Source organism: Homalodisca vitripennis, chromosome 2 (assembly GCF_021130785.1).
Source record: "Homalodisca vitripennis isolate AUS2020 chromosome 2, UT_GWSS_2.1, whole genome shotgun sequence".
Taxonomy (NCBI): domain Eukaryota; kingdom Metazoa; phylum Arthropoda; class Insecta; order Hemiptera; family Cicadellidae; genus Homalodisca; species Homalodisca vitripennis.
The window spans coordinates 117,847,542-118,135,899 of record NC_060208.1 but is presented as its reverse complement, the minus strand read 5'-3'; the positions used below and the strand labels follow the sequence as shown (position 1 = coordinate 118,135,899).

General features: G+C 33.9%; 7 protein-coding genes across 10 annotated transcripts in view; 4 read left to right on the top strand and 3 right to left on the bottom strand.

The window, feature by feature from the left end:
* Positions 1–37,459: 37,459 nt before the first annotated feature.
* On the bottom strand, positions 37,460–56,385 carry LOC124354640 (eukaryotic translation elongation factor 1 epsilon-1). 2 transcript variants are annotated; one of them, XM_046805257.1, is made up of 4 exons: positions 55,918–56,385; positions 51,765–51,953; positions 49,733–49,831; positions 37,460–37,765 (listed from the first exon to the last, which is right to left on the bottom strand). In XM_046805257.1, exons 1-4 carry the CDS (start codon positions 55,996–55,998, stop codon positions 37,508–37,510), a joined length of 627 nt encoding a protein of 208 aa, XP_046661213.1. In that variant the 5' UTR covers positions 55,999–56,385; the 3' UTR covers positions 37,460–37,507. The 2 variants fall into 2 exon arrangements, with proteins under 2 accessions (XP_046661213.1, XP_046661214.1); XM_046805258.1 differs by having other exon boundaries at positions 37,460–37,639; positions 55,918–56,344.
* Positions 56,386–62,730: 6,345 nt separating this feature from the next.
* On the bottom strand, positions 62,731–86,059 carry LOC124354639 (DNA replication licensing factor MCM4). The gene is given in 15 exon segments (XM_046805255.1): positions 62,731–62,915; positions 64,443–64,653; positions 64,921–65,162; positions 67,616–67,733; positions 69,686–69,846; positions 71,921–72,369; positions 72,372–72,379; positions 75,967–76,010; positions 76,012–76,196; positions 77,252–77,494; positions 77,990–78,224; positions 78,420–78,635; positions 78,811–78,974; positions 80,756–81,072; positions 86,002–86,059. Coding segments are annotated over 14 exon segments (2,685 nt in total). The 5' UTR covers positions 81,069–81,072; positions 86,002–86,059; the 3' UTR covers positions 62,731–62,819.
* A 476-nt stretch (positions 86,060–86,535) lies between these two features.
* Positions 86,536–87,196, top strand: LOC124355781. The gene is made up of 2 exons (XM_046806935.1): positions 86,536–86,910; positions 87,059–87,196. Exons 1-2 carry the CDS (start codon positions 86,536–86,538, stop codon positions 87,194–87,196), a joined length of 513 nt encoding a protein of 170 aa, XP_046662891.1.
* A 2,935-nt stretch (positions 87,197–90,131) lies between these two features.
* Positions 90,132–122,740, top strand: LOC124354638 (ATP-dependent RNA helicase DDX51). Its single transcript, XM_046805254.1, has 11 exons — positions 90,132–90,324; positions 93,385–93,820; positions 99,269–99,419; positions 100,533–100,663; positions 101,308–101,485; positions 104,987–105,175; positions 110,555–110,716; positions 112,128–112,425; positions 113,347–113,512; positions 115,581–115,718; positions 122,599–122,740. The coding sequence occupies exons 1-11, from the start codon at positions 90,308–90,310 to the stop codon at positions 122,725–122,727; spliced, it is 1,995 nt and encodes a 664-aa protein (XP_046661210.1). The 5' UTR covers positions 90,132–90,307; the 3' UTR covers positions 122,728–122,740.
* A 10,623-nt stretch (positions 122,741–133,363) lies between these two features.
* On the top strand, positions 133,364–243,358 carry LOC124354635 (histone-lysine N-methyltransferase, H3 lysine-79 specific). 3 transcript variants are annotated; one of them, XM_046805253.1, is made up of 22 exons: positions 133,364–133,688; positions 144,285–144,325; positions 162,397–162,471; positions 164,972–165,035; positions 180,545–180,607; positions 180,738–180,812; positions 182,613–182,798; positions 184,775–185,042; positions 189,281–189,387; positions 191,580–191,621; positions 193,217–193,448; positions 196,405–196,635; positions 197,818–198,059; positions 209,179–209,385; positions 212,678–212,899; positions 213,409–213,861; positions 215,793–215,948; positions 216,579–216,704; positions 222,192–222,313; positions 224,777–225,009; positions 236,205–236,286; positions 237,734–237,869. In XM_046805253.1, exons 1-21 carry the CDS (start codon positions 133,575–133,577, stop codon positions 236,267–236,269), a joined length of 3,324 nt encoding a protein of 1,107 aa, XP_046661209.1. In that variant the 5' UTR covers positions 133,364–133,574; the 3' UTR covers positions 236,270–236,286; positions 237,734–237,869. The 3 variants fall into 3 exon arrangements, with proteins under 3 accessions (XP_046661209.1, XP_046661208.1, XP_046661207.1); XM_046805252.1 differs by lacking the exon at positions 236,205–236,286 and having other exon boundaries at positions 237,734–243,358; XM_046805251.1 differs by lacking the exons at positions 180,545–180,607; positions 236,205–236,286 and having other exon boundaries at positions 180,675–180,812; positions 237,734–243,358.
* A 2,860-nt stretch (positions 243,359–246,218) lies between these two features.
* Positions 246,219–274,482, bottom strand: LOC124354634 (microtubule-associated protein RP/EB family member 1-like). The gene is made up of 9 exons (XM_046805250.1): positions 274,069–274,482; positions 271,523–271,606; positions 264,112–264,184; positions 255,703–256,448; positions 255,381–255,579; positions 253,967–254,061; positions 253,279–253,358; positions 252,568–252,673; positions 246,219–246,453 (listed from the first exon to the last, which is right to left on the bottom strand). Exons 1-9 carry the CDS (start codon positions 274,339–274,341, stop codon positions 246,373–246,375), a joined length of 1,737 nt encoding a protein of 578 aa, XP_046661206.1. The 5' UTR covers positions 274,342–274,482; the 3' UTR covers positions 246,219–246,372.
* Positions 274,483–282,673: 8,191 nt separating this feature from the next.
* LOC124354633 (gamma-interferon-inducible lysosomal thiol reductase-like) overlaps positions 282,674–288,358 on the top strand; it is a 22,815-nt gene continuing 17,130 nt past the window's right edge. Inside the window, exon 1 of the mRNA XM_046805249.1 lies at positions 282,674–283,263. Coding sequence (XP_046661205.1) covers positions 283,147–283,263 — 117 coding nt within the window. The 5' untranslated portion in view covers positions 282,674–283,146. The remainder of the gene's footprint in view (positions 283,264–288,358) is intronic.

Sequence of the window (288,358 nt, the reverse complement as noted above, 5' to 3'; positions counted from 1 at the left end):
AATAATTTTATGATAAATCAAAGGCATATTAATCAACCAAGTCCATTGTTCTTAAGTATTAACGTTTAAAATATTTAGTAAATATATAGTAACATACAGTTAATTGTTGTTAATCATTTCTATTAATAATATAGGTATATTTACATTTACTAGATTCCTGAAACAATACATTTATTATTTATATAGAATATATATATATATATATATATATATATATATATATATCCATTCACTGTAAAATATGTTGTTTCTTCCTCTATCCGAACACATTTTTGCAAGAAGATCCTTTCGTTCACTTGGTCATTACATCCAGTCGTTCATTTTTTTCAGTCAACAAGATGACCGGTAAAACACGCTCTAGCAGGAAGGCTTAGTAACTCTGTACTGACCGGTTCAACTGAACGGGTCGCAGCAGTGAACGATACCGACTGAGCCGGATTAGTCAGCTGATTTTATTAGATTGAAATAGAGTAAGCGCCGAGCAGTGGTGGGGATGCTTGGAGGGGCGGCGGAGGGATATTTACCCCACCCTGCGTGAACTCAAATCAACCAAGGCTTTTTTGTTAGCGGTTTACCTATAATATTCCTTTGTCTTACTGGTAAACATGTGTGCAGCTCCTTGTTTAATGATTTTCCATACCAATAAAACTAAATGAGTATGTTTAAATAAGGTATATAATGTGTGAAAAAGTGTAGTACCTACCTCAACTTAATTAATGTAAAAAAAACTATATGAAATTTTAAATAAATAATAAAAAAGTGAGTATTTTGCAAACGTTTAGTTTAATAAAGTGTTTTAAAGTTATTTTTAATTAGAATTAAACCAATAACAAATATAATGAAAAATGAACTTATTTTGATCATTTTTTCAACTTTTAATAAGCCGTTTAGGGATTAAAATATTGTTGAGTATATAAAATGTTTCTTGCACATTTTTGCACAAAAAAAATTATAAAAATCCAAAAAATAAAATTATGACAATATTTAATAACTATACATAAATAACAACTCTAAAATTCCCAACACATTTGAATAATATTCCAACTGATAAGAGTTAACAGGTATGTCAAACTGATTCAAAATCTTCTACAAAACAGAAATAGCCACACAAAAAAGGTTCATGTGCAGACCTTTTTTTGGTAGAATAAATATGATGAGTTTATCTCCCTCCACCTTAACAATGGTACATGAATATCCTATACCATTTTATACGAGTATAACAAAAATAAGAGCTAAATGTAACAAATAACAAAGTAAAATTTTCCAATACTACTTTTCGACAAGTCTTTTTTTTAAATTAATTTGGAATAAATTATTAGTTTTAGGTCTCAGATAAATATTTTGTACCACTCAATGATGGCAATAATCGTATCCTTCAGAAAAAAGAAAATGCATTGGTTCACTATGAATTGCACTCTTAACATAATACTACTGGAAGAGATACATACATGTATGTGTTCCGTGTGTGTGAAGAATGGAGCTAAACTGTCCCAGACGTTGCGTAGTTCTGTAACTGTAGTTATGCAGCAATCAGAGTCCAAGTGACTGATGATACGTTCACTCACCTTGTGTACCTCTAATAGGCCTGTAACATGACATCGGACACACCCGCTATATTAAAATTGCATGAAAACATATAAAATAATGTGAAGTTAGCTTCACAGTTTTAAAGATTTATCTATAATTTACATTAATTCTAAAAAAATGTATGGGTTTATCAGATCCCAATGAATTATATATCTTATTTAGTTCTTGACATACATTGCGTTCATTTTGAACCTACAAACAGTGTTTGCAAAAATATTGTATTGTTATTAAGGATAAAAAAAGAACTAAAAATATAGTTTTGGAATCCGAAAACTCTCACTTGTAACTATCAAAACGTATTAGATTACAACCGATACCTTGTTATAATCTATGTATATAACCTTATCTTCAAGCTCATACGAGGTTTGAAAATAGCAGGCTTCGTTCAAAATATAAAAGTTGTTGCCGTAAAATATTTTCTTAACCATTTCATGAGCTGCACCAAAAGAGATTTTAATTGATAAGGTCAAAGTTAACTGAAAAATGGAACCAAATCCCATAACGAATTTTTAACACTCATTAGATACTACGTTTACTATATTTATTTGTTTTGAAATATCTTTTTTATATTCATGCAACATACAAATTTGTCAATTTTGAATATACAGAAGGTAGTTTTCACTTGTAAGGGTTAAGTTTTGATCCCAATTTTTTTGATACACGAAGAATTGTTTTATTTTACAAGATGTATTAGTTTGAGTTTGTTGTTTATTTCTTATTGTTGTTTTTCAACAAGTAGCTTATAAATTGCACTTAGTCCTGTAAGAACCTTTGCGCTGCTTCCGGAGTGACAGGATATTCAGGATAGGCAAGGTTAGGGAGTAGGGGCCGCCTCCTATTGAGATCCATGAGGAAGAATTAGGGCACTACATCTCAAAGTCATGTCTCCCTGGAAGAAGGGGAGGCCAGCTCTGAACCAGCCTCTCCAGTCAAAATAGGCAGGGGATTGCACACTCTAGTTGAGGTTAACAAGAACCTCTGAGGTTAGGGAACAAACCCCACCAACTCCAATAGTCATCTCCCACAGTAGACTAAACCTATCGAATTGCCCATGAACCCCAGAATCTTGCTGTTAGTGATGTGCAGCTACTGGACATCCATAAGGTTGCCCAGATTGAAGTGGGCACATCGGTTTTTTGCTGTGCCCAGTGGTGGGTTCAACTGGTAGGTATAAACCAGCCAGAAGTGATCTCTGCTGGGTAAAATTTATTTTACAAGATGTATTAGTTTGAGTTTGTTGTGTATTTCTTATTTTTGTTTTTCGACAAGTGAAGCTTTAAAATTATTTACATCAGTCGTCGTTATTTCATTAGGAGTTCCATCCCACACAATACCAGAAGAGATTATTATGCTGAGAAGTGCACTGTCAGTCCCAGAGAAGTACGCTGTTGGTAAAAGCAGCGTGCATTGGTGAGTCACCTATGATTTATAACTATCAATAGAATTTGATGGGATTCTGACGAAGTTTATAAAGTTAAATATCAAAATTCTTATTGGCTAATTTATTTTGAAATTTTCAGAACTTGTTAAATTTAGATAACATCACGTGTTGGGTATCATAGGTTGTATGCCTAAATTTTCACACTAACCAAATAATTTTGAATTAGAATTTCAGGTTCTGCACTACCTTATATCAAATCAAGATTTAAACCAATCTAGAAATACATTTGTTTTGCATGGTGTGTACATCTGCTTTCTCTTGCTTAAATGCTCTAATATAAGTTTGTAATCTTATACCTAAAATTAATTATTTGGTGTGTAGAATAGGTTAAGAATGGCAAATGGGTTACTTTGGTTAATGATGGTGGCATATCTACTTGATATAGGTTCCACAACCTTTACTACTTTGAAAACGTATATTTTGCAACCTATAAGCCATATAAGGTTGTTATCATATTTCTTAAATTAATTATTTGTTATGTAGGATAGGTTAGGAGCGGTAAACACATTATCTTAGTTAGTGATAGTAACATATCTATACTAGGTATCGGTTCCACAACTTTTTACTACATTTCCTTGTTTGCAAAAGTATATTTAGCATACTATAAGCCGTAAAAGCTTTCTAGCCTAAACTTGTCTTGTTCGATGCGTGGGATAGTTTAGGAACACAAATAGGCTATCGGGGGTAGTAATAGTGACATATCTATTAGAGATAGGTTCAACAAACCTCTCATTATTCACTCTAGTTTGCAAACATATTGTACCGTAAATTAGTTAATTAAATTTCATACAATGTAAATTTCGCAACCTAATCAGCCAGTATAATATAATATTATTTTATTTTACATCCAATGTTCCGGAACTAAATTATTGGGCGGAGTAACTACCTAATTGGCACGCGTATGAATTTTTTCTTCTAACCCTTTGTAGCAGCCCAACTACGTAACCGATCAGACCTCGCGCGCTTTGTCCGTAAGTAAAAATTTATCTTTTCGTATTATTAAATTAGCCCTTTGATGCCAACGTATAAAATGAATGTAACGTAAAGTAAAGATGTGAATAGTAAAGTAACTTACCCTTGAAGATCTTTATTTGCTTGATGGAGATAGATAAAGGTTGTGGCGTCGTCCTTATGGCGACGAGCACGTTGTTATAAATAGTAATTTGTATCATTAAATGGCTAATACCGTCGCGAATTTGTTTTAGGCGAGTTTACGTAGCTGATGTATCTCACGTGTTGTTTGAATAGATGGCTACCATTTCCCAACATCTACTCCTCTTCTAGAAATAACCGTTCTTAGACTACAGCTTCAATGTCTCGTGCCAAGACGCCGACACCCGGGTTGTGAGTCTACCTATTGCGAAGGGAAGTGAAATATTATTGTTTTGTAAAGTAAAACGTCGTACGCATAATTCAATAGAACATTGGATATTTTAGGCCCACCTAGAAGATATAATTTTTAGTTATTATAGTCTAATTGGCAGCAACGTGGCATTACATAACTTTTCCTTTACCATCTAAAAGTGGTGTTTTTAAGTTTTCGTAATTAAACTGAACTTATAAGTAAAACTTTGTATTTCTAGTATTTATTACTACGACCTCAGAAGTCACCACCCCCATGTGTTATCGTCATACGGTACACATAAATTATTGCTCCAATCTTCTATTGATGTGCCTACTCTGCCATCAACTGGGTGAAACTGAGTGAAAACGCCACAATGCCTGCCATTAAAATAGAATATTTGTCTAAAGATGAGTTGGTATTTGAACTGATATCTAGAGGTATTAAATTAAATAGTGACAGTACAGTAAATGAACTCAGAAAGTCCTTAAGACAGTGTTTGAGAAACAATATTTTACCTACTCCTAGTAGCCTATTAAAAATAGACCACAATCAGGAAGTAAAACTTCTCAGTGAAAAAGTGATATTATTAGAACATGGGTGCAGTGAATTGAACAGTGCTAGTTCACCTTTAGAAATCACCAAATTCCAAGAAAAGTGTAAACATTTAATAAACCGTTTATTTTTAGACAACCAGCTAGAACTAAGTTCTGTACATAGTGAAACTTTATCAGCTTTAAAAGTGTAGGCTAGTAAATGTTGAACAACAGATTAGCTAAAAACTTGCTACCTACAGTGAACCTAGAACAGCTTAAAGTGTTAGAAGCCAATTTAAATGAATCATTAGAACAAGATGAGGCTATGGAACAGGCAGTGAAAGAACAAATAGGCCTTATTTCTGTACAACCACCAACAATATCACAGCCTACTGCCAGTACCCCCACTTTGCCTATAATGCCTATTTATAATGCAAACAATGATTGTATTAGTCAACCTATGTCTGGTTTAAATATGTTTAATAAGTTAAACAACCCTGTAGAATGTTATTTACAAAATTTTACAGTAACAAATGGCTTAGTAGTACCTGAGCTAATAAACTTTTGAAAAAACTTTGTTAAAACTAAAATGTGAAACTAGCCTATCAGAAAATGAAATTTTAGCATTGTTACCATGTTATGCAAAAGGTCCACTTTTAGCCAAAATAATACAGTGGTAAGTCTGTCATGCCAAATGTCAACTATCTACACAGGGAATTAATTAGTGATTTTATCCCTGTAGGCCTAATTGAAAGACTGAGACTAGATTTAGTTTATAGGCCACAAAGAGTTTGATGAGCCACTGTATGAATACATCTATGACATCAAAGAGGCTCAGTCAAGTTTTATTGTGTAACATAAGTGAAACAGGACTTGGTAACTTCTATAAAAAGAGGTATTAAGCCTACAGATAGAAATAAGTTTAATTTTTGAAAACCAATCCCATTTGTTTTACAGATTTTGGAAAATGTGTGTATAGCTAGTAACAATATAACCTTTAATGATAACTTAAGGAACAATTTAAGTAAGACATATGTTAACAACATGTATCCACCACATGTTGAACTTAGAAAAAAGTAGGCCTACTGTCAAAAACCCAAAGTTATGTTTTCAATTGTAAATAGGCCTGGTCACTTAGCAAAAAACTGTTTTAGGAATCCAAAAAACTAGTTGACAGGGGAGTGGTATTACACACAACACCTAAAAATATCCCTCCCCGGTTTCATAAGTTTAAGAATAATAATTTTAATAAATAGTAATACAGTAAGAAAAGAAAAACACTATTTTATGAGAGTCTATGGTAAGGTAATTAAAAATTGGAGTAAATTAAACTATAGAAAACCTAATTTAAGACTAAATGTTAGACAGTTGTAACAATATGCCTTTAATTGAAGCTATAGTGGGTTAAAAATGTAAAAACAAACTGCTTATTAGATACTGGTGCTACAAGAGATATAATTAGTAAAGAATTTTATGATAGCCTATTATTGAATAAAAATGTTTCTAAATTAATGAAGTCAGATGATAGAATGTTTGCTGCAAATAACACTGAAATAAAATGTTTTGGTTACTGTTATGCTAAGATAAAAATTTCTAAATTTTGTTGGAAAGTAAAATTTATTGTATTGGATAATTTAAAATGGACATTATATTGGGAAACCCATTTATATCTAATAGCAAATTAATTTTAGATCTGATGGAGATTCATGTTATTTTAAATTCAATTGTAATGAGAAAATAACTATTGTCAGACAACAGCCTTTTGAACATGAAGTAAACAGCATTGATGTAAAAATAGGGTGCACTAGAGCTGAGGCTGAGATACAAAACCTTATAGGGGATTTTCCAAATGTTTTTAATCCAAAATTAGGAGAGGCTCTAGATTTGGAAGTGAGATTAGTTCTAAATGACCCCACACCTGTAAATATTAGGCCTTATTTTATGAGCCCTCTACTGTAAATAAGATGAAAACAATAATACAGGATTGGTTGGACCAAGGAATAATTGAACCCAGTACTTCAGGCCTACTCCAGCCCAGCCTTTTTAACCAAAAAGGACAGACTTGTAGTCAATTATACCGAATTAAATAAAAAGTTACAGAAAATTGATTTTCCCATTGGTGATTTAAATAATTATTATCAACATCTAAGTGGAGCCAAATATTTTTTCAATAATAGATTTAAGAAAAAGTTTTTTGCAATGTCCATTATCATCTGATAGTCAAGATCTTACCTCATTTAGCACTATATTTGGTAAATATAAATTTAAAACGAGTACCCTTTGGTTTACATGTTGGTAGTGCTGTATTGTCCGCCTATCTGGATAAAGTCCTAGACAATATAAAATTTAAATATGTGATAAATTTTTTGTGATGATATCTTAGTGTACAGTAAAGACCTTGATTCGCATTTAGTACATGTCAGAGAGATTGTAAATAGACTAAGCAAACATGGCTTAACGGCAAACCTAGAGAAAGCAAAGTTTTGTTTTGAGGAAATATCCTTTTTTTGGGGGAACTTAATAAAAAATAATACAGTAACTATAGATCCCGAGCGAACAAGGGAGTATAGGAGAATTTATGCCGCCTAAGAACGCCAAACAAATTTCACAGTTTTTAGGTATGACCAATTTCTTTTCAAAATTTATAAATAATTATGCCGAATTATGTAATCCTTTAAATCGTTTAAGAAGGAAAAACGCTAAATTTGTTTGGACAAGTGAATGTCAAGATTCGTTTGTAAAGTTAAAAGAAGCTATAATGAATCCTCCTGTACTCCAGTTAGCCGATTTTTCAAAGCAATTTATAGTAATGACAGATGCTAGTGGAATAGCCGCAGGTGGTTGTTTGTTACAGGAAAACGACCAAAATGAATTATGCCAATAGCCTATTACTCTAGGAAATTTACTGATGCCGAATTAAAAATATACTGTTTATGAAAAAGAAGCTTTGAGTGCACTAATTTGCATAGAAAAATGGCACGAATTTTTAGAAGTAAGAACCTTTAAATTAATAACTGATAACCAAGCTTTATCCTATGTCCTTAATCACAAAAGGGAAGGTAGGGAGACTTGCCCGGTGGATCGAGAGGATTTTGAATTTGCCATTTGAGGTGGAATTTAAAAGTTCCACCGATAATGCGCTGGCAGATGCCCTATCACGTATGTTTGAGGGCGAGTCGACGGAACAGCTGATCCGAGCCCCAGTGACTGCCGGAACGGTCCAGACCAGGATAAAAATAGATTATCGATTTCCTTCTGCCATTCAAACTCCTCCCGAAGGCAAAAATGTAAACCAACATCTAATGTAAAGCCTAAAAAGGCAGATAAATAATAAGTGCAATAACAAGGATAATTTGTGGTTGTTAATTAATGATTTGCCATTAGCGTTTAAAGATTTAGAAAAATATCAACTTCAAGATAAAGATACTCAGCAAATCATTCAATCTGTGAAAAGCAATAGTAACAATTTATGTTATTTTATAAAAAACAATTTACTGAATGTACAAAAGGAATGTAAAAAGTAAGAGTAAGATATTTTTGCCTGTACAGTTAATTGATTTAGTATATGAATTCTTCCACAGTTCTTTAATAGGAGGTCATTTAGGCATTGCTAGAACGCAAAGAAAAATTAATCAGTATTTTTATAGACCTGATTTAGACGAAATTATAAAGGCAAAAGTGAAAACATGTAATGTTTGTAAAATGAGTAAAGTGTGCCAAAGAAAATATGAAGGCGAATTAGTATCTTGTGCCATTTAAGAACAATATGGATTGTTTATTCATAGATCTTTTAGGTCCCTTAGTGAGAACTAGAAACAGCAATGTATATTTACTTGTAGTTGTAGATGCCGCCAGTAAATTTCTATGGCTAATCCCTTTGAGGGAATGTAAGAGTGCTGAAATATGTAATAAATTAGACCGCATAATTTTTAACAAACTTTTCTGTACCTAAAATAATAGTGTCAGACAATGCCGCATATTTTACATCACTGTATTTTAAGAAGTTCTTATTTAAGAATTTTATTGAACACCGTAGACTAGCGCCTTACAGGGGCTAATGGAAATCAATCAGAAAGGCATATTAGAAACATATCTACATTATTACGTAGTTTCTATCACAACTGTCATAGTAATTGGGATAATGACCTAGGCTATATACAATTAAGTTTAAACAACCGCCCATAATGAAAGCACAGGTTTTTTGCTGCCTTTGATTTAATGTTTAATCATTCTGTAATAATGCTTTATCTAATTTTATGGAAGCTAAATGATCTAATTGGTGAGAATTTGTCCAAGGAAACTGTTGTAAAACAATTTAAAGAGAGCTGTGGTCAATGTAAAAAGGAGTATAGCACATAACAGTAATAGACAAAAAGTACTCAGAGCAAAATGTAAAAATATCCCTTTAAGTTGCATTCCTTAGTATGGATAAGAACCCACTATTTAAGCAATAAGGTAGAAAAGTTTTGTGCAAAATTAGCACCAAAATATGTAGGAATTTATAGAATTCTAATATTTTTTAAGCCCTGTAACTTGTATTGTACAACACACTGAAAATGTTTTGAATGTAAAAAAAGTTCATATTGTAGATCTAAAACCAAAATTAAGACCTGTTCTGTATAAAAAAAAACTTTGTAGCATCCCTAGCATAAGGAACCACTTGCTGCCAAATTTAAAAGATAAGATTAAAATCCAGGAAGTTAATTGTTTAGTGAATTATTAACGAATGTTTCAATGGAAATAAAATATAGAAAAAGAGTTTGTAGGTAGACTTTGTATAAAGAAATGAGACAGAGTTGATCCTGTTTGTAATATAGGAAATAAATATGAAAAGTTGTGTCTGTCTTTTGTATGTATGTCAAAATATTGAAGTTTGAATTTTGTGGATATATGGAAGTGTTTAAAATTCATGTAGATGTAAGATGTATAGGATGTTGTATGTAAATATGTATATTAAGAGTGATGAGTTAGTAATAAGAAATGTGAGACTTAGCTTCTCGTGAGGGGGACGTTTCTTTCCAAAGTATTCGATCCATATTGATCCATATTGGTAACTTGTCCGCAAGTCTCAGGGTATTTAATGGTAAAACACTATACACAAAACACTGGTATGAATGCAAAAAAGAAGTATGAATGTGGCGCCTATATAACAAAACACTACACTACACTTGTTCAGGATTTAATCGCCTTAAATGTCCTTATTCTTGCAACGACCCGCAAATTCTAAAAACGCTGCAACGTGCACTGCATGAAAATAGTTTGCCTAAATTGATTTTCTATTTTGGTCCCCTAAGCGAGCAGTCATAGAACTGCATTGGCATGCGATCTAGCGGATTTTGATAGGAAACTTTTGAAACCCCGCGCTATCGTATTGTTATGGTTGAATTTGAATGTATATAATTAATAAAAGGTTGAATTAAGTTTGTTATTTAGAATATGTTTAAAGTAAAGCGACTAATTAGGTTGCGAAATCAAAACAGGGGGGATATTCTGTACCGTAAATTAGTTAATTAAATTTCATACAATGTAAATTTCGCAACCTAATCAGCCAGTATAATATAATATTATTTTACATCCATGTTCCGGAACTAAATTTATTGGGCGGAGTAACTACCTAATTGGCACGCGTATGAATTTTTTCTTCTAACCCTTTGTAGCAGCCCAACTACGTAACCGATCAGACCTCGCGCGCTTTGTCCGTAAGTAAAAATTTATCTTTTCGTATTATTAAATTAGCCCTTTGATGCCAAACGTATAAAATGAATGTAACGTAAAGTAAAGATGTGAATAGTAAAGTAACTTTACCCTTGAGATCTTTTATTTGCTTGATGGAGATAGATAAAGGTTGTGGCGTCGTCCTTATGGCGACGAGCACGTTGTTATAAATAGTAATTTGTATCATTAAATGGCTAATACCGTCGCGAATTTGTTTTAGGCGAGTTTACGTAGCTGATGTATCTCACGTGTTGTTTGAATAGATGGCTTAACCATTTCCCAACATCTACTCCTCTTCTAGAAATAACCGTTCTTAGACTACAGCTTCAATGTCTCGTGCCAAGACGCCGACACCCGGGTTGTGAGTCTACCTATTGCGAAGGGAAGTGAAATATTATTGTTTTGTAAAGTAAAACGTCGTTCGTACGCATAATTCAATAGAAACATTGGATATTTTAGGCCCACCTAGAAGATATAATTTTTAGTTATTATAGTCTAATTGGCAGCAACGTGGCATTACATAACTTTTCCTTTACCATCTAAAAGTGGTGTTTTTAAGTTTTCGTAATTAAACTGAACTTATAAAGTAAACTTTGTATTTCTAGTATTTATTACTACGACCTCAGAAGTCACCACCCCCATGTGTTATCGTCATACGGTACAATATATTTCACGCCCAACAAGCTGTAAAAGCTTTCTTTCCTATCCTCAAAACTGTGAAAATTGGGTTATAAGCTACAAGCTTTACATTCTTGGTGAGATCAATAGATACAATACGATAAGCCTGTGAAGAATGCAGCAGATATAGAATACTTGTATTGAATAACCTAAAGTTGATTTAGAAGAACCTAGCTGTTTCGGGAAAAGAGAACACAACTCAAGACTCACCCTAGGCAATTTTCTCTCATTTAATTCAGTTATGTTAGTAATATTAGTAAAACGAAGGAACTTGTTTAGTTTAATATATTTAATATTTCATTTCTGTATTTACTAAAGTCAAAACATAACCTCAGTTGCTGTAGATGGAGCTTATATTGGTCACTGTTAAATTACATTAAAATACAAAACCTATTAATATTTAATACATATTATTGTGAGGCCTTTCGATATCCAAGATACCTTCATCAGACACATCACAAAATAAATACAAAAAGTAAATTTGATTATTAATAATAGTTAACATATGTGATTTAATAATAATTTGTCTTGGGTGGCGTAGTGTGTAAATATAATTAAATTATTACTGGTATTATACTATATAAATTTTGAATGTTATTTTTGTAATTTTCGTTTTAGTAATATTGAATTTTGAATTGGTCCATCTTCTTGATTTAATAGATCTTCTGTGTTTGTTTGATTTATGTAATATGACTCCCATACATTTAAATATTTTGGAGTGTTAACATGTTTTAATAGTTTTAAGTTTTTCTGTGATATAGTATGTCCGGTATTGATGCAGTGGTGTGCGACGGCAGATTTTTCTTTTCTGTTGAATTTAATGTGGGAGCAATGTTCTTTATATCGTGTATGAATTTTTCTTCTTGTTTGTCCAATGTATTTTTTGTTGCAGTCATCACATTTAATTTGGTATATACCTGATTTATTAATAATTTCTTCTTCATCTTTTGGATTTTTTAATTTATTCTTCAATTGACTTGTTGTTTTATATGTGATTTTTTTATTTGTATGTTTTTTTAATGATTTTTGTACATCTTTAGATATATTTGTTCATGTAGTGCTTATCCAATTTGTGTTTGTGTCTTTAATAGGTAAAAGTGTTGTCTTTGACTTTTTGTCATGTTTCTTTTTTGCTTTTTTAAATATATGTTCGACTAAATCTGTTTTATATCCATTAAAAAACGGCAACATCTTTTATATACTGAAGTTCTTTTTTGAATTTTTCTTGTGATAAAGGAGTGTTTAATAATCTATATATCAATGAATGGAAGACTGCTCGTTTTTGTGTTGGTGGATGATTTGAGTCATTTGTTATATAACGATCAGTGTGTGTTGGTTTACGATATATATCGAATTCTAATCGCTTTGAAATTGTGTTTTTTATTACTAAAATATCTAAAAATGGAAGTGAGTTGTTGGATTCAATTTCATGAGTAAATTTAATGCTGGAGTAAAATGAATTTAGGTGATTTATAAAGTTATTAAGGTTTTCATTTTTGTTGAACACTGCAAATATATCGTCAACATATCGAATCCAAATTCTTGGAAAGTATGGTAGAGATTCTTTCACTAAAATTTCAAAGTGACTCATGAAAATATTTGCAATGAAGCATGACAAAGGATTTCCCATTGCTGTTCCATTTCCTTTTGAATTTGTCCTATTTATATATGAACAAGGTAGTTGTACGCCAGACCAGGCAAGAAGCCCTCAACAGGATTCGAAACACCTTATACAAACTAACCGTGTAGTAATACAGGTAGGAAGGGTGGTTTTAATGTGAATGTTGAGTTTAGCTCCAGTTCTGAGTGTCCATTGTAAGGTGTCTCTTATGACGCAAAGAGTTTATTTTGAGCTCCTTCGTAGTCGACATTTTGTATCTCTTCAGCGAAACATGCCTCCAGGTTCCAGGAGTCACATCTATGACAGCGTCAGATTCCAGAGATAGATGAATTGTAACTAAGCTCTTGAACATATAACCTTTTTCAAACCATTGTGGTGATCAAATTAATCTCAAACATTATCTCTTAATTGCGATTGTTACATCCTAATATCGAAGGAAACGTTATTGAAAATAAAGTTAATACTAATGCCAAACCATACTGATATTACCAGAAAATCGTTTGTTTTTTTTTTATTAAATTTATTCGAATTATGGTTGAAAGGAGTTGTGTTTTCCTCATCTTTCTGATAGAACTGATTGAGAATTGTGTTAAATCCTTAAATATTTTCTTCATACACTGATTTTTGTTTCTCAATGCTAAAAAAACAATTGTTTTTAAACACTAATGGTTTGAATAAACTTTTAACACTTTTAAACTTTTATTTTTCGTACAATGTACATTTCGGAATCATTTATTCCATCTTCAGGTACAAAATAAGGTTAAGTTAATTATAAAAATAAATAATTAAAATAAATTTGTCATGTGTTTTTTACTACCTCGGTGGCTAAATTTGTTGTATTTAATTTTATGTGAGATCATTGTATATTGTTTAAAAGTATATCGAATAATAAATTTTTTGTTAGAAAATCTTTGTCATTTAATAATATATTATGATTAATTTTGGCACTTTTTATGGCTAAATTTGTTGTATTTAATTTGATGTGAGATCATTGTATATTGTTTAAAATTCTATCGAATAATAAATATTTTGTTAGAAAATCTTTGTCATTTAATAATATATTATGATTAATTTTGGCACTTTTGTAAATTTCAAAATGTTCTAAAGTAGATAATAAGCGACTTTTTTTGCTTGTGTGTAAAATTTCAAGATTGTTTTCGATGTTAGTGTATGTATGGCTGGTGTTATTTAAATGGTCTGCATATTTTGAATCTGATGATGTTTTTGATGCTTTTATGTGTTCATTAAATCTAATTTTGAATGATCGGCCGGTTTGTCCAATATAGTGGGATTGAAAATCGTTGCAATTTAATTTGTATACTCCACTATTGTTGAATTTTGATTTTGGTTTGTTGAATTGCTTTTGATTTTGATTAAAACATCGAACAACCTTGGACTTTTAATTTTTTACAAAAGTGCCAAAATTAATCATAATATATTATTAAATGACAAAGATTTTCTAACAAAAAATGTATTATTCGATAGACTAATAAATATTACATACATACATCGTACGAAAAATAAAAGTTTAAAAGTGTTAAAAGTTTATTCATATTATGTTATTTATTATAAAACACTTTTCGAGGCTGCATCTCTAACTAATGGTTTATCATTTAGTACAAAGTTTATATGGGAATATGTGTGAATTTGGGTATAACATTATTTTAAATATGAGCAGTGACCGTATTTATAACTGCACTTAAACCTTACCTCCATGTCAAAAGCGGAGTCTCAAATTCAAGCCCGGTAGCTAGTCAGATTCAAGCTTATTCTATTGTCCCTCCTGCGAGAAATGTTTATTTTAAGGTTTGAGTGTTAAGTATTAATTTATTGATCATATTTCATAAAAATTTCTGCAAGATGTGTAATTTTTACGTTTTAATTGCCAGTTTTTAATCAATAGAAGATATTTTCGATTAGGCAGAAATTGACAGATGAAGGAACTGTAGGTTAGATTCACATAGGCAGGAACGTCAAACGAATACAAGCAGTGAACGCCAGTACAGATAGTTTTGAATACCAATCCAATTAAATGATATTTTTGTGAAACTAAAATGATTGTATGTATAAAGTGTTTGTATGTCCTTGTGAATTTTCTTCCATGCAGTTAAAATATGCATTAAAAATATACATTGAGAATGGCAATATTGCAGCTTTACTTACCATGGGTTTACTTTTTTATCAAATTCCTGAACAATTTCCAGGATCAATAAAGTAAACGTTCACATACTGTATATCCTGTATACCTCTTCAAACGTGACTGTGACTCTGTAAAGTCACGTTTTATAAATATGATTTTAAGTGAATGTATTTATAAACAGAAATAGGAAGAGTTTAAAATTCCTTGGATACAAATGTGAAGTTGTTAAAAAACACACTTAAGTCATGATATTTCGAATGGAAAAATCTAAAAATCCCTGATGTTCAGAAACCATAGATTAGTTAAAAACAACTATGTCCATAAAATGTTTAAACACTCACAGTAATTCTGTTGAAATTTACTCCTATCAATTAGTTATTTATTTTGCTACTACATGTTTGTTATTTTTATATTCTATTTGTTGTGATTCGTCGTTTTTGTGGTTTTGACTGTTTTATAGTATCAAATTTTTCTATTGAGTGCACTCACAAATTTAATCAAAATTTATACAGATCTGCATAAAAACGAAACAAGCAAGAAGCACCAAATACATACAATTATAATACAGTTTCATGTTATAAAACCGTTTACTCCTGAAATCTTTTACTTTTTGTATTCCATAGAACTCGTCGATTGTAGTGATGTATGTAATAAAAGGGAACGTCTGGTGTGTCCGAACTCTTTCAAAATACTTAATACCTATCTTATTCTTTTTTGGAAACTTTCAACAAAATAAAAAGCGGCTGTTACATTTTGTTTTAAAATCATTCTCCTGTTTGACAAACGATGGATATACTAGAGTGCAGTAGAGAAGACAGTTGAAGGCGTGGGTCCTACGACCCACCAAATAGCCTCAGCCAACCAGAGATATGCTGCGTTGCCAAACTGTCTACCTGCCGGACAGTCACACCTCCCGAACAGACACACCCACCGGACAGTCACAACTGCCGGATAGTCACACCCGCCAGACAATCACCGGACAGGACACACCCGCCGGACAGTCACAACACCCGCCGGACAGTCACACCCGCCAGACAATCACCGGACAGTCACACCCGCCGGACAGTCACACCCGCCAGACAGTCACCAGACAGACACACCCACTGGACCTTGACTCAGTGACGTTCTCAATCTTGAACCTTGGGGCTCGAAAATATAAATTCAAACGTGTTGGTACTTCATCAGTTCAGCGCTAATGAAGTATAAACTTTACAAGAAATTAAAAGGTATTGAACAATTTAAAAGGTTTAAAGAATTAGACATATTTTCTAACGCTAGAATGAAATACTAGTGCGTAAAAGGGTTTGAGGATTAACGTTGTTCTTATAGAGCGAAGCTCAAGATCATTTTTACCTTAGGTAAAGATCAAATCTTTACCTTAGGTTAGTAAATTTAACAATGGAGTAATAAACTTTCCTGCTTTCCTCAATAATTTGAATTACCCTTATATTATGTGATTGTTCGAATAGTTACTTCATTTTCCGAGAAAAACTTCACGTTGATTTGTTTTGGTAAGATACAAAATGCTTTACTATCAGCAATCTAGTAAAGATTTCTGAAGAGCCTCATTGAAGGTGACGGCATGAATGTGAAATGACGGATAGGGCCCAGAAGGTGTCTTACCATCCTGATATATAAGTTTGATAAGTTTTCCACTTAGAAATAATATAGTTTCTATTAAATGTTGTTCTATTGTGACATATATTTTACTCGTATATTATATTTTATACCACGATAAAAGGGCCTATACCTTTTTATTTGCATTTTTTTCCAAGATATCCATGTTTATAATTGGAGAATTGCTTGAGAACAGGAATAAGTTTAGTGACGTTGCATTTATTTTAGGAACATTAAGACAAGAAAACCCCAAATGATTTCAAGAACTATCTTGGACTCTCTGAAAGTAATCTTTGTCGCTTTGTTAGTTTAGTGTAGTGCCTCAATTAAGAATCTATTCACTCGCTCAATGCAGCCGATAAGCGATGAAGAGGATCTTGTAGAACCTTTAATGTTTAACATATTCACTGCGGCTCAATACTGAGTAACCTTGAGTAATCTTAATGACTCTACTTACGGCGTCTGCCGCACACTCACCTCCTCCTTGCGGTCAAACTGTTAAAAACACGTAAAGGTGTACATACAAATTTAGTATATGATTTAACTTAGCCTTCTGTATTTATAAAACATATTATTGAGTCGCATTAATTATGATAATATTGAAAAAGTAAACTAATATTCTTTGTATAACAAGTAGCTGTATTTTAATATCGAATGCCCTCTGCAAAATAATATTTTATTTCATTGGGTAAATAATTATTTAATGTAATATTTATCTAATGCTGTTTAATTAATAACCTATTTTCATATTCTTTAATAATTTGGCAATTACACGAATTTCAGTTCACATTATACTAATGTGCGTAGTATAAGTAGGCCTATAATTTTAAAAAGTGCATTTTACACTCACGTGGAAATTTTGCTCTAAAGTAACGCTGACACTAAGAGTAACTATAACAATTTAATTAAAGTAACTAAATCTCGTATTATTTTTACTACTCCATACTTAGTATAACTGGAGTTGTTCCCCTTATACTACGGGCCATACTAAAGGTAGAATTTGAAAAAAAAATAAACGGTATTCATTCTGATATGTCATTTCAAAATCAACAATTGGGCAATTTTGTAAACCATAGAAATAGCTTAGTAAAAAATCATTAAAATTTAAAAAGTTGTATAAGAAACATGTCTGGATAAATTTATGTTACAATCTTATAAAATTCCTGATGTGCCCCATGTTCTGATGTGAATAACAGAGAATGAGAAGAAATATAAATTCCAAAAGCCGTAGTACCGGCAGTTTCTTAAATTTGCTACTTCTGCAAACTGAAAATTAATATAAAGAGAAAAAAAACGGAAATGCAAAATAGAATCAAAAACCCCAGGGAATGTACTAAAACAGCCATCAACAAATCTCTGCACTTACCACAATTCAACACAAGACCAAACTTAATGCTACATTGCTGCTTCACAATCTGAACTACTCATCAGTTTAGAAGTTAAACCAAGGATACTCACCAGCACGTGCCAAAATTACAATTGATCATTTAGTCTGGAATTTCATTGTGAACACTTAGCAGATACCTAAATTCCAGTTTGCAGCCGCTGCAACATTGTTCATCCAGTGTGAAGGTCCGATGTGGATACTTACCAGATACCTAAATTCCGGTTTGCAGCCGCTGCACCATTGCTCATCCAGTGTGAAGGTCCGATGTGGATACTTACCAGGAACCTAAATTCCAGTTTGCAGCCGCTGCACCATTGCTCATCCAGTGTGAAGGTCCGATGTGGATACTTACCAGGAACCTAAATTCCAATTTGCAGCCGCTGCACCATTGTTCATCCAGTGTGAAGGTCCGATGTGGATACTTACCAGGAACCTAAATTCCAGTTTGCAGCAGCTTCACCATTGCTCATCCAGTGTGAAGGTCCGATGTGGATACTTACCAGGAACCTAAATTCCAGTTTCAGCCGCTGCACCATGTTCATCCAGTGTGAAGATCCGATGTGGATACTTACCAGTAACCTAAATTCCGGTTTGCAGCCGCTGCACTATTGCTCATCCAGTGTGAAGGTCCGATGTGGATACTTACCAGATACCTAAATTCCGGTTTGCAGCCGCTGCACCATTGCTCATCCAGTGTGAAGGTCCGATGTGGATACTTACCAGATACCTAAATTCCGGTTTGCAGCCGCTGCACCATTGCTCATCCAGTGTGAAGGTCCGATGTGGATACTTACCAGGAACCTAAATTCCAGTTTGCAGCCGCTGCACCATTGCTCTTTCAGTGTGAAGGTCCGATGTGGATACTTACCAGATACCAAAATTCTAGTTTGCAGCCGCTGCACTATTACTCTCCAGTCTGAAGTGCCATTGGCTGTCAATTTCAAATCTGATAATAAATACCATCTAATATGAAAATCCGCAAAGTCCAGTTCTAAGTTACATTGTGGATGCTCACCAGTTGCCAAGATTCTCATTGTAAGCTACAGCACTCTTGGCCGTCCGCTCAACAATTTTATATCGAACACTTTACAGTTGAACACAATTCACTGGGGTTGCTGATTAATGGTTTCAAGTTGACTGTATTCCGTCTCCAGCTCTTCATAATTGTAATGTTTACTATTGTCATATAATTTATAATGTAAAAATAAAAACTGTTCTTCTAAATCCCACTATTTACTTGTCTAGATTATAAAAAAATATCTTAAAATTGATTAAGTATAACTATAATCCTCTCTCTTTATTATCAAATCACAGTGTAGTTTATTATATGAATATTATTACTTATTCGTTAAGTATTAATTAGGTTTAATTTATTTATTAAGTATGAACTTTTAGTGTGGACCACTATTAGGTACGGGTCCACGAAAGGACCTACGGCGTTCCTTGTCAGGGACCACAACCATTTAGCAAGTCAGGACTTTGTTTCAGTTTGCATTCCCAGCCAATACGCTTAAATTATATATGCAATTTTATTTTGTCTAAGCGTACACTCTACAGCCAGTGGACATAGGATCCAGATGTTGTACGGCCACGAAAGGACGTGGCAGCAGAGTGGTTTAGTGGGGTAAAAGTCCATTATAACCGGGACGTTGGTATCTTTTGAAGGTTCCCTCTGCTTAAAAAAGTCCAATAAATTGCAGTTGGTGGCTTTGGCCACACTTCCAGTCTATTTTATCGTCACTGCTGTCTGTAGTTGGGTCGTGAGCGTATGTGTTATTTCCATCCTCTCATCAACCAAATAACGTCACCTGCACATCTTATTAGCTCATGTAATTATTGTTTGAATACAAAAAACGCACTGCTGAAAGGCTGGGTCGCAACAAACTATTTAAGAAAGTACCTAAAATAGGACATACATTAATAATTTAACGCCTACCTGTGAATGCTGAGATGACTTATCATTAACCTTCTTCATCGACCTCGTTTAACTTTACAGAAGAAGAATTACTAGGCCTAGATACACACATTGATCAGCCCTGCAACAACGTTAACCTAAATGATGAGCCTGAAGTTTTCCAGCAGCCAATTGAAATTAGTGTACAATCACAGGTTGAGGTAACCTTACCTAATTCATTTTCCATAGATGATCCTTCTACTTGGAATGCTAAGACAAATGACAATGATGAAAACAAAAAATAATAGTGGAGATATAATTCCTGCGAACTTACTATGATGGAAAAAGCATTGTATGGAAATATATTTAAGCGCACCTTTCCTAATATGGATGTTGTTTATAGGATTGGTTATTACTCACAGTCAGGTGATAATTTATGTTGTATTGAATGTTATTTATTTCAAACAGGTGATGCAAAAACTTTACACATTTTAGTGACTGGAAGCACAGCTTCCCAAATATCATGAACATTCTCATCATAGTCATTAAATTCTTACGTAAATGCTTTAAAATTAAGGAACTGATTAGGAATCTAGCTTACATGACACGTTTACTTTTAATATAACCAATTTAAAACATATCTACTCACATTCGATTTAGTTAGTGAAACTTGACTTGACTATTAGTGTTTAAAAATTAACTTTTAAAATGTACTAAAACATGCCATAATGTGTTTTGAAAATAGAAATGTCATTTTTTTTTTCTTTTCGTGGTCTTTTCTAAGTACGTGCAAATGTATAACGTATTATTGGCGGAGCGTTAGCAAAGAGACTGGAAAATTTCATTTTTGTATGTCTGTCTGCACACATGTAGAACTATTTCAACAAATAAAACATAATTATGTAGTAACTTGGTGGGTAAATTTCGAGTCAATTTTATTTTGTATGATTGAATTTCAGTTTAGCTTTCCGCAGAACATCTCGAGAATGTAATGAGCTATAGATTTGAAACTGTACATACAACCCCAGTTTGTTACAATACGTAATGTACCTTGTATATTTTGTATGATTGAATTTCAGTTTAGGTGTCCACAGAACATCTCGAGAATGAAATGAGCTATAGATTTGAAACTACATGCAACCCCAGTTTGTTACAATTCGTAGTGTACCTTGTATATTTTGTATGATTGAATTTCAGTTTAGGTGTCCTTTTTTTGCCAGACACCTAGGTGTCTAGTTTAGGTGCACAGAACATCTCGAGAATGAAATGAGCTATAGATTTGAAACTACATACAACCCCAGATTGTTACAATACGTAATGTACCTTATATATTTTGTATGATTGAATTTCAGTTTGGCTTTCCGCAGAGCATCTCGAGAATGAAATGAGCTATAGATTTGAAACTACATACAACCCCAGATTGTTACAATACGTAGTGTACCTTGTATATTATGTATGATTGAATTTCAGTTTAGCTTTCCGCAGAGCATCTCGAGAATGAAATGAGCTATAGATTTGAAACTGTGCATGCAACCCCGGTTTGTTACAATACGTAGTGTACCTTGTATATTTTGTATGATTGAATTTCAGTTTAGCTTTCCGCAGAGCATCTCGAGATTGAAATGAGCTATAGATTTGAAACTGTGCATGCAACCCCGGTTTGTTACAATACGTAGTGTACCTTGTATATTATATATGATTGAATTTCAGTTTAGCTTTCCGCAGAGCATCTCGAGAATGAAATGAGCTATTGATTTGAAACTGTGCATGCAACCCCGGTTTGTTACAATACGTAGTGTACCTTGTATATTATGTATGATTGAATTTCAGTTTAGCTTTCCGCAGAACATCTCGAGAATGAAATGAGCTATAGATTTGAAACTACATACAACCCCAGATTGTTACAATACGTAATGTACCTTATATATTTTGTATGATTGAATTTCAGTTTAGCTTTCCGCAGAACATCTCGAGAATGAAATGAGCTATAGATTTGAAACTACATGCAACCCCAGATTGTTACATTACGTAATGTACCTTGTATATTTTGTATGATTGAATTTCAGTTTAGCTTTCCGCAGAACATCTCGAGAATGAAATGAGCTATAGATTTGAAACTACATACAACCCCAGATTGTTACAATACGTAGTGTACCTTGTATATTATGTATGATTGAATTTCAGTTTAGCTTTCCGCAGAACATCTCGAGAATGAACTGAGCTATAGATATGAAACTGTGCATGCAACCCCGGTTTGTTACAATACGTAGTGTACCTTATATATTTTGTATGATTGAATTTCAGTTTAGGTGTCCGCAGAACATCTCGAGAGTGAAATGAACTATAGATTTGAAACTACATGCAACCCCAGTTTGTTACAATACGTATTGTACCTTGTATATTTTGTATGATTGAATTTCAGTTTAGCTGTCCGCAGAACATCTCGAGAATGAAATGAGCTATAGATTTGAAACTACATACAACCCCAGTTTGTTACAATACGTAGTGTACCTTGTATATTTTGTATGATTGAATTTCAGTTTAGGTGTCCACAGAACATCTCGAGAATGAAATGAACTATAGATTTGAAACTACATGCAACCCCAGTTTGTTACAATACGTAATGTACCTTGTATATTTTGTATGATTGAATTTCAGTTTAGGTGTCCGCAGAACATCTCGAGAATGAAATGAGCTATAGATTTCTCTGGCTGTTGTTCTTCTGTGATTCTCCAGAGGACTTGACAATATCGATTACATTTGATGTTATCTTGACCAAATACTCTCGATTAGCTTATAAGAATAAAAGTAGGCAGATGCTAATTTAACGAACTAAACTAATTTTATTTTATTAAACTATATGTGTCTGAGATAGTAAGAACAACTACTTATTGAATGAACTTACATGATGGCCTCTTAATATACTTGAACGTTTGATTACAGAAAGGAGAGGACCAGTAGCAGCATCTCCAAAGAAAGCAGTAATTCAAATGTTGGGAAATTGGAGTACATGCATTAATCTAGTTATTTATTGTATAACTAAAAGTTAAATTAATTTAAAAATTGTTTTATTATATTCATAGTTTATTTTTTTTAATGCATTTAATTTTTTCTTGTTAATCATACATATTTTAATATATAAAATTAAAATGTTTCATAGTAAATTTTGAAATGTCTTATTTGTTGTTTAAATGTTATTTTTTCATGACTATATAAAATATTTTGTATTTGTTGTATTTTTAAAAGTTAATTTCAGTTTGTGTTTGGTTTTTAATTGTTAGTTTAAATTTGTATTATTAAAAAAAATTATTAGTTTGACATAAGACCAACTTTCCGGTGTTTCCACATTTGTAGAGAAATGTCCTGCAGTCTTAGTTTAATTCAGTTTTCTTTAGTTGAAATATGTTTATGTTCAACTGTGATTTTTGTCCGAAATAAACTTTAATAACATGTGTTTCTTGTTTTTTAATACCAATGTTATGTTTCGTTATATGTGTGTGTGTGTCAACTGTATTATTTATATTCAACAGTTTTTCAATTGATTCAATTATTTAAAACTTTTCCTATAATAAAAATATTGTGTAATCATATTCGTAGCTATGAAATAATGGATATTTTGTAATAAACACAGTTAAGACCAGATTTAGAATTTCCAAAAACTGTATTATACAAGTAACTAAACTTAAAATAATGCATTTGAATTTTTCATTCTTGCTATTCACATAAACTTCTAATACCATGCACATTTCAAAGACTAATAGTAAATAAATGCACCTGAAACATGCTAGTTACGTGTTTGTTCATATATTGTAACCAATATATTACTTTGAAACATATCAGATGTTACTTTGAAACATATTGTATAAGTTACTTCGAAATGTATCAGATATGTTACTTTGCAACGTATCTGATATGTTACATTGAAACATATACATATATTTGTGACGAAACATGAGAGGACATTCTTGTCAGTTAGATACGTGTCTGAAACTAAGCAGATACATTTTGAAATGTATCTGACATTACCAATATTTAAATGAAATATTTTTGATGCTATTGGGTGCTATGTGGGTTATTTTGATAGATGTGAGACTTCAGGAGCAGTTGCAGTCATGAGTTCTTCAGAGATTATTCTTCGTGTTCAAAGGGTTCATATACAAGAGGATAAGATTTGAAACTGCAATGTTTCCACGTGGCATAAAATTTATAATAGAACAATTAGAATAACAAGTGATTCCTTTACTAAAAAGTTCTTTGATAAAATAGTAAATTATTATTATATAAATAATAATAGTTTAAATAAGTATTATACCACTTTTTAAGCCTTACGAAAGTATATTTATTTTTCTTATTTAAATTGGAGGCGATTGGCATCTTGCGCCTGAATTAGCACCCCCTGGACATAGCACCCCCTCGCTACTGACGTCATTTTGACGTCACCAAAGGGGGTGCTAAATCAGCACAGATGCCGTGTCCAGGCCCTGAATAAGCACCCCCTTCGAATAGGGGGGTCCTAATTCAGCGCCTTGACCTTGCTCATGTGCTGATTTAGCACCCCCTTGAATCTGGGCCGTATTGATGAGATGAATAATTACCCCAACGGAATAGAATATATAATCGTTTAACCATATTGCGATTTATTTTTAAATAAAATAAAATAATATATATATATATATATATATATATATATATATATATATATAATAATTTAAAATATAATGCAATGAGTACATTTACTGCATTGCTGTCGTTTACTTAATATTTTCAAAAAGAAACAGTTCATTACCAATTGTAAAAATACTATGCATGAAATATACTTAATTAAACAACTAGGTTCTAGGCATTCAAATACAGGTTTATTTTAGAATAAAATTAATTTGGAATCATGGTACGAACAACGCAGAGGAACTGATATTGCGTAAATCCGGCATGTGTAATAAATATACATGTTCAGAGATTACATCAACCTATTAACCAATTTAAAAACAATTATTTATTTATTTTAATTTTTCGAATACCAAAAAAAAGCGGGAAAATTTAGAAGCGTAAAATTGTAATTTTGTGACGGCTAAGAGCCAATTATTTTTAATGACGCATCTCAACTGAATTATACTATTTAAACTGTATAGTATAATTCAAACACACTTGACAAACAATTTAAATATTATCTTATATCTACAAGAATCAATATCATTCAGTTATATCCATATCAGTTAGTTCAACTATAATTAAAAAAAAAAAGTTGAAAACAATGTTTAAACACGTAGCAATAAATATACTACTGTATTTTCAAAAGCGTTATTGCTTAGGTCAAAACATACATTTATATACTAGTATTATGGATCTACATTGCTTAATTTCCCCTCTGTCGGTTAGTGTGCGTTTTTTTGTTGTTGTTAAAAATGGAATATCTTGAAAAATCTAAAAGGAAAACCTAATAAATTTAATCCTACCAAGTCTTGGTCAAAACTTTATGGTGGCTAAAAATGATTGTAGGACTGTAGGTCCACGCCTAGTTTTGACGAGGGTGGCTGACGTCACTTTTCTGCAGGGTAGGACAGTAGTCCACGGGTGTCGGCGTGGACTAACTGTCCTACTTTTCAAAACTGACCTGGCCGTGAAATAACTTTTCTACCTGCGCTCAATCTTCAATCTGTGGAAGAATGTGAGTGATACTTCCACTACACACGCACAGCGTACTGCTTAGGCAGTAAATATAACAGCTTACTCAAACCAAAACTCAAGGTATCACATATGAAGTGGGTTGCTAATTGGGATTAAATTTGAACAAATTCCATACATCACTACATTACTATCTGAGTAATTCGACAATATCATAATGAATGATAAACATCTACAGTCAGTTTGTTATAATTTTATTATACCTTATCTTGGTCCATCGTTAGCGTAATACGGTATATGCGAGTAGACACGTCACTCATAGTAGGCAACACGTTAATTGAAATGGATAGTTGATTGTTTTATTATTACTGTTATTAATTAAAACTACACTTTAGATCATATTTAATATATCACATTTATAATTGTATCAAATTACTTTAAATATATAACTATAGATAGGCAAAATATTGTATTACCTTAAATAGTGGCTCTTGGCCTATAAACCAAAATTTCTCTCTTGTCTTCAGAGACATATTAGCTTACACAAAAGAGTGCGAGTATATACGAGTACTAACATGTCTCAGGAGGTAAGACGTTATTAAAAATTAATCTTTTAAAATAGGTATAACTCAATTAGGGAAATTTGTTGATTATTTGTACTAACAACGAACTTTATGTTTATTAAAAAACAACTTGCAGTATAGACAATTTTACAAAGTGTTATGAAAACTAATTATGGTCTCATATTAAAAATTCTTATTTTTGAATTACCAATACATGATTAATTACAATTTACAAATAAATGCTGAATTGGATAGTACCGCTAGATTAACCTAAAATGTAAGTTAACTTTCGACTTACAAATTGAGTATAATTTTAGAAGAAAATGACTTTACCGACGGATACTTCTTATTGAAGAAAACAATAACTTATACAAATTTAATAAGTGGGACTATTGCCCAAAGTCCAGATAGGTGATAAATTAAAACAACGTATATTACTCATAATATATGTATTTATATCCACAGTACAATTTTAGAAGGAGGACGATTAACAATAGAATAATATTTTCAACAGAAATGTTATGAACATGAAATTTATTGCATCTTTGTGTGTTTTACTATTGTTTAGCGCTAGAGATTTATATGTTAGTCTTAAAATAAATATTATAGCTCTATTTTAAGTTAAACTGTACATTTACAAAGTTAGAAATGTAGCTGATAAAGAAAACACCTGTATACCTATTTTATGTAACATGTTCTGCTCAGTGAATTGCTATGTTATTTGGTATTCACGGTTTTGCTGGGACAAGTTTAATCCTGTCATAATATAAGTGCTAAACCACAAACATTTATGACAATCCAAGTATTATCTTAAAAAACTGACATCATATTTTAGCAAATTTGGATTTAAACAATCGTATCATTACATTTACAGCGAGGACAGTATTTAAAGGCATTTGACCTATTATATTTTAGTTGATGATACATAGGTGAGATGACATGCCCCTTTCATATTACATGGGAAATGTTTATGTGGACATTAGATCCACTTAAAGTAAATTAATTTCTAAAGAAGGAAGTCCTTTAAGCATTGACGCATAAAATAAACGTATTTGCACCGGACACAAGAGATTTTTAAGTTCCATTCAAACTTGCAGTTGCTATTCATGGCTATATGCCGTTACGACATAATTTTAAGTTCGTTCAAATCCCGGAAAACACAGTATATAATATTTTTAGTTAGTAGCAAGTTACCAGCGACTTCGGCCACAATAAACTATTTAATAGCTTCTTAAACCCTATTAGTTTTATTCCTCTTTAAAATAAATCAAACCGTTAAAAATGTGGAACATCTTAGTTAATAAAAAATACAAATGATGTAAAAGTGTTGAAAGGCCACGATTACAATATGTTAAAACTAGTAGTTCCCTGCGGTTTCTTACACAATTTTAGACAGCTGTCGTATGACCACTTCTGGTTCGCATGATTCATATTTCCGACACCAACGTTGAGATTTCTTTGTTCCTACGATCCAGGAAATATGTCTAAAAGTGTATACTTATAGTGATTGTATTTATTCCTGGCTTAATATATTTTGTGCCTTAGTTCGCTTTGTTACTTTGTTTGCTCGATCAAGTTTGCGTTTTAGAACAGTCTTTAAATTTATAGTAAAAGTTATATAGTAAATGCTTCTTTGATATCAGCTTTACAGTACTCACCAAACTCTGCATACTCAATATTTGCTAAAGTGTACAATTAAAAGTAGATCTTTATTACCAAAACTTTTAATTTTCTTATCTGAATATTTTTGTTACTATGTGTTCAACAATGGTTGCATAAAAGGTTAAATAAGTAGTGGTTACTATCAAGCTAATTCTATGCTTTCAACACCAAATATAAATAAATTGAAAATAATGGTAAAATTATTACACATATGATTGTGCTATCATACATTTAAACAGAACAGTTTAACAGACTCGTATTATATAAAATTCTTGTTCTAATTACCTAATTTTTCCGTGCATTTTACGATAGTTTAATAGTTGTTTTAAAAGACCATTATAATCGTTACAGCAATTCTTAAGTTATAAATGGTGTATTACTTAACAATATACTTAAGAAAATAAACCCGACTTTCATTTATGCATTTAGCTTTTTGTTTCATTCTTTCTGTAGCTGTATACTGCAGCTAGTTAGAAAGAACTAGTAAAAACACAGTAGCCTAATGAATAATAGTTAAAATATACAGAGTATAGATCTCGAAACATCCGTTCAAGGACAGTAGAGTGAGTACGGCGATCCCCTGTCAAACCCTCGTCAAAAGAAACCCGTGAGTCGGACAGTAGGTCCACGGTCCCGGCCTGGGACCCACTGTCCATCCCTTAAGAAGTAGGTAAGAAATGCTTCCGGCAGTTTTACGACGTGGACCTACAGTCCGTTTACCGTCTGAGTCAGCTCATGCTTGTCGCGCTAGGAGTACCACAGGAGGCCTTTTATTAATGTCCATTAAACATCTATAAAAGCAGAATATACATGTACAAATAAAACATTTTGCCTATGATGTTGCAATTTTTATTCTGACAAAACCATTCAGAGATTTTTAAAAGAAATTAAATTAAATCTTCTTTCCATTTTAAATTGGTGTAATATAAATTAAATGCAAGTCGTAAGTAAAACCTTGTTTGTTAATTTTTATCTCAGAGGCTACACTTTTCAACATACTCTAAAAATCACAACTCAAATTGTAATTGTGTTAATTTTGCAAATTGAAACTGTCAAATAATAGGACTTGTTCTAATTTTAAATATGTAGGATTAATTTTTGGATAAAAATCTTTCTTGGATTAACTAATTTCAACAATGCACAACAAAATATTTTATTACATATGAGATCGATGTGATCACACATGCTTCGTAATAAATGCACTTATTCAGTTCAGATTACAGTATGTTTTGAATACACCGGACCGAAATACTTTAGTACTACATTAGTTATAAGATTAAATGAAATAGACTACGACTATTTCAAAATAATATTATTGAATTTTTGAACTCAGTATCAACCTAAACTTATGGTTTATATTAAAAATTAAATATTCTTTTCTGTTGTAACTTACTTATTATAATATTGCAAACTAAAAGGTACTTGTGGTTTATTAATTTTGTGTGTGAAAAATCATTTGATCTCTGTTTACTTGTAAATTGTAGAGTATAAGTAAAAACCGGGCTAAGTGCCAAAAATTAAGAAATTGAGTTTAGTATCAAAATGTGTGCTATAAGCCAACCCCAATACAGTATAAACCGGGCTATGTCGAGAAAAATCAATAATTCGTTCAAATCCTTGCCGCTAGAATGCGCATGGGCTATGTTCAAGGGTGACATCAGTAAAAACCGAGTCAAGTGCCACGCGCAACACACGCCAGACTACACGTGTTTTGCAGGTTATGTTTGTTGCCACAGGCATTCTAACCACTGTATGAGGAGTGTGTGTTACCGCTTTACATTGTGATTAGATTGAGTTTGTGTTATCCATAATGCGGGTGAAGCATCTTGTTTGTTGAAAGGAGTCTTGAACAAAATAACCCACAAAAAAGTTGATTGTTTGGAGCCACAACTGTGGGGGACAAAATAAAAACAAAAAGTTGCAGTTTTTATGGAATTATTTAGTTTGTCGTGGTATCTTTGATGAAATTGAACATAAATATCTTGTGTCAGGCCATTCATATCTTTCTTGTGATCGAGACTTTGCGCTCATCGAGAAAAAAAGAGAGTAAGTATGTGTGAAGTCTCACTAGACATAGTTCAAATTCTTGTAAGTGCCTCCCACAAAAAGCAACTTTTTCCACACTTATGGATGAAGATGACTTTTTTTGATTTTAAGGAAAGTAGTAACAATTGTCTGAATACAAAGAAATTGAAAATATCCAAAGTCCAATGGCTAAAAATTACAAGAACAAAACCAAGTATAGTATTTATGAAAAAATCATGGACTGATATTGAAACTTGGCTTGGAATAAATGTGTTCAAAAAGGGGGTTAAGGAAGAGAACATCTTGCAAAACCTATCCACTTTGCAAACAATAAACCGATTAACTAAAGAAAAAAAAGAAGACCTGAAAAATATGATACCTTACCTCAAAGAAGAGAACAAAGACTTTTATAATAATTTAACTGCATAAAAGTTTCAGTGTTCCTGCCTGTTAACTTTAGTTTAGTGTATAATATACTATCGAGTATTTGAGTAAAAGTTTAAAATAATTAAACTGGTATAACATTATAATTGTTTGTCTTTTTAACCTGTATTATTTTTTAACTACATGTTTGCTTACTCTTTCATTTTTTATGGATTTTTAGTAACATCTGTTTGGTACTTAGCCCTCTTTTTACATCAGCAAGTTGTGACATAGCCCGAAGTAAATGTGGCACTTAGCCCGGTTTTTGCCTCAGTAAGTTGTGACATACCCCTTTTCAAAAAAAGTTGAATTCAATATTTTTTTCTTTACTGTTCCCATGGTATATAATGCATTCTTCCACTGATACTGTTTAGTAGTGATGTATATTTTTTATTTAATATATTACAGTTAAAAAATATTTAATTATGATAGTTATATGCAGTTTTCATCGATTATCTCAAAAGTAACTTTTTGGCACTTAGCCCGGTTTTTACTTATACTCTACAATTAATTTTAACGCCACGGAATGCCGACGTTATTTACGTCTGGTATCTTTGCTTTTGTATATATATTTCACTTACCTAAGTATATTTAAACGTTAATACTTGTAAATATTTTTTTCACTTCTTGCTGTCCGTATACTGTATAATTGGACAGTAATTTTTCCGACAAGTACTATGTTGTAACCTTTACTTTAGAACGAAAATAAATCATTATTATCATATAAATTTCTTTTGGTTACAGTTAAAGAAAAACTATTAGCCTATTGAGATCTAAAAGAGGAAGCACATGAGGATGGCTGAAAGTGTTATAATTTGTGTGATTTATATTATTTAGCGGCTAATGACTGTTTCTCATATATTCACCCGTCAATAAAACTATTCCAGCAGTTTATTGTAAAAATGTAGGCCTATTTTCAAATTTAAAGGTGAACGATTACACTGCACACAATAACCATCATGTAACCAAGAAAATAAGTACTGACCAACATGCTTTTGCTGTAGAAACGTTTTAAGAACAGTGATTCTTATGTAAAAACTCACAGATTTTTTACAACTCACTTTAACATTGGTTGGCACGGCGCTGTTCAAGATCTAAAAACAATTAAAATCTGGGTAAGTTCATTTACAAATACGGCCTCTACTCAAAATAAAACTGAGGGAAGTCTACAAACTGTTCAAACACCGAACAATGTGGAAAGAGTGAGAGTTTGCCGTTAGTCGCAGGCCAAAGCAGGCGGCCTGATTGCAAGCTTTGGCTAGGGTTTTCAAAAACAGATCCCCGCTAAGGATTTTTCACCACGACATTCATTTTTATCTTTGCAAATTCAAATTATGCAAGAACTTGTTATTACTAAATACATACAATATTGTTAATGTTAGTATGTAATAATACAAGTTCAGGTCTAGTACACTAAATAGGTATCTGAACGTCCATTAAACAATAACTGTATTCTTTTTCAAATACGCATGTCATTCATGAAGAATTTAAAACAATCTGATCATTTAAAAAATGTATAGGTACATGATAAAACTTGTTTTAACTAAAACCAAAAAGTATTCACATAGTCAACACATAGTTCAAAATAGCATGTTAACAACAATTATGCATGTACGAGTGTGAGGACTAATTTTAAAGCGATTTCAATTCAATATACAACATGCAAATTCACAATGACATAAAGCTGATGTGTACAGAAAATAAAAAACTACAATCAATTCGTGATAAATAATACCTGTTCTACTATTATTTCATTAACAATGACAATCTATTTTTAAACATTATAAATACAGATATACACACAAAGGTTAATTAATTAATACAAACGTGTTTAGCACATAATAGGTTTTAAAATACCAGTTCAAACAATAGAAACAATGTTTCTTGGTTATCACGGGAATTATAACTTTGGAGGTTGGTACAGGGAAGGCGGGTTACCCCTCCAGCGGGTGTTTCCCCCACTCTCAAATCTGTGGCGCTGTGAGCACTCCGGCCAAATCTTTGGCGCTATGACCTGTGGCGCTATGAGCTGTGGCGCTGTGAGCATGGATCCGATTATTTATTCGGTTGTGTTGGCGCTGTGAGCACTCGACCAGATCTGTGGCGCTGTGAGCAAGGACCCGATTATTTATTCGGTTGTGTTGGCGCTGTGAGCACTCCGGCCAAATCTGTGGCGCTATGAGCACATTCACGTTGTGGCGCTGTGAGCAAATTCACGTTGTGGCGCTGTGAGCTTAGGCACTATGAGCCACCACCCTAAACCGGGCCGTGAACAGGAGAGACAGCCAAACTCCTCCTAAAAAACTGTACCCGATTATGACCAGGAGAGACAGCCAAACTCCTTCTAAAAAACTGAACCCGATTATGACCAGGAGAGACAGCCAAACTCCCACTAAAAAACTGACTCCAAAAGAGAGACTTCCACCTATGACAGCCAAAATACGAGGAGATCATGAATCTTTAGATGACTTTTACATGAAATATATAGACTACAACAAAGACATCATTCAACACCAAAAGCCATCAGCCTCATTAAGTCACGCTAAAACCCCAATGTTTGAAGGGACCTCAACTCCAGCCCTAGCAGTTACCAGTACTCCAAGTACCAGGAGGACAACAGACAGTATTATGACTTACCCAAAAAACTCTATTGAAAGCCCTAATGAGATCAACCATTTTTTAGACGTGCCTCTAAAAACCACATCAGAACAGAAAGAGCAAGACAACAAACTCAAAACTCTATCTCTACAAGAGAAAATGCAGAATTAACAATCTTTCATCAAAATGCTGACCGGTTGTCCAATGAAATTGACATAATTAACCACTTCCTCAGCACTACTAATACAGACATTGTAATCATCACAGAACATGGGCTCAAAAAGACAAATTTAGAAACTACTTACCTACAGGGCTACACACTAATTGAAAGTTTTTGTCGAGTACACCACCAAAAAGGAGGAGTAGCAATTTTGGTGAAAGATGATATTAAAAACCATGCAACCGGTCTGGGATGAAATAAATACAGTCAGGAACTTGTCTGTGAGCTGTCTGCAATAAAATTAACATTGAAAAAAACTTCTCTCTACATTGTTGGAATCTACAGACCAAATAACAATTTTGACGAAGCATTAGAAATTTTATCAACCACCCTTGACTCTATACGTACATGGAATAGCCCAACTGTAATTATGGGTGACATCAATATTGACTGTCTTGAGACCAGCGGAAACAACAAAAAACTCCGAGACACACTTAAGTCTCACAACATCACAAGACTTAACCTACCACCTACATGAGTCACACCACACAGTGCAACTTCCATAGATATGGTCTGCTCTAATCAGCTTCCTTGCGAACCAATAGTTACTGTTATCAACACCTTTATCTCTGACCACACAGGACAACTTGTGAAACTAAAAAACTCTAAAAACTATATACCTGACCAAATTATACACAACAGACATCTCACTGACAGAAACCTGGCAGTTCTTAATAAATCTGTTGAAAAAAGAAGGATGGAATGACGTACTTGGCTCTACATCAGCAAAAGTCTCCTATAATAAATTTTTTAGAAATCATGACATACAACATGGACTTGGCATGCCCTTATACGCATACCCGCATTAAGAAGAAAAAAAGACAACGGATTAAATATGACCAAGAAACAAAATACAAGCGTGAACAATTTCGTATAGCTCAAGAAGAATACCTGCTAACTGGTACAGAAGAAAACAATGCTACTGCAACAGAAAGAAAGGACCTATGACCTTCACCTCAAGGCCCAAAGAAAACATCTGACATCTAAGTTCATTAATGATGCTGAAAACAAATGCAGAGCTATATGGAATGTTATAAATCAAGAGAGGTGCAAAACTAAGTGTAAAAATGAACCAATAAAACTTAAAAACGATGGTGACATCAGACCCCATGATAGTAGCAGAACAACTCAACGAATTTTTTTGCAAGTATCGCCAACAACACACTTGCTCAAGCTGTCTATGATGGAATGCCTGTTAAACCGCCTCCCAGGCTGAAAATAAATGGCACTCTTGATCTTTGCCCGACAACTCAAAATGAAGTAAGAACAACCATAATGCAAATTAAATCGAAAAATGCAACTGGCTTTGATGACATTTCTACAAAACTGATAAAAACCTGCATTAGGCCACTAATATGCCCACTAACAGATATAATCAATAAATCATTTGCACAAGGTATTTTTCCATCAAAATTAAAATCAGCAAAAGTCTATCCAAAGTTCAGAAAAGGAGACCAAACTCAACACAGTAACTATCGGCCAATCTCCTTGCTCCCAGTGGTATCTAAAATTATTGAGAAAATTGTACTGTTGCGTCTTCTAGACCATCTCAATAAAAACAACCTGCTACCAAGCAATCAACATGGTTTTGTTGAGGGTAAATCTACGACAACAGCCCTGGCAAGCATTGCTGAATATCTAATGTCAGCTTTAGACGTGGGAGATACAACAACTGCAATATTCCTGGACTTCACTAAGGCTTTTGATTGTTTGAGTCATGACTTGCTTCTCAAAAAACTAGAAGACCAAGGGATCAGAGGAACTTCAGCAGATTGGTTCAGGAGATACTTAACAGGGAGAACTCAGGCAGTCGAAATAATAACTTCAAATAATGGAGTAACAAAAAGAACTGTCTCAAAAGCATTGCCAGTTGACAGAGGCGTCCCACAAGGATCAGTAATGGGCCCTATTCTCTATATCATCTTTGTCAGTGATTTCCCTGAATATATCACAAACTACTGCTCTATGCTAATGTACGCTGACGATACAGTCCTACTACTAAAAAATACACACCCATCACAATTGGAAACAGAGTCCTATATAGCAATAAATCTGGCAATAGAGTATTGTCAAGCAAATGACCTAGTACTAAACAATACCAAGCAATACCAATAGCAACTGGTATTAGGAAGAAGATAAGATGAAGTACTGGAACTGCCGGAGGCCGAAAGGGTGGATAGTGTGAATTACCTTGGAGTAGTCATAGATGAAACTCTCCTGGAACGACCAGGTTGACCAATTATGTGGAAAACTTAGCTCAGCATTATATGTACTAAGAAGACTAAAACAAATTGCCAGTGCAGAAGTTGTAAGATGTGCTTACTTTGCTCTGTTTGAAAGCCACCTCAAATACGGGATAAATGTATGGGGAAGCTCCTCCAAAATTAACATGCAAAGGGTACTCGTGCTGCAGAAAAAAGCAGTCCGTATACTAACAGGATTAGGACCCCAGGAATCCTGTAGAGATGCCTTTAAACAGGAAAAATTACTGACTGCATTAGCTCTGTACATCCTAGAAGCAGTTATTTATGCCAGTCAACAAAACCTGACAAGAGGAGCTGATGTACATTCCTACAACACAAGAGCGGCACAAAATTATACACTTCCCACCCATCGACTGACCCTGTTTGAAAAACAACCCACATATACCGGAACAAAATTTCTAAACATCCTACTACAAGAGGTCAAAAACACCACAAGACAACAGCATCTCAGAAGAAAACTGACTACCTGGCTTCTTCACCTACTACTCAATTGAGGAATTCCTGGACTGGAGGAGAAATGATGAATCAACACCTTTTCAACCAACCTGAATTAATACAAATTTACATTATTTGTATACCTATGTAATGACACCATTCTAATCTCAAAGATTATGAATAAAGCATATTGTCTATTGTCTATTATGAACATGCAGTGCCACGAGTCTGTCTTGTAGTCCTAGTCAAGTAAATATATACATATAAGTAGGCCAAAAAGGTCTTCTTTGGTCAAAAAGTGTATACTTACATTAAAAATAACTTTTTTATTTTAAATTCTTCAGATCTAAGGCATTTATAGTACACAGTACCATTTTCCAGTCAAGGAAGTTGGTCTAAAAAGTCTACTATGGTCAAAAAGTGACTACTTCCGCTTTTGTATTTTAGGTACTGGTTGTCAGTTGAGGGCATAATACCCAACAACACAAACACAAACAAAAACAATTTGATTATTTTACATTTGTGTAAAATTTCACGTTAGGACAGCTGGATGTTTAAAAACAAAAAATATAGCTCTTCTAGAGGTTGCAACCCCCATATGTGTGTTTGACCTACATGACAATTCTTTTATTAGTCTGTTGAGAGCATAAGAAATGTGTAATTTACCCATTCCAACCCCTATGCATTTGATTTTTGATTTTTTGATTTGAAAATTAGTATATATATATACATATACTGTATATACTAAATTTCAAATATATATATATATATATATATATATACACACACTAGCACATAACCATGGGTTCACCTGCAATATCTATACAACATTTCATGTATTTTATTCAATAGCTCTCAAGATTTTAGTAACACTTGAACTACTTAAAATTGATTTAGAAAACATTGAAGTTACTAGGTTTCTCAGCGAAAGTTCTTATGATGTAATACAATAGGCTCCTATGATTTCTTTTTAAATGGAATTACTCATTTTTCAGTGTTCATGATTAAGGGAACCAGAGGTTTTGAGTAATTGATATTTCAGGTTTTGCAGTAATCTAAGAAAACCAAATTTAGTACTTGACATGTACACATTCACAATTTAGGTTATAAAGTAAAATCTAAATTAATTGGTTTTGTTGCCATGATGTTGAACTAAGAAGTTCGTTACTTTAATTGTGTTTCCACTGCATTGATGTAAAACAATTTAAAATAGTGGTTACATTAATGAAACATACGTTCATGCTATCATAATACAGAACAATTGATTACATTTAACAGACTCTTTTAACACTTTGTATCCAGAGCCCGAGAATAGGTCGGACTGTGTCGGCAGTGCCTGCTTCCGGCACCTGAGTACAGCTCGGGTCTTATTATTTAATTCTATTATTTAGCTCAGTCAGCATATCTTTGGATTCAAAGAATTTGATTATGTTCATTGGTTGTCTAAGTTCATATTTGTTGGTTTTGAGATCCCTGGATCACGATTTAGTAATGAAATACGTATTTTTCGTTGTACTACAAGTGAGACTGGACTGATCGTTGTCACTGTCTGTTTGCTTGGTAGTGTTACACCACATTGTCATACATTAGTTGATAGAGTGGATACAAATTTTAAAGAGCAGTATGGCACATGATTTATAATATTGTTAAAAATTAATAACATATTGGGAATGTCACTAAAACAACATATTGTAAATGAAACTTTTTATTACAAAGTAATATCAGGTAATGTTGACATTAAGTATACAACGTATTCTTGCTGAAAGTTACCATACTTCTGGAGCGCCGCACAATGGAATCATGCTGGATGGTGTTAAACCACCGAGACAGGTTCACATATTGTTCCTTTTCTTGGAAGGTAATGGAGCTCTGAAACATTATGTATACATAGTATTCTTGCTGAAAGTTACCATACTTCTGGAGTGCCGCACAATGGGTGTTAAACCACAGAGACAGGTTCACATATTGTTCCTTTTCTTGGAAGGTAATAGAGCTCTGAAACATTATGTTACTTAAACATATACATCAGACAGTGGGGCAAAATATGGATCTCACATATTACATTTTTAACAGTCACACCATATAAACCAAACACTGAGTTTAGCTTTTTAGAGTATTAAATAGCATTTTTCTGTGTTACTTAAATATCCCATTTTGGAGGCAATTTAAATATATATATACACCCTGTCGAGTGATTCACCTTTTCAAAGGTCTTCAATGAAAGATAAAGAACAGTGAGTGAGCAGAAGAGCTCTATATTAATATTACAGTAAAAAATTATTAATGTTATTTTTAAATATAACTCTTTTTTTACTGCTGCAATTATTATATGCACTATTTATTTTTTTTTTTAATTATTTACTATATGTGTAGTTCATTTCTTAATTTATTGTTGATTTTTATGGGTGGTATGCACTGCTTTCCAGCTTGACTTAATGGCATGATGTATTATTTTCATTAAACAATACTAGATTTAATATCATAGTATCTCTAGTCAGCTTTTACGCGCCAACCGAAGAAGCAGAAGATGAAGAAAAAGATGACTTCTATGGTCTTCTGGACGAACTAGTGGGTAGGTTACCAAGTTTTGATATGAAGATTATTTTAGGGGACACAAATGCCAAAGTAGGAAGAGAAGAAGTCTGGAGACCTGCTATTGGAAAAGAGAGCCTGCACCAAGAATCAAACGACAATGGAACCAGACTGGCAAGTTTTGCAATTGCAAATGAATATAAAATAGTAAGCACGATGTTCCCAAGAAAAGATATACACAAATATACATGGACATCACCTGGTGGAACAACAAAAAACCAAATTGACCACGTGATCACAGACCAAAGGCACAAAAGTAGTATAACTGATGTTCGAAGCATTAGGGGAGCGGAATGTGGAACTGACCACTCATTAGTTTTAGTCAAAGTGTGTCAGCGAATAGCAATCCAGAGAAGAAAGGAAGTAAAGCAAGAAAGAAGAATAGAAGTAGGTAGACTTGAGCTTAAGCATATTGCTGATGAATTCAAAGTGAAACTGGAGAATAGATTTAAGGCCCTGGAAGACATGGAGAACAATGAAACTGTAGATGCCAAATGGTCTAATTTTAAGGAAGTAGTTCTGAACACAGCAGAAGAGGTATGTGATAGTAGGAAGAAGAGAAACAAAAAACCATGGTTTGATCAGGAATGCGAGCAAGCTCTGAAAGACCGAGTTAAAAGGAAAATAACGTGGATGAATAGTAACAGGGTAGAGGATAGAGAAAGCTATAATGAAGCAAATAGGGAGGCAAACAAGTTGCTGAGGCGGAAAAAAAGACTGTATCTGCATAGATTGCTTGACAGGGCTGAGGAAGATAATACAGCAAATAACGCAAAGGACTTCTACAGGAAAATAAGATTCTTCAAAAGAGGTTTTACCCCATACCCATATGGGGTAAAAAACAGAAATGGAGAGTTGGTGACAGAAAGTACAAAAGTTATAGAAAGATGGAGAGAGTACTTTTGTGAGCTACTAAATGTAGAGGACCAAACTAGGGACGAAGAGCAAGTTGGTGAATACTATCATGTTCAACCAAATATAGAACCGCCAACCATAGAAGAAGTAAAGGATGCAGTCAAAGCGCTAAAGACCAACAATGCTCCTGGGAAGGATGAAATAACAGCAGAATTCTTGAAGAAAGGAGGAGAAGTAATAGTGGAAAATCTATGGAAACTAATGCTTCGTATTTGGGAGAAAGAAGAAATGCCAGCTGAATGGCAAGAAGCAATAATAATACCTATACACCACAAGAAGGGTGAAAAAGAAGAGTGTGGTAACTACAGAGGCATCTCACTACTCAGCATCCCATATAAAGTTTTATCCAAAATTGTTTTAAACCGACTTGAACATTATACAAATGAAATAATCAGGGAAGAACAGGCAGGGTTCATAAAGGGCAGATCAACCACAAATCAGATTTTCATTTTCAAAGAAATATTAGCTAAATACTGGGAATATAATAAAGAATTTTTTGCCATATTTATTGACTTTCAAAAAGCATACGATAGCATAATCAGAAAGGAGTTGTGGACACAACTAGATAAATTTGGCATCCCGAGAAAATTAATAAACTTAGTTAAGATGAGTGTCACAGAGTCAAGAGGCTCAGTAAGAATTAATGGTCGGGACTGTGTACCTTTTGGGATAAACTCAGGAGTCAGGCAAAGAGATGGTCTTTCTCCAACCTTATTTAATATTGCCATAGAAGAAGCACTTCAGAGTGTAGCAGAGAGGGAGTTAGGGGTGGAAGTTGGAGCTAAACTAAACATCCTAGCTTTTGCAGATGATGTTGTCATATTTGCAGAAAATGTAGATGATTTGAGGTCACTAACTAGACTATTTATGAGTGAGGCAGAGAAAGTGTGGTTGAAGACGAATGATGCAAAAACTAAATATATGCACTTTAGAAGGAATCAAAATCAAAGAGGAGGATCCCTACAAATTGATGGGCATGTTTTCGAACAAGTGGAGAACTTTAAGTACCTTGGGGTCACAATATCAAATAAAAACACAGATGAACCAGAGATACAAAATAGGATCAACTCAGCAAATAGATGTATATATGCATGCAATAGAATACTTTCAACCAAATCTCTCTCTCACAAAACTAAAACTAGAATATACAAAACAATTATATGTCCAGTGCTTTTGTACGGATCCGAAACGTGGAGGCTAAATAAGAAGGATGAGAAAAAGCTTCTAGTTTTCGAGAATAGAATTCTACGTAAAATTTATGGGCCATCATATGAACAAGGGGTATGGAGAAGAAAACATAATAGAGAAATTAGGGAGCTCTACAATAGTACGGATGTAATAGGAGAAATAAAGTGCAGAAGACTCCGTTGGGCAGGCCATGTTTTGAGAAGAGAAGAGGAATGCAAACTGAAGAGGGTAATGTACAGTAACCCAGAAGGAAGACGGCCCCGGGGAAGACCAAAAGTGAGATGGTGGAACCAGGTGAAGGCTGATATGGAGAAGATGGGCGCTTCAGAGGAAGATGCAGAGGACCGTTCAAGATGGAGGAGCTTTGTTGGTGCGGCTAAATATCACCTCCGATATAAATGGCCCTGGGAGTAAGAAAGTACAAGTTATACTATTTTGTAATGCACTTCAGGTTAAGTGTGCAGGATTTAATAGTTTAAAACAGAATAAGCGGTTTATGTAGACAAGCCATATACGAAGTCAAAACCCAACATCTTAACATAGTTGAAAAACTCTACAGGATAGAATTAGCATGTAGGTGGAAATTTAGTCAGTTGATTTGAACTTTTTTTATGAATGTTTCACGAGAGGTTGGCACAACTTCAGGATGTGATAGTAGTCACAAAAACAAGCCAAAAAAGTTCATATAAACATGTGTCTTATCTCCCTTTGTTTAATATATGTCCAAATGTGCTTTTATTTTAAAAATCGTACCTCAAAACCCGTTGGAGCAAATAACATGAAACTTGGTAGTTATGTTAGGCTAATTAAAAGGGGGGAAATTAAATACCTATTATCACTTTCCATTTCAAAATGGCGGCATTAACGTTTTCAAACTTTGATATCCCAAAAACTGTTAATTCCATGTAAAGATTGCAAGAATAACTATTTATTGCAAATTTAATGAAAAAAATAACAATTCCAAATTTGTTAAAATTGGTTAAGAAATAAAATAATTATATCAATTTTAGTTAGTGAGAGTTTATGCTCTCTTACATGTGGAACACATATTCTTAAGTACAACTCATAATTGTATGAGATGTGGTTAGAAAATAACCGGATTAGTATTGGCAGAACCACAGAACAAACGCAATAAGGCTGATTGTAAAATGGCTGGTCACGTGACTTCCTTTACACTTACACGTTTGTTTTGTCTTCTCCAGTCTCCAGTCCAGTGTTTTGTTTGGTCTTATTCCACCTGTAGCTGATCATTATCCATAATTCTGTTCATGACTTCTATAGCTTTTTCTTTTACTGCTTCAACAGTCTCAAATTTCGTTCCTTTTAAAGCTGACTTGATTTCAGTGAACAACAAGAAGTTACAGGGGTCCTGTTTGGCCAAAAACATTTTCACTAACAAAGCTTTTAGATTTGGAGCATTGTCTTGTGGGACTCTTGTTTTTCCACAAATTGTTCCGTTTCGCTGTATACGCTCACGTACGGTATTCAGGACACTAGTGTAGTAATTCTAACTAATTATCGGTAATGTAGATGAACAAGATTACTTCAATGTTAACATAAGTTTCATGATGATTATCTGCCAATGTGTGTGTAGCCACTCATGTATTCACGGCTACCTTTAAATCGTATAATCACTTAAATACTTGTGTTCATGACAAACAGTTGTCACCCTACACTTACTGTGACAATTACAAAATATTTCACTTGCAAATTTTCAAAGTTGAAAACACATCTGATGTTCACAATCTGTTCTTTCTGGATACTCAACATTTTTCTGACACAGAGACAAAAGGTTAGCTGCTTATAATTGGCACTACGGGTGGAATAAGAACGGGATCCAGACAAAACATACGGATGGGTGGGGGGGGGTGTCACGTGACTGGCCATACGATATTCAACCTTGTTGCATTCATTCTATGGCTCCGCCAATACTAATCTGGTTATTTTCTAGCCACACATTGTATACTTGGTCATTAAAGAATAAGCTGACAACTATAAGTCACGTGTAGGATAACGCAATACTGCATTGCCCAACTGATAACGCAATACTGCATTGACCAAACTAGTACCTCAATGAACCTACTTCCTACTTATGCTTCACGTGATACTTGCATAGGGTCATCATCCATGAGGAATGTCAGACTAAGCTATAAAAAGGAAGCAAGCCTGCCATTATATACTGTATAAATATATATATACTAGCTGTTACCCGCGGCTTCGCACGCAATCTTTAGAACCGAAGTCCTTATATTACTTAGTAAAAGCAATTATGATGTAATATGATGGGAGTCCTATAAAAATTTTAAAACTTAAGTAGGCATACATCAGGTAGATATTATTTAAGTTCATGTTAAATAGTATCAGAGTTTAACTTCTACTATGTCACAGTTTAGCTTGCCATATTGCCTCGATCAAATTACTATATACGTTCGAATATCTAGTTCTCGGAAATCTATTTTGGTCAAAATCGTGTTGACATGGTTGAGTTTGCCTTGTCCTGACAAAGAAAATACACTCATAAGTAGGACTCAAAAGCCTATTACGACCTAGGGGGAAGTCCTACCTACTTCTTATGTACTTTCGGTATAAGGGGGAAATCCTTATTAAGATTATGCAACATTCCAAAATAATCATTATTAAAGTTTTGTGTTATATAAGTCTTGTTTTTTTGGACTGTAGTCAGGAAAGAATGAATCGTTGAGGCATGTTGGTATTAATTCCTCTGTTTTTCCATAAGCCATTGTTAAAATGTAATATCATAATGTCAAGGAAGTCCACCATTTTAAAGTAACTTATGTGAAAACATGCATAACTTTGTTCATTAAGGTTAGTTTTATAACAGTATTTAATGCATTAGATGATTTTAATTCATCACTGGCACAATCTGGGGTAAAATTTATATATTAATGTTTTATTTACTATCTGCATTACACTACCGATTAAGCACTGTTTACTTATTATTGATAAAATTTAAATGTAAACAAATGTTTCAGAAAGTTTGTCGAACTATAGCTGTCAAAAGCTGTTTAGTGCCAGTTTAATTTGAATGATGAAACACAAAAACTACAATTTTTTTTTATTCCAAAATATTCCAGGTAACTTTTCTTAACTTTTTCTTCATAAAAACCTTCCTCGGACTTCAATAGACATTTTACAAAAAGAATTAACCAAATTGGTCCAGCCGTTATCGAGATTAGTGGTTACCAACACATTTCACCATTCATCTTTATTTATAAGAAAGAGATATATTTTATATATATATAAGTAGATATGAATATGAGGGTTCTAGGACACTTTTGGGACAGACAGAAAATCAAGGGAAAATACTGTTTAAAGGACAATAAACGAATCTGTAAAATCAAACAGTATGGCGGTTCTGGACCACTTTTGGGACAGCCCAAAAATCAATACAAATACTGTTCAATACACCATAAATATGTAAAAACAATTCACAATACAATTTACTTAAATAAACTATGGTAAACTGTATTCAAGCAATTTTTCATGACAGTATGACAACATAAATTGTGGAATTTATAATACTCGAATGTTGAATAACCGAATCTATAGCTGTTTTACTGTTCATTGTAGGCTTCTAATTTCTTAAGCTGTTTTAATGAAAAAATCCAGAAATCTTCGAAATCTTTACTCCACGAAGTTAATTGTAACACAGTCTTTATCTTTAATAGTCTTTTTTCCAGTAACAATCAAGTGTAATTTTTCATTTTTGTTTAATTCTTTAATCTTTTTTTCATCCAAAACAGTCAAAAATCTGTTCGGTAAGTGTACTTTACAATCTTCCAACTCGGCAATTATTGTAAACCCGAATTTATCTTTCATTTTCTCCAAATTCATGATTTTGTACTTCTTTTTTTCTTCTAATTCATTCAACTTCTTATACTCTTTAAATCTTAGTTCGCCAACTTCATTTAATTCCTTTAGTAGCTCCATTTACATAGAAAAAATATCTTATTTTATTTCAATTAATTTTTCGAAGCCAGCTCACGAAGCTAGACCACGAAGCCAGCTCACGAAGCTAGACCACGAAGCAAGATCACGAAGCCATGAACTATCTATTAAAAATGATGTCAAATCCGCTTGAAATCAATGTAAATTCTGTTTGGAAGAAATGTATAATCTTTTGAAAATATTGTCAAATCCGCTTCGAATCAATGTAAAGTATATTGTCAGTGTTATTATATCTGCTTTGAGCTTATAAAATTGTGTCCATAAAAAAGTTTGTTGTTTGTTTAGTATTTAAGATTTTCTCTTATTCCACAACCGTATTTTGGTCTAAATCTATATTTATACAGTCGGCCTCCAGAAATATTTTGTAACTCATCTACATCAATTGTGCTATTGATAATCTTTTTGACTATATCAGAAATTTTTTCTTCATCTTCTGTATCGAATGTAAAAGAATCTGATTCTTCATTGTTTAATGTATGTACAGTACTCTTACCATTTTTGAACTGTATTTCTACAAGCTCTGGTTTAAATTTGTCATCTAGAAGATTGTATAAGTTTTTTCTCAAATTCTTAAAGTTTGCTTCTGCATTTTGTATTATTTCTAAGATTTTTTGATTTCTTTCTTCTTCTATTTTTTCTGTTTCGCTTTTTAATATTGTTATTGCACTAGCCATTTATTTAAGAAAAATATTGACAAATTTAGTGATCTATTTAAAATTTTAAGTTTTCTCTTATAAAATAACCTGATTCTCTATATTGTTTTAACAGATTTATACCTTGATTGGTATGCAATTTTGCGCGACTGTGATCAAGACTATTATCGTTTTTGTCATAAAATTCCAGGTCTTTGTTATCATTTTTATTTTTATAATATAGATTTAATCGTTTTTTATTTATACATTTTTTACAAGATGATCTGATTTTTTCGAGTTGTTTTCCAAATTCTGCAATATCTTTTACAATGTTACAAGTAGAACATTTTTTAAAACAGTTATCCATTTATTCACAACAAATTTGACAACATGAACGTAAAAGTTGACAACATGAACGTAAAAGTTGACAACATGAACGTAAACAGGACAACAAGAACGTAAACAGGACAACAAGAACGTAAACATGACAACAAAAACGTAAAAATGACAACACGAACGTAGCATGAACGTGAATTTTGTATTTTGTGTTCTATTTAACGTGATTTTGCATGTAAATTCGTGTTCTTAAAACAGTAGTAAAGGAGAGTTAGAGAGTGAGAGTCTTTACAATCTTCTGTTTCAAAACAGAAGTGAAAGCCTTTCAAATTCTTTACTGTTTTGAAATAAAGATGGTCAAGCATATCTTGGAACTGATAATGTTAGATTAATCGATAATTTTATACCGTTTTTATTTTCTAAGATTGAAGTAAGAAAACACAATAAATTGATAGAAGAAGTCGAAAACTGTGGCCAATTAAGCACAATTAAAGGAACTATTTCGTATTCAAAAAGTGATGTTATTTCTCAAACTTCTAATGGCTTTGAATCAGATTTTAAATTTGGTGTTTTTGAAGCAGCTGGAAATTTATCTCATTTTGGATTAGGATTTTTTGAAAATGTTACTATTCCGATCTATAAAGGAGGATTTTATCTAAGTTTTATAAGAGCAGAAGACGATGATGTGATTCTGAAGACTGCAACTGGAAATGTTATGCCTGTTGATGGAAAAATAACAATTACAGATTTTTTTATTAGAGTTCCAATGATTGATTATAAAATCACGAGTAAAATAAGGTTGATTGATGAAATTACAAAAAGTCAAAACATTATGTTTAATTTTCTAGATTGGCAATGTATTGAACAAAAAGGTATTTCCGGAACAACTTATTCGTTCGATATCACAAATATTTATAGAAATATCTTCAATCCCAAGTTCGTTATCATAGGTTTTCAAACAGATAGACAGAATAATCAAGAAAAAAATCCTTCAAAGTTTGATAGTTTGGATGTAAAAAATATCAGAGTAAAATTGAACGGTTCTTATTATCCAGATGAATTACAAAACTTAAACATTTCAGGAGGTCTTTTCAGAATCATGTATCAGATGTATCAAGATTTTAAGAAAGTTTACTGTAATAATAAGGAAATGTATTACAATCCTAAAGAATTTTTAGCGAATAGACCTATTTATGTCATTGATACAACAAAGAGTTTGACAAATATTTCTGGTTCAAAGAACGATATAATTATCAATATGGATTTTCAGAGTGCGGTTACCAATGCGGTTTGTTATGTTGTCGTTGTCTCTGATAAATTGCTTGAATATGATGTAATCAGGAGTAATATAAGGGAGATACAATGAGAAAAACTCGGCCATACTTCCTACAATCAAATCTGTTTTAAAGTAATGGCCAAGTGATCCCAATTGAACCTAAAGAATTTTGAAACAAGATAATTTTGAAATAAGATAATTTTGAAACAAGATAATTACAGATTGTAATAACTTTTAGTTGGTATATATTCGTAGTTAAAATATGCCTTAAGTTTGGTATCGCTTAAATTTTTATTAAAAATATCTAATTCTATGTTACTTAAACTACTTACATCTATTTTATTTTTACGGGCTAATTTTATCCTGTTATATGTATATAAAGAATCTAAAGATATAATATTTTTTATCTTGAATCTAGTCATAATATGTTTTTGAATGTTAGAAAGGTTTGAAATATTTTTGTTACCCCAAATGGTTATTGCATAATTTAGAAAAGACATGACAAATGCTGAAAATACTGACTTTTTGAAATTTTCTTCTTTACATACATATAACGGTTTCAAAGCTTTTTTAATTTGTTTTTCTATATGGTTAATATGTTGATTAAAATTTAAGTCTAAGTCTATGATACAGCCTAAGTACTTATAACATTCTACCTTTTTTATTGGTAATTGGTCATTAGTTCTGGAGAAATCTATATATTCTGTTTTTTGAAAGTTTAAAGTTAATTTATTTTGTTGTAGCCAATTATTAATTTTCGTCAGGTCCTTGTTTGTTTTTTTATATAAATCGTTACCTTTAACTATTAAGGCTGTGTCATCGGCAAAGAGTACTAATTCGCCATGTAAATTAAGGGTTGTTATACTATTGATATATATTATAAACAAAAGAGGACCAAGACAACTTCCTTGAGGAACTCCACAGGTGATTTTTTCTAAATTTGAAATTTTGTTGCCAATTTTTGTATTACAGAACCTGTTATCAAGATAACTAGCAAATAAATCTAAACATTTACCTCTAATTCCTAAATGTTCTAATTTGTATAGTAATATCTTAAAATCTACAGTGTCAAAGGCTTTCTTAAGGTCTAGAAATGAGATTAGTGTATTTTGATCAATACTGTTAACAACTAAATTGATTGCTTCCTCTGTATTTTTGTTAACTCTAAAGCCAAATTGTTTTCTTGATAACAGGTTGTATTTTTTCCAAAAAGCTATATAATCTCTCATACAAACATTTCTCAAATATCTTGCCAATTATTGGTAGTAGACTGATTGGTCGAAAATTGGATGGATCTGATAAAATTCCTTCACTTTTGTAGATTGGGCTGATTGTTGCTATTTTTAATCTATCGGGAAAAATGCCAGTTTGAATACATAAGTTAAAAATGTATGCTAGTGGTTCACTTATTATGTATACAAGATTTTTGATTAGTTTGATTGGAATTTTATCTGATCCACTTGCTTTATTATTCTTTAAAAGTTTAATTTTGGTCTCAATTTCTAGTTTGGTAATTTCAGAGAGATATATAGAGTTCGGATTTGATTTCATTTTTTCGTTTTCTAGATCTGGAATCTTTGAAGCCAATTCTGAACCAATGTTTGCAAAGAATTTGTTCATTGTATTTAAATCACCTGTGTATCTACAAGGTTTTTTGGATTTATTTAAAAATTTGTTTATAATATTCCATTTGGTTTTTGAATCAGATGACATTTCAATCAGTTCTTTATAATAGTTTTCTTTTAAAATATTGCTATAATGTTTAATTTTCGATTTATAAAATTTTGCTTGTTCAAATCTCTTTTGTCTATACAGTTTATTTCTAACTTTAACGGCGGTTTGAATGCCAATTGTAAGCCAATTTTTGTCATCTGAATGAATTTTGAATTTTGGTTTATTATTTTTTAGAAAGGTTTTTGAAATTAGTTCATGAAGGTGTTGATAAGCGCTATTTACATTATTAAATCTATAGATTAAGCTTAATTTCTTTAAGAACTCATCTGTGATCTTCATTCTTCGTGAGGGTTGCGATGACGTGGTTGGAGGGTGCAGAAAGGGGTCGAGTGATGAAACAAGGTGTTGCGGAGTGTTGAGGCAGTGTAGCCAGATGTTCAGAGTGTGAGGCTGCGGTTGATAACAAGTCCTTGACCGTCGGCTGCTTCAGGATGTTGCACAACACTGCAGATCACGTCATGGTGATAACACGTCCGCTGCTTCGAGATGTTGCACAACGCAGATCAGTGACTGTAGACCACATCATAGTGTCGCTTGAAGTAATGAAATAGGCATGATTAGAAATGTCTTGATGAACTGAATGATTCACACTGTCTTGAAGGAAGAGATGTTATGATGGATGAGTCTTAAAGATGGTGTAACGTGGTTAAGATTGTAGAATATAAAGCACTGAACTTGTCACTACGGATTAATTTCACTAAGTCTTGTTCCAAATAGAGCTGAAGATGAAGAGAATGCGATATTAAACCAGTAAACAGTGAACTTTTAACATTCCTGGATCAAAAGTATAGAGTAAAATTTAAATATGACTGACTAGTGTGAGGTCTGGATGGGAAAGGCTGTTCTCCTGTGTGCCGCGCAGTGCTACCAACATTTCTCGCTCAACGGTAATGCCAACATATTCTAAATTCAACATTCGAGTATTATAAATTCCACAATTTATGTTGTCATACTGTCATGAAAAATTGCTTGAATACAGTTTACCATAGTTTATTTAAGTAAATTGTATTGTGAATTGTTTTTACATATTTATGGTGTATTGAACAGTATTTGTATTAATTTTTGGGCTGTCCCAAAAGTGGTCCAGAACCGCCATATTATTATCTTGTTTTTTACATATTTATGGTGTATTGAACAGTATTTGTATTGATTTTTGGGCTGTCCCAAAAGTGGTCCAGAACCGCCATATTATTATCTTGTTTTTACATATTTATGGTGTATTGAACAGTATTTGTATTGATTTTTGGGCTGTCCCAAAAGTGTCCTAGAACCCTCATATTCATATCTACTTATATATATATATATATATAAAATACTTACCATAATTTTGTGAAGAATACCATAAAACACTGCATCAATAATGGTTGGATATGAACTGCTTGTAAAAAATGATTTCGCACATAATACATCGTTGAGTTCCTGAAAAACATATTTTTAAGTTAGAAAGCTAATGAATTGAAGTAGATCAACATATTAAAATGTTGAATAAGTAGGGGGAGAACATCTAACACAGGTTGGCTGCATCATTTGATGTACTTAATAAACTGCAATGTTAAATACTTACTTGCAATAATTTTAATGATGAAGACGACAACTTAACACGTTCACTGCTGAATTTCAGCCCGCTACGTACCCAATATGCTAAAATATATTTTTTGTTTAAACTTAAGGTTAGATGTTTTCTTGTAGACTGGGGATGGTATTTTGTTGATTGTAGCTTGGAAAAGTTTATTTTGGCCATTTTGAAAACTGGAGGTCCCGGGACATCATGCGTACACAGCGCCCGACTTATCACTCACTATCAATTGCACAAAGGAAACACATTTTGTCTCTTATGTACAGAATTATTGTCAGAAAGGTAAAATATATTCAATTGTAGCCCGGAAAAGGGGCAATTATATGTTTAGACAATTTATAAAACTTGAGGTCCCGGGACCTCACATGCACATAGCACCCGATTTGTCACTATCATTTGCGCGCAAAACACATTTTGTCTCTTATGTCTAGAAATATTGTAAGAAAGCTAAAATATATGCATAACTAGATATTTACAATTATATATATATATATATATATATATATATATATATATATATATATATATATATATATATATATCCCTACCAGCCACCCAAATGTCCTGTATAATTATCCATATACAGACTGTGGCTGTTGCAGAGTTTTTCTCTCTCATTAGATTCAGAACAACATTCGTGGCGTGCCCTTTTCCTCCCATATCGTCCAAAACTCCACAGTAAATTAAAAATTTAAGCATAGATCCATGGGGATCACATAATGTATACAACTTGATTCCATACTTGTGACGATTATTTTTAATAAAACGCCACAGACTCGCCGAGCACAGGAAGTGTAAACTACACGTGCCGAGAATTCAGCCAAGCCCATACAACAAAACAAACACAACCTCAACCGTCCCGCGCAAGTGCCAAGGACACACTAATGAAAGAAAGAAGTGATGTGCACATAATGAGACCTCACCCGCAGTGAACGTGTTAAAGAACTTATAGATATAACCAAAATACCAAAAGACAAAACCTTTGACAATGTCTAAATACATTTAAAGAAACTCAAAGTGTGTTGAACGAAACAACACATGTCACAAGAGATCATGGATACAACCTGCACTTTATACCTGCAAAACTTTTAAGATTCTCAAGACTATACAAATTTGTCAGCGATATCAACAACAATGACCATAATGTGGTTCACAAGGAGTTAACCTACTGCATCACATGCACAGGTATACAAGACCGAGTGCAGTCACATTTGCCATACTTCTAAGATTGGTTGAAGAAAAAGAATTGTTACTTATTTGGTACCATTTGTTCAAAATAAACTTTTCTTTCATGTGATGTATTTTGTTTTGTGCTCTACTGTAGGTGATAAAACTAGGTTGTTATTCATGATACCTGCTAGCCTGTTGCACAATTTGTTGTTTATAGTTGTTTGTTTGTAAATAATAGTGAATTGGAGTTTATTCTTTCTTATAGGTTAAAAGGATACTCTTAGATCTAAGTTTTGATTTTTTTAATTGGTTTTAGCACCATCAGCATCTGGTTTTAATTCAAATAGAACATTAATGAATGCTTTTTGCTTTTCATTGTGTCAACCTCTCGTGAACACTTTATTCATTGAAAAATATTTGTCAACTACATAAAGGTCAAAAAAACTAATCGAACATGTACATTTGGAGACATGAAAAATAAAGAAAATCCAAAAAATATCTCCAAAAAATTGACTCCAACAAATAATTTTTGTGAAACCTCTTTGACTCTCCTGTAGAGAAACTACCATTTTAACTCAATATCCTATTGTTAAACAACCAACTTACCTTGAGCACTGGTTGGGATGATGAAGAATTTTGCAAGAGGTGTCCATAAATAGAAATGTACTCAATCCACTGTCTGAACTCAGCTTTCTGTATAACAGAAAGGGGTTCTCCACCATTCTGGCTCCCTGAGGTTTGAAGTATCACATTGGTCAAAAGTGAACCTGGATTTCCATTTTCTTTGTTAAAATCCTAAAATGTTAAATTTAAATTAAAATCCAAAATTTCCAAAGCTTTTTAAGTACTGTAGTGAAAACTTACACACCTTAGTTGAAGATTTTATTATGGACAGATTACTTGTATATATATGGTGTTGAAAAAAAACTGGGACACTTGGATTTTATGAAAATAAAAATGCCGTACATAATATGAAGCAACAAAATGTATTTAAGAGTAGTAAACAAAATCTGAAGAAGAATCAACCCAGTAATATTTATTGAAACCTGACCGAAATTTTATAACTTTATCAATGAATAATTATAAAAATTATAAGTGCTCCAGTTTTTTTTGCAATGCAGTGTACATATATAAAACTCTTGAGGGTCTAGAACAATCAGACCTATGCGGTTAGAGCATGTAAACTGCTCTGGAGGATCTCCAATTACATGCTAGAGTTTTTTTAAAGTACAACTTGTTCTGTTTGACTTTAATCCACTTAGACTTTGACGAGTTCATCACCTCAAATCAGCTCTGTTATAAATGTGTTAATTTGTATTATAATTGATTGGAAATGTGTAGGCTTTTGCTGTCTACTATCTTGCGGATTTTAGTAAAACTATTTTGACATCACGAGCTTTGAATCGTGTGAGAGTTTGGAGACTTTGCGTTGCTTCTGCTTGTTTTATGAAGATTTATGCGAGATATACTAAATAAAATTGAATCCTATCATACACTTTTCAATCCATAAAATTGTGGTTTCAATTTCAAATAAAATTATACAAGACTTGTTCTTATATTTTATTTATAAATACATATACCCACCCCTTCCGGGGTTTCGAGAATAAAAATTGTTTACCAACCATTAAATAAGACATAATATTTAATGTTTATTCCCATAATCAATAACTGTTTGCAAGTAATTAACCCATAACATCGATATAGCTCTGAAAACATGCGTGGGCTAAAAATAAGGGTTGTAATGTAGTTTAGTAGATTATTACTAAAATGTGTATGCAAAGTTTCATAAAATCGGCTTTTACGTTCCGGATCCATCTATAACATAGTTTCAATACTAGCCAGTTAAATCGATATACCTCCAATAGGCATGGACTAAGACTGAGAGTTGTAATATAGTATATTAGACCATGATTAGAATGTGTGTAGGCTACAATTATAACAAAATCGGCTCATAAGTTTTTGAGGTACCAGCATTTGGCCTGTAAAATTGATATAGCACCAAAAACAGGTGCGGCCTAAGAATGAAGGTTATAATTTAATATACTAGACTATGTTTAGAATTTGCATGCAAAGTTTTATCAAGATCGGATTATATGTTTTTGAGGTACTGGACCATCTATAGGATATTAGAAGTTAACCTGTAATCAGTACAATTCTGGAAATAGCCACTACAGCAAATGGCAACTATTATAATAAAAGTAGACATCTGCAGTATAAGAAGCGACCACTGCCACAATCGAATCATGAGTAGATTAGTGACGAGATGAACAATGGCAATGAATATACAGATTTTAGCCAAAACGTATTTTTAAACATTTTTTACATGGTTGCAAGATAAGGAGCATTGTTTACATGCTATCATACATGTCTCCCCTATGAAGTAATCGTAATTACTATGCGACTCAAAAGTAGGTAGTTTGAATACAATTTAGTTATTTTATACAATTGTAAATAAATACATTTCTACTACATAGGTATATAAAAGTATAGATTCACTTCGACATTATCGTTCAAAATTTATTCAAAGTAAAATCGTGTTTGGAAATACATTTAAAGTAAAATCATGTGTATGTTTATTGACTAATGGTGGCAAGAACAATGACATAGACTATGTGTATTCTTTGTTTCACAACGAGTCACGTATAGGCTATCCTTGAGAATAGTTAAAGGTAAGTAAATTATATTGTTTTGTTTTTAATTATATTAATTAAATATTGTATTTTAATGTATAATTCATATTAATTTTTATGAACGAATTTGTAAGTTAAAACTAAATTGTTCTTTAAAAAAATCGGTACTTTGGGATTATACCGACCACACCCAGACATGAATCGTTATTTCACATTTCGTTTCTACTGATTACTAGATTAGCGTAGAACAATATTTCGTCAATATAAAACAGGAATTGTCTTATCGCAAACCCCTCCCCATCCTCAGACAGAGGTCAAAGTCGAGCGTCTAGTAGATAACGTGATTGCAGTCTCGCCGCCCGTTCAGCTGGTGCATCGCTTTGTTGTACTTCCGTGTTTTACCTCTACATTTCTCCAAACACAAAAATTCAACAAAAACAATCATTTACCAAACTAAACTCTTTATTAAAAAAACACTAAAAACTTGTTTTTATTCTTGATCACATTCCGCCACCCAAAATGCGAGTGCCTCCGGCCATCAGCGCGGGCTTTGGCAGCACCTTCGGTGCTGCCCCGCGCTGATGTCGACGAAAGAAAAACATCCCTCGAGATAGTACCTATCAGTAAAATATCAAATTCTAGAGGGGCTAATCAGAAATATAAATTGAATTGTAATGGAAAGGCAATTATGTACCGTGCAAATCACGTGATGCCGCGCGGCCTGCCGTAATCAGGATTCTCGAGAAAGATAAGATAACAGCGACAACAATACCGATCACAATACCTGGAAATGCTTGTAAGTTTGTAATTTTGTAATTGAAGAGTTGTTTTTTCGTTCTATCATGTTTGTTTCTATAAATTTCTATTTTTGTGTTCTTCATACTAGTGTGGTCGGTATAATCCCAAAGTACCAAAAAAATCTATTGCGTTATTTGGTCCAACATTTTACTTTAAGTATTTTTAGATGGTTGAATGGTTATGATGAATATCAATGATTGGATAACATTCGATAATCATGATCCGATTATGGCGGCGGCCGCCTATTATACTGCAGCCAAGCAGACTTTTCTTAAAACCTGTATTAGGCCTAGATTTTTATTTAAGTAGACTCTACAGAATTTATTTTATATTTGGGGTAGGGTACGATAAGCGGACCCGGTTTTTTATATCGAAGAATGTAATCATCGATACCTAATATTCGCATCTAAAATTCTAGACTATTAATCGATATAAAAGTATCTATAGTCCTCTATAACAAACATGTATTTTAAATTTAAATATGAATTTAATATTTACAGTGATGAAACAAATTATTATTATAACCAAAATTAGGAAAACTGAAGACGACCATATTTGCTCCTCTCACAGTTACAGTTGTTTCTCTCACAAATTTCACATAGGCCTAATGGGTTTTTCAGTCCAACATGTTGAAGCCACGTAAAACATGTTTTATCATCAAAGCAATGTCGTATAGTTTTCTAAAGTTGACTGCTATTTTAAATAATCAAATGTTACTTATGTAAAATTGAAATACTACCTTACGTTTATTATTTGAAAGTGTTTACAGTTGTTCATATAGATTATTTAAGTTAATTGTTCAAAATAATTAAACAGTATCTATTGATTATATCGAATGTTATGATTAAGTAATATCGTTTGCCAATTTCGATATAAAAAACCGGGTCCGCTTATCGTACCCTACCCTATATTTGTAATATTCATCTTTAAATATAGATTTTGTATGGGATTAGTTCAGGAACTAGGTTAGGATTCAATTAAGACCGAGGTCAGGTCGGGAATCTTGACCAGTTTCACTGCCTTTTATTAAAATATCTCAATATTTAGTTCACAGTCAACAAATCTTCCTCAGTTGTCAACAATTTCAACAATTGCTAACATTCACAATTAGGCACTGAAGTTGTTATCAACTTCAAATTTACAGATGCTATAGGCAATTTGTAATACTTCTTCCCTTTCAGTTGTTGACCTGGTCTACAAAATAGTCGGACCAAAATTGAAGTTGATACAGCTAATTGTGGAATAGGTTACATTACGTTATTATCTTGTATTCTCAGTGGAAAATTGTAATTTACAGCCTATTAAAGTCAAAATACCAATTATAGTCTTGCCTTCACATGAAGAAATCCCTGTCGATGATTCAAGCACAACTCAATCTCTGATAGTAAGAAAGTAAGGAATGAATCGCCCATTATTTGGTTCACTGAAACGTATTATTATAGGTGAAACGTCTGCACTTCAATTCCAACTTCAAGTACTGTCAATTACAGTATAGTGAAGAACAGTGTTAAATAGTAGTAAATATTGACTTGATGACTACTTGTGTTGGTTTCATGTACACTGTGTAGGCTATCCCTAGCAGTAGAAAGTTTTTTTTCTCAGTTAGCTCAAAAGGCTAAAAGGCATTGGTGAAGCAGTAAACGGAAATAAAAATTGCAGTGGTGATTGGAAATCGAATACAGAATATAAAAGTACTCGAATACAGCTCGGGGCTCGGGTATTCACATACTTGAATAGGTACCTCAAAATGAATTCTAACACTTTTGAAATGAATACGATTTCTCTGGATGAATCAAATTCAAACATACAGTATTCATTAATTTGGACTAATAGTATTAAAATAAATACTCAAGAGCTGTATTCCTATCCACATACGAGTATTCATTGGAGGTGTGTGTGTGTGTGTGTGTGTGTGTGTGTGTGTGTGTGTGTGTGTGTGTGTGTGTGTGTGTGTGTGTGTGTGTGTGTGTGTGTGTGTGTGTGTGAATTTATACATCTGTACTATGAAAAGAATAATCAAGGGGAGATTCATAATTTAGAATAAACAAAAATACATATTTGGAAACAAAGGTGCTTTTGAATACACCATATTTGATTTTTTTGTGTCAATTATTGTACACTTATACTACGCTACATATGGTTATGATAAACAATTAACATACATTTACATTACATCTTTTGAATTAGTTAAAACTTTGTATAAATGTAAACAAAATTGAAGATACGTTGATTAAATTGTTGCATTTCATCTACTCATTATTGATATCTATTGTTTTATTAGGTAGCTATTTATTTTTCATAAATTTATAATCGATGTCGTTCTTCTTCCCTATAGAGACTATCATTTCATTGTCAAATCAAATCAAATAATATTTTATTGCATATTTACAATATATATTGCATTGCAAAAAAGTCAGTAAATCATCTGTAAATAGTAATTCATTCACACACGCACCCGAACTTACACTTCCACACATTCACTCAAGCACACTCTCACTGATCCCAGAACCTATGCCTCTCATACATCCCAGCGGTTCATCATGAACTCATCGACAGAATAGATGCACTAAACATCAATAGGCGTTTTATACGAGTTTTGAATTGGTTTTTGACGTGACAACGTCTTAAATTAGGTTGCGGCTCGGAGTCACTCATGAAAAAGTGTAACGCCCGGTAACGTTACGATGCCCGTCCAGTGGGTCCGCCGCACGGGATCCGCACGGGATAAAGCAGATAACTGTGAGTCCGCCGCACGGGATAAAGCAGATAACTATGTTTATTCGTGAAAATGTGGAGTGCTTAGATTCGTCATTTACAACAACTACAACAATAAAGGTAAATAATTGTACACTGATATTTCATTATCGTAAACTATGATTGATTGATTAATTGTTAGATTGACACAAAAGTTGAGAAACTGAGTTTATAGGTTATGTCATACTATTGACAAATGTTGATAGTGTTAAGTAAATTATTAGTTTAAATCACTCTGCAATCAATCGTAATTCAGTCGATTGAGAAGAAACAGCGCGTATTGCTAGTCAAACATTTAAAATAACAAATTATAACCTCTAACCTGTCATAACAGTGCGACCAAACAAACGAACTAAACCGACCAATCACCACGCGCGGAGTTAGAATTTAACTGTGTTTAGCAAGAATTTCAAATTCCAATTTTAGTAAATGTTTTATTTTATTGTTGGAGTTCTTTATACTTTCTGGTAGCTTATTGATCAACCTGACACCAAGTTGTTGAGGCAGATGATGCGTAAGCGTCAGCCTGTGATAGTTGTCCCTGCCTCTTGTCTCATATCGGTGAATGTCCTCACCAAGGACCAAAGTGCAATTCAAGCTCTCTAAAAAATTCCCTTCACGACTCTCTGTAATTCTTTCCAATTATTCTGACAGCTTTTTTTGAGTCTAAAGACTCGCTCAAATTTGTTTTTGGCATACCCCCCCCCCAAAGTCTCACTCCATACGCAGAGTGTAGGTGAATTAGGTCATAGTAGGCTATTTTTAGAACTTTAGGGGAACATAACTTTGCTAGGTGACTCAAGGCGTATATGCCTGCTGAAATTCTAACACACATATTGTCGACGTGGTCACCCCAGGTCAATCCTCTGTCAAAGAACAATCCTAGACACTTTGTGGAGAACGTCTCCTCTAAAACGATATCGTCCACAAATACAGTTGGCATTTCTGAATGCTCATTCTATCTAAGGCAGAAATGTACCGCATTGGACTGGTTTGTTTCTAAGTTCATTTCAGCAAAGTATTGAATGCATGAATTAAGCTCTATGAACGTTGTGACTTCCAGTTATTGCAATGTTTTGCTTTTAAAACAGAGAGTCGTGTCATCAGCATGTTGAACAAGTTTTCCACGCTGGATCACAGAATTCAATCTACTGATATGAATCTGGAATAAAAAAGGCCCAAGGATAGATCCCTGAGGGACACCACGAGGCATTTTAATTTTGTTAGAAACGACCTTCGAAATCTTCACTGTCTGATCTCGCTCCTTTAGATAAGAGGCAATCCCTAACCGCGGAAGTCCCCGAACGCCACATCTCTCTAATTGGTGCAACAGTGTCTCATGATGCACACTGTCAAATGCTTTGGATTGGGCAAGAAATGTTCTAAGCACACGTTCTTGCCTTTCCAATCCATCAATAACATTGTCCAAAAGGTGATGCAAGGCATCGATTGTGGATCTGTTTTTTTCTTCATTCAAATTGCTCTTGATTCCGAACTAGCTTGTTTTCCAGAAAGCTTTCAAGTCTTTCATAGAAAATCTTTTCAAGAATTTTCCTGAATAAGGGCAATCAATATTGAAATAGGACGATAATTGCAATACAAGGATCGTCCTTTTTTAATGTTGGAATGGCTTTGGCCGACTTCATGAAGTGATAGAAAAGTTCCAGACTCAAATTAAAAATTTATGAACTTTTTAAGTGGTTCCAATATGTGCCTGAAGCATCGCTTAAGTAACCACACTGGCACCCCTCTTCTGTCCACACTGACGTTTTCTTCGAATTCAGTCCCTGTATAACGTGTGCTACCTCCCCCTTACACGACGGGGCAAAGCCATGGATGCAACCGGCTCCAGATCATGCCTTCCACAATATTGTGTTCCTACAAATGACGAGGTCCACAGAAGAAAAGTATGTACTTAAGGAATTGATTTTTCACTTGTAATTATCTCCAATCATTTTGGCTTCAACTTTGTTTGCAATTAACTTGGAACCTTTGTCTTTACCTATATCTCGAGAAGAACTATTAATAATTTCCCACGCTGTCTTTGAAATATTTTCACATTCACCCAAGGCTCTATTAATGTGATTAGGTTCTAGCTACACGTATGACTTTTTTATAGGTCCTCCAGTACGTTCTAAAAAATTTTCATTCAGTTTGAATGAAAATGTTGTAAAAGAAATTCAGTGTTTCTCAAGAAATAAGAATTCCTTTTGTAAGCCATATCTTTTGAGGTTTGTGACTGTTTTTCTTCTTTTTTTTGAACGGATATGTAACATCCAAACATTAAAACGATCACTAAATGCCCGATACATTTCATTGACGTTTCCAGTCATTAAAAAGTTCCAAGTCTCATGTTTCAGAAATTTATTTAGTTGGAAAATGTTTTGAAAACTAAAGACTCGTGAAATTCTGAATTTTGAGATTCTAGTTTACACCCATGAGCCACGGCTTCCTGTGCAAACTGATCAGAGATAGCCGTATTCAACACAGAGACTGTTGTGTCAGGCATGTTAGTGATTACGTTGTCGATGGCAGTACTCTACGTTGTGGTTACTCATGTCGATGATTTTACGGACCAATTTAAATCAAAAGAGCTCAGCAGATCGCGAAGCCGATGGGTTAGAGGGTGTGGTCCATTACATTGACATTCAGATCTTCAATTGTTTTAAACTTCACTGAATTTGAAGAAGGACGATTTAAAAGGTGTTCAGTTTAAAAAAAAACTTTGACAGCCATTTGTGGATCTATAGTCAAATGAGTTATTCTCCCCAGAGTGAGACTTGGCTTTGATACCTATGGCCTCAAAACCCTAGTCCAAACTGTTGCCAATTTTAAACGACTTGAATTTTGGAGATTTTTTTACAAAAATTGCCACGCCACCCCCTTTTAAAATTGATTTGACAAACATAATTAGCCAGTTCAAAATTTTGAAGATATTGATTGCTTCGGGCTTGAATTCATTCTCCGGGATAACCAACACATCAGGTTTAAGCTCCTCATTCATTAACGCCATCATCAACCTCGTCAGTCGTGACCTGGGCGTTCTGGTGAATTAATTTGATCTGTTGAATTTTGTTGCTTGAATAATTTCATTTGAATTTAAAAAAATTTGAGGCTGGATCCGAAGTCATCCCTAGGTTGATGCCGGATGGGTCCGTCCTGACAAGTTTTTTGACACATGAAAACGTCCTTCTTGTCTTTCACCCGGAGACCCTCTCACGGTATCCGTGTATGATAGGCGCTGTTGATTTAGTGACGGCTGAAGGGTACCAGTCCGCTCTCAGACTTCAGCAAAGGACCCGAGAGACGATGGTGATGGCTCTGGTACTGAAGAAGCGAGGGCTCTCACAATCATCCCAACCAGCAGTCGCATACCCCGCACTGAGAGATGTTGACCATGCCTCGTGAAGTACCCTCGGCCAACTCCATTGAGTTTTAATAGCCGGACGTTGTGCCGGGCTGCCAGTTCCTCCACGAAGGTATTCACGGGCACGGTCTCCTAGTGTACGGGGTAGTCCAAGTCAAGGACGTGTCGCTACAGCAGGGTGACAAGGAGTAACTCGGCGTCGGCCGGCCTGGCCACGATGTAATTTTCCAGGTAGCGAAAAATGTTACACTGATCGCCGACACCCGGTCATCGGTACCGGTGATCAGCTCCTCGCACCGTGGTCCAGGTCCAGTAGCTTGGCTTCATTGGTTAGCTTCATCACCATTCCTGCAATATGTCTAGTGTGGCTGTCTCCCCTGATAGTAATGGATCTGAGCTGGAGGATGGAAGTTGGAAACGCCGATCATTTGGTTGTAGGTGGTGTTTTAATTTATTATCTGTAGTGTTTTTCCTTTTGAACTGTTAATGTTTTTACTCTTATTTTGTAGTTTTTGTTTTGAGTCTATCATTATTTTTTTCTCACGTAACTGGTCCTGAGATTTTTCCGCACAGTCACTTTTGATGTCTTTTTGCCTTTCACTTCCGTCCACGGCTCCGAGCAGTCACATTTCTCAATCTGGAGTCTCAAACACGTTTTCAGCTTCTTCTAAAACTTCTAGGGTTGTCTTTAGTTTTTTGATTAACGCAATGTTTTCAGTGCATTGACCGACCATACAAGTAGTACGCCCCAGTAGATAGTATAGAACACCTGAGTCCGCAAAAACAAGATATAGGTCAGTTGGAGCCTCACACTGGACCCCGCAGTCCACTGCCGCGGAAGCGTTGTCGGCCAGGTCGACTCAATTTTATCAGTGAATTGTAGCAGCCAAGTGTCAGATTCAATAGTGTGATTCAGGAGCTTCTGATATTCTTCTTCTAGTCGTTCCAGCTTTTTCCTGAGTGTGTGAATCTCTTCAGGATCATTAAGTGTTGACGAAGGGGTGAATACAGCGCCAGATGGAATAGCGGGGGCGGGAGTGGAGCAGGCAAGCGGTGGGGCGGATGTGACGGGAACATACTATAGTAAAGCAGCGTCGGTGGTGGTAATACGGGGTTTGGTTTGCGTAGACAACAGCGAACGCATAGTGACTGGATGTAGGCCGCTGTTTGCTGTTGTAGACAGTCGCTCTTCTGTTTGCATCAGTTTTTATTGATACACTACAGCTTTTCCCAAGACAAAGCTAAATTTCTCTATTTTTTAAATTGTGTGCTGGCTACACTTGACATTGTCCAAGAGAATACAAGACTCTCCAGTCTTCGTTTTTTCTATGGTGAAGGACATTTTTCAATAAATAATATAACATAACAGGAACAATAAAACCTGTGTAACAAAAGCAGCCACAAAATAACATTTAAAGTTTAAAATATGTTTAATTATTATCTTCAAGAGGAATGTCATTAAGAACCTCAAAATGAACATACAATTTTTCCTGATATCTGTGATGTGATAGTCATTGAATATCTTTGCAACTTATTCCATTTCATTACTCCATGTCATAATTTAAAGGCCTCCTATAGTGTTATCTGAAACCTTGAAATAAACAGCAAACTCTTTTGCAGCATCTTTGTGGTAACTCGTGATTATTTGAAAAATTCCATTCTATGCACTTTATCCTGTCTCAAATCGAATTTAACTTGTCTCCAGGATGGACATAATCTCAAAGCTGAAATGTATCCTAGCATTACTAAAGTAAGTTGCAGAAATAAAAAATACTCCATCTCTATAATCTACTTTGTCTAGCTTTTCTAAGAGGTCTTATATTGTGACTTCTAGTTATATACAGGTTCAATTCGTAGATTGTGGGTTGGCCCTCTTTTATTTAAAAAATCCATAAAAATCAGTCTAGTAGTTTTGGAGAAAACAGTGGATAAAAAATTATGTAGAAACAGGTTGAATTTCATAAAATCCTTTTTTAAGTTAAATAAAACTGTTAAAATAAGTATAAGAAAATCAAGTTCAAACTGAAATAAAACAATACTATTTATTCTTATATTTAATTTTTATAAATGAACATGGATATGGTTGGGAGTTAGCAGCATCACTGCTGATTACTAACAAATCCTAATTGTGGTTCTGCTGGGGAGGGTGACCACTCCTTCATCTTGCAACTCCTTCAGTGAATCTTCAAACATTTCTCGGGTCACCATCTGCAACATTCACATCAATTGTATTCCAAACTAGTGAAGGAGCACATTTTGGATACAATGACAAAATATATATATGTAACAAGGTATGGCATAACTAGGACTTGACTTTGAGGAGGAAGAATCTGATTGAAAAGTACAACACAACACACCACATGTAAGGAATAAATCTGAATATAAATTAGACTAAACTAAACAAAAGAATTTACTTTGCGAAAACTAACTAAAACAAATCCATTGAATAGTCAATAAATTTTTTAAATAAGTGCAATGCAATTAAATAAGTGTCAAACAAATAATTAAAATTAAATTTAATCGCTTTACTATAACAACATAACAGTTGTAACTTCTAAAAGCTTTTTTACTCGAGAATAATTCATGTTATTCTGAAAATAAAGTTTTCAAAGCCACAACATGCAGTTACATTAAATATTTTTAATAAATATTTAAAGCTCTCTTTCTCAATCAAAAGATTGGTCATCAAAGATATACTGCACAAATTCATTTTTTTCAGCAATCTTCTTTAGTTACTAAATGTAAATTGATAATCATATCAAATATCCTTTAAACTTTGCAGCCCTGCAAGTTCACTTTAATTTTAACATGAAAATCTTCATCAATCAACTTTAATTACTGGTTTACTATTAAACTAAATGTCATACCACTCGATATTTGTGTAGTAAAACATATAAGTTTCATGAAATAAAATATTATATAATATAATATAATATAAAATAAAATACTTTTCACATTGAAAGGTTTTTGACCTCTATTTAATTATCAATAGTTAATAACTAACTGCTAATAATCTAATGTAACTTTTCCAGTAATTCTCTTTTCTTCTAAACTGGAAAAAATGTTTCTTATCACTATTTAGCTATATTGTTTAGCTGCAGCAAAAAGTATAATAAGCATTAAAAAATGACCATTTTCACATCATCCCAAAAAAAGGTGGCCATAAACACTATTACAGACGGGTTTACATCCAACCACTATTATATTTTCTATTTATTGATTTTGTTCAATTGCTGTACAATCCTGGGCAATGGTTCTACCATATATAACAATTGTTTTTATCACTGAATTTTATTAGAAAAGGGAAGTTCTGTCCTTATGAGCCTGTGGTGCAATAAACGATAATCATAGAAATTATAGGAGACTTGGGGACAGGAAGACGAAACCAAATTGAGAGATAACAACGCACCAGTAAGAGCAATCTACATAGTCCATTAGAAAATAATTACATTAAATACACACAATGAATAGTGATATCTTACCATTACTAACAAATGTCTAACATTGTAAATCACCTACTGTGAAGATTCCTCTTCCTCCATATCTTATTGCAACATCTGATAGTTGATTAAAACATCGTTGCTAATGAATATCGATAATTATTAGTCAACATAATAACTCACCTACTGAGAAGATTCTTCCTTTACTTCAAGCAATTATCTCATAGTTGCACACTACACAGAATACACTCTTTCTCGTTGCTATCAGTAGTTATTTGCCAACATAATAACTCACCAATTGTGAAGATTCTTTCATCTCTTGCAGCACCTTCTGGTAGTTAAGTGACGCACCCTTTCCCTTTGTAGTTAAGAGCTTCCGCAAAGCCTGCGTTAGTTCTTGCCTGCGCTTTCGTGCTGCAGAGCTTAGACCAGTGGTCAAAATCCCAACATCAATCTTGCCCGAGAGTGGATCTGTCGCTGACTGCTTCAGGGCTTCTCGGTGCAGCCTAATATGACATACAATCTATAGTAACATTTTGATTAAGAGCATCTTGCATGAATATTTGATATATATTAGATTGGTGGTTCATAATGGATAACACCATTTCTGTATTTTTTAACAGGGACTATTTTTATCAATCTCCCACTACTTTCAGTTGATTTAAATGGTAAAGTAAAAAAATAAATAAACAAGTTTGAGTCCTTCATTGAGATAGGAAAAAATTATTTGCACTTTCAGGTTATGAAAACATTCCAGTTAATGTTGTTTTTACCTGTAAGCCTCCTCTACATCCTCGGTTACCACAGTCTGAGAGAAGCGCATCTTGGCATGAGCCTCTGCCAGTCGAATCAGTGACTCCAGCTGCCGGGGATACGCAGAGACCTGGCCCCGACCACTGCCCACGCGACGCATATCCACATAACACTGCACCAGTCGTTGGGAAGCCTCTTCACTCAGTCGTGGCTGGATATGTTCACGTGTGTACGCAATGTAATCTCGTAGCAAGCCCATGTCCTGCAATTACAGTTGTTGATGTTTAAAAAATCAAATTAATTATCACAAGTTGATACAACCATAGGGTCACCAATGAATCCGTGCAGGAAATAAACGGTTTCAGAGCTTTGTGATGAATTTGCAAGAATTTCCAGGACAGTTTTGTACAAGATAGTGAGTGACAAAGGTGAGACTTCAAAATGTTCTGTGCTCGATGAGTTTCAAAAATTCTGTTGAAAAATCACAAAACTCAGTGAATAGCCTCTGCTCTTGACTTCATGTGCTACAAACAAGAACATTCCACAATAATTGTAATGAGGGATGAAACATGGGTTAAGTAAGTAAACCAAGAGATCAAAGAACAATTAAATGTATAAGGTAATACGAGGTCTGTCCAAAAAGTATCCGACCACCGACCAGTAGGCGGCCGCGGCGTAACCGACCGGCTCAAACCGGTTATTGGAGGGGAGGGGCGAACCTACTCCTTCCCATATTAGGCATTGAATACGATCTGGTCACTCAGTGAGTCACAGCGCTCTGTTCCGTACAGTACTGCCTTGTGTGTCCGTCACATTTCAATATGACTGAACGTGTTGAGCAGCGCATTTGCATTAAATTTTGCCAAAAACTTGGCCATTCAGCATTTGAGACGATTACTATGATACGGAAAGTTTATGGTGACGTGTCTATGGGCGATACACAAATAAAAGAGTGGTTTAGGCGGTTTAAAATTGGCCGCATATCAGTGGAGAGTGATGACTGATCTGGCAGGCCTTCAACGGCCAGAAACGCTGAAAATTTTGTACGTGTTCTTGCAGCAATTAATGAAAACCGTCGATTGACTGTCCGAGAGCTGGAAGAAGATTTAGAAATACCAAAATCATCAGTTTGTAACATTTTACACGAAGATTTAAAAATGAACCGTGTTTTGGCAAAATTTGTTCCTCGGCTGCTGACAGAAGACCAAAAGAACTGTCGACTTGAAATCGCACAGGACAATCTGGATTTGATAAAAAGTGTCCCAGGGCTATTTAAAAAAGTTATTACTGGTGATGAGTCATGGGTTTATGGCTACGACCCTGAAACAAAGGCTCAATCTTTACAGTGGAAAACTCGCGAAGAGCAACGGCCGAAAAAAGCAAGACAAAGTCGAAGCAATGTCAACTACGACAGCCTCCCTACAGTCCTGAAATAGCTCCTTGTGACTTCTGGCTATTTCCGAAATTAAAAATTCCTTTGAAAGGAAAAAGATTTGACGATGTTGAACAATTAAAACAAAATGCAATGAAGGACCTGTTAGCCATTCCGCAAAATGAATTTAAGGAGTGTTTCCGGAAGTGGGAGGAGCGTTGGAATAAGGTAGTGGCTTGTGGAGGGAGGGGAGTACTTTGAAGGGGATCAGATTGCTGTTGCCGCCGAGTAACATCAGTTCATGCCAGACGTCAAGGTCGGATACTTTTTGGACTCACCTTGTACACACTCGACAAACAAAAGTAAGCACAGTGAGAAGTTAATGCAATTGTTTTGGAATTAAAAAACGATTCTGCTTGTGGAATTTATGGAACAATCAATGAAAACTAAACCTACAAAGAGCAATTCAGAACAAACATAACAGTCTCTTATCATGTGATATAGTTTTTCTGCATGACAATACCCAACCCCATAGTGCTAAAAAACCAGATTTTTGGACAACACAAATGGGATGTTTTTAGTCATCTGTCACAGAGCCCAGATTTGTTGGGGAAGCTACCAATAACTTTGACTATTCACTTGAAGAAATTACTGAGCTCTTAGCGGTTTTAAGATGACAAGGAACACAAAGAAATTTATAATAGTGGATAAATATCAAAAGTGTTGAAAATTTACTAGGAAATAATGTTGAAACATAGAGGAAGGATGTAGTTTTTAACATATATCTATATATAACATATTTTTATCTACTTCTCAGTTTTGCAAAAACACCTTGGTTGGTAACCCTTTGTGATCTGCATCAAATTCATATCATTGTTCTTTCACATTGCCAAGCCACAAATGTGACCATGGGATGTTCTTTGCTTTAAGTCGGAGATTTATGGCCACGTCCTGCCCCTCAGCTCGCCAGGCCACTAAGTGTGGTCCATTACATTGTGCAGTTATTAAATTCAATCTTTACCCCATTGTGGCTGGAATGTGCTGCAACCTCACAGCCAAATAGGTAACTAAATTAATATTTCTCTATTTGCAGCACATACCATAGTACACATTGTTCGTAAATATGTTTTATCCAACTGTCAATGTCACTGTAGCTGCCATAGTGTATCTTATCTATTTATTAAAATACTAGTACATTTAGTGGAGATGACAGATCAAAATATCAAAATGAGATAATATTCAGTTGATACTGAAGACCTAACTGAGACAGATTATGTTTTTAATCTGAAAATAAAAATACTAAAGGTTAATACTTCTTTCTACTGAAATATTCTGTAACTTACCAAAACCTCCTCATTTTCTTCATCTTGGGACTTGTAATACAGAGAAACCAGGTGACGAGCCAAACGTCTATCAAACTGTTCATTTTGTGGGTCCAACATCAAGAATATCAGATCAAACCTATTACAAACAGGCAGTTAGTTAGAAATGTGAACCAATTTATGTTTGTGATAAAACAAAACCATTTGAAATGGTATTTCTGTGTAAATATACTTCCTGGATCCTAGCAATACTTTACAACATTCGGCTTTTTTACTTTTCAACCACAAACAAGTAAAAAGTTTTACGTATAATTCAAAATTGATGTAACTGCATTGAATTATACTATCTAGATTGTGTTCTATGTGTATTATTAAATACGGTTTGCACAAGTTAATAATTTATACTGTTATTTTGTTATGTTGCACAAGCTAAAAAAGAATACATTGCTGAATGTAACAAAACAAAAACAATGATAAAATTAAAGAACTGTCTTATATTTATTTACCCAGTACTCCTCAGATTACACGATTTTTCAGAATTACTGTTGTTACAATATCAAATTAATGAAATGATATCGACCAACTAAAAATAAAGTGTTATTCATAATACTTTGTATTCTATTCAACACATTTATAAATTATATATATATATATATATATATATATATATATATATATATATTAGAACCCATTACAAGTATAATTAAAAAGAAACGAATATCATTCCTGGGGCATTTGTTAAGAACACCTGAAAATAGAATTAGCAGGAAAATAGTAGAAAAACTGTGGTATAGTAAAAGTGACATTAAATGGATCACAGAATTAAAGGAAGATATGAGAGAGTTACAAATTACAGTAGAGGATTTAAAACACAAGACAAACACATTGAAGATATTGAATGACAAACACTCTACACTACAGCTGAAAAGAAACAAACAACGAATAGGAAGAGTGGTTCCGGAGGAGGAAAGGAAATTACGCTCGGAAAGGATGAAGAAATATTGGGTGGATAAAAGAAGAAAGACTAGAAAATATAAAGTGACTAAAGTGGTCCAATGTAGGCCATAAAATTATAAAAAAAAAAAAAATATATATATATATATATATATCTTATATATATAAAAATCTTGAGTCACGATGTATGTTGCCAATAAACTCCAAAACGACTGAACCAATTTCAATCAAATTTCACATGTATCCGTAATTTAGTCTAACTTAGAAGATAGGATAGTTATTATCTGAATTATTCGCTTATGTCGTGAATATAAACGAATAAAATGAAGAAAAGTTTTCAAAGCGCCTGCACATTATAACCTGCAATTACGAGATAGATACGTATATTAAACAGTGAAACACTATTTGAAGGCGCTAAGTTATGATGTATAATTGTCTAAACTAAATTTTTGGTTGAACTTAAAGGTTGAGTGGTAGACCACTTTGTAATAAAATACATTATGCATGTACAATACATTTTTGACATATTTTCTTGATCGTGACATCAAGGTAAAATCTACATCGGGGTTGGAAATATAATTTACTTCAACCAGAAATGCTCATACGCGGGCAAAACTTACGAAAAGCGTGCGAAGCCGCGGGAAACAGCTAGTATATATATATATATATAAACCATTCAACCATTATCGGATATCAACAATACAGAACCCAACAACAAACTCTAATTTTATTTATTAATGGTCTTATGCGCCAGTATAAAAAAATAAAACAGTGTAACTTCAAGACAAAGTAGTTAAAAAAAAGCTCTTTGACCCATTTTCAAGCCCACAGTAAAAGAAAAAAAAAACACTGGTGGTTTTCATGAGTTACATTGAGCACTTCATTACAGCCAATCATCTTCAAATGTATTGACTTTAGGTCTTTTATTTGTATTACAAATACATTTTTAAACTCAGATTGAGAAACATTTGTTCAACGTCCTGTTGAATTGAAAACCAAAACTAGCAGATGACACATCAGACTTCACCCTTTTAAACAAACCTAAGATCATCAGAATATATTGACTAACGTACTGTCAATATAAAAATTACATTTCAGAGGATGGCAAACTGACAAAGTAATCACACTTTTACCAACCTGGACATTAGTGTGTGAGGCAGCTGAATATTTTCAATTATGGTTTTGTTCTTGTTCCATTGGGACTCACAAGGGTTGGCAGCTGCCAAGATCGAAGTCCGAGCGTTCAGTTGACAGATAATTCCTGCTTTGGCAATACTTAAGGTTTGCTGTTCCATCACCTAGAATATTAGAAGAGGTTGATAAACTAATAGCCTAACAACAATGCAAGAACTGTTTCATTGCAACTAATTTTTCAAAATGTGAATCAAAATATTAGTGAGGAACTCAATTTTTTAATATAATTAGAGATAGGAATCTAAAAAATAGTTAAGTATGTATTTAATATTAATAATTTGACTTAACTATGCGTACTTTGACACCTCACTAGATAATAATACATGAATGTCCAACCTTTCTTGTCTTTCATTAACCCTTCCCTTTCAGTAACTTCATTCGTGTTGTGGTGATGAACTTATTTTGTGAGCCTTACATAGAATGTAATCTTAAATTCAGTATATTGTGATTATGCACACATTTTTGGAAAATTAGAGTCGCTTTAAAATGAGCACATGCCGTTTTAAAATATAAAAAGAAATAAATACACTTCATGAAATAAATTCATTTTTTACATGTAAGTCCACACTTTTATCTACTTTTCTACATAATTACCGCCAATATTAAGGCACTTTTAATATCATACATTCTTTTTCATGCAATCACTGCAAAACTGTTATTTTGACACTACCGTTGTACGTATAGCACTGATCTCCAAGATTTGATCACCTTTTCTTGATTTTTGAACTCTTCAGTTGAAAAATATATAATTACTGGATGCTAGTTCAAAATTTTAATGGAGTTAATCAGATGGTTATATGGTTGTTAAAAAAAAATGAAAGTGCCTATTTCAAAGTTGGCAGGATTCACTATCGGTGGAAGCATTTTAAAATTCTCATAAATAAACATAAACAGATATTTGTTGCTGTAATAGAATCTGTAGTTTCCCAATGTGTGTGCAGAACACTGACGGCAGGGGTGTAGTGACATAATTCAAAACAGTACTTACTTGGAAAACTTGTCTAGTATTACATTAATAAAATTAGCATAATATTTATCATGATTTATTGTCACAAAAATATCAGATATCCAGAAAGTGTCATTTATTACTACATAGTGCACAGAAAAATGGACCATTTTTATATCAGTATGCAAAGTAGTTAGTCTATTTAATGAAATCCAACAAAAGCAACCACACTTTGTCATTGTGGAAGCAAAATACTATTGTTTGGGATGCTAATAGAATCTTGTTTTTTGATTTCATAGAGCGTAGTACAACCATCACTTTTGAAGTCTACTGTAAAACTTTGAAGAGACTAAAGAAACAACGCAAAACAAACACCATAGTCTTCTTATGTCTGGTGTTTGGTTTATACATGACAATGCTAAATCTCACACAGTTTTATGAACAAATAAACTGATCAAGTTTGAACGGAAATTTTTTATCATCCAGCTTATAGCTCGAACTTGAGCTACTACTGATTTTTATTTATTCAAATACATGAAGAAGTAGCTTGCATCCCAGTTTTTTGCTGATGATGAAGAACTTCAAAACACTATGATAGATAGACTACACAACCAATTTTCATACACAGAAAGTGTATTCCGAAAATTGAAAACAGTATGACAAATCCTTTAATCTATAAATAATTAAGTTAAAAATGTTTTTAACGTGTAATTTTAAGTTATATATAATAAAATCATTTTATATGTATTGAGTTTTAATTTTTAAATGAAAATTATTTTCTGGACGTCCTTTGTATACATGAACAGGCACGAAATGAGAAAATCTTGACACCATGCATCACAAAACATCTAAAAACCGCACCAGATGACAGAATAAAATATCATAATTGTTACAAAGTTATTCATAATGCATGGAGGAAGAAAAACTAAATAAAATGTATTGATTAGTGGTAAAAATACTATTTACATTTCAAGTAACCATTATACGCAGCATCAATATATTCAATACCTACTGTAATTTATGAGTTTTGCCAAGGTGAACATATCTATACTGTGGAACAAAGATTTATTTAAACTTTATTGTTAAATAAATTACTAAATCAACAGAGAGGCATAGTTTGATCTAGTTTTTCTTTAAATAATACCAGAAGAATATTTTTTAACCTTGAAACTGACTAAATCACTTGCACTTGAATAAAACATTAAAAAAAATGCACACAACTAAATACTAACCTCATGAAGCACACTGCGTGTAGAATCATTCATCTTGTCGAACTCATCAATGCAGCAGATGCCATTGTCAGCTAGCACAAGAGCTCCAGTCTGCAGCACGAGCTGGCGAGTTTCTGGATCCTTGGACACATACGCAGTGAGACCCACAGCGGATGAGCCCTTGCCACTGGTATACTGACTGCGAGGCACAAGGTTGTACACATACGAAAGCAGCTGCGATTTGCTGGTACCTGGATCTCCACATAGCAGAATGTTGATTTCAGCCCGAAAATTGGCCCGGCCTGAATTCTTGAATGCCTTCTTGGTTCCTCCAAACAGCTGCAGGAGGATACCCTTCTTGATGTCTTCATTCTCGTAGATAGAGGGTGCAATGGCTCTGGCCAGTCTCTCGTAGATGTCTTCCTGCTGACTAAGCTGTTGTAACAACTCCACTCTCTCTGGGGGAAACGATGGTCTTTCCTGCACATCGACATGGAATGTGAGGTTGCATTATCTTGAAGGTGCTAATAATATTTCATATCAAGACCTTTTACATGCGTAAAAAATGGGCATCCCAGAGCTGAATCCTGGGGGGACACCTCATCAAATCATTTCATTACCTTCCATGTACTCAAACTTCTCTCTGCAGTTTATAAGTAAAATTTAATCAAGTATAGAGAGGAATTAAAAATTGTAATACTTAAGTGTATTGTTATTTATTTTTTTGTTAGCAAGATGAGACAAAGTGACGAGAGCAAATATTTTATCCTTGAATGAATTATGAATATTTTAAACTATTTTATACAAAGGACAGTTGCAGATTTCCTCTTTCTGAAAACCAAAGATCGCACTTAGGATCATAAAAGCATCATTAAAGAAGTTATTGTGTTCTAAATAAATGTTTTCACAAGGGTCATTCAACAAGTAACTCAAATTAACTTCAAATTACTACTGCTCAAAAACAGACGAATTGATCCATATGAAACTTTCAGGACATAAAGTTGGCAACCTTGCGATGACATATGATCAGCTGTTTAATCCAATATTTTTTAAGCATAGCCTCAAATTTACTCACTTAACAATGGCGAGTCTGCTGAGATTTTTAGTCACAGAAGGTGAGAAATGTAAAATCCAGGAAAAAATGTTAAAAGTGTATGGAGACAATATTGTTTGAATCGATCAAACGTTTACAAATGGGTAGAACAGTTTCAAAGTGCCCAAACAAAAAGTTCTGACGAGCACCACAGAGAATGATTAGTTTAAGTTGGACCTCCTCTCTCGAATCTTGGATTGAGATGTTAATTCGGGACAATAGCTGTATCACTATTGAACTGATAAGTGTAAAAATAAATGCGAGTGTTGGAGCTGTCCATAAAATTATTCACAACAAGCTAATACAAGAAAACCTGTGCCAGATGGGTGCCTAGACAACTTATGGTTGCTCACAAAGAAACCCGGCTTCAAATCAGTCACCAGTTGAAAAATCCATATTCAACCTGAAGGTTTTTAGAAAAGAACTAAAACGTGTGATGAAACATGGATCCATCACTATGAGCCAGAGTTGAAAAACGACACCCTTGAGTGGAAGCATAAATCTTCTCCCACTCTCAAAAAAATTCAGGACCCGGCTATCTGCCGGTAAAGCATGCTTACAATATTCTAGGATTTTCAGGGCCTAATTTATTGTGATTTTCTTGTATGCCCAAGAACAATCAACAGCCAGTACTATACTGACATGCTGGAAAATAAGATAAGACCTGCCATTTAAATGAAACACCACTGGTTCTTAACTGAAGGCATGATTTTACTTTATAACAAAGCCCATCTACAATTAACTTTAGTGTAATTATTTGCTCTGTACAACTTCTCCAAGGCCTGAATCCTCCTTGGTATTCTCCAAGTTCTTGATCTAGTTGGTCCTTAATCCTGTTGTAGAGAATCTTATAAGTACAATTGAGGAGTGATATACCTCTATAGTTATCCGGATTACATCTCACCTTTCTTGTGCAAAGGGTGAATTATAGCTATAGTCCATTGATCGGGAAATTTCTCAGTAATCCAAATTTTCTGTAGTATCATATGAAGAGAGGTATGACTAGATACTCCAGCATACTTCCACACCTCTGCAAACATTTGGTCTTCACCACCTGCTTTGTAGTTCTTTAATTCTTTAAGTACAGTTTCCACTTCTTTTACTGTAGGGGGGTTAATATTTACAGGTTTGGTTTTTATTGGAGTATTAGTGTTGATTTCCAAAATTTCCTCCGGTTCCTTACAATTCAGGAGTTCCTTAAATGCTTCTGCCATTATTTCAGCATTCTCCTTATTGTTATGTGCAGTTTTTCCAGAAGCCTATGTGATTTCAAGAAAGCCTATGATTCCATTCATAGAATATCACTATTAAAAATACTGAGACATTTTGGACTTCACCCCAAATTAATTAAATTAATAGAACTAACATTAACTAATACAAAGTCTAAAATAAAGTTTAGAGGAGAACTTTCAGAACCATTTCAGATAAAGACTGGCTTAAGACAAGGTGATGGATTATCACCGCTTCTTTTTAACTGTGCATTAGAGTACGTCATGAGGGAATGGGAAAGAAATAACCAAAAAAACATAAAGATTGGATATCAAAGGGACAACATTAATCTGAACTGTCTGGGGTTTGCTGATGACTTAGCTCTTTTGGCCAATGACATTCAGGAAACAAAACAGCAAATTAAATCTTTACAAGATATAGCTCAGAAAATTGGTTTAAAGATATCGTTTGAAAAAACAGAAGTTTTATTAAACACAGCCTCCACTTGCAAATAAAATAAGGTTGGACAACCACAATACAAAAATTGTGCAGAAATTTAAATACTTAGGAGAAGTAATCACTTATAACCTGAATGAAAAACCATCTTGGCAAAATAAAATAGACTAACTAAGATTAAACATGCTACTAAGAATACGTATAATAAAAAATGTCTTTCAATAAATACAAAATTAAGACACTACAAAACAGTTGCTCTGCCACAAATTACATACGCAAGTGAAACAATATTTAAAACAACAAATACTATTGCAATAGATAAGGTTCTTAAGATGGAGAGAAGAATAGTCAGAACTTGCTTAAACAAAAACTATCAAGTAGACGGAGTTTGGAGACTAGCTTCCAATGAAACAGTCTACAAAAATATAGAACCCATTACAAGTATAATTAAAAAGAAACGAATATCATTCCTGGGGCATTTGTTAAGAACACCTGAAAATAGAATTAGCAGGAAAATAGTAGAAAAACTGTGGTATAGTAAAAGTGACATTAAATGGATCACAGAATTAAAGGAAGATATGAGAGAGTTACAAATTACAGTAGAGGATTTAAAACACAAGACAAACACATTGAAGATATTGAATGACAAACACTCTACACTACAGCTGAAAAGAAACAAACAACGAATAGGAAGAGTGGTTCCGGAGGAGGAAAGGAAATTACGCTCGGAAAGGATGAAGAAATATTGGGTGGATAAAAGAAGAAAGACTAGAAAATATAAAGTGACTAAAGTGGTCCAATGTAGGCCATAAAATTATAAATAAATAAAGCCCATCTACATATAGCACAGCTAACAAAAGAAAAATTTCAGAAACTAGATTGGGAGATCCTTCCACATCTCCCCTACAGCCCTGATCTTGCCCCCTTAGACTTCAATTTGTTTGGACCCCTTAAAAAGGGTCTACAAGAGAAACATTTTCAATCCAATAAAGAGTTCAAAAATCAGGTGCTAAAGTGGCTTCAATATCAACCCAAAGAATTTTATGCCAAAGAGTATTTACAAATTAGCAGAAAGATGGACAAGTGTATGTGTTGCTGGGGGGACTATGTTGAAAAGTAACAAAATTTTTGTACTGATACCGTTATAAACTGTTTTTGAGCTGTAGTGATTTGTCTCGTTACTTATTGAATCACCTTGTATTTGATCAAACACAAGGTGTTTCATTTATTTTAAGATTACAGACAACATAGACAACAGTTACAATCTACATGGCTGATCTATATGATAATCTATTAAAGAAATTATTACCCATCCTCCTGTTCATAGAGTCGCTTTGAATCTGTCTTACGGAAAATGGACCACGTCAATGTGGGTACGGTAGACTGAGCGCACGTTTCGCATGCGCGGGTTAACTTGCAATGGCATTGCACGGTAGATACCAGTCACGGTCACTCTGTCACCAGGATGTACTGCATCTACCAGGTCATTGTGAGCAAACAGGACCACAGTATGTGGAGTCTGACCAGCTGGCATGTCGTCTGCAACACACACACACACACAAATATTCCTTTACTTATTCTAAATGAATACAGTACATCACCACTAAGAAGCACTATATCAACTCTAATTACAACATAACCTAAACTGTACCAAATGGTTTGATTGCACATAAGAAAGTTTATTAAAATAATAAAGACGAGTAAAATAGAGTAGCATTTTATTTTTATAAAATATTCAAACAATGATTGCAGCAAAGAAGCATTGGAAATCACAATATTGTTGAACAAAACAATAATGCTATAGTATCAGTGTTGCTGACATATAATTTTCTTCCTCCATATCAATTAAGAAAAACAATGTCGATGGCCAACAATAATTACGTTTATTGCAGCATATTCTAATCTGAATGTGATACCATTGGCAGCCTAGGGCACTCTGAGAAGGGCAATGTTGTAAATATGTTAATTCGTTTTAATGTGAGTTTAACATTTATTTGGAGAATGATTGTTGCCAACGTGGTGAAATATACTCTGCTTGATCAGTTGCATTAGTTTTCAACTCACTTTCGTCTTTTTTTAGTTTGTGACGTACTGTAGAGTTGTAAACATAAATAAATATAACTGACTAACGACACAATAAATGTCCAAAAAAATGTGTGTGGGTCTTTAAATAGTGTAAACTACATACAGAAAACTAACTAACCTAAAAACAACGTGTGCTTTTTAGCATATAATGACTTTTAAAAATACTTCATCATTAGTACATCACTAAGTGGATGTTTCTGCATTGGCACCTGGCCACTCCTACCCCATCCAAATAAGGGAAACAACATCATAGGTACATCTGAAAATTGACGTCTACCTACTTCCTTGTGCAGGTACTAGCAGGTTCTTATATCATTTAACGGCAAAATCAAAAAATTGTTTAGTATTTCAGAGCCATAATTTACCACTTTTAAGCAATGAGTGTGTTTATGAGAATTAATTAATCAATAAACTTAAGAATTGTATTGTCTACCACAGATACAACCATAACAGAGGAATTATTTGTAGTCTTTTTTTAAATGAAAAAAAATTAATACAAAATCACTGACCTGGGGACTCCTGCAGCTTGACCATCTGCTTGTCTGTAAATTGAGACCGGTTGTGGACCAGGGTGAAGCAGAATTTGGTGCTACACTGTGTGCAGACGGTTGGCTCAGCGATACGCCCACGATCAATCTCCACCGACGCCGTGTTGGCACAGACCATACACTTGAAGAAAGCTTCACGCATTTCTGGCATGATGTTGCTTGTCCGAGTCACCATCCCACTGACACTGATCAGCTGGTCTATGTCTGTTGAACAATTTAGTCATATTTACAAAATACTATAGTATAAAATATGCAATTCTACTTGTGTTCTATCTCATTTTATATTAACATATTCTACTGAAGCAATAAAATTAAAATAAAGCAGTATCATATTTAAATGCATTGTAAAATTGTGATGAATGAATTATCTTCTTGAACAGAGTAATACAAAATTTACAGTTTAGGTCATACTTCTTTTGAGTATGTGATAGTACGAATATGTTCAACACAAAACTTTCTTAGATCTTAGGTACATTTGAGTTTGGTTTTGTTATTTTAATGAACACAAAATAATTTGTATAAAAAACTAACACACATTTCAACAATACTTTTGTTGTTTTTAAATAAATTGCATATCAGAAACTAATTTTTCAATAATTTTATGCTAAGCTAATTCATCTTTAAAATTTAAGAAATAACAAGATCAATGTAAACTGAATTTAACGTACACATAAATTAATAAGCACAGATAATACATACCTTCTGGATTTAATAAGCGCATATTTTTGGTTTTCTGAGCATTAAAAGGTCGGACTTGTATCTGATGTTCAAGAACTGCAGCAGGATGGCGATCAAAAAACATCTCGTTAACAGCCATGTCCAGAGTTGGGATCACCTCTTGGGGATAACAGACCAGCTGGCGGTACAGTTCAGGGTCAAAGGTCTCTAAGTGACCACAGTTCACGTTCAAAAATGGTTCCTCCAGCATATGAATCTGTGCAGGTAATCATGCAATTATGAGTTCATAGATTACTGACAAGTACGTCCAGCTAGTTGAAACCAACTGTAGGAAATAGTACACAAGCTGACAGAGTAGTTAAGGTCAAAGATCTCCGTGAGCAAATCAAGGTTACTTCTTAAGAAAATGTAAAAAAAATATCTGATTCACCTTAAATATTCTTTATCGTACCTCTTCCAATTTCTGCATGTACAGAGGTTCATTGGTGTCTCTGTTCTCAGGTTGCTCATCCTCATCAGTCTCTGTCTCTAAAAAGTTTTGTATGAACCGTTTGAATCTGTCCTTGCAGCGGCTGACCACAACATCTGTGCCCCAAATTACCAAGTTCGGACCCTGAGATGCTCCTTCACCCTCTGATGACGCAATCCTGTCAACCGGTACATCCACCTGCACAATTACATAATATCATCAACTTGCTACAATTTTAATTTGTTATTAATTAAGTTTATACTACTTCTCATGTTTTATTAGAACAAGTTTTCTTGATCTAGGCTTCAAACAAAATTGATAATTGTAAAAGTATACTTTTGAAGATTGAGGAAAACACAATATGACAACTTACTGGATCTGAATTAACGTTGACTTGTCGCATTCGTCTGTCTGTGCGGATGTCTGGCCGCAACCGGATAGGAGTACCTCGGATACCTGATCTCGGGGTGCGCAGAGACCCCATGGAGCTCGGAGTGCCATAATTTAGAGGAGAGCTTAAGTCAATCTCACTCATTCCTACGGAATTCAGAATACAAATAATTCATACTTAAGTCCTCTAGGTTGTTTAGTTAACCCTTTGAGTGCCAGAGCATTGCTGTCAGCGATCCCGCATTATATGCAAGAAATGCCGGAATCGCTGTTAGCGACTTCTGCAGTAACGCTTATATTTTATATAGTATTTATCTAAATTGGCTCAATGACTATACATACGCATTCCAAAGGCTTCAACGTAACTTTTGATGTAGGTTTTGTTGCATTCTGGTTAGATTCTGATTTTTACGGCGGTTGTAAAGTGAGCGCGTCAGTCAAGTTTAGAACCGACCGCTATGCGGTCACCATGTTTTGTTGGCGCTGCTGTTTATTTCACAAATGATATTTAAAGTTTTTAAGTGTAAATGGGTAGTGTTAGTATTTTCTAATTATTTTGTTTGTGTATATTGTTCTAGTCTGTGTGTAAGTAGAACAATGACTTGGCCGCGAGTTACGGCGATCGTAAGCATCTAGTACTTTACTAAATACGTTTGTATAGTTTTTATGTTTTTTGTGTTTGTTCAGTGATATTTACAAACAATGAGTCGTAAAAACATTGCTGACAATGAAGACCTAGCATTGCAGGCATTAGGTTTAAGCATTATTAGTGTAGACAATACACAGAGTGTTAGGTTAGGTTAGAACATTTCTAGTTTTGTAGTGGTTCATATTTTCATATTTATTTTCCAAACTTTATTTATAAGTATACAAAAATGTTTATAAGTCTTTTTGTAAAGAATTAAATGGAGTATAAGATAGAATAACTAAAAGTGAAAAAATAAAATATTTCAATAACACTAAGTTGTGTCAAAATAAAAAACTATATGTTTTTGCTCATAAAGTTTTTGTTAATATTTTTTTTATTTGTATAAAAACGTTAAATAAGTGATGAATGTATTATATGTATAAAGAAAATATATTTATCTAAAAAGAAACAAAAACCCAAGACATTATACCAATAAATAAATTTGTTATGAATTTTTAACCAGACCCTTGCAGAATCAGGCATTTTCACTCTGCATTTTATGCATACCATATAGCAAAACGCTGTGGCACTCAAAGGGTTAATATAGATATTTACTTAAACCATCCTAAACACTAAGTTATTTTGATACATAATTTACTTTTTTCCTCGTCAGTCATATTCCAAATGTATTTAGGGAGACTATTCTAAACAACATTTTTCTTTCACAGAGTTCTGGTTTAATGATTGTTTTAAACACAAAATTGACAACCCTGAATAAAACATTAAATTGTTTATTTAATCTAAAACTACTACGTGGTAGTCAACCATCTCAATCTCAAACTGAATGGTCAAACATCAACCAGTAAAGTACAGTGTAGTTGATGTTTATTTATCATGTGGTCAAGGTAAGTGGGAGGTTACAACTTGTGTTTATTAACTCTCATTAAAGTTTCAATATAATGCTAGTTTTTTAATTCCTTTTATTGTTTAGGATATTCACGAAGCTTATTTTAACTGCATAATATATATGAAACTTATCTAATATGTTTCTCTGGTTCTGGACCTGGTTTCAATTATTTCAAAATCTTTTTTTATCTTATGATAATGGATGGTTTCCTTAAATCTTTCAAGGAAAGTCCAGCTAGTTTGAGTTTAGAGACGTCTTAACACTTCAGTTATCATTCCACATTTTCTCTCCCAGCACTCAACCAATAGTAGTGTTACACATTTTCATAAGAGTGGTAAGGCTAATTCAATAATATTACTGTACTTTGGAAACAACCACATCAATGGAACTCACCCACGCCGAAAGGACTGGTTGGTGCCCCAATGTTCTGCGCAGGAGAGGATGGAGGGATTGACAGAGGGTCCGAGGGCTCCACCACTACATTATCCTGGTCAGTTGGAGGTGCACGCTGTGCACCAAACCTGAGTGGCGTGGAGGTTGGTGTACCAGAACGTGGAGATGTGTCCTCTCGTGCAGGAGTGCGTGGTCCACGCCTGGTGCGCGAACTAGGAGTTCGTGGCTCCACTGGCTGCTGTGGGGTTCTAGGGGCTTGGTCTGCCTCAGACCCTCGGGCACTACGCCTGGGAGTACGTCTTGGACTTGACATGTTCCTGAAATCAACATTAATCATAACGATGTTGGTTAAAATTGATTCAATGGTGTCTGGGCTTAAAAAATAACAAATTCAATTTCAGCCTATAGGCTAACTTACATAAAAACTTCAAATAGTAAAAAATTGAAAAACAAATATTTTCTACACAATTTTTAATCTATGCTGAATTTATTCCTTCAAAAGTCAAATGCACATTGGAAAATGTTCTGTAATTTGTCGTTTGAAAGAGGATAGTTTCTTTTTTAAATTGAGTAGTAGCTGCCAAGTATGTTATGATAAAATATAAGTATACATATATTTTACACATATTAATATTACAATTATTGCTCATAAAAGTCTAGTAAAATGTACTGTTTGCTGGTACTATAAAAGGTTTGCAATTCAATTGAAATTAATAATTTTTCTGACAAGTTCTTTCCTTATCCTCTCCTTTTCTGGTCAAATATTGTTTTTTTAACAAATCTATATGATTATATTTTTAACAAAACAGATAGTCCTTCCACGAAAACCATATTAAATCTATAATTTCCAATGTTTAAATTTTTTTAGCAGAAACAATATACCGTATTAGTAATTTTGTTCAATATTTTTTCACCATCCAAATACAGTCGTACACATACAAATATTTTTGTTTGTAAGCTACCATATGTTACATCCTCACATTAAATGAAATCCCTCAAATCAGAAAAAAAGAATTTACAGAGTTCTTGAAACAAACTCGATATTCCGTGCAATCTTAGTTCCAGACTCGCAGATGAATACGTGATCTGGGTTGCAATATAATAAGCACCCACCATCAAAATAGAATCATCTATATTCATGATTATTTAAACCACCGAAACCAAATGATTAAACAAATTGTGTTAGAAATATTTAAAATTACGGTATAGTTCTGCTGTTTTTATAAAATATAACAAAGTAATAATTGAATGATGAATAAAAACTATCTAGGCTAGTGTAATTATAAAATGTAATAAACAAAACAGTGTAACACTTAGTTCCTTTCTTATTTTGAAGGATAAACGTTGCTGACAGCTTGTGACATAAATAACAGATGGACATCGCCATTGTACTTGCACCCATTTCTCAAATACAATACTCAGAACTAAGAAATTCTTTGACAGACAGAATAACACCACAAAATAACTTAAACAACAATGTGTGATAGTTAAATTACATTAGGTCATTAAAAATAACCCAATTCAATTAAGTATAAAAACAAAGTAATACTAATTAAAAATACAAACTTATTGATAATTCTAAATTAAAATAAAGCTTATAAAGTGACCTTTCACCTGATATTAAATTATTTTGATCAGAGCACTCAACAAAGTCCCAGATACTGTAATAGACTCGCTTGATCTCTTCTCAAAACAGGGACTTGTTTTTACTGTCATAGAGTCTGGGAGAGCACTGATTAATAAATATCTCAAGAAAGCTAGTTCTATAGGCAGGAATGTTAGTTTTATTGGAGTGACAGAAGATAAAATTATAATAACCATTAATTTGGATGTTGGAAATTATGTGTTTTGAAAAGGTGGAGATTTTTGTGAATTAATGTCACACAATTCAAAATGTAAATTAAAGAGAGGAATGTTAGAACATTGACCCTCCTAAAAAGTTACCTAAGTTACATGAGTTTCTTACAAGTTTCCAAAATACCACTCTTAACGTCCTTATCTGAAGTTTGAAATGGATTTTGTGCATACACTTTCGCATCCCCAATAATTACCGCATATGTGAGAAACATGGTAGATCAGCCCATAGTAAGTATCCAAAGTTACCAGTTTGATCTGGTATTAGCAAATTTTGTAGATTTCTTATAGACTACAAAATTCACAACTCTACTCACAAGTCTACTCTCTTGTAGACAAGCTCAATATGATCGTGGAAACATAATTTGTTGTCAATTTGGATGACGAGAAATTTTAATGAATCAAAAGAAGAAAACTATTTATCCTCTAAATAGAATGCAATCTGAAATCAAATCGAGAACTCCTGATATCAGTTTTCTCATTACAATGAACTGATTATGCAGAAAACACTGAGTTATTTTATGTGTTCCTTTAGAAGCTAGTCATGAGGTTAAAGCTATTTGGGACCATGACTGTAAGGGACGCATCGTCTGCAAAAAGACAAATTTTGGCATTGTCACTAGTATTACAGTTTGGAGATCATTCACAAACAAAAGGAACAGGTCTGGTCCAAGTATTGAACCTTGTGGGATTTCTCTTATTATCTCAGTTGATTTTGATGAGGCTAATCTTTGACAGCCATGGCTGTCCAAAAATGGTAGCTGAACTAATTGTCTAATTGTGTTTTCCCACATAGGTAAGATGAAATCCAAGAGTACGACACACCTCTAATGTCAAGTACATAGTTTTTTTAATAAAATACTGTAATCAACCATATCAAAGACCTTGGTCAAATAGAATAATCCTACAGCTGAATCACCCAAGTCTAGAGCCTTTGTCACAAATGTAATAACGGAGTTGACTGTCAGTGGTTGATTTTGTGAAGCCAAAAGGCTTGGAGAAAATTCATCATTCCTCGTAAGAAAAAAAATCTATCCAGAAATATTCTCTCAATATTTTGGAAAAGGTAGTAACCATTCCTTATTTTGTTTGGACTAATTTAGAAAAATAATAATTATTGCATGTAAATATCAATAATTACAATGTATCTGTATTCAATAGTTAAGGTATTTCTAATTAATGATTTGATACCTTGATTCAAATATGGTAGTTACCGCTTACTACACTGCATCTATGGTTGCCTTAATTATGATTGCGGGTAGGGTACAATAAGCGGACCTGGTTTTTTATATTGATATTGACAAAACTAAATCGATAATTGATATTTAACTTAATTATAACTTTTGATATAACCGCCCGATTCTGATATTTTCTAATAACTAACTTGTATAGTACTATAAACACTTTTTCATATGAATAACGTATTTTCTTTTATAGACAATAAGATAGTCGAAAGCTCGTGGAGGACCATGAAACCAAGTTTAAAAGGTGGCATACCAGTCGACCTGCTTACAGCTTATTTCTGTGAGTATTTGTACAGAAGAGAAGTACGGTTTTCTAGAGAAGATGCTTCAACAACTTCTCGAAAGCGGTTAATCATTGCTACCCAGGAGGAAACATATAGATAATTACACATATTTCGTATTTCCTGTTATAAATGCTTTTTATATTGTTATCATTGTATTATTATTTATGAGTTTTTCCTATTTCCAGTTCTAATTGTCTGTTTAATCGTTAGAGCTCATTCATTATTTATAAGATTATATTAATTATTTTAATTTAAAATATGATTTTGATATGACTATAGATATGATTTATAAACGTGTACTTGATAAATAAATATTAGGTATCGATGATTGTACTAATCGATATAAAAAAACGGGTCCGCTTGTTGAACTCTAACCGCGATTGCGACATACATAGGTTAAAAATTCTGTAAACATTCTTATCATGTAATACATTATAATTCTAGTGGGTTTGGTCACAAATGTTAACGAATATAACTATGATACTATAATTTCCTAGAATAAAATTCAGTAAATGTTTACAATTCCCAATTCACACGTTTTGTTGTTTATATTCTCGGGGCAGATATTCTTGGAATAGAAACAAATATTTATTTTGTTAAACGACATGATACAGTAGTATTTAGTAGCCTTCTGGCAGTTTTAACCTGCTGAGAAATGTTATTTAAAAATCGAACTGACTGTTTAATTAAATGTAACAACAGCCATCTTGTAGCTAAAAAGAACAAACTAATTAAAACGTTGAGATTTAGGTTTTAGAGTCAACATTGAAAAGGACTATACCTCCTTTGTTACAACAGTGAAAAAACTACTTGTATATTATTTCAAAAGAAGCATTCATATTATTTGATGACTGGGGTAGGGTACGATAAGCGGACCCGGTTTTTATATCGTAGAATGTAATCATCGATACCTAATCTCAAACCCTAGACTATTAATCGATATAAAGTATCTATAGTTCTCAATAACAATCATATGTTTTAAATTAAAATATGAATCTAATATTTACAGTGATCAAACAAATTATTATAACCAAAATTATGAAAACTGAAGACGACCATATTTGCTCCTCTCACAGTTGTTCTTTCCACAAATGTCACATAATGGGTTTTTCTACACGAGTCCAACATGTTGAAGTCATGAAAAACATGTCTTATCATCTTCCAAAGCAATGTCGTGTAGTTTTCTAAAATTGACTGTCATTTTTAATAATCAAATGTTACTTATATAAAATTGAAATATTACATTAAGAGTATTATTTGAAAGTGTTTACAGCTATTGATATAAATTATTTAACTGACCGTTAAAAATAATTTATTAGTATCGATTGATTATATCAATTTTTATGATTAAGTAATATCGTTTGCCAATTTCGATATAAAAAACCGGGTCCGTTTATCGTACCCTACCCGATGACTGTCCATATAATCCTGAAAATTAAACTGTCAATGTGTAATAATTGACGAGTCTTTGCCAAAGCATGGTGCTTCTAAGGCGGCTGTGACAAATTATGTAAATAAATATTTGAAATCAGAAAAAATAGGCCTAAAGGACTATAATTTCAATGATTATTCATTACCAGATAGGTTAGCCTAGGATATTTTATACTGAAAAACTGACTAAACACAACATTTGGATTTTACATAAATTAATTTCAGAGAAATTAAATTTGTATTTGGCTCTTGCCTTTATGAGCTACTTACCACCAACTGTTGAATTAAAATTAAGCTTTAAAACTGGAGAAGTCTTTGGTTATGTTAAGACTTAGTGCTATCACAAATTAATAAAAGTTTATGACAGAGATTAAATGTTAATATAACTAACAAAATGCGCCTTGTTTCAATAATAAAAATATACAAAACGTACACTAATTACTCTTCACTCACACAACCTTGTGACACAATCATCGTCCTGACAGATTTGGCGGCAAAGCGGGAAGCAAGGATGCGAGGGACAAAGGCGGGGAACTAAGAATATTCAGATTGATTTCAGACGTCTTTGATATCATAATGATTTTCACTACGGACTTCTCTATGAGGAGGCATGGGATTTCCCGAAGCTTACTAGCCTATAGCTAACAATTATAAAAGAAAAGAACTTTCTCTAATAATTTAATTCAGAATAACGGATTTTTTTTTCTATTTGAAAATAAATATGCACATGTTACTTTACCGGGTGTCACAGATCTCTGTACTGGCATTTTCAGGAACTATTCTTGAGCAGACACAAATCAAAATAGTATTAAAACTTTCAAAAGCTTAATAATAACCCTAACTGTTTATATGATAAGAGCAGCTCAAATTAAAACAGCTTATTGTTATTGACTCACAAGCAATGCTGTAACATAGCTTCAATCTCTATATTAATGACTTGGTCAAGTCATTAAATGTTGACTGCCTAATGTTTGCGGATGATGTCAAGGTCTTCCGTGCTATTAGGGACCCTTCTAACACTGAGACACTGCAGATGAACCTATGCTTAATTGAGAACTGGTGCATCACTAACGCTATGAGCATAAATGCCGCCAAATGTTCACTGGTTTCTTTCACTCGCTCTGCCCAACCTCTTGTGGTATCTGACTACGTGCTCAATGGAACTGTTCTATCTCGCAGTACAATTGTCCGTGATCTGGGTGTCGTCTTCTCTGCAGATCTTAGCCCTGATAAGCATATTGACTTCATCTGCGGCAAAGCCCTACGAATGCTCAACTTCATACTAAGAGCTTCAAGGAGTGGTCTTGGCATTGTGGCGTTGAATATCCTATATAAGTCCTTGGTAAGGAGTATACTTGAATACTTTTCTGTTGTCTGGTTCCCTTATCAACACAATCACATTGAACGTCTAGACAGGATCCAGCGACGCTTCGTCCGAGCTGTCGGTGTTAGGCTGGGTCATAACTATTTTGATGTACCCATTGATCTAGTTGAGGCCTCTCTTGAACTTCTCCCTCTGTCTACTAGAAGGCAACAAGCTGATGCTCTTTTCCTATGGGGAGTTCTTCGTGGCACGGTCGATTGTTCTGGCCTACTCTGTCGCATTGATCTACGTGCTTCAAGATTGACCCGCTCATGCAACCTGTTTTTTTGGTCGGTCGCGCCCCACCAACTACATCATGCACGGTCCTCTTCCACGTTTACATCGACTGGGCAACCAGCTGTGTCGCCAGTTCGACTTCTTTGATGACAGCCAATCTGCGATCAGAGGATTCTTCCAGAGTCAGGTTCCCCGGTGAATGTTTGTTTTTTTTTGTTATTGTTTTATTATTGTTATTATTCTTTTATTATATACTAGCAAACGTTTGTATTCATACTAGTATTAATTGTTGCTAATTTGCTATTTATCGTTATTGCATTTACATTAGCATTTATTCTTGTTAATTATTTGCTATATCGTTGTTGTTTTTGATATTATTATTGTTGTTTTCTTTAATATTATTATTATTGTTGTATTTTTTTCAATATTACTATTACTATTATATTGTTATTGATATTGTCTTGTCGATGCGTGGACTCTCTGTCTTTGATCATGTACTGAGATGGTGTATTGTGGCAGATCTTAATGTTGCAAGGACTGGTATTCAGGTCAACATAGTTTTGTGTTCTGCTGCCATAATATTGTATTAGTTTTAAACGTTGATGTTGTCTTGGATTATGATCACTTTTTTGTGTGTCAGCCTTAGTTTTGTACTTATCTGTAAAATGGAGTTTTCCGTATATAAATAAATAAACATAATGCCAGTTGATATAGTTTACGACTTGGCTTTTAACATTAAATTGTCTCACTTATGTCTTATCTTACCCACTTAAAAACTTTATATACTTTTGGTATTGCACTTGTAATGAAATTGCCTAAATAAGATGTCATAAAGGTAACTGTATAATTATTTGTTTTCTTAAGATATTAACGCTTAAATATTATAGGAAGTCACCATTTTGGAAACTTGTAATAAAACTTGTTTACAACTTGTTTTAAAAAAAGGTGTAAAATATTGTTATTTTTGTTATAATTAAGCTTTTAGGTTTTAAAATTGTATACGAAATTTCAACTGATTACAAAAAGTGGGTATCAAATTAAAAATTGATGTAACTAAAATATAAAATGTGCATATGTTTGGGTAACTTTTGAGATTTTGAATCTTGTAATGTTTGAAATGTGAACAAAGAATAAACATCATAAGAAATAATCATCATAGAATAAACATCATAAAAATAACATCATGTATAAAACATTGTCCTCGGGAAATGAGCCTGCATGGGCTATAATGCCTGTGCGCAGACTCGAGTTGCTCACGCCTGAAGAAATAACGGACTGGATATAAATAAAAAAAAATGAATATAAAATATAATACAAAATAATACAATATTATATACCACATACATACATACACACACATACATATACATGCATACACATATATACGTGAATATGGAATGAATATATTAAAAGGAAAAAACCGTGTAATTTTGATTTGTACCTGTTTTAAAGCATTGAATATTATTAATTTTAAAAACATTGACATATTAGCAACAATGGTAAATAAGCAGGGTCACCGCAGATTATAATGGGGTAGTGATAATGAGTGATGATGGGATAGGAGTGGTGGCTGTTTACATGTCAAACTGTCCGCCCGTAATTCGTAGACAACACTGCCTTAGCCTCCTCAATAGACAATGATAATAACCACTGGTTAACTTTCCTTTTAAAAATAATTGTAGAAATTTCGCTGAAAAAACTAAAATTTGGAAACTGTTTTCTCATATTTATAAAAAGCACGTGAGCTAAATAGTATGAGTTGGTGTTTGAATAAGATTTAGTTAATTGCAGTGGTAGAATTCATGTTGATCTAGAATAACGTGTGTTATGGGTGTGTTGAGTTCTTTCAAATAAATCATCTAAATTTTTATACATGTGTATTAAAAGAGATTTTATAAAAAGTTGTCTTATTGTTAACATTTTAGTTTCTTGAAATAAAATGGATGTTGAAAAACTATGACATTTTTTAAAAGCTACTTTCAAAATTGATTTCTGAACCGTAAACAGAGATCAAGATTTGATTTATAAGCTGCCCCCCAAGAAATTATCCCAAATAAAAAAAGAGATTGCACGTATGCATAATATACCATTTTCATTTCTTGAACAGCAAGAATATCCCTAAAGTTCTTAAAGGCAAAGATATACTTTCGCGTCTTTTGTTTGAGATATTCAATACGCTCTGACCATTTCAAACGGAAATCTAAAATAACGCCAAGATATTTATACGAGTTTATTTTTTCGATTGCTTCGCAAATACAGGTACTGTTACTATGATTTCAACACTTATGTAAGATCAGATTTCCTAAGACATAGTCCGATTGAGGATTCAAAGAGATTGGCATAAATTTTGTTTTAGTTATATTTAAGGAAAGGACATTCTGATCAAACCACCTTTTCAGTAACATTAAATCACTTAATGCTTCTCGTCTCACATCTGCCCATATATTTCCTTTCAGAAAAATAAGTGTGTCGTCGGCAAATAATGTTATTTTTCCGTTTAAATTTAGCTTGGCAATATTATTTATATATAATAAGAACAGAATTGGCCCAAGTGTACTCCCTATAATGTTACATCGTTGCGGCCCTTCTACACAGTCGGTGAATTCCTGACCTGGAGAGACTTAAAGACTAGAATATACGTAGAACTCTCAAACACGACTTAAAAATATCAAAAATATCATGTGATTGTAATCTAATACTTGTAAAAAATGACGCCTGTCAGATCATTATGATTTCGATTAAAGCTCTCTCTCTCTCTCTCTCTCTCTCTCTCTCTCTCTCTCTCTCTCTCTCTCTCTCTCTCTCTCTCTTTTATTAAACATTATATATAGTATACAAATTGAGGGAACTTACAATAACTTCATATATAGTATAGCTAGGCAGCATGCCTTACTGCATGCCTGTCGGACAATCGATCTGCTAACATTTGGATACGAATAGGCCGTTTAGCCAAATGATGGATTTTATTTTTTTTCGCATGTCACAACATAACCTTAGTTAACATCGTGACTGTTTTCAAATTAAATCCAAACACACGTGGAGTATTGGTTACTGTGTTTATTTATTGAGTTTAAGTGCTGTATGTAATACTATTTTTCATGAATTATACAGTTTTTCACGCTTTCTGTTTCATCTAACTATGTTTCCAGTTTCCAGGTATGTCTACTAACAAATATCTTTCTATACACCTATAGGAATAAATGTAAATATTGACTTGAATATTTTATTTGCCCTATAAGTGAGCTAAGTACTGGTAATCGATTTTTCTTTACACGAATGGCTCACATGTGCTTTTTGCAAGTTTAATTCTTCCACATGTATAATTTAGCTCAGCAGTGTGAAACTGCCCATAGACTCCATACATAAAAAGAACTAATCTGTGGACATGAATCCTAACCTGGTTCTTGAACTACTCGACCTAGTTCCTGAACTACCACTAAAATAGGTCGTAAATAAATAAAACTAAATTTTATTATTTGAAAACAAAAAGAACAAATACAAAAAATCTATGGAATCTACTTAACAGTTATACCAAAAATACCGGTTTTCATGAACAAAGTGTACTTAATTTCACAGGCCAATTACAGTAAAAAACATCTATAAATGGCCGTACCTTCTAAAACGTAAGTAAAGATTTTTATAAAACTTTCTATAAACATTCATTACATGGTGTACTATATTACAATATAAGCCTTATTCTTAGGCCATGCCTATTTTCAGAGATATATTGATTTATATGTCAAATACTGGAAAAACATATGAGTGGCAGTACCTCAAAAAGGTACAAGCCGATTTTAATAAATGATCAAAACCGGCTTGTACGTTTTTGAGGTAAGACCATCCAAGATTGGTTTTGTCAGCACATAACCTGTTAAATCGGTGTGGCTCCAAAAATAGGCACGGCTTAAAAATGAGGCTTATATTGTAGTATAGTAGACCATGTAATGAGTATAGACAGTTTCATCAAAGTCGGTTTTTACGTTTGTGAGGTATGGGACTATCTATAGGGTTTCTCAGAACTTTTCTTGTTAAATTAGTATAGTCCTAATAATGGCCGCTATAAATGGCGATTACTATCATAAAAGTAGTGTTTTTTCATTAAGATCTTTATTTGTAGTATTTATCTTCTTGTTATTAAATTAATGTATATTTTGTATGGTTTAAGTTGATGAACTAGGTTAGGATTCAGTCAGGATCTAGGTCCGGGTACTCGTTCTTTTTATGGAGGGAATCTATGGTCAGTTTCACGTCAGCATTTAGCTCATGGTCTCTTCATCTCTACACTAGGGGCACGAAATAGTGCAGTTAGCAGGGTGACCAATAGAACGGACAGGCCTTTGCGACGTTGCCACGCAATACGTCAACTACCGCCTGGCAAGGCGTGCTGTGGTTTCAACGGGGAACAAGTTTGGTAATGTCACTCAGTCCTTGTTGGCTGTTCCAAGAATACATGTCAAATAGGCTGCATATAGGTTCCTCCCTCAACTGCACTTTCTGGTGGTCCCTACTGTAGAGCACAGTACTGATACTGCTGACTTAAATGAAAGCTATTAACCACTCTTTGCATACAGAGTTTTATTCATAAAGGGGCAAAGGGAAAAATTAAGCCATTGGGAGATGCTGTCACTTGATTGGGCCATGTGAAATATTTGCTGTGCAGAAGTTCAATGACTTCAGTGTCATACACTATTAAGTTTTACTATTTTAGGCTAGATTAATTTCAAAGTCTTATACTGAGTATTTTAGTTACTGTATGATTTTCACACATGGTGTTCTGTATTTTATTTAAATTGCTGAAACAAGCGTGTAAATGTAATTCAGGCTTTAATAAAGTTTGCATTAATTGAAAAAAAACCATAAGTTGTTAGGATGTGTTGCTGTGAAATTTTTAAGACCTAGTTTAGTGTGTAGCATGGTGGAAGAACTTACGTCACCATGCTAAAATTCAAATATTGTTTGTTTAAATTAATGTACATCTTGGGCTATGCTTATGTTAAAATGTTTAGTCTACCTCCTTGTAGACCATTCTTCATTGGATGTAAGAGTCAATAACTACCTGAAAAACTATTTCATAAGTCCAGTATTCATTTACTAAGTTTTAAAACTTTTACAATTTGAGCAAAGACAAGAACAGGATCTACATTGTAAATTTTCAGACTTTAAACCTGCGTAAAATTTTAAAGAGTGAATCTTTTCAGGTCGGATTTGCGGCATTGTAGGGCCTACTCTATTAATAGAGTCCTTTAATTTGATGTACTACTCGACCTATACACTAATTTAAGATTTTCTTCTGACTCTTTGCGGGCCATCCCCATACTTATATATATGTAAAACATACTTTAGCTTTATAAGAATTTTATTTATAGCACATCAATGTGTACTCAATTTAGAAAATATATAGGAAATAAACAGATTTTAAAGAAAGTTGGGTATAATTTAAAAATTACCGTAGAAAAACAACTACATATGACATTTTTGCTATATAAATGTATATAGCTTTGTAGGTAGTATGCACACCCAATATAAGCCAAAATTAGTCACGATGAACGAAGTAATGTCGCCTTGGACTCTTCAAAATCGTGAAATTTGAGCAAACAAAGTGAAAGAACAATAGAGGCAAACAGCGATAAATTGTTCAGCCAATATAGCAACTCTTACTCTTTCATTAGATTTGTTATCTGACTTTGTACAATAAGAATTACAAAACTATTAGATGTACTATTTTGCCATAGAATAATCTGATTATTAAAAACTTTCAGTGGTGCCACTTTGGCGGGTTTTATCTGCCTACCCTAGCAGATATGTAATTTCTACAATGATGTATTTGACATCTGTGCAGGGCATGCCAACTCTCAAATTCGAAGTATATTAAAAAGGTTTTGTGATAATAATAATAAAACAATATATGAGTAAATATTTTTTGTAATTTTTTTAAGAAGAGGCTGTTTCTCTTCTAAGTCTTATTCTGCCCATTCTCTTGGGCCACAATATATGTTTTTAAACCTGAAATAGGAAGTATATTTCAATGTCTTTTAATTAGTTTGCTCATACTTGTATTTTGAGCATGTTTGAGTACAAAAGAATTATGCTACTGTACTCATTAATTTAAACACTTACACCATACCATTGCTTGTTTCTCACAGAGTTAATTAAGTTGATATTTGGTTAGCATTTTTGTACTTTATTTAAACTGATCATAAAATATTACTGCCATAGATACTACGGAGATGATGAAAACCAAAATTGCAGTGGCGATGAAGTTGTGGAGAAGAATATGCGTAGACTTTTATCCAAAATAAAGCTTCGTTCTGAAAAATTGGAAAAAACTAACAATGATTCTACAAGTAGTAAAATTGTTGCAAAACCTGAAAATCACAGTCATACCACAGTGCTAGATGAAGATTCTTATATTGAGAAATCTAAAGTGAAGAAAAAACGGAAGAAACACAATGTGGTAGGAGGTCAAAATGAAGTGCAAATTAATACCAATGATGTGGAAATGGTTGACAGACTGAATGTTACTAGTGAGACACCTAACAGAGGGGATGATTCTAGTGGTGAAGCAGAGGACTTTGGTACGAGTGAACATACAACAGACGTTTCACAAGTTTTCCCTGTTATTGGGGATTTTAAATTTAAAAAGAAAAGTAAGGTAAGTATTCTTCAGGTTAAATTTAATACTAATATTTAACTCATTTAATACTAATATTATAAAAAGTTGTTACAGTAGTGGAGCAAGTGCCGAATAGTCCAAAGGAATATTATACTTCTGTTTTTTGTAATTTATTTGCCAATGTGGTGATGAAATCCAAATAACTATCCTGCAGTTACAATGCAATATAAATTTATTAACTGAACCCATTGGCACCATAACATTTCTATACTTGACTTTTCTTGACGTATTAAATCTTAAATTTCAAAAACGTAAGAAAGAGTTGTAATAAAATAAGATACTGGACCTGTCTTAGAGTTTGCTAAAAATGTATTTTTAGCACATTGATTTAACTATACTAATTCACATACTTCACAGTTAGTGCTATGTAACGTGAAATACTTTGATGATACCATCTCATGACTAAATAGTACAACATTTTAACACAAGGCATCAGCACTGTTCAGTGTTAACTTCGTTTCTGTGTTCTATTAAAACAAGGTAGTATGCCTGTATGTGTAGCATAACAGGTTTCACTGAGGTTTCATGCAAAATTTCAAGTCTATTGGTTATTTCATTATTGACAAACAGAATGACAGACAATCGTATATGAGAAATAAAGTTTTACACTTTCTGGCAAATAAAAGAGAAACTGTCAGGGTACAGAGTGCTAGACTTGAACGACGCTTGGTCGAATTCCATGGATAGGCAAGCCCTACCAGTTCATTCTTGTATCTGTAGAAATGAAGTTTCATGCAAAACTTCATGATTGAAGTCTTTCTAGAGATATCTTGCCATATGATACATTCACATTTTTGTTATCATATCAGTATTTTAGTAATAAAATTCTAAACACGTAGTGACTATAAAATCATGTTGCATGTGTTAGGATAATTAGGTTACATGTCACTTGGTTTATACGTTTATTTGTTTTGTGTTTTCAATATTATGTATTCATTAATTGATTTATGTCCTGTAAATATCGGTGATGACAGATGCCAGCATATTTAAAATTCTAAACCAAAATATAAGAAGTATGAGGACAAATTTTGACTTGCTCGTAACTGATTTAGATTCGTCTAAAATATTTCCTGATTTAATTGTGATGACTGAAATCTGGATAAATAAGTGTGAAATGGACCATTACAAAATTAATGGCTATAATTCGTTTAGCATATGTAATGAAAGTTATAGAGCGGGAGGCATTGCAGTATTCGTACGCGACTCATATTATTGTTCCAGTGTGACAAAGAGAAGATATCAAATCGGCTGATGTATTGATTTTCAATGTCAAGGTCAACGGCCTAGAGAACTTTACCGTGATAGCCGTGTATCGTCTGCACACTAGTAGGTGAGCGGATTTCACGCAACAGCTGAGTGTTTTGTTGGATGAGTTTAACGGAAAGAATATTGTTGTAGTAGGTGACATGAATTATGACATTTTAAATCAAAGTAATGAATCCGACCACTATTTAAGTATGTTGGCTAGTAAAGGATTGTATAATTTAATTAATGAAATTCAGCGACTTGTATTGACCATGTTTTTGTTCGTTTTTCTAATGGAAAAGTTAGGCCTACTAAATACGAATTTACTTCGCATGTTTTTCATTACAATATAACTGATCATTCAACGGTAGTTTTTTCAATTAAATTCCCTGATAGTGTAACATGTAATGATGAAATTTCAATTAATAAACTTGATTTTACAAAATTGGAGAGAATGCTGGAGTTAACAGACTGGAGTGAAGTTTTTTCACAGAAATCTGTATCACTTGCTTTTGAATCTTTTTTTAAAGCTTTACAAGCCGCATTAAAAAGTTGCCAAACTCAAATTAGTGTTAGGAAAAAGTTTGATAAATTGAAACCTTGGACAACTGATAATCTATTAAATAGAATCCAAAAAAGAAAAAAATATTCAAACTGTTAATGAAGAGTCCTTCTAATACTAAACTAAAGACCTATTACAATGAGTTTAGAGCAAAATTAAATATGGATATAAAATTGGCGAAAGAAAATCTCTTTCAGTCTAAGTTTGACGTTTTCTCTAAAGATTCTAAAGCACAGTGGAAGGTTGTAAATAGCCTAATTGGAGAAAAACGCCTTAACAGTGAAATCAACGAAGTTATTGGAAGAGAGGGTATTGTTACTAGTATCAATGATATAGCCAATGAATTCAACCACCATTTCTTGAATATAGCTGATAATTTGAGGGAAAAAATAGATAACTTATATGTGGACCAAGTGCAATGTTATAGAGATACATTTGTTTAAAAGATACATTTTAAGACATCTTTTTATATGATGCCAACATTGGAACACGAAATTTTGACCATAATTAACAAGTTAAAAAATAATAAATCTCCTGGCATTGATTCTATAGGTTCTACATTGTTGAAGAGAATCGCTCCTTTTTTCCTTCATGTATTGGAATATCTTTTTAATTTTAGCATAGAAAGTGGCAAATTTCCATCCAGTCTTAAGAAAGCTGTTGTAATACCTATTTTCAAGCGAGGTGATTGTAGGCTTCCTGATTGTTTCCGTCCAATTTCTTTACTATTGGTTTTCAGTAAAATTTTTGAAAAAATTGTTAAAATACGGATAATACATTTCTTAGATGAAAACAAATTCTTTAGCAAAAACCTATTTGGATTTCGGGAGAAACTCTCAACCGAAGATGCTCTAATATCATTTACTGAGGAGATCTTTGACTCAATAAACAGTGGCGAAAAATCTGCGGCGTTGTTTTTAGACATCACTAAAGCTTTTGATACAGTGGACCATAGCATACTACTCGATAAACTGTGGCTAGCTGGCATCAGAGGCTTACCACATAAGTGGTTTTCAACACCTCTCTAATAGAGAACAGTGTTAGAGTTGGTGATTTTGTCAGCCAGTCTGGATCGGTGAAGCATGGTGTGCCTCAAGGCTCTGTATTGGATCCAGTTTTATTTTTGATTTACATCAATGACTTGTGTAATGGGCGCTTCAGGGGTCGTGTATTTGCCTTTGCCGATGACACAGCTTATATTTATAAAAATAAATGTTTAAACACCTTGAAAAATGAAATGGAGAATGATTTAAAACTATTACGTTTATGGTTTGATAAAAATTACATGATTTTGAGTGAAAAAACAAAGTTTTTAATTTTTGGTCTAAAGACAGAGTACAATTTGGAAACACCTTTGAAATTCCATGATTTTAATTGTTTTAACAATACCTACCAACAGTGCAATTGCATGATTATAGAACAGAGCAATAGTATTAAATACCTTGGACTGATTATCGACAGTAAGCTAACGTGGAAGTCACATATTTTAAAATTGAAAAAGGAACTGTACAGTAGCTTAAGAAAGTTTTATTTGCTTCGACAATTATGTCCAAGGAAGGTTATGATCAATGTGTATCACGCTCTCATTGGATCCAGGCTGGGGTATGGAATTACTTGCTGGGGTGGAGCCTACCAATCGACACTTTATCCTATTATTATATTACAAAAACACTTTGTCCGTGTGATTGCAGGAAAGGGAAAGCTTGAGCATGCCTGGCCGATTTTTCTTGATTTGAAATTGTTTCCACTAAAGCATCTATTTATTTATAAAGTCTTAAAACTATTTTTTGTAAGAAGTACAGCTTTCTCCGTAATGACTTGTAGTACAAACCATAACTTAAGACGATGTCAAGTAATGCATGTTCCGAAATCACATTCAGCAGCGTATCAAAATTTTTACAGTAGTATTGCACCCTGAGTTTTTAATACAATCATTCACCAACTTGAAATTTTTTCTAATATAAATCAATTTTTGTCTAACTTAAGAAAGTGGCTTTTTATTACAGAAAATCTAGATATTGTTTTGAAAATTGTACAATAGAACACTATTGCAACTGCAGTATTAACAGTTTTAATTGCAAATAGTTAGGTTCTCAACATATTATTTTGTATGTGGTTCTGATTATATTTAATTTAACTTACTATTGCACAGATATTACATGTTTAGTTATTTTGATAGTTTTATAATATATTTATTTATTTATGTCATGCCGTTTTTTAATCTTTAATGATTTTAACGTGCTGGCGATCCCACCACAGGAATTTTTCCTAGGGGATAACCTATTTATTTTGCTTAGTTATGAAAACATAATGAGTAATCATTTACAACCAATTGTTATGTTGGAAAACTTGAGTGTTTTTTATCATAGTTTGTTCAATTAATGTAGTCAATGTACAACTGTTATTTAAATTTAAATATAGGTATATTGTATTTTGGATGTTTGGGGTGACTGGGGCGCCCTTTGCGAGGGACTGTTTGTAATAAGTCAAAGTTTCTTGATGGTAAAATATGTTGATAGTTTCATAATATATTTATTTATTTATGTCATGCCGTTTTTATTATGGAATGGTTTTTTGCGGGGGTGTTTCGGTTGTTTCGGGCGTCTAACATGTATAATAGCATCTCTAAGAATCGATTAAAAATTATCTTTAAGTATAATATATAGTTATTTATTTTTGTACATGTTTAAGGGTGTAAAATACATATTCATGAGTTGTAAATGTCTATTTATTGTACTAAATTGTATTGCAGCAAAATAAAGAATTTCTATTCTATTCTATTCTATGTGTCAATAAGTCACATGTTCTCTTATTAGTGTACTGAGTTTGATACACTTTGATTGATACTCCTGCATTGATACACTTAGTCCAGCGTGTCTGCCACTCGTCAAAATCCCGCTGGATGTTGGTTTCTGGAATACTGTTGTGAATCTTTAAGTTAAACTGATGTCCTTTGAGTTCCTTTTCCATTTGTGGAAACAAGAAAAAGTGAAGCAATGTTGGCACCCTGTATTTCGCCAGCAGCTGCCACACAACAATCACACTAAGGCACTGTGGTGAAGTTTCCAATTATTCACCAATAGCTGGTCGCTTGCAAGTTAAATGACTTCGTATACACGAACTCCTTGTGAACAATGCCATGTCGGCCCCCTTCACCTCTCCGTTGAGGATATAGTGAACCACCCCCGATACTTATTAAACAGACCCTGTAGACTAGTTGGTGAATTTTCAGCCATCTCGCTAGACCAGGTTAACACATTTACACTCCAGTCTTACTGTTCATTCCCTCTCTTTTTACAGTATTGTACATCCATTACTTTACAGGTGTTCCCTCTTAAGGATCATTTCAAGTTTCAACTTAAACCAAAGATGTTACAACATTGCAAATTATTTGTTCTTACTAAATTTTATAAGAAACTATGGATGAATAGAAGTGAAAATGTATTACACGTTTAAACATTTAATGTTCATTTATTGTGTTTGTTATAAAACACATTTGCGATTCCCGTTGAAGTTATTGCTTGTTTTCAAATCTTTAGAAGTTCAATTAAATTATTTTTAGTTTACAGATAAGTTTTAATAAAAATTTTCATTTAATTATATACATTTTCTTCTACCAGGTGAAAAGAGTCCTACCCGAATGGTTAGCCAAACCTTCTGTCATTTCAGTTGACCTGAAGAATCTTGTAGTGTCTGTTGATGATATTCCTGGACTTGACGAGATATTTCGAAACAACTTAAAGAAGAAAAATATTTTGCACTACTTTCCAGGTAGGTCCTAGTGTAAAATTGTTGTATTACATGTTTATATGTTTTATCGTTTGTGACCTGGTTCTGTTGTTTGACATTTATAACTATATGGTTTAGCAATTGACCTTAAGGGTGGTCCTGTTTGACTATAAAATCATTCAAATTGTTTCTAAGCTAGATCTCATATTTAAATTTCCTTCATTAAAAAATTTGATCATTTTTTAGTTGTTAAGGATTTAATGACTGGATGAATTTGAAAACGTTTTTAATAAAAACAATCATAAATCCAACTAGTTGTTGATTTTGTGTTAATTTAGAGCCTCATTAGTGTTATTCGGGTTGTATCAGAGCAGATTATTAGGTTTAAAAAATATAATATTTCTTTATTGATATTTCCTCTAGCTGTGTTATTGGTAAGTTTCAATAGACAATATGCTTTATTAACAACATCATCAAGACATGTTACAGAGTCAAACAGTTTTTAAAAGTGAATTGTATTATTAAATGAGAGGTCTATTTAAAATTCATCATTCCATGAGAAGAACTCATCGAGCGTGTAGTATGCGTGGTCTTGCAGCCAACACCGTAAGGTTCTCTTTATAGCTCTTGGGTTGTCTTTCATCTGATCTGGTAGCTTGTTGAACAGTTTCATTCCAGCATATGATGGTTTTTTCTCGTACAATGCTGTTCTATGGACTGGTAGAGTGTAATCCCCTGCTTGTCTAGTGTAGTGGCCGTGGAGATCTCTTTGTTTTGGAGGATTCTTAGTTATGCAGTAAAGTATGGTTTCTATGATGTATGAATTTTTTGAAGATGTTTCTGCCAATTACCACAACTGAAACGCTCTTCTCATATTTAAAATACCAAATAATGTGTTTTCATCTTACTGTTTTTATTTCCTGCAAGAGTTCAATGATCTCTTGTGTATTGAATTGAACATACACAAGACACCTTGTGTATTGAATTGAACATTCAGTTTATGGTCCAGTGTAATAACCGTGTTACGCAATGCAAGTTACTCAAACTTTGTAATGTCTTAAGTTACGCTTTTACTAATTATCATTTTAAAATTGGTGGTCAATGTAAAATACATAACTACAAGACATTGATGATGCATGTCATGTATGTTGTCAGTTCAGGCCCAGGTGATCCCGTGGCTGTTGGATTCCATGGAACGTTCCTTGCAGTTCCCGCCTTGTGACATCTGTGTGTCGGCTCCTACAGGAAGTGGCAAGACTCTGGCCTATGTACTTCCTATCCTGCAGGTATGTTCCAAACAGTATACAACTCGAATGTAGAGTACTATTATTACTATGTGACACAAGAGGTGGCAGGATTTCATATTACAAGATACAAAATTGATAATAAGGGGATGGTTAAACTGGTAACTTAGATTAATAGTAATGAATCAATGTGGACCACCTATTTTACCGATAAAGAAGAGTCACCAGTTTCTGGATATTGGGGTTTAAGTTTAAAGTGTTGATAGACCAGTCCTAAACATTTATTTCTTAAAGGTTGTGTAAATAATTTATAATGTGTCTTTCTAAATTTACACCCTAAAAATTCATTTTGTCATCACATTTAAATGAAGCTCTTGTAGTAAAGACATTGTAGAGGAAGTGACTTCAGCAAAATGTTAAGGAGCAAATGAAGGAAATTCAAATTTACAAACATTTTAATATGGGAAATTATAAGAAAGTTTTCATTAATAAGAGCACTTTATAATTTTGGTGATATGTGTTTAGACAACTGGTATCCTAATCAAAGATGAGACATAACACGAGATTCAACAGTAAACAAACTCAATATCAAGCCACTGGTGGGGTCTTCTCTGAATAATGTGTAGAGAATAGTATTTGCATGCCATGTCAGATAAACTGATACAATGTTGCCGGACTGCCTGCAGGCACTGAGGAGCAGTAGGACAGGTCAGATACAAGCTCTAGTGGTGTTACCTGTACAAGATCTTGCAGCCCAAGTGGCTTCAGTCTTCCACTCCTACAGTACGGGCTCAGGGCTGAAGATCCATCTCTCCTCTGGGAGCCTGCCTCTACCGGAGGATAGAACAAAACTGCTCAGGCAAAGTATGTTGAATAAATTCTACTTGTCCTTAGATTAATCCACTTATGACAATACAAATAAAAAAATTAATTTATATTTATCCAAGCATTTGGGGTTTGACATCCTAATAAAAGAAGCAAGATCTTTTTAGCGATTGTAATTAATCCTACTATTTCAATACAGCAAAATGTTATACATAAAGCAAACAACACCTTCACTAAATAACCTTACTGAAAATTATGGATTAAATCAGATTATACAAGTAATTGTGTAAATTGTGTAGAGCAGAACAGTTCTACAAAATGTGCATTGAAACAGAAGACAACAACATTAAATTGATATTTCATACAAGGATGTGTGCCACAGTATCCTAGGATAGAAAAGGAGAGAAAACTATACTGTCCCAAAGACCGACACTAACTCTGCTCTTGTGATATCGCCCACACAGGCACCCTCACAATCCAGGCAACATACATCAAACTAGCAATCTTTTTTAGACAAACTCAAGATGAAGAACACGAGGTCATAGTTGAATCAACAATAAGGTCCACACAGAATCAAAATAAACTACAAAAACTCACCATAGCTCACCATAATATTCATGGCCTTCAAAACAAAATCGACAGACTGACTCATTTTTTGCACAACTCTAACCCAGACTTAATAATTCTCACAGAACATGGTCTAAGTAGAGAAAAGCTGGAAAACACGAGAATCCTTGGCTTCAGTCTCATAGGTGGTTTTGCCAGACAGCGGCACCGAAAAGGTGGAGTGGCTGTATTTGCGAACTTAAAACTGGAAAACAAAATAGCAGTAACATCTGTATCAAAAACTACATCAGAACTTATATGCAAAAGTATTCTTCTGAAAATTGAGCTTAAACAAAAATTTCTTCACCTACTAAGCATATACAGGCCACCTTGCAGCAACTTGGAAAACGCAATAAACTTTTTATCATCGGAACTAGACAAAATCGTAAACATAAATGACCCGATACTGGTGATGGGAGATGTAAATGTTGACAACCTGGTTGACAGTTGCGACAAAAGAACTCTGGATGAAATGCTCCTTAGCTACGGCTTGAGAAGGCTTCAACTACCTCCAACCAGAATAACTAGTCATAGTCGGACCTCTATAGATTTTGTCTGTACAAACACCAGAGAAACACTAATAACTACTAGAGTGCAAAAAACAGGTCTCTCGGACCACATTGCACAGCTATGTACTATCATCACCGATATGACAAAGCAAACAATGAACCAATCACAGAGAAGACAATTCACTACACGAACAGTGCAGGAACTGAAGCACCATCTTCAAGCACAAGATTGGTCACAAGTCAAACTTACTGAGGACGCGGAAGCTGCATACAAAGCATTCAATGGAATCCTTCAATCTGCTATGAACATAGCGTGCCCTCTCAAGATAATAAAGAATAGAAGAAATTTCACCAAAAATATTTGGGACAGTGAAAGTCAGACTCTAAAATTGCTGTACTTGGAGGCCCTGAACAGAGAACTCATCACTGGTCACCCTGATGATAAAAAAGAAACAGCTCAAAGGAAAAAAATGTACGATCAAAAACTCAAAACACTTCGAAAACAGTGCAACTCAGCTTATATAGACAGGTCTGACAACAAATCAAAAGCCATGTGGAGTGATCTGAAACTCTCAAGAATTTACCCAAAGTATAAAAGCGGAGCAGCAAATGAAGCCACCAGTTACAGGCCAATCTCTCTCATATCAACATTTTCTAAAATTTTGGAACATGTAGTACGAAGTAGACTTCTGGGACATCTCAAACAGCATAATCTCCTTACATCTAGACAACATGGCTTTGTGAAAGACAGATCCACCTCAACAGCAATAGCCCAACTAAGAGAAGCCATAATCGACAAACTGGAAAAAGGACAGATCGCCTCAAGTATATTGTTGGACTTCAGTAAGGCATTCGACTGTCTGGATCACAAACTTATCCTACAAAAGCTGCAGTATCTGGGAGTCACTAACAAGGAACTAGACTGGTTCAAGAGCTATTTAAGCAACAGGAAGCAGGTAGTCGAAATAACTCATATGGAGAACAATACTGTGAAGAAAGTAAAATCCGAACAACTACCAGTGAGCAGAGGAGTACCTCAACGCTCCGTACTCGGACCTGTTTTGTACATTCTAGTAACTAATGACTTCTCAGACTATCTTAAGGACTACTGCAAAATAGTAATGTACGCTGATGACACAGCTCTGATTTTAGCAAATAAGGACAAGGACCAACTCGACATAGACTCTTTTATTGCATACAACCAGGCAAAAAAATACTGCTATCTCAACGATCTGGTTTTAAATGACTCGAAGACACAGCAATTAATTTTCACAGCTAGACCAAACAACTTCCATGGCGTCCCAGAAATAACAACAATAGAAACAGGAAAATACCTTGGAATAATCTTAGATCAAAATCTCTCTTGGGAACCCCATATAAACCAACTCTGTCACAAACTTAACAGCAGCCTATATGCAGTACGGAGAATGAAACAAATCAGCAGCACCCGAGTAGCTTTAACAGCTTATTACTCCCTGTTAGAATCTCACCTGAGATATGGTCTGATCGTCTGGGGAAGCACGACAATCGCAAACCTTCAACGGGTACTTATTATCCAAAAAAGGGCTATTAGGATTCTAAAAGAACTAGGACCACTAGACTCGTGTCGAGCAGCCTTCAGGGAGTTGGGAATCTTGACTGTGGTAAACATCTACATCCAAGAAACAATCCTCTTTGCAATAAGAACAGGCCAAGCAAGAACTGGTGACAACCATCCCTACAGCACCAGAAACAGGAGCAACTTCCTCCTCAATCAGCACCATCTGAGCTTGTTTGAGAAAAAACCGTCGTACAGAGGAGCGCTGTTTTTCAACAAACTGCCCGAATCCTTGAGGAAGCTTCCAGAGAAGAATTTCAAATCTTCCTTAAAATGCTGGCTTCTGGAGCGTCCACACTACACCGTACAAGAGTTCACCCAATGGAGAACCAGCATCTTGTAATAACAGACACTGAATTGAACACAAATTGTAACACTAACACAAGTGACCTTTGCTCTGTTCTCTATGAATATGTGCAATAAAAAAAAAATAAATAAAATTAAAAAAAAAAAACAGTTTGGAAAATCAATTCTAGAAAATCAGGATGTGTTCTAAAGTTGATGTTTCACATTTTAGAACATGAGACAATCTGCTTGTATGATTTCTGAGGATTGAAAAATGTTTGAAATCCTCTAAGGTATTTTGTACTGAAGACTGGATTTGTTTGTGACGAATTACAAATCCTTTCTTTTAGTATCTTGAAGATTTATCATATCGAATCACCTTCAGTATTCTTGTGTCAATTAGCCAGGCTAATTTTTTTTAGAGATCATAATGGTTTTTATTATAGACTTGTGTAGTATCCACTGTTGCTTACAAAGTCAGAGGAGGAATTAAAGCTTAAATGATAGCAATTGAAAGTTGTATAACAAACTTTTTTCTTCCAGGATTAGGAGTGGGATGGGAATGTTTGGTGGATATTCTTGTGACAACTCCTGGGCGGCTGGTGGAACATCTGTATTCGACTCCAGGTTTCTCCCTCGGACATCTCCGTTACTTGGTCATTGACGAGGCTGATAGAATCGTGGACAACATACAGAACAATTGGCTACACCACCTGGATCTGCACATTACTAGTGAGTAACATCAGACATTGGTAGACACTATAATTAATCTGATGTAATAAATATATATATGTTTTGCTTACTGTTCTTTTTTAATTGAGAAACTTTTAAGTTATTAAAGGAGAGAGAGAAGTTGCTTATTCTTTAATAACATTCCATTGGTTAGCCAGTACTCCCTATTTGAATTAATTTTTAGTTCAAATATTTGTAATATGTGATTCATTTTCATGAAGTGCACAATGGAGCTCTAAGACATTTAACTTAATTATCTTAACAACACAGAAATGTTGATATCATTAGGTAATATCATACATGATATCATTAGGTGATATCATGTTGGTATCCTTACACTTCAAGAAACACATATTAATCATACAAAAGACGGTGCAACGGTTGCATCCCAGGATACAAACCCAACATAGAAATGGTCGGTTACAGGTTTTATGGTGAGACAACATAAGTTAAACAGGATGTAGATAACATAGGTGGTCTATAAAAATTGTGGTAATGATATATTTGTATTAGTAGTGGACAACTATAGTGAATGTTTATAAACCACGTAATATCCCATGTTTCATTAAATTTAATCACCCTGTCCCTAATATTGAGGATTGCAATAGCCATTATAACCAATGGGGATATAAAAAAAATGATAGAACGACAAGTGCTTCATTGACTGGGGTGAAAATAATACCTTCTTCCTAGTGTACGTGCTAGAGATAGTCATATATTTTATTCAGCCCAGTGGCACTGTGGTTTACTCTCCAGACTTTTTCTTTTGCTCTTTTGATTGTTTTTAAGCCTATGACAGTCGGTAGGAAAATTCTTGGTACTTTTCCCCACTCTCAGCATAGGACTTTTCTTATAATCGGCTGGAGTACAAATTCCTCTGTTAAGATCCTTTCCAAGGCTATGATGGAACTTTAACAAACCTGAGTGGGAACCTTTTTCATGCAAACATGAAACCAGTATCAGTTTCATTCCTCCAGAAACGGAAATCTATGATTGGTTCATTAGCCTTGTCCTTTCAGCTGCAGTCCTACATCCAAAGAGGCTTTCGAAAGGACTATACCAGGGTGAAGCCAAGAGTGTGATGACCTATAAACGAGTTTATATGTAATAATATGTAACGAGTTTAATATCACCAGTAACTTGTAAACTGCTGACTGTCTGTTAAACTCTTGACAAAGACAGAAAATATAATTAGTAAAGACTGTAGAAAATTTTTAATTTATTATCAGCAGTTGTCAAGTGTAGTTCCTATTTAGGAAGCTGTCCACAGGTAGTCCTCCGAGCCAAAAAGTGATGCAACATCCTAATCCCTGCTAATGAGTTAAGCACATTTTCCCTTTATCAAAGTCAACATGCCAAATATCTGATAGGATAATAAATTTAAATTCAATTATATAAACTAAAGAAAAGTCTGCAAGCACTGCTGAAAGTTTCAAGACAATTTACAAAAGAGTAGCTAGAATAAGCTATCACCACTCTAACACCAGGGAAGGGATCCGGTTTAGGTGGAACCTTCTCGAAATTTCTGAAGCAATCTGGCTATGAAGTTTAAAATTAGATTTTTTACAGTAACATCTTGACTACTGGCAAGCTTCCATCTGATATAAAAAAATCAAAGATTATAGTTGTATTAAAGCCAAACAAAGATCCAAAGCGAGCTTATAGCCTATCGCCCTTTTAAGTGTGTGTTATAATCTGTTGGAAAGGCGGATTTATTACAGAATTTCACCATTCCTCAATATCAGTTTTCCCACCAAGCTGAATTCAGGCCGAGTCATAATTGTTGTAACGAGATGCTGGCCCTCACTACTTTCATTGGAAAACAGATTTTAAAAGATTAAAAGATAAAAAAAACTATAGTATTTATAGATCTCAGTGCGGCTTACGACACAGTGTGGAGTTAAGACCATTTTTATAAGTTCTACAAAAAGCTTATATGCCCTTTCCTTCTGCGGCTCTCAAATTTAATGATAAGCAATAGACAAACTAAAGTTTGCTTAGGTAAAAAGAAAACACTTTCAGACTTTAAATGACAGCCTTCCTCAGCCTCGGTGTTGGATCCTCTACTGTTCAATGTGTATACTGCAAACATTCCTCATAATGTATCTAGAGAGTTTATTTATGTAGACGATATTGTTTTTGGCTTTTCAAAATAAAATTTACACCAGACGGAAGTAACACTCATGGATGATTTAATTGTCCTCAAAGACTATTTCAAAAACTAGAAGTTGAGTCCAAAACCTGCAGAGATAGAAGTGGCTTGTTTCCACTTGAACAATAAACTGCTTAGTTGTTAATAGAAGCACCTTTTTAATGGTTAGAAGGTTGACCTTCATCAGCAATCAGGGTACCTTCATCAGAACTGCATATAGAGGCCTTCCCCAGGGGTGTGTGCTCAGTCCAATATTATTTTCACTGTATACTGCAGACATCGGTAGGTATATGCCAAGACAGGTACAACCTCTACTGTACGCAGATGACATAACCCTAATCTGTAGTCATAAAGAGCTAGACATTATTGCAGCTGGGATCCAAGAAGCCTTGTCCAGCCTTGAACAATACCTGTTAAAGGTATCGCTTAATATAAATCCAAGAAAGTGTAAAATTATCATAATAAGTAGAAGGAAAGAAATCATAAATCCCACATTGACTGTTGACAATCAAGTCATTCCTGTAGTCAATAGCCATAAGATCTTAGGTATTATAATCGATAATAAATTAAACTTTAAGGAGCACATCCAATCACTGGTAAGCAAATCCCTAAAAGACCTTGACATCCTGAGGTCACTGGCTTGTGGGAGGCTAGGTGTCCACCCGCAGCTTCTAACAAAGGTATATAAAAGTGTAATTAGATCTAAGCTGGAGTATGGTTGCTTTATTTTTGGTCATGCCCCAAAAGTCAACCTTAAAAGCCTACAAATAGTCCAAAACCATGCTTTAAGATGCATTCTCGGAGCTATGAAATCTTCCCCAACTAATACTCTGCATGCAGAGGCAGCATTACCTCCCTTACATATAAGGAGAGAATTCTTAACAGAGAAAATATTGTTTAAAACACTAAGTAATCCACAACACCCATGCTATGTGAATATAAGATATTTACATGCAGTAGCTTATCATCATAAGTACTGGGTCAAAAAAACCAAACCTCTATACATGGAACTGGTGAACACAGTAGATAATCTGGCGAATCTAAACAATATTGCAGTAAGTGATTCAAATCTTTTGGAATTCGTTGATAGCCCCCTACTGCTTAAGAACTTAAAAATATCATTTGAACTAGAGATTGATGACACAGTTAGGAAAAAATCATTACTCCCACCAGAAGCCATTAAAGCATTATTTCTAGAATTAATGAGAAAGAAATATGAAAACTATCTAAGAATTTACACTGATGGCTCACGAAGCAAGGATGTCGCAGGCTCTGCCGTGTATATACAGGACTTAAAAATAGAATACAAATATAAACTTCCAAACCAGGCATCCAGCTATTCCGCAGAACTGTATGCCATAAAGAAAGCTGTCGAAATAGCAAACGAACAAAATTATGATAACATTGTAGTATGTTCTGACTCAAAAGCTGCTATACTAGCCATAAAGGCAGCAAATTCAGCAGATTATGAAGAAAATCTGGCATCAGCCATTACAATCTGCATGATGAGAGGTAATAAATACTTCACTTTTCAATGGGTACCAAGTCATGTGGGGATAGGTCCCAATGAACATGTAGATAGGCTGGCAAAAGAGGCAACCCAAGCAGGTAAAGAACCAACAGATTTTAAAGTGTCATTGGAAGATTTTGTTGGCGCAATTAAACAATCACTACTTGCCCCTGATAGCCCCTCCCCATGGTATATTAATTACAAACTCAGTAGAAATAAAATAGTAACAATAAATAGACTAAGAATTGGACATGCTTGGGTTAATGAAACCCTATTTAAGATAAATTGTTATTTCACTCCGTTATGCCTCAAATGCAATGCAGGTTCCATAGAAAGTCTTCAACATTTAATCTTTGATTGTGTGCAATATAACGACTTCAGACATGAATTGCTCACTAAACTGAAAGCAAAGAAAATAGATCCACCTTATATATTGAAAGATCTTTTAACGAGCTTTGATATGGAAATAATACTGGAAATTGTAAGTTTTCTTAAATCTATAAATAAGGTAATATAAAAAAACTGGTCATACATACAAGAATGTTTATCGAGGTTCCATGCTCAAAGTAAGCAGAACCTGCTGAAATTCAGCAAACAAGAAGAAAGAAAGAAAGTTAAACTAAATCACAATGAACACCCACACTATTTGTTGGTTACCTTCGATTGATCTCTCACTTTTAAAAGCCACCTTCCAAAATCAGCAGGAAAAATAAAATTGAGGACCAATAGTATACAACATCTTATTCATTCAACATGGGTTGAAACTTTACTAGGATCTCATAAACCACCCCTACATACAGCTTCCCAGTTGATTTCAGTTCTTTCTTCACCAAATGCTAACTGGCCTCTCTCCTGGGAATTTTTTGAAAGCCAGATCAAGTTTCTGATTTCCAATCCAATGATTAGATTGGGTGGTACAGACCTCCCCAAAAGGAGTGGGTTGTTTTGAATCGATTTCGAACTGGGTAGATGCAATACATGGAAATCCAAATGGGTAATGATTCTTGATCCCTCATGTGATTTTTGAATGGGTTCTCAGACAATTTAGCACATTATTAATGATTTCTCGTTGCACTCTTTTCAAAAAGGTTTAGCAGGTGTTCACAGCTTGGAAGAACCTTGGCTGGATTTGCTTCATTATTTAGATTTGATTTTGAGACAGAATATTATTAAATTAATTTCTTTCATATTTAGTTTGTTAGCACATACAAATAAATATATCACTCTCACAAATTAACATAAATCATGATCATGCTTGATACTGCATGCAGGAGGATTTGGGGGACCATTGGATTGAATGACCGGTAGGTTGTAAACCTAATTTTAATAATTATAAACAAGTCTGGGCTATCGACAATGAATTATAACATATATGAGGGCACAAATTCTCTTTATCGTAATTTGTACTTTCTTCTTTGGTATGAAAACCTAATGTTTTTAAGTACATAACATTATATGTAGAGGAGAGATTACAGTTTTTTAACCTTAGATGCACAGTATCAAAGAAAGGATTCCTTAGATAGTACACAAGAAAAAATGTTCTGTTTACTGATAACGTGTCTTTTTCAACAAGTTGTATCTTTTCAGATTGACATGGATTGTAAATTCTATCAATCAGTCAGTGACAATGTTCTCTTAATCGGAGATTCTCTTATAGAAAATCAAGAATTGATGAGATATGTGCAGATAAGTTTTATATTTCCGTTTGTCTGCAAAGGTTGCCCCTTGCTGACTCTACACAACTTAAACACTCTGCCCAGGAGACCCCAGAAGCTGTTGTTCTCTGCCACACTAAGTATAGATCCAGAGAAACTCAGCCAACTGAACCTGTTTCAGCCCCGGCTCTTCACTTCAGTGGTAGAAGCCACCAAGGATCAGGGTGAGTATGTGTATACAAGTATATCAATCAGTCATTTAGTTCAAATGTCAAGAAATATGATATGGTTAATGACTCTTACTGAATAATAGATTAAAAATTGTTTCTTGTTAGATAATAATTATTATTATCTATTAATAATTAACTATTATATTATTAACTATTATAGTTGTTTTTTGTAACAATTGATTTGCCAGTAAGTAATTGACATAATATAGTTGCTCAGATTGAAATCAGATTGGAAATGTAATTTTATATATAAATTACTTTGAGTACTGTCATATCTCTCACTACATTTGTTTGTTATAAGAAGTCTATTTCCCACTTACTAATTGTTCATTAACACAGCATATATTTTCTTTCCCATGTCTAACTAAACTATACAGTCCCATTGTTTTGTATTTTCCTTTTGTATTTTAGTGAGATCTCATGCATATCATATTTATTCTGAACTGTTCCATTGCTTTAATGAATAGCAGTAATTCTTTTCACTCAAGAGGATTTAGGCAAGAAGTTCTTTCCTGGAATTTGGCTTATTTTGCAATCAACACCTCTGTAACTTATATCAACAAATTTTGAGGCACCTGCTTCATTCTATTTCTTACAAATATTTCTTTTTCGCCTCTCATTTAGCTCAAACTTATTCCATTTCTTCTTCCCTGTGCCACCGCTCAATGGGTGGACCACTTATGATATCCTTACATATAATCGCTCTGAGAATGGTTAATCAACAGGAGATTGTCTCATTTATGTTTCTCCTGGATAAATATGTTTCTTTTGTAGGGGAATTTTTTCTTTGAGTTTTCTGAAAGACTCTACAGGTTGTGAACAAATTTCTGTATTACTTTGTTATTGTGGTTTACCTTAGTTTATTATATTATAGGTATTTGTCTATACCCAACAAACTCAATGGGTATTCCCCCATCCATCACCCAGGAGGGACACCTGTCGGGAGACTAGCAACTCCAAGCAGACAAATTGAACAAATCAAACTTCTCTGGTACTGCATACGTGTTGATGGCTGTCCTTCATAAGCTTCACCTTTTCCCTGCCTTTAAAACGACCTTGGAATACCAGAACTCTTACTGAATCAACAGGGAATATTCTTTAAAAGCAGTTTCCACCATTCGTCTTGCCAAGTTTAACACAAAACTTGATTACCATCCTTTGTTTAATCAAGCACTCCATTTTCATCTGCACAGGCTATAATTTGAATTTAGCAGAAATGCTGTCCTAATTCTCTGGCTGGAGGGAGAAAACCTAGTGACCCAGGATTCATTAGTTGATATCTGCCTCCACCATTCCCAATTGATCCCATGTGAGGTACTGGTGTGGCAAAGAAAATGAATCGGTGACATTGCTTTACAGGTAAACCCTGTAAGAGTTGTCTGAGGATGACATGGTTATGTTGTAGGTGGAGAGGGAGAATTTATAGGCAAGTTCACAACACCAGCCGAGCTACAGGAACACATGGTCAGGTGTACACAGGTTGTCAAGCCTCTAGTGCTGTACAGACTAATTACACGTGAGGGCTGGCGTCGCGTGTTGGTCTTCACACACAGCAGCCGTACAGGCCATCAACTAACTGGTGTATTGGCAACCTTGGCCCACAATACCCAGCAGCCTTTCACTGTTGCTGAGATATCTGCAGAGTGCTCGCCCAAGACCAGGGAAGCCACCTTGCTCAGATTTGCTGCTGGGAACATTGATGTGTGAGTATTTATTGATTTATATTTGATTGTGGATTAGGGAAAGGGGATTAAGTTAGGGCATATGTACAGAAATTGAAAATTTTGGATTTATAACTTTTACTACAAAATGAACTACCCAAAACCCAATGTGAGAAAGAAAATGTACAAAATAATATACATTCTTTTATAATTATATTGCTGAAACTATTTAATCATTTATGTACATAACATTTTGTTTTGTTGCATTAGCTCTGTTCTATGTATAATAATGTTAAACTTTTTTATAAAACTAGATGAAATTTGACACAAAATGGCTATCTCACAATTATTTATCGAATTTATAATTTTTTCATAATAATTTCAATAATGCAGACTGACAGTTCTTAAAAACGTAGAATGAATGTTTCCCAATGCACAGAATCTGAGATCATAAATGTTTTACTAAAGCCTTTCTAAAAAACTTATATTTACATAAAGAGAATCTTGAAACATTTAGCACTACCAAGTCTTAAAAATTTCCGGCACATTTCAAAATTAAGTTTTGTTCACCATATTGTACCTAATTAAAGGGTTAAGCTAGAATAAAATGGAATTGTAGATATTGATCCTGATTTGAAACATGAACAATTGTTAAAGAGATGCAATTTACTTCATTAGATTATGACAGCTACTCTTGTTGCACAAATTATAGCAATAGCTTGTGTGTCTGTGATTTCACTCCAATCATGTCAGAGCTTTTAACAAATTATAAAAGTTACTAAAACTATTGGTGTAGTTTACAGTGAAATCTTGATACCTCTTAGAGTTAGAAAAGTCATAATTTCCAGTGTAGTGGTGGAAATAATGAATCAGTTAGGGATTCTTGTTATTTGATTGATTCAAAGGTAAGGCAGGTATAGTTATAATCTATTCCCAAGGTTAATAGTATGTTACTTGGTAAAGGTTGGTGAGCACGGATGCACTGGCACGAGGTATGGATATCCCCGATGTGTGCTGCGTAGTGTCTTACGACATGCCCAAGTATATCAAGGGCTACATACACCGCGCAGGACGCTCAGGTCGCGCTGGACAACCCGGCCTGGCTGTCACCATGGTTACTCACACACAGGTTAGTAAATCAGCCTTAACCTTTAATTTCCTGTTGTTGGTGGAAAAACATAATTATAAGCCATGATGAAGTTCTTATTCATTTTGATTGCGTTAGGCAAATCATACATAAACAACAGAAAATAACAATTAATTGAAATTTAAGATTCAGTGTAATGGTTTATTCAGTTTGTAGTTATTCAAAGTGTTTAAACTCAGCGTCTCTGTTTTAAACTGATTTAAAAAGTCAGTAACAATTTCACATAGTTTGTCAGAAACTTTTTAGATTGTGCAACACTAGGGTCTTTGACAAAGATTTTTTCAAAGTGTTCGCCAACATGGAGTTACCAAAGTTTGCAATGATCTGTCCTGACAATCTTGTTTCACCATGGTTCCTATTAGCAAATGATTTATATTGCAGGCTGAGGTGATTCTGGCCCAGTGAGGATATTTGAGTTCCTCTTAGTCGGTGTTCCAGCTCATTTCCTAAAATTCTATGAAAGCCTGCAGCCTAAGTCCGTGAAAGCTACATGATGCGATAAACAAATACCTTTTATTTGCAAACGCCCCATAGTAAAAACCAGTATTTTAAATTTCAAGGTGTACTAAACTTATTTTGTGTTTAAGATAGCTCTTTAAAGTAAAATGAACCTGTCACATTTCAGGCATGCAATGCAAAGTACTTTCAAACTTCCCTTGTTGTAACGTTAAAATAACACAGTCCAATGACTGAAAGAGGTAGAACTGTATCTTGTAATCACTGTGCACTTGTGATTTGACATACTGATTATTGAAGCAATTGAACATGTCTTGGAGCAATTGAACACAGATACAGTCATAGTCATAGTCAAACCACTTTATTTCATAATATGTACAAGGTACAAAGAATAGCGTCACTAAAATAAAACTAATTACTAGTATTAATTTTAAAATATAAATAAAAAATGGTAACATTAGTTCATTTAAATGATAAAACTTACGTCTTAACAATTTATCTTCAATTCTTCTTTAAATGAATTAATCGGTTTTTGTATTGAAATATTCCTCAAAAGAATATAGAGACAAATTAGTTAAATAATCCTTTACTTCTTTTTTAAATTTTAACAGATCTGTTTTCATTAGAAATTTTGATGGTAAATTATGTAAATATCTCACACCTCTGTAATATATTTTCTTTTTGTAAAATTCTAGATTGTGTTGATCAATGTGTCTATTAAAACGAGTATTGTATGTATGTTTATTAGTTTTTAGTATCAGATCAAAAAATTGTTTTACATAAATTATTTATTTATATATGTGTAAACCATATACTGTCAGAATTCCAAGTTCAAATAAAATATGTTTAACAGAATGTGTACATCTTAAATTTTTCATGACTCTCAAAGATTTTTTTTGTAGGACCAATAGACTATCTAAATTACATATTGTAGCTCCGTAAATGCTTATTCTGTAAGCCAAATGTGAGTGGATCAATGAGAAATAAATATTAATTTCAATGTATTTAAATTACTAATTTTTGCCATTTGTCACAATGCATATAGACCAGTAGACATCATATTAGTAACATGATCTACATGTTTACTCAAGCTAAGTTTTTATGTATTACAAGTCCTAAAAACTTTGTGTGGTCTATTTGTTTTTCAGTCATTGTCTAGAAACATGTCACAGTTTAAATTTGATCTGGATTGCTTTATAAAAAAAGAAATATAATTATATTTATCTGAATTTAATAAAAGATTATTTTTGTCAAAAAAATCCTTAATCCTACTTAGACCAATATATGATAAAATTGCAATATTCTCAAGTAATTACACTAATACTGAGTCCAATCACTACTAGCATTTCCTAACTTTCTTATGCAACTGTACTATAGTCTACTGTGTTTGTGTACATTTGAAGTGAGGGTAGTATTGTAAAAGATACACAGTATTGTATTCTAAAAATAACGCTCAATATTCCTTTTTGTTATTTTTCCCCTTTACAGTGAGTTTAAGGACATTTAATGTTTCCACCATGTCATGTTGAACACATGACACAAAAGTGGAATAATTGAGAGTACTGTAAATGAAAACCTAAAATCAAATTTTCAGGTGGGGATATTCCAGCAAATGCTCCAAACAGCTGGAAAACAAGGTAATGTGACGGAATTGGTTGTTGATGAAGAGGAACTGAAATTGCTTGAAGAACCGTATAAAGAGGCATTAAAAGAACTAAAAACTTTAACTCAGGTAAGAATATGATGCCACTCCAAGAATAGACATTTTGTAATAATATTATGAATGTAAAAGTTCCTTTGTTTGTTTGTTTATTTTCACGTGTAAACTATTCAACCGATTGTACTGAAATTTTACATAGATATTCTTATAAAGAATAAAGAATTTTATTTTCTCAAATTTCAACAGTTAACAAAATGTACACTTTTATCTCAACATTTAATAATTTCTCTTGTCAGGCTGACCATTATTTTATTACTTTAACTTAGTAGTTTTGCATTGAAAAACAGCCTTTAACTATTACAATATACAGTATGTACATATTACAGTAGGTAAATATTGACACAAGAAGGAAATTTTAAGAAAATCTAGGGCCTCTAAGGCAAGCCTGTTCAGAGGTTCCTTTACAGTACTTACAAAAAAACAATAGCACTCAGAAAAAATTATTTTTTAAGAAAATTGACAAAGATGGTCTCAAAAAAACAAACATGTTGTGCCTTAGCAAAAAAATTTATCCACAGTTAACAAAATAAACAAATGCAACTTGCAACAAGAGAAAATAACAACACCTGACTTCCCGTACCACCATCCACAAGGAAGCAGAACATAGACTACAGATACATAATAAAAACAAAAATATTGACTTCACAACTGTATTAACAATAAATAAATATTTACATACAAATATTAACCATACATTACTGATAAACACTGATCATCTGAATAAGTAAGCTATTGTATAATATTAAACAAAAACTCAATATCTTCCAAATGAAAGAGCCATGATTTTAGTCTATTCAAAAAAAATATTTTTGTTGTATGAATATTTAATATAATCAGGTATTTGGTTAAAAATCTTTGGTGCGATAAAATTATATGTTCTAGTGTAAAAAGATATTGTTGGCTTAGGTATTGTAAATTTATTTGCATTTCTTAATCTCAATTTATAGGTATTTACATTGGCTGGAATATTTCCACTTCTACAGTAAAAAAAGTTTTAATACTTTGAATACATATAAATATCTCAGAGGAAAAAATTTTTAGGTCTAAGAACAATGGACGAGAAGGTTCATATTTAGTTTTATTCGAGATTATTCTTACCAAATGCTTCTGCCGTAGATATATGAGTTCAAGTAAGAAATATATGTATTGCCCCAAAATACTATTCCATACTCTATTCTGCTCTGCACCATTGAAAAATAAACTGTACGCAAAACTCTCTCACTACACATACTTTTTTAAAAAAATAGAAAAACCTTAGGATTTTATTTAAATTTAATTTACTTATATGTATCTTCCAATTCATTTCACTATCAACATATACACCTTAAATACTTTTATTTCACTGGTTTTACCCAAAACAGAACATTTACTTTTTTTACAATGAATTTGTTGACTAATACAATCTGCACACCTATATAAATCGGTACTGAAAAAATTTACTTCTTTTTTTAATGAAAAATTTATGTATTTTGTTTTTTCAACGCTCAGTTGCATATGATTCACAGTGAACCACCACTGTATCGCATCAAGGTCACGACTCATTGCTACTCGTACTGAGTCCAAATCCTTGCTGGCATAGCACAAGGCAGTATCATCCGCAAAAGATGTTAAAGTACCATGAAAGCGAAGCATTACAAAAATCATTTATATATATTATGAATAAAAATAGCTCCAAGAACTGATCCTTGTGGTACACCATTTTTAATTACACCCATGTCACTACATACAGCATTAATTTTGACACATTGTTTTCTCTTCAGCAAGTAACTCTGAAACCAATCATATACAACTCCCCGAATGCCACACCGATAAAGCTTTTCCAAAAGAATATTATGGTCAACTGTATCAAAAGGCTTTTTGATATCTAAAAATAGGCCACTAACATTTTTTCCGTCATTAATTCCATCATAAACATTGGTCATAAAGTTTAATAAGGCATGTTCAGTGTTTAGGTCCGGATCTAAATCCAAACTGTTTGGTACGGTACTAAAAAAATTTGTTTTACTTAAGAACTTCATAAGCTTATGCTTCATTACCTTCTCAATAACCTTAGAGAAACAAGAAAGCAATGATATCGGACGATAATTACTGCATAATAAACTGGAACCACTCTTAAAAATTGGTATGACAACAGCATTTTTTAATTTAATTGGAAAAAATGCCAGTTTGGAGCTAAGATTAATTATATACAGAAAAACATCTAAAATATTTTCAGAAACTTCCTTTAGTGTACAAGTGCTTATTCCATCAATACCAGGCGCAGTGTTATTCTTTAGAGATTTTATAACACACAGCAACTCTTCAGCTAAAACTGGTTCAATAAAAATCGAATGAACTTCCATTCTACATGGAAAATAATTGTTATAGTGCATAGACAAGAAATTTATCATTCACATTTTTGTTCAAATCTAAATTATTCACTACATCTAAGAAATACTCATTGAATCGATTTGATATAATGTGTGAATCAGAAACTGTCATATCGCCTATTTCTAGCCTTATCTGACTTCTATTTGCTTTATTTTGTCCTGTTACTTCATTTATTACTTTCCATGTTGCTTTAGAATTTCCTTCACACTTATTAAATTTGTCTCTATAGAAACGATCTTTTAATAATTTTATATCGTTCCGTAATTTATTCCTGAATGTTAGGTAATAATTTTTTAGGCTCTCGTTGTAAGGATGCTTTTTAACATGACTGAAGAGTAAGTTTCTTCTCTTAATCCTCGAACAAATCGCATTATTTATCCAGGGTTTAATTTTCTTATACTGAAAAGAGTTCTCGACGATAAAAGTTGATTGATTTAACAATTGTTGAAATATAGAAAGGAAAAGAGTCAAAAAGCAGCCGATACATCAGAATGTTTGTATACATCCGACCAGTCGGCATTATTTAACATCTGTTTGAGGAGAGCGTAGCATATACGTGTGCGGGCGAGGGAGGGGTGGAGGGCGAGACCGGCTCTGCCCCCTCCCCCCCGCCACCCAACAACCGCACCGCCACGCTAACCTGAACCATAGAGTGATCCGTGATACCTATATTCTTACGGTTCCTGGTATGAATATAGGCCTATTCTTGTTTCGAAAATCCCTCCGGGCTAGGCCCCACTGGTCTTTAAAGTGGCAAAAATCCCATCTTTGTCTCTAAAGTTGTGAAATATTAATTGAAAGAGCCTCTCAAATGAAATAAACTGTTCTGTGTTAACTTTGTTTTATGACAGCATCCATATGTTTTGTAAGTTTAACCACTATTTTCAATTTGTTTACATTTATAATGTGTAAATTCTCAAGGAGTAACCATTAGTTTTCATGCCATTTTAAGATTTTAGCTATTTGGTAAATACTCATCTACTTTATAAAATATCCTAAATTATAAGATGGTCAGAATTTGACTCCGAAGATTTACATTGAAGCAGTCGGCAGGAACTATGCTAGATGAAAGTTTGCTGGACTGTGCTTTTGAACTAATGTACTACCAAATCGAGCTCTAAATATTCTAAAATATGTATAATATTTTTCAGTTTATAAATAAACAAACCCGTAATAGTGTCGTTGTTAATGTACTTATATCTTTACATTATTAAGTATTATATATAAAAACAAAGGTACTATCTAACATTTGCTATAAATTTAAAGACTGCTATAAACCCATCTTAGTTGTCTTTTGACAGAAGTAGGTTTATATGATCTGTGATAAATATTTTCATAGACTATGGGACACAAAATACTAATATCTAAGTAAATTACAATGGCCATAAATATGCACCTTTTGAAGGATTTTCTTGATCATGGCAACAAGGCAAATTCAACATTGGCGTCAAAAAAATCTAATTCACTTGAACCAGAAATGCTCATATACGTGCAAAGCCTAAAATATTGTGTGCGAAGCCTCTGGCAACTTGGAATACATGAACTAGGTACAGTTAAGGATATATGTAATTTATATAGTTATGATAACAAATACTTGGTATCTATCAATTAAATGTGGATATAACCAAACTGCGCACCCACTTACGCAGTGTATTTAAGTGCAAAACCAGTAAGTTTCTTTTACAAAAATTGTTTGTTATTTCTTCTTTCAAGAAGTAGAAAATAAATTTAACTATAACAAAAACAGAATTTAAAAAATCTTTAAATGCACACTAATTAAACTGAGGCCAAATTTTCTTCAGTGCTTTAAGGGTTAAAGAGTAAATTACTAAGTAAAATTGCTATAAATCAAAATTATAATACTAAAAAAAAAAAACAAACACTTAGTTTATTATATACTTATTTTTATACAGATAACATCCTTTCTAAACTACATTAACAATATTTTACATCTCAAAAACTAATGTGTAACTAATTAGAAAACACTTCCTGTTACGTTTTGAATTCTTGGATTTTTATTAAACAAAATGGCATATAAACCCAAATTTTAAGCCAACCATTTGGGTTTTTTCCTAAAGTTCATTTCAACCATGCCAATGCTACAAATATAACATTGTTTTACTTACCAAAGAACAAAAAAATTTGAGTTCATATTTTATTTTTAATGTGTTATAAATTGGTGGTTCATAACTCTGTAAAAACATAAAAACTAAATTTCATCCTCTAATATCAACATAACTAACATCAACTTCATAAAAAAATTAAATTCACACATTTCATTCCTAATTGTATTCTGGCTTCAGAAATACGTAATTTGGAAATAAAAATTATGTATTTCTGAAATCAGAATTATATTTATAATTAAATGTGTGAATATCCTTTCCGGATGAAACACGGGCGCTGCACGGTGTGCTGCAGTTCCGCTAGTGGACGAATTATGGATACAGAACAGCAGTGTACTATGTTTCATTTGACTGACGTATGTGATTAGTTCTGTGGGTTCTACTGGCTTTACATTGTGCTGCTACCTCTCAGGAATAGTTTGAACTATTTTTAAACAATATTGCAGCTATTTCTTTGCAGTTAGTTCTTGCTATTAGTTGTGTTGACGTGCAACAATAGTACCAGGCTAAGTGAATTGTCTGCTAATGTAAACAAACTGGTCGGGCTACTGTGAATCGGGTTCTTTGTACTTTTTAATGTTTTTTTTTTTTGTTGTAATAAAGTTTTTTTTAGTTTTTAATCTATTGTAAATATGGGGGTAAAGTTAATTAAATAACGTAATCAGTTTTAGGCCTCATTTTCACTTTAAAATACAAAGCTTTTATTACTTTGGATTGGGTTGCTAGGTTATAGTGTTGAAACAATGTGTGAATTATTTATTTAGTACTATTTATTTTTCTGATTGCTGCAAGTAAAAGTGGATTATTAATGACAGTGATGTACTAGATGACGATTTTAACATCCCGTGATGAAAAGACCGATTTGCCTCCTCCATCGGATCAAGGCTTAGATATCCCTAACAATAGTGATTTGTATAAATTTTATTTGTTTACAGTTTATTTTGGGAGTAGTAATAATGTTACAAAATAAAATAAATAAGTTAATATACACATATAAAATAAAACAGATCTGATTTTATACACCAACAGTTTTAAAATATTTGTCTTAAGTATTAAATATTATAAATAAAAGATATGATGGTGTAACAACAACCATTGCCTTATACCTTCTTTACTCTACATTTAAAGCCCATAAAAAATCGTGCATTACCCAATTTTTTCAAAATGAAGAGTGTTGGTTAAAAAAAAATACAAAACTGTACTTTAACTGAACATTTAAATACAACCAGATAGAGAAATTAGCACTTTTTAATGAGTCCTGAAAGGGTTAAGGTGTAAAATCAAAATTTATTTATATTAATTATGTTAGAACAGCTTATTTTTACATTTTATTCATATTTGATTTAATTATGTATGATAATCGAAGCAGAATTCACACAATTTTAATATGACGAAGAAGAGTAATAAATTAATGGTTTATATTAATTTTTCTGGATAACTATGTTTTTATCACATTAGCATAACTTGTATGCCTACCTGTTGGTGATATTGTGAGTACTTTTAGAGTGATACATATGGTAAATGAATTATGTTCAAAACAATATATTAATTAGCTTTCCATCAAAATTTTAAATTATTGACAAATTTAAAATGATTAATAACGCTCTAAAATTAATTACTAAAATTGTTATTTTTTATTTGTAAATGAATTTTAGTAGCAAACTAGGCCGATTCAATGAATATGTTATATTAATTATTGCATGTGTACATATAATATAAAATTACAAGTGGAATAAAAATATGAAAAAATTATTTATTCCAAAGAGTAATTACAATTACAGAACACAATTTAATACTATGGAATTCACTAACCACTCTACCAGTAATGTGGTTGGGTTATAAAACTAATAAACAAAACAAGAATTCTTAGTGTAGTAATTGGAGTCCAACCCTTGGTAAGTTAACACTATCACTTAGCAGCTTACTGCAGCAAATGGTGCACTTATTAACAAACTTAAACAGTTATTTCACATTTACAAATACAAGATAATAATGTAACAATTCAATATATCTTATCTTTCAAACCAATATATCTGCTTAAAAGAATCTATATTTTTAAAATTAAGACAGAAAACTTTTACATTTACATGTTCTTTTAATTTAACTGGTAATTTGTTGAAATAATGCTGACAAAGGTAAAGAAAAGATTTTTTAATTATGTGTTTTCTTGCTTTAGGCTATAAAAAAATACTTTATACTGTTAATTTACATAAAAATATGTTGTAAACATTTTTTAAATGTTACATTAGGTAGAAAACAAGTTTGTGAATATGAATATAATTTTGAATTAATTAATTAATATTTAACTAAACATAAACTACAAATCCTGTTGCATTTTTAAAATGTTATTTGTAGCATTATTAAATGTACAAATGTCATAACTTTAATATATGTTTCAGGGTGAACAAGAGAAGCAGTTGCAAAAGACTAAATCACTGAAGAGAGTGACGTCATCAAAACTCATGTCAAGGAAAAGAAAAAAGAAAAATAATGGAAATACGAGTAGTTCAAAGAAAATTAAAACATAAGTCTGTTACTGTTTATACATTTCTTTCTTGCCCACAATTATGAATATAAAACATGTGCATCATCTATTTCTCTCTGTGGCACATAACCCCTTACATCATTTATAATCTAGCTCACAAGAAAGATTATATGTAATAGATATATGCATGAGTCCATAATTAGAACAGAAAGTAATTACACTAACCATAAGATGTTTTATGATTTATTTGACAAGAAGCTTGGAATAGCTTTACTTGTAATGGTAAAAACCCAGGATCTTCTCCTGCCTTTTCCTTCTACTTGGGCATGATGAACAGGCAGAGACATTCAAAGCCAGTTGTCGGTGCAACTACCTTCTGCAAGGTTCCAGATCAAGATTAGGAAGGTTAGGTTAGGTTTTTAGGTAGTCCCATGAGTACAGAGGAAATAAAATGTCCGCCTGTCAGAGCCCACATGACTGGGTAAGGCTATTTACGCTTTACGGTATTGGAGCGCTTAGGGGGGAGCGTTCGCACGCACAATCCCTGCTTCATGCAACCTTTAGGCACAAGTCGCTTCACACAGTGGGTTTGGAGACCCCCAGGCATACAAAAGCATCTGTTTGGTACGATTCCTCACAGAGCAGTCCAACCTGGCACCGTTTCTGCGCGGCGCCGAGGGCCACCATTGCGGAGACTGCACAATCGTGTCACTAGCCTAGATCCTGATGTTTTGTTAACAGCAGGGTCACCCCATGCAGGACGCTTAATTAGCGTTTATCCAGGCCCAATCATTGATTGGATTGGAATCCCCCATTGGTCTCGAGTGGCACCAGAGTGTCACCCCATAGGAGGTACGCACTCAGTTTATTCGGGATCGTCTGAAATAAGGTCATCCCATCCCCTAGACCCCTATTGGACTCTAGTTTAAGTGTTAGAGAGGGTTACTTAGCCCTAACTTCACCTGGTGAAATGAGACATACTCTACCTCAATGGTGCATCCAGAAATCTTTTCTGAGGAGGGGGTTTCCGGAACACCGGGTGTCAGAGGTATGGAATATTCTCTAGAACAGTAGAAGAGTCGAGGGGCCCTTATCTAGGAAATTTTTAAAATAGGTTCTAAAATCTTTATTTTATAGTATTGCAGAACTAATGAAAGAAGGACAAAGATCAGGTTAGAGTGTGTAAAGTTTAGAGTTAGTAAAAATATTCTACCACCAATCAACTGTAAGCTTATACAGGGATAATTAAAATATGTTGCAACAAATACACTTTATATAAAGTGCATTTAACTAAAACAAAATTTACTCGTAACATAAATAACATGTTTAAGTCACAAATCAAAACCGAAGCTAAATCTTGATATCTACTCTTGGATCAAAAATTATAGATATCCTAGTTTGAAAGTTGACCATAAACTAACTAACCAATAGAGCTACAATAACGGGAGTTATTTTATAATTTAGCATGCTTATGTCTGCGTTTCGACCTATAAAACTGTTCACTAACAATAACTTCCAGTTTTTGTGTTGATAACAATGAAAAATAACAGTTTTTGGGAGTTTTCAACCAAAGAGCAAATTTGAACATTCATAAATCAAATGAATGTCTCTGTGGCTCATTAAAAAATGCTGAAAGCATTTAGTGAGACCCTTAACTCAATTAGTAAATTATTCATTCTAAACAGGAGTGTTCCCCTCTCTCCCTAAAATTGCAAAAGCTGTCCCAATTTGAAAGAAAGATGATCCAGCTTCTATAAATAACTACCGGCCTGTCTCAATTTTGGCCAATATTCAGAAAAATGTTTGAAAAGCCTTGTCTTATAAGAATGCTTCACTTTTTAGACATATACAATCAGCTCTCAAATGAACAGTTTGGGTTCACAAAGGGTAAATCAACAACCAACGCAGTCGTTGGTCTTGTCGATATGATTGTAGAGGGGATTGAATGTCGAAACCACACAATGAGTGTGTTCCTGGATCTGTCCAAAGCATTTTACTGTGTTGACCACAATATACTGCTAGACAAACTTTAGTCCTATGGCATTCGAGGCATGCCTTTTAAATGGCTTAGCACATTTCTAAGCCACAGATCCAAAGTTGTCCAGATATCAAATAAATCATCCAAGCCAATAGATCTTAGCTATGGAGTCCCCCAGGGGTCTATCCTCAATCCTGTGCTTTATGTCAACAACAGAATCAGTGGCGTAGCGAAGAGGGGGGGTCCGGACCCCCCCTAAATTTTAAGACATTAAAAAATGGAGCAGGAGAAAAAAGAAGAGTTATCATTACTCTTGTCTACAGACATTAAATTGATTGATTTAATTGATTAAAGTGACCGTTGTTAAAAATATAATTGTCCTTTCGTTTAAATCCGTTAAGTATCGTTTTATACTTTAGGGCTCGGCCTTTCGGATAGTGTAGTGTAATCACGGTATTTCTATAGGGCGCGGTCACGTGACGTCGCAAAGTAACCTGAACCGTAACACGGCGAACAGTTTAAATTAACGACCACTTCGTTAAAATTCGTCTTGGGGACGTAAAATGACCGCTTAGAATTAAGTTACGACGTTGAATTTAGGTGTCATTAAACTGTAGACGTGTATATAATTATCGAACAAAATAAAAAAAAATCACTTTTGGTCGGAAAATACACTTGAAAAAGTACTAATTAGAATTTCAACTAATTTGGACTCAGTGATTGAGGTAAACGTGGTGTTTTGGGTTGAGTTAGGACGACGATTTTTGTTATCATTAAACTGTACACTGTACCTATATAATTATCGAGAAAAAAAATCACTTCCGGTAGGTAAATATTGAAGAAAAGCTCTCTACAGATAGTTTTGACGATTTTTGGATTTCACTGTTTGAGTGGTTGAGGTAAAAGTAGTAGGCCTACTTAGAAATTATGATTGGACGTTGATTTTTAGGTATTAATTCAACGCCGACTAATACATATATATATATATATATTAATTATCGAGAAAAAAAAAACAAAATCATTTCCGGTCGGAAGATACTGAGGATAAGCTCTCTACAGATTGTTTTGACGATTTTGGATTTCACTGGTTGAGGTAAAAGTGGTACTTGAATTATGTTAGGATGTTGATTTTAGGTATTAATTCAACGCCGACTAATACATATATAATTATCGAGAAAAAAAACAATAAAATCAACTTCCGGTCGGTAAATACCGAAGAAAATCTCTCTACAGATTCAAATTTTGACGGTTTTCGATTTCAACTGGTTGAGGTAAAAAGTGGTACTTAGAATTATGTTAGGACGTTGATTTTAGGTATTAATTCAACGCCGACTAATACATATATAATTATCGAGAAACAAAACAATAAATCACTTCCGGACGGAAAAATACCGACGAAAAAGATCTCTACAGATTCTAAGTTTTGACGATTTTGGATTTCACTGATTGAGTGGTTGAGATAAAAGTGGTATTTAGAATTATGTTAGAAACATTGATTTTGGGTATCAATTGAACGCCGACTAATAACTATATAATTATCGAAGAAAAATTGAAAAAAATCACTTCCAGTCGGATAATACATTGGAAATACTCTACTGATAAGAAGTTTCCGACTACTTTGGATCTCACTGACTGAGGTATTATTTCATTTTTCCTTAGTATATTCCGATTGGAAGTGATTATTTTTGTTTTTTTTTCTCGATAATTATATATTCATTAGTCGGCGTTGAATTAATACCTAAAATCAATGTCCTAACATAATTATAAGTACTACTTTTACCTCAACTAGTGAAATACAAAATCGCCAAACTTGAATCTTTAGAGAGCTTTTCTTCGACAATTTTCCGACCGGAAGTGATTTTTTTTCCTCGATAATTATATAGTTATTCAAGTACAGTTTAATGATAACAAAAAATTGTCGCCCTAACTCAATCAAAAATACCACGTTTAACTCGATAACTGTAGTCCGAAGTAGTTGAAGTTCTACTCATTATAATTTTTCATGTGTATTTTATTTCCGACCGAAAGTGATTTTTTTAATTTTTTTTTCCGATAATTATGTACTCGTCTACAGTGTAATGATACAAAAATCGTCCCATTATAGCTCATTTATCGATACCTCAATCAGTGAAATCCAAAGCAGCCGAACTTCTAATCAGTAGAGTTTTTCCGGTGCATTTTCCGACCGTTAGTTTGATCTGTACCCGAGCAACGCTAGAAAATTGCCCTCCTTTTCTAAAGGGTTTTTCGGCCATCAGTGGCCCAATGTCCCCGAAGGGGTATTTCATTTTCTCCACAGAATATAGTTGTGTCAAAACTTGAGTGAAGCTCTGTTTTGTTCTTCTTCTTTCTTATCCAGTGAATGCAACATCACTTTGGTGCTTTCTACTCGGCCAGAATCGAACTTCGTAAAGTTTCTGTAGCTATACAAGAAAATTGTGGTACTAAGAGTTGCTGTGAGAGTTGAATTTGCCTATTACATCTTTCCACTTTCTATAAGGCGTAGTTACTAAAGCTCCATATTTTTGGTATTTACCTTTTACCAGTGAACTTATTGGCAAATAATACACAAAATGTCCCCCAAATCCCCGGTTTCGGACCCCCCCCCCCCGAAAGAAATTTCTGGCTACGCTACTGAACAGAATCATCACTTCTGTATGGAAGAACAGTGCAGTTTGCAGATGATATGACTTTTTCAATGCAAGATCAAGCGAAGTTTCGGAAAAACAGACTTTTGTTGATATCAACAACTGTGTCCAACAGTCTCGACCTCACAATAAATCTTTAAAAACCAACTTTTTTCCATGTGCACTGCAAGCAACCAATGTGGACTTACCATCTTGATGACTGACACCACACTGGACGAAGTCAGCTCTTCGAAATTCCTAGGAATGTACCTTGATCGAGGACTGACATGGAATGAGCAAATTGATCATGTTTGCGCCAAAATCTGCTCAGGCGTCTTTGCTCTGAGGTCTTTAGCCAAATACTTCTCGAGTCAGATATTGATTACGGCGTATTATGGCTTGATATGCCTCCACCTGACCTATGGAGTGACACTCTGGGGAGCTTGTGCAAACACTCAGTTCCAAAGAGCTTTCAGATTAAACAAAAGAGATTCGAATCATCACAAAAATCAAATTCAGAGAGTCTTGCAGGTAACTTTTCAAGAAATTTCAGCTGTTGGTTTTACCATGTCTCTACATATTGGAGACGACTTTGTTTTGTATGAATAAATGTGCCTTAACCAGAGGCCAAGACACATGTATGAGAAACGTGGCAGAGCAAACTACAGAACTGGTAGTCACAGAACGGTGGTATATGAACGCCTGCCCTCACAAGCAGGTGTTCAATTCCTCAACAGACTGCCCAATTCAATCAAAGATGCTCCAACGCCAAAGGCGTTTAAGGCGCAAAACGCCTTTTGGTGTCTCAAGCATTTTATAATGCAGTTTAGTTTTTGGATTTCAACTGGGAGGCCGCCCAGTTAGAAGACTGACCCTTCGAAGTGGGTTGTATTGGCGATGAATGAAAGAGGTGTGATTGTAAAGATTGTATGTGTATTATAGTATGAATGGCAGACATTTTAGGATATCCTTATTAAATAACTTTTGCCATACAATGTAATGGTCTCAATTTTAAAACAGATCTGATTTGATCTGACACAAGATAGGTACAAGTGTACTGTAATAACTGAACATGTAATTTTAGAATAGTGTGAAAATAAAATTAGTATTAAATTACAAAGTTGTCCACAAAATTCAGCATTTGTCACGTTACGGAGCTCTTATTCATTAGCTTGAGTGTGTAATTTTGTAAACCACTATTTAAAACGTTTAATTTTAATGAGACTAAAATGAGCAGATTTTGTTAACAAACAACGATTAACAGTACAGAACTCCTCAGAGCTCGGCAACTCTCACTACTGTGACAACTGATCACGTTAGGACTACAGTAACAGATACTTTGTACTGAGTACTCGTCTGTCCTAGAGTACAATAATTTATCAGAAGCCGATAGTATCTGGCACAGATGTTTTGATATTATTTCTTGATACAAATACTTACTTTGATACAAAAACGTTAACCCCCGTTCCTGGTACAAAATACTCGGACACGTTTAGCAGTAAAACTAACTGGAATATGTAACTTTACCATTTTAGGAGTACTATGTAACGTATCAGTCTAAATCAGTACGAGTACATTTTGTACGTCGTTACTAAAAGTACCGGGTACAAGTATAAGTCACAAGAAATAGTAAGAACTAACCTCACTTTCATAGTTTTTTTAGTGTTGATGGAATTCAAATGGTATTTAGAGTTTTAAACACAACTAAATTATTATGTGTGCAGTGCCTTGTATTTCGTAAATTAAATTATTTATAGTTTGAATTTATATAATTGATTATGATTGACAATTCTCTGAAACTTAGAAAAAATTGCAAGTATGATAGGTTACTAGGTTAAGATAAATGCCACAACTTTATTATCTCTTATGCTATTTAAATAAATGAGGTACCGTTTGTTTTAGAATTCAATTAATATTTTGTATTCTAGTAATTATTATACAGGAAGTAGTTTTTAAGAAATTCGTCATCAACAATTTTAACAAGCCGCGGTTTTGAATTTTGTTGACTAAACGTTTTCATTTTTTTTTAATTGACGATCTTTATTAGATATATGTTTACAATTTTAAATTTCTCCTACATTGGTTGTTTAAAATTTTTGAATCGCAACACAAATAGGCGTAAAGCGATGCATTTCAGGATATGCATTTATAGGAACTCTTTGGATTGTTTTGACTCCAGGGAAACCTGAAGTTTGTAGGTGTATTTCAGTTACATCCTGCATATTCTTATTATTATTTCTATAACATGAATAAATGTATCCCAAAATTTCAGCTGCAGTTGTTCACAATATCTCTTACCCTATATACTTTTATGACTTACAAAGTATAACTAAACTATTTTCATAACATCGATAAGGGTTGAAATGGAATTGTACCTCCAGAAGAAGTATATTTTTTCAAGTTCTCGATGTTCTAGAACGACGAAATTTGACATTCAAATCCCATACACTCTCAATACACAAAGTAAAGATTTTTCAAGACAATTTACTATCCTAGTTGAACGATTTTTTGTGGAAAGTTTATTTTTGACGATAGAAGGATTGTGATACATGATTTTAATTTGCCACCGTTCAGTGGTACAAGAAATTAGGAAAACAAATCACGTGTTACTTATTTCTGGTATCACTGAACGATGGCAAATGGCCGGAAAATCCTGTATCATTCACAATATTTTTGTTTTTCTACTTTTCTATATCTCAAAATATGAAATGTAACTCAAGTGCCACATGATCTCAGCAGAAAAAAGACTTTTAAAGATCAACGCCCCACAGAGTTGCAATTTTGTTTAATCTCTTAACCTTAACACCTTCGCTGCGACACCGGTTATGTACTGACTTTAGGACAGCGGAATATTTTGAAACGGACCAGGATTCTTAAAAACAAACGCCAAATATAGAAACAAAGGAAGTAATGTTAATATATTTCCCTGTGTAGAGCTATATCTATAGCCGATGCTACATACGATTATCAAGACATGCTTTTGTAAAGAGAGTATACTATTAAATTATTTTAATGTTCCCCAAAACAAAGTATGTAAGTAAAAACATATTAGATGTAACCAAATAAACGATGTTTATTGTAGCTTTAAGGAGAAATTCTAGTAGATGACGCAGGGAAAACAATCCACGTTTTAGTTTATCACTAACAGCGTAAGATAGACTTGTTGATCTTAATTTAGGCTGCGTTGAAAGACCACGCCTGTGAACATATAACAAGGTTCACAGAACATAAGTAGTGAATTTAGAAATGCAACTTTTTTAGTAAAATGCAATCAGTAAAATTTATCAGTAATAATTTTTTATACTATATATACACGTAACGTAAGGTGGCAGTTAACTACGACTTACGGTGCTTGCTTGACAGTTTAATATAATATACAAATGTATTAACAGTCATGACGAAACAGGTGATGATAAGGATATCACCAGACTCAATATGATTTGATGTCTTATACAAACTGATACTTTGACAAATAAAGAAATTCATGATAGAGCTTGTTTTGATACAAAACCATGCCACTGACCTTGCACTGATCTTGTTCATGTAAGCCATTTGCAGAGCTACTTATACGTATAACAGTATAATTTGCCTAGTAAATTCTTTACTCATTAAGCAACAACTGAAAACTTTTTTCCTAACAATGATGTAGCTATAAGAATGTTTTTATCGATGGTGTCAATAAATGCCTCTAGCGAAAGGCATTGTATTGTAAACAGAGTAATAACTACCTCCACAATTCGACAAAAATTCCAGATTTTCAAGCTTGTTTAGTTTCACTGTAAATGCAGAATTCCTATCTGCTACCAACTTTGATGATGTTATTAGGGGATTTTCGTCAAAGAAAAATGTTCATGTGTCAACATTATATTAATTACTTTGCTATGTATTGATTTTTTCTCGTTGATTGATTATTAAAATATTAATGCCACATTTGAGTTATTAATGCCATTCTTTCAATTTGTTCATAGCCAATAAAATTGTCTTTCATATAAGTTATGAATATTATTCTTTTTATCATATTTTGTTAGAACGATTTTCAATAAAATCGTAACAATTTTGTAGGAGTTTCTACCAACACTGAATTGGCATGTGCTAGTGTGGCAAGAGCCTTTGTGGCGAAAGGTATTATTTTTGTTTTATCGAAGTTCAATGAGAGGCTATTATCTGACCAAATGCATAGGTTTTCCAAAGCGGAAATAAAACGAGTTGAGATTTCATTTTTAGCCTTTGCAGCCACAATAATACTAATGTCTGCTCTACTAATTGAATAACCCGTTTATTTATTGGCAGGTGGAAATTATTAACCTGCAAAAAAAGTAGGGGCATGTGACACATGAATATGCCCCGGAATTCCTTCGTAGCTATTATGAAATCAAACTCGTCAATCAGTTGTTTCAACCAAGATACAAAATAGTTTTTAAGTAGTGGAACTATTGGTTTTTTCACCAATAGTGAGATGAATCTCTCGGAACATCCATTTTCATTAAGTACAATATCCTGTACTATAGAGCAGAATTTTTAGCGACAATTGGCTCATGACCAGGGTACTTTATTGCAATCAAACAGCGACTTGTGTCTGTCTGCAGATGAATCTGCTTCTTTCTTTGTAAAATACTGTTGATCAGTGGGGTCTAACAATCTCAGATAACCCCGCATACTCCTCGCTCCTGGCCCAAACTGGTAAACTACCTCAGTGTACGATAGACTATTGAGAGTATCAGTAAATGTTATAAAACGTATGCGACTCATTCGGTCGCAAACTCCAATTGTAATCAATTCTGAGTCGCCTTCTGATTCTTTTAAATCATTTTATTTTAATATTTACAATTGTAACCTAGCCATCAAAATAAAATCCCTGGTAAGTTGAGAGTCTGAAAGTTTTTAGATGTTAAAGTTCCCTGTTTAATGTTGTTCATTGTGTTCAGTTTTTTTGTTTTACGTGATATATTTTTATATTTGTTGCAATTTCTAAAAGTTTTAATTATTAATTTCAATATTCAATCCTTTCAACGTAAAGTTAATCAGTAATTAAAGTTTTTTACCAGTATTCACAGAGTGAGAAATATTTTTGAAGAATTTCTAGTTGAATTTAATTACAAGAGAAATGATAATTTTGTAAACCAGGCTCTATTTACTTCTTTGTGTGTGATTGAAATTTATTAAAAAAAGGAGCATTGTACATACTTTGTGATCTACCTTTGGCTATCTAAAAAGTCTGTACATAATGTCCACATGTTGTCAAGTGACGTTAATTTAAAATTCTATTTCACCTTTGAAATTACCTTGAGCTCATTTTAAATAACTGTTTAATGTAACTAATTAAGAATACGGTAGAATACGTTTGAAAGTATATATATATATATATATATATATATATATATATATATATATATATATATATATATATATATATATAGTCTATGTGTTTTCAACCTCTACACAATTCATTAAATAGGTTAAAAACAATCTTTGAAAATTTCAGCTATCTAGCAATTGTTGAAACAAAATGGTGGCTTTTTGAAAAACTATAATTAAAAGAAAGTATTTTTGTTTTGTAAAATCATTTATTGTAATATTCTAGAGAAATAAAACATTTCATTCGGAGAATTATAACATAGCCTATTAAAAAACCTACAATTACAGCCCACAACTATTCGAACTGCAACTAAATGGTTGACTGGTCCTGGTTCCTTTTAAAGGGAAGGATGACTCATGGAGATATCGGATCATTATATAGCTTTTAAATGATTATTAATTGTATCTTGAAAATAAGACAAATTTCATAATATACGACGAAAAATAACGTTGTAGAGTCATTATTACAATAATTCAATTGTATTACCATAAGAATGTAAATGAACAAACAAATATATAGTAGATTACCGTTTCAACAATAATTAGAAGAAAAAAACAGTTATGTAAGTTATTATTTGCAAACATTTTGATTTTTCTGAACTAAACTACCAAGTGACAATTTGTTATAGTAAAATCATTATATAGTAGGTACTAGCTTATGTTTATTTAAAATTGTGTTGGCTATTCTGTTTAGGAGCGCAGGAATGGTTGCGTGCGTGCAGCAATCGGCCATCGCGAAGATGTGAGGGCGCCGTTTCCTTACCCGTTGCCGTTTCCTTTCAATAGTCAAAAGTTTTAACGATGAGTGGAGTGTCGTTCAAAAGCTGAAAGTGTCGTGATGGAGTGCGTGTGTTTGTGGTGTGGTGGTGTTCAGTGTAAAACCGTTGTTTCTTGATATTATAAGTGTTTTGTGTTGTGTTTTCGTAATGCATGCACCTTTTTGGTTACTTAAAGTTTAATATGGATCGTGAGCTACGTCTTCACAGTCCTGTTGGAGCAGAACCAGTAGTTTATACATGGCCTCTCACTTCAGGAAGAGGATCAGTAAGTAAATTTATGGAAATAAGTTATTCATTACTATAGGCAAGTGCATTATATTTATGATTTTCTAAACATTAGGCCTATTAAAAATATTGATCTAAGACTGGTTCTTTCAGTTTCACCCTGTGTTACAATGTTAGCCTAAAAGTAAAATTTAGGCTAGTTGAAATATTTAGAACTATTAAAACTTAACTCTAATCCTAGGATTGATTTTTGTGTAGCATAGCACTATGTAGTACAATTCAAGGGCAGAGTATGATAAGGGGACCCTGTTTTTTATATTGGATAGTATAATCAATGATCCATAATCAAATATTAGATTACCAATCTATGACAACTTATCTTAGTCATAACAATCATTTTTGAAATTCAAATAATTATTCTAATATAGGTCTAGTATAAGTAACTCATACTGTTTCAATAAATAATAATAAAATAATCATAATAATAAAATAATCATAATAATAAAACAATGGTAATTCTAAGCAATATATGGGTCAACCTCGATTTTTCTCATATTACAATATATTGTTCCAATAGTCAATTAGAGAAGGAAATGACTAGAATTTCTTGCCGGAAAGCAGTTATAGGGAGCAGGCAACTGCCAGACGGTCATATATTGCTTAGAGTTACCTATTAGTGATCAGGGGCACTGACGTGATCTGGGCTTCAAATTTGGAACTACCCGAGTTAATTTTTTTTCTAAAAGAGCAAGCAGCGCGAAGCGCTGCGCAGCGGGCAGGCATCGTGCGTGATCCTTTTTTTTATTAAAAATTTTTGATAAATTGTTATTACATATTACAATATAATGTAGGTAATGTATGTAAAACAATTTTAAACACATAATTACATGCTGGAAAGCAAAGTAAACCAATATAATCCGCCCAATACAAAATCTCCGTAAAAATCTGGTAAAGTAATCTGTGTCATTCCTTTGGCCTGAATCAATTCAGTATAGACGAAGATCACGCACGATGCTTGCTCTTTTAGAAAAAAAATTAACTCGAGTAGTTCCAAATTTGAAGCCCAGATCACGTCAGTGCCCCTGATCACTAATAGGTAATTCTCGCAGTTGCCTGCTCCCTATAACTGCTTTCCAGCAAGAAATTCTAGTCATTTCCTTTTCTAATTGACTATTGGAACATTATAATGTAATATGAGTTGCCTGCTCCCTATAACTGCTTTCCGGCAAGAAATTCTAGTCATTTCCTTTTCTAATTGACTATTGGAACATTATATTGTAATATGAGAAAAATCAAGGTTGACCCATATATTGCTTAGAATTACCAAAACAATTAGAACATGAAATAGGAAAATCTCATAAATGATAACCTAACAGACATGCGGTTAGAATAGAAATTTATGGAGCTTTTGTCACGTTTTCTTCCGGATTACAATGTTAACTGCCTTCAAGAAGTGGTTAAAAGCATCACCTACAGAAAGTTGTACCTCTCTTCTGTACAAATACTCACAGAGATGATCTGCAGATATGCTCGTGCAGATATCGGCTGGTATGCCAATTTTTAAATTTCGGTTTCATGGCTCCATGAGTTTTTGACTGTAAGTACTAGCACCAGTTGCTAGATCTAGAAACAGCTTTCACTATTAATTTACAAAACCTTATTCACTTAAACGAAAATATGCGTCCAACATGTCTGACATAATGAACAACAAAACTAAAGTGAAGTTTAGATGAAAAAAAAAAGAATGCTTTTAATATTCTAGTATATTTATTCATCCTTGATTTATTCCCATAACCATTAATCATTCATATAAAAGTTAAAATAATGAAATAAAGGTCTTTGAAGAATATGGACTAGCTGTGGAGTACACCTTTGGTGGTAATTCTTGCCAAGCATACAGCGTTTTTTAACTGTGAAAAAATACTGTGAACAAAACCTTATTCACTTAAACGAAAATATGCGTCCAACATGTCTGACATAATGAACAACAAAACTAAAGTGAAGTTTAGATGAGAAAAAAGAATGCTTTTAATATTCTAGTATATTTATTCATCCTTGATTTATTCCCATAACCATTAATCATTCATATAAAAGTTAAAATAATGAAATAAAGGTCTTTGAAGAATATGGACTAGCTGTGGAGTACACCTTTGGTGGTAATTCTTGCCAAGCATACAGCGTTTTTTAACTGTGAAAAAATACCATGAGAGTATATTGGACAACCTAATAATTGTGTAAAAGCAAGTTTCCAGAAACTGAAAATTACCACAGTTCCATCTTTATACATCTTAAGTATTTTATCAGTCAAGTGTTCATGTTAAACAGAATACAATATACAGTAGATTATTTTTTACACCAAAACTTATCATGTCATGATATTTAATTAGATATCTGAAAGTCACTTCATATATTTTAAGACTTTCCAAAACAAATATCAAGGTTAATCAGCAGCTTAGACTATTTCTTATTTAATACATTATCTAACATTAACACAGTGGATTAAACCCCAAGCTTTTTATACTGTAGCTCAGTAAGGGAGTACAAATTTTCATAATGTAGCTAATACATTTAAAAAACAATATATAAAAGAAAAAAAAATAACTACCGGATACAAAAATATCCCAATTACCTATATTTTTACAAATAATTATTGCCAGGTTTTTTCAATATATTGAATAACAGTATTCTTCCAAATTAATTCAAAGAAAGTAAATAATCGTATTTTAGTAATGGCTGCAAGTAACAATGGCGATGTACATGTGTTATTTGTGTTACAAGATGTCACACACGTTTATGCTTCTAAATAGTAAAATCTAATTAAATTTTAAGAGTGTTACACTCTTCTTATATGTTACATTTTTATAAATACACAATGTCTAGATAGTGTTTTGTATTCATCGTTAAATTATAACTTTTTTTATATAAAAACAGCTGAACTATACTGTAATTTTAAATACTTATATGTAATTTGGTTTGACATGTATCTGTAATTTAGAAAATCTTAAATACTGATGATTCGATTGTGGTGGTTGCTGCTTATTACACTGTAGCCACAAAAATTATTTTATTAGTCAAAGGCCTTAGACAAATTGATTAAATTGGCATCTAATTTGGAAGATCTATATTAGCAAGGCTGTTGCTATATCGTAAGTCAAACACTATTTGTGTACCAAAATTGCAGAATCTATATCCTCACTGAATTACCTATGTTGTGACATAGTTGATTTAATTTGTTGAGTGGGAACTATTTTACTGACCAACATAAATGTTAATTAACCAGGCACTACTAGTGAGAATAAAAGGGTGTTGAATGTCCATTTATTTCCATACGAAATTAAATTCAGGTATATAAGCTTATCAAAGCACAAAGGAAATCAGAATTAGTTTATACTGTTCTACTTACCTCTGTTATTAGACTATTTTCCTTCCTGTTTTTATAGAAATTGATACATTAATAAAATACCTATTCAAGTTATCAGGGGTATTAGGGATTTCCGGTCTGATTTCTTTTTAGTTTTTCATTCCAGGTTTTTTACTGGAATTTAGTATCAAATATATCAACTCCACAGTCGTTTTACTCCAATGAATTGTTGAATATGAAAAGCAGTGTGAAACTGTCCATATATTCTATCCATAGAAAGAAGTAATCCTTTAACATGAATCCTAACCTGGTTCGTGAACTACTATTAATCTAGTTCTGAACTACTTCTAACCTAGTTCCTGAACGAGTTCTTTAAACAAAACTAAATTAATTTTATTATTTGAAGACAAAAAGACAAATACAAAAAAACCTATAGAATCTATTTAACTGGCGTTCCAAAACAACAGATACCGGTTTTAATGAACAAAGTCTACTCAATTTTACAGCCCAAATACAGAAGAAAACAAATCTATATATAACCATAGGCTACCACAAAAATCTTAACAGTCTATTTTGTCACAACTTTCTATACACATCCAATACGCAGTATACTATGTATTATATTACTACCCTCAGTCTTAGACTGCACCTATTTTTGAAGATAAGAGTGGACAATGTAAACAAATGGATGGAAATTTGTCCAATATACTCGTTCAGTACAACAAGATGGATAGGGGAGACCGGGGCACTATTGACTGGGGCACTATTGGACAATGCCTTTTTATAGCTAGAGGGAAAATTTTTTGTCTCCCCTCAATTTCCCATTTTGGTATGCCTGAGACGGTCACATTTCACTGTGGAAAGTTTGGTTATTGTGGCACATCTTCTTAGAAATTGAGTTCATATTTTATGTTTTTTTTACCCAAAATGAAGTGATTTTGCATATTCACAAACTTATCTCTTTCACAGTAAGTATTATCCTGAAACAATTGTGTCTATTATTTTGAAATTGTTAGTTTAACTGACTATGCAATGAATTCATTCATTTGAGGTTATGTCACTTCTCCTTTCTGTAATCTTCAATTTTTATATCTTAACCTACCTCGGGGCAGTTTTTGGACAAAAGTATGGAGGCACAATTGGGACAAAAACCATTATTTTATGTTTTGTCATTGCTACATACTGTTTTTTTTGTTTTTCCAGGTTAAAAGATGGTTAGGAAGTATATAAAGAAAACAGACAGGGCTAATATTTCTGAAGAATCTATAGTAGCGGCATTAAATGACTATAGAAATGGTAACTACCGATCCATTAGAGAAGCTGCCGAAGCCCAATGGGCTTAAAAAGTCGACCCTACATTTCAGACTCAATACAAAGTAAAGCAAAAGGAAGTCAACAATGAGAATAGTCCTTATAGCTAATGAGCCTAACAATGGTAATGGAGTTGATGAGCTTAACAATGAGGATCATGTCAATGAGCCTGTGGGCAATGAAAAATGTAACTTTATTTCAAGAGGTTGAAGATGAGCACCAGCCAGTAAAAGAGGTTACTATAGAAGATATGGCCCCTGTTTATAACACTAAATACTCTCAAAGACAAGTATTTACACCTGAACAAGAACAAAAAATTGCAGACTATTGCATTGAAAGGTCCAGAATGAACTATGGCCTAACTTACATGATGGCCAGGGAATTAGCCTTCAATATATGCCTTGGCTTTGAATCTCGATCAACGCATACCTGCTAAATGGCGTACTACAGGCTTATCAGGAGAAGAATGGCTAAACCATTTTATGAAGAGACATCAAGGACTTTCACTTCGCCAAGCAGAAAAGACTAGTCTGTCCAGGAACACTAGCTTTAATAAACACAACGTGGGAACGTATTTTTGACAACCTAGAAGCTTTGTTCGCAAAAGTAGAAGTTCCTCCGTCAAGAATTTTAAATTTAAGACGAGAGTGGAATAAGTTACTGTGCTGGAGGCGCCAAAAGTGATTGCAGCAAGGGGAACAAAACAGGTGGGCCAAGTCGTATCAGGAGAGAGGGGGGAGCAAATAACATTTCTGTGCCGTCATATGCGCCGATGGGACTTACTTGCCACCAATTTACATTTTCCCCAGAAAACGCCCAAACTTTGCCTACATGATTGGGGCACCTGAAGGAAGCAAAGCTCTTTATTCTGATTCTGGTTGGATGACATCAGCTCTCTTTTTAGAGACGCTTAAACATATCCAAAAGGCCACAAAATGTATCTAAAGAAAAACCCCGTGGTTTTAACCCTGGATAATCATGAGTCCCACATTGGCTTGGATGTGGTGATGTACAGCAGAGATCAATTGGCATACATATGATCACTAGCCATCCACACACAACGCACAAAAGTCAGCCGCTGGATGTAGCAGTTTTTAGTCCGTTTAAAAGGCGCTTACGTTCTGAATTCAATCTCCTGGCTATCTCAACATCCTGGTCATACGATTACAATTCGAGAAATTGCTCAGCTTACTGCTAAACCATTTGTTGAATCTTTCACTGCATCTAACATCAAAAGTGGATTTCGTAAAGCTGGAATCTATCCACTCAGCCCGCAGTGTGTTCACTGACAATGATTTTCAACGGGTGCCAGTTGTGACTGACCGTGTTATGTCATCGGCAAGTAGAAGAAACCAACAACCATAATCCAGTGCCTGGTACGTCATGTGACTTTCCGTTGATGGAAATTAGCCAAAGCTCTGACGACTCACAAGGCCTCACAATCATCAAACAAGCCAACTATTGACCCGAATGTACCTGGCCCATCAACGCCACAACCAGTAAATGTTAAAAGACCTACTACATTGACGCTTACTCCAGAGGATGTCATGCCTTACCCCCAAATACGTTCCTAAGGGAAAGGAAAGGCGAGGCCGAAAAAAAGGTCGTTCGCGAATTTCTGACTGATACTCCAGAGAAAGATGCTCTTGTAGCAGAGTTAAAAGAAAAAAGAACATAAGAAAATGTTGGTGGAAAAAAGAAAACAAGAGAGGGCAGTAAAAAAGGAAAGTAAGAAGAAAAAAACTGAGGGGGCCTGTAGAAAGCTGTATCAAGATGACTCATCTAGCAACGAAGATGAGATACAAATAAAACTAGACGATGGAGGCCTTAGTCCTGAAGACTTTTCTCTGAGGATGAAGAAGAACTGTTTGATTACCTTCCTGATAAAAACTATGCCACAAATGACTTCATACTGACAAAGTTTGCTTCTAAGGAAGGCCATCTACCACTTTATTGGCCAAATAGAGGAGCATGTGACTGATGGTTTCAGTGTGAAATTTCTCAAAAAGAACCAAAACTCTTACAAGTTTTACTTCCCAGAAAAATGTTGAAGTCAGCTTTGTCGAACCAAAGACATCGAGTTCAAGCTGCGACAACCAGATATAATTGGTGGGACATCCAGAGCAGCAAACTGCTTTGTTTTCAAGGGAAAATTTGACTACTTTTAATTTCAAATAGTTTTTTTACGTGTGTCTTCTGTTTTTTTCAGTTATAAAGTTTGTATATATGTTTACTTAAATATAGATGATGTTTGAAACCTATAAAATGAGTTATTTTTATGTCCAATTAAACCAATTTTTAGCACTGTCCAATTGTGCCCCAATAAAAAAATCATTTTGTCCAAAACTGCCCCGACGGGGCAAATTTGGACAAAATGTAGAGGTTTAATAAAAAAAAAATAATCCACATAAAAGGGGTGCTCAAATTATCTAGAAAATTTGTTGTGGGGTTCTAGAAGACCAACTAAACACAAGGCAAAAAAACTAAAATTTTTTAACTAACAGTTTTCATAATTTAGAAAAATGCATAAGTGAAACATGAAATTACGTCCAATAGTGCCCCGTCTCCCCTACAGCTGTGGCGCGTTTGTAATGTATTTTCTAGATCAGTTAATGAACAACAATTTTAGCGTTTTGTTCAATCTTTACTTCCAAACAGCTATAGAGCTTACCTTCACAAGAAATTGTTTTGAGGTACAACCGTCCTTAGATTTTTGTTCAATATTTGATATGTAAAATCGGTATAGCTCCGAAAATAGGTGTGGGCTGGCCTAATAATGAGGGTTGCAATTCAGTATAGTAGACTGTGTATTGAATTTGTATAGAAGGTCATCAAAATCAGCTCATACATTTTTAAGTACTGCCATCCATACATTTGTTTTTAAGTATTTTATATGTTAATCAATATGTATTATATATATATATATATATATATATATATATATATATATATATATCTGAAAATAGGCGTGGCTTAAGAATGAGAGTAGTAATTTAATACAGTGTATTGAATGTGTATAGAAAGTTTGATCAAATCAGCTTGTAAGTATGTTTTTGAGGTACGGTTTCTCAGAACTTGTCTTGTAAAATCAGTATTTGTATTTGTAGTATTTATCTTCGCATTATTAAATTTATTATAGGCTATATTTTGTTTGGGTTAAGTTGAAAAACTAGGTTAGGATTCAGTTAGGAACTAGGTCCGGGAATTTATTCTTTCTGTGGATGGAATGTATGGCCAGTTTCACGGTAATGTGAAAGAGATTGGGTAGATTTATGATAGAATTGAAAAAAAAAATTCCTGAGAGGTATTCACAGAGTGCACCCAATCTGCGGTTGGCAATCTTGAAGTCTAGAAGTATTAGAGCAGATCCAGTCGGGTTTAAAGTGAGCATAGTCTCTTAAAAATTTGATTTGAAATCAGTATCCTAGATAATGTTTGATGGGTTCGTTAGTTGAAATTATAAATGGTGTTGAGAAATAAGGGAACCACTATTGAATTTAATTAGTGTAAACACGTTTGATAGGCAGATTGTCTGGGATAATCTCTTGAAAATTCAGCCTATTAACAGATACAATAACGCCTACCTTGCTTATTTTGTTGTATGGTTCTTGAGTGCAATGATTAGTTTTGAAATTACTAAGTTCAATATTGTTATGTTGTGTTTGTGTATTCAATTGGATCAACCAGGACAATAATATCAGTCACTATCAGCTATGGAGAGTTTAAGTTTATTCAGCTTACTTTAAAGACATTGTGTGTTTGTGTATTCAATTGGATCAACCAGGACAATAATATCAGTCACTATCAGCTATGGAGAGTTTAAGTTTATTCAGCTTACTTTAAAGACATTGTGTGTTTGTGTATTCAATTGGATCAACCAGGACAATAATATCAGTCACTATCAGCTATGGAGAGTTTAAGTTTATTCAGCTTACTTTAAAGACATTGTCGTTTTGAAAATAAATATGTCATTTAGTCTGGCATTCAAAGTCATCTTTTTTTATCTTGGTTTTAACAATTGTAGGAACTCAGTGAATATGCTTGATAGTCAGAGAAGTCTCTTCTTTGGGTTTTCCAGTCTATTTTTGAGTTTATTGAAATATTGACAACGATTTCTACTTATTATTGTAACTACTGTAAGATGTAGAAAATTAAAATTAATTTAAAATATAGGGGCAGCTTAATAAATTTAATCTGAAAGCTGCCAGTGTAAAAGGTTATTAACTTATCTTAACATAATCTCTATTTTTGGCTCAATGTGTTGTGTTGTCATTATCATTTTGCAAAGTTTGAACTGGGCTGAACTTTAAAACCCTAAAGAATAACAAATGCCTATTATCCCCACAGAATATATTTATATTGTGACTTAATGTATTTTAGTGTTCCATGTAAAATAATTTTTTTCAAAAGTTTTTACAAATTTTACCCACTTCTTTAACAAAGAAAAACCCAATTTTTTTTAGATTTGCTCAGATCTGTAAGTTAATTCTTTTACTGGGGAATGGTACTCATAATTGTATAAGTATAATTGGTTCTCAAGCTATCATAATAAGCATCATTGTACTTAAAATAATTTCGCTTGATGTTTGCAATGGTTTATCTTCAGTAATCTTTTAAAATTGAAGCATCTGAAAATGTGATAAAAAGTAGGCTATCATTATCATAATCTCTAAAGTGACATGTTCATTGTTACTTTTTAGCTGTAGTCCTCACTTGTGATCAGGGTGACCAGACGCAAATTCCTTAAATGAGGACTTGTAGGGGTGAATAAGGAGGACATTAAAGCAAAAAGGAAGACCATATTAAATATTAATTTATATACACTAAAAACATTTATTTATACATTATTGAAAGCTATACATTATAAATTAATACTGCATGTTTTAGCATATTATAATGCAAATAAAAAAAAACTCAATTTGGATTTATTTTTATATATAAATTTAAAAATTAAAAATTATTAAGTGGATATTGATGGATAAAGTTTTATTTGAGACTGTTATTTTGTATATATGGCATAAGATTTTTGTATAAGGATAAAAGCAACAGTGAGTCAGTGACAACATAGATAACACTCAACATACAACACTGAATCTAACAGCAGTTCACATGCCATGGCATTATAGAGCTTTGGAAATTAGATGAATATTTAATGTGATGCTACCTATTTTTGAACCTTTAAGCTTTCGCCAAAAAATGGACATCTTACATAATATTCAAATTATATTTTTAGAAGAAGCATTTCATTTTGCATTTCACCCTTCTGTTCTGTTACTTATACAAAATATTTTCTGTTGTATATTTATTATATAGTTATATATTATACTATATTTCTTATGTTTACAAATATATTCTGTTTTATTTTTATGTTGTATGTTTTACACACATGCCTAGTAAGGTTATTATGCTTAAAATGCCAAGAAAGAGCTATAATGATCTATTTTTATACATAATACTTGTTTTTTTTCTCTGTCTATATGCATTTTTATGTTCTTTGATTTCCAAGATATTCAAGTTTAAAGATTAAAACCACTATGTGCATCTTGTTTGCCGGTATTTGCTGATTTAGCTGACCTAATGGAAATAAAAATGGATATGCAGATTCATTTGCATCACAGCTTGCAGCTTTTACCAGGGTTTCTCATGAAAAACAAATTGAGTAACCACTTTGTCTAATGACACGTAACTACTGTTCAAACAGTTTTTAAATTTTCAGAGTGCTCTGACTGGAAAAGGTTGAAGATTATACAGTTCATCAGGAGTTGATGAAAAAGTAATAATTTTCTGCTATGAAAGCATCATAAGTGGTGTGTTTTGTGTACGTAGCATTTTGTCCTGCTGAAGGTCTTGCTATCAAGCATGCAATCCATTATTTTATATATTAGTATAATAGTAAACTATCAATTAATTAATGACTAATTTTTGTAAGCTTTTTTATTGTAAGTTGGTTTGTTTTGTTTTTAGGATAAACATGATGGTGCAGTTGAAATAGTGGAGACCATTAGGTAAGTTAAAACATACACCATCTATGCTAAATCATATTGTTATTAATGAAGCTTGAGTCCAACAACATGTTAGTTGGTACAGAGATTATTTTTAATAAAGTATATGTTTATTTTATATAGTTTGGTTCATACTTTGCACCTTTTGTTGAATTATGTTTGGAAATCACAATCTTGATTTCTTGATTTGCCTTGTTTCTTACCCAATACAATCAAAGAAAAAAAAATATTTACCTCACTTCTTAAACATGCAACAAAATAAATTATGTATAATGAAATTTTGTTCAGTTTCTAATTTTACCTTATATATATATATATATATATATATATATATATATATATATATATATATCTGTAGTTTTTATTTTTTTAACAACTATTTTTTGCTACAAACAACTGTCTGCAAGCTAGAAGAGACGTGAGAAATTTATTATATTTTTATATTTTATAATACCTTCTTTGTATATAGAATATAGAGTCTGCTGTAGGCAAAATATTTAGACGCCATAGCTAATATTTATATCTATGCTTCAATACAGTCAGTCAAGTCTCTTTGTTTGGCCTGCTGACAGAAAACTTTCAGTGTTACGTGAACTGACCAGAGCCATATTTAATTTAAAGAGAATACAGTGGAGTCCCGCTAATCCGAACACGTGTAATCCGAACGTCGGTTAATCCGAACAGGTCCAGGAGGAATTATTTATAACGATAATGAACAGTTATAGGAACTAATTACATAAAAAATGAAAATGGGTGCATCATTTCGTACATAAACAAAGAAAACTTTAATTAAATAGACATACAGTATTTTATTAAGACAAACTGTGTACGGTACCGTACATAAATAATGAAGTTAAATACAGTACCAAATTGAAACTTATAGGTTAGGAATGAGTTAAATTACTGTATTTAGAAGTGAAATCAAACATAAATTGGACGTACGGTACTGATATTATTATTGAGTACAATATTAATTGTTAAAAGACATAAGTTCAGTTATTGTCTTCTGTCGCATTGAAGAGAGTTTATTGGATGACTCACATTCCTTAACAATAGAACTCTCACTCTAAATACGGTAAATGTGCTTAGTATTCGCAAACACGTTTATTTGTCAAGAAATACAATGCAACAGTCAGAAAACATGTTTTAATAAACAGTGTTGATAATTCTATAACAAAATAGACCCATTCTCAAGTTTAAAACCGTATTTTTCTGTAATTCTGGCTAATCCGAACAATCACATAATCCGAATAGGGCTCGGTCCCAATTAGGTCGGATTAACGGGACTCTACTGTAGTAGGGTTGGTCAGCAGACATGAGTAAGAGAGAGAATTTTAATGTCTATGAAAGTAGTACAAAGTGTGATAAAAACTAGAAATGTCATACTGAGATACAGAAGAGTGGTTTAGAACTAAATTTGAATTTATATTGTAATGAGGCATTATTGTAATATCACAAAGAGTCAGGAACTTCTAGCATTGAGTTATTTAGAAGAAATATGCGAGAGAATAAAATCAATGGAAGGAAAGTAGGTGATGAACATCATTAAAAAGAATCATCAGGGTTGCTATTCCCATAACAAAATATTCTACATTTCCAAAAGAAATTTGAAAGATTTCCTGGCTGCTGGTCAATCATGATCGTTATTACTTCTGGTATAAATTGTGGTGTTGGTGATTCCGATTAACTCAAGGTCTCTGAGTTGATTCGAGGACAGAACCCTACGGGACTACATAGTTGATTTCAAGTTATTGATAGTGTTGGTTCTTGTATAAAGTATGGTGTCATTGACGAGTCAGAGTTCTTCCAAGTAAACTAAGATCATTCATTGATCATAACCAAAAATATAATTGCTTTCTGGACAGTATCCTGGGACACTGTAGTTGATTACTTTATCCTTATTGAACAGTAAAATAACCCTGCTTTTTCAAGGTAACATTATTGTGTTTTGTAATGATAATGTGTAAAGACTTCACTTTCACTAATGTCATCTAGTGCTATGCACAAAGATCCTAGCTCTACTATAATTTGTTTTTTGCCATTAGTATTATAAGCCATAAGTGCTTGGCATAGAGATTTGCTTGCATTAACTGCTAAACTGCAGGGGTGTGGAATTGGAGGCTTCAGTTTGTTTTTCCGCTGATTCAGATTGTTTCATTATCCAGAATTGTTATTAAACACTCCAAATAATATAATTAGAGATGGTAATAAACATGAGTTCAAGCTTGTTGAAGAACATTATGAACATACTAAGGAAGAAGTAATGAGTAAGTAGTATTAGTTTAATAATGTAGAGAAAATTTAACTTGTAATTATCAATTTGTTTTGTCCAAAAATTGCATCTTGTCCTAGCAGGTTTACCCAATTTTCAGAGGTGTAGTTTATACTTCTTCTGGGATCCGATAATCTCTGAGGCCTCTTGCCAGCAGGTAGACTCTAATATAATAAGAAAGTAATATTTAATTACAGCATTTTTTTCGACTTTGTTTCGATTTTGATAATCTTGTCTCTGTGTTTGCTAAATCTTACAATTCTGGATCATATGAAGCAACCGCTATTAGTGGAGTGGCTTGCTTGCCTTCAATATGGTCAATGTTTTGTTACTTGTTCTGGTTGGCAATGTTGAAGACCAAAGTAATTAACTTCTGCAATTTTATGAGGGGAAGAAGGGACACTGATTACTAGTTTCTTTGGAGTAATGTACTTATTATGGTATGAACTTTTTTAGTTGGGACAGAAAAATGTTGGTGTACATATGAACCTGTATTAAGGAATTGAATTGGGTAACAACAGTTGTTTTACTTTAAATAACATTATTTTGGTTGGTTTTGTAACATTTTTAGGATTTCAAATTTTAATAATTAAAATATTTCACATAATATGAAATATTTTAGGCAAAACTTGCTGCTCAGGCCAAGGGAACAGGAACTGTCTTTGTGTTCATGACAGCTTGTAGAGCCAACTTTTTTAGTTCTTTCTATAAATGAAATAATTTATAATTCAGTTGATAAGTATTAATGTTGTCGTGTTATATATGTTTTTGAGTTTTATCTTTTTCAATCTTTTGTTAACCGGTACTATATGTACAAACAGATGTATTGTGCGATAATATGTTGGTTTAATGATATTATTCTTGTGTAGTGGCTTATTTTGGAGGTTTTCATGAGAATCTAAAACTTCGCAATATAAGTTTATTATAGCCTATGTTCAAGGGTACCGGTAAGCAATTAGATGAGCAGATGTTTGTCGCCCGACGTTGGAATCTCGTCCCATTCCGTTAATTTCGTGTATTTGTGTTGTTTTTTTACGTTGTGTTGCTTGGAATGCATGCAGTGATGACGTGATTGTGATGTACGAGACGAGGGTCAGTTGTAGTTGTGAGGAGCGGACACTGGCACGGGTGGGAGACGGGAGGTGGAAGTCGTCAAGTCGGAGAAATGCGGTACGGACGGGGACCGGTCCGCGTCAAAACAGGCCCCGGGTCGTTGCCCCCAAGGCCGATTCGCCCACGCCGCGCTCGCCGTGTTAGCGGCGTCGATTCGCGATCGTTCTTACGTGATTGACCTGAGGAGCGCAATGTATATTACAAGAACAATTACAGATTTAGTTTGATCCCCTCAGATCTTACTTTTACTTGTAGTAACAGCATAATCGAGATGGAAATTGTTGTGTGAAGTTTTGTTTGACCTTTTCCTGAAATAAAACAAGTTCGAAAAAATACTTTTACAAATTACATCCAAGCAAACAAATAAGTAGACCTAAACAAGCTGTAAGTTATCAACCCACACTAACTCTTTGCTGAATGATACTGCACTTTACACACACCAATTTACTGGAACACTAGAATATTTTAGAGTTTTAGGAAAATCTGATGAGTAACAAAGTAACATTCAAGAGGTGAATGAATATACACCGGAACAGGTAGTGGCCTATCATATAGAGTAGGCACTTTATTACTTTATTACAAGCCATATCTAAGGTATCAATACAGCTGACGAGGTTGGTGTGGTCTTACTATCGTAGGAAATTTGTAGATCTGCAAGTGTTCGCTGAAACAGCGCAATGACTAATGTTGTAGTTTTCCGCGCGGAAATATTACTAACCGGCCGAGAGCAAGAGTCGCCGTGGTCGCGTCCGGTGACTCGATGACTCACTGTCACGGGTGGCTGTAGCGTTACTGGTGTTTCCCTCGCGCTACTGACGTGTTGTTCATTTTAATTACACGACAATAACATCTGTTTTTTAATGTACTATCTACCCACCTGATGAGGAGGGTAGATTTCAATTGTCGAAACGTTGTGTTGTATATTTTGTAAAGTATGGCGGTGGCAAATGTTCAAAATCTTATTGCCCTTTCAAACATTTCATCGTCAATAACAAATTTTAAACCAAGAACAAGAAAATGTCTTCTACTGTTATGTTAAGCTATTACACGCGTGAAGGTATGTTCATGTTTACTATATCGCGATAAATAACAACACGAAGTAACGTGGAACACTCACATGAGTGACATTGCTCTCTGGGGATATCCTCGAATTAAGTTGCAACCATAATAAGCATTTCTGCAAGAATGGTGAGTAGGCAATACTTATGCCAGATCTGTAATATTTCATATTAACTTATTTATAACAAGTGTTATTGGCGATGAAATAAAATATACAAGCTTAATCTATGCTTGTTATAATACAGTATCAATGTATAAGTGCTGAACCGCTTGTCACTTAAATACATATTGTTTTAATCGAGTATTAAAAATTGATACATGAATTGTACCAGTTTGTGGCTGAGAGCACCTACTAAAATTATTAGTCAAATTATATTCTCGTATAAAGATTTATAATTTTTTTCTCTATAAATAAGATATTTAGGGAGAGGATCTTTCTTTTCTTTGTGATTAAAGTGATTTATACAAACTAATTCAAGTAATGATGTTTGCTTATTTAGTGAATGTTTGTTATTCTCAGAAAACACCTACACGTTATTCTTCTATTTGAATGTTATGATATTAGCTCAATCACTTTACTTCTGCGTGTTCATTGGAGGAATTGGATATACTCAAATATGTTTGAAACTTTTACATACAGTAGACTATAATTTGTTATTTACATGGTACTCTGATGTCGTGTGGGTCACACGGACCTAGGCATTGGGTACGTATAGATAGTTGATTCAATAAATTCGAAATTCAACAAGTTAAAAATTACTTGTTTTCTTAAAATTCTGTGTAATATATTGGTTGTTTAGGAGTGTATGTTCCATAAATATCACATGCTCACAACCTCATTCACTTATTGAATGTGTGAGTGTATTTTCTGCCTTTGCATGGATCATGCACATCGAGCGCTTACATTCAAACTTTATTAAAATCAATTGTTTTACAAGGGAACAAGACAAATAATTTGTATGAAATTTTATGTTAGGTTTGTTAAATACTGACAATCATGTCCAGATAATTTTTTTACTACCTTTAGCTGGGATAAATGACACATAATGTTATTTTCTACTGTATATCTTTGCTATTAATAATGGTTGAACTATCTATACCACTATATAGATACAAAAGTGCATCTTGGGCATAGTGTTTGCTCAATTTCATAAAAGGTGGACAGTGTTCTTTACCTCAGGGGTACAGATATATATATATATATATATATATATATATATATATATATATATATATATATATATATGTCCGTACTATATAAATAGTTTATTTACATATTGTATAAATTTTACAGTTTTCCTTTTGCCGTTTTTATTTGGATTTGATTACAAAATGGTCTAAATTACATACATGAAATGCCGATAACTTCACGAGCAGTAATATAAAAATTACATTCTTCTGTCGCATACTCAAGGAAGTTATCTTAAAAGAGCTGTGACTGTAACACTATAATCTATGACCCGACCCAAAATCGATTGCAACACCTTAACGGGTTCAAGTTTAGTGGTGGATTGTTAAATAACGTAGATTAGACTAATGTCGAGTGCGAGGCCAATGACCAGCACACGTGATGTGTATTCTGAACTTTGCGACATTCACGGTTCTATAAATAAATACTGCATGCGGCAACACCGAGGCGATAGAGTAGGAAATGCAGGCAGATGGAAGCGACGGTGACCCAAATGCGGAGTGTCGGACACGGGCAGGTGTTGCCGTTACACAATCTGGAGGGAGGGGGAGCGCCCGACGTGGCAACCCCGCACGTGACGTCACCACAACATCACGGCGCTTCGCTGTTGCCAAGTCGTCTTTCCCCGCCGCGCCGAGCCGTGTGTATTCTCGCCGCCACCTCTTGACAACGGTGTCCTCATTCAACTGACGATCGCGACACGACACACCAAGCAAACAAAACGTTCCTTCCGTCTGTCTGTTGGAATGTGGGTGAAAGTCATTCTATTCTAATCTATATCAGTCAAATTTCTGGACAGTCTTGATTTTAGTGGTTTCTTATCTACTGGAATAGTATTTGCGAAAAACTATTTTATGAGAATACAGGAATAATTATTATTATATACTATTCTTATCAGGACAGAATGAAGAAATAGTTAGCACTGTTCTTATGGCTTGCGTGTTTTGAATACAGACTTTTTCAATAGAGGATTCATTCGCATTTTTCTATCGAGGAAATCAGATTCAAGTCAAGTGACTCAAGTGGTGCTTACAGCAAACCGTTGATCTGACCACTTCGTTTAAAAATTTAGTTTACGAGAATACCAAGAACGATGTGGTATCAAATATGCTCACCGGAGTAAAACTGCTGCTGCCCCTTGAGTTACTGATATGGAAATGAAACAATACAGAGTACGAAGATATTCAAGTCGGGATTAATGACAAATTTTGTAAATATGAAGGGGTAATACAGCATTATTAACACATCTTATAACCTTCGTTAATTGTATGTGCTATGATGATCATCTTGATGTTTGAAGTCCTGCACAATTCAACTAATTGTAATAAGCAAATAAACCAGTTAAAGAAATAGTAGGTAGACGCTCAAGTTTTTTATTAACATTGTATACGGGAATTGTGTTAAAAATGTGAATGTAAACTGCATTAGATATGAGAGCTACTATGAGTTCCAGTATCTTCTTCAAGTAGAGTTGTACAACAGTGCAGTAGCTGCAAATTACAGCTGGGATGATAGCCTTAACTGCTACGATACGAAATTTCAGTATGACATGGAGGTTTTTAGGGAAATGACTCAAAAGGTGCAAGAAGAATGGGTCAACACTTGGTCTGTTGTAGCTAGCGTTTCAACACTGCGAGTGCAGTGATTGTTGCAATATAAGACCTTGGGGGCTGCAACTGCAGTGCCTTGCAACACCTCTAGTCCACCAACCACACGTCACAGGAAAATCCTTGGCCGACTAGGTGCTAGCTACGTCACTCTTGTAGTATCCGTTTATGATCTGGGTTTGATGTTCTTTAGACATTTGGCATTGAAAGCAACCAGCATGAGGGATCCCCCGTATTCAGTCTCAAAGTTCAGTTTTGTGTAGCTTGAATGGTTGTAATTAGCTATTGAGCTGATAAGTAGTGGATTGTGATAAGAAACAGTGCAAGTTAAAGATCTGTCAGAATAAGAACCATCAAAAGCGTATTGTTGTCCAAATCTCCGTAGTAGTCGTCAGTTGCCCAGTCAACTGTAGTAAACCATTCTCTTTTTGAGATCCAGAGCTCAAGAAACATGTGACAAGGAAAGGAAACCCTCATACTACATAATTATGTGGGATTATAAGAGTTCAATCAACTGTAAGAATTAATGTAACAACTGTGGGTAGTTACAACTCTCTCTAGGTTTAGTTCAAATTCTTTTAGCTATACTTTATATAGTTCTTTTTTATTTTCAGATGAAAACCAGGCGGGATTCTGTCGGAGAATGATATTTATAACCTAACGTTTCTTGTCAAACTTCGTGATCACATTTGACACTGTCAATATATAGGTACATATTTAGCTATTGATTTGATTCTATTCTTTATGAGTCAAGAAAGTCGATTTAAAGATCGATTCATAACTTTGAATAAAAAAAAACAAGTTATAAGGAAAAGTGAGGCCTAAGTTTTGTCTAGAAGATTCTACTGAGAAGCACCAGTAAGTAGCCTAGGACTTGCACCTAGTGAGCATTAACTAGTGTAGTCATTCTCTCTTTACCACGTGGCTGTCCTGGACACTGACGGAAAGTAGAGTTTTTCACCCAGCGTTTGTTAGAGGTGGTAGTGGCAGGAGGACCATTGTTGGAGATGAACATGATTAGGGGTGGGACGATACAGATGTGGTTTTACTGGTATCTGGTAGCAGTGATCACAAAGTGGTGAATATATAAAAGTAAAGTTACAGATGATCTAGTGTGAATGATGGAACCTAAACTCGGTGATAACGGGTGACCTCGACGCGGCCCCGGGTCGCTGCTGCCTTGGAGCCCGCGCCAACTGGGCCAATACCGCCCGGCCCGGCCCGACCCTACCATATCGCGGAAGTGCGCGTGTCGTGACGTCATCCCGCTGTGATAACGTCATAGAGGCCCTCTTGGCTCAGAGGGCAAGGGTTTCCAATCAATGGGCGCCGGATATTGTTCGTTTGAACATAATGTTGACAAATCTATTTGTAAAACCACGAATATAATGCTATAAATAAATTTGATAGATACAGATTTTATTGTTGGTAAAAGCACTTTGTGTATTTATTTTGTCTTTGTTGTTGTTGTTTTTATCTCCAGTGTTTCAAAAAATAAAATCAAAAGGTAAACTTTTCATAAATTTTTATGTAATTCCATACAACTTTTATGCCTACTTGTTTTTCGATAATTTTTCAGGTTTCAATATATTGGTAGTTAAAAATTATAAAGGTATAAAATTGAAACTCTACAAGTGAATTTTGTACGATAAATTGTAATTAAATCAAGTCCTCATTTTTCAAAGAAATTTATGTTGTAAAAGTTTTGTCTAATGCGGTTTGAAGATTATGAAATTTCTAAACGATTGAAATCATTACGATTATATTAACATTCCAACATTGAGGGTTACTGTCCGATCAGTGTTGTACGGATCAAACAAACATTTTCGGTTTGACATTTCGAGATGACAGTTCATGTGAGATTTACCTTTCTTCAGACTGGGTCGGAAGGGAAATTTTTAGTCACATCTTCTAGAAATTATAGTGAACTATCTTATTACAGCCGTTAGCCTGCTCTCAGCCATATGTTGTACATTGAGTAAGCACTTTGAAATCTAATCTTCTTGAGAGTGATAGATATAGAGCTGTCCACATCCATAGTTAGTTACTGCAGGCTGGCTATCTGCTCGAGTTGTGGCTAGATAATGATACGGTAGATCACCATGCTTAGTTCATTCAGTATTGAATTCGTTCCTGAGTTTCACATTTTTTAGGTTAGCTGTGTTTAAGTACGCATGGTAGTCATTAAAACACGAAGTACAGTAATGACACTCGAGATAATACACTGGAAGTTGCAGACTGAGGAAAGTCATGGACAGATTGATTACTCTGGTGCAACCGGAATAAAAATAATTGAAAAGCACAATGAGCTTTCAAATAAACTATTACATAAAAATTATAAAGCTATTGCTATTGGTCATGGTGAAATATCCTGTGTGTCCGGTACCAAAGAAACTCAGTGTTTGAAAGGCATAACGGTGATAAGTTTGAAGCAAGAAGCAAGAGCATTTAGTTAGGTAATTATTAAAAATAGTCTTTAAACGTAATTTAAAATAGATTTATGAACAATAATCTCTGGAGATTTCATTGGAATCTTTGGAACACATTCTCAGAAACAAAAACACCTGTAAATAAGAAAGTAAATTATAACTTTAAGAGAATTTCTTGATGTCACATTTTCCTGATTCACCGAATGATGACCAGGTTGGTGCCATTGTCTTGAACTAATCGATAATTATCATACCTTCCCAGTCTTAGAAGGCCCCCCTCAGGTGTTTGGACTTTCCTATCTGATATTCCTTCCATCGTGGCTTTCCTGTTAGGGATACTTTCATTTATACAACAAGTCTGGACGTTCTGCATCCACTTCAGGACAAGGAATGCTAAGCCTTACACTACACCTGTCCTTCCTAGTGTTCATCCCTGAGGGTCTTGGTGGTGAACTGCCAACGTGATACCAGTTTACAACTGCCGTTACAACCCTCTCCAATACACCGTACTTCATTTAGTGTTTGATTTTCTTGTGTAGTAGAAACATGTCCAACTTTGGAGGAGACTGAATCAGATACATTTTTAGTGAATAATGTAACTTGACCAAGAATAAGATAAATGTTACATACACCAGCACAGTTTCTGAACAACCTTTTTTTATCATACTACACAAATAAAAGCTGTTTTGATACAATTACATATTAATTACTGATACATATATTTAAGTTGGTCAATAAAATAATTGTTTTAGCTATATTATAACAGCTGGCGCACAATTTAATATTATTGTTTTTTTGTAAAAGTTGAAGGAAAAAAACACACCTCTTTTTTATGTATGTAAACTCGACATTATTACTATGCTGAGTTATTATGTAATACAAAAATAAGTAAAACGTGTTAGTTTTAATTGTGTTTCTCATTTCATAGAAACAGCTGTTAACCACATGGATAAAAGTGTCTTCAGCCACTTAATCGTGTTTATGACCTCGGCTTCGCCTCGTTCAGGCGAACCGAAACAACCACCTTTGCTCCTTATGAAGAAAATTACCATTCTATTAGCCATATGAATGCTAAAAAGGTTCTGAATGCTGTAGTGTGATTAAATATATTTCATTGTTTCACCGCAGCTCTTGTTAATACAATTGACTTGTGAACACAACCACTTATTAATGCAATCAAGATACCCTTGATTCAGCGAATTTTTTTATAGTAATGTCATTAATATGTTGCAAGTTAAGATAAACGATATTATAATAATTCTATTATTTTGGTAAGCTTCTAAGCATTTGGTTACTCACAGTTCAGAGTAATGTGGTATTTATAAAGAACGGTCGTTGAATGATCACGGTTTAATGGCATTCGCATGTTAAAGTGGAATATATGTACTGGGTGAAGATTGAGTTAAAAAGGAACCTATTGCTGTAACTAAGGTAATTTTGGAACCGCCAACCGTTAATCGTTAGTAAGTGAGCTGCAGGATTGTTAAGCGGTAGAAGTAGCTTCAGCCACGTCGTCGCTTGTCACATCGGTTATCTTAGCGATTACTGTTTTACATTCCTGGCAAGGTCAGTTGACAGTAGCTTGCACAGTGTTAATACTTAACTTACCAGAACTTGCAGTTTAACTCGCTTCTTTAGGAAGAATTTATGTAAATCCCATTGTATTTCTACGGCCATTCCTATGTCTCTTTTTCTGTGTCAGTTTTAAAAACAATTTTATATAAATACAGTTCTGATTGATTTATTGTGTACAGTATATCAGCTATAGAATTGCCTTATCTTTCTCACTTTTACCAATGACATCAGCATGTTTACGTTAAATAAAGAAATCAGCGTAACAGTATATCGGTAACATTCAGGCCTAGGATGGCTTTGTCTCACTATATCGGTCAAGTCTACTCGTACGTCTGCTACTTAACTAGTATAATCCGGGTGGAGGCGATTTACGGCCGTTTTTATTCATCATTTTGACAGTAGTGTTGTTACACAATTATGTGTCCGGTTAACGGTGTAGTGATTGAATAAATAACGTATTTCACTGTGTAACTGTTTATACCACTTACCAGTAAAAGTGTTGGCTACTTCTCTATTGGAGATTCAAAACTTTTTAATTCCGTTCTACTAGTTAGTAGGTCCATAATTATGTTTGTAGTAGCATAAAAACACAATAATAATATTTGGTTCTTCTGACAGCCGTGTCGGTAGGGACAAATTACAGCTTAACTTGACGCGAGGCTCGACTCTGCTCTGCCCTGTAACGAATACTGGGCTGGTTTTTTTATTGCTGTCTCCCAATAAGAACACACGCGACATGGATTTGCGTGACAAACCAGTTACTGTCTATGTTAGATAGTCACGTGGTACAACTGTGGTGGTCGGATCACGATGATGTGAGCGACACTGTGTCACAAGTGTAGTTGTTGAACACCGGTAATAACGGTGGAAATGGCATTGGACGACCCTTGTATCACCGACACTCAAGTGTAGCATCTTAGATAGTCACGTGGTACAACTGTGGTGGTCGGATCACGATGATGTGAGCGACACTGTGTCACAAGTGTAGTTGTTGAACACCGGTAATAACGGTGGAAATGGCATTGGACGACCCTTGTATCACCGACACTCAAGTGTAGCATCTTAGATAGTCACGTGGTACAACTGTGGTGGTCGGATCACGATGATGTGAGCGACACTGTGTCACAAGTGTAGTTGTTGAACACCGGTAATAACGGTGGAAATGGCATTGGACGACCCTTGTATCACTGACACTCAAGTGTAGCATCTTAGATAGTCACGTGGTACAACTGTGGTGGTCGGATCACGATGATGTGAGCGGCACTGTGTCACAAGTGTAGTTGTTGAACACCGGTAATAACGGTGGAAATGGCATTGGACGACCCTTGTATCACTGACACTCAAGTGTAGCATCTTAGATAGTCACATGGTACAACTGTGGTGGTCGGATCACGATGATGTGAGCGACACTGTGTCACAAGTAGTTGTTGAACACCGGTAATAACGGTGGAAATGGCATTGGACGACCCGTGTATCACCGACACTCAAGTGTAGATTAGCCACGTGGTACAACTGTGGTGGTCGGATCACGATGATGTGAGCGACACTGTGTCACAAGTGTAGTTGTTGAACACCGGTAATAACGGTGGAAATGGCATTGGACGACCCTTGTATCACTGACACTCAAGTGTAGCATCTTAGATAGTCACGTGGTACAACTGTGGTGGTCGGATCACGATGATGTGAGCGACACTGTGTCACAAGTGTAGTTGTTGAACACCGGTAATAACGGTGGAAATGGCATTGGACGACCCTTGTATCACTGACACTCAAGTGTAGCATCTTAGATAGTCACGTGGTACAACTGTGGTGGTCGGATCACGATGATGTGAGCGACACTGTGTCACAAGTAGTTGTTGAACACCGGTAATAACGGTGGAAATGGCATTGGACGACCCTTGTATCACCGACACTCAAGTGTAGCATCTTAGATAGTCGCGTGGTACAACTGTGGTGGTCGGATCACGATGATGTGAGCGACACTGTGTCACAAGTAGTTGTTGAACACCGGTAATAACGGTGGAAATGGCATTGGACGACCCGTGTATCACCGACACTCAAGTGTAGATTAGCCACGTGGTACAACTGTGGTGGTCGGATCACGATGATGTGAGCGACACTGTGTCACAAGTGTAGTTGTTGAACACCGGTAATAACGGTGGAAATGGCATTGGACGACCCTTGTATCACTGACACTCAAGTGTAGCATCTTAGATAGTCACGTGGTACAACTGTGGTGGTCAGATCACGATGATGTGAGCGACACTGTGTCACAAGTAGTTGTTGAACACCGGTAATAACGGTGGAAATGGCATTGGACGACCCTTGTATCACTGACACTCAAGTGTAGCATCTTAGATAGTCACGTGGTACAACTGTGGTGGTCGGATCACGATGATGTGAGCGACACTGTGTCACAAGTGTAGTTGTTGAACACCGGTAATAACGGTGGAAATGGCATTGGACGACCCTTGTATCACTGACACTCAAGTGTAGCATCTTAGATAGTCACGTGGTACAACTGTGGTGGTCGGATCACGATGATGTGAGCGACACTGTGTCACAAGTAGTTGTTGAACACCGGTAATAACGGTGGAAATGGCATTGGACGACCCTTGTATCACTGACACTCAAGTGTAGCATCTTAGATAGTCACGTGGTACAACTGTGGTGGTCGGATCACGATGATGTGAGCGACACTGTGTCACAAGTGTAGTTGTTGAACACCGGTAATAACGGTGGAAATGGCATTGGACGACCCTTGTATCACTGACACTCAAGTGTAGCATCTTAGATAGTCACGTGGTACAACTGTGGTGGTCGGATCACGATGATGTGAGCGACACTGTGTCACAGGTAGTTGTTGAACACCGGTAATAACGGTGGAAATGGCATTGGACGACCCGTGTATCACCGACACTCAAGTGTAGATTAGCCACGTGGTACAACTGTGGTGGTCGGATCACGATGATGTGAGCGACACTGAGTCACTAGTGTAGTTGTTGAACACCGGTAATAACGGTGGAATTGGCATTGGACGACCCTTGTATCACCGACACTCAAGTGTAGCCTACTACCTTTAAGTGATCACGTCGAGGCATCAATTCCACTTCTCTAGTTGGCTAATGTAAAGGTACAACTCCTTCCTGTATTGATGGGTTTTCGCCGTGCACGATCAATTTATCGCTGTACACCAGAGTAGCTAATGGTTAATCTAATTATTTGCTGCGCATTGTGGAACTTGGATTAATTACAATGCGTCAGTATATAGGACACCCAACACTAATATTGCAATTTTTTGATTTATTTTATTTTTTGGTGTATAAGTCATATATGCGTATATTGCAGAATATGGAGCGCTAAATGGCTAGATCCTTGAACTATGTTGTATCGTATATCGTAGTGGCGAGGTAAAAGTAGCTAGTGTGCACATGTTGACTATTTCAGTACGCTTTGCTTTCTCCGCACTGTGGACGCTGCAGCGGCCTCTCGCCTCGTCCCTATACTATTCTGGTGCGAGTGTCGTCATTCCAACAGAGAACTACAGATATAGATAGTAGACCTTCTCTGCTTGTCCACAAATATCTCGTCCTCAACATCGTCTCTCTAGGGGGCTTTCTCTATCGTACATTAGCATTGAATACAATATACACTGCAGGGTCAATAAACAAAGTCGCATATTCACTTTGTTGATTAAATTAAACCCAAGTGGCTTAGAGTTCGACATTACCCATAAGCAATAGTACTGATACAATCTGAAAATGGGTTAAACCCAATAATTCATACTAAACTTAAGTATACACTAGCCTGTGTTATTCATATATGATGAAGGCCACCAGTAATTACAATCTCAGCACGCATTTTAACACATTAATAATTAATTAATCGAGATTTAAATATTCCAACTATTACACTAAACACTCCAACGATTATATGAGATATTGAGATATCTTCTATTGCCATTACTAAGACTGAGCCAGATAAACCAATTTTACATCATGCATGGAGATACAATAATTCCACAAGACATTGGGGTTCCTGTAGTGTGACCGGAATTGACAGTCATCATCACTAAGAAAAAAAAAATCAAGACCAGATTTTGTCTATCCTCGCTTACCTGTTACCAATCAATAATGGAAATAATTAATTAACTGTTTAGTAATTTGCACTGTAATTACAGTTTTAAGTGCTTCTTTCAAAAGCATATACATCATACGCTTTACAGTAACTTGCTAAAATGTTTAACATATTTTTAAAGTCAACAGTTCATATAGGTTCTCTTTCGACTCATGTTCTCTTTTACAATTGAAAAAAATAATTATTGAGTCTTAAACTGGATTTCGTTTAGTTTTAGATGCGAATTCTCATTCCCCTGTGAGTAAAATATTAATTAAAAAAATACCACATATAATAGACCTAATGATTTCTTCTTAGTAGCATTTACACCTAAATGCACTACAAGCAGACTGTGTTTAAATAAAATTTAACACTTTATATTTTGGAAAATCAAAAGCTCAAGTGTTTGCGTCGGAGAATTGCTCGTACTGTAGAAATAATACAGGTCCCATAAAGCTACGATCAGAAATAAGAACGTGGAAGTGTCTGAAGTTAAACATTGTTCTTATGATTATCTCAAGGTCATTTACTAACAACCGGCTCCTAATCTGGTACAGTTATATAAATATGCATCACTAAGTCTCTGCTACCCCAGAGACAAGATGTGAGGCCGCAGAAGATGATATAGTCACAGTAGTGTGATTGTGTCGTAGTCAGCGCCGAGTGTCCGGTGCACGACAATGGCCGTGGGCGAGAGACGCGAGGCGGACGGAGGGAAAGCTACACGTGTCTCCCGCGTACAATATCATGTCAAGGTCTCGGTAGTAGTACCACAGAGCACAGAGCACACATACGTTCCGTCACACCTTTCCCGCCGTACTAAACCTCTTTATACTGTAATCTGTAAGATTATCGATGTTCAGCATAGTTTGTTCTATGAACATATCATCTGATCGTGTACAGAAATGTTTTACTATCTAGGTACAAAAATGCGCATTCAGAGAATATAGGTACTGAGGCATCTACTTTAGAAATTCTGAAACGTAAGAGTGTTGAAGGATATCCAGTTAGAATACGTGTATTTTCAGTTGACGCTAATGTTTTCTGGTGTGTACCTTACAATACATAACGTACGAAATAGCTATAAACAAACCATTTAAAAATACGGGATGTGATTATTCATGGAAACACAATAAAAAAAAATAGGTATTACGAATGTAAATGCAACAACGCTCACTTTAGTATCAGTACCTGTGTATGTGTTTTTGAAAATGTTATTACTAATATTGCAAACCTCATAAGTTACAATTTAACATTTGTACTGCAACTTGGATCGACTGCTTGTTATTATTAAGAGATTATTATTAAACATTTGGAAATTCTTTCCTGATTTTAAAAAAACGGCGAATATAAATATTTATATTTTAATTATATAAAATGCTCTGTTTTATAGCAACATTTAAAAACCAATTTTTCATGAAATTTTGTCTATAAATCCTGATATATCTTATTTGAAATTATTAACATTTTCAAAAACGAGAGCATTATTGGTATTAAGCACGCCCCACTTATGATAATCTCGTAATTTAAAAGCATTTATGGGCAGACAGTTGGAAAACTAAGGTTTTATTAGAACTAATCTAAATAAGTAACTTTTGTAAATTTTGGTGTTAATTATCTCATGCAATATTGTAGAAACCCTGTGTACAGAATAAAATTGTCGTTATAATGCGGTCCATGAGCCGTGAGCCAATTTCTATTCTGTAAGGCAGAAGACAATCCAGTCTTTTGTGAAACCATTATTGATTTCCCCATAAAAAAATCGTCAGCTGCGCTTATTTTGTTAGAAATAATATCGGAAGGGAAATACAAAGCAGTACTTTCTTCTGGGATTATACTCAATCAAGCCATAGTTTTACATTATCGTCAACCAATCAAGTGAAAGCAAACTATGGGTTATAGTAACAAAATATGAAACAAAGTTTTAGTGTCTTATCTTGTTGGCTGAAGGTGACATAACTTTATTTGTGTTTCTGACGGTTGTTGTTGATTGTGTCAGAAAAAATATGGTGGAAAAATATTATCGTTTAATATTTATAAACCTTTAGATGTCCTTTAGATCCCTACTAAAGTAGCACGGCTGACGACCGAATGTGAAGGGGAGTTCCCCTATCGATTTTATAAGTTTATGTCGTGGGCTGATACAAAAGCTCCGCTCCTAGACTAACCTCGTATGTAGTCTCAGATGAATTACTACAGTAAAAGGTTGTTGGAATGTCGATCTGGACTTGTACTCTATCTTACCTATACTGGACTTGCCTCTGTATTACAATAATAATAGTGTTATAATTAGAATATATTCAGCGGCGTAGAAATGTCGATCTGGACTTGTACTCTATCTTACCTATACTGGACTTGCCTGTATAACAATAATAATAGTGTTATAATTAGAACATATTCAGCGGCGTAGAAATGTCGATCTGGACTTGTACTCTATCTTACCTATACTGGACTTGCCTCTGTATTACAATAATAATAGTGTTATAATTACAACATATTCAGCGGCGTAGAAATGTCGATCTGGACTTGTACTCTATCTTACCTATACTGGACTTGCCTCTGTATTACAATAATAATAGTGTTATAATTAGAACATATTCAGCGGCGTAGGAATGTCGGCTACGCCCGCCAAGCTACAAACGTTAACAATAGCCTACCCCGTTTACTCTGGTGGTTTACACGAAACTAAATAACACATTCTCGTTTGTTTGCAGATGGGTCTGTGAAGACTTTCCTGAACTAAAACTGCCATTAGAAAACAACATTCTTAGTGATTATGACACGAAAAGGTGAGTGAATACTTGTTAAGTTATAGAATTACATTCTAGTTTCGTCTGAGATTTGTTTATGCTTATAGCCAAGTAGATTTTTATAAATACGCCAACTGACTCAAACCTATAACAAAACAAGTGAGACTCAGCATCAAGGTCTCTGACAGAATGTTTGACGTAAGAATGTCTGGGCAGGACTATCCCAAGTAAGCTACTTGTGATCACCTAAATGCTTGATACCTGTATAGATTGTTCCCTACCCTTGACATTTCAAAGTTCGTACATGAAGACTAGTAGACCATATAATCATCGACAAATGTCATTAACATCTGAGACCGGTAAATTAAAATATTCATCACATACTAGTAAAGATTACATTTACCTTAATGCTGGTATTAGATTTCGGAATAAAACAATAAAATTGTCTGTTAACTGTGATATAACAGTTGTTAGACTTACTTCCTGTTGAGTACTAGTATATTCGTTGTTAGAGTAAAAGATCCTATGTACCAATTAGTAGTAGTGTATGTCCATATATAAACAATGTTATATGTGCACGCCGAACTGATGTTAACCTTGGCGAGTCACGCTTATAATCTTTGCCCTAAAACCGGTTACACTACATTATTAATTCACGTGTAAGCAATCCAACAATGTGGTATGTGCACGCCAAACCCCTGTTAGCCTTGGCGAGTCACGCTTATAATCTTTGCACTAAAACCGGTTACACTACATTATTAGTTCACGTGTACGCAATCCAACAATATGGTATGTGCACGCCAAACCTCTGTTAGCCTTGGCGAGTCACGCTTATAATCTTTGCACTAAAACCGGTTACACTACATTATTAATTCACGTGTACGCAATCCAACAATGTGGTAGGTGCACTCCAAACTTCTGTTAGCCTTGGCGAGTCACGCTTATAATCTTTGCAGTAAAATCGCTTACACTACATTTTAAATTCACGTGTACGCAATCCAACAATGTGGTATGTGCACTCCAAACTTCTGTTAGCCTTGGCGAGTCACGCTTATAATCTTTGCAGTAAAATCGGTTATACTACATTTTAAATTCACGTGTAGGCCTACGCAATCCAATAATGTGGTAGGTGAACTCCAAACTTCTGTTAGCCTTGGCGAGTCACGCTTATAATCTTTGCAGTAAAATCGGTTATACTACATTTTAAATTCACGTGTAGGCAATCCAACAATGTGGTAGGTGCTCGCCAAACTTCTGTTAGCCTTGGCGAGTCACGCTTATAATCTTTGCAGTAAAATCGGTTATACTACATTTTAAATTCACGTGTAGGCAATCCAACAATGTGGTATGTGCACTCCAAACTTCTGTTAGCCTTGGCGAGTCACGCTTATAATCTTTGCAGTAAAATCGGTTATACTACTACATTTTAAATTCACGTGTAGGCAATCCAACAAAGTGGTATGTGCACTCCAAACTTCTGTTAGCCTTGGCGAGTCACGCTTATAATCTTTGCAGTAAAATCGGTTATACTACATTTTAAATTCACGTGTAGGCCTACGCAATCCAACAATGTGGTATGTGCACGCCAAACTTATGTTAAACTTGGCGAGTCACGCTTACTATAATCTTTGCAGTAAAACCGGTTACACTACATTATTAATTCACGTGTACGCAATCCAACAATGTGGTAGGTGCACTCCAAACTTCTGTTAGCCTTAGCGAATCACGCTTATGATCTTTGCAGTAAAATCGGTTACACTACATTTTAAATTCACGTGTACGCAATCCAACAATGTGGTAGGTGCTCGCCAAATGTACGTTACCCATGGCGAGTCACGCTTATAATCTTTGTAGTAAAACCGGTTACACTACATTATTAATTCACTTGTACGCAATCCAACAATGTGGTAGGTGCACTCCAAACTTCTGTTAGCCTTAGCGAATCACGCTTATGATCTTTGCAGTAAAATCGGTTACACTACATTTTAAATTCACGTGTACGCAATCCAACAATGTGGTAGGTGCTCGCCAAATGTACGTTACCCATGGCGAGTCACGCTTATAATCTTTATAGTAAAACCGGTTACACTACATTATTAATTCACGTGTACGCAATCATTCACACAAACCTAAACTCCTAAGGGGAAATACTAAATACAATTCAACTGTATGTTTATCAAATTAAATTTAAATTATTTGAATAGTAGACTATACAATAAAATAACTAATTTTCTAAATTTCTATTGTGATTTGAAATTGATTTAACTGAGCGGATCAAACAAGAAGGAAAATAACCGAAAATCGTTTGACAACTATCGCTTTGTTTGTGACGTACCGCTAACAGGACAGGTCTTTTCTTAAGAACTGTTGCAAGAAACGTTGATTTAAAATAATGTTGAAGGGCGAATATTTAGTGATGGAGTAAAATCGTAACATAATATGGGATAATGTCGACAATAAGTATATTATGACCTAACTGTATCTATAGGTTAAACATTGCTTAAATTGTGTATTTATACTATTCTGTATTTGTTTGCAGTTATGACAGTATGAGAAGTCTTTGCGACCGTTTTAATAGAGCAATAGACAGTATGGTGCAATTGGTGAGTATCGTGACGTTGTTACCTACCATAATGTCAGTAAGCTAAGTATTTTTGTTAGGTGAGTTGGTCACGTAATTTGTATGCGATTTGAAATTACATTAATTGAATAATGCAAAATGCCTTATATTTAGAAGATGATTTTTTAATTTTATTTAAAAGTATATTAGTCAACTTTTCGTATACATATTTTGTATTTCCATTACAATTATCCCGTTTGGGAAAAGTCTCAAACGTGTAATAGAACTCAAATAACTATTTGTATCGTAGAATATACATTTTAGTATTACATTTTAAAATAAGACTTACTGCAGCTTTGCGTTGGAGCAGAAGGAAACCAAAGACACGTCCTATCGCTCTTCCATGATTCAAGGAAAGATTATTTATTGTCTTGACTACACCTCATTAAATAATTAACAACTTTATAAATATGTACCCGAAAAACATGACAGCCACTCAAAGTGACATGTCCTCATTTACCATAATGATTTGAGTAACCAAGCCAAAAGGTATTTCCCTGTGGACTCTTTCTAAACGTTCTCCTGTAGCACTGACCTACACTTGTTGTTATAAACATTCGGCACATGTGTATGACTTGTATCGTACAAATACACAAGTGATTCGTGGGTAAATCAAGGCCGGCCTCGTTATAAACATTCAGGTTACGTGTATGTCGTGTATCGTACAAATACGCGAGGGATTCATAGGCAAGCCAAGGCCGAACTCCTAGTTAAAAATATTCAGTTCATGTGTGTGTATGCCGTGTATCGTACAAATACACAAGGGATTCATAGGCAAGCCAAGGCCGGACTCGTGATTATAAATATTCAGTTCACGTGTATGTATGCCGTGTATCTTACAAATACACAAGTGATTCATAGGCAAGCCAAGGCTGCACTCGTCGTTATAAACATATAGGACACGTTTATGCCGTGTATTGTACAAATATACAAGGGATACATTGCGGACTCGTTATAAACATTCAGGTCATGCGTCAAGGGATTCATAGCCAAGGCCGGACTCGTGGTTAAAAATATTCAGTACACGTGTGTGTATGCCGTGTATCGTACAAATACGCCAGGGATTCATAGCCAAGCCAAGACCGCACTCGTTGTTATAAATATATGGGACACGTTTATGCCGTGTATCGTACAAATACACAAGTGATTCAGCCAAGCCAAGGCCGGACTCGTGGTTATAAACATTCAGGTCACGTGTGTGTATGCCCTGTATCATACAAATACACAAGGGATTCATAGGCAAGCCAAGGCCGGACTCGTGGTTAAAAATATTCAGTACACGTGTGTGTATGCCGTGTATCGTACAAATACACAAGGGATTCATAGGCAAGCCAAGGCCGGACTTGTGATTATAAATATTCAGTTCACGTGTATGTATGCCGTGTATCTTACAAATACACAAGTGATTCATAGGCAAGCCAAGGCTGCACTCGTCGTTATAAACATATAGGACACGTTTATGCCGTGTATTGTACAAATATACAAGGGATACATTGCGGACTCGTTATAAACATTCAGGTCATGCGTCAAGGGATTCATAGCCAAGGCCGGACTCGTGGTTATAATTATTCAGGTCATGTGTATTACGCGACCTGAACATAACATATATATATATATGGAAATCGATCGATATATTCTATTAATAATTTAATTATATTACGTTCAATATATATTACCAATTTGCCGGTATAGTGTGGTAGTATTTGTATCCTGACCTCTCTATTTCAGAGTCTCTTTGTCTTTGGGTTTTATGTTAAACAACGTAAATGCCTTGCACACGTCCTACGCGTTGTAATGCCCATGTTGTAATGGTGCTGTCGAGCCACTGTGGTACAGTGTGCCTGTACACTGTGACTGCCCAGTGCCAGTGCCAATGGCGGCGGTCATTCACCTCGCGTCTCTCCTCGCCGCGCCTCTCCACGCCTCGCCGTTATACTGGCTGTGTCTGTCTGTACTGTACGTCTTGTGTACAGGATCCGGGAGCTACCACCTGCACTCCTGTTTCCGATGTTAGTGTCTTCGGTGTCCACAAGCGAACGGGATGTTTCACTAAGGAACGAAAGTGGCGGTCTCTATTGTGACCAAAGCTTACAAGAATATACGTATATCACATTTTCCTTAGCCTTAGATATAAAAATGTATTTTTTAAGAATCTAAGCGCTTTTTCAACCGCCTAGTTCTAAATCAGTGGAGTGTTCAGTATTTTATATTCAATATACATTAGTCTCATTTCATCTACAAGGTCAATGTCAGAAGGAAACTGTCGTCAGCTGGTGGGATTCCAACGCCCATGTTTGTATGTTTGGTTACTTTTTTGTATGGTTCCCAGATACGTCATTGTTGCTGGCGTATTATAGTTAATATATATATATATATATATATATATATATATATTATATATATATTATATATATATATATATATATATATATATATATATATATATATATATATATATATATATATATATATATTATAGTTAAGAAGCAGAGAGCCAAAAAAAAATGATAATTTTTCATCGAGTCATATCTTTCTCGGTTTAACACACTTAAACCAATTATCACACTCAAATAAATGTTAAATCACCGTCAGCTAATCACCGTACAGACCCTTAATATGGCGACATTTAGACTCTTTACTATTGTTGTGATGTGTGATTTAAAATATTTTTAACACTTTTGAAAGCTCCTATTTCGACCTCTACTAAAACTATCACGGCTGGCGACCTATGAGTTGCCCAGGGGGAAAATTCACGTTCACACTGTATATACATAATCAATCGTTGGCACTACACTCTAAGATTTATTTAATATAGACAGATATCTTGTAAAGTTTAGGGTTAAAGGATTTCCATAAATCATATTCCAAACACAAATCAAATTATAAATTATATTAATAAAGCTTTTATTTACTCATACGAATACAACAGTTTTTGTATGATAAACCAACACTTTTAAGCTATACAAATCATTCACAAATCATTCTAAGGAGATTGTTGATTTGCACATTCGGAAAACTGAGTAGGAGATACAGTCGCATTTAATGAAGTGTGATAGAAATACGTTTTGTGACAGGCTTAACATAGGGTATTAATAAGCCAAATGTCATGTAAAAACAGTACACCTCTACCGTTCATAACCTATGAATTTTTAACCAATATGAAAAATCAGAGTAAAAAGTTCATGCAGAGAAAAAAAGGTTGTTATTTCAATTTGTTTTGAATACGTGCACAGACCTTTAAACTCCATAATACAATCCCCCCCTCAATGAGATTCTTACTACACCCCTGACTCCTCTCTGAGTTTATATGATGGTGTGTTACATAAGGTTCCGGCCTCACACGACCGTGGGATTGTGTCAAGGCCGTGTGATATAATGTAGACAGTCACACATTCTCATTGTTCCGCATTTTCACAATTTCTACAATGCCGAAGCTGTGGTTACCTAAATGAATTCTACGGCTTATTAAATTCAAGTCTGACGTCTGACTTCAGTAGTAGTTTTGTGTTTACATTGTAATTGTTTCATACCCAGTATTTGAAGTTTGTTTCGAATTATTCATCTTGTGACCTATCAGGGCGTGAATCACAGAATGAAAAATAGCTATGACGTGGTGGATGATCAATGATTCATTATACTTTTTTTTTTAATAAGCATCAGCCCCTCTACTTTGGAGGACATTTAATACTTTCACTTAAAAATGAATCATGCGTCAATTATTTCGTCAAATTTGTATGCGACTTTCAATAATAGTGACTTTGAAAGAGTCTTACGACATCCCAGGCTTTAAATGACCGCAGTTTGTATTGTAACACAAACTGTGTGAAAACAACGTTGAATTCCGGGGTTTAGTTCCTTTGCTGAGTCCGGAATATAATGAGATGGATTTGAAATTTAAATACTTTAGTTTAAATTCTTCCTACCTCCCCAACTTTGTTAAAAGGGATTTATCAAGAAGTTTACATAATTTATTTGTTCCAATATTAAAAGTAGCAGAATTAATGTACATTGTTCACTGTGTACAGTTTACAGGAAGTTGTATTGCTTGCAGTTTGTGCGGGAAGTGAACTAGGAATATTTATTCATTGTCACTGAGGCGGAGGCGAGGGTTTGTTTATAGCCGCGGTAGTGAGGGAGGCTGTCTCACAATCGATAGTGGGGGTGTTGACGCGCTTCTCACTCACGCAGCGGTCGATAGGTACGCACCGCCACCCACAACAGCCCCCGCCCCACACCCGTATCTGGGTCACACTGTCACTGCAGCCTATCCTAGATTTATACTTTTTATTACATCGATTACATTTTATGTTTGGGTCAAGAGGTTCAGCTTTAGTAAACAATGCGCTTCTGAATGTCAAGGGAAGAATATAATTCCTGTCTGTGATATAAATACTGTACCTCGTGCAAAACAATTCAAGTTCTCAAAAACTGTATGCCGCTAGGGTTGGCGAAGGCGAAGGCGGTCGGCCTTCTCTGCTTGTTGTATTCGCCTACCTTTGTAATGTCCCCTTTTCTCAGAAACAAATATATGTAACTGGTTGATGTTTTATTGTACCATTTTAGGTAAAGTCTGTGATAAAAAAGCAAAATACGATACTAATGTAATATTTGGATTTATTGCACAATTTTAAAACATAACACTTCTTTTGGTTAATTTATCAGTAAAATTCATATTTGTAATGCAAAAAACTGTTTTCAACAATATAAATATATATTGTTTATAAAAATTACTATTTTCTTTGTTAAAAATATATTACTGACTATGTATAATTTTAAATAACAGGATTTAGAGCTTTTCCATCGTCATTTTTCACTATTATAGAAATCGACGTTTCTAGAATTTAAATCTACTGATGACTGACTAAATTAACATATTCCAAAAATGAAATATGGTTTAAATTCATTAAAACAAGAAATTAATTCTGCATCAAAACGCAAGTGAAATCACGCTATTTACGATCTTTTAAAATTTATTTGTACTATTGTTTTTTTGTATTAATAAAATATATGGGATGAAACAAAAATCTAAATGAACAGATACAAAAGTATTAAATGATCAGAAGTAATCGGAAATCACACAAACGGAATCGCCATAATTTTCTTAAGTCGCCGCTGTGGTTTATTAAAGTCAAATATTGGACAAAATTAGTTTTCGAAGTTCTCCTACATCGGAAATGAACGTTTGTAATCTCAAGTTTATATTATGAGGTACAGTATTTTATTTTGTAACATCGTAACACATATCCGTTGTATAGTTTGCTGATGAAATGCATGCTTTAATTTATACTTAGCTTGGTCGCAAATTGATAATTTTTGTTATTAGCGGTTTGCAACTTACATTTTTTTAAGGTTAACACGTTTGTATTGTTTATGATTTACAAGTACTGTACGAGGATGAATTGCCTGCGACATCTGTGACCTTGGAATCTAGAAGGGATTTACTGATAATGGTGCAGCTTATTACAACTCCAATGTTAGGTTGCAAACCGGATTTCTTGTTACTTTAGTCTAGGTCGATGGCAAGAATAAGATTTCTGATTCATTTGTAAATATAAAGAATTAAAACTGTCATTTCTGCCACTATTTACTTAAAGAGAGATTTTAAAGAAAAATAGTTTTTGTCTAGAACAATGGGATTAAATTGATATTTCTGCAAGCGACAAAAGTGTGGGTCATGTAGGGCGCCCAAAAAGAAGTACAGCTGACAATCTCCATGTTTGGGCTTCTCTTCTCTCTCGAATCTGAGAACAATGCATATATGTAATATAGATTGTGAATTATTTGCTAAATATGACATAACATTTATACAATATAATATACAATACAATGACATCTTATATAATATTGCCAATTAAAAGAAAAACTAAGACATATGGCACTGAACACATTTTCTGTTAAATATTTACTGTTTAGTTTATTAATGCAGTTTAGTTTTTGGGTTTCAAACTGCAACCACCGTAGACATCTTTTTATTAATATTTGAACTAAAAATTCACATTTAATCAGCCCTTCCATTGCTACGTTATGGCTCCTATTATAAGCCAAGTGGCGTAAATGGTGTCATACTGAATGTAATCATTTTAGAATATGATACCGAAGTTAGAGAAACACCTCTTATTTCTATCCGAGCTATTGGTAGGCATGGGATGGGAATTTATAGGACGAGAGCCAAAGATACCGTACTGGAGTGGAAGACAAAACCAGTATTTTTTGTCCGCTACAAAGGATTTCTTTTCCCTCGTAACTTGATATTGTATGGGCCGGGCCGTACAGATTTACAATGTTTCCGACCTCTGTCAACCCGCGGTTAGTCACGGCCACTTCCTTTGTACTCGTGGAGTCAACACTACCAGGAGTCCATTCAAACACGGTAACCGTCTTAATGTGTGTCTACACTGTTAAGTGTTGTCCCTAGTTTTTGTTTGTTTTATACAAAAAATTATAACCAATAAAATCGTTTAGGTTTGTTTATGGCTAAATCTAACACCTGGCTCATATACATTGGCCAAGTTTGCGTGTGTTCTAAAGTTTCAGTGTCGACAGTTTTGAAACTTTGAAATACAACTTTTCTAAAACAAACAAAATTGCATAATGTTCTAGTAACGTAAACAAATTCACAAAATATTATGTATTGTACTTAAAAATCAGTCAACTATAAGGAGAATTTGGTATACGGAGATTTTAATTATTTTTACATTTTTAAATACGGATCGGTTTATGAGAGGAATTGAATGTTTGTGGGAATGATGCAGGCAACATGCAGCGACAGCCAGGATGATTAAAGACCTGCCTGCAAGAGTACACAATTTTCATTGCAATTTCCGAGCGCATATATGTATATATATATATATATATATGAGCGCAGATGGAAAGTTCGGATGTTTAAAGTCCCTTTGATAGGATTAGTAATACAACGCCGTCAGTCACTTATTTTTCCTTCTACAGAAAGTATGTTGGAGGGAGGAGGAAGAGAGCTCATCTGTTCGTGATGGGGAAATTAGAAATCTTAAAGTCTGCTCCTAAGACCCCTTTACGGCGCCATCAACCATCTATTCTTCTACAGAAAGTGAGAAGAAGGAAGAAAACTCATCTGTTAAGATGGAAGGTTCTGATGACCAAAGCACCTTTACAAGGATTCGGAATACAATGCCGCCAACCACTTATTTTTCTTCTACAGGAAGTGTGAAGAACAAGAAGGAAAAGAAGCTAATCCATTCAAGATGGGCAAGTTAAAATTCTAAATGCACAGAAGAACCTTTTACGGCGCCGTCAACCGTCTATTCTTCTATATTCAGTGAGAAAATAAGCAAAAGAGCTCGAGGCATCCGTCATCGACTTTCATCGGGTCGTTTGGTTTGGATAGTGACATCTGATCGGGAGGTCAGAGTCGTAAAATTAGGTCAGAAGGCTGCTGAAACTTTCAGAAGATATGCGTGGTATCGGTATTGCTGCGGAACTATGGTACTGTCAGTTTACTGGTCATTGTATATTACGAGTCTCTTATTGAAGTAATGCAGAAATCTATCCTGATTGGGTTTGATGACTGAGAATGCGAGTGAAGCAGTCTTGGGCAGACTTTGGAGTGTTATTTAACTTATCGTTAAAATCATGCTTCAATCAACCTACATATTATGTCTTTTACGAGATGTATGTCCATTAAGTAGAGCTAATTGTAATTGTAAAGGAGCCATCTTTGTAAATTGACCATAAGTTCAGGTTGTCAGCATAAAAAGTGGACATTCTGCTGTATATTTTCAACTGGGCTTGATTAAATTTAAATGATGGAAGCAATAATTATCCTAAATAGAGTTGAACTCTCCCCGTTATCTTGTCTCGCCATGTAGAACTCCTCTCAGATTCTAGCAATACAGTGGTACGTCTGCCATGTTTAGTAGGCAATGCTGGGTGTCAGAGGCTGCACTGTGGTTGAAATAGTAGTACATATATTTAGGTGTTTCTGTTTTGATGTGCTCATTTGTATTGTAACCTTTCTTACATTAACGAAACCGTGTAAGGAAGTGGAGTTGAGTCTGAATAGTACACAGGGACATTCCCTACACCACTATTATGATTGCAAAATGGATGTTGGCAGATAACTGAGGATGAACCGGGAACTGGATGTGATAGAAGATGAGAGCGTTGACTTCTCTCCTTCTGCCCAACTCTACTCGGTCAGACAGAATCAATACTGCCGACGTCTCCCTCCACCCCTCCCTCTCACACAACACACCCCCACCCACTTGCCTTCAAGGGGATAGACCATTAACATCTCGCGCCGTTCTCGTGCATACCTTGCTTGTTTACCACAGTTCCTCCGACATGGTCCTACGTTACTGATCTCTTATGGGCATTTCAATATTTCAGAAATATTCAGGAAATTTGAAGCTGTTAAGAAAATGTGAACAATTGATTATTGTTAAATGTATATCCAACACTTACTCTCATGTTTGCCATAATGCAATGTATTATATATACATTATATAGAATCTTGTTTGTCATAAAATAATGCGAAAGATCATTGATGAATAGATACACGAATTGTATACCAACGTTAATTTAGAATAATTGTGCAGTTTTAATAAAATAATACGATATTGATGAATAAATACGCTTATTGTATTGTATACCAATGTTAACTTAGAATAATTATACACGGTGTTAATGATTAAACTGTCCATGTTAGTTTAACTTAATCACTACATTTAGAACACACCAACCAATACTAAAAACTGTGTATTTTTGTGACGCCTTTCGATAGCAAGCCTATCTTCATCAGATACATCACAAAAATAAAAAGTTTTTAGTATTGGATGGTGTGTTCTAAATGTAGTGATTAAGTTAAGAATAGGCAATACAAGCTCCATCTTCAACATTGTCCATGTCAGTATCCGGTCTTCGTAAACATTTAAAACTGTACGTGAGAGACTTAAACAAATTGGTGTGAAATTCAAATTCCTCTCACTCCCTTATACAGCTCTCGCATTGAAGTTCTTAAATTACGACCTTTTGCCGTGAAAAGACTAATTTTTAAACTTCGAATTTCATTGAAAATCTAATTTTGACCGCTCTTGAGTTTGTCTTTGATTGAACTTCCATTTCACTGAATTGTGTTATAAATATTAATCTGTCTATAGATACTGTTAATATACCCTTTATGAATAGCAACAATAATGCATCGCGAATGTATACACCATCAATCTTTAAACTACGAATTTGTGGGTGATCAAAGTCTGATACAAAGTTTATTTGTGGTTTGGCTACGAACCCATGGAACTGGCGTGGGTCAACTTACGGATTCCAAACCCAGTAGAACATGTCCAAAACGTATCAAGGTTACCGTGTGCAGCGATTACAAAACGCTAATGATTCACAGTACTTGTTAATACTATCTTCGAATCATATCAACAACCTGGGAGCAGCCATATCCCTCATTAAACTGTACAGGTATCTAACATTACTTTCTCGACTCTTTGGATAATGTTGAAGTTAAACTTCAAAGGGCACACTGGGGATATTTTCCAGTTTAAGTTTACCTGAAGAACCTTTGGTACCCATGTCAGCTTTAATAAGTTTCACCCCCTTCCCCACCACCAGCCACCATTATTGGCAGCTGTCAGCCGAGAAATAAAGATCTTGGGGTCCAGTATACCTCTGAGTACGTGGGTTTCCTCATATTTCGCCATGAAATATTGGGTATGTTGGGTTGTATTTTTTATGTTTTTGTGAAGTAGCTTATATCATTGTATCGAATACTAGCTGTTAACCCATGATTTTTAAAATCACAGCCCGTTGCCTACTTTGTTTAAAATATTACGCAATAATATGTATTTGTATGATATTTTTCAAACGTAAGTGGGTGAACAATTAGATTCATATTATGTCGGAGTTTATATTGGATGATCAGAGGTTGAGGAACTAACTCCTATATCAAGTTTGGCGTGTGTAGGAGCATTTTTGGTTGAAATGACTCATATTTCCGATAACACAAGTGAGTTTACCTTGATGCCCTCATAATATATATATATATATATATATATATATATATATATATATATATATATATATATAAGATTACGTGTTACAATCGTATCGACACGCTGCTCCATTAAAATCAATACTTGAATAATCTCTTCTTGCACGTCGAAAATTGTCTAGTAGTTGACCTCTGAGGTTTGCTCGACGATTTCGCATTGCCAATCGAGCCGTTTCACGGGCTGCCTCTCTTTGCTGTCGTGATTGAGAAGCATACAATCACAGTCTTACTATCGCGTCGCCCTTTTAATGCATCTTCTTGTTCTTCAGTGGTTTTATTTGCGATGTTTCGAAGCCTAATTGAATTACGGCTTTGTCAGGAAAGAATGGATCTTCTTTGTCGCGGCATTGTTAATAAGAATACATAAGCCTTGCACAACAAACACATTACCTGTGAACTTAGCGTTCAATCAAAACAAATCATACGTGAACTGTCACTTGCGTTTTTTTATAACCAACGAACTATACTACTGGAACGCGTACTGCCCGTAAGCCGCATGTTGGGTTTTCCGGTCGCATACAGCTGTGCGTTGCGAGTGTATCCACGGCCTCGCAGGCGCTTAAAGTGGGCAAGAACTCACCACGTTGTGCGGCGATCAACGGGACGATAGAGCATCGTACCTTTTCATGTCGAAACACGAATCGTCGTTTAACGCGGGATTTCGCATTCTTGGCCACTCTTCGTATTCAGTATGTTAAGATGTCTGACGCAACTCAAACAGTTTTTTTTTTTAATTTTTTCTATTCAGTTGTCAATGTTGGTAATGTTTGTTATTTCGTGACCTGGTGAAGAGTTTCACTGCGTACAAATGCACTTCCAGATAGACAAAAGGTACCCCCATATTTTTTTACAATCAAGTACTTTTCTGTAAATGAAACTTCATAAATATTACTGTCGCAGCTGATTAAAGTAGCAATACTAAAACTGAGTGAAGTGGGCGTGAATGTTGAAAGTGCGACCTTTGACGGCACAAGCACTAATTTAAGTGTTTTAAAACATTTAAATTGTAATTTCTTGAAACACAATTTTTCGAGCTTGATACCATGAATATGATATTTGTGTTATTTGGGTCCTCCACACGTGTAAAACTTGGACAAAATGCCTCTAGCGGACATGAAAATTATGAAATCTGAGTCGGGCAGAATTTGTTTTAAATATATACAAGAACTTAACAACTTACAGAAAAACAGGGTTTAGAAATGTGTTACAAAATATCAGACAAGCATGTTTTCTACAAAAACCAAAAAATGAATGTTAATGTTCCTGGACAGACTCTAAGCTCCAGCGTATCGGACGATTTAGAATATTTGTGTGTTAAACAACATCCATAGTTTATAAACTGTTTACCAACCGTTGAATTCGTATAATTTGTATAAGTGGCAATAGCCTAATTTAATTTCAATGAACATTGAATCCCAAAAAGTACTTGCTCCGCCGGGACTCGAACCCGGATCTCTCACTTGCCAGGTGAATGTGCTACCATCATACAAATAATGTATGGTGTATAATTATTTATTTATGTGTGAGGTATAGTATAGTTTTGTATCTAAAACTTTCAAACAGTTTTGGCTATTTTCAAATACTACACATTTTTCAACAGTATTGCACCAGTCTGGAAAAGTGTATAGTTTTTATACATATATGCTATTTTTAACCAATGTAATAATGATCTCACTTATACTGTGACTTTAAAGAAAGAAACAAACCTAATTTAAATATAATTTATTTATAATTATATTTTAAGCATTGTTTAATGGGCCGTTATTGAAGGACAAAATACATGTGTATACTTCGAAGGTTTAATTAAGGATATAGGTCGGTGGCGAATACAACGATCTCCTTTCCCAACTGTTTAAACACTGTTCGGTTGTCAGCCAAATTCCATTAGTATGTGTCACTTGTTAGACCGTTGGCATATGCTAACACAAATTATAAATTTGGGCATGTTTTATAAGAGAGGGACAAACTGTTGTGGCCGCCGCACGCCAAGTTTGGCCCAGGCCCTTTGTGTAAAACTGGTTTGTGGCGAGAGAGGCCTTGACAAGGTCGATCACACCGCAGCGATCTGCCTGCCTGCCATCCTCGGCCCTTGGCCCTGGCCTGGCCAAATACCTTTCTCATTTCAATCGGAGTGTTCGTTACTCTCGTTGGAGCCTCCGGAAAATGCTGTTTGTTATCTGTCTGTACGCGCGTTTTACAACTCACGCTCAAACGTGTTTAAGTTACAGCACTGTAATTTGGCAGAGTTATCTTGTCTTTGAACTCAGTTGTGTTTGTTATCTGTCTGTACGCGCGTTTTACAACTCACGCTCAAACGTGTTTAAGTTACAGCACTGTAATTTGGCAGAGTTATCTTGTCTTTGAACTCAGTTGTGTTTGTTATCTGTCTGTACGCGCGTTTTACAACTCACGCTCAAACGTGTTTAAGTTACAGCACTGTAATTTGGCAGAGTTATCTTGTCTTTGAACTCAGTTGTGTTTGTTATCTGTCTGTACGCGCGTTTTACAACTCACGCTCAAACGTGTTTAAGTTACAGCACTGTAATTTGGCAGAGTTATCTTGTCTTTGAACTCAGTTGTGTTTGTTATCTGTCTGTACGCGCGTTTTACAACTCACGCTCAAACGTGTTTAAGTTACAGCACTGTAATTTGGCAGAGTTATCTTGTCTTTGAACTCAGTTGTGTTTGTTATCTGTCTGTTATAATTATTTATTTATGTGTGAGGTATAGTATAGTTTTGTATCTAAAACTTTCAAACAGTTTTGGCTATTTTCAAATACTACACATTTTTCAACAGTATTGCACCAGTCTGGAAAAGTGTATAGTTTTTATACATATATGCTATTTTTAACCAATGTAATAATGACCTCACTTATACTGTGACTTTAAAGAAAGAAACAAACCTAATTTAAATATAATTTATTTATAATTATATTTTAAGCATTGTTGTAATGGGCCGTTATTGAAGGACAAAATACATGTGTATACTTCGAAGGTTTAATTAAGGATATAGGTCGGTGGCGAATACAACGATCTCCTTTCCCAACTGTTTTAAACACTGTTCGGTTGTCAGCCAAATTCCATTAGTATGTGTCACTTGTTAGACCGTTGGCATATGCTAACACAAATTATAAATTTGGGCATGTTTTATAAGAGAGGGACAAACTGTTGTGGCCGCCGCACGCCAAGTTTGGCCCAGGCCCTTTGTGTAAAACTGGTTTGTGGCGAGAGAGGCCTTGACAAGGTCGATCACACCGCAGCGATCTGCCTGCCTGCCATCCTCGGCCCTTGGCCCTGGCCTGGCCAAATACCTTTCTCATTTCAATCGGAGTGTTCGTTACTCTCGTTGGAGCCTCCGGAAAATGCTGTTTGTTATCTGTCTGTACGCGCGTTTTACAACTCACGCTCAAACGTGTTTAAGTTACAGCACTGTAATTTGGCAGAGTTATCTTGTCTTTGAACTCAGTTGTGTTTGTTATCTGTCTGTACGCGCGTTTTACAACTCACGCTCAAACGTGTTTAAGTTACAGCACTGTAATTTGGCAGAGTTATCTTGTCTTTGAACTCAGTTGTGTTTGTTATCTGTCTGTACGCGCGTTTTACAACTCACGCTCAAACGTGTTTAAGTTACAGCACTGTAATTTGGCAGAGTTATCTTGTCTTTGAACTCAGTTGTGTTTGTTATCTGTCTGTACGCGCGTTTTACAACTCACGCTCAAACGTGTTTAAGTTACAGCACTGTAATTTGGCAGAGTTATCTTGTCTTTGAACTCAGTTGTGTTTGTGATCTGTATCTGTATCAGATCTCTCCAGAGCAAAGCTAAACAAATAAGTTAATAGACAAATTTTCAGTCGATCTGTTGTCTTTTCTTTTTAAATTTGAATTGCCGTTGGTACAATGTGTACTCACACTTCGGTGTAAACTTTCATCAGGTGTATCAATAATCTCAGATCCTTTTAAAAACCGGTGATATATATAGTATATATATATATATCCATAGGTAGTTATCAAAGATCCTTCACACTGATATCTAACATTCACACGCAAAATCCTCAAACCGATATAGAAGCACAGAAACGCTATTTTCTCGATGAGCTTAAGGACTTAACCAGTAATTGTTAGAAATCAGTCTGAGAAATTTATATTTTATTTGAAGAAGACTATCTATAATTTATAGTTATGTAGTCTTTCATAAAATCAAAAGACAAATCTCCCCTTAGAGATAAATCGATCGCCAGCTGCGCTAATTATGGTGAAAATCGATATGGAAAGGATGAAGCACAATAGTTAAAAATGGCAAATAAAAAATATGATAACAATATAATTTTACTTAAAACGAACCGTCAGACACTTAAACACAATACGTGCATCAGCCAACCTGAAAAGAGATGGTGGAAGAGAGTTTTCGGTTCGTTGTCACTAAGCTGACGCTGTTATTAATATTATCATCGTTATATTATTATTTTTGCTAGTAGTTACGTGTCCGGTCATGAGTTTTAAATGTGTCAAAATTATTATTTGGTACGTCAAACCCTTTTCTACCCTGCCAAAATTAACGGGGCTCACAATGTATTTGTCGTGTAAGTAACTTGTGTTGTGACCCTCACTTGCCGGTGGACCAGTGGATGCTGGCTGGCAAGGCTCTGAGCAGTGAGCAGCAGAGCAGGTAGGACCCCGCCTCACCCTTGTATCTGGTATCGATTGTCTGTCTCGGCCTCACCACTTGACCTTCCTCTTCTTCTCTTGTATACTTATGATTACTGTAATCTCCACACCCTTCCTATGCTTACATTGAGCTGGTTGACAACTAGACACCACTACTGTAACTCTATTATTGAGTACTCTTGTTTTGTTTAGCAATTTCCTGTTTTGACATTGTCATTGGAAGGATTCGTTGCCAGACATTCAATTCCGCTTTTAAAGTACGTCCATTCGCCGCGCCATTTCCTTTTTCATAAACCTATTATAGTAGTAGGACTCCGCTGCGTTGTGCTTGCAGTGGTTTTTTTGTCTTAAGCGCTTTAAACGTTGGAGTGACATGTAGCGAATTTTGGTAACACCTTCATGTTTTATTTTTTATACTATTACAAGCGGAAGAATCATGTTTCTCCCATTTAACACTCCGATTGACAAATATAGAAACCCACATTTTTTCAATAGCCAGTATGTTAAAAAAAATTACAGTTCGTTTAACGCAACATCATTCAGGTTATAAAATATTCTCCCAAAGTTTTATTTCAAAACGGTTACAATGTTTTTTTAAACAGACACGGATATCCTCGGTACCTAATGAGACTATGTTCTGGGATTCTCTCGTACTTGCATCATGGTCCGTTGTATCCAGCCACCACTCAATACTAATTTATCGCACATGTGGCCCGGCGTGACTAAGTTTAGTTTAGCTACACCAAGCACCTTTACTCCTTTAATTTTTATAGTGTGTGTTGTTATGTTGCAGTCGAAGGGAACGTCACTGCCACAACGTCTCAACAAGAAGCCTTCACGCGGCCTGCTCCGCCACATCCTGCAGCAGGACACCAAGCCCCTTTACTCCTCTTATTTTTATAGTTTGTGCTGTTATGTTGCAGTCGAAGGGAACGTCACTGCCACAACGTCTCAACAAGAAGCCTTCACGCGGCCTGCTCCGCCACATCCTGCAGCAGGTCTACAACCAGGCTGTCCGCGAGCCAGACAGACTGAACCAGTACGAGCCGTTCTCCCCCGAGGTTAGTCTAGGCAATCTCACATGCAATACTGTGTGATCTTGTTACATATTACATGTTTACACCTTCCACTTATTGTGTTGATATCTACCTAACAATAAATATATGAATAAACACGACGGGTTTCTAATTTTTGAATAATGTTTTACATTAAACGTAAATAAACTTATGTGAAAATATTTATAATTATGTCCATGTTGAAAGTTATTACAACATCTCAAGTAGAATCAACACAATACATAGAAATTAAAAAGTATATGAAATTGTAAATGTTTATAGTGGGTGTCCCACGAGTAACCCACAAAACTTTTCAGCTGGTTTCCTCCCATGAAAATAATGACAAAAAGGTCATATATATATGTCTGGGAACGCTTTGTTAGCAAACTACAGCTAGGAAAAGATTTTGCCAGATTTCTGGGAAAGGACGGAAATAAACGAAACTGATGTTTTTATAGAGTAATGTTAAATGTATTGGATTTTATGTAAAATTAACTGAAAAATTGAATAAAATGCTTCCTGTAAGACCACACATATCTGAGATTTCTGACAAAATATGCAAAATTCTGTCTCAAGAAAACATGCTTTGTTTAGATTCGAAGTACATTAACTTCATTATATGGGTAATAAATACTCAAACTTTTCAACTAACGCGTAGAGAATTTTATTCTGAAGAGAATTATGTAAAATATGCCAATAATAAACAAACAAACAGTTTAAAAAGTTAATCAGCACATATGAAAAAATAAGACAGAAAATACAATACCTGTTTATTAAATGATAATTCTTCGTAAACATTTAGCAGGTAATAATTAGTGTTTTTTATTAGATTGTAGAACAAATGAGATGTCCCGAATAATTCTCAAATTATATTCCAACACACACACACACACACACACACACACACACACACACACACACACACACACACACACACAAACCATGTTTATTTAGAGAGGGCAATTTTCACCTTACCTTTCTTTCTCCCTTCATATATATGTTCTTCAAAATCATCTTGAAAATGTAATTTTGTCTGTAAAATCCGTTATTAACCAATTTGTCGTGTATTTGCATAGCAGTTGAAATTGTTATCAGGGTCAACTGTTTAGTATATAGGTTAACATATTATAAGACTATGCATACTCAACTTCACACTTAATCACACCTTGACATACACTTTGTAGTAAGATATATACACTTTTTAAAATCTTAAAAGCATTTATGTGTATACCTTTAAAATGAAATATCTTGAAAAACTCTTTAACAAAAATTAATACAGAAAATGGTTTAATTATGACTTTTATTTCAGTAATGGATAACCCGAGGTTGTTTCAGTACACCCAAGCTCTAAAGTGTAAGGCTCCGGCCACTGGTTGGTTAATTTTCTCCTAAAACCTGCTTCATAGTAAAATGAATTTAATTTTTATTGTAATTTATTCTAAACATTCAATTTTGTTAGATGTAAAACACTCATATAGTGTTTTAGAACAAGACTATAAACTATTTATTTTATGTTTTGCTTTTTTTTTATTTATTGTTGATTTTCAGTTTACAAGGACCATCAAGTCATACATAACATTTATACAGCAAGCTACCTAACTTGTACTGTCTGGAGGAAATGTACAAATTACATCAAGACAAATCTATTGACTCTGGTTTATATAGTGTTTGATTATAAGACTGCTTGTGTCACACAAATCTTTGCTGAACCGTGTGATCTCTTTAATAAGACTAATTTTGACTTCTAGTTTATTTTTAGTCAAAAATTACACGTAAGTTTTCATGAATTATTATTGTACTTTCAAGGTGTACGGCGAGACTTCATTTGAATTAGTGTGCCAAATGATAGATGAAATTCAGATAACAAGTGAAGATGTGTTTGTGGACCTGGGCTCTGGAGTGGGGCAAGTGGTGCTGCAGATGGCTGCCGCTACACCTTGCAAGATTTGTTTTGGGGTTGAGAAAGCAGAGATTCCGTCCAGTTATGCTGAGGTAAGGCAACTTGAAGAGAGTGGTAGTTAAACTATTGCTCTATAAAAATTATTAAAATGTCAGTTATAGTAGAAAATAACTTATATCAAGTTACAAAATCACTGTGTGCTCCTATTTAATAGTTTAAACAATATTTTGTCAAATGACTGAGAAAACTAAATTATTCAGGAATTAGAATTTTTATATATATAACACTCAGACATAATGCTTCTTCACATGTCTATTTCTCTGCTCCAGATTTACCTTTACATATATGCCTTGTGAAGCTTGTTGCTTTCTGACATTTTATGAACAATTATGGTTATTACAATGATGTTTAACAAGAATTTAGCTGTCACTGTATTTTTTATTCCTACATTGGTTAATATTTTTAGTAACTTACAAAGTAAGAAATTAATAGAGTAGTTAAATATTTAAAAATATATATGTGTGGGGTGTAGAAACTTCCTGTTTTGAAAATAAAATAAAACACACTACACACTTCATTCTAGTTTATTGTTATTTTCAGCCTACCACACAACATTGGAAACTTGAATTTACATTATTTGAAACGCAATGTCTTTTAAATGTTGCCCTACACTGTCAACTCAATAATTCAGTTGATTTCAAAAGTTTTGAAGCATTCTTTACAGCATATTCACCGAGATATGGTCAATTTCGGCTCGTATGTTGTTCCGTAGATCTTCCAAGATATTGGAATGATCTTTGTAAATTAAAGATATACCAACAGGAAGTAATGAGGAGGAGCTAAATTAGGCGAATATGTTCTTTGGCTGGAACATCTTTTTGAAACCATAATGTTGTTCAGATGTTTTTCTTGGGGAGCAGGTAAGAAGAGTTGTTAGTTTGTTATAACATAATGGTCAGAATTTATAGTAACAGCACAACAGTTTTCTTGAAAAAAGTATAGTCCAATAATCCCTACTTATGATATGGAACTCCTTACTGTGACGCATACAAATGAAGGAGCCTCTCATAAAATTCTTTGAGATTTGTAGCATTCCAATACCGGAAGTTATTTTTTTATTTACACATCCACTGAAATAAAAATCTTCCTTGTCAGAGAAGAACACAACTGCATCATTTGCCGAGTAGCTGCCCACATAATGTTTGTTGGGGTACATAAACCATCCCCCTTCATCAGTTATTGGACTCAACAATTTTGTAAGGATTAAAATGGATTTCCTCGTGAAGAATCCAACAAAGAGAACGGGATGACATCCCAACCAGACATTTCCACATTTTCAGCTGTTCTAATATTGTCTTCAATGGTCTTTTCCTTTTTTTTGGAAACACTCCTCATTTCTCTTAAGGCATCTGCCTACATTTAAACACATTTAGGAACATGATCTCGCGGGGGAATATCGAAGTGACAACGAAACACACGTTGCATTGGCATTACTGACTGACCATTACAGAAATAGGCCTCCATGGCAAAAGCTCACTGCCGCCCTGACCAAAGCATGTATATAACTGGAACAGGCATAAACACAGTATCCACTCCAGCCATTCCACCACACAACTCCCAGCCCTCCACAATCCCCTATGAACTTCACTGCAATATGTTTAAAACAGGGAGTTTCAACACCCCACCCTGTATAATCAGGTTTATGTTACATGTTTATCATTTATCTCATTACAAAATATATATCACAAAATATTTAATATTCTGATTGTAAATTAGCCGGTATTTGAAGGTCCTTGATTTGTATGTATATAATCTTTACAAAATGTACTTTCGGTACAAAAGTATTTTAATTTTAATTCACTTTTAACAATACAATATTTTTATATTTACAGTAAAATATACCCGGATACATAAGTGTCCTTTAGCCATATAATTACACATTCGGATCACATGCTATTCATGAAAGTGTGTGTCCATATTTTAATGTTATTGATTAGGGAAAATTTTCTAACACATTTTGTCCTAGTTCCGATATATAAAGGTTAAAATGAATTTTTTGTTATCACAGGATATGAACAGCAATTTCAGGAAATGGATGGGCTGGTATGGAAAACATTATGGAGAGTACCAGTTAATCAGGGGAGATTTCCTTACTGAGGAGCACCGGGAGAAGATAGTGAGTGCCACAATTGTGTTCGTCAACAATTTTGCGTTCGGCCCGACAGTGGACCATATGCTGAAGGAGCGGTTCGCAGATCTCAAAGACGGGGCCAGAATTGTATCTTCCAAGTCTTTCTGTCCTCTCAACTTCCGAATTACTGATAGAAACCTGTCTGGTGAGTGTTGTGACACAGGAAATACTCTGCTTGTTTATATAATTTTGCATGTAGCATTGTGTAAAGGTATAGAATTTGGCTCTTTGTCAGGAGTACAATGTTGAAGACAGAAACATTATCTTTAAATCGTTCTCAGTGAGGTCAGATGGCTGATTCTGATGCGAATCATATCTCTGGTTTCCGAGGCATCTATATAAATGTTATTTGTGGAAACAATATAGCCATTAGACTTGTTGGTCAGGTCATCTTTAAATTGTTCTATCTGTAGCGGTCGAAATACAAAAGGAATCAATATCATAGTTACTTGGTGTACTCTCTGAATTTTTATTCGTTACAAAAATCTGTTTCTGTTTCTGCTGCTGACAGTAAATAACTAAGTTAAGTTGTTATTACTAAGTGCTGATATTATTTACTAAGTTATTATTCAGTATTTAATACTTTGCTTGCCAAGTATTTATTGAGTGGGTGTACTGAAAAGTGTCAGGTATTTTTCTAGTGAGTTTACCTAAAAGTGCCAGCCCTTTTGACAGCATTTTGCAAGGTTTCAGTAAAAAATTCACAGTTTAATTATTTAATAAGCTAAAAACATAATGTTTTTTTTAATGTTTCTCTGAAAACTGCCTAATTAATATAAATAACAAAGTTACCATAAAATTAAATTTAGAAATACCAAAAATGGGCTTATCTAAAAAAAATTCCAGAATTTATTTAAATTTCATTTTTTAACTAAATTATCATTACCAAAAAATTCATATCTTTTTCTTTGTCTTTATCACTGGAAAGGGTATTCAATTGTCTATAAATCTTGGAAAATGTATATCATTATCTTCAATAATGAGTGAGTTATACATCTTATAAGAAACTAATATCACATTGTTTCCGGTAGCCATGTCAACCAAAAATGTTTATATGTGAGTTCGATTGATTTAAGTCAATTGATCGGAATTGTTCAGTTTATTTTGAAAAGAACAGTGTTTTTCACGAACAATTTAATATGATATTAGTATACAGTTTTCGATTTTTAGTGATTTTTTTTCCCAAACATCCAGTAAAATCAGACGTTGGCATTCATAGGGTTAAAGCTACTAGTCTACACTCCATAACACTAAAGATATGACTGTCAACACAGAATTGTGATAATTAGAAATAATACACATTAGCATAACAAATTGTGTTTGGTTAAATTTATTGGTTGAGTGTTAGTTAAGGCAATCGAGGGGCTGGATAAATTTCAATTCTGTTTGTCCACATGGTATCTCAAAAACAAACAGACCTGTAGACTTTAAATTTTTCATGAAGCTGCATTTCCATAGGATAAAATTGATTTTGATGATGGTGCATGTTACTCCATGGGACTTAAGCTTTAGTGTTAGTGAACATTTTTACATTGGTCTTATGAATAACCATGATGATGGCAAAGAGAAAATCATAGAATAAAAAGATTGTAAACAGACTAATCTCAAATCACACGACATTTCAACATATTTGGTAGAAATTTATTTTGTAGACTTTCATTACATTCTATTGGGTAATTCGATACTCTGTTGTATGTTTTTATTTGTATACAGATGAGATAGAGTATGATGATGGTGTATGTACCTCTATGGGATTTGGCTGAATGTTAGCAAACCTCAGGTTGATCTTGAGATGATTTTAACTATAAACTTGAAATTTTGCATATTTTGCTTAGCTATCACTAAGGGTTTTGGCAAAATTCCACTTCTGTCTGTCCGTCTCTCTGCTTGTGTGTCTGTTTCCTTTTGGGTATCTCAAGAACAAATTCAGCTATGAACTTGCATTATTGCTTGTAACATCATTTCTTCATAAGCAACATCGTGTTTGATAATTGGCATGTAGCTGCACCTTTACATAGCTTAACTATCTACAAGATATCTTTAGAAATATATCATATGTAGATTTTAAATTTTTTATGAAACTTGATTCCTACATAGTCACTCTATAAGTTCAGTGATGGTACATATCCATCATCAATGGGATAAGGATGAGCGTCATTGAAGCCTATTATTCAATAGACTGGCAGAATTTGTCTTCTGTCTGCCTGGGGCCTGTAAACATTTTTTTGTCTAATCTTGAGAATTAAACAAGCTATAAACTTCCAAAAGCCTGTTTTGTGTCACATGGTGTGGCATATTCCTATCTTGTGTATTTATCAAATTGTTGTACTATAGCCCATGTTTAAGCAGATCTGCCTGCAATATTACTAGCAATCATAAGTAATGGTAATATGATGTGGAGAGTTAATTCCTTCTTTGGTGCAGTATTTTTTTTCAGGTGTAAACTTTTCTGATATGTGAGCTTTACAACAATTTCAGTATTTTTTTAACAAAATGTTTTCCGACTTTTATGTAATAACTGTATGCATAAATTATCAGTATTTATTCCTACAAATCACATTATTTATTTGAATTAGTTCTCAATCCAAAAATAAGTGATTACTCTTGAACCAAAAAATATAGATCTCGAGTTTGAGATTCAACAACAAATCAGTAGAGCTATAAAAACAGGAGTCATATACTTTTTTGTTCACAGAATATTAGCCATTTTTAACTATAAATATAAGTGATTTTGAATAAAATTCTTTTTAGGAATTTGTTAACTTCAAATCTGGATATTAAACAGATTTTACTCAGGAAATCACTATGTTGTCTAAAAAATAAGTTCTTAAATCCTGTGTCTTTACTGTTCCATCACATTAACAAAATATTTTTTACCAATCTTGTATATATAGAAAAAAATCTGTTTTAATAAATCAATTATTTTTCAGTGAAAAGCGTATGTTTTAGTAGAACATAATATTTGTGACAATTCCCTGATTATAATGCATAACAACACTTTGGTATTTACTTCTATTGTTTCATAGTTTAACACTTTCACTGCCGCCTCCTAATTTTTGACAACTTTCTTACACTGCCGCCCATTTTTAAACGATTTTTAAATATATATAATTTTTTAACTAATTATAAGAAAACCATAGGACTTACATTTTTTTAAAGCTAAGTTCTTCCTCTTTCTACACAGATGCTCATGCATAAATATTTTCAAAACAGAAAGTCTTGGTTGAAAAACTTAAAAACATAACGTTTTTTGTAAAAAATAAAAAGTTGACCAAAAAACATCACCATGTACTAGTCTGTAGCATAATATATTTTTTATTAATTTTTTTCTGTATTTAGAATTGTCATTACTAACACTATAGCTACACATGTTTACAATTAAAATTTACTTATGCTGAAATATTTTTTTTAGTGTGGGAAAGTCTTGAATAATAAAAAAATAAAAAATAAAAAAATAAATAAAATAAAAATAAACAATAAACTGTAAAATTCTGTAATAAACCAATTATTTACAAAACACAAGAATAAATGTTTTTATTACTAATTTTGCTTATATTTGTTATTTGAGTAAAAATACAATGTCAACAAACTTACTTGCATCTCCAAGAAGTCCATCAGTAGTAAAATCGGGATCATTATCTGTGTCATCTTGGAATAAATCATCACTTTCACTGTCACTTGAAATCTGAGTAACTCATCTAGAACTTGATTGTCTTCAATACTGTTACGATTCATTTGTATGTACTCACAAAACAATCATAAACATAAACAAACGTAATAGCAAGCAAAACAATAACGACGCAGACGACGAACTACGGTAGCAGAACGACAACAAATAGCCGACGCCCGACGCGAAGCGGTAAACAAACCACTTTTTTTCCGATGTTACAGATGACTGCCAACAACATTTCATAGATTATAATACATAGAGTAAGAAACAAAAACATCGAATTAGCGAATGACTATCAATGCCGAATTTTCATAGTCGTTTAAATGAGTTTTTTTATTACTGTAAAAAGTCGGCGCCGTCAAATGACGTTGTCGGCAGTCTATAGAACTCCTTGCGCGACGTCAATCAATTATTTTTCAGTGAAAAGCGTATGTTTTAGTAGAACATAATATTTGTGACAATTCCTGATTATAATGGCATAACAACACTTTGGTATTTACTTCTATTGTTCATAGTTTATAGAATTTAGTGAACCTCTCTAAGGATCCCAAAATATGGAGCACCTTCTTTAGGATTAAAATTGGCAGACAAGTCTTAATTTAAATTGAGAAGAGTCTTCTGTTTTAAATTTTAAAATATAGTATTAAAAAGTCTCTCTTGTTTTATCCATGACATTGCTATTATTGATAGAATTGTTTTTTGTTTTGTTTCAGATATTGGTACAATAATGCATGTCTCAGAAATGGTTCCTCTAAAGGGATCAGTGTCCTGGACAGGCAAACCAGTTTCCTACTATCTTCATGTTATCGATAGAACTAAGGTAACTCCTTTTGTCCATTCTTAGAGTATAATGATTCACTTACAAAATTTAGTTTTTGTTTGTTTTAATTCCTTACGAAAGACAAATAAAAATGTTTCAAGACAGATTTTCCCTGAAATAGTTTTAGAAAAATAGAATTTTAAACTGGTAGCAACATATTAATGGGCTTCATGCTGTGGGGCTTGTGTTCTCTTAACCAACTGAGGTAGTAGTTATAACTCTGTAGGCATGGTGGCAGCAATAAGTTTTTGGTAAGAATTTAATTATATTATAATATTTTTTTATGGTAGAACAATGAAACTTAAAACATTGTTTAAAATAAAATGTTCTACATTGTTGTATAACATTTAAACCATCAAAAATTGTAATTAAAAATAATTAGGCCTTAATGGTTATAAAACCTGTTTTTACAAAAAGCAAATCAAATTTAAAAAACAAAAAAATTTGTTGATGTATTTAATCAATGTTAAAATGTATTACTTAGGGAAAAATAATTAACTACATGTCTAAAAATTCAAACTTAGAACAAACAAACGTAAGTACACACCACTGTGTTATATCAGTTATTCTACACAAAAGTAACCAGGCTAACATTTTTGTAGCATCAGTTTAAAAAGATGACCAATTTGGTATTATTGATTGTATACAGATTTATTGTAATATAATAATTGTTGTATTTGTATTAAATACATTTTTGTTTACACCTGGAGTCATGGGAAATTGCAAAAAATGTTTTTATTACAAAGGCTAAAGCACTTACCACCTCCCAACAAAAAAACTTGTATTTGTATGCAAACATTGGCATGTGGAAACCATGCTAATAGAAGGAAATATTATAATTAATGTGCAAAGTAAAAGAAATACAAGCAAAGCTCCTACCGACATTATTTTATAAATTATTGAATACAATTACATGCTTAAATGATCGTAATAATGTAATAGAGTATTAAATATGCTCTAAATACAAAATGTCAGTGTCACCTATGCTGGCAATGAACACTTTTTACACTCTCGGTACTCAAAAGTGTTAAAGAAGTAAATGACAACCAAAATTCCATACACTTTACAACTTCTGTTTGGTGCCAGTTAGTAAATAATTAGTCTTGCAACTTACAAGTACTAACATGATGAGTGTAAACTCCAACTGTACAATAAACCACTCTGGGTTCCAAAACATTGCCGGGGCATAAAAATTGCAGATGTTTGAAATCTAATGCTTGATGCTTACTGTCACAACAGGAGTTGTGTTTTCAATTAACCTATCGGTGTAAACACAGGTGCTGGTTGTGTCACTCGGACATAATTAAGTACTGAATCACACGCTCATTTTGTGGTCTGCATTAGACATTATACTGTTCACAATATAACAACTAGGATTTCTGTTATCTAGTTTTATAAGCTATAAACAAACAAGTTATTCATTTTCATAAGTGTGGTCAACTTGAATTTTGTTTCTTTTCGTTATATTCTGTTTCAGTTGTCATCAGTTGGCAGTCCAGCTATTAATACAAACATTTACAAATATTCAGTACTAAGGGAACAAACAAGCTATTTATTCCAACATAAATCTCACTAAGAGGTGGCTGTATTGATAGCCATCTTGCCATCTTGATTTTAGTCCCATAAGAACAATGTTAAACTTTCAATACTGTTACATCTCTAGTTGTGACTATAAGGTTTTAGGAAACATCTCATTTTAAAGATATAATTAATATGAATCTAAATGTTTTTTGTTCTTTGGATGTTTTTATTGATAATCCAGAAAAGTATATTAAACCTTTTTATGTTTTTCAAATAAACTATAATAACATTTAATAATAAAAGCTAAGAATAATCATATCTTTAAAATGAGATATAAAATCTTTTGTAAAAGTCTTGGAAAAGCTTAGCATTTTTGTAATGTGGTTAAACTTAAGATGATTCCCTACACCCTGATCCTCAAGTGAAACCTGGTGATGGCAAATCAATTCATTTCAGCTTTCAACAATACTTTGAACCAAACAATATTCAACAATATAAATGTGTTTCAAAATCACTATTATATTGATTATTAATAACAAATCCTGTTAATGTTAACATAGTTAGAAAGAAGTTTTTAGTAGTAGTTAAATCTGATGCTACCAAGAAATTGTAAATATATTTTATCATTTGTCAAAATTTATATGTAGCTAATGAAATGTTATTTTTTGCAGCTGGAAAGGTATTTCCAAAAATACAAAAATTTTAAAACAAGGGTAAGTGTTATATTTAGCCCAGTGTGTAGTCATAAGTGTAACATTACAACTTAATGTTCCTAGATAAAATTATTTTTTTTACCCAAGTCTTTATTTGTGTAATCTAATTATAAAAAATTGGTGGAGACATAGGTACCATAAACTATATAAATTGATTTGATTAAATAGGGGAAAGGGAGTGTACAGTCTATCGTATCTGTACATATGTGTAACTAACAGCAATAGTAACATTTTATGGAATAAAGAGATTTATTTGTGCAATCGATTTATTACACACCATTTTTGGGTGAAAAATTGGGAACCATGGATGTGTCATCAATAGTGTGCTATGTACATTGTCAGTCTCCACATAATGTATTGGATTTATGATTGAATTATTTAAATTTGGATGTATATAAAACAAAAAATACTGAAATCTGTAAAAATTAGATATTGCAAGTATATAAAATATGTATCGATATTAAAATGACGTCTTTGTAAATTTAAATAATTTTATTTTTATTTTTCAATAAACTTGGGATATTTTTATAAAATTTAGAAGTTTATAGGAGTTATGAATTAAATCAAATAAAAAGAAATAATGTATAAAAATAATTATTGTAAGTAAATTAAGGGAGAAATTTTAACAGTAACTGGCAAAAACCTTTTAAGATATGTGAAAATTGTCTTGATGCGTGTAATTGTATTGCTTTTCCTAGTACTGTCATTTCCAGGGATCTCGAAAAGCATTGATAGTTCAGTGTGTTGACGAGGTAACCTAGCACCAAGACGTTTTGTGAGTAAAATGAACGTGCTGTAGATATTTAATGGAGCAAGAGATGTTGCTCTTCATTTTGTCCTGGGGAAAACTTATTGTATAAGTTATAATTTGTTATACCCATACATTTTTATATACTAGAAAGTTTTGTACCATGTTAATTAGATTTAAATTTTATACATTGTAAAAATGTAAATAAGTGTTTGGGTTGAATATATACATGAGATATGATGATTTTTTCATCCCTTGGTATTATACGTTAGTTGTGTTATGTATTTCTTGTATGCCATTATTAATGTTAATGGAGTCTTACGAATCTATTATTGAACTGATATGCATATAATTTTGTATAATTTTCATGCATGTTTTGTGTCTATGTAATGTGGTACTTTAAAGTCAACTTGATATCATTGTATGATAAAAAATAATGGCAACAAATCTAACAGTTAATTTATAAAGATTCAGTCATAATTAATATTTATTTTGACTAAATCATATTGTGTATACGTATACTAAAATTTAAAAAGTAAGTAAAATAAATTGTTAAACAAAATTATCATGTTTCTTTTTTTTAGAAAGGCAGGTCTTTTTATGCTTCTTGGCAGTGTCACTGAACATTGAATTGAATTGAAAATCGCATTAATTCATTTTGTATACTTTGAATAATGTCATAAAAATTACTTAATTAATTACCACTACAGTACACATTTTAGGGACCTTTGTGCTATAGAATAACAATCAATATCAAAATATTATGACTAGAAAACGTGATATCTTGTTTTTATAAGAAAAAAAATAGAATAATATTCATTACTTGACGTGAGGTGATTGGTTGCAGAATGGAGTAACAACAGTTAATGGAGTGTTGATGGAGTCCGAGGGTGGGAGGTCGTGTCGCTATCGCAGTAGGCGAGAGGTGAAGACAGAAGTCAGTGGGTGTGACCAGAGCACAGACTCAGAGAGTGAGACAGATAGTCTGGAACGGCCGAGAGTTACAACACGACGTGCCTGGAGTGACTACTGCACCAACAGGGGTCGCAGCTCCCAGAGTGAGGAGGACAGCACCGCAGGTATACTTGCTCATTATCAATCCCATTAGTCGACAATTCTCGCACACATCTCGTTAATATTGAAGCAGAAGTTCATAGATCTTAGTATTTCTTCTGTACAACACATCCTCTATTACACTAATTTGCTTCCATCTAATGTTTTAAAATGTTGTGAGGGTGATATTCTGGCTTTACTGAATTACTTATGTTTTGTTAGATACAATTCACAACGAGTTATTTTACACTTTACCAAAATCCCCTTGTCTCATATGTTACAACATCTTTAATTTTTCTTTGGGTTTGTCCTACTGAGTTTTGTATTTCAGCTTTACAAACACACTTTGGTATATTGTGGCTTCTTTAACATCCTTAGTCTGCTTTGTTGCTGTACATTAATGTGTATATCCTAACTTCACCAAAGTCTCTTTATCTTACATACATATTATTATAACATGGCAATGTGAATACTGTACCCTGAGATTAAAATATTTAGATACCCCGAGATTTAAAATTAACTGCAAACTAACCAGAAAAGCAACAATAACGTCATTGAAACTTCTATTATTGTAGCTCGATTGGTTTGAGGTTAACTTTCAAATTCAGGTACAGTATGTAGACTATTTTATCCGAGAGTAGCAACAAAAGCTATCTCTGTTAATGTAATGGAGTAGTATTTTGTATGAAAATAATCCAATTATTTTTACACCCCGTGACCAATACTATTGGCAGATTTAGATGTAGAGTCATTCCATATCAAATCACCCAGGTCATGTTACCCACTATTTTATATTAACATTTGCTTATACTTATGTCCTAAGAACATGTAATATTGTAAAGTTTTATTGTTCCAGGATTTATGCTTTTATAATCTAATTTCAAAATAATCAATATTATGATAATTTGGTTCTACAGAATCGCTTGCGGGAAATGAGTAATATATACAAACGTTATCATATTTCAGGTATTAGTAAAGATTTTGATCTGAAACTTTTCCCCCAATACAGTAGAAGTATACAGTTAACAAAAATGCTTTCATTTAAGTAATAAAGCTTAAAAAAATTATAAAAATTGTATTGCATGACATTATTATGATTTTCTAAACCAAAACAAGGGCTTAGAAAAACGCTTGTAACTTTTTTTTCTCCAAAGAGCTGGGAAGCTGGTAATGGTAACAAATAAAAATTAAAAGAATATGCTTTTTATTGATATAAAAAACAAAGGAGCATTTTTGTGTGTTCAATCTTAAATAATAACATCGTTAATATGGCTTAATTAAAGTTTAACCCTTTGCACTCGAAAGGCCAGCAGCACTGGCCACACCAAGGTCGCGTTAGTTTTGCCGTAGTTTGTTCTCGCAACTTGTATGGCCAGTACAGGTGGCCGCGATACTTTCATTGACAGCTCCGCGGCCATGTTTCTTCTTTGCCTCTCCAAATCGGAATTATTTTTCAATTTCCTCCATGTTATTTGCATAGTAATTTAAAATGTTTAAAAAAGAAATAAAAAAAATGTATAATATATTTTAAATGAATCTTCCTAATACAAAGAAAACATACATGAGAAATACATACATATATTGTTAACAAAGTATGTAATAAAATGTTGTGAAGAAGGCTTTTACAGTTATTGTTATTGTACTCAGACATGAACTATGTTACATTTTTCTCAGTCTTTACATTTTTTACGGAATAAAACTTTTACATGTACATACCTATGCGTGGTCAAGAAGAGTTAGCACACATCTTCTAGTAAAATTTCATAGGTTTCTATCCCTTCTATCACTGCAGTGTATAGGCCCACAATGCGTCATTCGTCTTATTTGCACAGTTACTGTTTAGAGAAGAATTATAGGCTAATTTAAAATTTACTGCTTTGCTTAAAAAATACTTTAAAATAAAGCTGCTCGATATGTTTTAGCTCTCACCATTCATTATAAAACAAAGAGAATATTAGAAATTAACTGTTATGTTTAGTGGCCAGTGGTGCTGGGCTTAAGAGCTATGAACGTATTTTATCTGGGCCAGTACAGCTGGACATACGAGCTGAGATAACATTACGGCAAAAAATCTATGCTTCTGAAAAATGGCGGCGGCCATATGAGTTCCAAGGACAAATTATAAATACTACCTTCGAGTGCATAAGGTTAATATTAGGACTTATGATACTTGTTTATCTTACATGTACATGTTTTTAAAATAAATATTTTATAAGCAACAACCCCTGTAAGATGTAATATTCCATCTAATACTTAGCTTAATCCAACAGTACTTAATCCACCTAGAAACATGTAATTCTGTCAACTAGACATCATTTTCAGAAAAATAGTTTGTTTTTTCAGAACTGCTTTTGAGTGCATTTACAATACATAAAATATCATCTAAAGGCACAAAGCAACAGTCTTCTCTCTGTGGCTAAAAGAACAACACTGTTGATATAAAACGCGACTACAAAAGAGTTTTGTTGAGGATGAAAGCTTTTCCATTTTAGGATATCTTTACTAAATGAAAAAACCAAGGAAGGCTTTTCAGTTTCAGTCACCCAATTCTAATTTCTGTTAAATCAGAAGATATAGGTTTGTAATTATGAAAACTCCTCGTACCATATATCATGCTGAATCTGTCAAAAAAATTATAATTCTATAAATTACTTTTGTAATAAGCATAACTTAAATATAGTAGTTGTTTACAGTAAATTTACAATTTTTTCCAGTATTAATAAGTCACATTCTTAATATTTTTTGGCGACTTATTTCATTGATTAAAAAAAATATAGTTGATCCAGTAAACATCTGTGAAGTTAGATTACTTGTATTTTACTTGTTCATAAGTCCATCATTATTTACTCTATGAAAGGGAGCCCTAAGGATGTATAGAAGAGAATGTTGTTCAGATGTAGTATTGCATATTATTTTACACATTATATGTTAACTGAATACATAGCAAGAAAAAAAACATCAAATGTGAAACTTTATTTCTAGGGAAGGGAAGAACTCAACAGAGGAAAAAACAGCTGCGACGCAAACTGCCAAGAGCAGGAAAACCCGCAATAGCCGACATCAACTCTCTACCCCCTCCTCCACCTCCAGTTAGGGCACAGCCCAAACGCACTAAGGCCAAGCAACCTAAGCGGGGGAAACCCAAGAAGGCTATTAAAATTACTGGACTTGACTTACTCCATAGTGAGACTCTACTCAGCACCTCTCCTCAAGGTACTTATAATATTAGTACCTTACGTTTGTACTCACACCTCTTCCTCCAGTCTGGGCATAGTCCAAGTGAACCAAGGCCTAGTAGGCCAAGTAACCCATACAAGGAAATCCCAAGAAGGCTATAACAATCACTAGACTAGGATTACTTCATAGTGAGACTGTACTCAGTACCTCTCCTCAAGGTACTTATAATATTAGTACCTTATGTTTGTACTCACACCTCTTCCTCCAGTCTGGGCATAGTCCAAGTGCACCAAGGCCAAGTAGGCCAAGTAACCCATACAAGGAAATCCCAAGAAGGCTATAACAATCACTAGACTAGGATTACTCCATAGTAAGACTCTACCCAATACTTCTCAATGTAATGCTAGGAAAATAACAGTAGACTACCTTATACAAGGGTCACTCTGAAAGTGTTGAGGTAAATGAAGAGTTTTTGTACTAGACTTACCACACTTTATGAGCATTTAAAGTAATTACCTCCAGTGTCAATACACTTTTAAGTTGGATTTTCCACTCGTTGAAAGCACTCAACCATTCAATTTCTGGAATGGAGTCAAAGTTATTACGAATCTCATTATCAATATCAGTTTTTGAAGAAAAGTGACAACTGCGTGAATGTTTAATCCTTATAAGGATTAAAGTAAAAAGTATTAATATACAAACATATTTTTCTACTATACTGCCTGCTATAAAATATTTAAATAGTTCAAAGTTGTGTTTGGTAAAATTTAAAATAGAATTCATTGTGAAAAATGAGACAGAAACTAATACTTTACTTTAAAAATTAGTGAAACTTCAATGGTCTAATTGTAAGCATGGTAATTTTAGTATAGTTATTAATACTAGGTTAAATTATAAATGCTTTATCTTGAACACAGTGATTTGTAGAAAGTCTATGATGGCATAGAAGTCAGTAAAAATCATGTACTGTATACAAAATAAACAGAAATATTTTTTTATTACTTTCAAAAATTATATTACCAAGAGGTTATGATTTTAAAATTTAAATTTGAGGTTAAGTCCTCTTTCAAAAGAACACTCCAAAATTTTTTGGCGAAAACCAAAAAGTAGATGAAGTATTAAGAAATAGTCTACAAGTTTAATTTTTTTTGCCTTCAAACGGTTAAAACTAAATCATACCTGTATTTTATACAAGCTAAGAGTAAAATTTGTGTATAGCTGTGGGCAAGAAGCTGCCACCGGCTCCAGGCTGTGTAGATCAACAGCTGACCTCCCTGACCACCAATACCCAACCGTCTCTGGTCCACGAGGAGTTGGAAATTCCTCCTGCCCCTGCTGACACACCGTACTCCCTGCAGATGTTGCTAGACCTGTTCCGTTCACAGTTCCTGGAGGCCATTGACCAGATGAAGCGGCCGTCATATCGTGCTGAGATCAACGAACAGATTAAAAAAGAGAAGGTGTGTAGATGCTGATATCTATACTGATATTGAAAACTGTTGAAAAATCTGTATTTAATTAATGAAAGTTATAATATCATAAATAAAAAAATGAAAACTGAATTGACAACATAGATTCAATATCAGGCAATTGAATTAAACTAAGAGATTGCAATAGTACAATATTAATTAGTATGTAGAAAAAGATATTGTAATTCTAGTTAGATATAGGTATTGTTTTTAGGCATAACTGTTATTAAATCCAGAGTTGAGTTTTATTATTGCTATTAAGACGTTGAAGATATAAGCTCAATACCATGGATTTTTAATGCAATTCCGCTGTTTATTTTTCTTATACTTAAATTATAAAGTGGGGCTAATTCTCAGATTTAAGAGCATTTAAGTTCTTAGTGCTCACTCCTGCCGGTTTTCGGTTTTCAGAGCAGTGTAGTTCTCAGTGCTCAGTCTAGCCAGTTCTTAGGACTCAAGTTTTAGAGCATTGGCCAGTCTCCCAAGCCTCCGGTTTCCTGGTTTTAGACCAGTATGTTAATGTTCATTTCTACCAGTTATGTATGGGTTATTGATATCGGAGATTAAAATGTTAATGAATCAGGTTTTATCAGATTTTCATTAATCTTTTTAATATTAGAGGCCAATTTTGTAAATATGGCAAAACACATTTTTATTACTGGTTTTAACCAAATTCAATGGTTTTTAAAAGTTTATTAAAAGTGGTCGTGATCAATTAATACAATTGTTCATTGACAAAGTGCAATAAATTTAGAACTTTTGTATTTATCTGTATCAGTAAACATAACTCATGAAATAGCATGTTCATTCAAAATAAGTTGTGTGATTGATTACCCCACAAGCAAACATGCAATTTGAAACTATAATTTATTTCAGTATAGAAAAATAATATAAAACTACTTTTGAAAAAAAATGTATATTGTTCTTGTGTTGGTTTTTTATGTAGAATTATTAATAATTATGGAAATAGCAAAGTGAACGGTAATCAATGGGAAATAACTGACCTTTTGAGTTTTAATTCTAGTAATTTTGCTAAAAATTGTTGATATAAATTGCTAAAAATTGTTGATATAAATTGGTGATAGTGCAATTTAAAAAATTGAAATAAACATACTGCAATTCCCTGTACTAAAATCATGGAATATGCAACTATCAAATCCTTAATGCTGTAATTCAAGTAAAGTACCAAGCCTCGTGTGAATTTTTCCTTTTGTTGCTTATTAAACATTACACAGTATATGTAAAAGGACTATAATAGGGGGAAAATGTCTTTATAATTTATAATTTGGAGTTAATTGTATTATATATGTGGTTATTAAATTTGGTACCGCACTTCGTAAGTGGTGTGGTATCAGCTTTAAGTATCTTTTGTTTTCTCAAATTAAAATGATTTTGTACTTTGTAGTTCCTTGATTTTATTACGTTTTTAACATTGTATTAACATTTTATAACATAACATAACATTTTATTAAAAAAATGTATTATTTAAAAATTTTAGTGGCTAGTGTTGAGCACCCTCTCCGGTAATAAGCATGCAAAAATATTTTCAATAACTAGAATCTAACATGTGTCTCTGTTTATTATTTATGCTTTGTAGGAGAACATACATGCGAATTCTCAGTGGGGCATTAATTTATTCAAGACAATGAACCATGACATATTCCATACTGATGTTCCATGTTATGTCAAACAGTCCCTAAAGGATTGGCACTTAAAACCGTTGCAAAGTAAAATTTCCCATACAATCTTTGAAAATTACAGTAATTTCAATCCCTGCGTAAGACAGGATCAACTAGGATAAGAGGTTTCTCAAAGGAGGAGTAATGAATGACAAAACATCTCTTAGCACTATTGAAGACACAGAACACAATACATAAAATGGACTCAGTCTGTACACAAATTGCTTTTATTCTGCTCTAGTTTGTTTGTCTAGAGTAATTGTTATTAGGGGAGAGCGGGGCAATACCATACACTGAGGCTAAACCTACACCCAGATTTTGTGTCTTCATTTCAAGATAGACCTGTCTAATAATTGCTACATCCTAGCGGCAGACAGTGCAAGTTTGCACAGGACTGAATTTGTTTGCTAGCCGTGATAATAAAACTGTGCCGTTTAAAAAACGTGTTTTTACTGCTTTTCTTATAGTTTTGGAGCATTACATAATAAGAAATAGGTAACCTCTGTACGATTTAGCTCCGTAACTGTAAGACTTAGCCCCTAACGGGTTGTTATGGCAATATTAATGGATTGTAGTTTATGGAGACAATTCACAAATTTTATAGTTTTGTATTCTTCTCTATTCTCTTCAGAGTGCACCAACAGGGAATTTTGCCTACTCCACCTCAATAAAATGCAGTATCATTTAAATCCCACAATATATGTCCCACACATCAGTCTACAATAAAGAAAGTATCTTCGAAACAACAACACTCAGTTATCTTTACTAAGTCCCCAAATAAATCACAACTGGAAGAGTCTGCAAAAATAAAAGAACCTAAGAAAAATTCAACAACTGCAAGGAAAAATAAAAGCTAAAGTGAAAGAGCAGAAAACATCGAAACAAAGCAATACTAAACCTAAGACTTCGGCCTACTTCCAAGAAAAAAGAATCCGGGAAATATAAAAGCCGAAGAAAAATTAAATTTGAGGACTCGTCATCAGATGACAATCTTCCTGACATCAAAGATATTTGCCAAGACGATGAGTTAGATGACGAGGACCCAAAAATGTCATTTATTGAAAAATAATCCTTAAGATAAGCTTCCGGTTCAAAGTATGTCTGCATGTTGTGTGGAGACTTTGGCAAGGACAACGAGCTCTGGTTTAGGACAGCAGCTCATGTGCAGGGTGGATCTATGCGGCTTGAAGAGCTTCGGAATCTGCTGACAACTTTATTTGTGATTTATGTACCTCGCCTAATGTGTAAAATCATGTCTGTTCTCTTATAGGTTTTTGATACAACTCATTCCCTTTTATATTAAATAATAATAATATAATAAAAAGTCTTTTGTACATTATTTTATTGCACTAATATTATTACCACCCTAAACTGATGCTATTCAACTGTACGGTATAGCCCCACATACTGTACGAAATAACCCTGACTCCGGGGGCTATTTCGTACAATGACACCTTTTTTCACTTCTAATTTTAAAATATAAAGAGTGAAGTAATTTAAAAACTGTTGTGTGCTTTTAGAACCCAATGAACCAAATTATATGTTGTTTATATTAATATAATTTCTATTCAATTAATAGTTGAGTAATAAAACTTCTCCCTTAAGTGTACGGTATAGCCCGCTCTCCCCTACTCTAGTTTTTCTTTATTATGTTTTATAGAAATTCTGTGATGTAATTGGGCTTCTGCCTGCTTAGTAGCATGAAAAATAAATATTCCATCTTAGTGCTCCGTTTCATGTCTCAAAGTAAGAGGAATTCTGATAAAAGCAGAATCTTTTCCCAAGTGTCTTTGGAATAAGCTATGTTTAGTTAACATTCATTACTTTCCGACCTCTCTCCTATCTTACTGCTCTAAAATAGATTCCATTAGTATGTACATTATATTCGCTAACATATGTGAGGTCAGTCATGGCCATGGAAGAAAAATACATCTCAGTAGTGTACAATACATCCATCTTGTTGTTACACGTTATGTTTCATTACATGTATCTCCTGGTCAGATTCTTGTCCAATCCTAAAATATTTTAAGTGAGATCAATCTGGGGCAGTGTTCTTTCTTTTAAAATAGATTCATCAAAATCGGTTCCATAATTTTGGAAAACTTAATGAACATACTGCACATAAAAAATGTTGGATTGAAACAGGTTGCATTTTACAATCTCCTTCTTTTTTTGAACTAAGCATGTGACTACATGCAAGTATCAAAGAATTGACAACTTAGCTGGAAGGACTATCACCAGTCAGTTGATAAAAGAGTTAACCCTTTAAGCGTCATGAAAAATTGGACCTGATCCTTGATTAAGTTACAATTTTTTGTTATCTCTAATGTGTAAAGTTAAATTTATTTTCGTTTCTGTATGTCAAAATAGAGTTATTTAACAGTAAATAAAATTTTTTTAGCCCTTTTTGGATTTCCTATGCTAATTTTTAACTTTTGAGAATATTGTAGAATAGCAGTGTAGTTGTCACTAATTTTTTTATCATTTATTCAGTAAATAGGGGAATGAAACACAGTTTTACAGATAAACATATACTATATTACAAACTAATAAAATTAGAAAAATACAAAAGTAGACAAAGAGTGTTTATTTGGTGGTGGGCTGTCACAACTGGCATTCCGTGCGTCTCCCGCAAGCCACTGTTATCGCGTGGACTTTAAACCTTCTTATCGCTTGGCAACCTGTAGGACGGCCTTGTGGGGCTTGAATTATGTTTCTTGCTTTCTGATAACATTCTTATGACCTTAGTAAAATATGAAAAAGTTTGGGGTTGACCAAGTAATTGCTCAGAATTACCAAATCTTCAAATTCCGAATCGTCTGGATTCGCCATTCACACGAATAATGGTAAAAAAACACTAAATAAACACTGGACACTGCTGTATATAATATGAATAATTTACTTTAAAAAGAATAGGACACTACAGAAAATTAGCGATAAGAGAAATACAAGTGCGTGTACCGGACGCTTCTCACTAACTAACTGACTAGATGCCTTGACGGGAGCTCCCGTCAATGACTTTGTGAAAGGCACGGGGCCACGCTCGCTAGACAGTGTTTGGCCAATTAAAAGCCACTGCCACTCCCATTGTAACAGAATTCGAGGCAGGGCAACCCGTCTGTATGTCGCATGACTACTAGAACCATCTATCGGCTAAATATTCAACTAACATAGCAGTAAGAAAATAAAGAATGCAAAAACGCGGATCCACGGCAATAACGTTTTGAGCTTGTAGTGGCCCTCCGCGGATCCGCGTCAATAACGCTAGAAAGGTTAAAATACATTTTTGAATGAAGACAAAAATATTGGATTCATTTTTGTTTTTCTGGATTGATCTATCCTTTGCATATTTATTTTGGCTTTGCATATTTATTTGATAGTTTTGTTTAGGTATACAGATTTTCATGTTAGTTAAAGTGACAACACGGTTCTCTAGTGTTATGGAACATAGAGTCAGAGAAATGGATCATAGAGTGTGTCACATTGAAGTGATAAACATGACCCTGAAGTAAAGGATCAGTTAACTTACCTTCATGAGATTATGAGTAGTGCCTGAAGTGCTTGTTTCATTTTATTCTTAGTGGTTTTGAATTTCAAATTGCTTTTGTAAAATTTAGAATAATCAGAAACTTTTCAGTATTTTTAATACTTATCTGAAAAGCATCAGATATGACTTGTTATGATACATATCCACCAAAACAACAAGTTTATGTTAAATGTATCTTACTGAAGCACTCTTCTTTACTATCAAAGAGTGCTTTTTAATAGGTGAAAAAACCGTCAAAGATCATGCAGTTGTCAAGAACGATTGCTGCAATTTTGTAAATGGAAACCTTGGCAAATACTTGACAACTAACATGATTTTAAGAAATGTACCAAATAACAAACCATCCAGTGATAAAAGAATAATATTTTTGAAACCTCTTGTGTCATTTATGTAAATTTAAGTTTTTTCATATTGAAGTGAATTAAAATAAGATTAAAATACAAATAAGAGGATTTTTATTGAACTATTGAACTCTGGTTTTTATAATTCAATATACATCATGTTATTTGCTCACTTACTTGTTTGGCCCCTTTTATGCAAGCAACTTCGCCGCAATGGAACATATACTCACTGCTTGGGTTGTCGTGTAAACTAGATTCTTTTATGCTACTTTTGTTGTATCACCAGACTATTTGTTATCTTATTAAAATATTATTTAAAGTTATGTTGTGGTCTACTTTGAATGATGGATCTCACAACTTTAATTATGAGCGGTACATGTGGGCCTTAAAGTGTTGTGTTCAAGTCTGCATCATTGACATCTACTTGTTCTTTATAGACCCACACGCCTGACCACACTAGTCCCACCACCAGCTCAGAAGGCCTCAGATTGGGCCTCTACCAGAAGTTTTAGTTTATGATTTTGAAATACAACCAAATTGATGTCAATTTGAATGGTAGCGGAAAATTGATCCCTCAGTTGCCGATCGTACCAAGAAGAGAGTGAGAGGACCATCAAGTGGTCCTCCAGACTTCAGACAGGTTGACAGGAGTGTCAATGGTTTTTAATTGAAAAACATGGGTGAAATGGAATTTTATAAATATTTTAGTTAATCCCAATGGTTATAGAACAAATAGTGCTCCTACCTCACAGAGCACTAACAAAGCAGGGAAGTGCAATATAGGAGTGTAAGCTTTAGTGCAATAGGGAAAGTGAGGAAGATTAACTTCTCAAATATCGGCTTGGAGAGAGGAGTTCAATAAAAAGTGTGATCAGATGGAGTTGGTTATGATGTTGGTGCAATATGTAAGCTAGTGCAATAGGGAAAGTGAGGAAGATTAACTTCTCAAATATCGGCTTGGAGAGAGGAGTTCAATAAAAAGTGTGATCAGATGGAGTTGGTTAGTGATGTTGCCTAGGGCAGGTTTGGCAACAGTGCCCCAGGTCTCTGCAGTTTCCAGGGTGGAACACTCGGACTTGAGTTGCTGAGTAGAGCTGACGAACTTGGTCCTGGGCAAGTTGTGGATCAATATTAGACCTGTGGTACGAAGTATCACTGAGTTCCTGAGCAGGAGGTCCATATGAGCTGGTGTCTCGGTGCAGTTACAAAATTAAGCATGAACTGGGAGGAAACAGCTGATTGTCCATATGCTGGTCCTTTCAAGCACTAAAGATAAGACTTTGTACTTTTAGTAACCAAAGGGTAAAAGTACAGATGGGAACACTTGAACTCTCCATGAAATGAACGTGTTTAAGTTCTATGTATTAATCAGATTAATCCAGTTTCATTACATTACAGACAAAAACCTGTAATTATGTTAGTCTTACTGAGAATAATAAACACTTCTCACCTCTCGGCAGTGATAGGTTTGTTCGTTCATTGTAATATAAATCAGACTAGTCTCGGTCACCACAACATTTGGCATTGTGGCTGAAGTTGCCTGCATAAATAGGAGCTCTAAGGTGTTGATTTACACTGTTGTGGTGACATGTGACTGTCAAGTGTAACTTTGGTTTGTCATGGTTTCAGTTAAGTAGCCTACCTCGCATTACTGTACTTAATGGTAAGGTGGGTAAGTGTCAGGTAAGTAGTAACTAACAGTTTTAAAAACTTTTGGATTAAATCCAATTGACAATAATTCCATTATTTTAGCATGCAATGCAAAATGTTAAAATTTACTATTGGATTTGACTATATAATGAGGAATAATTTTTGATACATTGCTTTCTGAAAGGTAGCATTAATTATTGTTTAACACTTTGGAAATAAAGTCACTATCTTTGTATAGTGTTATAGCTCTGCTCAATAAACTTGTGGGCATAGGGAAGATATATGCCTGGAATAATTATTGGGAAGGCTAGTCAGTTATTTTTATCCACCATCATTAGTTACATAAAACAATATAGAACAAACTTTCTCTCTTTACATACTAGATATTGTATTATTTCACATTACCAGAGAATACTGGAAAGTGTACAAGGAAGTTTACTAAAAATAACTGGATTTAGGCTCCAACAAATTTTATTTTTATTTCTTAACAATTTTAACATAAATTCCTTCAATTATTCATTATTTCCTTCCACATCCTTACACTGCTCTATATAAGTTTTCCACTGGAAAAAGTAATATTTGAAGTCTTCTTCTAAATAAAGCATGTTCAAGTTCTCTGTGACTTTCTTTCATGGCTTCAACTAACGCAGATCTTGTTCTTCAGTGATAATTTTTGGAAAGAGAAAGTAGTTTCCATCAGAGAGTTTTTTGTTCCTGTTACAGTTTATTCGGTTGCTAGCATGAATTCTCTTGTGCTTCTGTTTTCTCCAGCTATTTCAGACAGCTGCACTTCACTCTTAAAACTCTGGAAGCACCTTTTACACTGCAAACACACACTGCTCTCCACATTCGATAGATCTGAGTATATCGTGTTGGACCCACACAATTTGGCCCCAAACTGCACAATAACAATGTGGACCACTTTGCACAAATAGCTACATCTTAATAGCCACTTGTGTCGGGGCCACTTGGCCTGACGCAATAACTAATGTGTTATACCACTAAAAAAACTTGAGTACAAGATAAACATTCACCATTATTCACATGTTTTAACCAAGAATAAATGGGCTTCTGTGATGGACTTTCTATATTTTACTAAAATTTTGACATTAATTTGTTTCTCTCTTTCAACATGCTAAGTATTTTTCCGATGGGCAGTTGATGCATGGTCTGGTCTGATATGGAAAAAGACCATGGCTCCTCTGAGTGGTAGGCAGGATGACCTGTTGGCAGAAGTGCAGAGGGAAAATGTCATGTGATGATGCTGTGGTATAGCATTTCATCTTGAGCCTTTGTTGTCTGATTGGAAAATCAGTCCGGTTATTTATTTACTAGACCTCTTTGATTGCGATGTTTATTGCATCTCAATGAAAATTTGTTTATATGAAATAACAAATTAAATCTGATTCTAAAAGGGGGTTTTGTACAAACTAGGTCTATGGCTTTGCTGTTAAATGAACTGTTAATTATATCTGATATTACAATTCCTATTATCTTTTCAACTTTAGCTTTTCAACCAGCAACATGATTATTTTGGTAATCATCATGCATTATTGGTTATAACAAATGTTCAAGATGTAAATTGTTAAAAATTCAGAAATTTTTGTGAAGTTACTCATAATAAAATTTACTTGCCAATTTCAAGAAAATCAGGTAATTTGTATGGTATCTGGCATTTAATTAATTGTATTTGAAAAAAACCTTTAGATCAAGTTTTGTTCCTTTTAAGACATTTTTCAGAAAAACAACTGTGTACCATGTGTTACATATCCAACGGTCTTCTGTATATAAATTAAATTAATTTATTTACATTAGAATACCTCTAGAAAATTTGTTTTACCTAAAAAATTAATTTTATTTTAGAATAAAGTGTACAAGTAAAATATTTAAAACAATTAGAATAAGAGTACCAGCACATTAACTATATGATCATGCCAAATTTTGTTCAAATTTGGTATGATGATTTTATTACACCTAATTTTCACTTACACTAATATGGACAACAATTTTTAATAAAAACACTTATTTAATTGATAATTTCATTAACTTTTTGAATTAGAAAATTAAAACTATCTTTAGTTACCAAATACATCTAACTTCTATACTATAGTTTACCCAAAAAAGCTTGTAGAATTGTCCACCTTAACTGCAGTAGTTCAAAATAATGGTAAAGTTTTAGGTCTTTAGTGAGTAAACTATTGATGATAAAATTATTGGTATTGTTGCACAACAAAAAAGTAATGTTGACATATATTGTGCCATTTAGTGAAAAAAATGCTTCATGCTTCACTTCACCCGCATAATTTATTATAGTGTAGTAAAATATGCCAGGCCAATATTTAGTTGATATGCAAAACATACCAGGAATGAGTCAGGGTAATTGATTGTAAAAATTTTCATGACTTATTTTTTGATTAAGTTAAAGTAAAATTTTTCCAACCAAGAATATTTTTGACCTTCAAAAAGATTTTGCAGCCATAGAAACTGAAATTCATGATTCAACCGTCCATCGTTGTTTATTGGAAGGGGGTCAACCAGTTTGCCGCCAACTGCTGACTGAAATCATGAAGAAAAATACGCCTCAAGACGCCTGGGCAAGAAATTACAAACATTCGAACAAAGAACATTTCTCCTTTCTTGAACCTGGGGAACTTGTATCAGGAAATGGAATGGCAAATAGATATAAATGCTTTGAAGTAGTGTACTCTATAATCATTCTGTTGCATTAGAAACTCTATCCAGATGGGTTGGGCATTTTCCAACAGAATTAAACACCCTGTCACACACCAAAAAAGTGGGGAAATTCTTAATACAGAATGGTTTTAAAGTACTAAATTAACTGGGAAACTCCTCTGACTAATTCCATTGAAAATCTTTAGGCTATTTTCAAAGGAAGATTCGGGAAGATGGTTTGTACAACAAAAGCCTGGATGATTTTTTTCACTTCTGAAAATCTGGTTCCGGAAGAGCAATTTCTATAGCATTGATTAACCCTGCTCAGTTCAATGGCCAGATGTGTAAAAATGGTAATAGATAATAAACGGTGTCACTATTAAGTGGTAAATTGTATGTTGTACAATATGTTGCTCTTCATATGGATAAAAACTTTTTTAATTCTATTCATTCGGACATTGGTTCAATACTGTTGTTGTCATCAAGTTAAGTTATGTATCAAATAGTTTTAAAACAATTTAACGTGGTGGTGGTGGTGGGAAAGAAACAGGAATGAATTGTTTGAAGTATTTTTGGTCCTAAACACTTTTAAAATTTATTTGTGTTTCAATTGTTTAGTTTATGATAATTCAATTCTTTTTAAAAATATTTTCCCATACATTTTGCTTTTTATGCAGGGAACATCTAATGTATAGAGAAAAATTCCACCTGTTATTTGTCAGTAAGAAATAATATGAACATCTCGTAATGTCATTCCTAAAATAATGGTCATTACATAGTGGATCATGTTCGAGTTTCCATTTTGGTTGCAGCAATCAACTTAAAAATTATTTACTTACCAACAGTTTTCAGATCAGTCTTCAGTTGACATTTATTAGCCTACAGACAACACTTACATTTGTAACATTTTGCCTATTTTGTAACCCATTACATTTTTATCAATTTGGCCCTATCAGAATTATTCTGTTTTGTTTATTTGTAGTGTGTATTTTTATTATTTCGTAATGACTGATAGAAAGTTTTATTTTTCAATACTTGCATTTGTTATCCGTCTGTGACTAAATATTTTTATTTGTTGAATGTATTAAATTTATTGCAATTAAATATACATCCCAAATCTTTAAATGTTAACAAAATGAAACAAGAGTCAAAATGAAATAAAAGCCAGAGTTTGCCATTTCCATTTATTAACACTTCACTGAGAAAATTCGATGTTACAGGAAAGACAGGAGAAGCTGCATAGTCGGGCTGCACAACTGGACAAGCAGATTAAGGTGCTTATAGACGACAGTGTAGCCCTGCTAAAGACAAGGATGGCAGAACTGGGCATCAACGCCTCTTGCCCCACTGACTTGTTGTCCAAGGCCAAAGAGATAGTGTTGCGTCACAAGGAGTTGCAGGCCAGAGTGGCTAAGTTGCAGTTACAGGTACAAGAAAATATTACTGATTGGTACTTCTACTATGTCATCAACACTTCTTCTCCTACTAATTTGTTGTTCAGTACCAAAGAAATTGTATTGTACCACAAAGAACTATTGCAGGGCAAGGTTTTAATAGCAGGGTGGCCACCTGACCGGGAAACCGGGGATAAGCCTGCAATCTTCCTGTAGAACCGGAAAAATATCAAAAACAATTGTTAAGTCTCTAGAACTCTATGAAATCAAGAAATAATTTGATAGCTCTTTAAATCAGGTCCTGATTAATCTCGATTCTAAGTGACATCCGTGAAACTGTGAATGTAGATCAAAATATGTTCGTGAGTCCCATCTGATGCTGATTCATTCAAGATTGCCCCCACTAATGTAGTGGAGTTATCTTGGTTAGTGCTACACCTATGTTGTGATAAGCTCCCCAAACACGTAACAATCCATTGGACAATTAAAGTCAGCCGACCAATCGGCTCATGTCTCTGCCACTGTATAACCGTTACTCTGTAAGCGATAGGGCGGTAGTGGCCGCGATACAAGCCGTTTTTGTGATTAAAAGTTTTATTCAGTCACCAAAATGGAGTCTCCGGATGAAATTGTCCAACCATTGTTCTTGAGGGAAAATAGAATTTTGAAAAGATGTGTTCGATAGATTGTACAAGCCTAAAATGTATTTAGTATTTACTCTGTAAAGAGGTGTAGAGTTCGGTTTGGTAATCATCTGTTTGGTGGTTTGATAAGAGATGCTAATCAGTTTTTTTGAATAGGCCAGTATATCAGTTGGATTTTTACCAGACCTGATAAGAGACCTTTGGAGAAGAAAATAGTAGGTTTGAGACAACAAGTGCAGCCGAGAAGGAGCGTTTGGATCTGGCATGATGCACAGAAAAGATAGAATTAGCTGAGGACTGAGCGGCAGGAGAAAAATTTAATGTCTGGAGTTGGCGGTGGATCAGCAGCACCATGCGGTACTGCCCTGCCGCTCATGTCTGTACCGACCAGTATCGAGCATTCTCCATATGTATAATACAAAGATCACAACTTATAAAGTTGCCACTCCAATAGTCATCACTTACCGTTTGTATCGCAGGCAAGGTCTCAGTTTGGTATATGAATGATTGTTCTACACACACGCACATTCTGATTGGTCGTCAGATATTATAGGTTAAAACAAAGAAAGTTATGTTATGTTTCGGTATCATGGTTGAGGTTTCCAAACCTCAACTAAACTAGCTGAGTTTACACTGGCAAAAAGTTGTGGAATTTGTTTTTGTCCGACAGAAAAAATCATGAATAATTGGACACAAGTGTTATCGTGAATGCTGTCGCAACCAATGTCGCACAGTTGTTTATAAGAACTGGAGGGCAGTTTCAGCCATTAAAACTAACACGGCCGAATCTACTATGCACGTCAGTTTTCATCAACAGATCAACATTGGTTCAACGACAGGTGGTGGAAATCATATCAGTTCCCTGAACAACTATTTATTTGAATTACTTCTCCTCACATGTGATGATCGGTCGGACGATTCAAATTGTTCAAACCAAATAGCCCAACATGTATGAGGTGCCTTATGTCATGTTGTTTCATAGTCCCACTACTATAATCTAACGAACATCATGTAACTTGTACCTCAGCCTTTTGTGTGTTTATTTACTTTGTAGTTGTTTTGTCATGATGGAGCGATTATATTCTTGCATTATCTTAATAGCAAACACTAAATTTAATATTGAAGAGCCAGTAATTGATAACATTAATAATTATAGTCATATTCTGGGGCAACTATGGAAGGTACTGTTCTGTACTGGTGTCTACATATTCTGCAGATTGTGAATTAACCACGCTTTGAGAACTTCTGTAACAGATAACTTTCCGATACATTCTTTATATATTGGTCGGCAATGGTATAAATTCGGAGCAACGATATTTTTGCGGGACTGTAACCAGGGCTGCCACCAATGACAAGAATCTGGAAAAGTGTCGATTATGCATAAATTTCAGGCTCTGGGAAAACATGTGCGGTAATGTCTCTGGAATTTTTACTACAAATGGATCGATACTCAGATACTTCCGATACTCAACATCACAGCTCTTTTCACTTGATTCCAATACCAGCAAGAATTTTTAAAATAAGTTTTTAAAATCAAAATTTCAAAATATTGCAACTAGTGAAGTTTGGAAGATGAATCTCAAATACAAATAAGTTTGTTCGTTCTCTTAGGACAAGAAGTTTAGAAAATTGCACCTATTGCTGCTTTAAGGACCTTTGGAGACCATCTAGAATATTCGGAGTGACAGGATATTCTGGATGGGTAAGGTTGGGGTAAGGACCACCTCCTGTCGAGATTCATGAGGAAAATTTAGGGCACTAATCTCAAGTCATGTTCCCTCGGAAGAAGGGAAAGCCGGCTCTCAACCAGCCTCTCCAGTCAAAGCAGGCAGGGGGTGGCACACCCTTATGTTTAGGCTGGCAAGAACCTATGACTCTTAGGGGACGAACTCTATCAACTCCAACAGTCATCTCCTGCAATAGACTAGACCTATCAAATTACCCTTGCACCCTAGGATCTTGATATTTACGGTTAGTGATGTGCCGCTTCTGGACATTCATAATGTCCAGATTTAAGTGACACATTTTAGTGAGGTTATAAACCAGCCAGAACTCAACCCTTTGGAAATGCAAATAAGTTCCAGACTTATTAGGTCTCGTGGTTTCATACATACAGTTACCTAAAGACCTCTGACTCGCAATGCTGGATTGCAGACCTTCCCATGGTTGCATTGTGTTTTCTTTATTTTTCTAATTGAATGTATTTTTCAAACATCTCAGAAAGGAAAAAAAATATTAGGTTTACAGGATGTCGATGTATTAAAAGACACAGAGATAAAAACTAAGGATCTTAAAATTGGTGGTAGAGTTTAATTATCACAGAATTTTTCGCATATAGCTAACAAGGAAATTTGCTAGACCACATCGGCTTTGTGGCATTTCTTGCAAATACAGCTAGCTGGTGATGATAAACAGTCACCGTTGCACATGGCTTAAGGGTTAGATGTAGTATTACAGTTGTTTATTTGGTTTGAATATAAACTAGAGAATTAGAAAATTTTAGCTGGTAAAACCGGGGGAAAAGGGGAAATTTGTAAAAAGGTTTTGATTGGTCACCCTGAATATTACTAAATTGTAAAATGTAAAATATTACTAAATTGTAAAATGTAAAATATACATACAAAATGTGAGATGTTAGTTTTTTGTTATTTTTACTGAAAGTTATTAATTTTGTAAAATAGTTGTCGAACCTGGAAGAGCAGAACACGAAGCTGCACGCGGATAGGCAGTCTGAGCTGAACGCAAGTGCGCGTCAAGCAGGTCTGCCTATACCACTCACCCGAGACCAGTTGCTCAAAGAGATCATGAACACCATGAGTCAGCGCAAGAAGCTGCAGTCACAAATCACAAGGCTAGAATCAGAAATAACCAATATGGAGAAAAATCCATTACCATCACAAAATGTAAGTACTCACAATTCTTCCATGTTTTCAAAACATTTGTGAAAATCCGAGTCAGTGGCATTCAAAATAAGTGATTTATTGCAGCTAAAACTTAAGTCAGCAATGATAAAAAAGTTATGATATATGCAGAATTAATTTATAGAGACCAAATTAATTCCTGCTCAATTTCAGTACTGTAGTAGTTAGTTGAGTCACTTGTATCATACGTGACTGCATAAGACGTTCAGTAAATCTGTAACAGATTGAGTGTCCAGGATTAAAAAAGAATATTTTTTAAAGAACCATATTGCAATTGACTAGTAAAAATATAAACAAAGGGCTAGGTATTTATGTAGAGAATGTTTGATTTGATAGGCTTGACTAATGAGAAATTGATGAGTTTATTGTTATGGTCAGTTTATATAATAATACATTTTCAACATATCTTGTAAATGGGAATTAAACAAGTAAATATAATAGTTGTTGTTCAACTAACTTCTTACAAAGTAAAATATTTATTTCATTTTTAGGGTATTGTGAAGCCAAGTGGGGACAAGCAAGTAACGAGCAGCAGCAAGCCACAGCGCAAGTCCCGGGATCACCGCTCACGGTCCCAGGACTGGCCTGACGTTCCGGATGTGGGAAAGATTGAGGAGAACAACCCGGAGATCCTAGCCCAGAAGATCCTGGAAAAGGGCCGACAGATAGAGGCAGGGAAGATCCGTGCTCCTAGCGAAGTGGTGCGAGTGGCACAGCGCCCCCTGCCGACCAGTAGACCAAGCTCTCGCACAGCTCAGCCAGCACTGGTGTTCAACAACAGCCGAGCCCAGGAGCCACCCAGGGTTGCCAACTTCGAGGATCGACTCAAGAGCATCATCACTACTGTTCTCAACGAGGATCAGCAGAATCGCTCCCAGCTGCAGAGTCAGGGTCGAGGCAGCTGGGGTCCTCGGACCACTCCCTCGCAGCCTGACTACACCCAGGTCAGTCCTAGCAGTGTACTTAATGCTGATATTTAACAGTATGTTCTTTAATAAGGTATAGCTCAACTCACAAGAAATTACTCACAAGTAATATTACAATTTATTGATATTAAGATTACATGAAAGATATTAATTCCAATATTTGTCTTGTCATCTTTTTCATTTAGAGAGTTTAATAATCACTAGTTAATTAATTCACCAAGCAAGGAAATACCTTAGCTTATTATGAAATCTTCGGTTGGGATTGGTTCAGAGTGATTGCATCCAAATTAACCCATTGAGGTAATTAACCCATGTGAGTCTCTGCAGGTCTGGTAGCACCAATTAATTTAGGTGAAAATGTAAGTGTTTAGTTATACCTTAATAACATTTTCTTTGTTTATGATAGAGCAATGAAATTTGAAACATTGCTTAAAATAATTATTCCTCTACATTGTTATATAAAATTTAAAGAAACAAAATGCTCCGTTTAAAAATGTTTAGTTACATAAAAAAATTTTGCAGTGAACTTAGGCCTAATAATTTTCTTTGTTTTTTCACTAATGTTGGTTGCTTACTATTTTTTATTTTATTTTTGCTTGGACAAATTCTTCCAGCATGAACCTACGTGAACAGTGTAATTTCAAATGCCCACCACTTAACCAGCACAAGAATCAGTGTTTGGGCCTGGCCGAGCGCCATATAACAGTGCGTGTGTCTACCTCAATAAGGTCTATTTTCATCAAAGGGACTATGACATTTCATTGTCCAGTGACTTGCCAGTTTCCACAACTGTAATATAAAGTTGCCACAGAATTTAATGGAGTTTACATTAACATTAGTACAGTGGAACCTCGATAAGTCGGATTAATCGGGACCGCGGCCGATCCGGGTTAACGTAAATCCGGGTTAGCCGGAGAATTAGGTAAAAATTAATAAAATACGGTATACTTACAGATAATCTCCATTATAATTGTGAAAACATTAAACATATGCACATTTAATTATTATTAATCCTTACAGTACATTTATAACTGTTCATTTCCTGGTAAAAAAACTCAGTCAGCTTTGGTTGTGCCAATGTCGTCTGCCGCTTGCGTGCTGTGCGATCCCACAGTCTCTTCAACATGAGCAGTTCAGCCGGCGATGTTTCTGCCTGCCGCTCGAAATAAACCATTAGTTCCCCGAAATAAGCCATTAGTTCGTTTAGTTTGGTCACTGCATCTCCATGACTCCTCACTGGATCTTCAATGTCCCCGTCTGCCTCCTCAGCGTCTGATTCATTAGCATCAGGTAAAAACGACGCGATCACTTCCTCGTCAGTAAGTGGCTCATAGCCTCCGTTATTGTCTGCCCCTAACCACAGAGTAATGTCATTTTCATCGACTTCAGAGAGGATTTGGGGAAATACGCGTCTGTTATTGTTTCCGAGAATCCGGGACAATGACTGCCACTCGGCCGCCGTGTGCCATGAGTCACACACTTACTGTCGTACAGTCCCATCACTGATGCAACATCGATTCACGGATACTATACCACTCAAAAATATTACGTTTTTATTATTGAAATGTTTGTCTGATTTTTCATTTTTTAATTGAAAATCGGTCCGGGTTAGCCGGACTTCCGGATTAACGGGGGTTGACTTATCGGGGTTGTACTGTAATGCTGTCTGGAATGTAGAGGGTATAGCTTATCTGGTTTATTAGAGATATGATCTGCCTGAGTGAATATCTATGTTTGTGTAATGTAAATAATATGTAAGTGTAGTGCCTGCGTTAAGTGTTTTGCACATTTTGATTTTCGTTAAATATCAAGATAATAATTCATTGAGGCCGTAACATCACCACTGATCTATACAAACATCTTCAAAGTTTAAGTACTTTCTTAAAAGTAATGAAAAACTTTCAAACCTATAAAATTATTACGTTTTAATCAAAAATGGATTTTTTTAGGTATCTCCTGCTAAATTGGCCTTACGTAGACATCTCTCGCAAGAGAAACTTGCTGCTCAGAATGGAATGGTTCACAATGGCAGTTTGGTCCAGACCCGCACTATCGGAGATCTGGTCAGCACTGAGATTGAACGCACTTTGGAAATATCAAATCAGGTAATTTAGGCCCAATTGCAAGGTTGCTTAAGTAGTCTTGAGCATAATCTTCACCTTTGTGTTTCTCTCCATAGCCATCATATAATAATTGATTGACCAAACTTTATTTTCATGCTGGCCTTTTTTATCCCAACTGTTAAGCTTTAATTTTCATATTTGCAAGAGGTTTTCTATAAAATTATTAAAAATAAATTTGTAACACAAAATACTAAGTATTTTATATAATTTTCAGTAAATTACAAGAAATAATAACATGTAAAAATAAAACTTAACAAAATTTAAATGTGTGTCCTTTAGTTCTAAATGTCAAAAATGAAAATTTGAGTAAAATTCTTTTATGTTTAAACACATATTAGGTTTTTATCCTTAAACACAATATCAGTTGCAAAATATTCACAATACTTAAAATTTAATAATAATTCAGAATATACACACTTATAGTGAATCATGATTGTGATGCTTATCAGTTGTAGGGTTAATTACTTTAATTTTAATCAAATTAGATTAACATATGTGAAATTATCTTTAAAATCTTGTTTTTCTTCTATTGTTATTGCAGTTTATAGTGCTAACATACAGTAAAGTCACATAGTGACAATGATCTCAGATTTACACCAAGTTCTTTTGTAGAGTATAATAAACGCTGCTGTAGACATGAGTACAGCTGTCACCACACCCAGCTCCATGGTGAATGCCAACCCGCCCCCTCGCCCTGAACGAGTCAGTCCACCCGGTCCTCAACCCCGCCATACTACAGTCAGTATATTAATAAGTGTTATATTATGACAATGATAATTATTCACAATTTAATTTATTACCCGGTTATAGTCCAGTTTTTGGTTTATTTGAAAAAACTATTGAATTTTAAGTATCAGTTGAACTGCTAAGTCAATAGTGAAATCAACAAGACATGAAATTTTTATTTGTTTGGTTTCAAACGCATCAATGGAAACTTCTGAATTGTACACAAATCATAAGCAAGCAGTTTTTAGTAGTCCAATACAGGATCACTACAAGAGTGCACCATATACAATCCTAGCCTCCTGGTGAACACTACTCCATCTGATAGTTATTGATCATTGCTATTTTTTTTAATTGTGTAACGATGTAGGAAAGAATGAAACACAAAATAAAGAGGTAAGAATATAAATCATCTATATATATATATATATATATATATACAAATGAATGTTTGTGTGTATGTCTTTTATAGACTCAGAAACTATTGGACCGATTTTGATGACATTTTTTGTGTTTTCAGTGGAATTCGAGAATGGTTTAGATTCACAATTTGGTCCAATTTAAATAGTTTATTTAATTAATTTTTTAATTATAAATTGTTGTTGATGTTGGAGTGTTTTCTATTGGATCCGACTGACTGCGCTACGACATGTAATACAAAGCGAACTGATACTTAACAGCTGTTAATACTTTCAGCTAAAGTTCATCAAAGAGGCAGAAACATTTGTTTACATTTAAAATTTAGAACATTTTTATTGTAAAGTGCTTGATCAGTAGTGTAATGCAGGTTGCATAGAAGACGTCATTGCCTAATTTAAAATTCAGATTGCACCAATGATCAATAAACTATCTAATGCAATGAAAATACTATTAAACGCTATTATGAAAACAACCTCATTGTACAAATCCGTGAATGTTTGCACATAAGGTAATCGAATTTGGTTACATCAAAGGTAAATGAAAAGAGCCGAAAGAAGACACTTTATGATCGAAATTGGGTTTCTTTGATACATTTTCTTGAAGGCACACTCCTAAATAATACTGGAAATATCTTAGACAGAAAATTAATTTTAACAGACCGAATTTGATTCTTTATAACCTAATTAGTTTACCGAGATTCATCCATATACATTAATTGTTCTGAATAACTTATCAACACCTAGCAAAAACCACAAAAGATAGAGGCAGGAATATGGTACATACCTTCATAATGCGCCCAAGAGGCTCACGAAGGAACGACTATCAATTATCTCAGCAATGTTTCGAATGTGATAGAAAAAGAATAAGTGAATATAGTGTACTGTTTTCAACGGTTGCGTGCGAAGCCGCGGGCAACGGCTAGTTTTGAAATAAAAAACCTTTATTCTTTTAAAAAATTTATAATTTTAAAATATATTTTTGATTCAACTTCACAGCACATATTTTTCTGTTATACAAGGGTTATTCCAAAATTCAATTTTTTTCCAAAATAATTGTTTTATTTACATTCTATATAAATGAAATACATAATTTCCATACTTATTTAAACATTTATCATATCATTCAACAAGATTTTGAATGCCTAAGTTATAGAAATCTGCCGACTGTGAAGATAACCAGTCTTTAACTGCTACTTTCACTTCATTATCAGTGTTGAAGCACTTGCCACCAAGAAACTCTTTTAGGTAGTGGAACTACCAAATCACTTAGCACTAATTCTGGACTATACAGTAGGTAGTCCAATGTTCCCATCCAAATTACTTGATTAGAGTTTGTGTTTCTTTCTCAGTATGGAGTCTGGCATTGTCATGCAACAACAACACTCCAGACGACAGAAGACCACGTCGCTTATTCTGGGTTGCATGTCGAACTTTAGTCAGGATAGCGCAGTAGGCGGCTTTATTGATAGTTTTTTTCCACTTTCCATAAAGTTGACTAACAATACTCCATATCTATTCCAGAACACGGTCGCCATAACTTTGCGTGTTGAGATTGTCTGCTATACCTTAACCTTGACTGCCGATAATGTGTGACACCATTCCATTGTCTGACATTTAGACTCAGGGGTTATGTGAGAAACACATGTCTCATCCTCTGTGGCAATATGGTCTAAAAGACTGTCATCTGCCTTATGATATCGATAAAAAAAAAGCAAGAACAGAAGGCATTCTTTTCATTCGTTGGGACTTAGTAAGCAGCCTGGGAAGCCAACGGGTGCTCAATTTTCGAAAATTCAAATGTTTAGACACAATTCTGTACAAAGTTGTTCTACACACATTCAGGAAATCCATTTCTAAATCTGAAATAGTGAATTGTTGATCTTCACGAATGTTTTCATCAATCTCATTGACCAAATTGTCTGAATTTATGGATGGTCCGCCAGAATGTGGTTCATAATGCACATTTTTTTCGTTCTTCATTAAAAGTTCGCACCCACTTGTGCACTTTACTGTCATTCATTATGTTAGGACTGTAAAATTCAGTAATCTACTGATGAATTTCCGCTGCTGAAATGTTTCTTACAAACATAAACCGTATCATTGCTCTTACTTCATTATCAATGGGCTGATTAATTGTCTTAAACATTGTAAACTGACAATGTAAACAGGACACAACAGTAACAACTCTAATAGCAGCGCAAGGCATGCCAGGAGTCGGCGCACATGTGTGTTTTGTCTTTGGTGCCAATTCAAATAGTTACAGTGAATCATATTTTACTTTCAGACTTGTATTATTAATAAACACTTATAAATTATCACAAATTCAGGTAGACTTTTTTATATTTGTTCTTTAACAAGTGCTACTAATTTGACTGTTTTAGCACCAAATTCCCCTGCACAATATATTTATTCTGATTATAACTGAAAATTAGTATAAGTTATAATCTTTGAAAGCATTCATAAATAATTGAAAAGCAAAGGTTGAGTGTCAACTTAAACACAGTGTTAAGATTATTGTACTCACATCTGTATTATCTTGGCCAGTACTAGCAGTGAAAACAAACAGTCCCAGTTACTTATTCTGTTTTAGCTTAAAGTTTTTTCAACTCAAATACTATATCATTTCATATTTGATTTGACTTTTTAGATATTCAACATTCCTGCTATATAAGCAGGGCTCCATTGCTCAGGGAAAATTCTGAAAACTTGGGAAAAAATTTCACTGGAATTTCCTTAATTCCTTTGATACCAAATATTTTGTCTTCCTTTTGTTGAAAATTTCAAGTTTAAAAGAGGAAGGATCTTTTAACGTCCTCGTTAAAAGTATTGACATGTCTAAATCGAATACCGAATCTCGAATCCTCTGAATCACAAAAATATTTGGATTCAGGAATCTGATCAATATGAGTTGACAATTGAATTTACGAAGATCCTCTGCGTAGTTGTTAACAGCTGATCAGCAGTACACAAATTTATTACAGATCACTAAAACATGTATTTGCTGTACTTTGTGTTTTTAAAGCCATATATAGATAACTTAATTGACAAACTATAGTAATTTTGTAAACAATATTTTGCTTGTAATAATATATTGTAATAATTTATGTGCATACATTGCTGAGAGCCTGCTGTATATTTTCTTGGACAGAACTGTTTAGAAGTGTACTGCTGATAGAATTAATGAATTATTGATAAAAAAAGAACTTTACTTGAGGAAACCAATAACAAAATTTAAGCCCTAGAAGAGGAAATGAATTCTTTACCAAAATGAGATATCTTATACTAGTGGCTCTCTTTTTTTGACTTAGAGACACTGAACATTGTGTCAACAAATAATAAAAAATATATATTCATACTTGGCTATTTTGTAAGTATGGTTTTATATGGTTTAATTTTTTCAGGCACTGCATGAAACTACTATTATGGCTTAAAGTACAGGGTGAGGCAGTGAAACGGCACGATTTTGTAAAACCACCAAAGATTTATTTACAAGTAAAATCATAATAGTTGAACATGGATCTCAAGTACAAGAGTGGAAATTAAAGATTTAACTTAAAAACAATCATTTTTTAAATATGGTGTCAGTGAGGTGTCGTCCTTGGTTTTGCACACATTGTCTAAGCCTGAGATGAAATTGTCCCATGACGTTTCGTAGCATCTGTACTGGAATGTTGTTAATTTCCTGTCGAAATTCGCTCCTTCAGGTCTTCTTTTGTTCTTGGTGGATTTTCCTGGAAGACTTTGCACTTGAGGTAGCCCCAAAGAAAAAAGTCTGGTGCCGTCAGATCTGGTGAACGGGCAGGCCAGGGGAAATCGCAATTCCTGCTGATTAGACGTCGTGGAAATGCAAGTCTGAGCAATTCCATTGAGACATTAGCAGTATGGCTTGTTGCACCATCTTGCTGGAAGAGTGTTTCAGCATCTGGATCATGTCGATCAATTCCAGGCAGACCAAAAATGGTCAGTATAACGTCCAGAGTTTACCGTCACTGTGTTGCCATCTTCATCTTAAAAAAAAATAGGGCCCCACGATTCCACGAGATGACATTGCGCACCAGACTGTTACTTTTTCAGAATGGAGAGGTTTTTCATGAAGTTCTTGCGGGTTATCTGAGGACCAATATCTGAAGTTTTGCTTATTTACGTACCCACTAAGATGAAAGTGGGCTTCATCACTCATCCATAAGTTATGCACTCTTTCTTCATTTCGTTCAATAACGTTAAGCATTGACTGGCAAAAGCGTATACGGTTATTGTAGTCAATTGGTTTAAGGGCTTGCACTACCTGAATTTTGTATGGATGATAGTGAAGGTCTCTCTTCAAAATCCGTCTTACTGATCGATTGCTGAGACCAAGTTCTGCGCTGTGCCGTCTCGCGGATTTTCGCGGAGTTCGTCCCAACGCTTCGCGCACACGATTAATGTTCTCGGGTGTCCGGATTGTTTTTGTGCTGCCGCCTCTTTTCTTTGTTGTGCTAGCAGTATCTTCAAAGGTTTTAACCCAAAGGAGAATGGCTTTCCTTGATGGCACGGGAGCCCGTGGCGGCAGGTTGAATTCACGACGAAAGGCGCGTTGAGCACCAACCACACTATCCGCGTTTTTGTAATATGCCTTTACGGCATATGCACGTTGCGCACTCGACCAACGCTCCATGGCTACTGAAACTTCCACCACTCTAGACGCCCAAGATCACTTCCCCCACTCTCGCAACCCCCCTCCGCGCTCGACAACCACTATCGAAATCGTGCCGTTTCACTGCCTCACCCTGTACTAGTAAAAGTTGTTGCTTTTCACCAAATTATATTTAAATCCTCAATTTATCTTTGAAAATTCCTGCAGTTTGATCTAAAACACCTAGAAATCTCAGGGAATTTTACTGTAGGAAATGTGTATTCTGGGAATACCTGATAAGTATAAATGACTTTTGAGTGAGATTAGGATGAATTAGGCTCGATATATCAAAGATTTAGGAAACAATGTCAGAGAAGTTGCCCTAGTTGAAGAATTCTTGTATCAGATAAGTTTTAACAGCAGAAATGTTATCTGTTTGTGTGCCAAACTACAAATGTATGCAATGTCCAGGTATCATCCAGTCCTGCCTGTCGTTACGCACCCGTCCAGTTGCCCAGAGCAGAGATGAAGCCATACAGCGAGTCCTACTTCTCTGACTCCAAGCCGTTTGCTAGGGAGGAACCAGTTGAAGGGTAAGTACCACAAACTGTACTTGGATGATAATGTTAGACAAAGGACAGACACAGTTTCCAGCTCTACTAGTCTTGTAACCAAATTTGATTGACAGAGATAATTCAGTTGAACAAAGATTCAGATGTTACAAAGTTAATGCATTGTTGAAAATGTGCATTAAGAGTGTAGTTTTGCCTGCTAGTCTATAATACTACTTTATGAGTACGTTGGAAATTTTTTATTATTCTATATTTTATCATTGTATTTAAGTGAAATGTTTAAAAACAAAATTGATTTGGTTAACTCAGAAATTTTAATCGGGTTTTGGTTAATCGAGACCTAGTGGAATTAATAAAATTATATTGATTTCCTTGTTCCATATTAATGAATAGTGTTTTTTAATTATGTTAACCACTAAATAATGTAGGTTTATATTTGTTTACATGGTTTTGCAGAAGCAAGTGATCTAGTTTATGTCTACTTATGTGCAGAAGTTGTACTAAATGTTAAAATAAATTTATTAATTGTAAAATCGAGGGTTTGTGACCTAAAGTATTTGAGTATTTAAAATTAGCCATTGCGAAGTTTAATTGGCTGAGTATTTAGGAGTCTCCCAACAGATAATTAATAACGAAATCAGATTTCTGTTTTTGTCTGTATCCACGATAAATTTCGAACAAGTTAACTTATGGGATTGAAAATTGGTATGTAACCCCATTTCAACTATTTCGAAATAGAAAATAGTAAACATAGTTTATTGGGAATTGCGGATATCCAGGATGATGTCTGTGGGGTGTAAGCAAAAGCTCTCATGTTGACACAAAGTTTGGAATAAGTTTAATCTTGTTTATTTTTTTGTAATTAAAATACTTCTTGTCATAAAGTGGTTGTTCTAAAATTTATATGTATGAATAGGTGTCGGTTGTCACTAAACAAACAGGCCATTATCAAATTTGACATACAGTTGGAATAGAGCATACTAGTTTACTTGTTATTATTTACATATTTTTAGTTTCTTTTAAATAATGCTGTTCTAAGAGTTATTGTTTTTAAAATGCCTAAATTTGGGTTTTAACTATTGTTTATTACATCACACCATGTGTTGTGTAACAGAGGTTGCTGAGGTTGCATGCGTAATTTCAAGTCTGCAGCTCGTTTTATCTCAGATAGACATACAAAAAGACATTTTTGCATCTCCATAACAGATAACAGAGAAATTGTATCTGCATACTGAAAGATTCAGTTCAATATGACGCTCAGTCAAATTCCATGGTTGGACATGCACCATCTTTGAATTCATTCTTGTCTATGTAGTAATGAATTGGGAGTTTTTACATCTCTTTTTTCAGTAGCTATTGTAATCTGCATTTTGAATAAAACAACTTTATAAAATTAGCAGTGTTAATGTTAATTTTTATTAATTTTGTTAATTACAAAAATACAATTTTTTATTTTCTTATTATGAGACAGTGAACATCCGATTTTCTGGGGGCGGAACAACTGTGTTGCAGAATAACCGGGGTAAGAAATTTCGGCAAAGAAAAATTGTACGAAAAAGTATGTGAAAAAGGGTAATAACAACACACAGACAGACACATGTAGCCTGTGTCTTGTACCTGTTCATGAGTAGTAAGTATTTTGGTTGCGACTATTTTTAGACTCACCCTAATGTTATTAATGGTTTGAAGAGGGTTTGCCATCTGAGTCCAAGGTCACGTACAGAGCAACAATAAATTGTGTTGAGTGTTTGTCAAGTCATTTGGAGGGGTAGGAAGACTGTTTGCTTTGTGGCAAACTTGTTTTGCAGAAGTTATGTTAGTCAATAAGGAAATTAGCTGCTGCAAAAACAAAAAACAATGATCGATTTCTTCCTACAAAATAAGTCATTATAATTTATCAATTAAATTGTACATTATTTATTAATTTTCGTTGGTATCAAATTGTGTAAATTGTTTTTTTTCTCAGCTAAATAGATGACATAAATGTATTACAAATGCTCTTATTAGGTCAGTTTAATGGGAGACCATTTTGTTTAGCAATTAATTACTAGTTTGACATTGTTAATGGCTCCCTTTTTTTACCATATTTTTCGGTTAATGATGGGAGGCTTGCCGTTGATTAACATGGAGAATCGAGAGTTGACTGTATTTTAAGTATAAAAATAATGTAAACTTAAAAATGTCAAATTAATGTTCATTTCAAAAATTTACCATTGTCAATTTTAATTTTAAATTGGTTTTCACTGTATATCTAACAATTTCACTACTACATAAAGCTTCAGGTCATGCTACTTGCACATTCACTTGAGTCAGCTGTCACTGAGCTGATCATATGTTTACTTTCCACATCATTAACTGCAATGTTGCCAAGATTTAAGAAAGTCTATGCCCACTTATAATTTTATATCAATATAGAGTTAGTAACAATAGAGAATTTTAGACCAAACATACTTAACGTGTTTCATGTTTACCACCTGTTCTCAGACTTGCGGCCACCTTACACGCTAGGATATTGAATGGTCAGACCCAGGAGGTGAAGCAGGAGGGGGGAGAGGACGAGAGGATGTACTCTCCTCCTCTCCCATTGGAGATCAAGCTAGAGCCGGGCCAGGGAGTCAAACGATGCTCACCCTCGCCTTCTCCCCACCACCACTCTCCCATCAAGAAGCTGCACCTAGAGCCTCCGATTGCCCCCTCCCCCGATCCCCCACCTGACGGTAAGTTCCCCGAAAGTTAGCTTGGTGTGGGTCGCCTCCACTCGCTTTTACTGCATGTATTTTGGTGTTAGGTCTCCACAGCTTCTATTCCATTCTTCTATATTTTATTTATTCTTTGTAATACAACATTTTGTTAAATAAATCTGTTGAAATTTTCACACTTCGATTTGTTATGTATTCATTTGCTGTATATAGATAGAAGTAATTGTTATAGTGATCTCCAAGAAGTTGAAAACTGCATGGTAGTGTTCCATACAAAACACTAGATGTGCTATTATATTAGTATTTGAAATATTTAAATAAAAAAAACATACTAACCTAAATTATTAAATCTAATTATACTTTAATATTGAATAAACCATACTGTACTTTTAAAAGGCCCAGTTGTGTTTAATTTGGTAAAAGAATTAATTGTTTTTTGTTGTGTTTGCCGATGAACTTTGGTTGGTATATTGTAACTGTGATCGGAAATGTGTTCTTTTAAAGTTTCAGAAAAAAACAATTGATCTGTTTTGTATTATTTAAACAATAATTCAAGTGTTCATACGGAATAAAAAATTGTGTCATTTTAATGAGTTAACCTGAAATTAAGCTCGAACAAACTTTTAAAAAGAGGTTGTAACCTCTCTAAAAATAGTTTTCTTTTATGGTTCCTAATTATTTTTAGTAATTAAACACAATATATTAATTATAAATTTTATGTATTCTACTGCTTGGTTTGTTGATGAATACAAACATACATACATTTTCTTTTATAGTCCCTTAGCCAGATGCCTTACTTTTGAGGTATGAAAGTTTGCTTCATTTATAACATTCAGCTATCAGAAATATCATTCACCAGAAACTAAAATCCCTATGATAAATAATCCTTTGAGGAATGTTTCTAGAGAAATGCAACATTTCAGTGGTGCTGATTTAACCCTCGAAGTGGAACAACGTGAAATGTGAATGTATGGGCTTTTTTACGCCATCTGTGAAAGTGCAAATATTCTCTAGTGTCATTTAAATTCATATGGCTGGAAAGAAAACTAATCTACACATCAATACTGGCTTTGTCAGATTTTATTTTAATTTGCTTCCTGTGGGTTCGTCTAAATTACTTTGTCAAATCTGTAGACAGATAGCTGATGGCTGTATTTAGCATATTATAAATATAGATTGATTATAAATTCATTTATAATAGATTATTTACTATTTAGTTATATTATACATGAACAGAATTATATTTAAACTGTTGTAGGGTTTTGTGTTACTGCCTGTTCACACAAAATACTTTTTTATTGTCTCTTCACTAAGTGCGTACATTTTTACAAATTTACATAAACATGTACTTTTGTCTAATAAAGTGGTACAAACTATACGGGTGTTCCAAATTTTATTCACACTGAAGGGATCTTAGTAACTATAAGAGGTACAATAAAACTTAAATCAACAAAGTTCTGCATAATGAGACCAACAAATCCATATAGGTAAGTTAATTATTGGTTTCCTTGTTCACTTGTTGCGCTAAAAAAACTGTTTTTGGTCAAAATATTCAAACTGTCACAGCTCTCTTATTAGTACGAGGGTTGTCCACAAAGTAACCTCTGTTTTTGAAATAAAAAAATAAATTAGTTGAGATACAAAAAGTTTATTATATAAATGTTAAAACTACAGCTTTTCTCTACTTTTCTACATATTCACCATACAAATTCAAGCACTTATCATATCTTCTAACAGTTTTTAAAATTCTGCCTTTAAAAAAATCTGCTGCCTGAGAACGTAGCCAATCTGTCACAACAGTGTTTTGAAGCTCTTCATCACTCGCAAATCTCTGAGATGGAAGCCACCGTTTCATGAACGGGAAAAGATGGAAATCACAGGGAGCCAAGTCCGGGCTGTAGGGGGGGTGGTCAAAAATGTCCCATTTGAACTTTTCCAAAAGTTCTGTTGTTCTTTGAGTTGTATGAGGGCGGGCGTTGTCATGGACAAACAACACCAGATGTCAGAAGACCACGGCGCTTGTTTTGAATCACTCGTCGTAGCCGTTTTAAGGTTTCACAGTAAGCTGCAGCTTTAATGGTCGTACCACGCTCCATAAATTCAACAAGCAAGATGTCCTTAGCATCCCAAAAAACTGTAGCCATAAATTTTCTCGCTGGAAAAGAATTGGCGAGCTTTCTTTGGCTTGCTTGGCGAAGCGGTATGACCCCATTGCATTGACTGTTGTTTTGTTTCGGCATTCACATAGGGTACCTGTAACGATCCTGTTCAAAAATGTTTCTCCTTCAACGTCATACTGAGTAAGAAAGTCTATGGCAGAACTCATTCTTTTCATTTTGTGATCATCGGTGAGCACTTTTGGAATCCAACGAGCACAAAACTTGTGATAGCCTAGTTTTTCTGTCACTATCTCATGCACAAGACTTTGAGAAATTTCAGGAAAATGATCTGAAAAGTTCCGAAATTGTGAAGCGACGGTTCTCGCGAATTTTCTCATCCACTTTGTTCACCAAGTCATCACTGACGAGAGATGGCCTACCACTCCGGTCTTCATCGTGAACGTTCATTCTTCTATTTTTATAAAAACGAACCCATTGACGGACTACACCTTCGCTCATAATGTTTGGGCCATACACCGCACTCAATTCACGATGAATTTCAGCTGCTGTGTAACTTTTCGACCAGAGAAATCTTATTACACCACGCACTTCACACTTGGTGGGATTTTCTATCACGGTGCTCGTGTTTTTACGTTGTAACAAAAGAACGCGCGATCGCACGATGCTCTCCCTTGCACAGCTAGAAGCGTACTGAACGGCTGCGCACACTGATGTGAGAATGGTGGCGCTACCCCCACTACTTATCGCGCCACGCCCAAACGGCAGTTACTTTATGGACGACCCTCGTACATATAATATAACGTTTTTCACATGCAATCTGGATGAAGTTTATTTTATTTTTAAATATAAAGAAACATTTTTAAGACCAGCAGGGTCTAGGGTTTATGTCATTTATTTTTAAATTTAACAAACTCATATTTTTAAAGAATCAAGAATATTTTTATTGTCGTCCACATTACAATATATTGACAAAGTCGTTAGTGTCTACTGTATACTTATGCTAAAAAGTACATGTCACTGTTCTAATATGAAATTGGAAGACAACATTTCTTCAACTGAATAAAATGCCTTTTCATTTAGCCAATTTAGAAAAACATTTTAAGTGTTTCAGAGTAGTATTTGTAACACCTAAAGGTAGCCTATTGAAAAGTTTTACACAATAATATACAGCTATGTGTGCTGAGTTTTAGTTAGCCTAACATCTTAGATCAATTTGGTTAGGGTATCTAGTTCTGTGATCATGAGGAATGCCTCTTACACTGAATAAATCTAGGTTTTCATTATTATAAAGTAAGCATACCAAGATAAAAATACGAGGTAGAGTAAGTATACCATGTTCAACAAAAAATGGCTTACAAGAGTCTGATATTTATATAAAAGATAGTGATTATAGCTTTTTTTTGACACATGAAAACTTCTTTAGTGCCACTAGAATTGCCCATAAAAGAGTACCATATAATAAGTGCAAGTGAAAAAGAGCAAAATATGTCTTCATAGCTAAACTAGTGCTTGTACAAGATTTTAATTGTTTAATTAAAGGGATGTGGAGTTTTTTACTGATTAAATAATACTACAAATGTTATTCTTTCCTTGTGGGTTTCATTACATAATTATAAAAAACCTAATTTTTTTATACCTATATATATTTTATACCTATAAGGTTGTTTGAAGGGAATTTTTATTTTACTATTTAGTTGGTTGGTGAATCTGACTGATATTTCATTGCATACAGTGTTGGAATTAGCTGTTAGTGAAACTTAGGAAATATCTAACAAGGTCAGTCTAAAAATGTCTGTTAATTATATAGTTTTGTGGTTAAATAATACACTAGCATATTAGTTTCTTATTGTTTAATATTTTATAATCTTATTAGAAATAACTAAAAATCGTCATATAAATCATTGAGCGTAACATTTCTTGGTCATTTGTTCCTGAATAAACAAATCAAAAGGCGTCAAGTCTTGTGAACGTACGGATTAATACACTTTTTTAGTTAGAGTAAAATAAGATGATTTAAAAATAATTAGGTTATTTAATTATTGTTATATAAGTTTTATTGTTTACAAGATTATAAAACATTTTACAATTTGAAACCAACATGCTAATACACTAACCAGTCACAAAAATGTCAGTAACAGTAATTTTTAGACTGACCTTGTCAGATAATTTCTTTGTTTCACTAAACAGTGGATTCCAACTCAGTGTGCAATGAAATATCAGTCAGGCTTATCAATCATATGAGGAGTAGAATAAAAATTCCCTTCTAATAACCATACAAAAAGAAGAAACAGGATTTTATGAATTGTTTGATGGAATCTTCAAGGAAAGTATAATGTTTATTGTATTTTTTAAATCGGTAAACAATCTACTTTGATGTTTTTTAATGGATCCTTGCATTTAAAAAATTGACTCAAACCCTACACCTCCTGCATGCTGATCTTTAAAAACTTTTCATTACAATATTTAAAGTGTAGAAGAAATTTCATTCAGATTGCATGTAAAAAACGTTACATTATAAGTAGCTACTAATAAAATATCTGTAACAGTTTTTAAGTTTTGACCAAAAACAGTTTTTTGAGCACAGTGAGTGTACGACGCAACCAATAATTAACGTAACCACATAGATTTGTTGGCCTTGTTATTAAAACTTTGTCAATTTAATCTTTGATGTGTCTCTTATACTGTCCAAGATCCCTTTAGTGTGCATAACTTGGAACACCTGACATATTTCTGAACTCTGCATAATATTTGGAAAAGTTGCATATTTTGGATTTATTAGACATAATATTACTCTTAGGATAGAAATTAGACAAAAATATTCATTTTTTATTTACAAATTTGTACACAAAAATTATAAATTTGAAAATAAAATTTGGAGATTTTTAAGGTTTTGACGTATTTCTACAACTCATTCTGAAGAAGGAAATGATGTATAAAATGTTACATTTGTAGTATTGGGTAAGGTTTAAATAATTATTCAACAAAAATCTGCCACACCACAGGAACATACACAAACCACTTCTAGGGTTAAATTGAGTATAACAATCACTCTTATGGTATTTTCTAAATTTAATCAAGGTTGTCAGTGCAACATACTTAAACCGGGATTAAAAAAAATTATTGTAGATGTTTTACCATATGTTGCAATATGACTAAGAACTATTAGATTTGTTCTGTACTTGAAAATTCAAGCATAGAAACTTATATACTGATTGGCTTACACTTATTTGGATTCAACTTTCTTTTAAGCAATCATGAGTTGAATGCAAATACAAAGAAAGTCATCTGATTGTTTTTTCAGGGCTATTGTGACATGACGTTCGTCAGATACATCAGTGTTGTTCATATAAACTGTGCCTCTCGTTAGATTCAGGTAATAGCCAGATTTGATGTTGTTGATGAGGTCTCTCTCCATGAATATATAAAGGGATGAGAAATATTTATACGTTGTTTATTGGTTAGCTGGAGTTGTTGTGGGGGAGCGTCACCTTTGGCAAGTGGTTCAGAACAAACTGAAGCTCTTTAGTTGGCCAATAGTTCCTTCACTGAGCTCAGGCGACCTTTTGTACAAGGGAAATCCATACTCATTTTACACAATTTATTTAATTCAAAGGATCTATAAAATAAACATAGATTTGAATTCCACAGATGTTTAGAACAATATTTCTTACAAAGTTAAACTTAAACAGGTTATAGGTTCATAACTGATGATGAAGTTTGAAGCTGGTGATAGGTTAACAAATTTTTTGCCATTCTTAATTGTTATTTGATTTAGCTGTTAAAATAGTTTGTATTAGTTGCTTTAAAAACGTTTCATACTATCCCTTTAAGCTTTAATACAGCTGACTGACATTAATGTCGAAATAATTGCAATTAGAAGAAACAAACAAATAATTCCATATTTTCTATATTACTCAGAATTATACTCTTTGTCACACTCTTGGTTCGTTGTTACACAGTATTACGCTCTAAGTCACGCTCACAATTCTGTTAAACTAATACATTTTACATTGTGTAGTTTAACCCTTTGAGTGCCGGAGCATCGCTATTTGCGATCCTGCATTATATGCAAGAAATGCCAGAATCGCTATTTGCGACTTCTGCAGTAACGCTTATATTTTATATAGTATTTATCTAAATTGTGCTCAATGACTACATATGCATTCCAAAGGCTTCAACATAACTTTTAATGAAGGTTTTGTTGCATTTTGGGTAGATTCTGATTTTTACGGCGGTTGTAAAGAGATCACGTCCTAGTCGAGTTTAGAATTGGCAGCGACACGGACGAGCCGTCACATGTTTTGTTTGCGCTGGTGTTTATTTCATAAACTATTGTAAATATTGAAAGTTTTAAAGTGTAAATGGGTTTGTAGTGTTAGTATCTTCATATTATTTCGTTTGTGTATGTTGTTCTAGTCTGTGTGTGAGTAGATCAATGACTTGACTGTGAGTTACGGTGATCGTAAGCAGCTAGTACTTTACTAAATACATTTGTATAGTTTTATGTTTTTTGTGTTTGTTCAGTGATAACTATAAACAATGAGTTGTAAAAACATTGCTGACAATGAAGACCTAGTATTTGCAGGTATTAGATTCAAGCATTAGCAGTGTAGACAATACGAAACTTTCTAGTTTTGTAGCGGTTCATATTTTCATATTTATTTTCCAAACTTTATTTATAAATATAAAAAAAGTTTTTATATGTCTTTTTGTAAAAATTAAATGGAGTATAAGATAGCATAACTGAAAATGAAAAAATAAAATATTTCAATAACACTACGTTGTGTCAAAATAAAAAACAAAATGTTTTTGCTCATAAAGTTTTGTTAATGTTTTTTTATTGGTATAAAAACGTTAAATTACTAATGAATGTATTATATTTATAAAGAAAATATATTTATTTACAAAACAAACAAAAGCCCAGGACATTATACCAATAAATAATTATTTTATGAATTTTTAACCAGACCCTTGCAAAATCAGGCATTTGGCTCAGCATTTTATGCATACCACATAGCAAAACGCCGTGGCACTCAAAGGGTTAATATTATATACCAAGCTCGTGATTATCTATTACCTGTTAATAATTCTATTTTCATTCTAGTGTATTTTATCTAATTGTTATTTATACTTAAATATTTGATTTAATATAATTTTTAATGTTTTGTTAGTATATTTTTTCTAATTAAGGGTGATTTTCTGTGCACAAATAGCATTTTGTATGCAGAAAATTTATTCTTTGAAAGTTTCTAATGTATATATTATATATTTTTTTTTAATTAGTATATTTTTATTTCTATCATTAATTGTTAATTCACATATGCATGACTTAGTACCGAAATATTTGTCTATATTTAGTAATAGCTTCAAAACACTTAAGTTGTGCTCATGATCAACAAACACAATTATAATGAGTCAAAATATTAATAGACAAATAAGTGGTTATTAATTTGTACAAATAATACCTCAATTAAAATAAGAAAAGATAGTAAATGCAAACAATTTACTTTATATTGTATACATTTAAAGTTAATTTATTTAAGCAAATATTCCTCCAAACATTACTACACAATAAGCAGATAAAATATTTCATATATGTTTATAGAGGATATATAGTGTGTAACACTCACTTAATGTATTAAAAATTTTGTAGTCCATAAAATATAGTTATTATAGACCTTTAACCCTTAGTGCTCAGAAAGTCATGCTCAGGACCCAGTCTTGTCTCTTAGTGCACTTGGCTATTCAAAGTGATGTGCTGTCCTCCCCCATCGGCCACGTTTCAGGCCTGCTAAATGTTCACCCATTCTGTTGGGGATTTCTGCTTACCACTTAATGCTGACAATCTACCACGATGACATATTCAATATTAAAATAACATTTGTAAAATTAACTGATACGTCACTAGCAGTAGAAGCACGTGGTATTAAAAAAGGCTTTAGAATGAAACTAAAGAAAACGGAAGTAATGTGAACTACTGATTTATGTATTTGCCACATTTACTGATAGAAAGTAGGATTTGTCATGCCTAGAGGGCAAGGATTTGTTTCATATTTGAAATAAAAAGGACATAGTGTACGGTAGGTTTTGATTTTGGCCATTTGAGCTGTAGCACCGCTATATAGGCAAGCCTCTCTCATGGCCGCCCGACCTGTGAGAATTTGCTTCAAAATGAAGTGTCTGACCTGCACAGATGCGATGATGAGGCCAAGTGTTCATGGCCATCCCACCTGTTGGGCATTCTCTGTTAGTTCCATCCAAGTGTTAAGGGTTAAGAATCAGTTTATTTTCTGTGGTAACACCACTACATAGTGCATCAACATTCATTCTACATGTTATTTGTCTTATACAATATAAAAAAATTGCTTTAAAAAAAGTTCAATAATAACACAATGTAAATACTTTGTAATAAATTGATAAATAGCAGGCGTTGTTGTTTTTTATACTGTGTGATGCTGAATAATACGGATATTGGTACCAAACACAAATATTACAGTAAAACCATCAAAAGTACAGTACTAAATACAGTCAGTTGTCCAAAACTTTGATAACCTCTGAAACATAAACAAAACTACAAATTGATGGTGGTGACAGGTTGTCATTGCAGCATTTTAAGCAAATGAAAATGGCAATAAAAATTCTTAACCATGGTACTTAAGGAATTAATATGTTGTCATGATTGATGGACACTATATGAAGCGGCCTGTCCTTTATACTTTGTTTCCAACATAATTATCACAACAACTTCCCATTTTGTTGTTTTATTTCCAATTGTGGCATCCATTTTAAACTAGTAATACAAACACAAATTATAAGTCCTTTAGTAACAAATGAGGTTACATTAACTAAGTAAAAAATAAGAAATCTAGTCAATGCATTAAAGAAATGTATATACAAAAGTAATTAAAGCATTACAGTCATTGTTAGAAGTATACTTAATTTACTGTAATGTTTTGCAAAATAAATAAAACATTTTTCCTTAAAACTGAAACACTTTTTGATCCTATGTTTCCAAATAAAAAATTCCAAATATTGCAATTCAAAGTTTAAAAAAAAATGAACATTTTAGTTTTATTTGACTAATTTAGTAAGAAATTGAGCAAGTGTCAAATAAAAGTAATATGAGTATGTATTTAAATAAATTTTCCATTTTTATTAGTGTTACATTCTGTGATATTAATATTAGTACTAAATTCAGATTGTACTAGTTACGCAAGAGATAACCCATCCAATTCTATAAATTGAAGTAAGTGAGTGCTCGGATACTTTCTGTGATATAACAGGCAGTATTATGGCTTTTGTGAAGTGAACTTAGAGCCATAATCCATCTTTCATTCGTTCCATTGATGGGTTAGCAAGTGAGTTGGCTCACTAGAATTCCAACTATAGTCCGCTTTCCAAGTACAGCACTACTATCAGTGGAAGAAGAATGGAGGGGCAATGGAAACACTCGCACTGTCACTCGGCATGACACTTCATTTACTATTATTAGAAAGGGCTGTTGTTTTTCCTAAAAGCTTCGAACATGCACCGCAGTGATCATGGCACTGCCTTAGTGTCGGCCTTCATAAGTAACTGAACTGATCCTCTGGACTACAGCACTCCCCCGCAATATGAATGATTTATGTTTTGTGTAACTAATACAATCAAAGATTAAACATAGCACACTAGAGGATCATTTCTAACAGTTTACATATATTTCTTTTTTAAATAAAACATAAATTTCCCCACACACCAAAAAATCCAAAAATAGATTTATATTGATATTAATCTTGGAAGTTGGTTTTAAGTAAATAATCTGATAAAGTAATTGTAAAGTGAAAACAAATTTTTCTATCCATTCGGTCTGTATTTTTAATGAAAGTGTTACACCAATTACAAATTTATCTACGTTATAAGAAATATTTTGTTTTATTTCATCAAAAAAATAGGGATGGATTGTTTCTGATTCTCATTACAGTGGATCTTTTCACTCAATTCCAACTTCCAAAACAAAACCATTTAGTGTATTATATTCTTAGCTACTACTTATTATTGAAAAGGTAAAAAAAACCAAGCTTTAAAATGAAAATTAAGATAGAATAGGAAGAACAGGCTTAACTTCCTTCTTCTTCATAGACTGTGTTCTTTTTCATTTCTCAGTGATAAAGAAGAGAAATATCCTTCCAGTCTAGTTGAAATAAGTCTGCTCTTCTTATCCTGCCTAAAGTCTTTAGTTACTATTTAGTTATTAGTAATATTTTATTATTCTTAGTTTTATACATAGAGGAATCTATTAAATCAGAATCGATAATTGAGACCAAATTTTGGTACCAGAATCAGATGATTTTAGTATTGACCCATCCTTAATAAAAATGGTGATACCAGTTTTCTAGAACAGGCTATATTCTTATTTCTTAATAACAAATAACAGGAATCAGAAACGAGACCACAATTGTTTAATTAGAATCGAGATAGAGGTTTTTGGAATTGCCCCATCACTAATAAAAAATGTTATGAAGTAAAACACTACTATAATCTGAAGTCTTCAGAGCCAAATCCAGCTTTATTCGTACAACTTTAGACTTTAAATACTGCAATTACGTAGATGTCTGCTTGTTTTTTGTTGCTTCGTTGATTATTTTTATATCTTATATTATACTGTGTTTATTTTTCTATTTCTATATGCATGTTCTTTTATTAAAGCTTTTCCCATCACAAAAGCAAGGTCAAACCAAAGTTAGTGTGCCACCATCATTGTTGTATACAATCAACTAAACTATTTGAGCCTTCTTCAAATAGATTTGATTTATAGTTTGTTTGGAAAAGGAAACAATATTTGTGCCTGGAATAGTATAAAATTTTAAAAATAAATAAGCTAGTAAAAGAAAATGTTCTATTAAAATTTATAAAAACAAAATTTATAACAATAGTATATATTACAGTTTATATACTAATAATAATTATTAAAAAAATAAAATTGTGATAAAGGTTTTGAATTCTGTAGCTAAATGAACGTATGTGAAAGTCTAGTGTTAGGCCTTGCTTAGTGGTAGAGTCTAGCTTGATGTTCTGTGGCATGGTAGATGGTGTGTAGAGGTGCTTTGTCCCCAGGAACACTGTTACCCTGCCACCCTCACCCGCACACTTCATTGCGCACTATTAGCGTCCTGCATTAACTCTCCATTAACCCAAGGTAAGAGCTTCCTACGCACAAACTAGTGTTTCTCTGTAAAACTAAGACATTAACCCTCCGGCTGGCAACGTCGTAAATTACGACTCATTTTTTCCCGCCGTGAACTGGCAGAGTCGTAATATACGACTTATTAAACATCGTCTACTAATTACGTCATAGTTCCGATAATTACCGCTCGAATCGCATAAAAGTTATATCACTTTAATCACAAGATCCCAAGCCTTCTAATAATGTATTCACTTATATATATATATATATATATATGAATATTTGTTATTTTACTGGCCGCTAAAAGCTCCCGACTACTTCCGCGTGACGCGACTCGGCGACTGTTAGTGCTTGTATATAGTCTTGTTTTTTTTCAATTCTAATTTCATTTGTAAATAAAAGTGTTTATAACTATGTATTTTCTTTTTGTGTATAAGTAAGTGAACATTATGCATATTTTAGATTTTTAAATAAAATTAATTTTGAGTTTTTTTTAATGGCTTAATATAAAAAAGTGTTTTTTGAAAAAAAAAGTTTTGAGTTCTGACCATCAAACATCCACCATTATTTAGGCAAGTCAAATTATAATTATGTTTATATTGTACAACATATTCTGCAGAGTAATTTGATGTATAACACTTTTGTGTTTTTTCCAATAACTAATTGTACAGGATAAAAAATTAAAAACTCTGCACAAAGCTTCAAAACAGGGTGCCAGTCAAGGCTCAAATGCGCGCCAGCCGGAGGGTTAATGAGTCAACGCCTGACATCCGGGGATTGGTCAGCCATTTTATAAATTAACAGTAATTGCTCACTAAATTTTTCAAATTACGTGGAGCACTGGAAGACTTTAAGCCAATATTGCAATAAGAATTGACTCTACCACTCTGCTTCTGATCATAGGATCTAGTGTGTCACCCTAAATTTTATCTTAACATTGGTTTCTTGTTTATTGTATGATTGATGGATTTAGCAACCGGTGTTAAGGAGTATTTATTTCCAATAAAGTTTGGTCTGTAAGAAGTATTAAAATATCAGAACCAATATGATTTGGGTCAGGCTGTTGACAGTTACACTTTCACTTTTAAAGAATAGGTCTCCAGTTTGCAATAGATCTAAGGATCAGTATCCAGATTGGTAGCTTGAAATATCCTTTAACATTATTAAATCAAAAAATGGGACCAAATACGAACATATGTATTCATATTTTAGTTAAATTTGGTGTAACTACACTAAAAATAGAATAACACGCTAATTTACTTGGTTTATTATGAAAAATTAGGTCTAAGTACTCCACAATGCATCATAATAAACAAAACTTTAAAAGCTCAAGCTCAGTATAATAATAATAATAATAAGAAGAAGAAGATGCTCAAATTGTCTGTAACTTGTATTTGATTCTTTTAGACTAAATTACAAAGGAATGACCTATTTAGTCATACAGTCTATTGTGTTATAGGCCTAGACAAGTGGCAGCACACAATCAGTTCTGGGTTCGACCGCCTTGTGGCCTTCGCGTCTACAGAGCTGGACAAGCGCAGACGCAGCACAGAGGGCGGGGGTGGGGGAGTGAGCTGCAACACCAGTCCTGATAGTGGGATTGGTCACGGGGACCCACCACCTGCCCCTCCACCTGCCCTGCTAACCAAGATGCCCAGACTGTACCGTCCCTCACCCCCACCTGTCCTGGAGGCTGGACCGCCCCGCACGCCCTCCCCATCCTCCCCACCTCCTCCACTGCTGTCCTTGGATGGCCCCTATTCACCTGTGCCCCCACCCTCACCTCCACCCCTGGCGCCCTCAGTGCCACTCCGCTACCAACGTGGTGACCACCACTTCAAGAAGAAGTTTCTCCACCACAAAGGCAGGTTTCGCCCCAAGGGTAAGGGGTGGGACTGGCACCATACGGCAGACGAATCGTGGTGCTAACGGATCCTCCCCTTAGTTCACATCAAAGAGTACCACTTAAATTAATTTGAATTTGACACTTACATAATTTGTTTTTAGGTTTTACAGTTAGTGAGACGTACCTGTAACTCAACCTGACACTTTTCATCCCCTTCTTGCTAATAATTTAAACACTTTTTTGTTATAATATTATTATCATTTCGATTTGTGAATTATTTACATTTCCTTTGGATGTCACATATTACTAATGAATAAATGGTTTAAACAATAAATTAATTATGTTTTCATGGTAGGAATGTATGGATGTACTTGAAAATGGTTTTCTGAAAGCCGTATCTTTTGTGTATCTGTAATACAAGAAAACTGTGATATTCTTTTAATAGTAGATTCATGATAATATGAAGGTTGTTTTACTTATCCTTTTGTCCAAGTAATAATAGTTTTTGTGTATTGACAGACTTCAATATTCCATCACCATAAAGGTCTAACCTCCAAAATGTGGCGAAAACTTCAAAATTTGAATAAAAAATATAAGTTTTTCCGCTTATAAAAGATCAAAGATCAATCATTAACAGACATTTTAGTAATGCATTAACAGATCTGTTACATTTCAGATTACAGTTTAATATAGTGTGATCAATTTACAGGAATTATATCTGGCAGACAAAAAAGTTCTTAGTTATATCCATGTATATTCCTTCTGGATAATATTCCATATACATTTTTCCCACATCTTTATTTACTAGTAGGAAGTGGAATATTATAAGTTGGTTTTGTAGGTTACAAATTCTTGTTATAAAAACTTCTAAGACAAAATTTGAAAAAAATCAAAAGTACTATGTAATTATTTTGTAAACAACTTTATTCCTTATTTTTAATACGAGACATAATAATCGTTCTTACTTAATAATGACATAATGAAACACATTAAGTACAACCGAAAAATTGTACCAGAATTATATTGAATGTAGCGGGTTAATTTCAAAATTTATATCTGTAAAAATTGTGAAATTTATTAAGGTTTTACAATGGTTTTGTTATTGAAACATTAGAATGTTGCAAACTTATATGAACTTAAACATGTATGTTCTATTTTTAACTTTAGATCAAAATTAATAAAATAAATGAGTTACTACAAATAATGACCGCTTAGAAGGAAGTTTATCTTAGTTGAACATTTTTTGTTTGTTTTGTGACAAAGCCACCCAAAAATCATCTTGTTTGTAAAAATATTGTTCCATCTAGAAGGAAATGTAAGTAATATCCTCACTTGAATCATATTCATATGTAAACTAGTTGTATATTTATTGTAAGTAAATGAATTGATGGCATTATGTGTTGTTGGCTCAGCCAGTTGGTATCACTGCCCTGCAGCAGTTGGCGACACTGACTGCTTACTGCTGCAGACTTACACGTTTGACGGCTTGGTACAAGAGAATGTTTACCTTCTCCTTTTATGTTCTTGTATATTTAGTTTTAATCAAATTGATGTATCAATATACATTGAGCTAAATAATTTAAATAATGTAAATTCATTAACACATTTTGTTAAAAGTTTTATTATTATTGGTCAGAAGTACACAAGATAAGGGATCTCTGAGAATGTCTTTTGTACTATTGTAGTTGACATTAAGAATATAAAAGCCAAATAATTCATTGCATTTAATACAATAAATAAAGTATATAGATTATGTTTAGATGCAATACAATTTTTCATAAAAATTAATTTTGAATCAATTTAATCTTTATTTTTGGTTTTATTGTATTGATCTTTAATGGTGTTTAGGATGAATAAACATTTAATGTAGCAAATGTTTGTTCAATCATGAATAGTACATTCATGGTTGTTTACATTATTTATATATTTAACTCATTGTATTATTAGTTTATACATTTTGTTTTAATAATTTGACTGAAGTTTGTTCTTCAACTTTTTTTTATTAGTAGTTGTTTACTCGTGTTTTGTAATTTATTGTTAATAATTATTGTTGTATTTTTGTTAATATAACTAATTTGTTATTGATCAAGTCATTGTAAAAGTCTTCATTACTTTAAAAATTTTATTTTTATATTTTACCATAATATATCTGTATATTATTAGTGGATCAGTTCAGTAACTATACTTGTAAAGTAAAGGATTATATACATTACATTGGTTTACAACAGTGATTAAACAAGAATATTTGCACATTCTATAAAGTTTCAGCCTTACTTGAAATTTTGATTTATTTCGCATGCAAACAGATTATTCAACAACAGATTATTTGTCATAAAATTAAACTGTTAAAATCATGTATTAATTAGCTTAATATAATTGTGAATTGATAGTCAATTGTTAGTATTTTATATTGTGTTCGATATATTTCTTGTGATATTTTTATCTGGCATGTTTTTTTTAATTATAATTCAAACATTCCAGCCCTGAATGGTTTTTTGCTGGTATTGATAAAAGGATATCGATTGATATCACATAATTTATCGTTAATTATGGTACAAACTGAGAAAAATTATCAATATTTAAATTTTTTAGGTATTTTAAGCTTTATATTATTTTATATGTGTATTTAACTTCTAATAATTCTGCAATTTATACATAATGTTAAATGTTAAGGAACTGTTTTTTGTAAAAATTTTATTCAGGGTATATAAGAAATTCTTGATAAATTGATGTATTGAAACTGAAAATGAAAAATCAACAGTGATTAATAATTTTTCTCTTTTATTAATGTGGATTTTCACATGCATATTTATTCAGGTAGTTAGTATTATTTAGCAATGAAGATCATACAAACTAAATGTCCTGGTGACTTTTAAACCAAGGAGCTTTGTCTCGTTATTGCAGTTTATAATTTTGTTTGTTTGTGTAACTTAGGGTAGTGAGTGATGTTGGATAGTCCTTTTGCTCTGTCATTGTCCAACTTATATTTTGTTATTTTTGGGAAAAAAACCAGATAGTCCAATAGATGCTGCCTTACTGGTAAAAATACACAAGCAGTGTCGGAGATTTACAGAGTGTAAGAGGGTTTCAGGGTAATCTATGAAGCTCTCTTACTTATACATATTTATACAGTTTTCTTCTGTGTTACTTTTTAAAATTATATCATAAATTCTGTTTAGGAATGTGAACTTAGTTAAAAATCAATTTGAGAGTTTGCTAATAAAAGGAGAAGTTCATTTGATATTGTGGAAAATTAAATCCTGACAAATTGAATACTCTCTACTTTATATTTCTTGGCTGTACTCTCTACTTTACATTTCTTGCTGGTATTTTTACCAAAGTTATTGAAATTTTGACAATCTAAAGCTAAACTCAGGCATTGACTGAGTTTAAAGGGACTGCTGCAACTTTATTGAGTTACACATTATTAGTTGCAATAAACACTGATATTTCGCCAGGACACGGCTTCTCCAGAATAGATACAAGTTTTGACAATAAAGAAATAAATAGCATCAAATATTATCAGTAATCAGCATTGTGGTTTTATTCAGCTGATCTAACTATATTTCTTGACATAATAAATTTTAAATATTCCAAAGAGTTTTTTTACTTCTTAACTCCACGTCATACATTTAAACATACTGTTATTTTTTGTATATCAGGTTGTGAAAAATAATTTATTTAGTTAAATTATGTGTAGTTAAAATAAAACAAGATGATGAACTACTTATTCTCTTAATGTTTTTTCGTATAAAAATAGCTACTCCTTATGCACCAAAAGTAGGCAATCACATGCAATGTATACTCAAGAATGGCTTAGATATTGTTATATGAATTTTTTTTCTTTTTGAAAATGGCCACAATTTTAGCAATTTGACATAAGTGGGAAAATTTATTTAAAAAATGCATTGACATAATACGTCAAAAGTTTGTAAATTATTTAGCTGGGATTGTTGTTATAGTCGTAGGTCATCAATTCTAACAGAGAACTATTTTCAACAGAATAAATTATTTTATTAATTCCATTTTTATTCATGCTGGACAAATCTAAATTTACTATTTGTACAACACTTTTTTGAGTCAACACAATGTGTTTAGTTGAATGTTAACAATGAAAGGTAGGTTAAATTATTAACCAGTTGTTGCACACTTTCAACTATATCACCTGACCTCAGGAACTGGCAAAATATTAGTGCTTATTGCAATTATTTTATCAATGCTACATTTATTTAGTTTCGTTCCCTGTTACCCACATCTCATGGATTTAATTGGAGTATTTTAGGTTTATGACTATACACTGATGACTTCAAATATGAACACGAATTTAAGTTTGAAAATAAAATATTATAACATTTTATTTATACTTTAAATTGTCCTTTCACTTCATATAAGGAAAATGTTAAACCGTTACTTCTCTGTCTTTGCCAATACAATTTTAATTCAAACTGTATGATAAAATAAAATAAATTTATCTAGAACTCTTTTATAAGTTTTGATTATTTATTGTTGACAATTTGGTAAGATGCAAATAAATCAATCACAAGATCAACCTTCCTTACAATCTCAATATAATAATTTAATTGTTTAAAAAATGTAAGTAATGAGTTTTGAAACTGTTATGTTGAAATTTAAAAATCAATAATAGTACAGTTTTGTAGAGATTTACGTATTTTACATTAACAATGAAAATCATTTAGTTTTGTTCTTTTTTCATAATATTAAAGCTTATAATAACTTTTATGTTTTATTTGTACAGAAGAATGTTATTTTTTTAATCTGAAGTTCAGATTTGGTTGTTTTTTTTATGATCAGTTGTGTTCCTAAATTGGTTTTGAGCTGAGTTAAAGTTTTGTTAATTGTTACAAGTAAGTTGTGTATAAGAGTGCAGCTGGCTCCATATTCCACTGCCAATGTACAGTAAAAAAGCTGCCAAATCACTGCCAATACTCTTATTTTCTTTTTTCACAATGGTTATGTAACGTTGATTTCACTTGTACATATTTATGTGTTGTTGTTATGAGGAGATTTTAAGCCAAAATAAAGAATCGAGAAAATCATGAAAGTGGTGGATTTGTTTTGTAACGTTTAATTTGTTGTGTAAAAAGAGAAAAAGAATTTAGAGTCTGAAAAATCTCTTATACTTTTAAGTACAAAATGTAATTGTGTGGAATTTGTACTTTCAGTGTTTTGTAGATTGTATGTGAATAAATAAGGAACATTAAAATAAGTTACAAATTACGTATTTTTATTTTTATTTACCATATTTTTCTTTACAGCTAAGTGCATAAGATGATTAGGTTACACAGCCAAGGGCAACATTATGTGGATAGCTAGGACGTGTTGACCAGCTGTACTGGTAGCTCATCTTAATTAATTTTGGGTACTTAAAAACTATGTTAAATTTTAAACACTTCCACAACTTTATTTTTACTATGGAAGGTGTTTTACTGTAGACATGATTAATACGCAAACAATGCTTTTTAGTTTTATGTTATTTTTATTGGTCATTCAGGAGAAAATCTCAAATTGTTTTATACTTCATCGTTTGAACTTTAAAAAACTATACACTTATATACTCAACGGAATAATTTTTTAATTTTTTTTGTTTTATTATGACTGATTAATTGTTTATGTAATTTTATTAAAAAAAATAATGATACAATTAAAAATAAACAAATTATTTCAGTTCCTTAATTGTACAAGTTTAAACAATGTTCATATAGTAACTGTACACAACTATAGAACACATATGAACATAGTCAAAATGAACAATTTATTTTGTGTTTTAACCCTATGCACTCGAAGGCAATATTTATAATTTGTCTTTGGAGCTTGTGTAAGCGCAGATTAATTTTGGCTGTAATGTTATCTCAGCTCGTACGTCCAGCTGAACTGGCCACTTAACATAGCAGTTACCTGTATTTTCTAATATTCTCATTGTTTCATAATGAATAGTGAGTGCTGAAACGTATCAAGCAGCTTTATTTTAAAATAATTTTTATGTAAAGCAGTAAATTTTAAATTAGCCTATAATTCTTCTATAAACATTTTCTTTGTAAATAAGACAAATAACACGTAGTGTGCCTATACACTGAAGTGATAGAAAGGATAGAAACCTAAAAAGATTTATTAGACGACCCTAACTATTCTTGACTATACATAGGTATTTATTTTTAAAAGTTTTATTCCGTAAAAAAAATGTATAATAGTTCTTGTCTGAGCATAACATAACTGTAAAAACCTACTTTATAACATTTTGTTACATATTTTTGTTAAAAATATACGTATAAGAGTTTAATTTCCCAAATGTATGTTTATCTTTGTATTAGGAAGATTCATTAAAAATAAATTTTAAATTATTTTTAATTTTTTTAAACATTTTAAATTACTATGCAAATAATGCGCAGAAAATTGAAAAATAATTCTGATCTGGGGAGGCAAACAACAATACATATAGCCGCTGAGCTGCCAATGAAAGTAGCACGGTCGTCTGTACTGGCCATAAGAGTTGCAAGGACAAACTATGGCAAAATTAACACAAGCTGTCTGCTACCTTGGTGTGGCCAGTGCTGCTGGCTTTTCGATCGCAAATGGTTAAACATAATTGAACAATTAATTTTTTTCACTAAATATAAATTACACTAGGGCTTTATAAAACTGATGTACAAGCCGATATTATCGAGGTGTAGATATATTTCCAGCAATTAAATAATAATGGTCACACTACAGCTCCGTTCTTCATTATAACCCTGTTGCTCAAACAACAGCTGAATAGTTTCAAATCGTCTTCTTTAGATTGTTTTCAGGTCAAGCTTACTGTTGCCGGCAACAAAACGAATGAATTCATTGTTCATTGTTATAACATTGCCAAAATAACAGAGTTTCTCACAACATGTTGTGGGGACAACTGTTGCTGTGCGGCAACAATGTTCTTTATCTTGTTACGTTAAATCCCATCTCTACTGTGGCGTCAGGGATTCATCAAGTAGCTCAGGTAGTAAATATTTTACTAGTAACAAATATTTACGTGACACAGCCCTAATGTTTTAGAACAGTATATCTACTATGAGTATTTAACAATAATCGTAACATAGTACGAGAATCACTATGCTATAATCAACAATAAATAAATCGAAACTATTACACAGTGAATTCAAGAAGAGGGTAATGTTTTGTGATACCAAACCTGTAAATATAAGCCTGTACAATATTTCACCAACAACGGAAAGTTCACAAGGAACTTCTAACACATAACTGCAACATAGTGAAGGCAAATCACTTAAAAGTAGTAAAACACCAAAAATGATAACTTCTCCCATTCCTTTTTTTTTTTAGAGTAGAAAATAGCAGTGACCAGGTAACACGTACACAGAAAAAATCCAGCTACAAAAATATAGATCTCTTAGGAAGAAACACTATTTTTTTTGTATACCAGGAATTTCAAGAATAAGGAATATTTCCACTTGAAGCTTTGCTATGAGCCCAAGCTTGGCCATTCTGGTGTATTATTTAAGAAAGTCACAGTTTTTTATATAATTTGATCTATTGTTCACAATTTACGTATACTGTATTGCAGTTGAGTTATATTTTGCTAATACATAATAAGCCTTAACAATCTATAAAACATGAGAGTTATAATAAATTCGAAGTGCTTAACACATCGTGTGCGACCGCGATCACTGGCGACCTCCACAGTAGCGGTGTCGCCGGTGACAGCGCCGCACGCAATGTGTTAAGGAGGGTAAAAATGCTTATTGCTTCTATCACTTGACAAACATTAATTTTCTTCTCCTTAAAATAATTATGATTTGGATTGGACCTTCTGCCAGTTATAGCTACTGGGGTTAATGACAGAAGAAAAGCTTCAAATGTTGAGAGATGTTAAGTTGGCAAGCAACTGGGTAATTTTTTTAGCACAAATGTTTTGATACAGATCAGTTTAAAAATTTAATAAGTGCACCTACATATGTACACTGGTTAATAAATAGCACTTGAAATTTTTGTCGAGGGAGGTATTATAAATCGTGCAACTTGTTAATAGTTTCAACTGTACAATCCTGTCTAGTGCAAATGCTGCAGATCAAAGAAATACAAGAACTGTTTTCATATTTGTTTTAATGTAGCCACAAATGACAGACGTGTGTTGCATAGAATAATACCAAACCTCCAGCGAGGAATGAAGACAGATAACTGTTGACATGAATAAATAAGAACAAACAGTGGACAAGGTTGGTGTCAAACGTAGTGTGTGGTTAACAGTAACCAGTGTATAGATGATTTTCTGGCCTCTGTCTGGAAGGAAATATGGAGAGGTTGCTAGGTGTATCATAGTCCTGTGAAACAATATATATTGAGATTATAACGGTAATGTAACTACTGTTGTTTTCTTACAGTCTTATAACGGCTCTTAAACTATGTGTTAAATAATTTTTAACAAAGATTTTAGTTAGCACACGGACTAAAATCAGTAGTACAACTATAGTTAAGGTTTATAATGGTGACTTCAGTATTATTGAATGTATATATTGTTTATTGATAGTTTTTGCAGATAATAACATTCTGTACTATAGCTGGTGAAACAAGAAATATAAAACCGTAATTTTTCAAGTTTATGCCTCTAGCCAAAGTAATTCAATTGATAGCCTTGCAGGTTTTGGCTATCATAATGTAATACTAGCAATTAATTATGTCTACTGTAAAGTACTACTAATACGAAACTATACAATAGAATAATGCTTTATTTCTGAACATTGAGTACAGAGAATTGTGTCAAATATGTTGAAATTGTACAATTCAATATATTGCAAAATATACATTGTGATCGTGTTTTCTTATTTAGTTAAGTCTACTGTCTTTGATTTGTCTCCAAACCCTTTGATTGAGTAGACTGGGTTAACTGACAACCAGCAGTTCAATCTGTGTTTTAGCGCTTGACATGTCAGTAGGTTGAAGTTAGCAGAAAGATGGTTGTAGAGTTTAGCCCGATGAATAATGATTTTTTCATAAAAAGCTGTCCTGTGTTTTGCAACAGGAATTCTTGAGTGTCTAGTGTCATGAGTATAAAATCTTGTTTCATATGGGAGTCCTAATTTATCAACATGGAGTATGACTGCCTGTATGTAAGTGAGATTACTGTTCTAATTTTGAGGTTTTTAAATTCTTCTCTGCAACTGTCTCGTGCTTTAAGATTTGCTAATGATCTTATCTTCTGTATAGTGAGTATATGAATTAAGTTCGTATTGGATGTGCCACTCCAGACCTAGTGGCCACATATCTCAAGTATGTCTCAAACAGAGCGAAGTATGCCATTTTTGCTGCTTCTGTTATTGCATTTTATTCGTATAACATAGAGAGCAGAGTTGTTTCTTCAAAAGGGTATTAATATATTATGGTCCCATGTCAAATTTGAGTGGTTGAGACCCAAAAGGTCAGTTTGGTTTATAAGTTCAATGTCAGGCAGGGATGAGATTTGTTCACCTCTTCTACTGAAGTTTAGAGAAGTCTTCTACTGATCTGTTTTGTTTTAGAAGGATTTGTGAGGCAGTAGCTGTACGTCAAGTTTAGAGCAATGTAGGCATTGATACTTAGGTCTTCTGATGCCTCCTTTCAGCAAAAGGGGTGTGTCATCCGCGTAAATCACCACTGAGCTGTAATCTTTGATGTAGTCAGGGAAGTAATTTGTCCTTGTGGTACTCCTGTTACAATCAAATGTAATTTTGACTTTACTGTTCAAATAACACCATTTTCCATATAACTGTGCTCTACCAGTTGGCTCCGTCCTTTGAGATAGCTTTCAAACCAGTTCTTAGTGATTTCCTGGACTCCTAGGGCCTCTAGCTTGTCAAGAATAATATCATGGCTAAGGCGATCAAACCCTTTTGAGTAGTCAGGGAGTACAGCAGTGGTGTATTTACCTTTGTAAATGTAATCAATAATGAATTCCACCAGGTTTGTTAGAGCTGTAGCTGTAGATCTACCTTTTAGAAAACCATGTTGGCAGTCAGTGAGGAGGTCAAGTAGAGTTAGATTGTCTATGAGCCTTTTCAGTACAATTTTCTAAAAGTTTTGTTGAAGGTGGGAATTATGAAAATGGGACGATAGCTACTGAGGTTGGTGGAGACAACTTTCTTCAGTTTTGGGTGCACTTTTGATACTTTGAGTGGGGAGGGAAAGATGCCGTTTCTGAAGGATTTATTGATAATATCCACAAGAGGAGCAATGATCATTTCAGCACAGTGTTTTATTACCTTAGAGATTTAATCTAGACCACTGGAGGTTTTATTCTTAAGGGATGAGATTATCTCTTCAACTTCCTTCACAGTTGTGTCTGTTAAGTTTCTATGTTAGCTTAGGTCTAGGTATTGTGACTCTAGTAGTTGGCGAGTTTATTGCTAGCTGCTCTTAATATGTTCCATGTTATATTTGAGAAGTAGTTGTTGAATTATTCTGCAATTTCTTCAGGTTTCTCTATAGTTTTCCCTTCAGTAATTAGTTTGATGGGTGGATTCTTTCTTCTTCTTCCTTCTTTTTGTAGCCCTCCCAGCTGTTTTGGATTTATTGCTGGACTACTGTATATGATTGCTGCACTACCTCACCTTAATTTTCTCAGTCTTAGGCCGTATTTCTTCTTTTTATTAGCCATGACAGATCTGTCCCTCTCAAGTCCTGTTCATACCTCCGAAGCAAATGTATATAGTCGTGCTATAGTTGGTTAACTTCTCTGTCATTGTAGTTTGTAAAGCTTTTGTTTTTCTCTGCCTAATCTTGCCATTGAGGGAATGCCACATTTATTTCCATTGTCAGGGTATGTAGAAAATTGTTATAAGCCCCATCAGCTGATATTGTTGAGAAGAGTGCAATCCATGTTTGTTGTGCCAGGCTGCATTTTAGGTGGTCTAGGTTGTTAACATTTACTTGTCTCCTGATTTGGGATATACGTTTAGACTGCACACAGAGTTGTGCTGTATGATTTGACAGACCTGTGTCCAGTATGTGCTCTCTGAGGCTCTCTATTGAAAAATGTGTACACACACAGTAAAGTTGAGGAAGCTGAATGATAAGTAATTCTAGTTGGTGGAAGATTTAGTCTGTTAATGTTATAAGCTGGTAGAGTCTCTTCAAGCCTGTTTTGAATTTTTATACCTTTAAGCAGTCAATATTTATGTCACCTAATAAACTATGTTACTCTTAAATGATTGTGTTTGTTCTAAGACGTGTGACAACATTCTAAGGACACCTTCTAAATTTATTTGAGGTGGTCTGTACACTCCAATCACAGTAATGTGAGTTTTATTCATGGTTTGAGATGCTACTGCTATTTCACAAATAAGTTCCTCACTAAGATCTCCCATACTTATAGATTCAGCCTCAATCACTGTATCATCTTTTACAAAAATAACCACTCCTCCATTTTTATGTTATGTTCAGCAGAAACTTGCCACTAGCTTGTATCCAGGAATTATATTGTTCTGAAGTTAATTCCGCTTTAGGCTATGTTCTGTTAATACTAATATGTTTGGAGAGGTGTCTTGTAATAAGTGGGTGAGTTGGTCTCTTTTGTTTTCTATGTTCCTTGTGTTATGGCGGAGGAGAGTAACTTTTGAAAAAAGTCTTTTCTTATGTTTATTTTTGTATTTTTATTTTACTGTTTTGTCTTGTTGCTTTGGAATAAAAATGGGTAGGTTGCTGCAAATCAGCTTGTAGTGGAATCTGACTTTCGGTCTTTGGGATGAGATTGAGTCTGTTGTGTAGAGAGCTCTGTTGTGAGACAAGAAGGCAGAAATGTTGACGACCAATGGCAGGTTATTCCTAATGTGGGTATTATCTTCTCTCACGAGCTTTTTATAGAAGTCTATGTCTGTTAAAAGAAATCTTCATATTTTTTATCTGCTAGCCTTATTTTTGCATTTAATGGTGGTGACTTGTTCAATTTAATTTTTAATTTAGAGTTATCAGGGATTGCGTTTTGTTTCCTAATACCTGTGCTTTCCACTGTGAGTAGTTGGACTGTCTTATCAGCCAGATGTTTTGGTGCATCGAAAGCCTGTAATGGCATCGACCAGTTTCTAGTTAATGGCTTGTGGTTTCAAAACATGCAATTTACAATTCATCTTGAAAAGAGACATCAGGAGATGGTTAACTGGTGTAAAGACTTTGAGTTGTGAATCGGTCCAGTTGACTATCATTTAGAATTATGTTAGGATGTTTACTGTAACCTTTGATTCTGTTGAGAAAAGAGGATAAGTAGGATCTTGTGATTTGTTCTTGTTCCGTAGGTTTTAGAAAATTTTCCATGTCTCTCCTCATAACTACAATTGTTGGGTTTTTATTTGTGATTTTCTGTTTAAGCCTTTATTCACTATTTAACACAGAATTTAGTTCTTGTTTCAAAGATCTTTCAGATCCTCTGCTATACTAGTTTGTTCAATTGAACAAACTAATTGAGCATACTAATTAGTATGCTCTGGAGTTACTTGATTTTATTAGTAGGGCTTTGGATATTAAGTTATGTCTGTTGTATCATCTCCCCTTTTAAGGTCCTTTCTTGGTTTACATCTTTCCTAATAAAGCAAGTCTCATGCAATAGCTCATTATTCGTATCAGTTAGCTCTTTGATTATTTTGTCATTTTTCTTTGAACTGGCTTGTACTTCTAGAAAACAATTGTGTATCGTTTTCCTCTTTTCCAGTTCTTGTTGAATTTGTAAGTCTTGTCAAGTTTGGTGTTCTCTGTCAACAGTGCATTGCCTGTTTCGGCAGCGAGAATCAAGCATGTTTTAAGGTCAAGATTATCAATCTTTTCATAGTTATCATAGTGCTTTTGCTAGTTTAATTTACTTTAGTACAGGGCTCAGTCAGATTAATTTCCTTTTCTTCAGTTTCCTTTAAAAAAGCATTACATTTTTGTTCTGATAGTAATCTGCTTTTGGTTGCCCATATACTAATTTGTTTTCCTCATACAAGTGTATATCACTGCTTTCCAGTGGGATGGTAATTACTAACAAAATATTTGATACAATATTTTAAGCTTTTCCCTGTACTATTATTGGTTATTGCTCTTATTCCTGGCCAGTGCGAATAGCTTCTCAGCTTAATAAAATCTTTGTCACCTATTTTAAAATTCATTGTGGTCGATTGGATGCAGAAAATATTTATTTACTATGGGACCTATCTATTAAATTAGAAATAAAGTTCTCAATACTAGATCAAATCAAGTGTCACAGGATTTTTCAGTTTTTGAATTAGAGGTTTGTCTGACTCCTCTATGCCAAATTAGCTGAAAAATTGTCCATATTATTTCATAAATACGTTCAGTGTTCCTTGGCGTGTTTCATGTTGTCATAAAAGATGGGAGAAATCAGTTTTTATTCTAGCTTTGTATGATTACTGTGGTACTAATGAGGAAGGTAAGTATCCAGATAGCAGTAAGTAAATGGGCTACATGAAATCTGTATAACAGTGTCAATTTTGTTTTCAGCCATGATGAATGTATTGGTAAAATAAGAGTGATTATACCAATAAACTGGCAGAGTGTGTGAGAGTAAGCTATACATGGTTGTTTGTGGTCAGTTCAGCTTACTAGACAGTCAGTCAGCAGTGGTGTCAGTGACACGCATGCCCTGGTTTCAGTGTTTTTGTAGATATACTGTTGTGTTGGAGGGTTACGTGTATCTAGCAGTTGTGATGTAGCAGAAACTTTGCATATTATTCAAATTAGAATATGAAGGTATTTGTTATTGTTTGGCCTTAGTTATATTTTTGAGTATTGCAAAGTGAATGCCCTTAAGTGATTTCTACCTTAGTTTGCTTGAAATGAAATTTTATAGTCTTGATGGGTTCTTAAGTTCTTGTTGGATGATATTGAACCAAATCGTAGTAGTATTGGTTCTAAATGTCTTATCATTTTGGTGGCTTATGGCACGTTTTAATTAGTTACTATAAATTCATAACAGACATATTAATTGTAATTAGAGAAATGCATTGTATAAAGCTAAACCATTTTATATTAATAAATCATTGTCACATTATAGGAGTGACTATTGTTTATAATTAATTTGATATTGATAATGAACACAATTCTAAATAATATATTGAATGAAAACAATATTGGGTACACAGTTTATATTTTGCTAATTTTCCATGTATGAAAACGTCATTGACTGAGAGGACAAACAAAAGAAATAAATAAAAATGCAAATTGTTCCAACATTTACAACGGCTATACCTTGAGCTGCTGAAATAAGTATAAAATCCTGATTATTGTTATCATTGGAATGCTCAATATTTCTTATCTTCTTGTAGTTTTATTTCATGCTGGTTAAGTATACCAGCATAGTTAGATAGGAACATGCATTATATCTCTGAGTTCAAAAACAACTTAACTCGTTAAAATTAAAGAACAATTTTTTAAATGTTAATGCACAATAGAAAAAAAAAACTGTATTTTACCTGATACCCTTTGTAGGCACCAGTGCCAGACTGGCATTCATCGTCTTGGTCCCCGTATAAGGTAGTGATGTGAGATATGCTCAGTTGACTGGTTAGTTGATTTTTCCTATAAAATAACGCACTTTGACACTTTTTACACGGTTGGAACTAATTGTTTGTTAAATTTTAAATCATTACTTCCAAGTTATTTTATAAATTATTGTTCAATCTACTTCAAATGAATGATCAAGCTCTGAATCATATGCAATGGCACACTATTGGGGAGCTACTCCCTCCAAAATTGTCTGATAAAAATATCAAGTTCTATAACAAAAGTACACTATTATATATTATCTAGACTAGATGTTTCTTTTATCTAAATAGTAAGTTTATGTAAATTAATTGTTACCTATTATATTGAGTAGTAATTAAAAATAAATGCAGTTTGATTGATTCTCATTATTTCTGTCAAGTACATAATGTAAAAAAGTTTAAAACACAAAAGTAATCTAACTAAATACAATTAAATAGATAACAAATTAGGCTTTAAAGAACAACAGTTAATTTGTATGTAAATAAAAGCCAATACAGTTTAAACTCTTATTAAAATATGAACTTTTCGAGATAATGCCATTTGCCTAGAAAATATTTAACAAATAAGTAGTACATTATCTAATACGAACCTGTATGTGGCATATGTGTAATTAAATTAAATTGTATGAGAGATATTACCCGCATCCCACATGACAAAGATCTTCATTGATGTCCTGAATAGCATCGTGGATAATTGACAGATCACGTACATTCAAACTCTGGAAACAAATATTTAGCTTTGCTCATCATCCAAATAACATATGATCCAATTGCTACAGTACTGAAAATTTTCAGAGAATAAAACTTCAGAGTATTTACAATAAATCTCTTTTAGATGGTAACAGTATTAAAGAATGTGCAAGTTAAAAAATGTTGAGTAAATTAGGGCATGGATCGAATTCTTACAAATTTCATAGTGAGTTGGAAAGAGTATACTCTGTATTTTTCTATTTATTTAAATTTGTTATTGGGGATAAACAATTTGAAACGATAAAAGATATCAGACATTTTCTTTGGTAGATTGGAATCTATCTTTCAGATGAGATATCAAACAAAAATCTTAAGACTAAAAGTAAAGCGTATATTTAAAGACATAGATTTTAGTCATAGTCTAACTTTGTTTGTAATATTAAACTTATTTGTCTCAAGAAACGTTTTGACACTAAAAGGAGAAGATTTCAGTCCTTGAAACATGGTCTTGCAACAATGGAAAAAACTCAAAATCCTCTGTGTGAATCTTAAATAATTTGTATTTACTTTTTGTTAATAATTCCAAAAAAAGATAACATACGATTAACAAGAAGTTAAAATAGTTGAGAAAACTTACATTCATTCCTCTGTTCAGGGCTTGTTTCAGAACTTCATTCAATTTCGGTTCCTTTTCAGAATCGCATATTGTATCTGAAGGCTCTTGAAACATTTCTGAAAAATAGGATTTAACACATTTTAATCTTGTAAATGTTTTTCTTAAAGCCTAAATGATATATAAACCATTTTATAATTTATCGATTACAAAGCATATAAACTTGTATCATTGTTGGGGAGTTGATAATTAATATGAAGGAAAGAGGTACAGTAAAACAATCAACGTACATTAATTGGTAGAAATATTTGTCTAGTAAATAGATAACGGCAGGAACTCGGTGTTCCTGGCTGGTCCGAGCCGCAAAAGATAAATTACATTTAATTAATTTAATAAGAGGGTAGGTAATACAATTTTAAAAAGTAGTTTTTGTTTCTAATATTGATTTGTAACTCGTTTTATATTAAAAACGTCATAGCATGTATTGTATAGACTCACTTGTTTTCTTTACATTAAAACAAAATATACATTAATATTATGCACATGTTTAGATATAGTTTTACTTGCTATAAACATACTTGCTATTAACTTACTTACTTATTACTTACTTACTTATTAACTTACTTTACTTGCTATTAACAATAAATACGATAATCCCATTTAGCCAGGACGGACGCGGCTGCCCTGACAGAGTTGTTTGTGAGTGTGCGTGCGTGAGCGGGAAGACGCCCTCGCCAAGCCACAAGTTGAAAGCGAACAATGAACTCGTATAGGCGCTACACCACAGTACTGTACATTATAGGATCTAGCTCAGTTCTAGCGAATGTTGTTGACTTATCCTAGTTACTAATTCCAGTAAGATGTCTAGGTTTGTATGCCGTAGTTAAATTTAACGTACTTGTGTGGAACATGTTTAGCTGTGAAACAACTAAGTAAAATCGTACATAGGATTATATAAACTGATCTTTTATTACAAATGATCATAATACAAGTATTATGGCTCGTAAGTATATGAAATTTAATCTGAACAGGTAATAAAATGTAGATATGTTTGTTAGGCTTTAGGTTACATAGAATTATGTTACAAACTCATAGTGAAAATGATGTGTCATTGAATATATAAAAAATAGATATATTTTTTTCTCAACGTTAATCCCCAACTGTATAAAATGTTAAATAGTTTAAAAGTTTCATAAATCAAAGTACTTTTAATTTATGTTACACAAAATAATCAGGTACCGTGATAATAAATTATTCCTCTCACAGCCCAGAAGAGCTGAAGTTATCCTCATGTGATATTTATGACTGTATTCGTGTTAAGAGATGTAAATTCAACATTCGTTCTACTCTAAAAAGTGATAGCTTGAACAAGTTACAATACACTTAATACTCAGGTACCAAGTCTAAAGAATATACACTTCTTTGTTATTTTTCTTACCTTTACGTCCAGATGAATTTGTCAATTTTTCTTTCAACACATTTAAGAAATTCAGGATCTTAACATAATTATTCAATAACTCTGATTCTCTGTACTGACGATTTTTAACTTCATCAGTCAGATTAGCAATTTCCAGACTACTGCTCTCCAGAATTTCCAGGTATTTCTTCTCGGTCTGTTTGTAGCTTTGTAGTTCATCCTATAACATAATATTACAATCGTCAGTACAATCCACATAGACACATTTTTATTATTTTGTAATAAAATATGGAAGGGTAAATGATTTGAAAACTTGGATTTGTACGACAAGCTTGTTACTTACATTGTTTTGTTGCACTTGCATCTCCAACTGGCGTATTTTATTTTTGTACACAGCTTTATTCTCGCTTATTCCCTTATCCAATTCGTTTCGGAACAATTCCAGTTGTTTGAAATTCACCAATTTCAGATAGTCCATTTTGGTTCTCAGGATGTCGTTCTCCTGTTTCAGTCCCTTGTAGCTATCTTCTAAAGCCCTTTGTTTGTGTTTCTCAAAAGCCAACATATCCGCAAGGTTGTGAATGATTTTTTTGTTTTTCTCTACATAATTAACGAAGCTCGATTCTAAATGGTCCAAACTGTCGTCTAACTTGTCAACGATCTGATCTGTAAGCTCGACAACATCACCACGAGAACTCGCTTCATTAACTGGTAACTCTTGGGGTTTCTCATGGGTACGAGATGACGTGGGTGGTACTGGAGATGTAGTATCTTGTGGCGTAGGTGCTAGCACAGATGGTGGCGTAGGTGGTGGTGTGAGTGGCGTCTGTTGCGGTTCTTGTGATGTAGTTGTCTTTTGCGGTTCTTGTGATGTAGCTGTCGTTTCTGGTGAATTTGGTGGTGTAGGCGGTACCTGTGGTGGCGTAGATGGTGCTGGTTGTGGTTTTGATGCAATTGGTGCTACCGCAGGCGATGAAGGTGAAGCTGCAGGAGGTGGTGAAGTTAAAGCTGCAGGAAGTGGTTGCACCTCTGCTGAGGGTGGTTCCGAGGTAACTTTAGCCCCCGATCGTTCGACCACATTCTTTGATTCTGTAAATACGTAAATACTAACATTTTAGTTGTATAATAAGAATAGAACAAGATTACTCATTTTCGCGTAGCAATGAAATGTAACAACAGGCAAGAAGCAGAAACCGTTTATAAGTACTAAAACCTTCCAATATTAAGAAAATATTGTAGAAAAATTTTTGAAAAACAACTATAATTAAAGTTTAACCACATAACGAAGGACACAATAATCCAATCAAAAAGTGATCAAATTGTAAAAATACTAACTGGGCCCAGTTTTGTAGTAACAATTCCCATTCTTAATGGTTAATGATAAGACCGAGGAAAAATAAAAGTAAGTACACGTATTAGTAAATTTACTTATAATTTATAAAAGTACGCAGTTGGATCTGGCTTTTTGTAAATAATTGTAAATTGATTAAAAGTACGACTCTTCATGAATTTTAACATTTTTAGTTGATTTAGTGGGACCTGTCCCCCAAAGAGCATTTATTTCGCCTAATAGCCTATTTGACTCAAAATGACATTTACGTTGGAACTTTGAAATCAATCATAATAAAATATATAAATTCAAACTATAACTATTTTAATTTACGAAATGCAAGGAACTGCACATATAATAATTAAGTTTCGTTTTAAACGTTAAATATTTGAATTTTACCGTCTCGCAGCAACTACGAAAGTGAGGTTAGTTCTCACTTTACTTGTGGCTTCTACCCGTAACCGGTACTTCAGTAGCCGAGTAGATGTACTCGTACTGATTATTATCATACGTTACAGAGTACTCCTGAAAGTTACAGGTACATGTTCCAGTTACTGTTAATGCTAAACGAGTTCGAGTATTTTGTATCATGGATGAAGGTAAACGTCTAAATGTATCGTAAAAGTACCTGTAACATAACAGTAATCTTTACCGGGTACTTTCGGTTTATGGCAATCTGTACTCTCGAGACAGACGAGTACCTGGTATAAAGTATCTTTTGTAGTAGTCCCGACGTGATCAGTTGTCACAGTAGTGACTGAGTTGCCGAGCTCTAGGCAGTTATGTTTATCGTTAGTGTTGTCATTCACTGTCAATGTTACCACGAGGCAACACCGCCATGGGCAGTCTGGCGATTTACGCGTTAAAACGAGCAGTTTCCTGTTACGATACATCAACAGAATCTGCTCAATTTATTCTGGTTTATAAATTAAGCGTTTTAAATCGTGGTTTACAAAATTACACAGTCAAGATAATGACTAAGAGCTCCATAACGTGACCAATGACGAATTTTGAGGACTACTCGGTCAAGAATATAAGTTATTATGGTAAATAACAATATTTTCTCGTATTATTCTAAAATTACACACTAAACTACAGTATCCTTATCTTCTATAAACATTTGATCTTAATTGCGTCACAAGCTTCCGAGTTATGAATTTTCAAAGTTGCAGTTTGGTTGAAAAGCGTCAAAACCCGTATTTTCTGTTGTAATCGATATGAAAGCTAGAAATTGTTATTGTTAGTAAATAGTGTATATGCAGAAACGTAGAAATAAACCAAATATAATTTTAGTATAACTCTCGTTCTTGTAGTTTTATTACTTAGTTATTACTTAGTCAACTTTCAAACTCGGATATCTAGATACTTTTTTATCCAAGAGTAAATATCAAGATTTAGGTTTGGTCTTGATTTGTGATTTAATCGTAATATTTTGTTCAATATTTAAATTTTATGAGTAGATTTGGTTTAGTTAACTACACTTCATATAAACTGTATTTGTTTCAGACAATTTTCATTACCTCTGTATAAGTTTCCTGGTGATTGGTGGTAGAATGATTTTCCAGTAAACTTTCTCTGACATGAACTTTGTCCTCTTTTTATTAGTTCAGAAGTACTATAATATAACGATTCCACAGTGTTCTAGACCTGCTGCAGGGATTTCTAGGTGCACCACTGCTGCACATTACACACCTGAATTTAGGATGTGTCAATTACCATTCAAATGTAACCGAAAAGTTTTTCGTTTTAGACCATTTTAATAAGGCAACTTACATGAAACCAAATGTGGAATTTAAGTTAGAACTACAGCCTGTGAAATTCATCCCACAATTTGGAGTTTCGCTATATTGTGAGGCATGTTGTTTATTTTGTTTTCCTGTAACTCGTTTTGTTTGTTTTCAGACACAGCTAGCGAAACAAAACCCAAAATGTTATATGCACTTTTCTTACTTCCATTAATGTACATGCCTTGAGTTCCGCAATATTTAGAATTGCATTATAATATACTAGTTTTTGTTAATGCATGTTTGAACTTTTGTTTCTATTGGGCCCAGAACAGTTTTTTCGAGGACTTGTTTTCTATGAGGTTAATTATGATTAGGGGAATTAAAACCATATTAAGTCCTACTCTTTCCTTTACAAGCTGTTTAGGGCCTACAATATTATTGGTATTTATTGTGTTACGTAGAATGTGTGTGTTTTTTTGTTCATATAACGGTATTAGAGTGCGGTACATAATTTAGTTTAGTATTCAGATAATCATGATATTTAACTGCATCTTTCAGTAATTACTCTTCTGAAAAGATATATTATATCACTGATTTCTGGATCCATTGCTACATTATAAAAGTTTTATTTTGACAAAGTTAGAGGGTATGTTATGATCTCAATTCAAGCCGCGATTGTAACTGAGTTCACTAGGATACAGCCCAGCAGGATGCAACGTATTGGGCGCCAAAACCTGATAATATTTTTCACATTTTATGAGTGTTTCCAATGATAGTAGGCTGTGTCACGAAGATATATCGTTGTATATTACACAGGCCGATCTTAGCAAAGTGGAGAACTGACCGAGCGAGTGGTATGAATCGTAAGAATATCTTTGTTAAAGGTTAGTCACATAGATATCTAGCTAGTAGACATCGTTGTATATTACACAGGCCGATCGTAGCAAAGTGGAGAACTGACCGAGCGAGTGGTATGAATCGTAAGAATATCTTTGTTAAAGGTTAGTCACATAGATATCTAAGCTAGTAGACATCGTTGTATATTACACAGGCCGATCGTTGCAAAGTGCAGAACTGACCGAGCGAGTGGTATGAATCGTAAGAATATCTTTGTTAAAGGTTAGTCACATAGATATCTAATCTAGTAGACATCGTTTTATATTACACAGGCCGATCGCAGCAAAGTGGAGAACTGACCGAGCGAGTGGTATGAATCGTAAGAATATCTTTGTTAAAGGTTAGTCACATAGATATCTAAGCTAGTAGACATCGTTGTATATTACACAGGCCGATCTTAGCAAAGTGGAGAACTGACCGAGCGAGTGGTATGAATCGTAAGAATATCTTTGTTAAAGGTTAGTCACATAGATATCTAAGCTAGTAGACATCGTTGTATATTACACAGGCCGATCGTAGCAAAGTGGAGAACTGACCAAGCGAGTGGTATGAATCGTAAGAATATCTTTGTTAAAGGTTAGTCACATAGATATCTAAGCTAGTAGACATCGTTGTATATTACACAGGCCGATCGCAGCAAAGTGGAGAACTGACCGAGCGAGTGGTAAGAATCGTAAGAATATCGTTGTTAAAGGTTAGTCACATAGATATCTAAGCTAGTAGACATCGTTGTATATTACACATGCTGATCGCAGCAAAGTGGAGAACTGACCGAGCGAGTGGTATGAATCGTAAGAATATCTTTGTTAAAGGTTAGTCACATAGATATCTAAGCTAGTAGACATCGTTGTATATTACATAGGCCGATCGCAGCAAAGTGGAGAACTGACCGAGCGAGTGGTAAGAATCGTAAGAATATCGTTGTTAAAGGTTAGTCACATAGATATCTAAGCTAGTAGACATCGTTGTATATTACACATGCTGATCGCAGCAAAGTGGAGAACTGACCGAGCGAGTGGTATGAATCGTAAGAATATCTTTGTTAAAGGTTAGTCACATAGATATCTAAGCTAGTAGACATCGTTGTATATTACACAGGCCGATCGTTGCAAAGTGCAGAACTGACCGAGCGAGTGGTATGAATCGTAAGAATATTTTTGTTAAAGGTTAGTCACATAGATATCTAAGCTAGTAGACATCGTTGTATATTACACAGGCCGATCGTAGCAAAGTGGAGAACTGACCGAGCGAGTGGTATGAATCGTAAGAATATCTTTGTTAAAGGTTAGTCACATAGATATCTAAGCTAGTAGACATCGTTGTATATTACACAGGCCGATCGCAGCAAAGTGGAGAACTGACCGAGTGAGTGGTATGAATCGTAAGAATATCTTTGTTAAAGGTTAGTCACATAGATATCTAAGCTAGTAGACATCGTTGTATATTACACAGGCCGATCGCAGCAAAGTGGAGAACTGACCGAGCGAGTGGTATGAATCGTAAGAATATCTTTGTTAAAGGTTAGTTACATAGATATCTAAGCTAGTAGACATCGTTGTATATTACACAGGCCGATCGTAGCAAAGTGGAGAACTGACCGAGGGAGTGGTATGAATCGTAAGAATATTTTTGTTAAAGGTTAGTCACATAGATATCTAAGCTAGTAGACATCGTTGTATATTACACAGGCCGATCTTAGCAAAGTGGAGAACTGACCGAGCGAGTGGTAAGAATCGTAAGAATATCGTTGTTAAAGGTTAGTCACATAGATATCTAAGCTAGTAGACATCGTTGTATATTACACATGCTGATCGCAGCAAAGTGGAGAACTGACCGAGCGAGTGGTATGAATCGTAAGAATATCTTTGTTAAAGGTTAGTCACATAGATATCTAAGCTAGTAGACATCGTTGTATATTACACAGGCCGATCGCAGCAAAGTGGAGAACTGACCGAGCGAGTGGTAAGAATCGTAAGAATATCGTTGTTAAAGGTTAGTCACATAGATATCTAAGCTAGTAGACATCGTTGTATATTACACAGGCCAATCGTTGCAAAGTGCAGAACTGACCGAGCGAGTGGTATTAATCGTAAGAATATCTTTGTTAAAGGTTAGTTACATAGATAAGTAGCTAAGTATCTACTATTGCGTCAGTGCCTTGCGTTGTTGGTTGTTTTACTTTGTCAGCAGTGCTGTATCAATTTGTAACGTGTATTTTTTTCATGGTGCTTAATGTATTGCACTTAATATGAGTGAAAGTTCACAGTGGTTCAGAATTAAGCAGTGAGCAGTTAAACTTCTTTTAAAAGGTCAACAATTCAACTAGTTAGTTTGTATTTAAATTTCTTGAGTGGGTACGGTCATACTCAACGGATGTGAATTTGAAGACTATTATCATCAACCTCACTAACTAACCAAGGTTATTATTATCAGACCAGGATCATATATTTTATCCGAACCCTTATTACGGGGACAGTTCGATTACTCTACTGATCGTTGGTCCAACGACCCTCCTGGAAGAAATGTAATTTGTACAGAGGGTCGTTGGGCCAACGACCCATTTTTACAAACATATAGAGGTTCGATTACTCCACTGGTTCGTTTGCCCAACGACCCTATTTGTTTCATTTATTTAAATTGTAAATATAGGGTCGTTGGCCCAACGAACCTTATATTTTGTATTTACTGGTATAGGTTCGATGGGCCACCGATCAGTGGTGTAATTGGACCATGAATTAATATTTAGCAATAATATTTGAAGGGGGTCGTTGGGCCAACGAACCTAAGTGAAATGAATCGTACTATGTTTAAAAGAGGACCGATTACTACGTTTGGCCCAACGACCCACGCCGCTAAATTAGCTCATTTCAGCGGCCAGAGGGTCGATTAGTCCACTACTTCATTCTCCTTCTCCTTATAAGTCCCCTTGCAAGGCAATGTTTTACTTTTTTAGCACTCCAGTTAATATGTCGTTTTAGTGTTGTTCTCGAGATACTAATGCATGTAGAAAATATGTCATAACTGATAAAGTAACCACATATATATTAAATACTAAAAATCAAATATATACATATTAGTAGGAGTATGTACTGTTATATTAGTATTAGTATCCACAAATGACATTTGAGATGACATTTTGTTATTATCATTATCTTTTTATTATTTATATAACAAGGTTGATATAAAGTAAAAGTGGTTTCATATGTAACAAAATATTAGATTATTATATTTCGCTGATTTTGCATGGTTAATAAGAAGTCGGTAAAATGTATTGAAATTCCGTAAAGTTGTTATACGCATATGTTTTACAAGTTTAGGAATAATTATAATAGTAATATCATATAACATCTTAACCAGGCCCGTTTTACCGAATAGGCACGGTAGGCACGTGCCTAGGGCGCTAGGCAATTGGAATTTGGGGGGGGGGGGCGCAACAAATGGAAAAACACATTGCCAAACACATTATTTAAAACTAAACTAATGTTTGGGTCGTTGGGCCAACGATCTGTGGAGTAATCGAACCAGACCCCTTATTAAATATCAACTAGTGTAATAATGAATAGTCAATATTGTTCCACCAGAAATTCGGACTCAGTTGAAGGCTTCTTCTTTGTCAAGTACTAAGAAAGTAAACCATATAACGTTTTGATAGTCAATCCTGTGACGTGAGTTATTGGCAATCTCAAGGCAATGTAAAACATTCATTCAAAGAGAACAACATAAAGATCCATATTCTCAAAGATCATGTACTGATGGTAAGTCATTCTTTCTTTAAAATCAAGCCCACACGCCCACTTACTACATGGCCGTTACTGTACATCCCTATTTGGGTGTTAGTGATGCGGAAATTTGTATCCTAACATCCTATAATTATGTCCCTAATACAGTTCAATTTATAAAGCTAATATGTTTAAAACTGTTGTTTTTAATATCCCCTGATTATTATTTTTTGTCGTGGCCATTTTAAGGTTCAAAGTATTTTTTATTAAACACTTACTTATTAAAAAACTCTGGTCATAAAGTAAAATAACAATAATATTTTAATTGAGAGATTTAGCGAAGCTTTACGAACAAAATTATTAAGATTGTTAAATTATTAAAGATTTAATGATTGAGATGTCGAACGACCAGTTAAACAAATATTTTTATGGAACTAGACAATAACACTCTTGATCTTAACTTGGTTCTCATAGTAAAAGGATTGTTGGTGCCACACTAGGTTTCTTCGATCAGCCATATAAACTGACAGGAGATATCATAGGCACAAGTGCAAGGTATGGTTAAATATCAAGGGGAATCAAATGTGAGAATCGATATTCGTTCGGTTTGCTGAACCATGCTGTATTCCTGACAACTAGTAATTTATTTATTTACTTATCAATTGCCCATTCTAATCGTTTTTTTGATGTTAATGTTGAGTTTAGCTCCAGATGACCTTCCTCTGAAAGCAGCGTGTGCAATCTAATGCTGCTACAGACTTCAGATGTCAGACGTTGCACTAAGAGGAAGGTGAACTGGAGCCAAACTCAACTTACAGATTGAATCGACCCTTCCTACCATAGCTACGTTGTTTATTTATTTTGAGACCGCTGATGTAAACGATTATTAAATTATGCAATTAATGTAAAAATGCAATGGTTTATATTTACAGAATAAAATATAGTATGATTTACGCGTGATCACACATTTTATACCTCCTCCAGCTTTGTAGGAAAGACATGTTACAATAAATAACACCATAACATAATAAATAATAACATTATTAAATAATAACGATTACAGCTTAGTTTATTCTTACTTGTTTCATCGTCAGATTGTTTTGTCTTTGCGGTTTTTTCCTTCTTGGGTTTCTTAGACTTCTCTTTGTTTATCTAAACAGAGAAATGTAATAATTAATGAATAAAACAAATAATTTTTACAATACTGCTTTTACATGAGATTACTTTTATTAATGAACCTATATGATCACATAAAAAATGTCTTAAGGAATTTATTATGAGCAAGTTAAGTGAATAATCTATAGTTTTTTTTAGTTATGTTATTGGTCTTTAATACGCAGCATTAATAAATATATATAAAATATATAATTATAATATATATATATATATATAAATTCAAATATATATGGGGTTACATAAGACAACACAACAAATTGAAATCGTTGTTCAGACTGTTTTGGTCACAATACTGTATTGATTTTTTTCCACAATCAATTATTAAGTTTATATAAATATAAACGTATTATTTTTGCTTACATTGTAGTTGCCGTACACGTTCATGCGTAGAATTATATATTTCATCTTTTAATAATTTGATTATGTCGTTGCCAAAATTACAAAGGCATTCTATAAATGAATTTGACCGTCAGCTGAACATTTTGTAAAATATAATATACTAAAATCTATTTCCAATTTTTTTCTTTGTAGTTGATCAATTCGAATGGCAAAAGATTGAATATAGAGGAAAGTACCCAAATACGGACCCCTGCCTTAATGTGGACCCCCATGGTTATTGTCTCTGATGAGTGCTGAAACCTAGCAACAAACAGTTTAAATACTAGTGCAAGGTTCCACCACAAAGTAGAAGAGCGCTAGCGTCACCTGCTCCAGTTTGCTTTCTTGACAGTCGGCCATTACGTGTTTTTGCAATACTAAAAGTTTTTGTGAGTGCTCAGTTTTTTTTAGTTTTGGACGCGATAAGTGACAGGTAAGCCTTACAACCCTTATATATTCTTAAATGGTAATGTTGAAGGAATCACGTAACCATGTAATTATTTCCATGGGATATTTTTTTAATTAAATATGGCGTTTTAAAAATTCAGAAATGAGGTGCCTAAAACGGACCCCCAACAGTTGCCTAAACTGGGGACCCCCTGCATAACGTGTGATATTTTATTTAAAAATAGGCCTAGTTATTTTTTCCAGATTATATTCATTATTGTATTGTTTTCAGATTAAAAAGAAGAATGGGGAAAATAGCCCAGCGAAAATGAGGAATGAATGTATAAAAGCACATGATAAAAGCAATAGACGCAGTTTCGTAAAAAAAATATGGGATGGAAAAAGGCTAGTAAACACTTCAATGTGCCCAAAACTACTCTTATAAGATTATCTAATGTTAAGTACGGCACATCTGAAGAGGCAGTAAAAGTAAAGAGGGGTAGGCCAACTGTTTTGAGTAAAGATATTGAAGAGGAGCTAGTTACTTACTGTCTTGCGATGGAGGCATCATTTTTTGGTCTTACTCGTGCTGATCTCCGAAGAATCGCTGTCCAATTGGCAGAAAGAAATCAAATCGCACACCCTTTCAAAAATGAAATTGCAGGGAAAAAAATGGGTACGTCTTTTCTTACAAAGGCACAAGTCTAAGTTATCAGAAAGAAAGCCAACTGGGACTTCTTATAGCAGGGCTCTTGGGTTTAGCAAGGAAAATGTTGAGATGTTTTTTTTGGCCTTTTGGATGAAGTTTATGAGAAGGAAAAATTTACTCCTGATAGAATTTATAATGTTGACGAGAGCGGAATAACCGTTGTTCAATCAAAGTAGCAAAGGTTGTAGGTCTAAGGGGGAAAAAACAGGTTGCTTCCTTGACTTCAGGAGAGAGCGTGGAGCCCTAATCACTGTTGTAGCTTGCATGAGTGCTAGTGGTTCTTTTGTGCCCCCGTTGGTAGTTTTCCTAGAAAAAACATGAGTGAACAACTTACAAAAGGAGCTCCAGCTGGAACTATCTTTTCCACACATCCTTCAGGATGGATTCAGACAAATTCTTTCACAGAGTGGTTTCGACATTTCATTAAGTTCTCCAATCCCACCAAAGAAAAACCTGTGCTCTTGTTGCTGGATGGGCACTTTAGCCACACCCAAAACATAGATTTAATTGACCTGGCAAAAAGAAAATCATGTGACCATTCTTTCTCTGCCTCCCCACTGCTCTCATAAACTCCAGCCGTTGGACAAGACCTTCATGGGTCCTCTGAAAATCCATTACAGTGATGAAATAAGACAGTGGCTCAGAATTAACCAACGTCCTGTCACCGCGTTTGATTGTGATGGAGTTATTTGGTAAAGCTTACATCAAATGTCAGAGAGCTGAAGTAGCGATCAATGGTTTTAAAGTAACTGGGATATGGCCATTGAACAAAACAATATTCTCGGACGCTGAATACATAGAAGAAGCTAACAAACAAAGAGATTCCTCTTTTTATGAAGCTGTATTGAAGAAAAATAAACCTAAAGGCACAAACCTAAGCCCACCAATAAATCAGAAACCAAAGTACTTCGAATGAACAAGGTGGTTTTCAAGAGATCGATTTTTAAATAGGCCATCAGCATCAACAAGTTCAGTAGTTGGTTATCTTCCTTTGCCGGATGAAGAACTCGAGATGAGCCCTGCCACATCTTGTCAGATCAGCCCATTTGACATAACCCCACTTCCACAAGTCAAGAAAAGAAACGTCAAATAGAGGACGAAAAGCCTGCAAGTCTACAGTCATTACTTCTACTCCTTATAAAACTCAATTAGAGGAGGCCAAAAAAGCTAAAGAAGAGAAGGAAGCACAGCAAAAGGCAAAGAACCGTATTACTGGAGGATGTCGGGGGAACCGGAAGAAAGGAAAACAACTGGTTTAAGGAAACGTCTTTCTTTTGATGAACGGGATGAAAAATATCCGGCAGTGAAGCAGATGAGAGTGTCTCATCCGGAAATTCAAGAACTCGAGGTACCTCCTGGTGTAATTCCAGCCAAAGAAGACGACGCGGCTTGTATGTTTTGCGACAGAAAGTTTTCAGAGGACAATAAAGGAGAACTCTGGGTAATGTGTATCATGTGTTCTATGTGGGCCCATGTAGATTGCGCAGGAAGCTGATAAGGACATTTATATCTGTGATTTTTGCCTTTAATAATCTACAACCTATTCACTGAACCCAATGTACATTTTCCCAACCTTGAATTTTTCACATTTTCAATTTTCTACGTTAAAAAAAATGTTCAAATAAAAAAACTTTTCTGTCAAACCGTTTTGCAATTGATTTTCAGTTTTATTCCCTTTCCTAGTTCAGTAAATTAAGTTTTTTTTTGTCATTTTACCCAGGGGTCCAGTTTAGGCAACCTTTTTGAAATTCACTGAAGTGTAAGGTTTACAAATTTTTGTATTTACTCCTGTAACTTATATATATTTTTGGCATAAATAAATTACAAATAGTACACGACATAGTAAAGTAAATATTACATAGTTTTAAAACAGGTTTTTTCAATAATTTATATATTTTATAATATAAAAAACAAAATGGGGGTCCGAATTTGGGCACTTTCCTCTAACAATTGTGTTGTTTTCAGTATTAGGATACACGTGAATTGCTAAAAATATTATCTCTTACTTAAACTAATTGAAAATGATGATATTAACACTGACGTTTGCTTGTTCAAAATTGACCCACTAAACTTCTGAAGAATCTTCTAGTACCCTACAAATCCATTTTAATATATAAAATGTATTGAGATTTTTGTCAAGGGTGTTAAGAAATTTACTTATCCACTTACCGATAATTCATACTGGACATAATTTATAGAACAATTTGGTGAATAAATTTTTTGGGTTTTCAGTTGATATTGTTAAATCTTTCAAATTTTCTTGGTTATGGTGCTTGTGAAAGTTTTAGAAGGATTTTAGACTTTGTATACAGCACAATGCGTTTACCCAAGAATACAGACAAAGTAAAAAGTTTTTACTGGTGCCTAAACTTAGGACAGGCGCTTTCAAGGACGTAGTCGTGGGGAGGGGTGCTGAAGGTGCTCCAGTAACCCCTGAAATTCTCATCAAATTATGTTTACGTTTTTAACAATGACTAATAGAGGCTTCTTTAACCTAGGCCTACTTAATAAACCTCACTGTTGCTGTCTTGTGTTACACGTGTGCATTTATACACGAATTCAACATATTTAGTTGCGATACAATAATGTTTATTAATTATTAGCGGAGTGGGCGAGGTTAGTTTGCGCAGACTGTACGCGAAACGACACCTAAAAGGAGGTCGGCGTTCTGGCTGTACATAAATTGCACGCACAGCGGAGCAGGCGAAGGGTCGCTACCCGACATGCTCAGGGACTCTACTCAAGAGTCATCAGATCATACACGCAGTTCTTTCATTGCAATTTTGCAGTCTGCAAGTCTAGTCTTACAACATTGTGCGGTGTGCATTATTACATGTTGTGTGGCTGTATATTGTGTAGTATGTATGGTTGTTACCCCTGGCGCCATTAGTGCGTTATGAATATGCTAATTACAACGTGATTATATATAAAATGAAATATGAAACGTCGCCAGGTGCAAACGTAAACCATTGGAGTCATTTCCCAAACAAACGAAAGTATCGATTCCAATTCAAAATAAAGCTTCGGCTTTCGGCTCAACAAATATTCAAGAAAATGAAAACTCTGACAATGGCAGTTGTGCGCAAGTTGAGACTTGAGAGTTAAAAATCACAGCCACATGTGCAAGAATATGGTGAGGTTTCTGAAAACGACATAGCCAAGATGTCAGAATTAGTCTTTTCAGCGTATTATGTTAAAAATATGAATGAATTGAGATATAAAGCATTGCTTCATGCATTCATGCCAAATGAAAACGTTAATTTTTAACTAATATGGCAGGTGGGGAAAAAGGAAAGTCTCAATGCCACTGGCTCTCAAAATATCCGTGGCTGTCGTAGTTAACATAATTAGATTGAACTTTCTGTAAGTACTGTATATCTTTCTGTACTGAAAGCGTAGGAAAAGGGAGTCACGAACGTATAAGCTTGTTGATTAACTCGCCATTTAGAAAATGGCAAAGTGCGTTGGCAAAATTTAACGTTTACTCCAATACTATCACAAAAAGTGCTTTCTCAGGCTGACACGCAGAGAAAGAAACAGGTTGCAGAAAACGCAGAAAACGGAGAGGCCCTGAAACCAATAATTGAAAGGGTGATTTTTTTTTGCGAGGAAAAATGAACTTTCTTTACGAGGCCAGGAACACGATCCTTAAAACTACCATCCAGTTTCCTTGGAAAGACCGCACCACAAGGATGGGGAGTTAAGGGCTCTATTGAGATTTAAAGCGAGTAGTGAGAACAACCATTGAAAAGTCATATACTTAACTCTGCAAGAAACGCAACCTATGTCAGTGCTACCATACAAAATGAGATTTTAGAGATTTGCTAAAAAATTATTTAAAAAAATTGTAAAGAACGAAAACACATCTGGTGCCTTTATTATTATAGCAGACGAAACTCCACATGTCTCGGGCACAGAACATGTCTCTTTATCTGTACGTTTAGCTGAAGAACGTCACTGAACAGTTCATACAGATTTCCTTACTTTTGCACCTGCAACTGAAATGACTGCCGGTGTTACACGCGTTATCTTAGACCAATGTAGGTCTTGAAAAGGAAAAATTGGTTAGTCAAGGGTATGACGGCGATCGTGCAATGAGTGTACAGTTCAACGGCGTACAATCCAAAATCAAACAATTGTATCCAAAAGCAATGTACGTTTATTGTATATCTCACAGGTTGAATCTTCAATTATCGTCATCTTTAAGTGAAAAGAACGTACGAAATGTTCTAGGCGCTATGACAGAAATTTGTAACTTATTCAGAAATAACGTGTATGCAGTGGAATAACTCAAATCACATATCAAAACGTATCTTCCAGAAAGTAAGAAAAATAGATTCCTCGGTGTTTGTGAAAGTAGGTTTATTGAAATACATGACGCAGTTAATGTGTTTGTTGAACTTTTTGAGGCCATTGTTCCCAGTTTATTCGTGCTATTGGAGTGTAAACCGTTTCATATCATCACGTGCAAGTGGACTAGTCGCTGCTATCGAGAAAAGTGACTTTTTGGTATCTTTCTTGACTTATGAAACATTTTTTACTTATATTTTGTCTCTTTCGAAATATTTATAGAGTCCAGGTGTTAGTTTAAGCTCAGTATACAGATATGCTACTTCTGACATTGAGACATTGCAGGTATTGAGAGATGACATTGATGTTTAGTTTCACAAGTTGTTTGCGTCAGCTTCTAAGAGTCGTAAACTCTATTTCTACGCTGAATTGTAAGTTCCTAGAATAACGGGAAGGTAAACTGATAGAGAAAACTATCCTCGTGGTAGTGTTGAGGAACACTTCAGAAGAACTATTTTTGTCCCATCATTGGATGACTTGTTAGTCCAACTCAACAGCAGATTCAGCAATGGCCAGGATAATGTGTTTAATGCACTTATAGTTATACTTCCAAAATATGCGTCTAGGAATGACGTTGATTAAATTAAAAAACATCCCTTTATTTCGAAGAAGGGGCTTAACAGTATGATTTCTGGGCGGGCACTAAGCCATTTGGTTTCTCAGTGCAAGTGTACGATAAACGATGCCTGGATCAACCTGCAGTAAGCTCTGGTAGTCCGCTATTGACTGGTTATTAGGATTTATTGTATATTGATTAATGCATGAAATTATTATTACCATATTCTTTATATCTAACTATGAAAATAAGCAAAGTTTATCTATGTGGTTCAATTGGACCTACTACCTTCTGGTCTATAGCAATTTCAGAAATTTTGGATTGCACAGAATCTGAAAGATGTTTCCTTCCTTTTCAAAAGACCCTCCTGGTTTGAGGAAGCTCCTGTTAAAAAAAACCAAAAACAAAAACGTTTTAAAACCTCATGAAAATTCCCCTCTTGTAGTTTTTAATGTATGGGACTTCTGCTCTGAGAATCTCATCTTATAAGAACTTACGGCATCTTGAAGGTCCTGTCCTCAAGAAAATTTCATTAAATTGTAGAAGCATTTGGCATGAAGATTTTCCAGGCTCTAAAATATCCATATGTCGACCAATATGTTCGAACAGTTCGAATTTAAATGTATTTTTCTCCGAAGAAAAAATTTTTAGAGATATCTTATAAAACTTTTTGTTCAGAATTTTAAAATACACTTTAGAAGTCTGTCACGCCAGGTTCGCCATGTTTGGTTATAATGGGATATACGTAAGTTTAACGCTGAATCTCAGCGGAGTCCACTTGTGATTCACACCTTATTCTGTTTTAAGACGACCTTGACCTGAACATATGGATTTTTAAATATTTGAAACATTAGGTAAGCTGAAACACAGTGAAGAATTATAATAAGTTACATTGTATTATAAGTTTTAAACACAAATGCATTGTATTAGTTACCTTGTCCTTATCTGATTCCGCCTCTTTCTTGCCTGCATGCATCTGACCCCTGCATGAACATGTAGTGTATCCACACAACGATATCTGTGAGAAACAAGTACTGTTAGAAATATTATATATTATTATATATCTAATTAATTATAACTGTAATTTTAGTCACTTTGTATTTGCTACTATAGTTGTTGGAACAACTCAGCAAATATAAGAGTTGATTTAACTTAAATTCATCAGAACATGCATGTAGTCTATAATTTTATAAATAAAAAATTACCTGAATTTGCTTAAATTAAATTAAATTAACGATTTATCATTAAAGTTAACAAGTCGACTTTGTCAGTATGATCTTTGCAAACCTCTTTTTTTCTTAACAAATATTTGGTTGAAATTATCAAGGTATATAAGACAAAGTACTCATAAAAAACCTTTAATAATACAAATACAACGTTTTATAATTTGCTGCGAGATATTTACGCTTTATTCTTTTTATTTGCTTTATGAAGTAAGTAGGAATAATAGTTTTACTGTTACCATCAAAAGCAAATTTCAATAATAGTCTAACATTTAACAGTTAAAGTTTGCTTTAAGTGTGTCATTGCTTTAAATACCGTTAATTCTCACAGCAAAAAATTATTTAATTGTAATATTTTGCCCCTGTCACTCAAAATTTAAGGTTTGAATATAAACTTAGTTGTATTATATAATTTTTCTAAAACCACTGCCTAATATATTAGGAATATAAAAATTACAAGCATAATATTTTTGTAACCATAATTAGTCATTTATTCAATATTTATTATTGACGATGGAAGCATTGTGAAGGTAACATGGTGTCTTTGGACATTTAACGTTGTTCAGTGATACAATACAATCAGTAACACTACGTTTCGATATCTGCATTCCGATTTCTTTCTCAGGTGGATAACTAACCTAACACATAACTACAGGATCATCCTAAAAACAGTGGCCACCCTTCTCATTTCTAGAGGGTGTGACAAATAAAAATAAAAATTTGTGGATTTTTTAAGTTAACGATATCTATTTTTTACGTATCAAATATGTCGGCCCCATTGGGGAGGGGCGCATCCCAACTAAAAATTTTCAAACGGCAACCTCTCACATGGTAAACATAGTTAGAGATAAAATAAGAAATAAACATTTTGGTGCAAACCAAAAGTCGCTATCTATCACCGTTTCAAGATGGCGGCCGCTAAATGGCAGGAAATGGGGGCTTTCAACTATTTACAAACGGGTTTGCACGAAACTTGGTTTGTAGGGGATTTCAGGAAAAGAAACGCGTACCTGATATCAGTTTTACAAATTACCCGCTCATTTCAAAGATGGTGTTATCAAACAAGAGGAACAAGGGTTTACCCTTCATTCCCCGGTCATTTTTAACTGATTTGAATGAAAACTGGTAGCTGGGGGTTTTCAGTTCAAAAAGCACGTATTCAAGAACATCTACACATTTTCAATGTGACGGCGTCAAAATGGGAGCGTCAGTATTTTTTCTAAGAGAACGTCTTTGTCTAATTCGTTGAGGTGAATTCTTATTTTAAATATTCATATTACATCCTGGTTTTTTTATTATTTCGATATTTTCGTTTCTTCTTAAAATGCATTTTGTTGATTTTTGGATTTATGGTATCGCTGTGTTAGAATCTACTCTTTTCGGGACCGCTATATAAATAACCTTATTTGAAAGTAAATTAATTCCCCGTACATTTATCCAGTAAAATATTTGACTGATTTAATTTGACTGAAAAACTGTGTAAACTACATAATACCCAAGTATTGCTTGTTCTCCCATAATGACTAGAATAGTATTGTGGTTGTTATCAGAATTCACAACTTCCCCATGTGGTGCGGCCATGGCTATAAGCTCTCTGGAATCTCTGATATCTGATGCCACCATAGACTTGGCTCCTGGGATATAGAGTCATGTTCATCAAGAGATCCAAAAATGTCGGTGACGAAGAAGCTCAAAGTGAACTCGTTACAGTGTTTCGATATCAGAGACACTTAGACATTTTACCTTAGACACAAAATGTTGTTCCTAACTGTGCCCCTGATGAGACAATGAGAATACCTCTTCACCTAGATTATACTATGTTCAAGTCAAATCTGCACAATTTAAACGTTTTTGACGGATAGAAAGATTTGGTTACACATTTTAAACAAAATATTAAAATTATTTAAATAATGTTAAATTTATACTTTGAAACTGTGTTCTACTCTTAATCACTAACAACTTAAAATCTCAACATTAGTACCTAAATTTACTACAGGCCTACACGGAACAGGCATATATAATTCTTGAATTACTTTTTTATGTTTGATAATTAGGAACCGGGTACTCTGTAATTTATTCTTATTTAATTGTACACTCTTTTACTATTTATAATACAACTTAACTCTGTAAGATTTGTTAACAGAGCTAGATAAATGTAATGAGATTTTATTTCATCGTTGATAGGTTGGCCAGGAGACAATATATTTCAAGTATGAAATGTAACTAACTATAACCAGTACCGTATACAGAGACTTACTCGGCCACAGATTGCATCGAGGAAGTGTAGTCTCTGTTGTTGTGTGTCCTGACACCAGCCCCGACCGTCTGTGCAAGCGTTGAACTGGTTCAAACAGTGGTCTTCGAGACTCGGATGGTCGTCGCATTGTGAGTAAAGTCTTCCGAAAATATAGTTATTCGGGTAGTGATATAAGTTTATTAATTTAGGTGTTTCAACATAGAAACAAAACGATGAATTAAAGGTCGGCCTGCAACACGTGAGAAAGTAAGCCGATGCAGCGAGTGTAGTCATTTTCCTGAGTTTTCTCCTGGCAATACCATTTTTATTCTGAAATCTTGTTAAATATTAAGTCATGTTGGCTGAAAACTACACACTTTACAGATTTTGAAAATTTGTAACTGTTTGGTGTGAGAATGTGACAAAAGGAACGATTGTTTGTTGTAATTAAAAAAAAAAAAAACAGATGGTACGATATCATCTGAATTATCTTCACAGAGAAAATCAAAACATTAATATAGTTAAAAGTAAGTGTTAAAAGGCTTTGCAAAGATTTGATTTCAACGCACTCTAGCGTTGTAGAACCAACTCTACCTTACCGGAAACTGGTAGCCCTCGTTCCAGTAACTTACACGTGGCACCAATTTCAAATTTATTAATAAATTAAACATACGGTATTGACAATATCATAAGCTAGTAATAGCTTGGTTGACCTTGGTTTGTAAATATTTCGTTTCGATTTTTCAATCGTTTTAAATAATAAAACATAATAAAAATACAACATTAGTTAATTACCTTATAACACAAAATGCGTTAATAAGTTACAAGAACTTATAAAACTTAGTCTGAAACTTAGTCTGAGAGTATCATAAAGTTTTCAATAAAGTTAAATTAAACAAAAATAATTATTGCAATGTAGATAACAGTAATGGACATAACAAGAAGAACTGTACAGATCGCAATAAAAAACCTTGCGAGTTTATTTTTACAGCTGATATTCTGATATTACTTTTGATACAGATTTATAAATAATAAAACACAAATACGAGTATGTCGCTCGGCTACGACGATAATTTTCTGCTTTGTATCCTTGGTGGAAGTAAGTTGGTTTTAATGGAAAAGACATTTTTTGTATACTTCCACATTTAATTTATTAAAATAGCGCTTTCGCCGTTTAAGGCATCATCAGTTTGACATTGTTTACAGAAAAAAAACATATGTGTAAAATAGAATAAACATATGATAAAAATAGAATAAAATTTAAAACTAACTGTAAAGACCAAAAACTAATAAATTATAACATTTTTATACCACTAGTGAAAAAAGAAATCCATTCCAAAATTATGAATTGCAAACCATATTTTTCTACATAATTCTTTTATAATTTGTTAGTTTTTGGTCTTTACAGTTAGTTTTAAATTGTATTCTATTTTTATCATATGTTTATTCTATTTTACACATATGTTTTTTTCTGTAAACAATGTCAAACTGATGATGCCTTAACCGGCGAAAGCGCTATTTTAATAAATTAAATGTGGAAGTATACAAAAAATGTCTTTTCAATTTAAAATACGGCGATAATCTCTAGAACGGCTAGACCAACTCGTCTAATTCTTCTTTTACAATAACCCTTGAAATCCGAGGAAGGTTTATATGAAGAGAAATATCTACAAAGTTACATGAACATTTTTTAAATCGGAAAATGGTCATATTTACGTGTCATACTCCAATTTTAACTAACACTAAACATTTTCAGTTGCAGTTAGTAAAAGAGAGAGAAACATTTGTTTACAATTTAAATTTTATAATAGTACTTGATCAATAGTGATACAGATATAAAAGATAGAAGATCCTTGATATAGATTTCGGTACTTTGGGATTATACCGACCACACCCAGACATGAATCGTTATTTCACATTTCGTTTCTACTGATTACTAGATTAGCGTAGAACAATATTTCGTCAATATAAAACAGGAATTGTCTTATCGCAAACCCCTCCCCATCCTCAGACAGAGGTCAAAGTCGAGCGTCTAGTAGATAACGTGATTGCAGTCTCGCCGCCCGTTCAGCTGGTGCATCGCTTTGTTGTACTTCCGTGTTTTACCTCTACATTTCTCCAAACACAAAAATTCAACAAAAACAATCATTTACCAAACTAAACTCTTTATTAAAAAAACACTAAAAACTTGTTTTTATTCTTGATCACATTCCGCCACCCAAAATGCGAGTGCCTCCGGCCATCAGCGCGGGCATTGACAGCACCTTCGGTGCTGCCCCGCGCTGATGTCGACGAAAGAAAAACATCCCTCGAGATAGTACCTATCAGTAAAATATCAAATTCTAGAGGGGCTAATCAGAAATATAAATTGAATTGTAATGGAAAGGCAATTATGTACCGTGCAAATCACGTGATGCCGCGCGGCCTGCCGTAATCAGGATTCTCGAGAAAGATAAGATAACAGCGATCACAATACCTGGAAATGCTTGTAAGTTTGTAATTTTGTAATTGAAGAGTTGTTTTTTCGTTCTATCATGTTTGTTTCTATAAATTTCTATTTTTGTGTTCTTCATACTAGTGTGGTCGGTATAATCCCAAAGTACCTAGATTTCTATTAAGAGAATGAAAATGTTACCTGGAATATTTTGGAATTCAGAAAAAGTTGTATTTATAAGGTATGAACATGATTCGTTGGAACGTGTTGTGTTGAATGTGTTATAATTCATAAAATTTGATCTGTTTGACTTCTATTTAATTTACTTACGTGCAAATAAGTTGTCACTTCTACTTAATCACACAATTCGTATTACAGTATATTGTTCGAAGTACGAAGTAGGCCATACAACCGGTATTGAACCACACTACTATCCTAATCTTCAGCACCTACAGTGACATCACATTGACTAGGACAAAGGCCGAAATCGCCATAGACAAAGGAAACAACACCCTAGGTTGCAGACAGATTTTCATGTTGTGCGTAGCAACCGAGTTGGTGGAAATGGGTGAGGGGCGGGCTATTTGGCTGGCAGACGTCATGACAGTGCCAAGTTGCAGGCATCGCAACGGGCGGCTGTGATTGGGGTAGGATGTCGGCAGTAGCACAATCACGCATGCAAAAACAACCACCGCAATTGATTTCATTTTCCATTTTTTGCACCCCCTCCCCAAAATGCCACCTTGCGCCCTAGACACGTGCCTACCATAAATACTCGGTAAAACGGGCCTGCTCATCGGGTGTGTTCAGTACGTCCAAATTTAGAGGTACAATAAGTTAAATAAAACTAATCCAAATAAAATGTTTTACTGTTCATCAACAATACAACATTGCTTGGAACATCGTCATAATCGTATAACATGAATACAATGTTCCATGCAATTTTGTATTGTTAATGAACAGTAAAGACATTTTACTTAATTTGATTGATAAAAAGGCTGGCTTATTTATTCTCAATCAACACAGGTAATTTGTTAATTTTTCATTATCTTTCAATGAAAGGGAAAATCCACTTATTTTACCAAAGGTTTGGTACAATGATTGGAAAAATTCGTTTGTATTAGCTGAGTGAGAAACATGAAAAACCTGACGACTACAGAGCTAATGTTTTAAAATTTATTTCAAGGAAAAAGGCTACATCTAATGTCACCAAACTAATTCAAAGAAAATACTAGGAAGAAGTGAAATATTGACTAGAGTTGAGTCTGTTGTAAAGTTTTTATCAAGTAGAGGTCTCCCATTTAGAGGTGATAATAAAAAAACTTGGATCTACATCAAATGAACTTTTTTTAGGCTGCCTTGAGCTGATAGGTGAATTTGATAAATGTCTTGCTCAACACATATCAAGATATGTTAACAAAGGCAAAGGTATCGTACATGTCATCCGTCATTTGCATTAAATTTATTGAGATTATTAGCAAAGAAGTAATGAGAGAAATCTTAGATTAAATCAAACAAGCGCGTTATTTGTCTCTACTCATAGACTCCACACCAGAAAAACTAACGCCGAACACAGACCAACTACAAAGTCACGGCCACCAAATACGGCGGGTGGGTGGATTTGCGCTGTTGCCACGTATGGGACCGGTGAAGCGGAGGAGGAAGGTCGAGAATCGGTCGCTCTCAGGCACAAATTGGCAACGCTGTGTGCACATTGTTGCCTAGTCCAAGCGTCGGGGCGCGCCGACGCTGCAGCTTTCACTCGCCACCCTGCCAGTGCCAGTCGTATTGTACTGTCTGACTAGTTAGTGAGTAGTTACATACTAAAAATGGAGGAAGCTGGTAGTTCACGAGAAAATGAAAAAACACCTGTGAAAAGGAGACGATTAGAGGGTATTAAAAAAAGTGATTTAAATAGTCAAACTAAAATGTGTTGTAGTTAACGTTCTGAATTTTCTGAAAGGTTTAGCTGATCCTGGTGTTCTTGAAACAATTAACTCCAAGAAAAGTCAAGAACTTACATCAAAAGTGTGTGGACTAAGTCTCCGTTCGATGTGTCCAGGAACAAAAATTGTCACCAACAAGTGATTTCTCGTCCCCAAGAAAACAATATTCACGAGAGAAACAACTGACTGTTTTGAGTGACTTTGATTGTGATCTGGTTCGAAGAACAATTTTGGAGTTTTATGACCAAGGTGAGTTTCCAACAGCTGAAAAAGTGAGAATAAAACGTCAGGACAAAATGGAGTAATAATAGAATAATAGAAAGTAAAGTATTGCTATTAAAAAAAGTTGAGTAGAAATTATGTGTATACGCACGGCGCACGCATCGCTCTGCGTGTTTGATTTCAATAATTTAGGTTTGCACGCATTTCCCAGCGAAGTTAGTAAACTGAGAAAAAATTTGTTTGGGACAAAAAATAAAGTTTATACCTTTGTCTAAAACTTTGCCACAAGAAAAATGTTCCTAACTAAAAAATAAAAAACTTCCTCGCTTACTGAAATGTTTCATACACCATGTTAATGAATTAAAATTGGTTTGTAGGTATTTAGGATTTAAAAATTACATTTTTGTATTTACATACAAAAATTATACACCGTTATCATCAGCAGTCTCTCCTGAAGCCAATAATACGATTTTCATCTTTGTAACTTGTAAGATGTCATCAGAATCTCAGGAGAAGGCAAACAACATCATGCTCTAAAATGGATACTATTCAGGGATTCTTCTATTTCACGATGTTTGCACAATCTGGCAACGGCGCAATTCCACCCACCCGCCTAATTTGGTGGCCCCAACTGTAGCTGTAGTACTTCGGTATGTTTCACTGACCACAATGCTTACGTCAACGAAGGTCTGATACAACTCTTACCCAGTGTATGCCACAAATGTGGAAGTTTGGAAGAAGTAACCCTCAGTTTACTTGAGAAACTTGAGCTGAATGTTCATACTGTCATGGACAAAGTTACGACAATGCATCCAACATGCATATACTCAGGTCTTCAGGCAAGGATTAAAAGTAAAAAAGATCTTGCTGAGTATGTACCATGTGCAGCTCACTCACTAAACCTAGCTGGGTGTTTTCCTGTCGAGAAGGCATGTCCAAAAGCAACCATATGTTTTCATTCCTTTAAGGCATGTATGGTTTCTCGGCATGTACTCACAAGTGGAACTTTCTCAAAAGTCATATTGAAAAGAGTGGTGAAATCAAAAAAAAGATCAGAGAAAGCTATTGATTAAACCACTGAGTGATACAAAATGGACTTTTAGGGCAGAAGCACTTCGAGCTCTGATAATAAGTCAACATGAACTAAAGACGCCATTAAAAAGCTAAATACAGACGATACTCAGGCACCAGTGAAACGAAACCCTTGAAAATAAAGACATAAATTTTTGGCGTTACAAAGAACTTGAAACACTGTCCTCGTTTTTAAAGTATAAAGAGACTCGATTGTTGATTACGAGTCAAAAGCATTGAAACTTGTAGATGGAGAACTGTGGCAAAGAAAGAAGAAGAAAATTATTTCCCGATGAAAACAAGGGCACTAACATGGAACAAACGTCTATTCGAGAGGGATTCTGCACTAGGGTTTTTGTTACCATGGTTGACAAAAGAAGAGAGGCTTATAAAAATCTTGACACAAAATTTCAAAGAAGTGGCTTGTGAAACTAAACTGTTAGGAGAGATATATCAGAAAGATATTGATGGACAAGACTTTGCCCAGGAATGTAACTATTTTAATATACGATTTTTGATAACATTGCAAAGATATTTATGCCTACATAAAATAAAACCAATTAGAGAGCACTTTCACCAATTTGGAAGTCGCTCTCAGGATATATTTAACCCTAACTATGACGAAATGCACAACAGAACGAAGCTTTTCAGCTTTGAAAATAGTCAAGCAGAAATTAGATCGTCGATGGTTGATGAAAAGCTTAATGGCTTATTGTTGTTGTGCACCCAAAACGACATTACTTTGAAATTAGATTACATAAGCATTATTAACGACTTTGCAACACGAACAACCAGAAAGAAATATATTGTATGAGTATCTAGTCTAGTGGCAAACCAGTTCTAACAAACCAAAAATTATCCAATTCAAATTAGATTAGACAAATAATATAATTATTTAAAACGATAAGAAGGGAATGTGGGTGCTCCGTGATGCCTTGAGGTACGTTACCCGGATTCCCGCCGGACGAAGGCCAGCTAGATACCTCACGGTTATCGGTTGCCAGTCCGGGACACGGAGGGTCCATACTGTATGTGGTGGATAATGGAAAGGTGTTCGAAACAAAATTAAGGGGAAACTTTATAGGAGACATTAAGTCCCTCCCGAACCATTAAAGTATATGGATTGAAATTTATTCTATTTGTGATTGCTCTTAATGGATAGTCACGTTATTCTGGATCATGCACTTCATGGCTATCAGATTATGATCTACAACTGTAATAGCGTCCCATGTTGTCTTTACTGGTTTCGCAAGTGGATTCTGCTGCCTGTTTGTTATATTTCTTTGACTTAGTAGGTACACGTGGTTTTCCTTTAATAGTTGCATTGCACTTTATTTTAACATTTACACTATTCCTATATCTCTTTAAAATTCTAACGTCGTTAAATTGATATTTTTGGGACTTAATATTGACAGTTAGCAGCTGGAGATGTATTATAAGCAATATTTGTAAAGTAGATATCTCGTATGTTCCATCTCATATGGAAGTTGAGAGAGCTCGTCAGTAAGGACTATTTAAGAATAACATTATGAATCATGGACGGAAAGGAAAGTTGTGACAATGAATGATTGAAATAATTATTTATTAGGAAGAGAAGTTATAAAATTAAGCAAGAGTCTCCATTTTCGAGTCACTCCCCATGTCGTTGGTTTTAAATTAAAGCTTTCGAACTGGTCCATAAAATCTAAAGGGTCTTTAAAGGTGACCAGTTTGTTTGTAAAACATCCTCAGCAATAAATATATGTTTCTGTTCTCTTTTTAAAATATTTAAAATACAAGCTAACCTTTCAAGAAAATGTTAAAGGTTAACATGTTGATGCAAATAACAGCGATTTTGAAAACAATTACTGAAACTGCTGCAACTTTACAGTGCAACTCTAGACCCACTGCAAGATATCCCTATCTAGTATGTTGCTGTGCAGAAAGTTATGTTTCATTAATATATCAGAAACTCCTCTCATCATAGATGATTGGCAAAATGCAGACAATTATAGTTTAGAATAAAGTTAAAAATTAAGAGGGTCTCGGTTTCAACAGAAGTGAGCCAACGTTCATTCAAACACACTCAGTATTAGTATAACACAGTACGTACTCCAAGTACATATTTTGTATGTATCACACCTCACATTCTGATACAAAGAGTTATGTTATGGTTTACACAATTAGTTTGTAATTAACACAGTATTAACATTTACTCTGTTCCTATATCCCTTTAAAATACTAGTGTAAATAAATTTATATTATTCATATTGACAATTAACTCAGCTAGAGATTTCTTATAAGTAATATTTGTAAAGAAACTATCTCGTGTGTCTTATCTCACTTGGAAATTGAGGAAGCTTGTCAGTAAGGAATATTCAAGAATAACGTATTTTACCTTTTTATAATCCCACATTGATATGGAATACTCTTGTGGAGTCTTCCTAGCTTTGTAAATAAAATGATTTTAGTACAAAAGTTCTGCTGAAGAATGCCTCGGGAACGTATCATGCCGAAACATTGCTTAGAGCAACACAATAGTATACTAGCCGTAAAACCGCGATATACATACACGATAGAAAAAAAACCGAAAAATAAAACACCAAACTTCTCTATATTACGTCTTAAATACAAGATATTTTTATTTAAGAGATATAAAGGTGTAAGCATACTAGATAATATAAAAAGAAACATCATGTTAACAAAACTAATTTGAATTAAAAAGGAAGGGTAAGTAATTTTTCATAACATTCTATCTTTTAAACTATCAATCTATCAAACGAATATACATACCTATATAATATATATATGTATATATTTTGATGTAAAGAAGAAAAAGGTAGTGGAATATATTTTTAAATCCAATAAATAAGTATCCATATAAATATATAAGGTATAAGTGGATATTTAAGTATCCGTGACATTAATTCCTTCATCTAGTTGATGTGAAAAAGTTTCTTCATTGCCTGTCAATAGCCAGATGTTGTGACCAAATTTCGTCTGTTGGGCATTGTTGTGATTGGGGAGAATTACGTAGACTAGGTTAGGTGTGTTGTGTAAAAGTAAACTATAGTGTTAAATAGCCGAGTATTGTTAGCGTATTGCTGGTGAATTAGATTTCCATAAAATCTAAAAAGCACGTTTATTAGAATAACATTTGTTTGACACAGGCAAAATTGAATGAGTTAACTCAGTGGCCGTGAGTTTGCTACATTTGAATTAAAACAACAATAATTAGTAAATATGTTACTTCCTAGGCATATGTTTAAATGCATCCATGCTGTTATTTGATCACCAAGAAGTTCAGACTCGATTCGAGGCCTAGCTTATCGAGTTTTTTTAGGCTAGTAGTGTTGAAACTATTTGTCTTTTAGTCTGTTATGCCAATTATATTTTCAAGAGGCTAGATAAGACAATCCAAAGATATTGTTTTGAGGCTTATTTACAATGGTCCCTTTAAAACTTTTAAAAACCAGACTTTTGATTGCCCTTTTATTATTTTTAAGTGTGTGGCTCACTTACCAATACATGGAAAGTATGCTTTTGCAGTCATCTGTTGAGAAGGTAAGATTTCTGTAAACAAGTAGGTGGGTAGATTACAATAAAGGGACCCGGTTTTTTTATATCAATATTATCAAACTATATTTAATTACCCTCCCCATCAATATAATCAACCAATAGTAATTGATTTGAACAATAACTAGGCCTAAATTATCTGCACCAACTGTATATGAATTTTTATATCCTAAACATAGGGTAGGGTACGATAAGCGGACCCGGTTTTTTATATCGAAATTGGCAAACGATATTACTTATAACCATCGATATAATGAATTGATATTGATTAATAATTATTTTGAACTATTAACTTAAGTAATCTATAGCAACAGCTGTAAACACTTTAAAATAATACACATAGGGTAATATTTCAATTTTACAGTAATTTTGATTATTAAAAATGGCAGTCAATTTTAGAAAACTACACAACATTGCTTTGTAAGATGATAAGGCATGATTTTTGTGGCTTCAACATGTTGGACTCGTTCCGAAAAAAACCCATTAAGTTATGTGAAATTTGTGGGAAAGAAACAACTGTAGCTCTGAGAGGAGCAAATATCGTCTTGGTAATTCTGAGCAATTACTTGGTCAACCCCAAACTTTTTCATATTTTACTATGATAATACAGAGATGTATGTGAAATAAAAAAAAACATAATTTATTTTAAATTTGGGAAAGTTAATATATGCTACTAGCTGTTTCCCGCGGCTTCGCACGCGTCTCTTAAGCTTTGCCCGTATATTTCTTTGCCTTCAAATAGTGTTTGGCTATTTAATAAACGTAACTGTGTCGTAATTGCAGTTCATAATGTGCAGGCGCTTTGATAACTGTTATATCTTGCAGTACAGCCTGGTGGTGAGTTACATCAATGGGCATTGCATATAAACCTTCTACATAGAAAAATACAAATTTTCATAGTGATCGGTCCAATAGTTTCTGAGTATATAAAGGACAAACACACAAACATTCATTTTTATATATTACTATAAGTGTAAAGAAATTTAAAATAGTAATTAAATTATATATAAATATATTTTTTGTCGCATTATATATGTTTACAAAGAACAGCTGATTAAAAATTTGAAAAGACTCTTTCACTTAATAACATATGTTTGCTGCAATGCATTTCTTACGGGTATTTCTGTAACCAGTGGGGCGGAATCCTGAATCGGGAAAGGGATAAAAAGTATCCTATAACCTTCTACAGATTAAGACGAACAAATTAAAAAAAAAATTAGGCGAATCCGTCCAGCCGTTTGTGAGTGATGCTGTTACACACGAACAGTTTCATTTTTATATTATAGAAGATATACAAATAGAAATTACCTCAATAATCGCCGAGTTCAACTTCCTCATCCGAGTCAGCGGCAACTGGATCAGTGTTCTGTTGCGATGGTTCCCCGTTGTAAACTTCACCGATAGCCCGAAACAAATGGTGTAGTCTTCGTTTGTAATTGTTATGTTTCCGTTTGAACATGAACTCAGCAAGGTGGCCAATAAAATGGTGTTTTGTGTTGCCGAACCTCGAAACGTTTCCCTGTACAAACGCTCAATATGTATGTTGAGTGTGTGCTCCCGTGTCAGGGTCAACAAAATTGTACATGTGGTTGACGGTCAAATGTGTAAAACCTTCAAACTGTAAATAGTTATAGGTCCGCCAACAGTCACTTACTACAGTAGTTCCGGGAAGCACATACCGCTTAATAATAGGTAACAATTCTGCGTGACCATGTCTTGCTACAGGTATTAAAAAACACTTCCTGGAATCTTGTTCGAACCCCCCAAACACCCAGTTACCTTGAATAATACAACCACGATTGTATTTACGCTTCCCAATTTTTGCCTCGTCAATTTCAACAATTTTACCTGGACCACCTAACACTTCAGACTACCTCTCATGAACAAGAACACACACTTCCCTGAGATAGTCGCTCCAGTCAACAACAGCATGATCTGGCAAGTTTAGTTCATTTCATAACAGTTCATGACGTGGAGGTTTCAACAAAGCCCAGATGGCAACAAAACGACAAATAGTATGCTGTGACAAATTATGATTCTCAAACCACGTATTTTTATACTGCGAACGTATTTTTTACACTGAATTTTGACCTTTTTTTACTGCTATTCACTGACTCCATTCTATTCCAACAGTTAAACGAGTGTTTTTCTTCATTTAACGTCATCGACCCGCCACATGTTGGACTAACTTTGGTGCGTTGCAAAACGCCTTGTTCCTACAAAAAAAGTTTTAACGTTTCCTGATCTTCACTTGAAACCGTGAAACTAAGTAACCTGTTCTCACACCCGTCACATAAAAAGGATTATCAGAGGAACCACTAGCCATAACGGTACTGTCACAACTGGCCTTCTGCACGTCTCCCGCAAGCCACTGTTATCGCGTGGACTTTGAACCTTCTTATTGCTCGGCTTTTTTTAAAATTATTTAAATGTCTTTTTTCCTATAACCTGTCTTAGTTTTATCATTTAATTAATGGTTATGGTTCCTTTATTATTTATGACATTATGTAATTGTTGACACTATTTCGATTAATTTGAAACATGTGACTTTAATGTAGTATTTCAGATGTGTTGATATCGATGGGTAGTTCTGTTATTCGATATGTAAGTATCGATGATTGTAATAAGCGATAGAAAAACCAAGTCTGCTTATCGTACTCTGCCTCAAGAAGGCTATAAACTCTCATAAGCCATACCTCAATAGACCTACATGCAACATAAATGAATAATATTTACGCCTTAAGTTCCATATCAGGAGACCAAATCAATCAAACGTAATACTGAACTATAACTATTTATATATTAATTCCACTAAAATATTTGAACAGGTGAAGTATAATAAGGGGCTCCACCACAATCGAATCATGATTATCTAATCATCCATATTCATGAGTAAGTACTAAAAACAAAATGTCAAACCAAACTGTGTTATATATATTTCAAATAACAATATAGTTCAGAAGTTTTACAACTTAAAAATTAACGACAAATAAAAAAAAAATTATATAAGCTACGGTATATATAATTATAAAATTTTATAAACAAAACAATGTTGTAAGTTTCCTTTCAATGAACTCGTAGAGTGTATAAAAAGGATCGTTGACCAGCCAAGCAGTATAAGCAGTCTTCAATCTTCTTTTGGTGGGGTATCTCAAGTTCTGTTAAAAGGTTGAGCAGCTTCATACTCATGTAGGAGGGTTTCTTTTCATATTGGGAGAGATGATGAGCTGGTAGGTGGTAATATGTACTGTGTCTATTATTGTGGTCATGGAAGTGTCTATACTGCAGCAGCAGTTGTCTATGAGTATGAAAAATTACTTCTTTTATGTAAAGGTTTACTATTGTCGTAATTTTCGGCCTCTGAGGAACATTTCAGGACCCCAGAGTATCTGCTCAGGATGGTGCAATTCTATCTGACATAACGAACACAGCAGGGAGGTTACAGATGGGGCTGCTTAGGGTTCCATCTTGGGCCCTGACTTGTGGGACGTTTCCTATTGTGGAATTTTCCACTTACAGATGCCTCTGGAGGCTTTCATGGTGGGATATGCAGATGACATCACTGCAGTCATTGTTGCTCATTTAGTACAGAAAATACAAAAGTACAATTGGTGCTGAACATGGTAATGTGATGTGTGAGCTCATGGCTACGAGATCATGGGTTAACACTAGTGACTGAAAAGACTGAGTTGGTTCTCCTCACATGGAAAAGAATTCTCACAGCCATCCAACTCCAAGTTGAAATATGTACAAAGCAGCTAAGGTAACAGTAGCGTTGAGCAGACTTATGGCGAATATCGAGGGCCCGACTGCAGGGCAAAGGCAACTGTTGATGTCGATTACCGACTCCATCCTACTCTATGGATGTGAGGTTTGGACCGACACTCTAAAGAAAAGAAATTATCGAAAGAGAATGGCTACTGTTCAGAGAAAAGCCACAGTTTGAGCGTTGCTCGTACCGGACAGTCTCTGAGCCAGCAGTTCAAGTCATTGCAAATGTAATACCCGTTTATTTAAAGGTGCAAGAACGTAAGTATGTTTTTGACAGCAAGGAAGAACTTGGAGTTGAAGCAGAGTGAGTTGCAAAAGTTGTGATCATGCAGAGATGGTAAGTTCGCTAGAATGCTGAATTCTGCGGAAGTTGAACGATAATGTTGATTGCTAAGATCACAGAGTGGATGGAGAGAGCATGGCGAGGTGGGTTTCTTCCTCACTCAGTTCTTGTTGGGCCACGGTTATTTTAAATTGTATCTGCCCAGGATGGGGAAACGGGAGTTGCCCGCTTGAGTTTTTGGAGATTCACCTCGGGACGATGCGAAACATACCTTTTTTAGGTGCAGACGATGGACAGAAAAAAGGAGGTAGCTGATGACACAGTTGCGGAAATATCTTCAACCGCAGACTAGCATTGGAGATATGCTCTGATGAGAGGAATGCTGGAATATGGTGGCGCAATACATGGAGAAAATCCTAAGGGCATAAAAGGAGATTCTAGATTGTGAACAACTAATCTAGGTAAAAAAGGAAACCAGATGAGAGCTTGAATAAGGCTCAAACAAAAGGCCTAGCCTGAAGTATTGGGAACACCATTTCCAGGCTAGTCCAAGAAGAAGAGGGGGTGTTTTTTAGTGGGTATGCCTTCAGGAAAATCCTTCCGGAGAGCCCCACACTTGTTTGCTTGGTTATCGTAAATCCAAGCGTTCATGCAGTAATGCATTTTTCATGCCCCCTCTAAGAAAAAAAAGAGAAGTTCATTCCATCTCTTTGCCGTACACCACAAAACTTTGAACAGAGATGTTTGCAGAAACACTGAACAACAACTGTACATTAATGCAACAGAATTCTAATAATCCCAAATGTATTGATGTGAAAATCTAGTTAATCTGAACATCGTCAGTGAAGAAAGAAGTAACAGCACTATCAAGAGTTTGAAGATAAATTATGTTTTTTTAGTTCAAACAAACAGTATGAAAGTATTAAATAATTTGTATTCTGTATAATTCTCTTATTATATAGCCTATTAAGAAAAACGTAAACATTTCAATACCATGTGGGAAACTTTATTACTATTGGTAACACTTAT

Excerpts from the sequence above, each read along its gene's own strand:
- LOC124354640 (XM_046805257.1), bottom strand. The coding sequence starts at position 55,998 with ATGGGCGATTCATTCCTTACTTTCTTACTATCAGAGATTGAGTTGTGC. Across the intron at positions 51,954-55,917 it reads AGGGATTTCTTCATGTGAAG|GATTTTAACAAAGAAAATGG; the intron begins GCAAGACTATAA and ends TTAACATTTTAG. Across the intron at positions 37,766-49,732 it reads GTATTCTTCACAAAATTATG|AGCTCTATTACCTTCCAAGA; the intron begins GTAAGTATTTTA and ends ATAATGTTTCAG.
- LOC124355781 (XM_046806935.1), top strand. The coding sequence starts at position 86,536 with ATGTTTGCGGATGATGTCAAGGTCTTCCGTGCTATTAGGGACCCTTCT. Across the intron at positions 86,911-87,058 it reads ATATCCTATATAAGTCCTTG|TTGAGGCCTCTCTTGAACTT; the intron begins GTAAGGAGTATA and ends CCATTGATCTAG.
- LOC124354638 (XM_046805254.1), top strand. Across the intron at positions 99,420-100,532 it reads TATTTTGCACTACTTTCCAG|TTCAGGCCCAGGTGATCCCG; the intron begins GTAGGTCCTAGT and ends GTATGTTGTCAG. Across the intron at positions 100,664-101,307 it reads ATGTACTTCCTATCCTGCAG|GCACTGAGGAGCAGTAGGAC; the intron begins GTATGTTCCAAA and ends GACTGCCTGCAG.
- LOC124354635 (XM_046805251.1), top strand. The coding sequence starts at position 133,575 with ATGCACCTTTTTGGTTACTTAAAGTTTAATATGGATCGTGAGCTACGT. Across the intron at positions 189,388-191,579 it reads ATGTTATCGATAGAACTAAG|CTGGAAAGGTATTTCCAAAA; the intron begins GTAACTCCTTTT and ends TATTTTTTGCAG. Across the intron at positions 193,449-196,404 it reads TGAGGAGGACAGCACCGCAG|GGAAGGGAAGAACTCAACAG; the intron begins GTATACTTGCTC and ends CTTTATTTCTAG.
- LOC124354634 (XM_046805250.1), bottom strand. The coding sequence starts at position 274,341 with ATGACTACACTCGCTGCATCGGCTTACTTTCTCACGTGTTGCAGGCCG. Across the intron at positions 255,580-255,702 it reads TGCAAGTGCAACAAAACAAT|GATGAACTACAAAGCTACAA; the intron begins GTAAGTAACAAG and ends ATTATGTTATAG. Across the intron at positions 253,359-253,966 it reads CCCTGAACAGAGGAATGAAT|AGTTTGAATGTACGTGATCT; the intron begins GTAAGTTTTCTC and ends ATTTGTTTCCAG.